Source organism: Eleginops maclovinus, chromosome 4 (assembly GCF_036324505.1).
Source record: "Eleginops maclovinus isolate JMC-PN-2008 ecotype Puerto Natales chromosome 4, JC_Emac_rtc_rv5, whole genome shotgun sequence".
In the NCBI taxonomy this organism is placed as follows: Eukaryota; Metazoa; Chordata; class Actinopteri; order Perciformes; family Eleginopidae; genus Eleginops; species Eleginops maclovinus.
Window position 1 is genome coordinate 9400612 of NC_086352.1, and position 234348 is coordinate 9634959.

Genomic DNA, 234348 nt, shown 5'->3' on the forward strand with positions numbered 1-234348 from the left:
CAATATGAGAAAATCCCCTGGTTGCATCTAGAGACATAACAGCAGTTCATTCAGTTATCAAAAGCTTTGTAGCCGGGCCTCTTTGTCGCACAATAAAGAAGAGGAATCCAAAACAAATCTGTGAAAGAGCTTAGGCTGTAGTAAAAAAAAAACCCTTGTCCCACACAGACTCCCTTTTTTTTGTTTGGGAAGCTTAGATTGGGTTCACAGTAGCTGCACTTTAAGCATAGAAAGATCTGATTTATTAGCTTGTCAGGGGAAGCATTGTTCAAGAAAGCAATCAAAAAGCACTTACCTAGCTCCACTAAAATTACTGCTTTTTTCACTGGCTAATTTGTGTAACTCCCATGGAGAGGCTGGCAAAGAGTTTGATGAGGCATATAATGATGATTAATGAATTTATTGCCCTGCTGCTCATCAAACGGTTGTAGTATATACTTCTCTCCCTTTCTTCCAATGTGTTGCGCAGGCTCCAGGGCAACAGAGGGGCAGCGATGAGATAATGTTGCCCTCCTCCCTGATTCCTCCCTCTGGCTGTTAACCTGGATGACCTGATGGGCATGAGAATGTAGAGGAGGGTCTGTTGGCAGAGGGGGAACACAATGGACAGTTTAATAGAAGGTTAAACTGGAAACGCGAGTAAACCTGCTGCAAGGTACGCATGCTCTCAACTTTCAGTCTCTGATCACTTTTTTGTGGGAAAAGCCAGGGGGGTAACCAGATCCACATGGCTTCTTCTGCCCTCCACAACAAACTCTCACAGCCCCCCCCCTGTGCACCAGCCTCAATGAGAGAAGGAGAAAAATAAGCAGCTACAAAGACATTGTAATGAGTCAACAAAAATCAGCAAGTACACAATCTCTGTAGGAGGCGCCATGTTCACCGTGCAGCGTTATTCAGTTCAAACGAGGCCGGCTCTCAACGCAAACGATGATTAATGACTGGTGGGTTTGTGTGTGTGGTTGGTAGTGAGCTTGTAAAGCGGTCACTATGGGGTCAAAAGCACTTCTACATATTTGCTAAATAAGCCCACCCCCTCTTTGGAGCCTGCTCCCATAACTCTGAGGTCACGCATCTCTCCGTTCAACATTGTATGGGATGTTTACACTTGATTACTCCCCATGCCTTCCTATCCCCTGCTCTTTGGCCAACTGCGCTTGATTAAGTCCTTGCTTGTTCACCATTGCTGGCAACTAAAGAACGCATTGTTGCAACTTCCCCCCCCCTCCCAACACCACCACCACCACCACAAACACACATCCCAACCCCCACATCACCCTCTTTGAGATCAGCTCCCAGGATAGGCTGCTTCTGCATTCACTGATTCATTAGGTCGGTCCCTTAAATACATCAAAGAGCTCGTTCTCTCCCACAATAAACCAATAAAAGCAATTATAACCCCATATCTTCGAGGCAGCGTTCATCTCTGGGGTGTTTACGTTAGATAATGAAAGAGCTTGATGACATAAGTTTTCAGAGAAAGCTCACTTTCTGTCTCTTTCTAGTTTTGCACGGATGGTGGTTCTCTCTAAGCGTGCAGTGCAAAATAGCACACGCCACAGTTCCCCCCTCAAATAACATGCATGTAATTTACCCATATATCATAACCCTAGAATTTGGTAAAATTAGAAGCCATATAAAGTCTTTGCAAGCAGAGTGAGAAGCCCAAGCAAAAAAAAAAAAAAAATATTGGTGCTTTGGCTCTCATGCGTTTAACATTAAATGTAACCAGTTAAAGTTCTTTAAATATTCATCGCCCTTCCCCTTGCTCTCTCCCTCCTTCTGTCTGATGGAGAGGCCGATCAGGCTCTGATAACCTCTTCCGCTGGCATGATGGGAGATGAAATGCATTTGTCAAATGGAGAAATTGAGATTCACTCAGAGCCTGCCTGATATTGCTTTCATTCCCTGTCTCTCAAAACAAGAGACGGCAACCCAATCAGGGGAATCGGCATATGCAGATCACAGCGATACATTTTTCATGAGCATGTTTCATCGTAAAGCAGAATAAAAAGGGAGAAGAGGAAAGTGGTTATTAAACAAAAGATGGAATCAACAGAGTGAAAAATGGCGTAGAAAATGAAGTTTCTAAGTGGGTGTTTTGCTTCACAAGTCATTTCCATTCTGTGACAAGTGTGCATATAGTAGGACTTATTGTACTGCATGCAGTATGCCAAATGGGAACAGTTAATACTTCCTGTTATGCAGTTTGCGGGTATTTCCAGAATGCACGTTAAAAAAAAAAGAATGTTCTCCTATTAAAAACACATTGAACGGTCAGCAGGTTCACTTACATATATCACCAATAATCACACTGCCTGTCGCCTGTGGGAATCCTGGAATTTTAATGAATGACGCTTCAGCTTCCATACCCGAGCTTTACTCTCTGGATGTGTGTTGTGCAGGATTTGTTCTAGGAGCATTTGCAAATTCTTTGCATTGGATATTTCAGCCTAAGAGTTGCCTGACTGGTTGCGTTTGCCACAAAGGTTGACTTAAATAACAAAAATGGCACCTGAATGTAACTGGTCCAGAAAATTCTACATATCAAAGAACACAACACATTGATTCCAAGCACAATTGTTTTCAATTTGAGTTGGTGTATTACATAACTAGAATAATTAAAAGTGTGGGTTTTCAGTTAATTAGAAAGGGCTTGTGAACAGAACAGAACAGAACAGAACAGTCAAAAGCCCGTAATGGCTAATAATGAATTATTGGAAAATGTATAAAATGTTTAACTCATTGAAAACAATCAATATGCCTTTGAGCAAGGCGTTAAGCTCCATCTGCTCCATTAGAGCAGTGAAAAAGACCAACCATGTTAAGTCAACATTTCCTGAATTAACACGGTTTAAAAACACACTGTTTGAAATAAACAGAAAATGGTTTCACTGCTACCCAATGTGCTGGCGCTCTAGCAGAGGACGACTGCACCATCCCCTTCAGTCCTTGACCTGTCGACTGACTCACAAATGCACCAACTTCATTAGCAGGTCACCAGTCGCCGCTCGCTCTGTCATTAGTAAATACACGAGTATTGACACACACATATACAGTAAAAACATTTAGCACATTATGTCATCGACAAGAGCCACGTTACCCACAAAGGCCACAGAGTTGATGAGGGGTCAAGCAACCAATTACAACTGTTCCACCTGAACCAGTCAATAGCAAGTAAAACCCTGATTCATTATCAAAGTGCATGGATAAAAATGTAAAAGAGGAAAAAATAAGATATATGGACCGGCATAATATGCCTACAGCAAGACTTCCTAGTTTGTGTGCATAATTGCTTTAATGTGGGCTATTAAGCCTAAGTGGATATGATTTTACTGTCTGCCCTACATTCAGTAAGATCGCTGCCATGATCAATACTTATGATTTGTAAGTCACCAGCCATCGATGGCATAGTGTGATAGCTAAGCGTTTGACCTTGTGAGCAAGACTGTTCACGGACACATGGATTCAGGAGGACAAAGAATAAAGACCACAGGTGCATTCTGCAAAAAACACATGAAAGACACACACTCTTCTTTTATGTGACTTTAACAAACTATGGCTGCCCTTTCATTGATATTTATAGCGTTAGATGTATTACACGATGAGTCACCTGGAACATTAACAGGGCTTTGTATAGCTTGGTATAATATGTCTTGGAACAATTGTTAATAAAATGTAAATCATGCACTCAGGAGAAAGAGCACAACGTTTGTGGAAAAGGGAAAAATGTGAGGCTTTGACTAGGCTTCTGGCCTATACATACTTTCTTACCATGAGGCCTGTTTAGAGTGCTTCACTGTATATGTAAGTGACACAAACACACACACGCTTAAGATTAGACGTTGAGCCTGAGTGACTGAAACAAGAAAAGATAACTCTTCGTATGGTGACAGATGGATAAGCACCACTATCTCCGGCTGTAATCTCGGAATAGTTTGAGAGACACTTTGTGTTTTGGCAACAGTCGAACACGATATGTGATCTCCCCCTGAATGAATGAGCAGTAGTGTTTTAAGGGAGTGGGATCTGTTTTTGATTCTTGTTGTGTCATGTCTTACCGTAGGCGATCAGACACTAACACCTGGCATGATCACCCCAAAAATCCAACAAAAATGTCCCTGTAAGACGGTATTAACACCGGGTAAATATTATTATTTCCGGCCTGTAGGTCACCTTTTTCCCGGCTTCTTATCACAGTTAGATACATGTGGATGTGTGAATACACTAATTACTGATCAGTCATCTCGGGTTCTGAGGGACCTAGAACAATTAAGATGTACTTGCCTTCAATCAATAAAGAAAACATCAGAGGGAAAGAACTCCCAGCCTGATTAGACACCGGTCAATACGTTGTGGATAAAGATCTCCTGTGTGCATGTCTACATCTGTCTGCATTCGACCGGGCATGTGTGTATTTTACAACAATGCACACAAATTAATATGAACACTGGTGCTTATTTATATCCCCAGAGTGTATCAAAAGACTTTAATTATGACTGTTTAAGATGCATCCATCATTTAATACCTCTCTGATCTCCCTTTCCGTCACGCATGTTATCCAACACGGTGTTTTTCTTGTATCAGCTCGTCCGGAGTCTCATGTTTCCGTTAGTATGACCGCAGGCATTTCTTGACCAGCAGCTGGGGCAACGTTTTCCTGAATTTCTGTCTTCACAGTCTGTACGGGTGAATGAGGCTGAGTCTGAAGGAAGCAGGACCAGAGGCACCTCACACAACACAATGATCAAGTGCTGGTAGCATGAGTAGCCACAGTACACAGGGCTATTAGATGTGAGTGATACGGTTGAAGTTACTCCTGTGAACTTTGCCGTGACTAGACTCTTGGTACTGTTTTTTCTTTTTTTTGGGGAGGGGTTCTTGGGGGAAACCACTTGAGTTGGGGGGCCTAACAGTCGATATTTATCCCAGGCAGCCAGACAACTCTCCTCCTTGTGTTCCAGTTGGATTCCACTTATAAGTGCTGCCATTCTTTCCACCGTTGAGCAGAGGCAACACGTGTTTGTGACCACACTCTCCCTCGGTCTTTCAGCCTTTCCACCGAACCCAGTTATTAACACAAACACTGGCTGACACTTGTTTGTGCTTTTAATTGTGTCTGGATGTTATGTCTCTTGTGAACACATACATTAGCATTTCTCTGGCACAGTATAATCACTCCTTTGACCGCAACACCATGCAGACTGAGCACAGGAAATTACCACATGCAATCATGTTTGCTGCACAAGCATATTTGGCTCCTGCATGGTCTGCCACTAACTTTGTGTTGGGTTGCGTTGTAAGTGCTCTTTTGTAGATGCTATTCCCTTTCAGCCCAATGTAGTGGTGGTACATTGAATTATAGGAATGATTCAATGGTGTCAAATGATTACAAGGCTATACATATGTGAAACTACAATGGTAAAATGATGATATATTCTGCTTCTGTGATAATTAGTGTAAAAATGTCAGTATCTATTAACACGAAGCTTGTGTTAAAAATAACAATGTAAGGATGTGCAAACACGATCGCTATTCCTACATGTGTGTGAATATCAAAGACTTCGCAGCAACACAGAATTGATTCCATCTGTCGGAACAAATTTAGATTTTCCTCGTTTTTCTTCCACTGATACAACACGACCCAAAAAGAAAAGCTCCTACTCTTCAGGCCTCTCCGCGTACTGTGAACAAAGCAATGGTGTGCCAAGGATTACGCCGTAAAATATGCATGTCCCAATGAAATATGTATATAGCCGTGTGTCATCAATGACATGGCTTCTACAAAGGCTATACCGAGTACACAGGAACGCATGTTTCTCTGATTCTATTCCCTTGACTTTAATTGGTGTAGACACAAGAAAAGACTCATCTGGGGGAATAATTAGGCCCGACACCAATGTATTTGGTGTGCATCTTAACACTGAACCACTCATTTACTTTATTTGAATAAACTCCTAGAATTGTAATAAAGAAGCATGCAATAAAAAAGGGGCTCAGCGCACCAGCCAGCATTGTTTCTGAATTAAACGCCCCAAATATCTTCAGGAAATAAGATTGTTTTCCTGCGGATGGGGGTCTAATCTACTCAGTCATGGTGGTTTGAAGAGGGAATGTTTTCAAGTTTTAACAGGGTTGGTTCCAGCATTCCCACCACCACAGTGATCCAACTACGAAGAGGGGCTTCTCTTTTTCTCTCCCTGCGCCACCAAAGGGAAAGGAGGTTACATGGATGAGCAGTAAATTACACCCTGGAACAGCCTGAGCAAACCAGCTTGGATGCCAAGGAGCTGCGAAGTGTCACAGCTGATTAAATGATATTCATCAAGATGAGCACTGAATCAAATACAGTATATTTAAGCTGTGTCCTCTGAGCAGAGATTAAGGAAAAGGCTTTTTTGGATTCATTACAAGAAGTAAGCCCACGGCTATAGGGCCACCAGATTATCTCCTCCTGACTCAGACTCCAACAATCGACACAAAAGCATTAGAGCCATAACAGTTTGACAACATTCAAGTACAAGAGGGTGCAACCAGAGGGGAGCGGTGTTAGCTAGTAGCCTCTAGCTGCTTGGCTCCAGGTCTCAGGTGTCTGCTTCTCCACAGGTATGTGTTACCATAATAGAGTAGTTAAGAGAGCCTCTTGTCGAGGGCCCTTCCCTCCTGTCTCGGCACACTGACTCCAGTGTGAACAGGGGTGCCTGGCCGATTTAGCGCAGTCTTGTTAGATTGAGTATTGCACAATGGAAACTGTCATGCGGCTTGTAATGTGCAATTGAACTTGGAGCCATTTTTGCTTGAGAATATTCAGACCCAGCTCGATTGCATTTCACTCAGAAAAGCCGACAGACATCCTGCATACCGCTTGCTCAAAGGGGAACACATTTCAGAGTCGCCTTTCCAGAGTGGCTACATGTCCAGTACAGTGCGCACCCGTCTCTCATGTCCCCAAAACCACAATCAACCCCACGCCCTCCAACCCCATCACTGCTTTCTCACAACCCACCCCACCCTCACTGGGACTGTTTTGTCCTCTGGAACTTTCATTATGTGAAGAGGACAAAAATAACGCACCCTGTGAATTTATGGTTCCTTGTGAGTTGCCATTGAAAATATGAACTTTTCAGACGCTCTGAAACCAGAGTAAGAAAACAGAGCGACCGCAGCGTTTATACAGAGCCACCGCAACAGAGAGGCCTATAGGGACTGCACTCGCACTTGCAGTGCGTTGGTATTAAGGCGCAGACACTTTCGGCTCTACACACACACGCACGCACGCACACCCGTAAGTATACACCCAAAGCATGAGTATACATGCATACAAGCATATAAACATTTAAACATATCCACATGTGTCCATATGAGGAACATACGAATTCAGTCACTGAATAAAAACATGGACCCAAAAAAACAAACACAGCACAGACAGACTGAGTTCCCATAATCCATTCTGTCCTCTTGGAAGTGTTATAAATATTTGTTGGCTATTCCATTTTTAAAGGACAGTCCGTATATCTTATTCCTTCCCAGTGTAAACCTTTCCAACCCATTTCAACCTCAGACACTGATGACACATCCTTTTAAACATCCCTTTCTCTTGCATGGACATATGACTCATGATAATGACAGTATTGAGCGCTTTATAGAGTCATAATTACAATCATCTAAACCTCCATTCTTGGGAGTTTATGTCCATCTCCACCTTTCTTTCTTTCTCGCTCTCCCTTTCTCACTGACAGCTGCTTTTCCTGGGAAAGTGCCTCTTTTCTCAGACGATAATCTATTGCCGTCCCCCCATCGCTTACATGTAGCTACATGGTGAGTCAGTGCTGTAATTCCGTCATTAGCTGGATAATGTGTGTGCTGTCTGTGTGTTAAAACTCTAAGTGCCAGCTTTGGTGTGACCCCGGGGCAGCCTGTGGGTTTGACTGATGCCAGTCTACCCACCAAGCGTCACTTGAACTCTGTAATGGGTTTTGTCCAGCTCACTTTGGCCTAGATCGGCTTAGGGTATCAGGAATTCCACGTGTGTGTGGAGTAAATGTTGCTTCGCCCTCTTCCAGACAAAGTGTCACATTTTTGGATAGAAAATGATAGATACTATAATTAAAGGAGGTGTCTGATTAAAAAGCTAAATGAAACACACTAAAAAGGGGACCCTTGAGTGTTTTTAACAGACACGATACATATTTGGATTCTTACTAAATTGTTTCAGGTTTTATTAAAACTCATAACTGACTGACATGTCTTTGAAACAGGATTCACACCAGTAACACCCAGTAACCTCAGGCCACTTTCTCCACAGCCAGCCGATACAGTGGGAGCATTCACAGCGCTGCCTGCCAGAGACAGAAACCTCTAAATCAAAAGTGGAATTACAGTAAAACAGGGGTTGTATTACGCCAATACTTTAAGATTCATAGAAAGACAAAGCCAAATTGATAAAACATGTCTCAGCTCAGTCCCCACCTGTCTTTTTCCAATAACAAACCTTGCACAATTAAGTTCTAAACTGTCATAAATCTTCCAAGACGCACGTTTAAAGAGTCCCTCCGGGGCAGGGAGACATTTGCTTTTGATTGCAGTGCGAGGAAGAAGAACAAATACGTTTTTGTCTAAGTTTTTATTCAAAATGTCACATGCGTTTAAACGTCTGTGTGTTGACATACTTTTAAAATGCACCGAGAAACTCACACTGACATGCACAAGTGCACAACTCTCTGCATGTCTGTATCACATTCTAACACCGTATTCAATCACAGATGAGCCGCTACCAGCCCATGACAAATCTCCACCTGTGTGTGGGATCAGTGTTGTTGTACATGTGGGAGCTCGCCCTGATCCCAGAGCCTCTGCACTATCACCTACCACCTGAGGCCCCACCTGACTGATGGGAGAATCTCACCTGACAAAAAAAAGCATCGGTGATTGATCACCGAGGCTCACCTGAGCACCCGAGGGGGCCCAGCGTGCCAAAGACCGCGGGCCCCAAGGGGAGTGCAACTTTCCCGGGCCAGTCCACCTGACACCCTGGGGCAGATTCCCTGTATGGTCATCAACACTGCTATGTATATCTAGCCCATCTCACGCTAACAGCCGCATAGAAAACTTATACTGTACACCCGGAGGACAGGAAAATTAATTAGACACTAAATCGTTTACACTTTGAGACAAGTGTCTTTATGCTGATCTTGAAAAGACCCCATTGACGAAGCAGGTCTTGGAAACAACCTCGGGGCTGTTCTCCTGAGTCTGAGAAATAGGATTTCGTTCCATTAAAAATAAATTAGGCCATTTTACTTTGTACCGTAGTGGGCCAAAATGCGCTAAGAAAAAAAGGACAATTAGCGCAAATCAATCCCTCTCTTCCCGTTTCCCTTTTCCTCTTCTTATTTTGTTGTTGCTTTATTTAAACATCATAATGAATGCTAGGAGAGGAACACATAAACCACAAGATTCTTGGAAGACGAAGGCAGACAAACCCCCATCTCGCTCATAGCTATGTCTGGATTGCCTTCTGCGCTGAGATAGGAGTCAACATGTTTAGCGACATCAAAAGAAAACCTGATACCTTAAGTATAAGAAGATTAACACTTGCAGTGATCTTGAGCTTAGGCTTCTCCAGGACTTTCAACAGACTGTGCCAGAAGGGACAATTACCGATGAATTGGCACCAACATCTCGTAGTTATTTAACAAAATCTGGCACAGTGTATAAGCTCCTGTCCTTAAGACTTTCTTTCAAGTCTGGCCCCCGTATCAGAAGGCTAACAGATTGGGGAATGTGACGAGAGCCGACAGCAGGGGAATCTGCAGGAACACTGAAAGACGGAGGTGGGGAAAAAAGGAAAAAAACAAGCAAGCGAGACAGAAAGAAAAACAAAGGAGACAAAGAAGCAAACAAAGAAACAAAATCGTATCACTCAGTAGACGTTTTTATTTCCTGACTTTAGGGCTGTGTCATATCTCAGGGTGGATGTTTGTGGTGTGTCAAGCTCACTGGTATGCCTGTGGGTTTTTGTTACTGTGTACCTCTGTGGACTCAATATGACAACTTTAGGAATGTGACGTTGTGTAAAACAAATACTGACAGTCTGAGCCATAGCGGCATGCAAAAACGTGCACATACACACGCAAACAGACAGACACAAAATAAAAATACATTTTAATCGTATTATAATTTAAAGAGCATATTATTTCATGATTATTGCTATTTAGAGTTATTTGGAAGTGTTCAACACACTCAAATTCAGCTGCAGAACACCTGTAAGAGATGTAACGTTGCCACAAGAGCTCGGCTAATCCTTACCTTGAGCCCTACACACTCACCACAGGACTTCTCAGGGTTTATAAAGTACACTACTCTTTACACATATATCACTCTCTATTAATCCAAAGTACATACTGTATGCTTGTACCTACAACGATTTTGTACAGCGAATGTAATCTGCCTGTCAGAGGGGATGCCAAAAGAGGAAGCCGCATGGGGGAAGTCATCGAAAAAGCATTTCAGACAAAGATGTCTCTTTCCCTGCAGGAAGCGCCTTCGCATTTCACCTCCAGAGTAAGGTGCAACAACTTTGGGGAAGTTTCTTAAATGACTCTTCAACTGTTACTGTTGTGGTTATTGCTCTAAGCTTAATCTTTTTGTCATTAAAGTTCCCCTCCACACACGCTTCCAATCATCTTTGATCGACAATATGATGATTATTATACTTTTCCCATTAAGACATTTGAATTAAAAAAAGGAGCTAGGAGGATTAGGAGTGATGTCTTTGTATATGAACATCTAAATACTCTCAAAAATGTCACTATGCTCATCCAAACTCTATACTGGCTAGTCTCCTCTACACTGGAGCTTTTGAGTAACTTTATCAGCAATAAGTGATTGGATTTTAAATGTATAACTTACCTGATCTAGCTTGCCCAGGGAATGTTTGAATCTCAGGTCGTGGTGAGTTGCAAAGTCATCTACAGGGAAGGAGTGGAATTGAGGGAAAAATAAACACATTTTTTAATAAGAGAGGATGATTAAAATTGAACGCAATGATACTCTGATGGTGTAAAATCACGGAAAATTCTCTTCAACTCTATTGAGCTGTTTGCCTTTCGAAGTTCACTGCTTTGGTTTCATAATTAAATATCCATTTAGTGTATGATTACGATTTTTGAAAGTGCACTACCCACCAGACACTTAGTGGTAAACAAAGAGTTAGAAACAAACTGAAGCAAAATACACAAACATCGTGCCAGGAGATGTGGAAATAAACACGATATTTACATTATCCTTTCCATTTTCCTGCGCTTCATGATATTACCACTACTTTCCACATTGGCACTGAATGCTAAATATAAATCGCATTGCATATTGAACTGTGTTGCTAATGGGAATGTGTGTCATCTGTCATCCCTGCCACGTAGTTGGTCTACATTGACGCTGTTAACTTGACACACAATCAAAACCATCAACTTGACTGTAAACCCAGACAGCCTGATTTTAGAAAGAGTTATTCCTGTTTTACTCTTTGCCAGACATTATGGGTCATCAGCTTTAATAGACCCGAATGGATGGCACGGCACGTACCACGTTGTTAAACTCCCACCCAGTGTTTTTTTAAAGAAAGCTGTGAGTGATCCGACGCAGAACTCCGGGACACGGTAAAGATAACAGGTGACAAGACAAGCGGCGCCAGTTCGCTGTTGGATCTGGAGGCTGCCTTGGGATACTGTGACAGACGTTGGATTCTGACATCTCCATGGTGGATGGGGAGGAGCAGGGAAAGTGAGTGATTTGGCATTGTTTTGGAGAAATTCCCTCCAGTCATAGTGCTCTCTCATTCCCTAACCCTCTGTGGAGGGGCTCTGACAGATAGACGGAGGAGACGTGACCTGAAACAAGCGGCTGTTTGATCATCTCCATACCGCTTTCATTCTGTCACAAAGATCTACGCAAGATCACATGATATTAAAAAAGATTTCTGTATTATTAAAGTGGCAATAAGCTCAATGGTGCCAATGCATTATACATCAATAACTCTGACACATTCTATTTTATAAGTAAACTGATGAGCCACGGGAAGAAAGAGAAATCCTGAAGAGTCTCAAGAAGGGTATAATGTAGGCCATAGTGAGACTTGACGTGTGTGTGTGTGTGTGTGTGTGTGTGTGTGTGTGTGTGTGTACTTATAAAGACTTTTCAGATTTGTATACAGACAGTGTGTAAACACTATACAGTATACAATATTTGTGTAGGGAAGCATATTCAATAAAAAAAAATCTTCTATAGGTATCCTCTAACATATCCATCCATCTACAGAAAAACACACACACACACACGCACGCACACGCACACGCACACATGATGCTGTCCCAACACCTCATAAAGTCAGAGACCGCCCACGCCCAAACAAATTTAAAACAATCACGAGGGTTTGGCAGCAGGAGACTGCTCCAGTCATTACTCTGCTCACAAAGACAGCTCGCCCTGCTCACCTCATCTGTCTGCCCTCTATAAAGAGCACCTTATGGGCAGGCTCAGGACCCCTCCCCCCCTACACTGGCCCTAAGACCTTCTTCTGACAATTCAGGCCTGGTGTGGATACTTTTTTCCCCCCAATCACTGCTGCAAAGGACTGACTTTCACAACACTTGGAAAAGTAATTTGTAAACTTTGTGCGTAAAAGGATGTGTCAAATACACAGGTCCCAAAGATCTGCTCTTCAAACATATACATCTCTAACTTGACATAATCATATTGTAAACATTATATATTAAGATGCATTATATGTCAAGTTAAAATAGTTTATAAATTATTTACTTAATACTTTTTTTAAATTATCTATAATAAATTCAGCAGCAGAAAGTATTAAATACTCAAAACTAAAAATCCCAAAATAGGACAGGGCTAAATCATATTTCTGTTTCCCCAGGATAATTATATAATAGCAATAATACCCAACCTATCCACCCTATAATATATATTCCCCACTGTGACCTTCCAGTAAAGATGATTGTTTTACAGCTTTGATGATTCATGGCATAGTATACGGTGAAGAGTGACAGGACAACCAGGGCAGAAAAAAGTCTGCCAAGTCATCAAAATGTCATAAACCCCCAACCATTTCCCAATTGTTCTGTAAGGCAATGCAACTAATCCCCTAAAACTCATTGACACACACTTTTAATTCCTCTATTTCATACAATCACATGTGGAAACACTCATAAATCGTTATCTCTCCGCCTAACGCACACATGCAGGGACAAATAACTGAACACACCCCAACGTAATCCTCTCTCCTCTGCTGCTGTTCCCCTCTGCAGCTGACTTATACAGGATTTACGCAGCCCAGTCACAGCGTCTCCATTAATTGCTGAAAGTGACACCATGCACGGTTATTACACGATTACGACATGACAGCTCTCGTTTTTCACCATTAAGAAGCAGACGGGCCTCTGCTCAGCTGCGGCAGGGTGTCAGCACATTGGAGTGAGTCGGCAGGAAGACAGGTTATACTGCGAGGGCCGCGGCCGCAGCATGGGGTGCTTAGCTTGCTTATGTGTTGGCACGACACTCCGGTAACACGGACAAACCGTCTCGACAAGACCGCTCGCACAGGTCTGAAACTTTGCTCAACGATAACAGATACTTGACCAGTCGAGAGCACTTGCATAGAAGTGACAAAAACAAATAGGAACGTTATAGCTGCACAATCATGAGAAATGGTGAGTCCAAGTCAAGCATTCAGTAGTAGTTTTGGGTTTACAGCTACCATCGCCTTGATATCTAATATGTCTTAACCAGTAAAAAATGATGTCAAAGGGCACTGTGATCCCTGAGGTCAGAGTAGGAGGGCTTGGGGGGGGGGCTGACAGGACTGTGAACGCTTCAACACACACTCACACACTGCATGTCATCCATCTCTATCAGGTATATATAAATACACTTGTTCTTAGTTTTAGCCACACTACGAATACAACCCTCTAGAGGTCGACTCAGCACAATCACCAATTACGTGCACTCATGATCATTGTGTCCTTGCCAAAAAAAATTAACACCGTCATTCGTTATATCATCATTTTATGCTCACTTTTAACTACAATTATGAGAGAAAATAGATCTGGCTTGCGGTTCTATTAATTGCCCACTTGAAGCAAAGACGTCAGCGCCTGTATGGATTTTCTGCCAGGGAAGTCTTGTGTTGCTGTCCTTCTCCTGATGCGAGACGATGGAGGGGAGGGGGGGGTGGTGCAAGAGAGGATGTGAATAATGCATTACAAGGTATGAGGCTGGTAAGGAGCCGGGGCTGTGGGAATTTAAAAGGCATTTGTGTTTGTCACACAAATCAGGAAGTCTCGCTGCACTCCGAGGCAAATCTGAACTGACGGCTGAGAGCGGAGGATGACACCAACCTTTTTCCACACAACTCGGAGCCTGAGAAGGAAGCCGTGAAAGTGAGGGAGGAAGTTTGTGTGTGCTTGATGAGAAACAGGATGGGAGAGTAAGAGAGATAGGGAGAGTGAAAGGGAGCAATGTCAGCCTTTTTGAGAGAGGTCAAACACAATTGAAAGGTTGGCCCAGTAAATGGTTCAATCATGGCCGAGGAGATGAGATATAATATATATATACCAATCATCACTTCTCATTGTGTCAATAGTTTTTTCCTGGATTTAGAAATACTATAAAACATAACTAGGAATATTATCGTATTTTTTTTACTGAGTCTGAGGCTGTTATCCTGACTGCCTTACAGTACAGTGAGACATCAAGAAGGGCTTTAGAGTCACACTCAACACTTCCACATGTGCATGAGGTTGGTAATTGACCTTTGGCTTTAAGGGATCAAACTTACCAATTATATGAGGTACATGCTGATCTTTTTAATCTCAACACACCCTCCTTCCTACTATGTTACAGATGCTATCTGCTCCACTGATTTCCGCCGTTAGAAATAGATACTCATGATTCAACATTTACTAGCAGCTTCTCTTAGTCCTTCAGATGAATGAGACCCTCACTGAGGTCAGACATACTAAAGATAAAAGCCATTGACCTCTGATCAGGGAGAGATTCTCTTCCTGTATCGCATGCCGCGCTGCTCTGTGGCTCGTCTGTCAGTGGGGCAGTGTGCACACGGGTCTATATAAGAGAATGTGTGCGTCACTGTGTCTGTGGAGAACAGGGGTCAATTTGAGCTCCTCGTATAAGCCTGTAAGGCGTGTCTGAGGCCTTCTGAAGATGGAGGTTGGTCTTAAGAGATTTTCACCTTGCCTGGTTTAGAAAGTGGGGGGAATGGCAGAGCTATGGGAAGGACGACTGCGTGCGTGTGAGGTTGGGCTGCCACTGATGAAGAGAGTGCTGAGGTGCAGACAGACGGGAAGCAGATCACACTCTGAGAGGTCGAGACAGTCTCAGCCCTTTTTGACCCTAGAGCACTGAGTTACTTTTAAGTGAATTTATTGAACATGTTTAGTATAAATAATAAAGTTCATGTCCAAAAGGGGCAAGAAGAAGCATAACAACGTTTCTAGTCCTACCCCCTCTAGCAAACATTGCTAGTCGAAAGTCACACACAGTTCCTTTCATGCTCGTCAGCGGTCGTGATATTTGCCTAGTTTAAAAAAAGAAAAAAATCCTCTCTTTGTTCAAATAAAAAAAAGAAAATAATAACAAACACGATGACCCTGTTTTGTAATTCTAGTATGTATTCAAATCTTTTAAGATGTATTCTTGACATGAGTACATTTAGCTTTTATTCAAAGCAAGATATAAAAAGTGCAAATAAACCATCAAGATACAAACTCAAAATCCCTACAAATCCAAACTATGTCCGGTGCTACCTCATTGGAATAAAATAATTCAAACTTTCTAAATACTACATACAGAAGTCATATTTTTTTGTTTTGTTTTGATTTTTATTGGCCAAGGCGAAACAAGTGTTTCTTCTTCTGCATTTTTTGAATTTTTGCTGTATGTATAGCAATGGGAAGATTGTATATGCAGCCTTTTCTTAGTTGTGTTATCAGCATGCACTAGAAGAAGAAAAAATAATAATCAGGAAACAGCAGTGAGGTTAGGATAATTTTGCTGAATGGTATATTCCCTCTTATCCTTTGAATATTTTGTTGCTGATGTAACTTGCCAGAAAAGTACAGACAAAGGCTAGAAAGAGGATATGGGCTATCTAAAGCCAGGCCATCAAATCATGATGATGCATTCGTAGTGGCAGGAATGACTTTTTACACAGAAATGTGGAAAAGGTCCAACTCCTCTTCTCAAGAGTAGTAGTTTAAAGTAGATTTCTGCCTCTCTGCTGACAGGAGATTGCATGTTACTTAGGGTAATGGCACGAAGTCTCGGCTGCCAAGCGGAGGCTGGCAGACACATACCAGACCTTCACTTAAAAAGCCGTGTCAGGGGTTAAGTGGTCATGGAAAAGGAGGCAGGGAGCCGCCGCTGAAGTTATTAGGCAGCATAGTTTCTCTCGTCAGCAGGTGGGAGGTGAGATCTGGTGTGACGAGCAGGTGCCGCTCAGGGCCAGAGATCACAGCTGAACCGTAGGCTGCGATAAGCCCAATGCCACTTAAGTTACACCCCCAACACCGCTGTGACCCGGTGTGGTTTGTATATATGCGAGGGAGAGAGAAAGTGAGAGAGTTGAGTATAAGTGTGAGAAACAAAAGCTGAGACATGTGGATGTATGTAAGTGCGTGTGAGAGTGAACGGGTTCTCCTTTTCCGTTAATGGTGGAGGTTATACGAGTACCTACTGTATTAAAGAGAAACCCTGACAGTTAAATAAAGTCCAGTGAGGAATGACAGCGAAGGGCATGTTTGTCGGTTTAAAGTCCCACTCATTCTTGAAATTCTCTTCACACTTCAAAACATCCAGCCAAGTGTTGATTTGCCTTCACGACTCTCAGGCTGTGGGGGTGGACAAAAACTGCTGAGGAAGATGGAAGACGGAGGCCTACGTGGTTTTTGTCAAACGCTGATTCACAAACCGCAGATTTCAAACTCGGTTTTGTCTGAAGCCGGTGTCGACACATGTTAGCGACATTTGGAACGAGAAACAGTGGGAGGAAAAGGCGAGGTTAGGGATGAAAGTGGCAGGGTGACAAGGCGAGGTGAAAGAGAAGGAAGGATGTATTTTTATTTGATGATTTTCTGTTAGTTACAACCCTAGAGACCCCAGCACCAGAATCACTTCCAGCAAATCCAAAAGCATAAACAAACAAAAAAATTGTAGAAGAGACATGGGATGAAAGTGGAAACAGGGGGGGGGGGGGGGCTTTGAGGATGAGGCGAGGTGAAGTATCGATCATCCATTGACAAACACAATAGAAATTTTAGATGTGATGTGAGAGGCCCCCCCATCAATAATTTATCAGAGGGCCAAATGTGAGTGACGTTGGGTGTGGACAGGGGAGGGGGGGAACACTGCGTATTGATTAGTGTGTGTGTGTGTGTGTGTGTGTGTGTGTGTGTGTGTGTGGGGGGGGGGGGGGGGCAGTGCACAGCGCAAGGGGGGGTTCCAAAGACAAGAGGCAGGGAAGGTGGAGGGGATGCAAGAGAGAGATGAGTGGGGAAGGGGGGGTGGGGGATGTATATGGAGCACAGGAAAGCCATTAAGGATGGCAGTGTTACCAGACCCTGGCAGCGACTGAGAGCGCAAAGGGAGAGAAGCGCGAAGATTGGAGGAGAAAGAACTAGAGAGAGGTCAAGACAACCACACATCCCCATTCCCATCCCACTCCCCCCCCACCAACCCCAATCAATATGACCATGTCAAAACATAAAATGCATGCTTTTGCTCTTAAGTAAAAGGTGTCTCAGATTTTTAAAAGCATTGATTCGGGGACCGGTCGATGGAAATCAAGGCAGATTTTGCCGTGCAAAGAGGGGTAATAACACTCAGCTGATAATAGCACAACAGAGGGGACTCGGATGGGTCTCCACTACGCCAGGACCGATCCCAAGAAAATGGGGGCAGGTCAAGGATTTGAGTGACTACACAAACCGGCGCTGTGATTTGTCTACAGGGAGAACACAAGAGGCTAAAAGAGTTGGAGCTGGACTTTTACTGGGAGCATCTGCCAAAAACATTTTACACATTAAAGTGAGGAGTAGCTAGACAAGACGTTCTCACAGGCTCTGTCCCGGGGGAATACGCACCATCAAACGCAGCCAGACGGAGCAGATAATTCCTCTTTTGCAATGTTAACCACACAGAGACAAACACATTTAATGAGAATTCTTCCGAGTGATGTATTGTTCGGGAATGTCAATCATTCTACCTTGAGGTGATATTTCTCTGCTATTCTTACGGATTAATTTTGAGCTCACCCCCTGCAATTATTAGTTGGCTGCAACTTTTCTGTGCGGTCAGAATAAAAGTCAAGTCAGAGAGGGGAAAACGAGCCTGAGGCAGGAAGGTTCTGGGTGGGTTCAGCGGTTGGGAGAAGTTTTTCCCTAATGTGGGCACCAGTGAGGCAGGGACAACCTCCATGCAGGCACTGGGGACACAGCACCGCCCATGGAGAGCCAAACCCAGGCCGTTAAAACAGACCAGGCACACAGAGAGACAGCAAGAAAAACACAAGATGAGAGGAGGAAAAAACAAAATTATGTTCCATAATCAGAAACAAAACTAGAGCCCACCACATGAAGGGCCCTGCCAGCATGCATCCATGTGTCCCTTGTTGCTGCACCACTTAGCACGGCAGCCACAAAATGGGGTTTTAAAGACAATGGCACTACAGCGGCAATTAGCCCTATCCCTGGGTGTGGCTACGCTCTGAAGACACTCATCTGTCCCCGACCACAGAGGCGTGTAATGAATGACAAGGCATTGCTGTGACACAATAAAACAAACAACATCTGGCTGAACTTAGACAACTCCTTTCGGCTGCGTTGACCCTTTGACCTTTCATCAAATACAGAATGGGCTTTATACAAAAGCAATCAAGGCTTAGATTTGCAAAATATTTGTATTAAAATATCATAATGTTGTATCATCTGGCTAGTCAACTATAAATGTATTTATAGCATAGTTTATGTTGAACCAAACACTAGATTAGGCAGATTTCTTCTGTCGTCAAAAGATCCTCCCTCAGATGCACAAGAATTTGAGGTTAAATTGAACTTAAAGTGAAATGTGAGTTTTTTGAGTCAGAATCCGAAAAAAACAAGGCCTTGAAGTCTGGAGGGTATAAGTAATTTATTTCCAACTGGGCACAATTGACAGCTATTGACTGTAATCGTACATTTATTAATAATATATACACAATAAGAAGAAGTCTCATAATAATCCACATTTGATCATATGATATTCAAGTATTTTGTACACACTTTAAATGTTAAACTTACGTTTCCTTGGATGTTTTTGGAAAGTGAAACATTTTTTTTTTCTATATCTTGGTTCACTTGGATACTCACAAAAAACTATGGATATAACAATCCATGTTGTTATAACAAGAGGAAATATGTATATTGATTTTCTATACAAGTCCCATTGTGCGGTCAATCAAGGGCTTTTTCCCAAAGCTCTTCACAGAACACATTGAGAGTCTTTGTCATAAGTACAATTCTCAGTGATCTGCAACCATTTCTATTACTCAAATGACAATTGTAGAGCAAAAGATAGACAGGTTAAGCCAGAAAATGTTGCTTTGTACCTGACAACTCTGAGGGTCCCTGCAGGCAGCGTGCCATGCATTGGTAACTGCAATTGGACAGGATGGTCACAGTGGTCGCTGCAGCCTGAGATTGAACCTGTGTTCTTCTAGATACCCAACAATCTCTCTAACCACCGGGCCACGCCAACACCCCAAACAACATGGTTTCCAGCTCAGAGAGGTGTACCCTTGACAAGAAGCATTACTCACTTTGGAACTTCGCCCATCAAACTCTAAACCTAATGCCGAGACCTTTGAGTCAACACGGTCTGACCCGAGCATTTCTCTGACACATGTCTCAGAAGTCACAGACTGGTTGCTCATTCTCTTGGTATCCTCCGATTGTGAGTGATCTGTTTTCAGTGTTGCACATGAGAATGTGGGAAATGGAAGCCGGCGGAGAGATAATCTGGTCACCTGATCCAGGCCGGGTGGAGGCGATGACAGCCGTGCTGTGCCACCGTGTGTCATACGATGAGGGGGCCAAAAGGCAGGTGACTGACTCACCCCGTCTTAATGGACAGATGACCAAGCCAACAGGAAGACCTGCGAGAAGGAAAGCCGGGGTACAAGGAAGGGAGGGAGGGAGGGAGAGAGAAGAGAAGGGGAAGATAGAGCGGCGGCTTTCATTTGATACCCTATTCTTTGTGATTCTTGATAAAATGGGTCTGATGTAAGGTGGTGAGGGGGGGAATGAGGAGGGAGGAACAGAAGGAAGAGGTACTCCGTTTCTGCAGTGGGCTCTCTGCTGGTACTCCAGCGACACAGTGTGAAGCCAGCAGGTATGGAAACACTGTGTAACACATCCATGTGTTGAGGATGTACATGAGCACGGTGTGAGTGTGCGAGTCTGACGTCTGTTTGTGTATTTAACAGCTTAATCAATTATCTAACCACTTGCCAAAGAGAAAACAGGATTTGCTCAACATGTCTCCCACCTTTCAGAAGAGCAGTCTACACAAATAGCTTCTGCACACAGCTCAAACAAAGAACAAAGCATCCTCCCCTCCTTTTGTTTAAAGGAGACTTCTGGTACGTTTTATCAATAGCCAGAGTTCTCTGTGGAAACAAAGCCAGACGACAGTCATCAGTGCAGGGGAGAGGGGGCAGCCACACACACACATGTCTATATTAATATCTTGTATTACTACAGTCACACAAGATAATTGCCCAAAATAGATAAAGGGCCAGGAAGCAGGCTAACACCCTCATAAATGCAGATGTTATGCGGATGATTTAATCATGGGTCTAACAGATGTTTTTAGGCTGCCCTCTTTCATTAAAAGCCTCCCGCAGCACATACAGGAATCAAAGATTATTCTAGGAATTAGGATATGAAAAGCACGTTAGCTCAATTAAGAAAATTAAATTGTGTACATTAGACAGAGCTTGTTCAACCAGCAGAGAGCATTTTGCCGGGGCATAATAAAATCAAAGAATCACGGCTTAATTGAAATGCACTTAAAAGGGATCATGCTGACAAATGCGATTGTATTGAGGCGCTAATGTGCCCACCGCCTCCCAGTCCTCCTTAAATCCAATGAAATTGAAATACCGTGGGCTGCTGACCGCTTCCTGATACGATCAGCCGGTCGGCAGCCCAGCACATGCAAAGAGGAAGAACAAGATGATGAAAAAATAGGAAGCAACTAATCGATTTAGAACAAACACATCAGGAAGGCACCTCCCTCACTGCCACACACACACACACACACACACACACACACACACACACACACACACACACACACACACACACACACACACACACACACACACACACACACACACACACACACACACACACACACACACACACACACACACACACACACACACACACACACACACACACACACACACACACACACACACACACACACACACACACACACACACACACACACACACACACACACACACACACACACCACTTAAAGATCAAAACAAATGAAAGGTGAGGCAGAGATAACCAGTCATCACAGCCTTATCAGTAATATCCTGCCGAGGGAGGCTGTGCACTGCAGGGGTCGTGTGCTGGAGAAGATGCACTGCTTTGTGTTTAGCCAAAGGCTCAATTAATGTGTACACACCCGTAGAACCACCTTCAAACTCACATCTGTGTATGTAAACACACACCGACACACATCTAACCTCCTGTATGTATCCATATACCTCATCTAGATTATATTACATCAGAGGCAAGGATTTCTTATAGGCTCAATGGGAGCTACACTCACCAGATCGTTCTGGTCTGTGTGGAAATCCATTGTGTTGTGAACAACAGCACTGGGAAGCGTGCATTAAGATTGCACTAGCAAAACTTGCTTTAAGAGTGTGTTATGTGGCTTTGCATCCAAGAAAATCCCAATAATACTGCGTGATTAACTGAGTTAAAATACACAGTGAAAGATGATATCGTAGTTTAAAAAGAAAGAGCAGGTCATGTTATTATTTACTGATCTCTAAGGCTCTACCCTGAAGACTAACTCTCTCAGTACAAAACAGGAAATATCAGGCTGAATCATAGTGGGTGAGAAGGAAAGAATTACCATATTGCAAGTTGAACATCATGTGAAAATAAACAACTTGTCTCCCTTAACACATTTATTTTATTTAGTAGTGGTTGATGAGAACATTGTACTTGAATTGCCAACACTAAATACCTACACACTTGTTTGTAAGTTTACACTGTTTCACAAACAAGCCTTTCCCCTCTACATATATATGTAAGCAAACAAAAATAGAAGGTACACAGTTGGACTGCTGATATAGGAACAAAAAGTAATGTGTTTGCTATTTTTCGTGCCATTAACTTGCTGCTGAGCAGAGCAGTATCCTCTAAGGTAATTCTCTGGAGGAGCCACTAGGGGAGCTTCCAACCCCCTTTTCAGCAAACTTGAGCACACAGTGTTATGCAAACACAGAAATACATGGCGCACACACACAGACGCAGGGATGGAGACAAAAAAAGAAAACAAAGACAGAAGTATAACAAATGGTATTAGGGGGAGGATATCACTAGCCATGTGAAATGCACTTCTAACAATAAAGGGAATGGACATACATGGTAATTCACCTAACCTGTGTCGTTGCCGTGGATATGCTTTCATTTTCCAGCCATCCAAAAGCACTTCTCACTGTTGACACTGCTGTGTGATACAGTGAACAAACCGGTACGCTATTGTAGTACATCCTAGTAAAGCGATGGGAACACTGCGCCCCAATGTACAGAATATACCTCCATTATGTATTACACATTTAAGATATTTAAGCTCTTTGTAAGAGTTAAGTCTTGGAGCCGTGCCGTGTCATTCTGTAGGGGATGATAGGGAGCTTTAGTCATGTCTGTATTAGTGGGATGACTTCCAAAGCCTCTGGGATGGCGTGTTACAACCACTAGCTCCAGTCAGTCCTTACGTTGATACCCAACTCTGCCTGGCCCTAAGCACCAGATCAGAACACCAAATAGGCCTTGCATTAAAGGGGATAAGCCCTACCACAGGGACCGACTATTCACCAAACAAGATCAGAAGTATCGCTGTAGGTTTATTGTGAGTGGAAATAAACAGTAAGGCAGTTGGTTCAACAGTCCAGCGTGGGGATGGAGCCAAGGAGCAAAGCTCTGATTTATGCTTTGTGCACACGGGAAGAAAAAAGGCTGTGTAAGTATTATTGTGCTTTACAAAAAGTCTGAGAGAGGAGAAGTGAGACTGGAGACCTGTGAACATCCACTGACATGAATTCCAGGACACGTGTCGTCTTCAGAAGTGGGAAAGGCAGTGTTTTCCCTTCTTGGAGCAGGAGAACATGGCTCTTATTCTAAGATAAATACCGCCCATCTGTCTGGTACTGTATGGTGGCGGGTGTGTGTGCCAACATTGGAGCCCTTCAAGAGACACTTAGGTCTGTGTGTATATTTTCACAGTCTGATTGAAGTAAAACACAGCCTTTAATGTGTCATTTCAAGTGAACACCGTGCCCAAATGAAAACACACACACCTACAAGCCCCACTTAATTGAAGGCTACAGGTTTTCACATAGCAGACAGTTTTTTCTTGTCTTTTTTTTTCCAAGGGGGAGAAGAGAGAGCACTTTTTTTGAAATCAATATTCTCAACTTGTTTTCCTGCAAATTAAAGCTGCCATTCTCAGGCTGCTGTCACCGGGGAACGGCACAGAGAGACACAAGAGGGATAAGAACTGCTGCAAGAAAGTTTTGTATTTCAGGAAAAAAAGAAAAATTGAAACGTAATCCTGCATTATCTCAAAATGACAAAGACAGAGCGGGAGAGAGACGGTAAAACATATACACCAAAAGCGAGCCCAGATGCTATTTCTGTTTTCTGATAGAATAGGGGATAAATACTCAAAATCATGACATGATCATAATTTCAAATATCCCTCAGATTTCTCTTTGAGATATAACATGATACAGAGTCTGTTACAATACCGTGGTGTTGACATACTTTCCATCCGTGGGAGAAGAATTTCATTGGTACAAGTTTCTGCCTCATCTTCCATCTCAATAACATGCAATTGCCTGCAGTTAGTCTACATAGCATGCAATTTACACACAAGACTGCACTCTCCTCGCCGTCTGGACTGTACTTTGCCATAAAAACACATACACTCTTCAGGAAGCTTTGTAGTGCCTAAAAACCTCAATTAGGTGCATCAATATTTGATGGAATGGCTCTGATAAGGTCTGCACCCCCCCCCCCCCTCCCCCTCCTCTGGTGCCCCTGTGCTGGCGTGATGTGTTTAATTGTTGGCCCAAAGCGCTGGAGACAGACACGGCTTTGTTTCCCCAGTAATGGATGGCTCTGTCCCTAACATAATATTGAGACTGGCTGTTGTGCAGGCATGGCTGCCGCACTCCTGACCCGCAGCGTGAGTGGAAGAGGGGTGTTGACTGTAGTGGAGGGAAAATGGAGGGCCATGTTTGTGATGATCAGTGGAGCAACATCCCCCAACATGATGTGCATACTGGCACTCCACTCCCCCCCTGACAGCAGCATCCATCGTTTCTCTCCCACATCCAACTCTTACAACAAAGAACTTCCTCATCAACAGGAAGCATCTACGTCAGCCTGAACTCTTCAAAACCATCTTTTTTTTTTATTAGTTTTATTCCACTCATGGCAATTATTATAAAACAAAACATGAAAGGAGTTTTTGTAGTTCATGATGGAAAGGTAATTCACTTTTTATCTGCTCCTTGCTCAAAAATCCATGGTCTTTCAACATGAAACCAAAAGTCAACTCAACAATCTACCATCAGCGAAACAGATTAACTGACATCTTCATACTGTGTAGTTATTCTTAAACCTGTTCATACAGCCTTTGAAATAATTTGGTAAATCAACATCTCGCACATACGGCAGTGCTGTCGAGATATGACACAAAACCGCTCCTCACCCTCCCTGCCTCCCCCATCTCCTCCTCATCCCTCTGCTGTGTGTGTTACTTTCACCTTGGCATGCGGCGGCATCCTCCTTCCCCTCGCCTGTGCTCCTCTTCCAGGACCCCTGAGCTGTCCTGGGAGGTGCCTTTACTAAGGGATTTCTCTTCATTGACTTCCTGGGTAAATTGATTTTAATAGCCAACACTTGGGGCCTTTTCTCACGGTCTCGTCTTTCAGCAGCGGCAGGCTCCGTCACGCCCTGCCATATTTCTCCACTCAGGACGTCTGGGCTATTTTCCAGGGCTATTGGAATCAGAACTGACGAATCCCTTTCAAGGTCCCAAGGAGATAATCTCCTGTCATTTCTGATTTGCATAACATTATTTAAAATTTAATGTAATGGCATTAAGCAATAGAAGACCCTCCCTTTTCTGTGAGCCCACATCTGTTTGTGGTGTGTGCACAAATTTGTTCATTGGTGTATGTGTATATGCAGAGACACTGCGGGGGCTCAGCTCTGATGGGGTAACAGGAAGTCCCCTTCCTCCCCTCTGCTCTTCCCTCTTTTCTTCCCATCTTCCCAGAGCGACCCCCACCTTCCAATCCGTCCCAAGTTAACTGAGAATACCACGACACTGTGCTGAGATAATCAACAGATAGCTCAAAGCACATGAAAGAGGTATCAGATCTATCCACACAGACACAGACACACACACAGAGCTGCTAACAAAGCAGTGTGTTCCAGGGTACGGGGCCAAGGCATAGCCCAGAGGACTGAGGGCCGGATACCATTCCATTTGTCGGAGCCGTACGTGTCCTACTTAGAAGGCTGCAATGGGACTCAATTAGGCTGGAACCAAGACGAGCTGATAAATTAATTTATTAATGAATACAATGGGATGGAGAATGGAGGGATGAGCTTGCTCATTTGTTCAGGGCTGGCTAGGCCAAACAGCTTCACTACAATAACGGGCTTTCATTGGGACAGAGATGGGACAAACAGGGATTACGCAATGGACACTTGTGTGGAGGGTTTGTGAAAAGAACTATTAAAACAGTTGTTGTTTCATAACGTGATTAAGATCGAGCAAAGAAAAAGGCATTCAGTGCTAAGCTAAGGTCACTAATCCTGCTTTTGGTTAGTGTATTCCTAAAAAAACAGTTGCACACAAACCCAGAGACAACACCACACACACTTGCATCCAGACTTGAACTTAGGTAAACGTGTACACAATGTGCAATTGCATTACTGATACATGATGCACATACACACACGGAAAAAAGGCCAACACACACAGAAACATGCTATTACACTGCAGACAGACAAGTGCACAAACACACACAAACGCAGGCACACCATCTCTATTCTCTGAGGTAGATGACATTAAAAATAAATTCATTCAGAGTCAATTTGGAGAATGTTTGGCGATGCAGGGCAGGAATACCATCTGAGCTCTGGGAATTGTAGATTGCTCCCCCTCTCCCTAAGGCATTTTCTTTGTCTATCTATTTGGTGTGATTAAAAATACAATGATGAATGCATATTTCTTCCAGATGAATAACTTGAAGGGGTTGGCAGCAGATGAATCGGAGAGCAGTGTGTTGGTAGAGCAACTAGCCAGGTCAGACCGAGTCACAGACAGATCCTCTGCAGGCTGGACTTAAAAAGGAAAGAGGAGGTTCATCTGGACAACAGTCTACCACATGGGGCTGGAGCTGGTTAAATTCACAATAAAGCTGCAGGCAAGACTTTTATGTAAAAATAAAACATCTAATCATCCTGAAAATGAAGCAGCACTGGAACTAAATTCCCATTAAGCTATTTGAGATACCACAATTCATCTCTATTGTCAGGATGGCTCATCAATAACATATTGTTCACACATAAAAGTGATAAATTGAGCATCTGGACTGAAAGACAAAACCATGTTCTGATTATGAGTTCATAGGAACAGATCCGGGGAAAGTAGGCTGCGACCAACACTATATCTACAACAGGGAAACATTCTTTAGACTTTGTCAATGCATCATATTGACAACCATCCATTTATGTACGTCAATTTAAAGAATATTCTGGGATACGACTGTTTGAAGACCATTGTATTTAGGTCAGAAATGTTAAATGCTGGAAACAATTGCAGTTTGTTCCGCCACTCAAAGCACAGCCCGACTGTTCTTTGTGCTAATGTAAACACACAAACACATAAATGTATTCATGCTCCATACATCCACACACACAGTCAGCTACATGTGAGAAACGTGAGTCTCCCCAGTGCCTTGGGAGGGTCCGGGCTTGAAGGGGAGCGTTTGAGGCTCATATCCCCAGTAGAGATCTCTGCTGGCAGGGCTACTGAGTACCCCCCCCCCTCCTATTGCCCCCTACAAACCAGTGAAAGAGGAAGGCCCTCCTCTCCTTACATGTCAACTTCAGAGAGCATGCCTCTTGCTGCCTCAAAGCTTTGATACCAAAATAGTCCAGGAAGCCTCTGTCTTAAAAATGCCCCAGCAGACCCTGATTCTGGGGATAGAGGGAGGGATAAGAAAGAAAGAGGCTGGAAGGAGAGAAAACACAGGAGAACTACGATATTACTGGAAAGTAAAGAAAGATGGAAAGGCTTTGAATGAACTCGTAGCAAAATTACTCAAACAACAAGATTCAATCTTGACCAACAAATAAGTCTTCCCTCGGACAGGATGAAGAAAGGTGTGAAGGGCCCTTATGGGAGAACATCCCGTACGAAATATACAGCCCCGGAAAAAAATTAAGACACCACTTCAGCATTATCAGTTTCTCTTGTTTTATTTGTTATAGGTACAGCTTTTATTGTATTCTATAAACTACTGGCAATTTCTCTCTGTTTTGGAATTCAACAAACACTGGAATGGCTGCCATACATGTAGAGATAAAGGTTTAAGAAAGAATTGGAGTGGTCTCTTTTTTCCACGGCTGTATGTATATAAATAAGACATAAGCAATGTTATTCATAGATGTGAAATAGAAGGATTTAATAATAAAATTGGCGGTGAGTTTAGAGAGCAGAAGAAATATTGTATATTGGAAAGAGGTCTGTTTTTAATGATCTGCAGCTGAAGTGAAAGAGGAGGAGAGAAGACAGAGAGATAGATGGACGGGAAGACGGAGGGAATTTATTTCTTTTTTTTAAGTAATTGTATCAGCATTGAATCAAGCAATTATCTGAGGGACGATGAAAGAAACATTGAAGTATGACACTGCAGAACACATTTACTTTTCGATTCACCAATTTTAGTTGATAACTATATTTTTATTTCAACAATGAGGCAATGGCTCTCATGTAACTCAGTGCTGAGATGTGAAATACAGTATGATTATGATTACAATACAACCTTAAATACTGCCAATTGAATATGGGATAGGAGAGAAAAGAATGCATCACCCACATGAACAAGTTAGCCGATAATATCCCGTTTACAAGACTGTCATATGAGGGGTAAGGCGGGTTTTATGTCTGAAGGTTTCGGGTAAAGTAAGAAGCTTCTCCCTTATCTTGTCATAGGAGGGAAAGTGAATTGTTTACAGGGCAGATGTGAAAGTACTCGAAGAATAGAGGTGAGCTGGTTTCTGCTGAAGTTGCAACAGCCGATGTAAATCCAACATATTATTCAAGCTTTGCAAAAAAACGTTGTAAAAAATATTACAAGACTACGTTAGAACAATCTTTATATTTTTTTAACGTACCTTTGTCAGACGAATGGAACGCACCCTAATACAACTCTATTGACCCTCCATTCACCGGCTGCTAAAAGCTTAACGATGATGTTAACTTGCTTTCCTACTGTATGACTGGCTTCAAAACGTTTGTTTTTGGCAGCAAATATAGATTTCTTCCTCTGGACACATAGATAGTGAGTTCCCACAGCATAAGTACACAGCACAGTTCTTATCATCCCTAAAAATACAGACGCTGTGAGTCTCACGCTACTGCACACAAGAGCCACGTTATCCCAATTTTGGCATCGATTTGTTGCTGAAGCATCGGTTCTCGTGACCTTGGGAGTAAGAGTGGAGTACAGCATTTACTAGAAGTGCAGATGCTACAGCAGATCTCCACATTATGCCTGCACCTGGACTACAGACATGTGGGTTCACCAGTCTGGCAGAGAGGGAGAGGAGGACCAGCACTTACTGGACTCCCCTCTCTGCTGTTAGGCTGGAGATGCTACATCGAAGGCCTGTTTGACTGACTTGATGACCTTCTTACGGGCCAGCTCACTTTCCCAGTTAACCAGAAGGCCCCTATGTTAGCACAGAGGCTCATTCTGCAGGGAGACCTATTGGTCTATTCAGCTCCAAGCTCCCCTACTTACTCAACATATAGGTCTGGGTTACCTTGCTCATTCAGCAATGCCTAGCACTAGTCAGATGAAAGCACTTGCACCTGTCAAACAAACTGTCGGAACTATGATAAATTAATGATCAAATGGCAGACTGAGAAGAACAGTGGCATTACAGAGTCCTGTAAGAATCAAAGCAAAGCAAAGCAAAGCAAAGCAAAGCAAGAAAGCAAGAAAACAACCGAATGGTAAAGAAACAGAGGGACATTAGAATTGGAATTATGAAGAAAGGGATGGACCAATAGAAAGAGAAACGCACATCAAAACCGAACATATTCAATGGTGTGTGTGTGTGTGTGTGTGTGTGTGTGTGTGTGTGTGTGTGTGTGTGTGTGTGTGTGTGTGTTTTCACATGCCTTCAAAGTAAGAGGAGATTTGGGAGCATGCTTCTGAGTCGGGGTTGCTACAGTGCCCTCTAGTTTGTGCAACACACAACGCAGTGGCCATATTAATATTACTTCTATTATTATCAGTAATTTATACTATATTTATTCCAATTCAAACAGTTTTAAGCAAACATCTTGCATTTAAAAGCTGCCTACTAAACTAAAATGATGATCTAGTTTGTGACAGTGTTCCTACATTGCAGTAAACATATACACTTTGATAGAAGAGATGTACGAGAGAATAATATCAAATCAAAAGACTTCATCCAAACAGTCAAAATTCATTATTCATCTGCAGTACTTTTTGCGGGGGCTTAACACAGGCACACACTCCTTCTGTGTGTGTGATTGAATATACTTTGGGGGGCGAGAGATTGCTTATGGCTTTTGAGGAAAAGAGGGAGAAGATGTCAGAAAAGGGTTTGTGTAAACAACGGATGATTGTGGGTTTCTGTTGGTTGAAAGAGGAAGTGGCTGTGAGTGACTGGAGACTCTCGGCACATTTCCATCCCTGTTATGTCGTCCAGGCATTGTGATGGGAGCGCGGCAGCTCATCTCATATGCAGTTATCCAGCTAACTACCAGCCTTCCCCCTGCTGCTCCACCGGCCTTTGATAAGAACAGAGGGAAATTAAAATCACGAACCTGAATTATGAATCCAATGAGAAGATAGCCTCCAAAGGCTCTTTCTCCGCACCGTCTCTCTTGGCTTTTTCTCCTCCACTCTCTCTCACTTTCACTCTTGTTCTTTACTTCCCTTTCATTCCCAGAGTTGTTCTCTTTCGCTTCAACACCGCACCCCCCCTTCTCTTTTGGTTACTGAGGATTCAACTGCTAGCATATTCCATAAGAGAGAGGGTAAAGAGGAAAAAAGTTTCAAACGACGATAACACACAGTTTGATAAAACTGACGAGGGACTCAATTAAGGCTTCGCTGTCAAAGCAAGAGTGATATTTTATTAAGTGGCAGTGTGCCATTCGATGGGTACATCAAGCGACACATCTGTAGACGAGAGGACTGCAGCAGCCGGGTAAGAGGGACACGTGTTGCCACTTTCAGGAAACATCAGTCGAAACTCACTTCATCACGTCTGCTGAAAAATTAAGAAGCCGCAACATTAGGATGCTCATTTACTTTTTCATGCACCACCAGGAAGATGTTGCTGTCCTCCTTTTTTCCATTTATTTCGAACACATCCAAGCACAAAGACTCCTGGTATTAGCTTTTGTTACATTACCACCAGAACAACAGCGCCCAGGATTCTGCCACATCAAACAGGGAAACGACCAAAGGCCCGCATCGCCGCTGTCGCACACGGCCGCCGCTTTTAAGAAACAGATTTATAGGGCAGCGCATACGCTTACTTTGCAACTGTGTGTTATGTTTCAGTTGTAATTCTGTTTCCATGATTCTTGATTCAGTATATTAAAACAGGTGAACTAAATATGGCAGAAACATTGCAGTTATCTTGTGAACACGGACAGATATCAGTGTTTAAACAATGATATTTGACAACATTTTAGACAGAATAAGTTCAGCGGAATTAATGAGTATTCAAAAATAACAATTGTGTGTGTTTTTACCGTCAAAATGAGCCTGAACTGGTCTGTCTGTCACACGTATACTGTCAGCATTCCCTTAGACTACAATGACAGGACTAACATCATTTAATGCTATATTATATATGACATGTGTTCTACTTTCCTGTGAAGAAAAAATACATTTTTCTCTGTGATTTTTACTTTGTTGTCTCACAGATCTGATGACGGGGTGCTGTGGCTCTGACCCAAACAGACTTTACTATTGTTTGCATATATAAATTAAAACTCAGTCTACCGTTAGAATTCATTTGAAGTCGCTCTGGTTGAGAAACTCAGACAAAAGAAAGATACATTCCTTTTTTACATTTGGGGTAGACAGAGGATTTGAGTATCAATGTTATATACAAGCCAGGTTGTTTGTGTGGACAACCACGTACATATTCAGCACCCTACTTTAAATTTCTTTTTAAATAAAAGTAAAGTTAATCCTTCGAGTGAGCGAACATGGTGGTGAAGTTAAAAAGAAAACAGCGGTGCTCTGATGTTCCTGGAAGGGGCCATGGTGTTACAGCGAGATGAAACTTTAATTCTGAAGTCTCTCTTGTAATTGAGATTCTCTTGTAGGATGTCGTAGTACAGCGAAAAAGAAAAAAACCTCTCCGCCAACACACACCAATACGTGTGTGCATTGGTTTACATGTTGTTGTACAAAAGTATGGGTCTGCATGCCAACATGTCTACACTGGGTGTGTGTGGAGCTGACACTTGGTTGTACAGGAGCTCAGCGCTGACCATACATAGTCTGTTTCATCTAGAACAAAAGCTCAGTTGGAGGACACAAAAGGCCAGGTTCAAAAGCATCGCAGGCATCAGGAGCCCAGGCCTAGATACATGAAACAATCAGTGTAAACTTGTCCACGGCTAAGAGGGCGGCGTTGCACATACAGCAATGCTCAACAGGCACGGCTCTGTCCACATAAGACGAGATTAAAGCGTGGGATGAGATCAAACACACCGCTGATGATGGTGACTGTTGTTGTGTTTTTATCATTGATTAATATGTTGCTCCCAAGACGAGGGATCATTTATGCATAATGTGTGAGACTGAAAGCTCCGTTCTGCTGTGGAGTTGGCATGGATGTGTGGCGGGTAGAGAAGGGGACATATGTGCATAGGAGGTTTGCTTACATGTACTGTACATGTTTGTTTACAGCTGAATATTATACGATATTATGATGAGCGACTGGCTGTGTAACTTAAGGCCACATTTTAATGACAGCTACCGGAGATACTGACAGATTCCGACGCTGACATTCAGAGTCGAGGTTAATGCCAGGTACGTTTACACAGGCAAGGAATTTGCTTTAGTGTATGGTGGTGCAAACATAAACAATGTGAGTAAATGAGTTGTAAGAGGACAAAAATGTAACGATTACAAACCGAAAATTATTCGAATAATACTATGTAATATTTTAAAAAAAGGTATTTTTACCAAATTGTAATATACAAAAGAAAACAACAACAATATATGACAAACTGCAGTGTATTATATTATGTATAAACTACCTAAGTGCTCCTGAACAAGTGGCAGTTATTGTATAATAAAGAAAAGATACTTACACAGCCCTATAAATGTCTTTAGGTCCCACCCCCTCCTTCCTGTTTTTCCACTAATTTCTCTTCCTCTCTTCCATCACTCTCTCCAGGATATTTATGAGTGATAGATCTGTCAGCACTCGCGCTAAACAAATGAAAGTTGCAGCTTGTGCCATCGAGGCGTTGCTTTCATCAGCACTCGGCTTTGTTTGAAGTGAGGCCCCGCCTCTCTCGTGTACTGCCGCTGAACTTGATGAGTTAGTAGTAGGGAATGTGACATTTACATTCAGCTACCACATGTAGCATAACCGTGTTTATTTTTCAGCTTTCAGAAAGCGTAGGTGGTATCATTGGTCTGTCATATGATTGTATATCATTTATTAAGAGGAACATTTGAGTACTTTTACTCTAAGGAAGTGAAAAACCGTAACAGTGTTCAGTGGTATTATCACTGGATAACAGAACAACTGTAGTCACACTTATTAAGGAGATGTTTAACATGTCAGTACTGTGGTTTTTAATTTAATATCATCTGAATTGGCTGAGTCAGTATACTGTTTATACAGTAAGTACTGATTTACCAATAAAAACTTCAGTTTTACTTAATTTTATAAAGTTTATAGTTAAAGATATATTACTTTGGAGCAGACTTTTGCAAACCACCACATTTAAGGCCATTAATGCAGGAAGCAAGTTATTTGCGCTCTTATTTTAACCCTAACCCTTTTTTCTCCCTTATATCCTACATGCAGCTCCTTCTGCCTGGAATAATGTACAGAAGGAGCTGAAAACTGTCAGATTTGATCATTATAGGGCGAGTTCAAGTCCATTTCAAAAGGATATAGAATAAAATACTCGATGCGATTGCTCTTAAATCCCTAATTGAAGTAGTTTTAAAATTGTGCTTCATAACTTTTTATTTTGCATATTGGCTGGATAATGTGCCATTTCATTGGTGTTATACGACAGCTGTATTTGCTTGTATTGTTTGTATTGTAACATCGTTCATGCTGCCATCTTGGCCTGGTCGATCAATGAGACTTTGTACCTGTTTAAACAAAGGATATCAATTAGGAACTAGACTAAGCCTTTAAGCTTTGAATGTTGTGATGACAAATTAAGACGACACTCTCACAATTTGCATTTTCATTTGTTAGGCTTCAAAATGTGTGTGTGTGTGTGTGTGTGTGAGAGTGATGGTTTAGCTTGTGTTTTGTTCCCTGCAGGCTGTTCTGCTTTTACCAGATCCAGGTGTGTTGTCAGCCCAGGGGCATTGTGTCTAGTTTGGCCTGGCATTGGTCGCCTCACTTTGGTACTGTTTCTCAAAAAGAAATCCACTCTCTATTAATGTAGCCATGGCTGTTTTGCACGATTTGCAACAAGTCTGACTAATGTCTATTACTGTTGACTCAAAAGCAGTCAGGTTCGTCTCACAGCTTTTACTGCAGGTTTTGGAAGAGAGAATTGCTTAGTAATTAACCCTCGATAATTGTGGGTCATGGATTGACAAATTGACAAATACATGGGCCAACAGGTAAACGGTGAGGTGGACAGAAGTATTTCTCCGTCTCTGTGGTGTGTGTGTGTACCATGCAGATGGTGTCAGCCCTGTGTCTCTAGCTTCTGTTCCCCCCAGAGTGACTGCATTGAAACAGACAAATAATACACATAACAGAGGGTGTGAGTCAGGAGAGCATCAATCATACAAAGTGTTGAGGCCTAAAGCACCAAACTCCAGCACAGCAACTCCTAAGACACACACACACACACACACACACACACACACACACACACACACACACACACACACACACACACACACACACACACACACACACACACACACACACACACACACACACACACACACACACACACACACACACACACACACACACACACACACACACACACACACACCCTGCAGGGAGACAGAGGAGCACACTCACTCAAACAAGTGCTGAAGAAGTTGCTTTGTTAAGTTGCAGTAGTTAAAGTACACTACAATCTGTCCTTGCTGTCAACAGACAACTAGGGTGAGTGTTTGGGAAAGAATGGGCTTCAAAACATGTTTTTTGGGCAATTTTGGGCAGTAAAGTTTGGCAAATCCAGGAAAGTGTGTATAGCTGAGATAAATGATGACCCACCAAGGACAATGATTGTATAAAAAAGCCAAGAAATAAATTTTGATGTCAAACATTGTATTTAGAGGCAACACTATTGGTCTTTCATAAAGCTGAAAAGCCAACAATCCTACAATTAAACCAAAGCCCGTCTCAAATATTAAAGCTTGTTGAGAAAAACGTAATCACGAGGGCAAATGGTCTCATAAAATGTCATATGACCGTGGCAAAATGTGTATGTAACTTACTAAGGAGGGTTTGAGTGAGTGTGTGTGTGTGTGTGTGTGTGTGTGTGTGTGTAGGGCAAGATTCTGTATCGTAGAATATTGCAGCCTCCAGGGTGAATATAATTTGGCTGATATAATAAATATAAAAGATCAACCTGTTGCAGACAGAATAAAAACTCCAATTTGTTGCAAAATGAAATATTGGCGTTCTTGCTCAATGTCCTGTATATGTCTGGGATGGTTTTATAATAACCAAAAGGGAAAATGAGTCGAACAAAACTGTTAGTTAGTAAGCTCCAACTCTGCCTTTTTGTTTTGTTCAAATCACTTGTGGCCTGGCGCAGTCTCATCCAGATATGCAAGTGTGTATCAAAAAGTGTGAGGTAAACAAGTGTAATCATCCTGTTCCACGTCGGTTCCACTGACAGTTTACGTTAGCATACTGGGAAGAGATGAGAAAGGTGGAGCAGCTACCCTAACTGAGGCTAATAATAGAAAGCACCGCAAAGAAGTCGGACATTTTAAAAACAAATATAAATATTAAGGTGGTGATGTCACAGCGCTAATTGGATACACGTATGTATTTGTGGAGGAGAACTTAACAGGCCCTTAAATTATGCATTTATCAAACAAGGCTTAATACGAACGAACAAGGAGCTTGGCAATCTGGCAGCCATCTGGAAGACAGGCCTGTCAGTCACAGAGAGGTGAGAAAGAGGGACGGCTGAACTCTGGGTTCCCCCCGGAGAGAGGGAGAATGACGGGGCGAGAGAAAGAGAGCAAGAGAAGAAAACAATGTGAAGTTGAAGTTGAGAAACACAGTGAGAGAAGTTGGGTGTAAAGGTTACATTGACAGATATGAAGACGACAGAAGTTGATTTGGACATTGATAAAGATGGGGGGGGTCAAATATCACTGACGCCAAAACAAGGTCAGAGAGAGAGAGGCGTGTTTGTGACAGCTCGGATGAAATGCATGGTCAGGGTCATCATATTTCAGTTAAACAAATAGTCATATGTATGCACACACATGCACACATGCACACATGCACACACGCACACACGCACACACACACACACACACACACACACACACACACACACACACACACACACACACACACACACACACACACACACACACACACACACACAATACCGAGCTACACTCCTTCTTTCTGGCTCACACAAAGTACAGTCTACATTCCACAAGCATCTGACACACACTTACTTGACTTGGTACTAAACTTGCGGTGTATCTGACTGCAGCCTGCCCCTCATGAACCCTGTTGACATGCTGCGCTGTTGTTGTTAATATCGGCTTCAGTCGTGTGCTACAAATATGCTGCGGGTGCTGAGCAAAAGCATACAATAAGTAAGCTCTCCAAATGGCACATAGTTACACAACCGGGCTGATCGGTTGCCATTGGCAGCGTCTTTATCCCACAGATGGGGACACAGTAACGAGGCGAACAAGAAGAAAACTGACAAGACTGTGATACAAGCAAGGAACGATACTTCTTCCAGCTCACTCTGCACTTTGATTCGCTCCCTCCAGTGGTTAGAGCGATTTAGATTTTAACCGCCTTTCGTGTGCTTTCGACTCTTTTTTTCTCCTTTAAAACCCAAGTCTGATTTTACATTGTTCTGCACCTAAGTTATGTATGACAAACGCCTGGGGCCAAATCACCATCAAAGCCGCACATCGCAGGAACACGGCGCTTCCCAGATTCCTAGTGATGACAGATGTCACTTTTGAAGTGAGCGCAGGGATGAAAGTGGCGGGATGTGACGGGCGGCATGAGGACAGCCTCTCCGCCGCGACCTGCCATCATCAGTGCTGCTGAGGTGTAATGGGGAGAGACTGGAGGGGCCTGGGAGCTCCAGCGGCCGTCTGGGGTTGTCTGTCTCGGTGCCCAGTGGGGGCCGAGTCTAAAATGTCGTAAGCAGATAACCTGAAACAGCCAGCACCCGACCTGGCAGCCCCTCAGCCAGCCTCTGCCACCCGATTGGGATGGAAGTGTCTCCCTCCGTTACACTGGCTGCTCTGCCAGTGGATTCGTCAGGGTATAGAGAGAATAACTAATCTGAGGGAACCAGCGGCCCGGAATCAAAGAGCCACTGGCTTCTCTCTTCCTTGTGTGTAGCAGCGCTCACCTGGGTAATATCCCCGGTGTGACAGAGCGAGCAGCAAGAGGACTTGGTAAACAAGGCAGAGCGATGCAACTTTCACAGAGAGAGGCAGCGAGTGCAGGGAAACCAAAACAAACTCTTAACTCGGGAAATTCACACAACGTTTTCCCCCTGCCTTCCCCACTGTTCCCTGTGTCTTTATTGTGGCTTGATATGTCACCACTGTCTTTATCTCCTTACTTACTCAGGACTTCAAGTGGCTGTCTCTATTTGGCTGGGCCATAAATTATTCAGTGCCATGTGTCTTCTTAGTATTTGCGCTTTCCATCGGGATGCTATCGTATCCCCTGTTCTGCGAGAAGGGCTGCTGCTTTGAGACAGAGTTTGCAAAAGGTAACACAGGAACTTCAGCACCGACAACCGCTTTCTTAGTAGGAGCTCTTGTCAAGTACATATTTGTTCCGGCACAGAGAAATATGAAAAAGAAAAACAAGGGGGGAAAAAAGTTGTATCTGAATACAACATGGAAACCAACAAGCTCCACTGCTGCTACTACAACAACTTGGACTAGTATCTGAGCTTAAAATAATGACAGTATTCCACATAGGGGAGTGTGTTTTGTTTCCCACCAGCGCATGCATGCATGTGTGCGTGTATGTGTGTGTGTAGCCCACTGTATGTAAATAGCCATATGAAACTGCATAGCATTACTGTCCAGACATTGAAGAGGTGACCTGATCCCAATTAATCACACAGTCCCAGGGAGAACTGTCACATCCCATCTCCATCAGCAGAAGCATCCTGTTCTGTCTCCTTCTCTTGTCATCTTCTGTTCCTCCATCTCCATTCCTCTCCCGCTCACACACAGAGGCAACAGACGCCGCATGCATTCACTAGCAAGCCCATCATCCTCTCACCAATCTTCCCCCTCCCTTGCTTTATTTAAAAAGAAACAGAGGGTCTAACGTTGACAGGTCAGCTGGCATGGGCCAGTCGGTCCCCACCTGTCCCCTAGCTTCTTCCCCCAGAAGGCAAAGTGCCAGAAGAGCAGAGAAGAGGCACTTCTATCTTTACAGCTGCCAAAACAGGATGCAGCCCAAGGCTTTCTATCCCCAGAAGAGACTGACTGTCTGCTCTGCGCTGGTATCGGTGAAGGAGTTTCAATCTTATCACAGGAGTGCATAGGGGTGAAGATGGTGACAAAAAGATTCGACATATATGGGGCTGTTTTATTAAAACGTGACACGATACGGCATGTTTGCAATGCCAGTGTGTTATAAACATCAAAAGGCAGATTGAACCTTCTTTAAAATGCAAGTTTTTCTTTACTGACTGACATGACTGTGGATGTAGGTCCTTTGAAGCTCATAGGGATGACTGTGTTGGGGTGTCACATGAATCCACACACACGAGCCTGAGCTATAGCTTTGCAAAGAGAAATCATTAATAAAGTGTAACAAGGAATACAATGTTCTACGTATGTGTCATTTTATATTTGTGCTGTCACTTGATATTCTTTCTGGGGAGGAACTTCATGAGTTGACCTACAACATGACAAAGTATGTATGAAAAACATACCAAGGGAAAAAAAAAGGAGATCGCCAAAAAAAGAACATCTACCTGACGTATCTCGACTCCTTGGTGACCTGCAACTGAAAGACTTGGTCTAATGAGGGTTGTCTGTTGAATCTATCAGCAACACCCAAATGAAACAACTCCCTTTTTTCTCATCTTTTTCTTTTAGACACGGATACAAGTGGAGATCAAAACACTGGGTATGTCTATAAAGTGGCACACTGGATACAGGAGTCATGTCTCACCTTTGTCTTGATTCATCCTGATATAACCATTTGGAGTATTCCCTTTGAAAAATGGAGAACTGGCATCTTGTGAAATCACAGAGGAAGTCAGGAGACTATGTATCACATGTGGTTAAAGTTCTATTGTTTCACCCATCTGTTCGCACACTTCCTCGTGTCAGCGTGTTCAAGATGTTCCCTTTTGTGCTGTTACAGCTACAGGACTGTGACATGAAATCATCTGCAAAACGACAGGGTAAAAAGCAGGGATTTTTGTCCTCATTCAAACAATTTATGACAGAAAGACGGTTTTTAAAAAGTTGTGTGGGGAAATAACTTTTCTTGGCAGCAAAGTTTGAAATCAAATGAAATGTGTTATAAAACTGCATGGGGAAATATGCTTGCCTATGATTCAAAGAGGGTTTATGAATATCTTAGGTTCTCTCTTTCTCACACTATTCCTCTCCGTCTGTACAGCCAGGCTCCATAGTTTCTCATTAGTGGTTGAGTCTGTGCATGATGATTGTAATTGCATTTGCTGTAAAAAAAACTTTTTTAAAAAACTGAGTGTGAGCCCAGGGAGAAGGAGCTGGGGAGTACTGGGCCAAGGGGGCATTGTTGGGGCCCACAGAGGAACATGTTTAGAGGAGAATACCATATCTTGGGAATCATCCTTAGAGGAGACAGGAGGAGAAGGGTGGGTCTTCATTCCCAAAACACCACAAACTCCCCCTCCTCTTGTGCATTTTGGGAACTCTCTTTTTCAGCATGGCATAGAAAACGGGGGGGAAAAAATGGAAAGTATTTACGTTGGTAATGAGGCCCCTTGCGGCTTTCTCCATCTTAAATCTTGTTAATCATCAGGTGAGTGAGGGCTGTTTTACTGGGAATCCACAAAGGATGGCAGCGAGGGAAGGAGTGTGCAACAATCACAGATCTCTAACAGCACGATCAACAGCAGCAACAGCTACAGAGACATGTGCCTCTTTCAGGGAGAGAACAATCTTCACCACCCCTCAGAAATCAAATAGGTTTAATCTTTTCACCACCAAGAAGTACCTAGCTTAAATACTCTACTAATGTTGTATGTGTTTGTATTGTTGTTAAGATACACTATATAGACAAAAATAATGGGACACTGGTATATGGGGGTGGTTTTTGTTGGGTTGGCCTAGGCCCCTCAGTTCCAGTGAAGAGGATTCTCAATGCTTCATCTTACCAAGTCATTCTGGACTATTCTATGCTTCCAACTTTGTGGAAACAGTTTGGGAAAAGGCCCTTTCCTCTTCCAAGTGCACAAAGCAAGGTCCAAAAAGGAATGGTTGGATGAGTTTGGTGTGGAAGAACTGACCTCAACCCCAAGCAACACCTTTGGGATGAACTAGAACAGAGATTGCGAGCCAGGCCCTCTCATCCAACACCAGTGTCTGACCTCACACATGCTCTTCTGGATGAATGGGCAAAAATTCCCACAGACACACTCCAACATCTTGTAGAGAGCCTTCCCAGAAGAGTGGAAGCAGTTACAGCTGCAAACGGGGTCCAACTGCATATTAATGCATAAGAAGTTGGCATTTGGGTGTAATGTGTAGGTGTCCCACTACTTTGGTCTATATAGTGGACTTTTGAATGGACTGGACTTATGTTATATCATTAACAACATAGTGTCAAAAGCTTAAGGTACTGGAGGTAGAGAAAAGAAGAGAGAAGGAAAACCAAAAGAGAGAGAGGAAGACCAATTAAAAACTATATACAGTGGGGCAAAAAAGAGTCAGCCACCAATTGTGCAAGTTCTCCCATTTAAAAAGATGAGAGAGGCCTGTTGTTATCATAGGTATACCTCAACTATGAGAGACAGAATGAAAAAAAAAATCCAGAAAATCACATTGTAGGATTTTGAAAGAATTTATTTTCAAATTCTTGTGGAAAATAAGTATTTGCTCAATAACAAAAGTTCATCTCAATACTTTGTTATATACCCTTTGTTGGCAATGACAGAGGTCAAACGTTTTCTGTAAGTCTTCACAAGGTTTTCACACACTGTTGCTGGTATTTTGGCCCATTCCTCCATGCAGATCTCCTCTAAAGCAGTGATGTTTTGGGGCTGTTGCTGGGCAACACGGACTTTCAACTCCCTCCAAAGATTTTCTATGGGGTTGAGATCTGGAGACTGGCTTGGCCACTCCAGGACCTTGAAATGCTTCTTACGAAGCCACTCCTTCGTTGCCCTGGCGGTGTGTTTGGGATCATTGTCATGCTGAAAGACCCAGCCACGCTTCATCTTCAGTGCCCTTGCAGATGGAAGGAGGTTTTCACTCAAAATCTCACGATACATGGCCCCATTCATTCTTTCCTTTACACGGATCAGTCGTCCTGGTCCCTTTGCAGAAAAACAGCCCCAAAGCATGATGTTTCCACCCCCATGCTTCACAGTAGGTATGGTGCTCTTTGGATGCAACTCTGCATTCTTTCTCCTCCAAACACGACGAGTTGAGTTTTTACCAAAAAGTTCTATTTTGGTTCATCTGACCATATGACATTCTCCCAATCCTCTTCTGGATCATCCAAATGCCCTCTAGCAAACTTCAGACGACCCTGGACATGTACTGGCTTAAGCAGGGGGACACGTCTGGAACTGCAGGATTTAAGTCCCTGGCGGCGTAGTGTGTTACTGATGGTAGCCTCTGTTACTTTGGTCCCAGCTCTCTGCAGGTCATTCACTAGGTCCCCCCGTGTGGTTCTGGGATTTTTGCTCACCGTTCTTGTGATCATTTTGACCCCACGGGGTGAGATCTTGCGTGGAGCCCCAGATCGAGGGAGATTAGCAGTGGTCTTGTATGTCTTCCATTTTCTAAGAATTGCTCCCACAGTTGATTTCTTCACACCAAGCTGCTTACCTATTGCAGATTCAGTTTTCCCAGCCTGGTGCAGGTCTACAATTTTGTCTCTGGTCTCCTTTGACAGCTCTTTGGTCTTGGCCATAGTGGAGTTTGGAGTATGACTGTTTGAGGTTGTGGACAGGTGTCTTTTATACTGATAACGAGTTCAAAAAGGTGCCATTAAATACAGGTAACGAGTGGAGGACAGAGGAGCCTCTTAAAGAAGAAGTTACAGGTCTGTGAGAGCCAGAAATCTTGCTTGTTTGTAGGTGACCAAATACTTATTTTACCGAGGAATTTACCAATTAATTCATTAAAAATCCTACAATGTGATTTCCTGGATTGTTTCCCCCATTCTGTCTCTCATAGTTGAGGTATACCTATGATAAAAATTACAGGCATCTCTCATCTTTTTAAATGGGAGAACTTGCACAATTGATGGCTGACTAAATACTTTTTTGCCCCACTGTATAAAACATATTGGAACCCAGGTAAGATATCTCAACAACTACAAAAGCACAAAGACAGCCATCATGAAGATAGCTGAGTGTGATTCATGGTCATGAATGGATATGATGTAGTCTGGACTTTGTTCTTTAAAAAGGAGGTTCCCAGAGCTTAAGTTTCTTCTACTGATCAGTTTCTACCGTTCTGGCCTCCAGGTCCTTCTATATTGTGTGAAAACCTGCATGGTCCAGCTGCCTTGACATATACTGTAGACCCCGGCTGGGTAATTATGAGCTACAAAGCTCACTGACCTTGTCAAGATCTCTCCACCCTCTCCAAGCAATCCCAGTGTATGGGAAGAGGAGGAGGGGGGGGTACATTCTGTGGCTGTCTGGTTACCCCCAACACACACACAAACACACACACACACACCTGGACCATGGCTGTTTACCTGCCAGGTTAAAAGGCTGAAGTCAGTGACAGAAGGAGATTTAACAAGGAAGCAAGAGAGGTGGAATGGATGAATATGCAGGAAGAGAAGAATGTGTGGGAGAGCGGCAGAGAGGAAGGAGGGAGGAGAAGAGAATGACAGTACAAAGCAGAGGGAGGGGGTGAACGGGGGTCACAGAGTGATGAGGGGGTTAAATGCCACAAATGCCATGTCTCAAGGCCTCATAAAGACAAGCTCTGCATTGCACCCAAGGTCAGGGCAGGCACACATGCACCTGTGCGATGGTAGTGGAGGTTGTGTGGATGGGTGGGCCGGGGGAGCAATTGAGCTACACAGTCTAGCCTGTTAGCGCTTAGTGTGTGGGACAAATGGCCTTGCAAAAATAAATTGTGCACCACTGTTAAAGGGGATTAGAGAGAAATGGATGCTTTTAGCCTTGTCTGCAGCAGATGACAATATAAAGAGGGCTTGTTGTGAGGGCTAGCAGTGTGAAAAGAGGAGGGGAGGAACTGTCTGGCATTGTTTGCCCTTATTGAAATAGGGTTGACTGCTGGGAGGGATTTGAGATATATATATATATACCATATTTTCATATGGTTACGAATATGTATTGTCTGGTATGCAGTGTGTTTCCTGTTTTATCATGGGAAAATATAATTAAATGTACTTTTCTTTTAAAGAAAAATGATAACGCATGAACAATGCCAACACAGAAGGCGTTCTGGGTTTGAATGAAAAAAAAAAAGCACAGGCTGTTTGGGATTTCTAAGTCCGTCAATAATTCCTCCCTGGAGTAACTGCAAAAATACTTCCAAAACATGCAAAAGGATGATATGAGAGCAAGAAAATATATATATGAAAACAGACCACTGAGGTATGGATGACTTTGTTCTTTTCTTTGACCAAGAAAAAGTCCTTTAGCAATGTCCAACTTGTTTAATATCTGGTTGGAAATGTGGGTTATTGCATAGTTGTTCTGTGTGTTGTCCACACATATGTTTCATAGGTTGTGGTAAGAAATATGAAACAGTGTTGGAATCCTTCTGCTGGATGATGATAATGGAGAAGCCAAGCAGCAGGTTGAGGATGCCAGAGGCCAGCCAGCATGCTCCAAAGTCCCTTTAGCCGGCCAGCTAGAACCCAGATGGCTGGCCAAACTGTGGTCAATGGAGTCTGCAGGGGGTGGCATTACAGCCATCCATGGTTATCAAAGCCACTAGATCACTATGGTAACAGAGATCTGGAGTCATCTATTGAGCCAAGTCTTCAATTAGGGGAGGTGGGAGGCAAGAGGACAATATGTGCCATCTTCAGTCCAGACAGGACAGCAGTAAATCAGACAGTGGACACAAGCTCTTTCAAAATATGCTTACATTTACACAGGCATGCCATGTAAAAATCTAAATACACACGCACAAACACACACACACGCACACACACATATGTACGCACCCTCATCTTCCTAGACCCAAAACAGCACCAAAACCAGACAATGAATGTGAGGTGGTTAGGAGTCTGATCCTTTGATCACTTCCAATATCCAGTAACTTTGCCACCTAAACCATTATTGTCCCATGAACTCAACAGGAAGAGGCAGCCTTCAGCCAATTACAGGAAGGCATTAGTGTTAGGCGGGAGTGTGTGTTATATGAGACAACCAATTAAAATCACTTATGGGTAGGGTAATATCCAGTGATTTAGGCCTGAACAAAACGGCTTTGGGAGGATTATCCCTAGCGTAACCTGATCTCATTCTCTTCCACTCAAACACACACACACACACACACACACACACACTAACGTCCAGGAGCTGAATCGACCAGCTTTACTAACCTTGTACACACACACACACACACACACACACACACACACACACACACACACACTAGACAGATGACAAAGACAACCGGGTCTTTGGCTGCATTCATGTACATGCCTTTGTCATTCCCAGACAGACAATGATGAGGTACATTCAGATCTACAGGCTATAGGCACACACACACACACACACACACACACACACACACACACACACACACACACACACACACACACACACACACACACACACACACACACACACACACACACACACACACACACACACACACACACACACACACACACACACACACACACACACACACACACACACACACACACACACACACACACACACTTTCTTAGCTCTGCCTCAACTTGGCTTGCTACTGACCTTGTAGCCTCACTTTGATCACACTGCATTCTCTAAAATGGTACTTTTTTTTTTCTTTTTAAATTGAGCTTTTAAACCGAACGGTCCGATGAAACGTGTGATTTTGCTACAAGAAGGATTCAATTATTAGTGGTGGAGACACACTGAACAGACGAGCCTTGGGCAAGTTAATATCAGACTGAACTGGAACTTTTAGGTATACTTTCTTTCACTAAAATAAACTTTTTTTTTTAACGAGTCTGCCGTTCTCACAGAACACTGTCAGAGCTTTTGATAATACTTAGATTGAATTTACTCCACATTTTCACTAATTATAGGCGACTTACATTGTTCAACTCATTTAGAATTGAACAGCCGACATTCTGTTATCAAAATAAACCATAAGAAAATATAACACCGGCTTAAAGAGTGTACCTTTCAGAACAATATTTAAATACTCAGTAAAAAGTAACAAAAAGAAACAATATGCAAATCATCTTCTCAGTCATTGGCTCAAGTACAGCTAAGCTAAAAAGACACCACCTGTCAAATAGACAACGATCAATGTGAGTTGTGTCTACAATGATCCAGAAAGTCCGCAATACAATATGGCTGATGCCAGTCAATCCTCAGGGATTTACTATTTATGCTGAGGCCTTCAATCTAATCCTTTACTGGTTTGGTTTACATGCCTTGTGTCTGAGCTTTAAAATGTTTCTACACCCTGGGTCAAGAGAACAAATGCCAATTCTGAGTAAATGGAAGGTTAAGTATTGATAATCTTATTGAGATCACTGTTGTCTTAAAAAAAACTATTTATAATTGCTATATTTTTATGTTAGAACGCATATGTCCAAACATTTGGACAGGACATCAAACAGACTTTACCCTGCCAGCTCTTCAGTACTGAGTCTGTGTGATTTCCGGATGAGCCCATGCAGAAAATGCTGTTTATAGTCCCAGGCATTAACGGCCAGCGAGTTGGCATGTTGAAGATGATCCAGAGGTGGATGAAAAGGGTAATATGCACTAAGACGCTATGAGAGATGACGACATTCGGGAACTTCTGTCCTGTATAAATGGGCCAAAGCTGAATACTGATTATATGATATTAACTCGTCAAGAGACTTTATTATTTATAACCACGTTGCCAACAAGCGATGTGAAATCAATGTTATCCCAATCGTGTCGTGGATCTCCATTGTTTTACCAGTGTCCCAGTATTTCTCATTCACACAGCAAATAACCCTCATCTCCTCACACTTTCTGAACACTAGTCAAACCCATCATTTAGTCTGCTGTGGAGGTCGAGTCAGCAAATGAACTAATGGTTTGTACTCTAAGGTCTTTTTTCTGACAACCCGCAAGCTCTGTTTGCATTTCACCTACTTGTGGCTCTGCTGTGCAGCCAGAGCTCCCACTAATACACCCTATGGGCGTTCATCAAGGCCTCCACAGAAAACCATGGAAACGCAACCTAAAATCTCAGATGGGCAGGTCAGCGTGGGTTTAAACTGGCACAATGGAGTCTCCTTTCCTGCACCTCCGGACCGCTGAGGCTGACCTCGAGGATCAATAACAATGAGGAAATGAAGCACTGTCAGGTTGTTGTGGTGGGCTGTGTGACGAGACTGGTCCTCACTTTTTCCTCACTTCTTGCGACCACAACTGCACCTTTCCAGGGGTGAAGACAGGGAAAAGAGAAATAAATAAATGCTTTTCAAAGACTCGGAAAAAAACCCTAACCTGGGAACAAATTGTTGACTTAAAATAAGGCTTGGATGAAGAAATGTTGGATTATGTAGATAGATAAATAGATAAAGAAAACAGAACAGAGTTTGCTGACAAACGAAGAGATCAGTCATCCAACATAAAATGGGGTAAAAATAAAAACAGCTGAACAGCAATAAGCCTTTTAATCTTTCTGGTTTGGAAATAAATAGCATTTCTGGCAGTGGTTTAAATTCATCAGACTAAAACAAAATCATACAGTCTGCCAAAATGTATGACACAGACACTCAGCATGAGAACATTAATCCAGCCATTTGAAACCTTGCACTCACAAATCACCGTACAAAAGCACAACAGCGAACAAAGCAAAACTGACCTTTCAAATGATTAAGCTGAAACATTATCATCATGTTCCCGAATTTTCCCTATTCTAGATCACAACAACTGGTTTGCCAGGTCAGAGCTGGCAGGCCCAAAGCCCATCTATGATTTCTGTTCAGAGCTGCTGGGCTGAAGGGCCAAGCTGGCCAGTGCCCATCTGGAGTGGGCCAAGTGTCTGCTCCACTCAGGCTCAATGCACAGTGGTGATTACTGCGATGGTGTGGCGGCGGTCATGGTGGTGTGGTTATAAATATAAGCCCTGGACTGATCCCTCTTGTTCATAAACAGAGGTTTGGAGCTGCTGTGGGAACTGAGCACAAAGGCCTGTGGGCCTCTGAGGGCCACTGAGCTCCGCAGCCACTGCACTACCTCAGGTCTGTCTGGCCAGCTGCTGGTGTCTCACCAGATGAGGACAGTTGGACAACCAATAAGGGGACTGAACCACAGAACAGAGGGATGAAGCAACGGCTGGCACCGAGAGACATGGTGGCAGAGATACGATGGTTGGAGCACGGGATCGGAGAGAGGCCACAGGGCACGGCTTCAAATTGACCGGGAAATGCTGCTACACACAAGAAATCAGGTTTGAGGATTAGTTTGCACAGATTCAGTTGAAAAAGTAGAAGAAAAAATAAAAGGCAACATCAGTGGATAGATATTACATGACAAAAAGTCCAAGCAACCCAACAGAGCAGACAGCGATAACAGCCTTGAATCCCAGACACATGACATTTTTTAGACTTGATCTAATTAGCGCAGTGGGAGCTGTACCCGAGTGGTGGCATTCTCCAGTGGAATAACTCTGCCATGTTTCCCACTAATCCATGCACGGATCAGCTCACCACCGGCAACCCCTCGCCCCTCTTAACTCCTGCCCGCCAGTGGTCATATGGCTCATGATGTCTGCTCCAAGCCCAATCCTATATTAGCATTAGCATCAAGGGTTAAGCCGCTAATGCTGCCAGCTGTGCACGGCTGCCCTCCTCCACACCAATCCCTTCGGAACAATGAAAACGGCATGTGGGCAGGACAGTTGGGACGGGGTGGAGGTGGCATCCCCGGGGGGTATGCGTGGTTTTAGTGCCCTCTTGTGCCAAGTGCTTTAACTTGTTATTCCAGAGAGTGGCATTAGGGAATAAATATAACGCAAGAAAAAAAGGAAACCAAGATAAATTATTCAATTGGGCGTGTTAAACGTAAAAACCTAATAAACAACGGACAAGTTCAAAGCACTTGATCTGCTTTCAAACTAACAATATATTTTCACCCTAAATTATCTATTTGTTGGTATGCCAAGCGTTTTATGTAAAGTTGTCAATTGAAATGTGCTGCCCTTTGCAAAATGTTTCAACCTGTAAGTAAGCCTAACTAAGATTAGTATTCTGCATGGTTTTTAATATGGACGCCCAGCGGTAAGCAAAACCCTTAATTCTGCCGGTGCTGGTGCATTGCTTTACTAAAGCATGTCAAGACAGTACCCTGGTGTAGAGCACAGAAGAGAAGGGCATGGCTGAGCTGGCGACACTGCGTTCTCAGTTAAGCTGATAATTGCCCTTATTGATGTATAAAAGATATCCCACAGAGCCTTGTGAAACACCATTAGCAGGCAGAAGCTGAATTGTTCATGAGCTGCCTCCAAATGAGGAAGAAGGGCAAAAAAAAAAAAAAAAACTCTGAAGATTAATAAGACTTCCCCTGGAGTGTGATAATAGCATGATGTATGTGTGTGGGTGTGGGCCTGTGTGTGTGAATGTGTATTTTCTGAAGGGTTTCCATTACTAACAGACATTATTTGGGTGAACTACTCTATTTTAGATCTGAAATTGAGGGGAAAAGATGTAATGTCATTTAGGATACAGGGGAAGGGTGATGGTCATTATAATAAGGACCCTCCTCGTTTTGACTGAGGGTGCTGGAGCCTAAATGATGACACTTAAAAGAGCTCCACGAACAAGACACTCACAGCAAATGCACAGTAGTGAGGCAGTGTGTGAGGCTCTAGGCAAACGCGTCTATGGTGAACCAAATGAAAGTGGTCAAAATAATGCGGACATTTGTCTTTGGAGGCTTTTGACACCCATTAGAGGTTTAGACTTATCTAAGGAAGAGTGTGACCACAAAGGAAAAACAATGACCAACTTATTTCTCAGTGAAACTAGGAATTATGGATTAAATCTTAACCGTGAACTGGAATATGAGCATTAAAATAAATTGTTGACACTCATTTACGTAACTTCACAGCAACATAGGCTCAATTATTAACTCGCATGTCAGGAAGACTTGTACCAGTTGCACCATACTGTACATTACTTCATGGATATACTTAAACTTGCTCTACTTCACATGTTTTTGAGCAAGAACTTGAAAAAGGGAGTTGAAAGAACCCATTACAAATATTCATGGGCTTGACTGAAGGGGGAAATTTGTGAAATATTAAACAGAGCACTGCACACAGTATCTAACGGTTCCTGAAGTCTCTGTATTCAAATCCAAAAGCCTCCTAATTATTCAGAAAGGGAAGCCACAGAAATTCTGACAGGGCTTATCAATGAGGAATGACATCTTGTTAAGTTAAGAATTCTCTTTGTGTTAGCAAGGTTTCTCTAGTTTAATCTGGCACCTTTCTTGATCCGCACCGAGGTAATTGGAATGTACAGTGAAAACGCCTGCCGGATCGAGCCAGCAGAGAACAATGAGAAATGGATATCACAACAGGCGTTAGCGTCCTAATCAATTCTCCTACTTACTGCTCCAAAGTAGGTTTGAGCTTTTTTTTAATGAGGACGCGGGGGTCTGAATCTTTCTGGCTTCACTCACGTTGCAGATTACAGCTCCAATTAAGTAAACTTTCATGTATACATCAAGTATTTATCTCTGTGGTGGAAACCTTGTTTGCACTTTCCACACAAAACAAATGTCGACTAGATCACCTATATTCATAAAGATCACATCTTAAAGTTTGTGATTGCTCGGGGTAATGTGGTTTCTTTGTGTGTGTGCTGCTTGTTTATCTAACTGAGTTCATGTGTGTTATCCAGTCATCACACCCCCAGTGCCCTGGCATTAAGCAGAAGGAGGGGTGAGAGGTCAGGTCAGGGGCAGCCGTGACCTTTCCGTCTCCGTGGCACGGTGTCATCCTTTGGGCGAGGCAAACAAACAGGCCTGGCCCCCCGGGCATGGTGGGCTCAGCAGGGTGGCATTGCCAGGTCAGGCTCTCGCCTGGGACAGGACAGGACGGGATGGCAGGCCCCTGATAGATGCTGCTCATTATTTTCAACTGGGACAATTGCAAACAGGGAGACGGCATGGCAACTGGGGTATGGGGTCAGGGGCAGAGGGCTTTTCATCTGAGCTAACCCAGCCACATTTGTCAACTCAGCCACACAACAGCACAAACACACACATAAATCTTCAAGTAGAGACGCAGTTTCAAGCATTTGATTGTTTAGACGTAGTAAGTTACATAGTCGATGTTCAGGCTCTTTAAACATGTACTAGTTTGACTCTGACACAAGAAAGCATTATAATAATATAGATCTTTAAAAATGAAATTTGTTGTTGGGCATTGCAAGGTCTTACTTCACCAACAGAAGAATGTCAGAATAACAGGAACATTAAACAAATACTTTGACCTCTGAGGACATTCAAAAAATATTAACATTTTTAAGCAAAACATTAAGACGTAATGAGGTCCCAATCATTTGATTTATTTTAATTATGTGCAGAGAAAAACTAATGCGCTCACAACTGCTTAAGTGAACTGATTTTGACCTTCTCACAAAACCTTATTACCATCATAAACTGCAACCCCCCCCTCAAAATCCCAAATGTAACCAAGTCAAGGAACTGAAAAATCCCAATTCCTTTCTTGGTGATTTTTTTGTCCTTTTATTTATACGACCCGCATATTTTCCCAGGTTGTTTTGTATAATTTAAAGAGACTGTAAGGGAACGAGGGGTGTGTGTCATGATGTCTCTCTGAACTACCTATATTTACTACTGAAAGTGAATTCTTTATGAGAGCACAGATATCAAAGACAGCAGGATCAAAGAGGATTTAATAAGCTTCCCACTGTTTCGCGAAACCTGAACTTTCATGTCGTGCAGTTTTCCTTCGTTTCTTCATTTCGGGCTTTGGGCCAAGAATCTGACACTAAAGGCAAGCATGTGTAGTCACATAGTCGTTCTCTATTCCTTTAATTTGTTAGTCTGTAAACCTTGTAGTGAAGAACATCCCAGTGGCTGGCAGGTGCATATTTTTCAAACCATGTCAGTTTTGTACACCACATCTGCTTCTTTCAGAACATTCTTTATTACCGGTTTTCTTCGCTTTTAGCCAAGGGTATTAATAGTGTATTCATGTTTTTAATCTGGAGCCCTTTCAGGCAGGTTCTTCTACTTACTGAAAAGTAAATATATAGTAGCAACTGGTGTTGGAAAAGTAATTATTTGGCATAACGCAAACCGCAGATAAAGGAATAGAAAATGTCTGCCTAACCACAAAAGTTAAGCAGCAAACCTGGGACCCACATGCTGCACGGGTTGCTATGTTGCACGGGTAAATTAAGGCAAACGGCAATTGAATGTAGCTACCTAAAATATGTTCCTAAAAAGATTTCGAGATTGCTCACGGTTTAAAGGTTTCTCAGTTTGGTATCTGACTATACCTATCCAAAGCTCAATGTTCAGTATAGATCTTTCTGAATGGTCCAACGCACATATGATTGACACATGAAGACACACAGCAAAATGGATATTAGCTGTTCCAAAGCAGGGATGTGAAGAGAGACTGAGTAAACCTGAACCACAGATAGGTAGTTAAAAGTCATGACAGTTTGTACAATGGTTTCTGGGAATACGGTTTAAAACCAGACAATGTGTTGAAAGGCACTTTTTACAAACAAATACCAATTGGAGTTGAGTCTACATGACATTGTTATAGAACAAGGGTTTGTAATTAAGCTACAAGATGACCATGAGTAAGGACCACAGAACTTAACTTGCAACAACATACCAATTATCATTTGTTTTAACTGGTTTAGTTACGGTAATTTAAGTGAGTTTAAAAGCTGTCAGCAGTTAGAAAACAGTGCCTGTCTTTAAGCGTACAATAACAAATGCAGACCGTGCTTTTGTCAACACATTATCACTGAATTATGATCGAGACCACAGCAGTTAAAACACTGCTGCAAGTTCTACAGCTACATTGATCTATTGTTAAATAATGTGCAGCAAAAAAAGATTCAACTAATAAACAAATATATTATATTTACCAGAAAACTTATTGTAATAGTAAATAAAATACAGAAAATACAGTTCTACCCTAGCTTATACTCCACAACTCTGTCTTGTGGGTCCCAGGAGGTGATGGTCTCCAGTAGAGGAACCTCACAAGACCCTCTGATGTCACTTACTACAAGGTCTGTGGTGTTATGTATTCAGTGCCCTCTTCCCGAGAGGATTACAGTAGCTCCCTGTACTGGAGTGTATGTCAACTCATGTCTTAGGTTATTTGATACATACCTTCTGCACTGCAGTGCATGGTGCATACTGTAACCATCAATACTCGGGAATATATTGCACAGGGAAAGCCTCATGCAATGCGGCAGTTCAATGCCATGGAGGGAATCCACAGAGGTGAGTTGTATACAGTATGTTGTGAATTTAGCATACAAAAGTGTAGCTGAAGTTGTGCTCAGAAGCATGGCCCGCTGCGAATACACAAGCTGCTTCCACAACCCAAAATGCAAATGCTTTCAACAAAGGGACACACAAAAATGTAACTCCATGCACTCGGTATGCTTTCCTTCTTCTAAACACCCTCCTGTATCTACCTGATTTGAAATGTATTAGCCAATTACATGGTAGCTGTCCAATATATGCAGAATGCATTGGAATACAATACTGCAGAGAGCCTCGACAGCGAACTGGCTGGTTGCATGGGTGATTAACATTTAATGTTAATGGTAGGCTTATGTTCAGGGCAACTGCACTGGGGTTAAGTAATGATAATAGCAGACTTGGCCACACCACATCTGTAATAATGTTGTCTGCAAAGCGTGATGTGATGATTGTGAAATTGCTACTCTCCGCACAGTTTACGGAACAGTCAAACAAGCAGTTTCACTGTCAAGTACCCCGGTCAAAAAGGCATACACAATGACACATCAGCTAGACAAAGACACACACATCGCTCACAGACACACAGTCAAAAGGAAATGAGATACAATGTTCCTCAGTATGACAGAATGAGAAATTATGTTACAACAAAACACCGTACAAAAGGGGGGATTCAACATTCCTAGAAATGTACATGATCCCTTTATAGTTTTAGGACAATGCTGGATTCAGTTTGAATCATTGAAGTGGTGTTTCCATTCAAGGCTGATCAGACATGGTCTTCATTTATTAAGCTGTGTTTACTGAGACGATGAAACAACATCATCAATCATTCTTAAAGACTAGTGCTCCGATGGGGAGAATTAGAATGCATTACAGATGTCACGCATCATCAAGCTAAACATCTCATTTCCACCTCGCTGTGTGCTCTGTCTGCTCTGTGTCTGGGACTTGGATCTTGCTTTGTCGAGCATGTGTGTGTGTGTGTGTGTTTGTGTGTGTGTGTGATTGTTTACGCTTAAGTGCTCTTGTGGCCATTCTCCCTGGGGCAAGGTATCCATCACCGTCCAAGCAGTTTTGTGACTGGGCACAGCTTAGGCCCTGGAGCCTGCTCTGGTCCTGTGAATATCTCCCTGGGGTCCCTCTATGTCAAGGGATACCACCTGCACCAAAGCACACACACACATGCACACACACCCTAATACAAATCGCTGTGACCCTAACACTCCTCTAATGCCCTCATTAGGTGATTAGTCCCAAAGGCAGGACTAAACTAACATTGCCCACTTCCAAATACCCAGCTTTTGCCCCTGGGGGTAATGGAGGAGTCAGGTGGGGGTGCAATACATACATGGAGACAGACAAAAGGGGGACATTTGGATATTTTGTTTGCCCTGTCAATGTAGTTTGCAATCACATCAACAATAATATTTATAGTAACGATTGTTGGGAAAAATGTACCTTTTACTACATTATAGTTTCATTTGACGACATAATTTGCTGCCATTTCCTTAGTGTTGCAAAGAAACAAAAGCAAGGTATTCTAGCTTTTAATTTATTTATTTTTTAGTATTTCTTTCAATGTTCAAATATCTAAAGACTTTTGTTATTGTTTTTATTTTTGCTTAACTAATTTCTTTGTAAAATTTGTGTTTACTCCCCCAGGAAGTTGGGTGCTAAACACATAGATCCTTTTAGGTAAACTACAATGTCCGGCTGGCAGAGAAATCTCAGCTCCATAGCTTCTCTTTGTTTACTGGACTTCTCACTGTACATTTTACATTTATATTTACATTCAATGTTTTCCTCTCTAATGCTGGTTTGTTCCTATTTTGAGATGTTTAAATATTGTTATAATTGTTTATTTCTCCTCTTTTAATTTCTAATTATGTGCATTGCCTTGTTTTGTTTTGTTTAGTTTAACGCAAATATTTCCCAGTTAGGGATTTAAAAAGTACCTCTTATCTTATCTTAACTAGATCAAACTCAAAATTAATAACACAAATCCAAATCTGTCAAGCTAAATGAAGTCATAATATAAGTGACATTTTACCCAGGAAGTTAAAAACTAATTTCCTTTAAAGTGTGTGTGTGTAGGACTGTGTGTGCTGTCTTGCATGCATATGTATGGCTGGGCAGACTCTCCATATCTTTCTATATTTATGAATTCATCCGACATTCCTCCAGCCCTGTGAGTCACTAACAACAATGAGCAGCAGAGACCCGCCACAAGCGCCTCTCCAGGAATATTAAAGTCAGTGGCTTTGGTCCCGTAATTAACTATCAAATATTGATGCCTATAAGTTCTTCTGTGGTCCCTGTGAGCGAGCCTTTAAGATACACCGGGTATGGAGGAAACTGTGTGTGTCTGCGAGCCTGCGAACCTGAGTCACCGATGAATAATTGACAGGAACATAATTAGCTTGCTGCTCTATTGTGTTAGCACGTATCCCACACATCCTCCAAGCATGTTCTGCTATGAAGAAAAATGTCAAACACACCGGCACAGAGAGAGCTCTGAAGATGTATAATTGAAATGTATTAGAAAAATGCTTCTTTGACCGTGTGTGGCATGTTCCGTTAACAAATACTACGATTAAATAATTATGATAAAATGTAAGTGAGGTTGTTCCTTTTATCCAAATCCTTAAGCACAGCAGGAAGAGCCATGTGTTTAAGAGAGTGAACCTGATGTTTCCAGCTTGTTCATCTGCCGTATGTAACCTTCAGATTGTGCTGCGTGTGACTCACGCTAACCATTAAAACACACGTCATCCCATATGCAAGTATAATAAGATGAAATAAATATGATTTCCAAGTATGTGTAGGCCTTCATAAAGCAAATCACTCATATAGCATCCTTGCATTTTATAAACTACAACCCGACACGACACGGCTCAACTAGTTCGCTATTCTGTAACCAGGAGAGGGATGGGTGGAATCAGACACTAGGTATACTACAGTACATAGCATTTATAGATATGAAGGCTTAAGTCATTGCAAATTAGGAATTATAGTAAGGAAGAAAGGGGATATCATGTGACACAATAAGGTTTCAACACACATACAACCACGCACACACACATCTGTCTAAGTGCTGTTGTGTTTCCTCACGGGTCTAAAGAAAATATGTTAGTTCCTAAAGGTTTGCAATGTTTCAAAAATGACCAACTGCATTTGGAAACATATTCACGCTAACATATTCCCAACAACTCTTGACTAGGGTTACTTTTTTGTTTGTAATTAAAGGGGATACTTGACCAAGAGTGTACAGACATTTGTTTCATTTAATTGCAATTTCCAGATTTAGCAGCCTCATTATGTTTATTGTTTTATTGTACACATTATGTAACCATTTATACGTCTGCACCTTAGCTACATCCATTGCTTTGGTTGCATCCAATGGCGTTGACCAGATAAACCATCAGAACTTACTTTGATATTTAATGTTGAAGATGACTGCAGCTCTTCCTGACGCAGCGTCACCTGAAGGAGAACCTGGCTAATACTGACTGCTACGACTGCCTTCTACTCTGGAACAGGCACATTTATGAAAAATAACAAGTGAATCACTGAAAGCTGACAAATCCAAAGCTAACTGAGGGCTGTCTGCTCAATACCATCCCCATGCCATGGAATCAAATAATCCCTCTCATCTGCTCGGACTTGTTAACAAAGCTGTCAGCTTGCTTTTTACAACCAAACAGACCTCAGTCAGACCCTCTGTCTGACAGTGGAGAAGGAGCAGCAACACAGCCCCCCAATACTAACACATGCATACACACAAACACACCCTCCCCTCTTTCCCTCTTGTGTCGACTAAATGTCAACTCTGACATACAGCCTTGTTTGCAGCCAATGATTACCTCATAGCTAATTAATCCTGATTCAATCAATGTAAACTATTCAGATATTGTGTGTCTCTGTGTGTGTGTGTGTGTGTGTGTGTGTGTGTGTGTGTGTGTGTCTCTGTGTGTGTGTGTGTGTGTGTGTGTGTGTGTGTGTGTGTGTGTGTGTGTGTGTGTGTGTGTGTGTGTGTGTGTGTGTGTGTGTGTGTGGGACAGAGTAATCAGAAGGGAGGAGCGGTAGGTTAGATGATGATGGATGGCACTCACTGAGAGACCTGTTCTAATCAGCAGGACCTTTTCCCTGCGGTGGAAGAGGTGGCAGCAGAGAGGATGGGAAGGCTGATTGACGGCGGGTGTATGTGTGCGGGGGTGTGTGTGTGTGTGTGTGTGGATATGAGAGGAACTTCGAATTTCTGAGAGTCTATAAAGCAAGTGGACCAAAACAATAAGTGGAGAAAGAGAGGGAAACAATAAAACATCACAACTAGGCCGATAGTATGACATGAGAGGGATAATTGACATGTCAAAGAGGCTAAATCTGACAAACGACGAGAAGAAGTTCTGACAACAATGAGTCAAAAAGAGATTAATCACCTTCAATTAACACATGTAAATACACAGGGACACAAGGAAAACATACACTGATGTTATCCTTTAACCGTCATTCACAACCTGACAGCCGTGGAAGAAGTACCGTACTCAGATATTTCCCAAAAATATTCCTGAATTCAAAGTCTCACTCTGGTAAAAGTACAAATGTATTGACATCAAAATATACTTAAAGTACAAAGTACTTCTCATGCATTATGGCTGATTTCAGACTCAAATATATTAAATTACTGGATTATGAGTATAGATTTATTTAAAAAGGGCAGGGTTTTGTCTTAACCGGGTAACAGGGGCGCTGCGCCCTCGTACCGTCAGAGTGCGCCCTCAGACCAAAATGCAGATTTTCCACGTAAAATGTTAAAGTGATGCCAGAAAAACACATTTCTGTTTGTTAAAAACAGTATAATGACTGAAAAAATATGAAAATCGTGTCAAAAAGAGCGTCAGATGGCAGCTTTGTTTTTACGGGGGATAGATGTCCGGTGGGTCTGCTGGTGGACGAGTGGCAGGCTTAAACTGAAACTGAGATTTCTGAATTACATCCTTTCTTTTACTCCTTTTTCTGGAGGTAGTAAAGAAACCGTAACTCTGGATTTATTTGTTGTTTGAGGTGCAATACATGACTCAGCAGCTTTAAGACATGAAGACACTATTATTTTCAGCTTCGCTCTAAATGCAGGATTTTGGCCGGAAAAATGGGCGGGGCCGTAATTTTGGCTGGAAGTGAGGTTAGTGTCCTCATACTATATTTTTTCTAGAAAAAACCTCTGAAGTGTGTTCATCACAGCTGGTAAGGGTGGAGCTCATTTGGATAACTTTGAATACTGCCCCTGGATATTTTTACCTATGTCAATGTTTTTTTTCTGCTTTTTGTTTTTTTATAATTGATGCTTATTTTGTATTAGCTCATAATCTGTTTGATAAAAGTAACCGAGTAAGAAGTGCAATATTGGCTTCCCAAATAAAGTGGAGTAAGTAGCATAAATACTCAGGTAAAGTACAAGTAGGTAAGGTACAACAAGCTCTACTCATTTCGTTGTACCTGTATACTGACAATAAAAGGACTCTATCCAAGTTCCTTAAAGTTGCATTTATGCATAGTACTTGAGTTAATGTACTTGGCCAAAGACGATAATGGCACAACAATGTTTTTAGCTTTTAGATCTCCAAAAAATGTGGTAAGGCTTCTCCCTATGTCCCCATTTGTGCTAAGAGCGTCACAGACTTTCTTTAGCATGCATACTAAAAAAAGCCCTGTCTAATAGCTGCTCTTTTTATAGTCTCCCCTCTGCACTGCGCCAAACCACAAGAGGTCTTGGCATACATCTTGTATCAAACGGCTAATGCCAGGAGACTTAAAGAAGAAAACATGTTTGTTGTCTCCCTTCCTCTGTTCATTAGCAGCACTCGAGGAATCGTCCCCAGGTAGCCCTCTTTCTAGCTGTTTTCTGGAGTGACTTTAGAGAACTTCTACCAGTGCCATGTTTAAAAGATCATTTGTAGATATTCAACACAAACAAACCAGCCTCATTTAAAATGTTACGGCATAGTTCATTTGTGGGGCTTGTTTGCATTTGAGTAAACATGGTGGCGTAAACATGTTATAAATATATGAGTATTCTTATTAATCTGGGATTTTCTAAGATAATTAAAAGTAATTAGTTAACAAGCATTAATAAGTGAGGAAAAAATCTGTCGCCTTGCCACTATTCAGACGACAGTGACGCGGGAGGGAGGGGTAACCGGCTGACCCAGATATATTTTAATAACGTATTTAAAAAGAGAAACTAACTCGTCAAACATAACAGAGATGCTGGCATTTCTCCTAAGGTTGAAATATATACTGTCATATCAGTCATCATAGTGGCCACAAAAATAACATCGCAAGGAATGATTTCATGCAAAATATAGTTTAAATTTAAGTATCTTTTTGGGTTAAATTCATCATTTTCATCCAATATTATACAAAATGTTAGTTTCACGATCAAACGTACAGATTGTGAACTGCAGTGTGATTGTGTTGACTGTGTTTGATCACCTTTTAACCGTACCTTAAAAATGTAGACCCTACTCAACTTAGAAGTTGTGGAAAGAGAAACTCAAATGACTCATTAAGAAAAGCTATATGATCCTATTCCTCTTATATGACGTACTTATGAGATTTTTGTGTCTCAAAGCTTCAAAATGTTCAACACCAGTCCCAAGCAAGTTTTTTTTTTACAGTAGGTTAATGTAATATTGGATATGAACACTTCAGTTCACTATAATAAGCTTCTCGTTAGTATATTATAAAAATTCAATAGCTACATAAGACATCATTTAATCAACAACACTTTTAAGCATGAACGTACCTTTATGCAGATGAGATTTTACTTATAGTCATATTTTAAACTCTGAAGACTTTCCTCAGACTTGCACAAGTGAGCTTTACTGACACGTTCATATTTAATCTTCGTGCACATTGAATGCTTTGTCCCTTACCAATCGACACCCGCTGAGGTCACCTGTTTGATGCATGATGACACCCAAGGCAACAGCAAGGAGTTGCAGGGACTCCAAAAAAACCTTTTGAAATTGTCTCTGTTAAGGCGTCACAAACTGTGTGTTTGCTGAACTTGTGTGTGGTATTACTGGGATCAAAGGCAGCGTCACACACACTGACAATGAGCATCAGACTGCTGCAATTACTGGAGTCATTAGGTTGGGTAAAAGAAGGAGAACGTTGGTGTTTCAACGCCCATTCTGCTCCCTCTGGAGCACGAGCTGGAGGTGGCTGATTGCACGCACACACTCATAATTACACGTGCAGGCAGGCACTCGTGCAAACACACGTAAAGATCTACACCCACATGCAGCTTTTCACACATATGCGAGCGAACTTAAACATCCACAGGCGCACTCAGAGCTGCACAGGTGGTGCCTCATATGAGGTCTGCACTCCACATCAAAAGGACACCTCTGACATCCCCGATTGCTCACAAATGATGATGCACAGAGATCTTTTGCCACTACAAAGGCAGAACAAAAGAACTGACATGAAAGAGAAGTCAATAAACATAAGGCGTTTAATAAAACATTTTTTTTTCTGCTGAATTCACTACAAAAGGTTTTCCTCTCACTCGACAACAAAAAGAAGAAGCGAGAACTGTTGAGTCACATGATTGACTGAGAAGAGCGGTAACAATCCAGTCATTTTCTGTCAGGGACGGGTTTGCCCTGGTTGGATTCAAGACATGAACTGAAGCCAACATTGCAGCGCACATGGAGGAGCTTTGTGGGTGACACATCACACACATGATAAAGTGAAATCCCTCTCTTGAAGTTGACACACTAGTTTGCTAATTTGTTTCCTCTCAAAAATCACGCGGGACATAAAAAGTCCTTATTGCATTGACATTCTGTTCGGACGCCGACACAGCGCCTCAGAGCTCGCACCACATATGACCAGCATCAAAGTGTGCGGCACACAGCCTCACAAGCTGTGCCACACACACACACACACACACACACACACACACACACACACACACACACACACACACACACACACACACACACACACACACACACACACACACACACACACACACACACACACACACACACACACACACACACACACACACACACACACACACACACACACGAGAGAGAGGCGGCTGAGTAGGAGCGGTGGCTTACAGATGTTCGGTGTCCCACAGCAGTTGTTGGAGCTGCAGTGAAGTGTCAGCCCAGAAGGACGGAGAGCCGAGGCACAGCAGCGCAGAAACAGAATGGAACATGAGGCCACACTCAAAGCACACGGCCCACAGCACCTCACCCTGCCAACAGCCTTCGAGCAAACTTTGAATCAACACAAGTCAGGATGGGGGGGCTATCTGATGATGACTAATCTGAATTTCATCATTTTCAGGGTACTGGGCTGTTTCTGCATTGGTGCTGTACTCTGTACTACAATATGGCAGGACCACAGGGTCAAAGGGGAAGGCGGTTCAAATATGGAACGTCATGAATGCTACTCAGTAAAACCAAGCTGATGTATCATAAAGGCAAAATCAGTTTTTAATCAGATGGTTTGTTGCCAGCAACACGCAGGGTATTTAAAAGCTGAGTCAACGACTAAACAGCTGTTTTCAATTGTTTTTTGGAATGAAAAAAACACAATTTGAAATAACCAACCCTTTTGAATAAACTCAAACACTAATGTTCTGTACGGTAGGTGCAGTTCAGCACCAAAGAAATTCAAGTTTTTTTGTACTGTTATTTTTTTTTAATGAAAAAAGGATGGACTTGAATTGAAATATTGCAAGTCACTGTAATTCTGTACAAACACTGGGGTTGAGTGACAGCAGAATTGCTCTTGAGTTAATGGGCGGGTGGAAGCTGCTTAAATGGTGGTTAGCATTAACTCATTGCTTTTCCAGGTGGTCTGTGCCGAGGTGTAAATGGCTCCGGTCAAAGGTCAATCTAGTCTTGACTTGGCCTCTCTGATGTGGCACTTTAAAAAGGCCTCTTGGCGTTCAGATACTTCTCAAAGCCCTTCCTGTTGGAAAGAGCCCTTGCGTTGGTGTGTCAAAGTTTTCCCAGGCTAGCTTTGGCCTCAGACGCCCAACTCGCAACGTAACCTGCAGACAAACCCAGATAACACTAACCGCAGATTTCCTCCGTGTTTCAACACACTGTGTACGATTTCAGAAAACTGACGCAATTTAATTCAAAAGTTCACTTGGAGTTATTTCTGATGTTTAAAATGACTAAGCCTGTTCCTTTTTTCCCCTCATCTCAAACATTCATCGGTGGTGCTCGGGCTTTTTCATGTTTTCGCAAATGTATCAGTGGCTGTGTTTGTCTGTGTGTTCATGTCGGTGTGTGCATAAGCCGACTGAAGGATCACACGCACACGGTATTGTAACATGAATATTCTGCTTTGCGTCTGGCTGCTGTGGTCTCCCTCGGTGTGGGGAGCCATGTACTTGGAGGTGGTGGTGGTGGTGGTCGGGAGGGGGTGCTCACTCTAATGGGCTACCCAGGGACCTGACGCCACTCTCCAGAGACACATGGGCTCCATACATCCCAGCCTGCAGCCTTTGTCAAAATGCACACTTCCTCAGATATTCCTTTTCAAATCTATTAACTCCAAACTCAAATCCACACCCAATTAGGCTAAGCAGGCCAACTGCATACATACACATGGCATGAGAAAGTGTGTATGGGCGAGTGTATGTTTCCTTAAAAAAAAATGTGTGTAACAGTGAGATACAATTAGAGTTGGCGTCTCAGACAAACTATGTCCCTACATCTGATTCACGTAATAGGATAATACACTTAGGATTAGAGAAAAATAATTAGCAAATGAAGAGATCCGCGTCTGTCTTGTTTGAATAGAACTCAATATATTTGGTAAATTCTTACATAATATTGGATAACAAGTGTGAAGGATACAAAATCCAATGTGCCATAAATGTCCTCCATTATACATGTGTGCATTCAGACTTTTTTTCCCACACATTTCAGTGATTGTGCATCTTTTTATCTATATACCAGCATGTGTGCGTGTGTGAATCCGTGTGTGCTTCACCTGTCTCCATGACCACCATGGGAAGCAGTGTGCCTCCTGCCCCCTTTAATCAGAGTCACACAATGGTGAGGCTAAAGCCGCCTTATCTCGACACAATCAGATTAGAGGGGATTGCTGCTCTGCTAAGCACCACAAAGTAAAGCGCCCGCCCTCCCGGATCAAGATGATTTGATTAATGATTTGTGATCATATTATCCTTTAAGAAGCATAAATTGTTTTATTTTTATTTATTTATTTTTGATTTGTTTCTGGGGTTTGTTTTTTTTCCCTCACAGTTCCTAAGGCTAGACAGAGATTGAAAGATTATCTTCCCCACCTGAGCAAACGCTCTCTCCTCCTCCCAATTTCTCCCCCTCTGCTTACTGAAGCCGCTTTATCAATCCCGCCAGTGACCAGATGGGGGTGCCATGACTGCTGCACACAGTGGGGGCCTCCTCCACACCTAATCTCATCAAAATAAACATGCCAGCAGTTGTCAGCTTCTCCGGCAGCGAGAGGCAGGGAGGGAGGGTGCTATAGAAACAGGTCAGGCTAATCATGCATATAATTGCATTTTGACATTTTGGGCTGCTGGGACCAGACCTTTGGATATCAGGTTATCCGCGCAGCACTTAAGTGATTAACAAATGAAAATGCAGCTCTGAAACTTAATTAGATATTATGTCTCGCCCATGCCTACGGGGTGGGGTTTTAAGGTAGTTGTCAGTGAGTGGATGGGAGGGGAGGGGGGGCATTGTACTGTATACATTACATACTGTGCAAATGATTTGTTTTCAAAGTGCAGCATTTTTGATCAAAATGTGTCAATATGAATTCCCCTTGGTGATTAAAGTGTCTGATTTATTGTCTCTAAACTGTATGAAGGACCCAGGTCGCAATCATTATTTAATGGCAAGGATTTAAGCGCTTCATCATTAGCTTGCTTGTTTGCTCTTAGATATAATTACAATTCCCTTGCGTTACAGTTAAGAAAATTAACATTTATCCTCAATTTTCATCAAAACGCTTGGTGTTGGCAGTGATTCTCTGCATCTTCATCCCTTTCCCAGGAGTTGTTTATGTATGGGAGGTGTAAATAGAAGCGATTAACCACTATCACATCATACTTCCAGATTTTAATGTCATTTTGCTTGCTTTGTTTGATTTTTTAAGTAGTGTGCACAGCAAGATTCCAAATGGTATGCTTTCAAAAATAGAAATATTATGACCCCAACCACCTCTTACTTGGAGATACCTTTCATTTTGAAAGCAAGAATCCTAAACAGGAGGGTTCAGGTCAACACCTTCACAAATAAGAGTCTCAGATCCATTCTTTTAACCTGCAAAAAACACCCATTATTCTACCTAAAAAGAAGTCTATTGTCCCAAAACCTGCAGACAACAATGGTAAGAACCTCGTGTCGGTACACAAACAGTGTGTTCCCTACAGTATGACCTGAGTGGAGATCTCCCTGGCCCCTACCTGATTCTCTGCTCACCACTCATCTTGCCCCCATGTTGGAACCAGCTCTTGAACACGATTAGCTACTTTTCCACTTTACTAATTCATGGGCCCAACTTAAGGCTCTGAACACTAAGGGCACAATCTCCTTATCCTTTATCATGCCTTAGTGTCTCTGCACTGCTTTTGTCCCAGTGAAGTACAGATCCACTCCATCTGATTGTCCAGATTCCTTGTCCTGCTTCTACTCCAGCAGACTTGGTAACCTCTCACAACCTAACCAAGTTCACTCTTCCATGCATAACAATGACTCCCACTGCAGTGCTGTACCTGGAGACCATCTAACCTACTTTTATAGCTCTGATACGGTTTCCATTTCTTTTTAAGGGAGTCAAATTTTAAAGACTTTTTTCAAACATGACAGTTCGTATCATTCTATCAAGACTTTAAAAAATATTATTTCAGGCATTTTTTTTTTACATTGTCAGCCCTGTCCTTTATCAAGGGATCCTTCCATCAAACATATCCAACATTTTATTTAATATACAGCTACACGCACTCTCTTGTGCGCCTAAGGCCAATTACTGCATCAAGGAAGCCTATAGAAGCTTTTCCATTGAGAAGACTACAGGGACCGAGGACGAGATACAAGTGACAAGTAGACATGACTGGTGATGCCCTAAAAGAAAATTATTAAATGAATTAATCAATCAATCGGGTGCCGTATAAGACAAGAGTAACAGTAACACGGTTAAACAGCATGATATCAAGTGGGAATGACTTGGAGATCATTGCGACATCATAGTATGAGAGATGTGGGAGTGACTTCATTATGCACTTCTCAGTGGCCACCTGTTTATCATGGATAAAGATCACATTTTGGTTTACAATTCACCTTTCTTATATAAACACTACAACACAATTGGGCTTTTAATCACTTTTTCACAAGCGGATCCGATCAATGACTGGGTGGGATTGAAGGATTTTTCATTGCACACAGACCAGCTAGAAAAGGGGTGTGAGAACAGTTGAAAACAAAGTGCAGTATGTGTCACTAGCTGAACCTTGAGCTAAATAACATGTTGACTATATCTCTTGGTTATGATGTAAGATTAATTTAACATATTCAATGTTTTCACACTGGAAAAAGACATTGAATTCTGCTCATGATGTCTTGCAAATTAAAATAAAGGCTTCATTACAGTAGAAAAATCTGGTCGAAGTGAAGTAAATATTTAAATTAGAGTCAGGGTCACGTATTTTTAAGTATTTCAACCTAGTAGCGTGTGATGTACTGAAGGCTGTGAGTGAGCTCCACCCAATCCCGTCATCATCACAAAGCCAGTGATGAAGACACGGCTCTCGACAGACGTCCTGGACCATGTCTGTGTTTGTGCCTCTGCTTCACGGGACAACACCAGCCGCCAGTCAGAGAAGATAGGCAGGGAGAAGGAGGGGAGGGACGCTGGGGGGATGAGGATGTGGGACTGGGCCTCAGCTGTCAGCTCTGTGCACTCACATATGGTTCAGTGTCCTAGTGGCACTATGTTAAATGACAAAGAGCCCTCCCTCTACATCACCACAGGTAGACACACCTTAACCGACACCTCCATCTGTCTGCAGATCTGCACCCATTTTCAGATGTGCCCAATACAACCGCATATATACACAAGTATGCACGCAGAGAAACATGCACAAAGCACATTCGCAGGCAGGCATACTCATCTACTGCATTTTGCATAGGTGACACTTTTCATTATTCAAAGCTTCTTTCTGGGGATGTGGTGTGCACAGCGAGAGGCGACATGCACTCTCTCCAAACAAGGTACACCTTAATTATGCATGCTCAGACTACAGGAATTGCATCTTCGTGTGCATGTGTGTGTATGTACTACTGTACTGCCTAATTGTGATACTTTATACAGTATGCAGTACATATGCATGTGTCCTGTGTGTAAGCATCTTTAGTATACCTCTGTGTGCATATGTCTGTTAAAAATAGCTGGTACATCTCTATAGACCTGCACATATGTTCATGTTGTAAGAGGTCCACAGGTGCCGCCTGTATCAACACCTGCATGGAAATCTTATTTTATCTGCAAAAAAAGCAACAATAACTTCCAAGCAGTCGAGTCAATAGTGCTTCAGTGTGTTGTGAGAGCAGGAGAGCTTGAGAACGCCAGCCTACATTAGCTAATCCAACTCAGCGTGCACAGATGAGATGCAGTGTGTCATAAAGGGCTCCCACCTGACCCGCCCCTCATCAGAGCCATCTTCCGCCCTCGACAAAACATATTTGTATTGTTGTTGTGTGCTTAGTCTCTTTATCCGCCTGACAGGGTTTCAAACTGGCACGTCTCTCCCTGAAGAGACAGCGGAGACGAAAACAATTCGGAAGATGCCGCCTCCCGTCAGCTCACGGTGAAACACACAAGTAGCCTCTCATTTAGGCGATTACACCAGATTAAAATATCCACTAATGTTGGGGAGTGCGCGTTCCTTCAGAAGAGGCCTCCACTGAGTGTCGACACGACGACGCATTAGAACAGTGAGCATCACATTACCCAGCAGCCCTGGCAGCTCAGAGGTGCAGCAAGACAGGGATTTTCAGCTTGATTGGGTTTTCATCTTGGAGTAAAGGGATGAATTATTTATTTTTCAACTTGATGTGTGTTTGTGTGTGTGTGTGTTTGTGATGGATGAAAAAGCCAGGCCGAGGTAAATACTTTAAAACATTCTACCTTTCTCTTGATGCAGAAAAACAACAAGCTTCAGGGTCAGAGTGCAACGTTCCCAAAAGTGAAATTCCAGCAATTATTCACGGGAGATCCTCGGCGGGTGCTCAGGGCAACATGTCCGCACCCTTGAGTGGGCAGAGGAGACTGACAGCCCCATTATAAAGCGGCCCGCGTGACAGATAAATATTTCAGACACAAATAAATAAAGGATGCCCGGCGTTTTCCCTCTGAATGACTTTTCACAGCTGAATGCCCACGGCCGCTTGCCCCGGGATCTCCTGACGGCACCCTTCACCCCTCCCTCGCTATCACCCCTCCACCTATTCCACCTCAGGCTCTGTACAACACCCCAAAAACAGGCCATCGACCCTTGATGTTGCACCCCCCTCCACACTTTCCTGCGCAAGACCACGTTCCTCCTCCATCCCTGCACGTTTCCCCAGGGCTGCAGGTAAAGGCGCTGCTCCTCCATTTCTGGGTACAAAGAAGCAATTAATCTACGAGTCCGAGGCCGGGCCTCTAGAAGGCCTTCCCTTTGTGTTTGTGGATCTCCCCCTGTCAAACAAACTCAGGGAGTCACGGTTCATTGTTGCCCAGTAATTACTGTAATGTGTAGCATACATGTTGAATTGTAATGGCTTTGTTCTTCATTGTTTTTTTATTCTGGCCAACGGTTACCTATGAGGTGATTGCAGATGGGTTGTGTAGGAAGTTCTCATGGGATGACAAATATTAGATTTCATTTAACAGTAGATTATGTGTGTTAAATGTCTGTGGCTGTAATAAGCATGGCTAAGCATCTCCTCTCTTTCTTATGGATTACCTCGCTCCATTTTTACTAGGGACGGAGAGCCGTCCCAAAGGAAAACAGCGGGATAATTCAATTAAGTACAAATTATGAGATGTTCCTGAGGTTACAATCTGAGAGAGGCCAGATGGGAATCTACACCCTCCCTAGCCTTCGAGGAAAGAGATGGAATAAGAGTAAAGAGAAAGTTACAGTAGGTTCCCGGTAGTATCAGTTCTTCCCTCAGAGGCATACACTTGAAAAGGCTAGGAGAAATGCACTGGATCAGAGTGGGTGATGGGAAATCTCAGATCAGCTACCTTGATATATAGAACAGTACCTTTTGCTGAGGCTGGTTTTGTAGAAAACTTTATGATAGTCGAAATCCATGCCATTAAGGGTGCACAGAAAGACGCTTTCAACAGTGGAAGCCACATTCTGTATAAATAAAACGTAAATATATCGCAGTTACAGTATCGGAAAGGGCTGTATTTGGCTAGAAAGCAATCACACTGACAGCTTCTCCTGCGTTGGACTCCTCCGAATGTTTCTAGTGTGTGTACAATAGTTTGGATACCAGGTTCTTTCTTTGATGTCTTGCTGGGAAGCAACTCTGCTACCAATGGGACTATTAAAGCAGACAAGCAGAAATCCTGAGAACACAAGGTCTTTTCTGACTGTCTTTTTGCCTGTTTCTCCTTCTTCCACTTTCCCCCCTCTTCCTTCTTTCCCAATATTTCTCTTTCCCCGTCTCCCTAACAGAAAGCGTGTTGAGTGGTGTTAGCATTGAGATAAAAAGAACGCTTAAATATTAATGGAGGTGTGCTTTGTTCTGGCGAGCACAGAGACGTAGATCTTCTGACTGGTAGAAAAACCAGGTCTGATTCATTAGCTGGGGTGTCTGTGTGAGGAAGTCCACAGAGGGCTGCCACATCCACTGAGAATGCTGGGTAGGCCAGCCCCCTCCCCTTCGAACCAGCATACCTCTTTCCAATCAAGCCCTCCCATACACTCTCAGTCTTTCTCCTCCTCTCTCTATCATTATCCCCCACCTCTACATTCTCTCTGCAATTCTTTAACCTCAAATTCTCTCACTTGTGAATTCTTCTCATATTATCCTCTGTTCCTCCTCCTGTGCTTCTATAGCCATAAGAATCCATTAACCTCCCCCCATCACAACCCCCTTTCATGCATGTTGTCTGTTCTTTCTAATGTCTCTCCAGATGTGCTCGTGAAAGTAAACCAAGCTAAAAAAGTAGCTCTAGATCTCGGGACAACAAGAAGGGACCTAGAAGTTAGGATCTGGTGCTACACTTTACCCTCAGTGACTGCCTTTGAGAGGTAAAACACTACGCAGTCACACACACATTTGAATTATGCCAGGCAGCGCCGGGGAAGGCTGTACCATAGGGAGAGTCCAGCTCCTTCTATCATCTCTTATGTTTTACTCTACCTCACTTCCCCCATTCCCTGGGAGAGAAAAATGATCAAACCATACTGAGTGGACACAGTCCCTCCACGAACTACAAGGGGGGGAAACCAAGAGAGAGTAACAGAGAGAGATGGAAATTATAGACTCCTCCAAAACCCCTTTCTTCCACAATCCCTTAAAAAGATGAGCTGCTTCCCAGATGAGTAAGGGAACAGCTCATTGGGATCATCTAAGAAAAAGATTGAGGGTTTCTGGGATATGTTTTATGCTCTCATTGAAAAAAGAAATCAATAGAGCAACACGAGGAGAAAAAAAAAAGGGGGAAAGATAACAATGAGGCTAGATAAAGTTTCACATGTCTTGGTACTTGTTAAGAAAAGTACTACACTTGTGACTTTGTTTCAGGATGAAAACTTAACTTGGGTTTCTGTGTAAGAAAACACTGAATTGAGTGCATGACTACTGCTCCATTAATAGGTTGGAATTCATAACGGCTGAACACGAGCTGTAATGTCTGTTGTGGTTTATGCGCATCTACTGTGGTTTGTTGGAACGCAGCTCTATTCGTGTTCAAATGGCTTGGAGTAGTCCAGTGGGAAGTTGGGGAAATATGGGGACACGTGTACTTGTTGTTCCTTGTGTAAACAAGACATGACAACCTCACCTGACGCAAGACAGGAATAACTCACTGTTTAACAGAAACCCAACAACGGAGAGGCTTTATCGCCTCAAATAAATAGTTATGAGCAGACGAGTGTAAATCGTGTTCAACATCGTCCTCACAGCCTCGGTTAGGTTTGGTTTATGTTACATTTTATTGCTGATATTATGTGTATTATACATCACGTTTAATACTATGTAACGTACACACAGTTGGTTGTAAATGCACAATGTCAAACAGACTTGCATGCAAACACAAAACACGGTTCACACACTCAATGCACTCCGACATACACACAAGCACCCCAGCAAGCAAACAAGCACACAGATGAGCCGCGACAAGCTCAAAATCCCTTTATTACCTCTTGTTGTGAAGAGGACGCAGAAGTGGCCCGCCAAGTGCTGCCCTCTCTGTATATAAACCCCTTAAAGCTTAGTCCCACAACCAATGAAAGACCAGTGCAATCTGTAAGCAGCCCTGTTCCCATATGGGCCAGCCTGCCATGGGCCTCGTTTGCCTTTGTCCTGTGGCTCTCTGAGGGCCAGGCCCCGCACGCCCCAGCCTAGCTCCAGGCATTTATTAAATATGCACCTTCCAGTTGCTGTGAAGAAAGATCCCAACCAGCTAATCTCATCACAGGCTGGGGACCCTCCACATATGTAAATCTACATCTGTTCCCCTTCAAAGAGAGAGATTCTCCAGGATTATCCCGCACACAGACGCATACACATGGACATGCACACACACAGAAGTACTCTCCCACATGGCCACTGCCAATCAAGAAGTCCCCCCTCTGCCGCATGTTCTTGTCTGCCGTCCCCAGACTCCCAACATACCCTCCTTTCTCAATTAGCTTGATGACAAGCAATGGCCAAGAAATTGCTCTTTTTGTCATTGCTTTGAATTTGCATTGGTGGGAAGTGACAAGGCGAGAGGCCTTACAAACGCTGAACCCCTCGCCTAAAGGCCATGGCTGGCATAAGGGTGCTGGTGCTGGGCCAGGGACCGTAAAGAGCAACGCCAGAGGCCTAGGAAGCTGGCACCATACAGAGAGAAACATCCTATAGCGCCCAGGGATATCATTATACATCCCTGCAACACAGGATTAGCCTGCTCCCTGGCTGGGAGTTGCCATAAGTGTCAATGCGAGAGACAGCTTCATCAAACATCAATAACTGACTGGCAGATGACAGGATGAACAGCTAGATTTATCGCTTTAATATAAGCATCAACCCAACAAGCTGTATGTTTATTCAAATTATACAATTCAACCAATGATGTAGCAGAGAATGGTAATTACATTATGATTTCTAGTTGATAAAGTTAGGGCTAACGCAGTTTGAATTTGTATGTACCGGTATACACCGTACACATAGCTACATAAAAAAAACAAATACTTTTAATACGAGGTAGCAATCATACATTAAGTGTAAGTAAATGTAAGTTTACCGATAAATACACTGCCCGGACAAAAAAAAGGTCGCAAGCCTGTGGGGGGTCTGCTCTAGGTTGAGCAACATTATGTGCCCAAAGAATGAGGTCAGGTAGTCAACCTGAATAAACTGAAGGACCAGGTTATTCCATCAATGGATTTCTTCTTCCCTGATGGCACAGTCATGTTCCAAGATGACAATGCTAGGATCCATCGGGCTCAAATTGTAAAAGAGTGGTTCAGGGAGCACGAGACATCATTTTCACACATGGACTGGCCACCACAGAGTCCAGACCAGAACCCCGATTGAGAATCTTTGGGATGTGCTGGAGAAGACTTTGCGCAGTGGTCCAAATCTCTCGTCATCGATACAAGATCTTGGTGAAAAATGAATGCAAGACGGAAATAAATGTTTTGACATCAAAGCTAAAGGCGTTCCAACGAATATTAGAGTGTGTGACCTTTTTCTTGTTCAGGCAGTGTATAACATAATATAGCCTATTCCCTCAAATAAAATGAACACGAAATTGCTTTATTTTCCTGTTATAATCATCAACCACTGAGTTCCTATATTTAAACTATCAAACAAATATGAGATTGTCTGAGTGCTTAGGTGGCCTGTTTCATTTTGCTCATTTACTTGTTGGTCTACCTCCAAACAGCAAGTGAGATGTAATGCTCATGCGTGCCATATACTTCTGTCGGGATATATCAGCAATCGCTTACTCTTGGGCACACGGTGGCCAGTCGAAACATTGCACAACCCCAAAAAGCAGTGCGGTGCAATGAGTAAAGAGGCCTGACACAAGGGTCTTAAAACATTGTGTTTTTAGTGTAAGCACAGACTGACTGCTGATACATTATAATTTAACACAAAACATTGGTACAGCAACACATTGCATGTGTGGAGCTATGGTTTGCCTTGGGGTTGTAGACAAAGGGTGCTGGAAATTGTCCCCCAAGTCATCATTACTTGCAGTGCAACCGTATCAGAAGTCAAAAACCATCAATCCATTTTGAGTGTTTTCTTAACGCTGGAGGTATTACTTCTCATCATACCTGCATTGCAGCCATTACACACGCTTGAGGTGACAGTAAAACTGACATAAGGTGCTTATACAGGAATATTACTGGTGACGGATGAATACGTTAGCTCTTTTTTTTTACTATTTTGGTACTGTTGGTTATGGATATATTTCAGTTTGTTGGGATGTTAAGGCATAAAGTAGGACTTACAAGGTTGTGCATCATTCCTGGCTGTCTAAATACAGTGCGGTCTGGATCCCAAAACAAGGTATTATCACGTAGGAGACAAACAGCTTTTGATCATACTATGCATTATACAACCACACCTGAGCTGCGAACAACGGTGGAATTTCATGTTGTATAAGAAGTAAAATGATTGTTATTGATGAAATGAAAAGGCACACGTCTAAATCAAACACTACTGTACACAAACTGTTTCACAAAGATCAATCAGGTATGTGTTCAGTTAAATTCACCTTGAGCTGAACAGCATGTTCACAAGAGCTGGTATTGTATAATGAGATTTATAAAAAATAAAAAAAGGCTCAAACACAAAGAAAGACCATCTGACACGACAGAACAGCTACACAGAGAGCGGTTGTTCAGACGTGTTCGATAGAACCGATTTGCATGTTTAATTAAGCTATCAGCTCAGTACAACAGAGACCCAAAACCTAAAGCCGCAGAGTCAACAGCCCCTGTAATAACACCTCCCTCCGGTCAGAAGGGCTGAGGAGAAGTGGAGGGAGGAGAAGGAGGAGGAGGAAGAGGAGGCCGGCAAAGAGGAGGTGGGGTGGGGGGGTTGCAGTCAGTCACTAATACAGTGAAAGGGAAAGCGCAAAGCTTTTCATTAACACCCTGTGAAAGGCACATTCACACTCCAGCCCACTAATTAAGTCAGGGCTCACTCACTGGGGAGCGGGAGTAAAGGGAGGGAGAGAGGAGAAGAGTTGGAAGAGAGTAAAAAAAATGAGGAGACTTGAAGAGAAAACCGCAAGGAGGAAAGAAGTAGTGTCGAGATGGAAGAGAGACAGGCAGAGTGAGAGTGAAGGAGCAGAAAGAGGAGGGAGGTGCACATATAATATCTGGGCCCCTAATCAGGTTGATTTTAAAGTCACTCGTTGCCAGTCCACTGCAGGCCTCATTAACTCGCCTCTGGCTGGCATCATTGTTCAGGCAGCGTTTGAAATCCACCAAAGGAATGTAGATTTGCTTTAATCCGGGCCCATCAAAGGTAACACTGATGCTGCAGTGATGCTGTGCCTCTGGATTAGGCCAAGCTCGAGGGGGAGAGAAAGAAGAGAGCAGCTGGAAGGAGAGAGAGGAAGAGAGAGACACCCATCCTCAAAATTTAACCATTTCGAATTCAGTAGGTGACAGGTCTCAAGAGCTTCACCGGCACTGAAGATGACACTTTCAGGCGGCATTTGAATAATCTGGATGGTCTAGGTTACATAATTATGCCATGACAATTTGGGCACATATGTCAGAGTACAGTCTGGCAGCCAGCGTGTCAGTGTGGGGAGGCTTACAGGCGGAGGGATAAGCGCCATACTGTCCCTGCATTTACTCTCCTCCGCTGTGTTCTGCTAGGTGCTGATTTGGGAAAATTTGCAATTCAAAACAACTTTTTTGAAAAGAATAATTTTTCGTCTCATGAATACGGAATTTTGGGGAGGCACGGTTAAAATTGCACATAGCAACAACGGGGAGACCATTTTGTGGTTAACCTAGCCCTGGCTGTGTCAAAAGAGGAGAACTAAAGACCAGCAGCATACCTGGGAAGTAACAATATCATGGTGCTGTGCTTCTCCTCATGTTCACCAGGAAGCCCAGATCGAGCCAACAGGAAGTTCGTCTCAAAAAGGATGCTCCTTCCGGATTACTAGAAACTGAGTTGATAAGGTTGTGAGAGAAAAGAACACCGGTGCTAAAAGGGTAAAACAAGACGGATGTGCTTTAGCTGATGATCCTTGACAGTTGTGATAAAAGGCTGAAATACACACTTTTATCACCTTCTAACTGTATCTTTAAAACATGTTTTCTGAAAGAGTAGTGTCCACTTGCAAAGAGAGCACTCTCCAGTGTAGAGACCTCGACATCTCATCTTTATTCATGAGCAAATCCATTACAGAGGATATGAGAATACCCAAGAAAAGAGCATCTATCCTGAGAGGCTGAATTCTTTCATTTCTACATTTGAAGTGCTAAAACGACAAGTCCATACAATCCACCTGTCCATTCCCAGAATGCCGGTACCTCACACATTGTTTAGACAGAGCATGTGTGTCATGCTGATGTTTCATGGTGATTCCTGGCAAGCTTATGACATGTTAAACATGACTTGCAGGTGTCACCAACCATGCCCCAGCATGCTTTGCCACTGTCAAACCCCGGTGTTGCTGGGGATTCTCAGGGGACTCGAGGGCGAGCTGGAGAGCGGGGGATAAGTAGGAATGGCAAAGAGGCGAGAGATTGTGGGCATGAAGGTCCTGGGCTCACAGGGGGAGCCAGGTTAAGCCAGTTAAGGGCATTAGACCTCCAGGCTGATGAAAAGGGGCCCTCCCAGATCAAATTGAAGTAAATCTAGCCTAAATCCACCCTACAAAGGGAGTTTAGACTTCGCCATTGTGCGGGCCAGAGTAAACAGGGGGTCCTTGGGTAAGCCTCCCTTCACAGGGAACAAAGGCAGAGAGTTGAGGAACTGATTTTACCCCAGTAGGCCAATGTTAGCACACAGATCACAGGGTTAGACACACTCAAACCTATCAGCTGCTACACAGGCCTCTACGGTCACAACACTCTCCTAAGCCTTAAACAAGCTAGAAGTTCTCCTCACGGCTCTGACACTCAAGCATGCCTCCCGTGACTGCTCACATTTTCTGCCCTGAAGACAGGAGGGGAGATAACTTTGTGCTCAGTGGCTGGCTCTTAGACAGACATCTGAAGGGCAGTTTCCTCACCCTTCTGGCTGTTTCACACATCTTGGCATTTTTCTCTTCCATAGACTAAGAGGATTGTTATTGCATTGTGTTTCCACGACAACTGACGAATCAAGCCTCCATCAGCCTTTTCGTCAAAGCATGAGGCGATTTTCCCAGATGGCCGCCGGGCACTTGTGCTTTGAAAGCGGGATCACAGTGGCAGGAAAAAAAAACCAGACTCATTGACTTAAAAAAAACTTTCCAGAAAGGCAGGCACAATCATCCTGTTAATGGTTCTAATTGAGGCATCATCATACCCGTCACACTCCAGCTGAACCAAGCACAATAAATATGTGTTCAATTAGGATCCATCAAACGCTCGCAGCCACCGCTCCTGGAAAAACAAAGAAGGGCCCACAGCCCATGGGCCTCGTTCAATTCACTTGGCAATCATATTATGATGCTCTCATTTTTGACCTGCTTCAAATTATCTCCGGGAAAAACAAAGCCCTTCTTCTATCCATTTGTGCCAAGACGATTGTTCTCCCGCTCCCGAGTCAGAAACTTTGGCAGATTATAGCCTCTTTGTGCTTAAAAAAGGTACTCAAGCACGCGTCAGGTACAATTACAGTCAAGGTCTACACAAACATGCGCTCACACACACAGGAAGAGGTTACAGGCCCGGCAGGCGTTTGTGCGAACCTGCAGAAGAAAGCCCACATTGCTTCAGTAATTATCAGCCGAGGAAACCATAACAGTGTTCACACAACAGAAGAATGCAAAAACAAAAGAGCCATTCAGCAGCAGTAACACCCAAGGTGTTTTCATAGTGACGGCCATCTCGTCAGCTGACAAACTGCTGAATGAAATGAAAGATAACCACCGCAGGCGACCAGGTGCTTCTTCTGCTCTATTCCCAGCACATTGAGCACTGCTGTTTGAGCACAAATGTGCGTGAGAAAGGATTGGTTCATTTCAAGAAAAGACACATGAACAAGGTGATGTCTTGATTGGAGCGCTACTGTTCATCAGATAGTAAGAACAGTGAGAAGTGCATGAGGGTTTGTTTTCGTAAACACTAATGTATTTATGTGCGAGTATACATGAGTAGGATTTTAAAGCTGTTATATGTAGGGTCACTGCGGCAGTCAGTGTGTAAGAGTTTCAAAAAATAAACAATTCGATACATTTTCAACCTGCAGATATCCGCCTGATTAAAACAATATTGTGTATTGATGCAACAGTGGGCTTGCATTTAAAAAAGGAAGGACTAACAGTGTAAGTGGTTGTCTAACATGAGCGCATTTTAGATTGAACATCCCAGCTGGAAAAGTGTTGCTAAAGTAAAGGTTACATGCACACTGGTTTATACAGTCACGTGCAGTATGTGAAGTAAAGTTTATTTGAATGTAATCCCTGGCTGTATCACATGTTTCTTTCTCTTTATTGGTATCAAATACAGAGTGAAAATATTTATAACTTAAACTACATTTTTCACAAAATGTTCGTATCAGATAAGAAGCCAAACAGTTCATGTTTTTAGGTGGCTATATTGGGAGTTTTACCACATGGCTGTGTGTCAGTGCACGGGCCTCTGCATGTGTGCAGGCTCCAAATGAGCAGGAGGCGGCAAGAGCGCTCCTCACAAGCCTGGCTATAGGAGATGATAAACAATACAGCTGAAGTCAGCCATAAGGAGAGTCTGCCTGTCAGTCCTCTTAGCCTGGAACAGCCCGGGGTTATCATGACGTGCCAGCACATTTGGTGTGAGCGTTTGACTGCTTCACCTCCTAATCGTGCCTCCTCCGGGCAGCGCTCTCATGGGAGACCTCCCATCCTCTACTCTTCCTGCCCCCCCTTCCAGCAGACTCTGCTCTGTTATACTGAATAGGCACATGACTGTGGATAGAGGAAGCTTGTAAAATGTGAGGTTTGTTTCAGCAGCGGATGTGTCCATTCTGCCCTGCAGTTTCCTTGTGTATTTACTGTAGGTTATATGCATATTTTTGTGGGTACTTAGTTTTTTGTCTCTTTAAAAATGTTGTGAGTGTTTTATTTAGCTGATGGTTCTCCCCCACATGTACAGTCAGAGCTAAGCAAGCAAATATTGTACATAATGACATTGCACAGTAAAATCCAAATGTTCCTGCCTACATATTTTTTCAGTGATTGGATGGCCCAACACTGGTTGCTAATTGTAGCTGTGTAACCAGTGTTGGCCTAGTCACCAATTTTGTGGTATCAAGCACTTTATCTGCTATTTTTCCAGGAAATCACATAAGGAGATGATATGTTCCTAAATCCAGTAGCTGTTCTAATACTTCTACAAAAAAAGGATTAGGAGCAATATAAATAGATAAATATGGAAATTTCCAGTTTAATGTGACAAAGAAAATGTGAGAAACTTAATATCCCTTTAATATATTAACTTTTCTAAGGTTATTACCTCCTCCAAGGAGGTTATTTTAATATTGTCTTCATCTGCATATTTCAGTCTAAAAAGTATACAGAACTAGAAGGACACTCTAAGAGCGTAGAACTCCTGCAAGCATTTCACAATGTTAACTAAAGTGCAAAATAATAAGTTATTCCCTTGATTTGAAACCATTCAAATGTAATGCTTACTTCCTTGCCCCGCGCTCCACCCATCACCCAAGTTTCATAAAAAATGGGCCAAAAGTTATTTTTTTATAATCCTGCTGAAAAACAGTCCCACGAACAAGCAAACCAAACCAAAACATGAGCCCCTAGGCAGAGGAAAATATATGCATGGCAAAATGACAATTCCATCCACAGTATTGGACTAAGAAAAGGTGCAGAAAAAGGTCATTTATTTTTGCACTAGAGCACTTCCAGTAAATTTGTCCCGTATGTCATTGCTGGTCATTTTTAACTCATGATTACTTAAAGTAAGGGCATTATTTATAAAGATAAATGATGCAATTGAACTTTTCCACATACAAGACTCCAGAAAAAGCCACAGTCCTTTCAACTTCAGGCAGGTTTGTGTGAGAGGATTCAACCACTCTTAGCAACATTTCCCGCTCCAATTATTGTCACAGTGTCACAACTATTTTCTTTCCCCATGTAAGCATCTATTTCCGTGGCAGAGGCATGCTGTTTGTATGTGGTCTGTGCAGGCCACATCTTCCTCTGTGGCTTGTTGTTCCGCGCATTTCTGAACCCACCCATTTATTTTGGTTTGTCATAAACTATATTTATCTTTTTCTTTCTGACAAGTGGGACTTGAAAAAGAACACAACGTTAAGAGCAAAGCCCAAAGAGCTCTCCTTTCTGGTACGTTCAGAGTTGAAAGAATTACAGTAAGGCTGCAGTATATCCACTGCTGCCATTCTGTGGGCCAACTTCCTGATTATTCATGCAATGATTTAACAGGCATGTAATTGTAACTCTTAAATGCTAGCTGGTCATCTTGTTGACAAGGAAATGCATTAAAAACAATGTCTGAATTTGAAAAAAGCACACATGGTCAAGCAACAAAACACGTAGGAGACGAAGATGATAATAAGTACAAGACAGAACACACTGATCCTCAAAACGCTCTGTAATAAATAATGTGAAGCTTCACCTTCCATGTCTACACGTAACCGAAACCATCAAGGTTTTTGATCTGGACACCACATGCAACACTGCGAGCAGCCAGGTAAAACTGGTTTCCATTATCTTACAAAGCATTTCACTTTGTTCTCACATTTTGTTCCAAGTATTTCCGAACAATACATCAGTCAAAGGTTGAGCAACTCTGCAACAGAGCTCAGGCGGTATCGGTTTCTTAGACTGGCACTGATCACTGATAAAGAAATCTGTGTGCCAAGGTCGTGTATGCAGTGGGGCAAAAAAGTATTTATTCAGCCACCAATTGTGCAAGTTCTCCCATTTAAAAAGATGCGAGAGGCCTGTAATTGTTCATAGGTATACCTCAACTATGAGAGACAAAATGAGAAAAAGAAATCCAGAAAATCACATTGTCTGATTTTGAAAGAATTTATTTTCAAATGATTGTGGAAAATAAGTATTTGGTCAATAACAAAAGTTCATCTCAATACTTTGTTATATACCCTTTGTTGGCAATGACAGAGGTCAAACGTTTTCTGTAAGTCTTCACAAGGTTTTCCACACACTGTTGCTGGTATTTTGGCCCATTCCTCCATGCAGATCTCCTCTAAAGCAGTGATGTTTTGGGGCTGTCGCTGGGCAACACGGACTTTCAACTCCCTCCAAAGATTTTCTATGGGGTTGAGATCTGGAGACTGGCTAGGCCACTCCAGGACCTTGAAATGCTTCTTACGAAGCCACTCCTTCGTTGCCCTGGCGGTGTGTTTGGGATCATTGTCATGCTGAAAGACCCAGCCACGCTTCATCTTCAGTGCCCTTGCTGATGGAAGGAGGTTTTCACTCAAAATCACACGATACATGGCCCCATTCATTCTTTCCTTTACACGGATCAGTCGTCCTGGTCCCTTTGCAGAAACACAGCCCCAAAGCATGATGTCTCCACCCCCATGCTTCACAGTAGGTATGGTGTTCTTTGGATGCAACTCTGCATTCTTTCTCCTCCAAACACGACGAGTTGAGTTTTTACGAAAAACTTCTATTTTGGTTCATCTGACCATATGACATTCTCCCAATCCTCTTCTGGATCATCCAAATGCCCTCTAGCAAACTTCAGACGGGCCTGGACATGTACTGGCTTAAGCAGGGGGACACGTCTGGAACTGCAGGATTTAAGTCCCTGGCGGCGTAGTGTGTTACTGATGGTAGCCTCTGTTACTTTGGTCCCAGCTCTCTGCAGGTCATTCACTAGGTCCCCCCGTGTGGTTCTGGGATTTTTGCTCACCGTTCTTGTGATCATTTTTGACCCCACGGGGTGAGATCTTGCGTGGAGCCCCAGATCGAGGGAGATTAGCAGTGGTCTTGTATGTCTTCCATTTTCTAATAATTGCTCCCATGGTTGATTTCTTCACACCAAGCTGCTTACCTATTGCAGATTCAGTTTTCCCAGCCTGGTGCAGGTCTACAATTTTGTCTCTGGTCTCCTTTGACAGCTCTTTGGTCTTGGCCATAGTGGAGTTTGGAGTGTGACTGTTTGAGGTTGTGGACAGGTGTCTTTTATACTGATAACGAGATCAAAAAGGTGCCATTAATACAGGTAACGAGTGGAGGACAGAGGAGCCTCTTAAAGAAGAAGTTACAGGTCTGTGAGAGCCAGAAATCTTGCTTGTTTGTAGGTGACCAAATACTTATTTTACCGAGGAATTTACCAATTAATTCATTAAAAATCCTACAATGTGATTTCCTGGAATGTTTCCCCCATTCTGTCTCTCATAGTTGAGTGTACCAAACAAAGGGTATATAACAAATTACAGGCCTCTCTCATCTTTTTAAATGGGAGAACTTGCACAATTGGTGGCTGACTAAATACTTTTTTGCCCCACTGTATCTCACAAACATATATATGTTTAAATAAACTACACCGCATCCATGTGTTAATAAGCCCAATGTTTAAATAAACTCTGTCAATTAAAGTTGACAACATTTTGAAATAAATCTTAATTGATATAAAAAGCCCAATAACTTATTTGCATAACAAGATTGACACAGACCCTTCATATTTTCCCTTATTATAAGTGACTTTTTGTAACAAAATACATGAAACACTATGGAGAGCTGTGATGTACGCTGTTTCTTTTCTTAAAGCATATTCAAGTATTAAGCATAATTTACCTACATTTGATTGATTTTAATAACTTATAAGGTAGAATATCTCACCTCAAGTGAGTGGCCCAGCCCTTCGTTTCTTTTTCTGAATGTGGCCCTACCCCTAAGACTACCCTGGCCTAGAACTATGATGAACGTACAAGTTACACAGAGCTTACTCTTTTAAAGAAAAATCTGATTTGATTCTGAAAGGTTGTTGCAATTTTAATAAAGTTATGGAAAGGCGTGCTTTGAGTTGACACATTGGGTTTTTTTCTTACATGAAAAGATAAATCCCAAGTTGGTCACAGGGGCTTTAATGCGAGTGCAGGCCATTAAGAAACTCCATCAGATTCAGAGGGGGATACGTGTCAGTGCCACCCTGCTTCTTCAGAGTCATTGTCTTGGAAAGTAGAACTGGATTTGATCCGACTCTTGTTGCTCTTTAAATAAGCATGTTGACTAAAAGAAAACAGACTATCCCGTCTACCCACAAAAACTTTCCTCTTACGCTAAAACAACTGACAGCTCTACTCGAAGAGCGTTGCACAGACTGAGCGAAAAAGCCACATCTAAAACTTGGAGGCTTAAATGATGCAAGAGGGTGGGCAGCTACTCAGGAGGATGAATCAGAATTTCTCAGTGCATGGGTATACACTCTAAATATGAATTATTAAGAGGCTATCATACCCCCATAGTATGAAAATAAATCCAGGGTTGGATGGAATGAGAAGGGGCTGAGGTAGTGGACCTGAATACTGATGTGGAAAGCGATCCCAGTGGAGGCACAGGTACTAAAAGGCCGCCAGGAAGCTCGCTTGGATCTCCCGCTTCAAGTGCCTGATTGTGCCTTTTAACCTCTGACATGAAGGATTACAACACAGACTGTGACGGCCGGTGCGCAGACATCTAACTGGACACAGCGTTTCCCCATATGATCTGTTGGAGTACATTGATGGGAGAAGGCATAATACTTTTTTCCAAATAACTACAGCACAACCAAATTCAGTTGAAATGGGGTAACTATAACACACTCCTCATTCACAATGGAGCTATTTTGCTAAAGCTTCGCCCAGGTGAGACCAAAAATCTTTTTCCTCCTTGACCACATGAATGTACCCAGCACATTTAACAGCATTTATGGATATGAAATGAAGTGGTATCCTGCTTGCAAAGTCAAAATGTTGGTCTGAGGATGGCTGTGGTATAAAGCTCATGGAGCCACAAATAGGGAATAGAAATACCTACAAGTTGGACCATAAATGTGTTCAATAAGCTTCATGTCAATCAGATATTAGAGGTTTATACTTCTCAAGTCCAAGTTAAAAAGTTGAGTTGATTGGGACAGTAAACAAACAGCCAGGAAATAAATGATGAAAGGATTCATCCTCTGTCAAATTTTAACGCATTTTATCCATAACTCCCTTTCACCAAGCGTAAGAAATATTAAGGTGACCCCATACAATAAGTTGAGAGTAAACAAGTATAAAAATAAATTATCCTGCCATATGTTTGGTTTCTGGCAGCAGTTTAACTAGTAATACTACTTAAGGGAAACAAAGTTGGTGGCTCAACCAGTTTTTCTCAACATTGGTACATTTACAATGAACAAAGAAAATACAGAACAACTGAAGCAACTTGCAGGTTCAGTTGGTGATAAATGGGAGGTTTGATAGTGTGGAGTTAAATGTTATTGAGCATTTCACCACAAGATGGGGTCTGTCTGAGAGGTCTTAATCCTCTCTGCTCTCTGGGGCACAGAGCCCGGGGACTGTCACCAGCCAGAATTACATTGCAACATAATGTGTTCACATCCAAATCATTAAATAAACCCACAACCACACAGAGGTAAACTGGTGCACATCCAGCACATTTTGGGACAACGGTTGTGAACTTACAACTGTTAAAAACTAAAATAGATAAGTCAATGTTATTAGTCTCTGTGAATATCATTTGATGTGTTACAAAAGGAAGCTGGGCCAATATAAAAATGGTTGATTTTATGAGCACTGGATTTTGAGCTGTGGCAGGAAGGACTTGGCCATCACATCTTGCCAAGCATTGCTACAAAGACCAATAGCAATGGGAAAACATCTGGAAAACTGTAACCTAACAAAGGACTGTTCAAATGATCTGAGGTTTAAGAGCCTGCAGTACATTTTATATACATCAGACTGTTTGTTATGGTAGAGAGATGAAAAGCTTTGAGGCAGAAAATATATTTTTATGGTCTTGAGTCACACCAGATCTAAGCTGTAACATCTTAACACATCACACCTGATCAGATGGCTTTAAGGCCTTAAACTCTGCATGGTATCAGACCACGCCTTTCTCATGGAGGGAGGAAAACTAAACCATGTGTGTAGCAGCATCTAGCCAGGCAGTGCAGAGTTCAGTCCAGCATATGGTTTCAGCTAATGCAGAAAAATACTTAATACTCAAAATTGCAAAAACTGCAACAAACTACAAGTACTGCAAGTACTGTAGGGGTCAAAGGTACCTCAGCCAATAAATATCCCTGTAGAACTACACAAGATGATATTAGATATGCTCTAAAAGATCAATAGGAAAATCGACATTTACTCACACCTGTGGCTTTCCGGTGAGGAACATGTTTTACCTTGTACACATATTATCCCAGGTTAAAGTAGGTTTCTAATCCAGGCTTGATATGAAGACACCACTCTTACTGTACATAAGAAAAGGAATATTATCAGCAATATAAGGGCCATAACGCAGTAGCATTGAGTAACGTCTGCTTCACTTTGTAGTGCAGAAGCAACAACAACTTGTTGATTTAACCCATTTACTCCTAAAACGCCGGAAAAAACGTCTCTAAAACCCTAAGTATAGTAGATATAAATGTCCTTATCTCCTGAGGGTTTTCTGAAAAAATACTAAGAATTGGCAACGTCAATGAAAACCTTAATATCTAAGCCTCTGTAGCACATAGAAACATGAAATAAATTGCACTTAAAAGGTAAGACTCACATGCTCCCTTAGCAATAACATACCAACACATTTTTATAAAAAATGTAAAAAGGGGTGGGGAAAGTCCTCTACCAAAGGATCATCAGGTACAAAAACTTCTACTTCCACCTCCCTCTCAAACTCCTCAGTCTCTCCCAATTCCAAATCGCTGCCGTCACTGTCAAAGTATTCGTCGATCGTAGCCATTTTTGCCTTTAAAATAGATTTTAAAAAACGCACGTGAATGTCTGATTGATTGACGTGATTTTCGGCCAACCACACGACATTTGGGTGGTCACGTGGTTTAAAAAACCCAACAAGACCCACCTCATGTGTATTTGAACCAATGACAGTGCATTATATGCTGCATGCCTCATGAAAATGACGACAAATCAACAATGTTGCGCTACGCTGCAGCCGGCAGGAGCTTCAAAGCTGCGCTACGCAGCAGCCGGCGGTAGATGGAATATTGCGCTGCGCAGCATCCGGTACAAATGGGTTAAGTCAGCTGGTTAATGCGGCTGTAGCAATAATCATGGCTCATAAAAAGAACATTAAGGACTAGAAACAGAGCCAGAAGAAAGGGAAAATTGGAGATGGAAAGATCTCTTATGACCTTGCAATTCCTAAAAACCAAAAGATCAATTTAAATCCGAAAAATAAAACTCAAAGCATTATGACATTTAGATAAGCATAATCTAAAAGATATTTCAGTGGAACATCATTTATAGGAATGGAAAATAATGACAGATACTCTGGATAAAGAAAGACAAAGACAGCAGCTGTTTGTCTGACCGTTCATTGGCTCTATAATTCACTCTTTACATTGTAATGTCCTTAAAATGGGATTTTACAGTCACTGCTTTTTATTCCCACATAAAACAGACTCTGGTATAAGCCTATTAAGATGGTATCCAACAGTTTCTTACAAGCTTAGTCCCAAAGTGCCCAAAACTACAACAAAGCATAAAGGCTGTACTTGGGCCACAGTCTGTTTTCACTATAACAGCCGTATGTTTGTTTCTCTCTACATCTCTGTTCTTCCTCAACTATTCCACACTAAGCACAAGGAGAATAAAGCATGTGCAGTCCGAGAGGTTTTCTAGAATCCACCTTTTTATCTCACTTATAGCATGTGGCAAGCAGAGTGTAGTAGTGGAAGGGAAAAGGTGGTAGAGAAAATTAGAGACGAGAGCTGAGGGAGAGATACAGAGAAAGATGGGGAGCAGAGAAGAAAACGAGAGGGGTCATATTTCTTTTCTTCAGCATATATTTCATGTTCTCTGATCTGAGGAGGAAATGTTAAAAAAAAGTTATTCCAGGGAGATACAGAGAGCATGGATACAGCTTTAAATTTCTACTTTTCTGACTTCAAACTTCAAAAGTACAGCCAACCGTCTGATCTATCCACCAATACAGTCTTTGTAAAGTCAGAGTTCACTGCTTTCTTGGTACTTTAATTCACACATAATCAAATTTGTAAGATCATTCAACTGTATCCTAAAAGTCAACTTGTTTTGCATAGCAAGCTAAAGTCTCCTAAATTAGGTTCTTGTAAGTGCTCACCAGACAACCCAAATTATTCTATAGCCGTTTCCAAGCAAAAAATGCAAACGTACATCCCTTTTGTCTCTGCACTATAGTAGCCCTTACACTAATTCAATAGGCCGCATGCTTCTGAAGGTGAGTAAAGTATGGTATGTTTGCAGTGAAATGTTTTTAGGTTTGTTTGAATGCAAGCTACATTCATCCTGCTGGCAAACCACAGCTGCTGGACTACAGGAAGACCTGGTGAGGCACAATAACAAACCGCTCAGGAGAGGCCTGCAATAACACCACAATGAGTGATCATACACTTTAGAGGGGAAGAGTTTTGAAGGCTGTCGATGTGTGTGCTGCTGGCTGGACTGCTGAGTGCTATAAGAAGACGCTGACTCCCTGCTGCTCGTACATCACTTGACAGGTGAAGACAGGGGGGAGGGGGAGGGGGAGGCAGTGAACGTGGTTTTGGTCTCTCCAATAGAGCATCACTAACCAATGAGAGGTGATGGGGACTTATTGACTTGTCTGGCTTGATGGGCACTCAGTGGCTGACACCACCGCATGCAACATCCTTCAACACTAAACCCAATGGCCAGGCGTGATCCAATCCTCTGCCCGCTAACCTCCTTACACCGAAATACTCCTGAGATTACCGTCCAACCTGCCATCCCCATTCACTTGCCTCTGGCAACGGGGAGCAATGCATTATGGAGATTGATGCAATACACGCCATTTTCATCTCTCCTTGAAAGAGGAGGTATTTCAAAAACAGTAATTCAACGCCTGTCTCTCTGTCCTGGCACTACCTTGAGAAGGAAACCACTGTATATGTGTGCATGTGAGCAAAAGTGTAGGCTTCTGTTCATCGTTGTTATAGAAGTGTTTTTGACTATAACCTTTTCAAGAACTAAACTTTAAGCATGGCAGCAATTTTAAGTAAACATGTTCAAGGTTTCCACCAGAAAACCTGTTAGGCCGTGTGCCCCTGTTGGCCTCGGGAACAAAATTGGATAGAAGGCTAAAGCTGGTCCACCTGAAGAGTTCAGACCCACTGAACACACACATGGCTTTCCCACTACCGTCGGGTGATCGGAGATGATTCACGAGTGATGGTAGCAGTAAAATAGCTAATACAATCATAATTACTTATTCGCAATCACACCCAGGCTCTCTCTGTCACAACCACTCATTCAGTTAAAAACAACCTTTGAATAGGGCTTGATTGTTTAAATAAAACACAGTTTTCAAAGTATATTTATAAAACCTGCATAGGTAGGCAGCAAGTTAAACTGGGCATGACAGGTTTGCAATAGAATGGCGGAAACCACAGTTTTCTTCACAGACAAAATACCGTATCAGTTGTGTTTTGCATAATAAACATTTTAAGTCCTCTTCCATTTCCCTCCAAACTGATGTTGGCAATTAGAAAACCATGCTCAGCCGACAGAATCAAACCGCTCCTGAGGTTAGCCTGATTAAATATAATTCAGTAAACATTTCCCAGGACAGTCTCATGATCACTTTCATATCTTTTTATGCACAGACTTTGCTTTGTGAACTGTTCCAGACATATCCATTAGAAAAGGGCAGTATAAAAGTTGGTACGGCTTTTTTTTTCTTATTACAGGTTTTGTGTGCTCCAAGGTAAAGCAATCTTGTAGAGGACAGAGCAATAGTAAAGCTCCTCTCTTCAAATGGACAGTAAATTGAGATGAACCGACTTGAGATGAACTCCTAATCAGCCGCCACACAGAGACAATCCCTGTGATGACTGGTGAAGGGTATTCATTGGAGAGGAGTTTAACATCATTGCGTCTGATTGACTGGGCTCTCAACCACCGTTGGTTAAGGGGGCTCCTGGGGTTAGCATGGTCAGACAGAACAAGCGAGCGCAAGAGAGGTAGTGGAAGAGAGAAAGAGGGCCCCTTCAGTAAATGGGCAGTCCGCAGGGAGTTGTACAGCAGTCTAATGGAGCCTCATCACGGCCAGTCTGTCAGTCAGTCAGGTGAAACAAGGTCTAACGGGGTCCTAATGAAGACAGCTTTTGTCTCGGAACTAGCTAAAAAGAAGACACTTATTATCTATCTTCCATACTGTGGAATATTACCCGCTCAAAGTCAACAAGAGCAAAGCAACAATCCAACTTTGAGACCAGGGCAGGAGACCGCAGATTGTTTGGAAACACAGCTAATACACAGATTAATACACATGGACCATGTCCCAGTCTTGCTATATTGGACATCCTGATAAGACTACTCGAGGCCAATCAAAATTACAAGGCTGGAATCCTCCGTCATATAAACCCTTTATTGCAGCCTGGGATAATTATTTGCTTCCTTTGTAATTGTTTTTATATGTTTGGTATTGTTGGCTGCACAAACCCACAAGGAGACGTTAAATACATAAAGTACTGCAGCTTGCAAATGTTTCCCCGATCTTATTAATAATACACAACAATGACATTGCTTAACTGAGTCATTAAATATGCATAAGCACATTGGGATACAGACTTCACAGGTTCATAAAACATTTCCCACTAAATGCTTCTAGAAAGAAGTATCGCTGCTGTCGGCTGAGTCTAATTTTCTTTTATCTTCGTCCAGTTCCTTCTTTCAAATGATCTGCCAAATTCCCTAACCTTTTGCATTCAAAAACTATACATCATACGCTTCTCAGTCCAGCTATAATAAAACCTCTTTTCAGACAACGTTTATTGCCCATGTGGGACATTTTGGACGAGTATACGAGTTGCATGCTCTCCTTCTACTGAACTACTATCAATATTTCCAGAAGACAATGCACAGAAAACACCAACAGGTCAGGGATTTGTGGCATGAAGATGAAGGAAATGGTCCAGAAAATGTCCCCTGATGCTGTCTGAAGCCCTACAGGCATCACAGAAAAATTAAAAATGCTTTAAGATTGGTATGAGAAAGGTAGATAAACTAGCGCGCCAATCACCCCCACTGTCCATCCCAGCCCGGCAGCGTTGCCTCAGGACACAGCCTCTGGGTGGGCCCCCAACCAGGCCGGGGCCCATCGTCTCTACGGTAAGTGCTCGGTCACAAGGCTGCCAGGGGCTGCAGCATATGCCACCAACTCCCTGGCGTTTCCCCCTCGGTAAACAGAGACCCTGCTAATGGAGGCATGATTCTCTGCATGGATGTGCTCCTGACTGACCTTCAGCTGGCCGTCTCTTCCTCTTCACCGCCAAATGACTTCACGGCTGGATGACGCTGTACTGCCTCACTCGCTACATGTGGGACAGAAAAAGGGAAAAGGATGAGAGTGAGGAAGACACAGACAGACCTTTTCGGTCTGTCCTTGACCTCTGGGAAGAAAGAGTGCTCTGCGAGTCCAGAGAAGAAGAAAAAAAAACAGCAAGCTTGAGCCATTCGTCGGATGTGCACTCAAATAATATTATGGTACTCATGAGAGGCAGGACAACAGATACCTGCACTCAAAACATTCACACCGACACAGTACTCTTGGACCTACATCAATACCAAAACAAGTACTCCAGGAGTGTTGCCAGTTATAATCATTTATATGATAATTGGCAATGGAACAAAGCTGTTGTAGAACGTGTGTTTACCTCACTGAGAAAAGGTTCGAGAGCAAGGACACTACATGGACAGTTGGATTTTTTTTTTAAGAAGTATAGTAAACTCTACCCTTATTGTTATGATCATGGGCTATAATTAAAGCTGATGTATTTTGATTTTTCAACATAAAACTCAAGCTTTACACATAATGACAGGCTTCTAAGTCATCCACCTATGTGTAAACAGTCTGCAAAGACTGAGTGGAAACTGAGGATCTGACCTATGAGCTTTGGCATATAAACCTCTCCATGTATTTATTTGTGTTGACTTTGTTTGTACTGCATGCATGCCTGCTGCCAGTAAAGCATACCGTTGCCCTATGTGCCGAAACACAATCATAGAGGAAAATAGTTTTAATAGACCTTTGGTACTTCTTTCCCTCACAATGGCCATTGCCCCAGAGTGTCTGCCATTCTGTGGGCATCTAACATAATTACAGGGCTTTGTAGGTTTGTAAAGGAGTATTGGAGCTAGATAAAGCCATCATTACAGTACACATACACTGTCGAGACACAACCCCAGCACTGGGACAAAGCAATCACTACAACTGTATTATCTTTCCTGTACAAGTCTATAATTAGTTTTCCCCCTTGTTACAAAGTAGGCATATGTTTCATGGAAGAATGAAAAGAAACAGATTACTTCAAACCTTAACGCCGTCCTATTTCTCTGAGATAGTTTTATAGCAGGCGAAGATAAGAGGAGAGCTACAGGGAGAGACTCTATAATGTGTCTCGGTATCAGGGAGCATGAGGGGAGTTCAGAAGCAGAGTGGAATGAGGAGCCCGAGGCTTATGTCTTCAAATCACAGCTTTCCCAAGCACCGTCTCGACTTTATAACTGTTAAGATGTTACAGGAAGGGAATTAGTTTTGACAGTGTACATTCATAAACTCCTATAGTACATGTGTGTATCATTACTCACACAATAATAACATCAATATCGCAAATATTATATTATATAATATCTAGTGCCCGTCGACCAATATGGAGCAATTAGTTTACAATACACTTCCTGTCCGACATCTAGAAGATGTTTAGGAGTAAGGGAGTTTATGCTGGCATCTATTAAACATAAAGGGGTCGCATTTAATTGCAAGGGAGGGGAAAAGATGAGACATGACTAATTATCTTTATAGCCTTACAGCAATATTTATTTGACTTCCGCATTTGCTCCTATGCTATGTTGAACAGTGGGCAGTAGAAGATTTACTCCATGCAGGTGTTTATTCCCCATCAACTGCCAAAATGAAAACTGTAATATACTGAGGTGATGTATTGATTTTTCATTCCATATACTCCCAAGCCAAATACCAAAGGTAACTGTTCTACTATAATTCCATAAACACACATTTCTGTTTGGAGGCAGCGAAACAAGTGTCCTGATTCATGGCTAATGCAGCTCTAGCACTAAGAAAGAATACTGAGAGCCTGAGACAAGAACGCAGTCAGGGGGAATACAAGGTTGTAAGAGACAGAAGATAGAAGGGGAGAAGAAAAAAAGAACAGAAAAATAAATTGAAACACCCTAGAACTGAGAAGAGGGGGGGGGAGAGTGGTGTCATGGGAGCTGAAAGAGGCTAGTGCCCTGCTATTGAGCGCCTGGAAGAGCACGGTCTGATTTCTTCCCTTTCTGCTTTTTTTTTTTTTCTTTCAAAGAGCACTTGAAAGCTCTTCTGAGGTATCGAGCAGGTGGGAGTGTACGGTGAGGCGGACTGGGGCAGAGAATGGGCAGGATTGAATATAGCAGCTCCCTCTTTTTCTATCCAAAGCACAGAAGTGGAGGACTCGGAGGTCCAAAGGCCCAGTGGCCCAGAGCTCCAGCCAAGCGTCTCTGAGGAGCCTTCAGCCGGGCAGAGGTGGAAATTGGAGGTGCGAGGCCGGGCACCGAGGATGAGGGCTAACCATAAAAGCTGGGGAAAAGTATAAACACTGGGAAACCCTTATTTAATTTAGATGTTTTTGTACCAAAACTTACAAAAATGTCACACTATCAATCCTAACAGCAACAACACTGAAATAAACCTATTGTTTCCATTTAATAATAAGTATACTGTTATCATACCCAAGTCTGAAACACCTCAAATCTAGCAATGGCTTGAAACAAGACAATACATAAATAAAATACCAGGGCCAAAAAATATCAACTACAATATAACAGTAATACTTTTACATGATAAGATATGTAGCATAACATTAACCCCTGCTATGTGAATCAACGCCCTTAATTTGTGTGATTATGACACTGAGAACTGCCTTAAAACAGCTGAAGGAAAGTAGGCAGAAGGCGGTATTGACTCAATCCAGATTGTTTAAAGTTTGCACTTTAATATAATTGATCAAAACAGCAGCCACCCTTTGAATGCTCAGCCTTCTGGGACTCACTTCAAACAGTATCAATTATAGAAATCGGCTCGGAGGACTGGAGTCGATTCCCTATCAATAAAGTATTCAGCTGCAATCGCCAGGAGATTAGGGGAGAGATGAGCTAAGACCAAACCAACAGGACTGCCTAAATCTACTGCATGGTGGATGCTCCGGTAAACTAAGTAGCTCCAGATGATCAAACAGGGGCTATTCAAATCAAACACTGCGTAGAGCTACAGTAGCAGAAGCTGGTAATACAGTGTGGACCTCTGGAGAACTGCATTGCAGCACTGACTGAACATTTTAACTGAGAAGTTGCGCAATAGTTTTACCATCACTCTGTTCAAACTGTATAATTATTGTTATGCTACAACTTACCAAATGATCCGCACAACCTGGAGAAATGGGATAATCACACTGATTGAGACATACAACATAAATGCTAAGGAGTTCATCCTGGTTCAAGCTAAGTTAGTAATTATCATTGAAGGAGAGATAGAGGTAGTACGACTACAATTAAAAACATCTATATGAGGATTAACCGTTAACAGGTTAGGAACTACAATTCTTTCTTTGGTTTTCTTTTTCCTAACACTTGTAAGGAGAAGTGCACTGAAAGCAAACATGATATTCTAAGTATTCAGACCAAAATGATTGCAACACCTTCAAGACAAGGTCCTAACACATCTATCTCTCCAAGTCACATAATGTAAGGGGCCCAACCATTAAACCTCAGAAAATGTTTCTTAACCTTTTTCTACTTCAAGAAACATATTTTGCATGATTGCAGAGAAAGCAGTGTAAAAATTAATTACCAGTAACCTTAAGGTATCCAAATACACTTTTGTTCTAAAGCGTGTATTGAGTGGCAACCCCAGTCCACACCAAGCATTGACGGGCGTCATTAACATCGAAAATTAACAATAATACCAATATTAACCAACTTATTTGCTAATAATCTATTAACCACATATATATTATCCGTCAAAAATTGTACTTGTTGTTACTTGTACGTTTCCTATTCACGCTCCTCCTGAAATTGCTTATTTTTGCTGCTGACACCCAGAGAAATATTCTTCAGCTCAGCCTTGTTAAACAATTAAGGGTGGCTGTTATCAGATCGCCTACGGTTGATTCTTACATTACAACAAAATACAAAAAAACAAAAACACATGCCAGTACATGCACACATTCACTCATATGCATCCCTATGTACCCCCACTCGTCCACAGTATCAGCACTGCATAGATCTATTGACAGGGCCATGCCGTATCAATGACACCTTCAATCATTACAGGCCCTTCTCCCCGAAAGCCTCTGTAGCGACACAATCATTACAAATTGATTGCAAAATAGCTAACAATCATGATTAAATCATTAAATTCTTGTCTACGCTTCAGAGAATGGGGAGAAAATTAACTTCCCACCAACCTCATTTTTTCCCGAACACGAAATAATGATTTTCTGCCAGTCTAATTACAAAGCCAACATCTGATCAAGCCCGCATCCAGAGGGGATTATCACATGCGCCAGTATTAGACCTCATTACCAGCCTGAGTGCAGAATTATTACATCTTGTAATTGGATGGTGAGATTTATATACAGATCAGGCCGGTTTCTGTAAGATTGTAATTACAGGCTTCGTTGGTTAGCTACTTATCACTCAGCAGTGGAGTGCAGGAAGTCGGCGCGTGGAAGAGCATTTCATTAATCCCTCACCCTGTCGGCGGGGGGGAAACGCTGTACCTTCCATGTCTGTTTTAGGGACAACATCGTCATTCGCACATCAAACAATTTATCACCCCCTCCTTTGCCCCAAACGCGGTCAAAGAAGCCCTCTGTTTCCTGAGCTGTTCAATGAACAATTATGGGAAATTTGTCTGAATGAACTCTCCGTTTTTATTGTTGACTGAGCCCCATTTTCTAATTACCAAAGATAAGTATTATGCCCTCAGCAGAGGCATGTTGGTGCACCTTGCTTGAGAGTTAGCTAGCTAGGGTTAACAGGCAAAAGGCTCATTACACTGCAGCTTTGGGGGAGTGTGTATCTCTTGTGTGCATATGGGCGTTTGTGAATCCATCTATTTGGCTTCACCCATTTATACAGTCCAGAGACCACAGCCTTTTTTTCTCCTCTCTGTGGGCAAAGCTGTTCTAGGTGCCTTTAGCTTGTGTAAATTATTTAACACACTTCCTTCTCTTTTTATCCTAAAGAGGCGCTTAATTAATGGCCTGGGACACTTGTTAAACACCTCACTTTCCATGGCACAAATCTGCCAAGTGTGATTAGACAGGACTAGCGTGCTCCAGTTCAACAGCGGAGCAAAAAAAACTGAGATAGAGAGGCTTCTGCTGCCATCATCGTCACTCCTCATCACAACTCCAGCAATTGCTGCTCTACTTACAAACAGGCCACTCGCGATAAAAGGAAATCTGCTCTGACAATGTCAACTTCTGACAACTTTTACACATGGTAATAAATTGAAAGCAGGACCGAGGCAAATCTCGAGGCAAATGAAATGAAAAATGACAGACGGAGCGAAAACGAGGAATGTGTGTTGTAACGTAAAGCTGATGGAACACAACTCATTTGCTGTCCGCCGTCCTGCGACTCAGCAAGAAACGCCTCGATCCACGTGTCAGGGTGACACTGTGGGGGAAGAAAAGAAAGCATCAGCACCTCTTCACAGTTAACACCCGTACAACTTACTTTCTCTCTGCATATCACCGAGCCCTCCCTGTAACAATCAATACAGGCCTACATTTTATGAGACAAGGAGTTAACTTGTTCAATTATGCCACAGACAGCTCTATTCTTTTGTAACAAGTAATCTGGGTAGTGAAATCAATACTGACAGGCTCACGGCACGCTAGCTAATTTCATATTACCTCCAGCCAATGGCGGAGCAGCTCGTAATGGAGCTGTAGTTCCACTTCATTATAAGGAAGGAGGGGGGGATCAATACTAGCACAGACGCCCACGTTAACACACACACATTTACACACACAAGCAAAAAGGTCTGATTTTCCACACATGGACTAACACAAACACATACGGGCAAAGAGGGCAACTCTGCTACTTCAGAGCCCTCGAGGGGCTACACAGAGCTGTCTGATGCAGGGCAGATGGAGTGGGGGGGTGGATGGGGGTCCAGGGTCAAAACCCCCCTAAAATAAATTACACTTCCAATCGCCAAACAAGCGCACACACCGACAACCGCTCACAACTGCACACCTTTCCTTTTCAAACTGTCGAGCAATCATCAGGGAAATATCCCCGTTTTTATTCACTGATCTTCTTTAAGCACACACACAAACAAACACACACACACGAATACAATTAACACTTGACTTCGTCACAACAAGGTCATAATCTGATTCAAAGGTTGAATCCTGAGAGGCAAAAGGGAAATGAAGAAGAGAGGGGAGAGAAATAAGGGAGGATAACCTTCAGATGGTGAATCGAGTCTTTGACCTCTGCAGCTAATTACAAATTAAACTCCATATCTTCTTTTGTAAAAAATAAATATATATCTCCTTTCTTTTTTCTCATTATTGTTATCACTCTGTAGGATTAGCTGGGGACTAAGGGGATGATGTTGTCTAAGCCGATGTCAACTGTACAATTACTCGACTCATCCATCCCTTTCCAAGAAAAATAAGACACTGTAGATTAAGATAAGCTTTCTTGAGAAAAGAATGGGGATGTAAAGCCTTTGACAATTACCAAGTACACATGGCACAGGGTGACAATTGCTCTTGGTAAACAAACTAAATACTCATTAGGCCTAACTCTGACATTCCCTTTTTTCATAACTTCCTATTATGCAATTTGGATTTATTGCACTCATTAATAATCTTTACTAGGTTAGACTACACACTATGACAGGGGCATTATTTAGCTTAAGTAAAGCGCTCGCAGAACGAAGAACAACCTGAGAAGACATCTCAAATGCGTTAAGATAGGAACCCAATTAAATGCATTTTAATCTAAATATCCCTCAATATGCTTTATTGTTCTCCTTTCATTTCCCTTTACTATTCCATATGGAGCTGCAGTTATCAGGCAGACAGGCTTTATGAGGCTGACAGAGTTGTGCAACACTGAGTCCCATCAGTCCTCAGCCATTACCAGGCTGGCAATGTCTCAGCAGCAGGGGGCACAGAACTGTAACAAACGCCGGCCTGTGGTGGGAACGTTTAGGACGAAGATATTCACTCGAGATATCCAACATTTATTAACAATTAGGTGTGCACAGCATCCATTACATGCCGAAATGAGTTCAGCTGTAAAAAGTTTTAATTTGAGGATCATTATGATCATTGTTTTCCTTATTAAGACCAAAGGGGAATCTGTTGCCTTGCACTATACCACTGTGGATTATAGATGTTCATGTCACACACACACACACACACACACACACACACACACCACCACCCCCCCCCCTCCCCCCTGTTCTGTGGCAATATTCCCTCTCTGGTATCCGTGTATGTTCAAATTCTTTTGATCACTTCTAAGGTTAAGGGTAAGACGCAGACGGAAGACAGAATTAATCAATTCATTCAAGACTATGTGCAAGAGAGTGATACAAAAAGAATGGAGACAGGCAGAGGAGGAGTTGAGAGATGGAGGGTTCAGACTCACTCTCGCCCATTTCCACCTCCCATTATCTGATTAGCCTCCCATTTCTTCCCCATCAGTGCGGTGACCTGGATTTCGGCAGGATGGCGATGGTCAGCCAGGGCGGGGTCTGGTGAGAGGGGCCAAACCATTTGGGGGTGGCGGAACCATAAATCAGCGGCAGGAGAGAAGATAGAGGGGGATTTATAAAGATGTTGTGCTCGGCCAGCCCACTTGTGGACAATGTGATGAATTCACAAGCACATTGCCAAGGCAAACTACTTCATTATACCATGGCCCAGTGGTCATTAATCTCCCTGGGAGGCCAGCATCCTGGGGGATCGCCAGACCAGAGAATTTATTCAGGCCTGGAGGTACCCATTTCATTAGCCATTCAATCTGTTCAGCCCCCCCCCCCCTCTCTCTCTCTCTTTCTATCCCTCTCTCTGTCTCTACTTGCCATCACCATAGTTTATATTATCTAATAAATAGTAGCTCAATTTCTCCTTGTGTTGTAACAAATGACTTACTCCCACAACGTTCCCTGAATTGTTGAGTGCATTCGAATAATGCCTTTTTTTCCCCCACATGCGTTTAGACACCGGTGAGCTCTTTGGGTTATGCAACTAAACATTAATGAATCATATCTGAGGATTGTAATTTGTTTTTCTGTGTATCTCTGATGGGTATTATTGCGTAAAGGAAAACATTAGTGTACTGATGGTCCAACACTACAATCTCCCAGCCTATATGACCAGGAGTTGAGCCACAGTGTAGACAGAGAAGAGATTCCCAGAGGTAAACCCCTCAACTGGCTACTTCGGCCCTGTAATGGTGTCATTACTGGGGGCAAGTGCTGCTGGTCCAACATGTTATGGGAGGGCCAACATCCAGTGATTACTTATTAATGCCGGGGCTCCTTATTCAACACACACAGAGAAAACAAATATGCCATCCCTTCTGTCTATTACTGTGATCAAACAGATGCACCTGGACACAGTTACACACACACACACACACACACACACACACACACACACACACACACACACACACACACACACACACACACACACACACACAGTGCTTCAAGGAGAATCAGGGTTGCCAGTGACATTGTGATGCTAGAAGATATTTATCCTCAGCCAACGCTTGCTAAACAACTCAGGTTAGTTGTAGTGGCATTATGTGAAGCTGCCAATTGGTAACACTTTGTCAGACACAACAGCAAACACCTATGCATATTATTTTTGTCTGACACCATTTCTAACACAGCTCAGGAAACATTTCCATTATCACAGTGACTTCCTCCCATGTTATGAGGTATGTAAAACCCGTGTCGGCCAAGCACCGTTCGTCTGTTATCATGTGATCAGGCCCTGCGTCTGGAAATGTAGGTAAGCTTCATCTTTCTATGTTCTCTTGCTCCTCTCCCTAAAGGAGTTAACCATATATATATATATATATATATATAGTGTGGAATAATTTCATCAACCAAGCTGTGTCCCCGTGGACTCCTTCCACTTTAAACACTTAACGGGTTAAATAAATAATGATGGCTTCCACACTGTGTGTGTGTGTGTTAACGTTAACGGCACCAGCCACTAGCCCCAGGTCCCACAGCAGCAGGAGTCCTTAAAGCGAATAATTTGCTTCCGTTCAGGCCTGCACACTGTAGCCATTCGCCAAGCAGATTATGGGCCTTTAAGTAGCAGCCAGGCCTGAAATGTGACTCTAGGGCTCATGGGCTGTCAGGAAGGAGGCAAGACTCTTTAGAGAGAAACAGTGGGACAGGAACAGAGAGGGATGGGGACTGATGAGAAAGCTTAATCTTAGATATACGAACGAGTTGTGTGAAAGAGATGATGGGGGTGTTTAACAGTAGTAAACACAGAAACATAAAGCAAGCTCCATATTAAAAGGGGTCAATGAAAGACGATGAGGAAGCTGATAAAACATCTAAATCATAAACTCACAATGTAAATAACTCACACAAAACTTCAAGAAACAAATTAAGAAGGCGTTCTGTTGCAGTGGCAAGGCAAAGACAGGCTCTGTCACCTGTTGCTAGGTAAATTACAAAAAATGTAATACATATATATATATATAATATATATATAACAACTGACAGGTTAAACATCTGTCATGCATCGCTTCCATGTGTCGAGCAGCTATCAAATTACTATACAGTTGTGATGAGCTGGCAGTGCATACCACCAGCAATCATGATAAAAAAATATGATTGAGGCCTAGCATGATTGACAGGAGTGCCACAGTAAAATATGTTGCTTACCTGGATGACATGTTGCAGATTCTAGTTCACCCAAACTGCAATAAGCCCATGTCGCTCTTCAACTGCTCACTGTGGCTCCTTCTTCTACTGCCATTTAATCCTAAACAAGGCAAAACAAACACAAATTTAACTAATTAAATATAATGTATTCACAGGGAAAACATGGTCTACATGTAGGGGTGTTATCTATAAAAAGAAAAACTAAATTGAGAAATAAATATGACTTAATATCATGCTTTCTCATGTTACTCCACATTTCTATACAATGCATGTTTATGTATAACCCTCCATGACCCCAACACCTTCATATGCACTGTGGTTCACCAATTCTCCAAGGGCTACTACTGTACTACTAAACTGCATTCAAATATACTGTACTTCATCAATCCCATCACTTTACAGAAATTGAATAGTGTATAAAAGATATTTACAATACTTAAACAAAATAAAACCATAACAGTTCTATTTGCTAGTCGGAGCAGAAACGGTGCATTGAAACACAACATTGTCTATGGACAACTGAATGGATAAAATGCCTGTGTGTGTGTTCAGAGCGGGTTAGGAGCTTACGATGATAACCCTATTAAGATATCCGGCTTTAATTCAAACAGCTTTCCTGATAAAAAACAATCAATGGCATCTTTTCCTAAATCTTTTCCTCTTGTTTTTCCTTTGTAAGCTCCACACGTTCTAACTCAACATCTGAGATTTCACTCTAAACAACGCCAGGCTCCAGTAAAACCCAGGAGAAAGCAAGCAGACACCATCAGTTGATCTATCGTGCCATCTCCTCACTGAAGAGGGGACAGAAACATCAAATCCCCCTGAAATGACATCTGAACATCAATACATGGTCCCCGCCCCTCCAATGTGACAGTAAAAGCCATATTGATTTCCACCCAGATTGAGGATACCACTGGGAGCAATTTAAACACACAAGCTGAAGTGTCCCGGCCCTATCCTGAGTGATGTCTTCAAACGTGTATAATCACGTGGACACAGTGCATTTTGGAGGAGCAGGAGTGTGGATCAAGGAAATTTAGGGCATTGAAAAGACCTCAGATATACATACAGGGATAGACGGACGGACGGACGGATGGCCAGACAGACAGACAGACAATTTGTTAAGACATACAGATGTATTCAAGTTAAATACGTCGACTTAGATAGTCACATTAATTAAATGTATGATGTTGGTTGTCGACATTCAAAAAAGTTAGCATAGGTGTACTGATGCGCGGGCTAGCTTGCTAAACTAAACCTAGCAAACATGGCTAAAAACAATAGCATTAGTGTACTGAAATGCAGACTAGCTTGCTAAGCTTAACCAAGCAAGTCCGGCTAAAAACAATCATTTTGTACTATTAGTGTGTGGCAATGAGGGTAGTGCAGGCTTGCTTGGTAAATTAAATATATCAAGCAAGGCAAAAAATACCCGTGCACCATTAGTGTATGGAAATGAAGGCTAGCTTGCTAAATTAGACCTAGACCAAGTCATTTCGGAAATTAAATGTAGTTAGCTATGTTTGTGGGGTAGTTAGCTAGCTGAGTTAGTAATGTCACCCCTGAAAATACCCACTCAAAAGTTCATATGGCAAAAAATGACATCTTACTTGTAGTTTGTACACAGAAGTGTCGCGCCGTTTTGCTCTTGCGTTGACATTTTTTAACTTTGCGCATGCGTTCATCAAGATACTGACGTCAGACAATCTCTGTTTTACAGCGCGTGAGATCCGCTCCTCCAATGGCAGGTGGAGCATTAGTCACATGGGCAAAATGCACCAGTCGATAGCGTCTCAAGTATAGATGAAACAATGTTGTGGTAATATTACTTACATTTTCCTTTATATATAAAGGAGTAGAAAACAAAACACTGCTGTTAAAAACAATTTACAAACATTATTACACATACTTATTATGTGTAATAATGTTTGTAAATGATCTGTAATGTTTTGACACTTGTTTGAAAAAAGTGTTGATCATTTATTATACTTCATAATAGTATTTTTCTTATTGCAATATGGTGTATAAATATAATATGTGCATGATAAACTAAAACACTTTTTTAAATGATTCCTAAAAAACATATGTTGCATTATAGCCTGTATCAGCGCAAACTGCTCACATATTCTACTCTACAAGCAAAGCATGTCTCTCCTTCTGCCTTTGAGTTTATTGCTAGCTACATTTGAAACATCATTCATGACCCTAAAATACACACTACCAACACAGATGCACCTAGGAAACTACAGATGTGCAAGCCAACGCATGCACACATACACATCCATTCAGTCCATCCAGACCTTCTTTCCCCCAGCTGTGCTGCAGCGCTGAGGCCATGTATCCTGATGGCACTGATGATGCTTCATGCAGCTCTCTGGCCTCTGAAGGTTAACTCCCTGACCTCTGTGCTCTCCTGGCTGAGAGCTGCACTGATAAATAGGATAGGCCTGCTCACAGAGAGGAGCGTGCTACATGTATGATCCAGCTTCTGTTTTGCATTTCATAATGGATGGGGCTCAAAATGTATGCAATAATACACACAGCACTTCCTTAGCTGTTTTAGCAGCATGCTGGTCATCAATGTTTTAGTGGTCTCTTAAGATGTTTCCGCTTAAAGCTTGTCACACTTGCGCTATAATCCAAAGTCATATGTTCATTAGCTACTTTTATTTTGTATGGCAGACACATTTCTGATTTACTGTACGGCACATTCAATATGTGTCATTTTCTTTACTATATTTACAATAATAAGTAACATAAAATGTGTTTTACTAGCCCCATGATTATACTGCATCTGGATTTTATTACCTAACAGACATTAAAATGTATGAGTTAAATGTAAGTATAACTTGTATCGTGTCCTTTTGTGTTGTGTTTGCATTGCTCTCGATCAAAAGTGTTTCTTTCTGGTGAGGGCTCATTCCCTGTACACACTGCCTGCTAGGCATCTTAACACAACAACCCACCTGGGGAAACCAACTAGGTGAATCCGTAGAACTGGTGGGGAGGGGTGGCAGAGAATAAACAGCAAGCAATAAGAAAGAGGGCACAAAGCTAGAGAGAGAAATCATACATGATGCAGGGTTAAGAGACACATGAAAGACTGTGACAAAAACTTCACAGAACAATCAAAGCCTATAGGTGAGACCTGAACATCTGGCACTTGAACTTGGCTAAATGTTACTTTTGAACATGTGGAATTTGCTGCGAAAAACAAGCCATTAGAGCCGGTTCAGGTAAACAAAATAGGACTCCAGCAAGAAGAAGCAACATTGAAGTGTTGGGGGGGTGGGGGGGGGGTCTTTGATGTGGCTCGGAGTATTCCCCTGGCACCTCTGAGATATTTATTTGAATAATGTGCAGATTCACACCCGAGTGAGCAGAGATCTGTACGGTGGGTGGGAAGATGACAGGGTTTAATTTCCAACTCTACTGAGAGGGGTAGTGAGAGAGGGAGGGAGGGAGAGAGGGGAAAGAGAGAGACAAGGGAATTAAAGAGAGAGAGAGAGCTATGAGATGAGGAAGGACGATAGAGGTATATCGGATTCCCTAAAAACATTTTGACATTTTAAACCTAAGGCAGTTTGTAGGCAGTAAATAAAGGGAAGGGAATCAATAGCAGTCAGTGATAAGGGGATAAAGCAGCTAAATATGAAATACAGCCTAACAAAATGGTATGGATTTCCAATGGGGCCACGTGACACCTGCTTTGAAATGCAAATAGCAACTTATGCACATTGTCCTTCTCGGGCCTTGCCACCTATTGATCGGCTAAAACAAATTATATTGATCATTGAATATTTAATGGGGATAATTAAATCTCTCATGGAGGTACTTACACCCCATTTCCAGTTTTCATCGTCTTTCTCAGGAGACCTGCCTTTGACTCACTGGAGCTGCAGGACTGCTGTGGAAAAAAAGCACACAGCTAATTGCAGTAAGACTAGATATTGAGTTAACTTTGAGAATATTGAGCAGGCTGAACCCGCTTGTTCCTAGAGAAATAGAAATATGAAGTAAAAAGTCAACTTGTATAATTTTAAGTGAGACAGCCAATTATTAGCAAATGTTGTAAAATGTTACTGCCTTACTGTACATGAGATTTCAGAGAATTAATGTACTGGAAATGATGCGATTTGGATCCAAATGATGTGTTGCTGCAGTTCCTTGGAAGATGGGTGAAAAGGGGATAACGCACATGTGAGGAACACATTAAGTGACTAAGGAGGTGGAAAGCAGTGCTTAGACTTACACATAATATAATTCAGTTTCAGAATTAGATCAGAGCTGTTCCTTTTTGAATTTATGTAAAAGCTTTTTTTTTTTGCTGTGTTCATCAACGCTGTTCTGTATTCTACATATTTGTGCTTCCAATTAATGCATTTAAAGTGACCAAAATATAACAGTGCATAATGTCCGTGGCACAATATTGAACTTTAATGTAAAGCAGCGGTGTCCAAACTTTTTTCAGTGAGGGCAACATTCAGAAAAATATACGAAGGGCTCGGCCACTCACTAGATGTGAGGTATGTTCTTTAAGCCAAAACAACATCAGCGACTGGTTTCCTGAAGGCCCATTTCCATGTTACAGCACATCTGAATCACATATCAATGTTCTTTTGTACAAAAATGCTCCAGTATTTTCCAGTCTAAAGGGTAGCAAAATATCTTGATATGAAAGGTTCTTGTCCTGTCTGTGTGAAGGTAATATAAGAAAGCCTGATGATTCAAAATCCACCCTTTAAATAGAGATGTTCAAATTTTGCAATTATAGGATGCAAAGTAATAGGACATGGAAGACCCTGCATCGAGGCAGTGACAGAACATGATAGGGGGAGGTTTGGAAAATATAGTTAACCTGACGTGGAAAAACACTGACCTATCATCAATTTCTAATAAATGTGTTTTTGTTTGATAATGGCCGGGATCAAATGATTACCTCACTGACATTCACTGTTGATCTGCTTCAATTGGACAATACAAATTCAATGGAAGCATCATCACTCTCACATTGATAGTATTTGTGCAAAGTTAAGCACTCATTGAGAAGAAAAAAAAAACAGTCACATTTGTCTGATAAATGTTTGTATTCATTTCACAGAATCTCATACAATACACATCACAAATGTGCAGTATTTAGGGATGAGATGCATTGAGAATTATTGTGCATTGAAATCCTTTACAAGTGAATTGTAATCAAACCAAATTGTGATGAATAATATATGTGTCTACTGGGTACATACAAATAAAGTTCATATCAATCTTTTCATTTGACATTGGGTTTGACAGCAAACAAGCCTAATAATACCCAAGATGCCGAGTTGTTGCTCTCTGCTCTCTCTTCAGTAGCCATGGTCTAAAAATGTCCTTACACTGATGGGGCAAAAAAACGTGAGAGGAGAAATATCTCCTTAATCGACTGACATAATTTATGACATTAAGAGACTGGCAAACAGGAAAAGGTTGCTGTCAGGATAGTATTAGAGGGCAGCTCTCACTGCATGGACCAGTGTTAAACAAAGTGCCAATCAATAGCCCTTTTATTAGTGACCGCAATCAATGTACCGGTGACTGAGTGAGCCAATTAACGCTATCGACCACCTCGGCAGAAGAAAGAGAAGAAGAGAAGGGGACGGGGGCGTAGGAGAGAGAAAGCAAAGTAAAATATGGGAGAGGATGAGCAGCAGTGTCTTACTCAGGTCTTGTTTTCCTTCTCATCTGCAGGGAGGGGGGCACATGTGGAGTGAGAAGACCAGATTCCCACCAAGCGAGAGGCCCCAGGGGTCTGCGTCTGAGGACACCCTGACAGAAAGCAGAGGCTGCATATCTCCCAGGAGGAAGTGAGTTTGTGTGTGTGTGTGTGTGTGTGTGTGTGTGTGTGTGTGTGTGTGTGTGTGTGTGTGTGTGTGTGTGTGTGTGTGTGTGTGTGTGTGTGTGTGTGTGTGTGTGTGTGTGTGTGTGTACATGTGTAGAGATGGTGGAGGTGGTGGTGGCGGGGGTGGGAGTTCAGGGGAAGCTGCTGCCCACCCCACAACACCCCCAGTCATGCATATCATCCACAAGTGCAGGGGCTGAGCTGTACTGGGAACGCAGAAACACCCGTCTTCTCACCGCTGCTTCTGAATAATAATGAGGTCACACGGCTGTAAAGTCTCTGTGCACGCTCAACCCAACCTTTTTTCCACAAGAGGCTGACCAGGGTGTGTGTGTGTGTGTGGGGGGGGTGTGTGTGTGTGTGTGTGTGTGTGTGTGTGTGTGTGAGAGAGAGAGAGAGAATGAGATTACCTAGACTTAGGGACATTACATAACTTCCTAGTCTGTGAAAAATACTCAAACTGACATTAAACATCATGGCTGCTTGGTTTTGTAAGAGTTTTCTCCACACATTCTTTTCAGGAGCTAAAATAAACTGTTCTTTTATAAGTTTTGGAACAATTCTGTCCATTGGGGTTTAAAAAAAAATGTTTTAGCTTATGGGAAGTGAGACAACTTTCTCAAGAAAAAACTTATATTTATGCAGAAAGTTTGGGTACAGATGGAATTCAGTGTCTACATGTATATACTTTGAAGTAATGTTTTTCCGTTATATTCCCCGATAGAAAGTCTTAATTTTATTTGTATTTGTCCTTCTATTTTTTATTTTAATATATTATTTATGTTGTCAAAATTGCGTATTTGTCGATAAAAAATCATACATTTGAAACAAAAGCTGGAAAAGAGTCAGAATTAGTATTACATCATTTGGTGTACCTTGCTGGATTCTAAAATTGTATCCTGAAATAAAACAGAATGTCAACTTTTAGTTAGTTAACATAAATAATGTATAAAATAGTGTACAAAGAAAAAGAGATAAAGCAAAGGCAATAGAGTACACACTCGGCAGTAAATATTCTCACATGCTAATTTATTGCAATCCACTTTTTTACATTGCTGACATCTCCTTAACATTTTCTTTAAAATAAAAAACGTTAACATGTATTTCTCTTTGACTTGAGGTCTCCAATAGGTTGAATAATATCTATAAAATGATTGCAGAACCACACAAAGTCAAAATGTTATTATAACAGTTTCTGCATCTCGTAAAGTCTGGAGCATCCCGCCACACCTTCAGTAACGAAGGGGCTATGCTGAAATTCAAGTCCCCAGTATTTGTGTTTGGGTGTCCTGTTCCCAAAGAAAGGGTTCAGGAGGAGCTCTGCTTCATGTCAGCTGGCAGTGTAGCACTTGGCTCGGGGTTATCAGGCTCTCTGTATCAGCCTGTGGTCAGAACATGGACCTCTCCTTCCTTGAGGAAACCCTAGGAACCAGTGTGCCGACAGCTGGAGGAGTTGCTGCTGCGGAGAGAGAGGAAAGGAAGGAAGAGGACGGAGAGAGGGAAGAGACTTTAGGAAATGACAATGTGTGTGAAGCGATAAGCCTCCTGGCGAAGCCCCTCACACCCTGGGGGAGGACTGGGGGCTACAAGACTTCAGGCTTAGTGCTCAGTCCGAACACTGTCCCCCATGACCCTGCCCAGCCAGGTCTTTGCCAAGAGAGAAAAACAACACTTACAGTATCTGACCAATTTATACTGTATAAAGATTATATTATCTTAGATTAGATATACTTTATTGATCACACATTGGGATTAAGGCCTTTTCCGCTGACATTTTACATACAACTTGACAAGAAGAAGTGCAATCCCTGATCTGAAATCACACTGTTAAAGGAAAGAAATGACACCATAAATATATATCTGGTACAATACTAAAGAGAATTCAAGGCACTGCCAATAAACAGAATTAGACATTTCATATTTTTTTGGACTGTATTATTTGTTTGAATACAGTATTTGCACAGTGTGTAATTTAATATGACAATGTATAAAGTGTTCACAGGTGCATGTATTATTGATTTTGTATTTACAGGATGTGGGTTATTGGAGGAACATCTCTTGCAAATTGTTAAAAACAGATATATAATTCAGTCTAATCAAATCTAATTAAATGAGCAATGGAATGACTTTCTTAAAAAAACAAAATGTATACATATTCTTTATTGTGTTATAAAATGAGTGATTATTACCTCTGATATGTAATAATGTAGTTGGCTGGGAGGAGATTTTCACAAAGGAATGTAATGCTGCTGTTATGAGAAGGAAATGTTAGGATGAAATGTGTCCCCTTCTTCACCTCTACACTTCTGAAAACCATCATACCCCAGCAAATCAGTATCCGACTTTTATGTAAGATTGTCCCTTTACCTTTTCTTTTATTATCCTATGATCAATTTATGTAATAATGAAATGTACACATCCTGTGTATATATTGATATCATCAAATACTAATAAATAATATCATTCAATCTTGATTTAATGAAAAATGATCAACTTAGTAAAAAAAATTACAAAGTTATGATCAGAATAATTACAGGTATATCAAGTTGCGGTCAACGAAAAATACAGCAAACCTCTCTTCCACACACACACACACACACACACACACACACACACACACACACACACACACACACACACACACACACACACACACACACACACACACACACACACACACACACACACACACACACACACACACACACACACACACACACCCACAACCAACCCACCCTTTGATTGTCCAGAGATCTACTCCATCTGAATTATAAAAGTGCTGAAGAGGCAAATATAGAAGGCATGGCGAACACGTACAGAGAAAGACAATAAAGTTAAAGTCTCCTGTATAGGAGTCTGTAAAGGTGCCCATCTCAGGATATCCACTTCACCTGCACAGCTGTAATGCTTCTACAGATTGTAAGTACACAAAGGTCAAGCACAGAGAGCTGAGGGAGAGAGGAAACGAGAGAGGGGGATGTAAACCGAGTCAGGCTATCACACATATGCACTTCATATAGTGTACAATAGAGGGATACTGCAGGTCTAACCTAATCAAACTAACACAACATAGGTCAAGTGAAGCTGAGGGACAAAAGAGCACGATACGAAGGGTGAAAGAAAGTAGGAATCTGAAATGGAGGCACAGATGCAGAGACAGAGTGTGTGTGAACACAGATCCATTCTGCAAGAATACTGCCAGCAGTTTTTGATGAGGGAGCTTCAGATGAAGCGGAGCGAAGTGAGCCCCAAAGCCGAGGCTAAGTGAGCAGATTAGAGGACCGCACAATGGTATCACTCTCCTGCTGCATTTGCTCTCACACTGACAAAGGTCAAGCCCGTACTACATCCACACAGACTGCAGTTTGTACACACATATATACAGTCTTATAAAACATAGACACAGATAATGAAGGTAACAGCAGCATCAATTTGAGCCTGATGAAAAAGCTCAGGGTTTGATCTGATGGAACATGAGGTGACATGTAGACACCTTTCCTGCTCTCTGCCATTGCAGGTACAGCTTATATATAAGGAGTGCAATTCCTTTGTGTGTGTGCTCATCGTTTTCTTATTTTTTGCAGGAATCTTGCCGGGTACTATAATTCAACCTGGTTCAGGGACGGAGAGGGCTTCTGATCCCTTCACTACCATATTCCCAAGTCCTATAATGTATCAGTGCTATTAGCAGGTTTCTCTCTCTTTTTTTTAAGTTAACAAGAAGTCGAAGCATGTATTTGTTGTATTAGCCAAACTACGGAATAAAACTGTTGGCTGCTTTCAGGTAATGAATCCCAAGACATAGAGGGAGTGAAATGCCACTATGTATGACCAATATCTAGAGTAAACATTTTGTGTTTTTGTTGTTCACAAACAACAAGGTAGTGACAAATCTATCGGTCAATAAAGTAACTTCCATTATCTGTCTGTGCATATCATTTTTCAGCCCCGTAAATTAGCAGGATAACAGCCAAATACTGACCGGCCGCTACAAAGCAGACAGCAAACCTCACTCAAAACACTTTAGATCATGTTATATTTTAATCATCTTAATCGTGAGAATCTTCAATCTGTGAAATACTGAAAGCCCAAGGTGGAGAGAATACATTTCAAGAATATCTGATAACTTCTGCCATGACATTACTGATTATTGTTACCCTAAAATGGAGCAGTTATCCCCCAGAAAAGTACTAATTGGCCTATTTGATTGCCCTCTTAGACGTTAAAACCTTGTTTTAGTGTTGTTTATAAAAGATACCTGAGAGGAAGAACAATTGACAACATTGAACATTGAAATAAATATGCAAATGGTACATCATTCCAATATCAAATCTATACTACAAACGTTTACGCATGCATTAATACATATGTACAGTATGGCATAACATATTATGAAAGTTGGACCTTTTAGGATATTTATTACTCTCTGCTGAGGTGCAGTTACACTGAAGTGCAACGGTTTTCTTTCGTTACGTATGCAATGTGCATTTATATTTCATTAAAAGCAATAAAACAGATTGAAAATAAGTGTTTGTATTTGTTCTCACTTTTTCTGCTCCTAGGCAAAACACTCACTCACACTTTGTCACTGACGCGCACTTCAGTCTCTGTGTTTTTTTCCCCTATTTAGCCTAAAGGTAACACCATATATTTACTCTCAACACCTTGGGGTGACACCGCTGTGTTTGCAGCTTGGAATTTAAGCCGTGCTAAAGAGCTGTTTTACAGCCCCCTCAGACGTCGCCTGTGTCAATTTGTTTTTCCAAATGCAATGTAAACACAACACTTGTTGAAGGGCCCTCATTCACCATATATTTAAAGGAATGCTGTCACCCCTCCTCACTCCACCCATGCCCCACTTCTCTGTCCACATTTTACCCCTTATCCTTCTCAGAATAAATATCCTTGAGATAAATGGAAAACATCTTGTACTGAGCAGGGAAAGATGATCCTGAAAGGAGCCAAGTTACATTTCAAGGATGCTGCCCCCTTATTTAGAGGCATCCATGTTTCAGCGGAGCATGGGGCCGGGTGGAGATTTGATCCAGTCCTCTTGCTTTCTCCAAAGTAAGCTTGACAATCTGCAAATCAGAAATTAGCCCTAACAAGGCATAGTTGAAACAAAAGTGTGTGTTATTTTCTGTAATCTGATGATGTATTGGCCATGGGGCCGAGGTCAGGGATCACTCAGCAACCATGTTCTAAGCTCGTTTACAATAGCCAGTGAAAAGGCTAATCAAAGGTATATGATTTCACCCTCTGTACAGTTAACAGGACCTTTTGATGTTGGCAACCATGGAACATCTGCTTTTAAGTTGGATGGATTGAGGGAGCCCCATTTTTTCTTTTTCTTTTTTTCCTTAAGGTTAAAAAAAATCTGAAAAAAAGTTTCTCAGGCCTGCTCAAAGAGCTGGAAACGCTGGGAAAAGGAAAATCAAAGGGAAATAAAATAACCGAGTCCAAGTGGAAATCAAATTGATGAAGCATTATAGGGAGCAAAAAGTATAATATTATATTGATTGACAATGGTTTTTATAAGTGCTTTCTGCTCAGAATAAACAGAGCTTTCTTTTCTTTTTTACTCCTTAAGAATTAAACATGCAGGTAAGGTTTTTTTCAGATGCAATAAAAGTCAAATGAAAGAATATTACTGGAAAAACATGATCAGTGACTGTGTTTCCTAGCCACTGTTTAGATAACAGTCTTGGGATAAGGGAAGTAGGTCGAGTCATATCGTATCACTTAAGTTGCTGAGCTTGTCAAACTTCTGTGTGTGTAGAGACTGAACCCATCAATGGTTCAGGATGGAGCAGAAGTGTCAGGATTCTTTCCGTGGACAAGGAAATATACCATCATTAGCTCTGCAGCCTGACACAATCTGGCTGCAGAGGATCTGAAGACAAAGACAAATGTTGCAGCAGAAATATTTTTAGCTGCATCTGGATCGAGTTGGGTCGACCATGGAGGGACCTCCACTGGCTGAGCAGCAAATGAGGAACAGAGGGGCCGAACGATTGAACTGTCATTGGTAGAATTGCGATTTCCATCCTATCGGGGGCTCTGGTTGAGACTCGGGGGGCCTGGGTATCCATAAAGCTTACAAAAAAAATCTGTCTTGTGCTGAGCTGGCACACTAACCTGGACATGAAATCCATCAGGTCAATTTTCTTGTACCCGCCGCAAACCCAGAGCTAAGTGATGATGACGACCAATTGGTTCCTTTTTACCAGGATGTACAATCAAAACAAAAGAATGTGCCTGCTTTAATAGAAGATAGACTTTCATTTTAAGTGTAATACAAGCCTAATTCACTTCACTACATAACTTTCTTTCTCCCTCCAGCCTTGACCTATGGGAGAAAAATCAAAGTGGATACGCGAGGGCTTTAGGAAGAGAATGTTTCTCTACATCGCATCGGGCCTCCGAACTTTCAACTGAACTTTAAGCATGTGTTAACGCCACATTGATGTGATCGAAATTGACACTGCTATGTTACGAGAGAAAAGTGAGCTGCTCAGCATTCTCTATACACCCACGCTCAATGCACACACATGCACAACCCACTGAAAAGGTTCACAGTCCAAGCTCACTGCCAGGAAACCATGAAGAAAAAAATCCAAAACAATCTTTCTCTTAAGGAAGAGCAAATCTAACTGTCAGCTCAGCGAGGATTATTCCTCCACGGTTGGCTCCCCAACTTCCCCATCGTAATCCACCCAAAAAAACTCTTGGTGAACCCTTTCAAAACAATTTATGCAAACAAACATCAAGCACAGCTATTTGTATTGGCTTCGCTTTCGCAGTAAACCAGACTGAACCAGGACCAGATGGGGCCGGGCCTTTTCTGTCGCCGCGTGGTGCAACACTCCAGGCAGCTCAACAGACACGCTTAACGCAGAGCACCGTCTTCTGTAATGGAGAGTGTTTCAATATTTAGACCACTTCTCATCACATTCCCCACAGCCGGGTGTATGTGTGTATCTGTGTGGTGACTGGCACACACAACCACAAAACCGTATTACAACAATTTCTGTATAGTGTTGTCATTTTATTCACAAATCTGTATTAGTTTCCAGTGTATATTCTTGTGACATGTATCAGAATACATTGTTAGTTTGTACATCTGTTTATCGTCCTCATATCCACATACTTATATAGAATATTACACGGAGCTCTGGGAAAAATTAAGAGACAACTCCAAATTTTTCCTTAATCTTATCTCTAAATGTGTGGCAGCCATTCCAGTGTCTGTTGCATTTCAACATGGAGAACGTGTGTCAGTAGTTCATAGAATACAATAAAAACAGCTAAAAAAAACATTAGACATATAAATATAAATAATAAAACAAGAGAAAATGATAATGCTGAAGTGGTCTCTTCATTTTTTCCACGGTTGTACATACAGTACACAGTGCAGTTTATCCTCTAAAGTATTTCATTTTATATTTTGTTTCATCTTAGTTTATTTTATATGTACATATTTATCCTTATTCCTGGAACAGATGAACTGTTTTATTGCACTGTTTTATGTCTTTTACTTTTGTGTTAAATATGACGCATTGTTGGATGAGCCTTAGACTGAAGATTTCATTGCCAAAACGACGCTGTAGCTATGAACTCTTTTGGAAAAGCAGACTATTATCCATCCACACTCTGTTGCTGGTGTCCCTAACATCTCATAGTTGGGGATCACTTCCTACTCCACTCAACTCTTGACCTCGCATAATGGCTGAATTACAAGACTAGATATTGAATGTTGATAACCAGCTGCTTATAGCTCAAAGCTGCCCTGCATAAAATACAAGTTCCCCTGCCCAGAAAATATGGCTAAAGATGAGAGAAAAGATGCCGATACATACCATGACCCGCGTGGTGTTGACAGCGGTGGCTGTGCTGCGGCCGGTAATTGGGATGACAGTAATAGGAACTGTCTTTCTGCCTCGGCGGGCCCTAGAGATGGGCCACAATGCTGCCGTGGATTTAGCAGCTGCAGTCAGATGGAAACCATGAAACTGCAATTTTCCTCGTCTTTTCTTTTTTCTTCCTGCTTTTGAACGCTGACATGATCATTTATGAGTTGAGTGAATTTCATGACCCTAGGGCCCTTGAAACCTGGTCAACCGCCAACATGCGATTTCAGAAATACATGGTTGTCAATGAGAAAATGAGCCCTCCATTCGTCATTCCAGAGGAACTTGTTTTTTTGCAGATGCATGTATTTACCCGACAGCGGCGTTTTGCTGCTCCTGGCCCTCCGCCTTGAGGAAAAGTTTGGTTTAAAGTCAGCATCCATCTTGGCGAAGACCACACATACACAAACATAGTAGCAATGAAGTAGCCTACACAGACTTCCTTATTGCCGGCTCACTGAAAATACACTTTCTTTTATCATATTCGGATCCAAATTCGGACGTTAATTCACAAGCAGATCAACGCAACGTCACCGCAGGAGCTTTGACACACCCAGGAAAGACATGTACACATACCACTTGCCAACAAGAACACACATAGACACAAGAGCCTAAGGCCCCCGGGATGAAAGACGTCGCATGGATCCCCACATCTTATGATCGACCCACAACCCACCTGTCCACGCACACACATCTCCAGACACCCCGGGGAAAAAACAGACACACACATTCATCGCACTCGTTCACTGTCTCTCTATCTGTCTTACACACACCTACAGTGAGCCAGGCTCTCGCTCCATAAGCAGTTATTTCCCAGAGTCACTGCCAGCACTCTCTCCCTCGCTCAGTGACAAGCTACAAATCCCTGACACCACCACTGATGATAGCTTTACAGTAGAGCCTCAAGGGGACTGCCAGCCAGCACACACAAACAACACACACTTGCCTATTTCTCCGTCTGTCTGTCTGTCTCTCTCTCTTTCCCAGGAGCCCCAGGGGCCTCTGGGATACACGGCTCCCAACACAAAATGCCTAGGGTTTGTTTGAGTTAAACATCTAACGATCAAAGGGTGCAGAGGAAACACCGACGATGCACGTCCGTTACTGTGCAGATCGTGGATTTAATTGTGGGAAACAGAACCAGACAAATGTAAGTGTAAGTATGACCTGTCATGATACACAATGTTTTAAAGAAAAGCGAGATACCAATCAAAACCCAGTGACTACTTAAACAGCAGTCAAATTTGTTCTGCCATCAGTTATTGTAATGTTTTTCTCCACATGAGATTGATTTATTAAGACAAGTCAGGATGTCATACCCTCCCCATCCCTTATTTCTCTGTTAGATGAAGATTTAATTTGTCCCTCTGTGTGCTGTAATTATTCGGCAGCCCTGTGGATGTTTGCTCTGGTGTCAACCGGCCACTACTGTGACCATATCCGCTATTATTTCTCATTACAATATTCATTACTTTTTGGGATAATTTTATTGTACTAATAATGCTCTTCATGAGGGGAAGTTTGTGTGTATGCAATGTGTGTGTGTGTGTGTGTGTGTGTGTGTGTGTGTGTGTGTGTGTGTGTGTGTGTGTGTGTGTGTGTGTGTGTGTGTGTGTGTGTGTAATAATTCCAGTGCCTTGGTTTTATTGGCATATACCAATTTGGCTTTAATGAGATCACACACCTCCAGGTAGGTGCAGCTTCATCCCCAGCCACGGCTCGGGCTTCTGCCTCCGTCTCTCCGTCTGCATGCCCTTATTACCATTTCATGCACCCCACCCCCTCCACTTCCACTGCTACCCCCCATCTGATGAAAAACCAGAAAGGCTTTGTGTGGTTCATTAAGTCAGCATAGGAAATGTATTAAGTAGAAGAAGGCTGGGAGCTATTGAGTGTTGACTTAACCTTTCCAGCTTTTCCCCCCTTCTTGTTCCACCCAGTGATGCTTCTAATAGAGGATGCGTGCATTACTCAGTCTCATTAGTAACCGCACGGACCCGTTAGAACAAGATATAATGGAAGTTTGGACTTGCTTATTCTTGAATAACGTGAATGGATGTACTGTAAGGGTGAATGCCTTTGTCTGCTAGTCGTTAGATGTTCTGTTACATGACCAGTCTTGAGTCAAATGGTACGTCTACAAACTTTGTTGCAGCTTTTTTCAAGTAGAGGTACGGACACTTTTTTGAGTGCAGGACTCAAAACTATTTCCTGGAGATTTTTTGAATTTTTGGTGCTCCTTCTGTGACTTTCCTGTATTAATTTTATTACTCCAAAGAAGGTTATATGAAAAAAGTTTACCTTTAATGCTTTACTAAATGCTGGGCCGGTCCTATATTAAACCAGCAGTTGGGTTATTGTTGGGCTGTTTTCAACCCTATGTTTTTTAGAGAGTAGAGTTAGTCTTAGTTTCAGAGATGCATTTGATTAAAAATAGCAAAAGCTGTTAAATAAATGAAGTGGAGTTCAACTAAAGTTTCCCCTGTAGTGTAATGTAGTGGAGTAGAAGTATGAAGTAGCGTGAAAGGGAAATACTAAAGTAAAGTACCTAAAATTGTACTTAAGTACACAACTTGAGTAAAGGTACTTAGTTACTTCCCACCTCTGCTGATAACTTGAGGCTGGCTGCTACTGTACACATAAAAGAAGCAGCCATCTTTTTAAGGACCGGGCTCCTATAACAGCACAGTTAGGAGAATAGCTCTTTACAGTACAGTACAGGACTTCGCCAAAAAAATAATAATGAAAAACTGAGAGAGAGGAATCCCTAATTGGCTTTGTCAGCAAGTTTGTTGCTAAAAAACAGAAACCTTGTAACAATGTGAGTACTAACTAATCCAGACAAAACGCTGTAAATGAAATGTCTCATTGTGGGGTTGTCACATTTTAAAAGGAAGGGCACTGTGGTCAGTCTGCCATTACAATTAGTGTTCATTTTGGCCTGATTCAGTGAGATCTACGCTGACTGCTGGTCATGCATTATGCATGAGTCTGTCCATATGCACTTGGGCCATCATGCATGCCCTTGTAGAAAAGCATCGACCACCGGCATGCAATTACATTTAGCTTGTTTCAACCTTCCCTCTACGCACATTATCCTATAGAATAACACTTCAGGCGTGAACGTGTGCATTCTCCTTAGATAATAAGTCCTGATATCCATCATTAATGGTAAATGGAAAGTTAAGAACGCTTATTGTTGCAAATGTGTTTTGCTGATTTGAACTCTTGGCACTGTACATGTTAAACCATGTCTCCAATAATTGTGTGATTCTGATTTTTTAGATAACCTGAAGGATTAGACGCAGGGGCTGAAAAAATATCCTACTTCATAAGCTTGACATTTTTTTAAAAACCACACTGGATTATCTAAAAATTGCATTGTCAAAAAGTTAATTGTTTTGCTAGTTTAGATATTTGATCCTGAATTGTATAAAGCCAAAAGACAGTGCCTTTCTGTGTTTTGTTACCAGAATGCGTTCCTTTATGACACAAGAATATACTTTAAAATTGTCAGGTTTTAACCAAGTTGGCTTTCCTTTTTCATGTGTTGATATATTTGTTTTAAATTATTTTAACTGTGCCTATATTTGAGTTGATTTTCAAAAATGGAAATGTTTTATTGCAGTTTTTTTTTTTTTCTAAGATGACATATTGGTAATTGAGATGGCTGGAATTGAACAATGAAATAATCAACAAGTTGAAAAAAATAAATAATGAAGACCTATTTTTTTCATTAAAAATAAATTCCCCCACATAGGTTTGAAACAGTTTGGTAACATGGGGAATAATTGTTAGTTTTGGGCACCAACAAGTTCCCTGCTGTAACTTAGTTGCCTGTTAGAATAAGCACTCTGCCATAAACAGAGCTGTATGTGTGTGAGAGTTGCTGTTGAATAAGTGTGTATTGCCTGGGCACTTGACAGAGCCTGGACTTTGACTACTGTGTCCACTTTATCTCTGAGTAAAATCTCTTGACGGGAGATCTCCATCTCATTCACGCGGCTCTTTAGCGCCCCTCTGAGAGGAAGCCCATAATAGCAGAAGTGTCTCCGAGGGAGGAAACGCCATACATCAGGTCGGCAGGGCACCGGGAAAATGTGGCACAGGGTATCAGTCGTGACAACAGGAACCTTACACAGCCTTAGATAATCAGAAACAGGCAGATCATATGAGAGAGGAGGACTGATCATGACTGTCATTGTCAATACAAATATAGTGTGTATAGGGGGAAATACTAGCCCCCCCCTCCTTCCCTGTCCTAGCTCAACATCACACGAGGTGGGGGCACAGCTTGTTTATGTTTATGGAAGAGAGGGAGAGGACTGGTGATGGTTGAGCTGCTGATTTAATAAGGCTTAAAATTATTTCTCGTTTCATTCACTGTGAGGCAGCATCATTCCTTACCCATCTTTCAAGTGAGCATCATTCAATTAAAATGCAATTCTCGTCGCCCTCTTCAACGGATATTTAATTAGACGGGAGAGCAGGGCTTCCACTGTCTTTTTTTCCCCAGCATAGCTCTTCGGATTTCACCTCTAAGGCATATTTTCACTTTGTTACTCGTTGGTTAAACAAGGGCATGTATCCATTTGTTAATTGATACAATTACGCATTACGCGTAATGGTCACGTAGGTCTCCAGGCGCGCATCAATCACTGGTCTATTGACCTGCCAAAACCCCTCTAACTGTTCTTGCTGGGACTGCCCCTCTCTCTAATAGAGAAAGATAGAAACATCATCGTCATTAACTCCGGGATGGACCTCTGGCCAGCGAGTCAGAGGCGAACAGAGGTCGAGATAACAAAAATGTAAAAAGTAAAAAGTCTTAAATGTGCTTCTTAAACCAGTTTTATTTGTGGGTGGATTGAAAATAAATATAATAAAAACATGTTTGAAATCACAATATGTTTTTGTTTAAATGCGTAATTGATTCCTGTTTGCATGGGTAACATATTTCTTGTGCTGAACACAATTGTTAGTAATATCTCACAAGAATTCCCAAAAAAGAAAATATTCAGAGTCTCTTTTTCTATATCATTTTCTTTACAGGGGGTTTCCTTGTGTTTCCCAGCTAAAATTCAATAATGTTTTACAATATTGCAACTTTCCGGGATGTTATCTCAGCAAATCGGTGAACAATTCCATTACAAAAAGCGGGACAAGGCTGTGTGCAGTGCACCTTAAGAAAACCCTCCGTTGGACGTGATTGGCAAAGACATTATTCTATCCTTGGTACCCTGCCGTTCCGGGATTACAGTGACGTCACGCTGATACCCTTGCATGGATGAATGCTAAAGAACTATAGAGCCACAAATAATAGCACAAGCAGAGTCCATATCTTGCAAGTCTTACGTTATCCTTTAAGCCTCCTTCAGCTAACACAACAACATTTTTTTTTTTTACACTTAATGACGCCTAATTTCATTTCTTATCGGGTCCTTTGGGGGGATTATTCATTCATATAAAACAATCTGCAGCTGGTGCCATCCTAAAGTCTCCCTCCTATGAGTGAAGTCATCTATTATTGAGCGATAGGCCGTGCGTGGAAATGTGTGTAAGACGGTGGATTTGAAGTAGGAATTGGTTGCAATCGATCAAGGGTGAAGATTATTGCTGATGGTAACAAAAGAAGCAGCTATGTCTTTCTCGCAATTTGGATATCCTTACAATGCAACTTCACAGGTAAGCCTCTTTGCTTTTTATTTTTCCTATGTGCTGTATGTGTACACACACTCAATTGGCTTTTTTCTGTGCATATTTTCTTGTATTTTACTATAGTCAGAGCACCTTTTCGTCTATAGGAAACATTAATGACTGAGAATGAGTGACTGCTTTGACAGATATTTTCGTGTGGTGCTTTTGTTGTGGAACCAAATATCGATAGACACGCACCCGTGTCCAATTACACTGAATTATGAATGAACTCACGTGTTTTTCTGATGACAATAGAGATGAAAGTCACTTATTGCTCACTACGAGGCGTAATTGGGCTGCACACATTCGCAAACTTTCTATTTATAAAGGGACGCGTGGGATGTTTCACACCGTGCATTATCTGGAGAGCTTTTAAAACTCAATTAGAGTGATTCATTTTGATTTTAAGACACTATGAGTGCGCGTAATGACAAGTTGGAAGAAGTTCAACACGATCAGGGGACACAAGTTACTCTCACCCACAAAGTTGTCTCCAAACTTTTCTCTAGATATTATTTTTAATTTCAAGTACAATGTGTTTATATATGCATATTAAAAAAATGTAAAAACACAAATGTTTTACTTTACGACTTGCAGAGGGTTATCAGTTCAGATTGTTATCTTATTTTGATTCAATGATAAACCACAGCATTTTCATTTTTACGCACGGATTGCGCACAGCTTTTAAAATCTTAAAATCCACTTTTTATTTGGACATGAAACATAACAATTAGATGATCTCAGTTATTTCACGTGCTCAGCTACTTTCTCTTATCACATGTATTCTCTAAAATGTAACTTACCTTTAATTAAGGCAGGTCAAAAGTAACGATAAGGACACCTGATTCAGGATCATTTAAATAAAAGCATTTTAACTCGTTTTTTTATTCATATGATCAACTCTAGACTAACCGAGCTACTTAAATATAGATAAACAGATATCGTTATGCAGTGCATCACCCAGTCACTTCAGAGTTGTCACAGGCATCCAGATACGAGCAGAAACAGCCAATGACCATGTCTATCCACGATTCTCTTCATGCAGTTTTTCGTGTCGGCAAACCCCAGTACGACTTGCTGCGATTCGATTTCCAGGTCGGTCTCTGACGGGACAGCCGGCTCCCAGACTGCCGCTGCTGCCGCCGCCTCCTTCTGCTGCCCGTCCTACGAGAACCGGATCCTGGCGAGCAGCCGGACGGAGCTGAACGCAGCGCTGGGGATGTACAGCTCACCATACGCCGCAGCGGCTGCAGCCAGCCAGAACTACGCCAACTACTTCCCTTACAGCACCGACCCATCCGCTATCTACTCCACTCTGGTGGGCTCACTTCTGATGCGTAAAGGGGGAGGGTGGCTCAGGCTGATCGATCAATCGGGTTTTGTTAATCAATGTTCTTTCACAAACGTATCCGTCTTGACATGCCATTTAATCCGGTGGTATTATCTTCTTCCTCTTAAAAGTGAGTTAAAAATCCTGTCACTCAGGAGAAGGGAGGAAGTGTAGAAGCAAGGAGTAAAGTTGTGTCACTGGAATCAAATGTGCTTTTGTAAATTGAAAGAAATTGTCCTAATTTGTTTACGTTTGCAAACATTGGCTCAGGTGGTTTTGGTAAAACAGTCTTAAAAAATTAATTTGAGAAAGTAGGATTTTAAATATGATTGTGTCTTGTTAATTGATATTCTCTTCTTTACTCATTTATTCTCTTATTTTAACACCTGGAGTCAGCTAGAAATGTGCTGGCCATTCAAATGTTCAAAATTGTACCTGAAAGAAGTGGGGGAAAAAAACTAAATTAAAAAATGTTATATAAATATAAATTCAAAGATCATGTATAGCAGATTCTACTTTAAATGTACTTTAAAAACACACATTGATGTCATGGGAATTACTTTCTCTCTTCGATAGCCTCATATTTGTTTCAATAGCATACAAATAGCAAATGTCTCTATTATTTAATGCTGAGAAAGAATGAGTGCTAAAACAACCTTTTTGTCTTTTACAGAATCCACAGTATGACATCAAGGACAGCACAGGCACTTTACACTCTGGCATCTCTCAAACTGCTGCTTACTATCCTTACGACCACTCGCTGGGACAGTATCAGTACGACAGGTAAATTCTATGTTCATGTGTGTCCACTATATGAAATATGAGTGTAGCCGACCTGCCAAAAAGTATTCTAGCTCTGATCATCACAATCAGCCTTTCACAGGGGATATACGGTGCATTCAGATCAAAGGTCAGAGTGTAACTCCACACTGTTACCTGCATGGAGCGAGCAGTATATATTTCAAACAGCAGGGAGACGGGATATAGGATGTCTGAGTGAATAACCTTCACTTACTCCACTAATGGTCACTTTCTGTGTGTTTTGTTATTCAAGATATGGGGCTGTGGACTTTAATGGCACAGCCAGAAGAAAGAACGCAACTCGTGAAACCACCAGCACCCTCAAAACATGGTTGTACGAGCACCGCAAGAACCCTTACCCCACTAAAGGAGAGAAGATCATGCTGGCCATCATCACAAAAATGACCCTCACACAAGTGTCCACCTGGTTCGCCAACGCCAGGAGGAGGCTAAAGAAGGAGAACAAGATGACCTGGTCACCAAAGAATAAGGCCAACGATGACAGGAAGGATGACTTTAACAAGAGCGACCAAGACTGTGTCACCAAAGGTCATTTTGGATGTTTTTTTGATGGCATAAATTCAGTTTTGACTTAATTCTTGGTAAACTATGTAAAGTGAAATACAGCTGCGAAATACGGACAGAAAACGTAACAAAAGTAGGTTCCAGGAATAAAAAGGTTTATTGAAAGGTTTTATGAACAAACTAAGTCTTTAAGAGTTTAGCCAAACTTTTCAAACAGTGTTTCTAAACATCTCCTTTCCTCCATGCAGACTCTAGTGATTGCAAGGACGAGAAGGATCTGCGTCTGAGCGACCTGGAGGACATGGACGATGATGACTGTGAAAAGCTGGACAGCGACTGTGAAAAGGCGGCTGCAGACGAACAGGACCTCCAGAGGGTCATGGCGCTATCCGGACCCCCTCAAAAGAGAGACTGCAGCTCCGAGCTCCACCTGAGTTTAACCAACAGCTTCCACGCGTTCCCCTGCGCCATCAAAGGTGTCACCGCCCTCCCCCCTCTTCCGTCTGACTTCCTGGATCCTGTTGTGTCCAAGGCACCTTCCTCAACTGGGGGTACGGTTTCCCTGTCTCACTTCGAAGCGTCGGATAAGCCTCGGATTTGGTCTCTGGCTCGTACGGCGGCTTCGGGGGTCATTCTGAGCCCCCAGCAGCACGGCTCGGAGCTGAGGACAGGCAACACAACCGGGGACTGCCAGCTCCAGAGCCCCAGGCTTACCAGGACTCTAACTGGACAGTGTGGGGGAATGAGAGGCCTCCATGAACCTGGCAGTGTCACTACTACTGAGAGCCCCTTCGCTGAGGGCTTATCCTTGCACTCTAAAGTCTATGGCACCGGCAGCTACAGTCATAAGGACCTCCAACTGCACTGTTCATCCTATTCTGCACTCCCAGACACATGCCAGTACTCCACTATTGAAGGTATGTTATCTAAAATCTACAATAACACATTAGAAGGGAGTAAGTTGTCTGAAGTGGATGTTTTCTGTAAAGTATGCAGCAATTCTTTGGGATCTTACGAGCATGTCCAAATGTGTGTTGCTGGATGAAAGCACAATAAAGGTTAGGAAGTGAGGGGACAGATTCTGTCAACTTGCACCTAAGGCGAGTTTCTTACATGTAGATATGCTTTTATTTGGGTGTGTAGGGTTCTCTGGTGGCAAAGCAGAGACACAGTCGTCTGACCTCAGCGAAGCCTGCGGGACCGTGCAGGATGACAAGATCACTGCGTTCAGACCAGTGATGAAGAGGTGAAGCAGGTGAGAGTCTGCACTGAACTGGAAGAAACACACAAACATGGGGCACAGCACAACTGCATTACTCACTGGTAAACAAGGACACAGATACTCACTTTTCTTGCTAAATTGTAATTGAATTCTATCAAAATATAAGGATTGCAAAGTGTGTTTCCTCATATGCATGATGTCAAAAATAAATACAATATATATAATGCTTTCTTCTACAATCAACTTGAATGTAATACCTTATAATAAAGCCTATATATTTATTTTTGGAGATCATTTTCTAATTCCTGCTGTATTTTATTTGATTTTTTTCTAGATTCCTGGATACTGTACCACAATAATAATGGGACATTAATGAATATGCACTAAAGGAGACACTGGCCGAGTGGCGGCCTCAATACGACACATGGGAGCTACCTGGGCTGCTGCAGTGAGAAGCAGTCAAACTGTGGACGTGGCTATCATTTTGCACAACTTTGTTTTTATCGTGTCAAAGACTTTATGCAAAAAAATCTAGATGCAAAGGTATGGGAATGGCCGAATACAAAAAGAAACGGCCGGAATTTGTGTATGGCAATCGTGTAGTGTAGCAAACTATTTATTTATCTGTGTATTTATTATTTTGTAATGTTGTCTGTTTGTTATATGACGTGTTTATCGGTTGGATTTGTCCCTCTTTGAGTGTTTCGTTACATGTTGCGTTTTACTGTGGCTTCGTGTCATTTTGCCTGTTGTAAAAGAGACGGATTTAGAGAGATGACCATATAAGGACCGGATCCCCTGTGTTGCGCGTGGACCTGGAGGATTTTTGTCATTGTGTTAAAAAATGTGAGCTTCTTCTGTGTTTGCCTGATCATGGCATTTTTTTTCTAAGAATACATTTTTTTCCAAGAGCTTTCGTTGTCTGTGTCACGGTTATTTAGAGAGCCAATTAAAAGAGTTGCGGATGTGCATTTGATCAAAGTTTAGCATCTTGACTCGCGCTCAGAGCCGAAGTGCAGATGGAAGGTCATAATTCAGAGGAGGACGTGAGTGAAATCCACAAGTTGCGGAAGAAAGGGGGATATCATCCCTCCATTGTCAGCATCTAATCACTAGTGGCATCGAACACTTTGTTACTGTTCAGGCCGGGCAACGAGGCAGGAACATAGGATGAATGCTGCTTTGTCCCCTGTGTAGCGAGCCGCTGCACTAACTTAACATTGTGTTAATTAAAAGGTCATTTGTAGGATCAAACCCGGCAGAGAAATTCACATGGTCCATCAAAGTCCCTTTGATTTGACTGTTTTGCTTATAGTCCTTCTCGTTATGGTGTATAACTTTGTGTTAATCTACAGGCAGCTGTAATTAGATGATCCCTGTCTATGATAGGCGAAGAAACACTTTTATGTTCATATGTCAAACTTTAAAAATCAAACAGTTTCGTAGCACACGACAAAAGAGTGCTGTGTTCACTAACTGCGGTGAGGATATTGATTTCGACGCATTATATTGCGCAAAAACTGCCACAGAAATCAAGTTTGACAAGCCTTGACATGTAGCGTATAGCTACTTAAAAAGCAAATTCTGTAAAACACCGAGGAGTTTTGAACAACTTCTGAGCAAAGCAGCAAGGTGTTCGTGACATATTAAAATATATATATATAATATTTTTGAATCAATAATTTCCTTAAACTATTCAGTTTTCCTTTCTTTTATTCCTCTAACTAGAGCGTCATTATGACATCAGCTGGCAAAGATGTATTTGTTGTCGACTAAATGTGATTCCAGACTATCCCAGAAACAATACCTGTAAAGAGTCCACAGCTTCGCAGGAAAATAAGTCATTTGGGGTCGTACTTGTGGGATTGTGCTTGTAATAAAAGTACTTTCGGTATGAGGGCAATTCAGGCTCGATTCAGAGGCGCTGTCAGCCTATGTGTCCTTGGGTTAGCTTTGTAAATCCAGGCAAATCTACATGATGAGAATGAGGGAGGTCAGGAATAATAACTGAGGCTTATTTAGATTTTTTTCCAGTTTAATCTTTTCCTTCTGATAATCTGAAACCTAATAAATGTGTGAGAGGGCTAAACAAATACATATATAGTTTAGGCCTATATTCTAACTGCTGAATCTCACTGACTCACTATTTCCTGTCATGAGCAATAAAGAGGACACATGGAAACATTGGTATCCTTTAGAGCTGATAACATTATTAAATAAATGACTGAAAAATATATAGATGGGAACTACATTCTGAGGAAAATATGTAAAGGAAACCCAGTTCAGTCCACCTGATGTGAGGCAGAATGACAGCTCTTCTTGAGTCAGGCAGTACTGTAACAGTCCATCTGTTAATGACAAGCTGCTAACAGGGGGCCTCTCTCCTCCTCCTCCTCCTCCTCCTCCTCCTCAACAGTAATCAGTCATGACGCCTGATGCGATGCTCTTTACGTTAAAATGTAGGCTAGGTGTGTATCAAATATTTACAACCAAATTTAATTACATCGTGGGCTGTAAAGAAAAGCTGCCTTTTGCTATTGGAGGTAATGATGCATGCGCAATGGGATTACCACCATGGCAAAGTACCTGGGGGAAAGCATAGATAATGGCCGTGATGGGCTCATATAGCAGCGTATGCCTGACGCAGCTAACAGGTCAATTAGTCGGTCCTATACAGTGTTTTACATGTGGCTAAAGCAGCTGCGCAGAGCAGAGACAGGCAAGAGACGGGCAGCTGTGAGTGGATGCAATGGATCAGAAATCACGTCCATCAAATAGTGAGAAAAACAACATGAATGATATAAAATGACCTCAAGTGACCTAAAATAAATATACCCTAAAGAGAAAGTAAGGATAAGTTAATTGTGGCATTTGTGGTGGAGAGAGGAAAAGAGGGAGGAGGAAAAACACAAAACATCCTTAATCTGACATCTTTAATCTGAGGCGAGACTTCAAATCTGTGGCAAACTACAATGATAAAGGATAATAATTTCCTTAGGTAGCCTATATATGCACAACTGAACCTCCCTAATACACGCTCTCCTCCTGGTAAATTACATTTTTCATCAGAGAGGGAGGGGGGAGATGCCGGGGGAGAGCATGTTCACATAATCCAAAACAGATTTTAGATAATCTGTGAATGAGGTGCAAATAGGCAACACAAAAAAAGAAAAACAAGCCATGGTAAACATGAAGACTTGAATGGGTTTAATAATCTGTAACCATTCTTTATGAGTCTCTAAATTATTCATATGGCAGTTATTACAAAACACTTCCAAAAGTGTAAACCCCCCGACTCCCACTCCTCTACTGTCCCCGGGGCATTGATCTTTTTTTTGGGCCAACGTGCTGTGCTCTTTTCAAGTCAGAAGGCACGCTGACAGACATAACAGGTGTTCCTTTAAAGTCAATCTCCAACAATTTAATAGCTTGATAGCTGTTTTGCTACTTTACTGTCTATAATGTCCACCCTAAAAAATGACAATTTTGTTGAGTACAGTAAATATTAAAGTACAACACAGACGTGGGAATTATATTAAACACTATTTTTTTCTCCATCACATTTTCTCTCACAAAAACCTAAAATCAGTGATCAGAAACATGGCATTTAGTATGTAAAAGTATAGTTAATATAAACTTTTAGGAGTTAAAGTGTATGATCCATGCTTCTTTAGAATATCAGATGAAACTGATCACTGTATATTAAAGTTTCTGTAGCTCAATTTCTTTGTAATGCAGAAAACTGTGTGAGAATTTGAGCAATGTGGAGTTCAGGGGCAACTGTCAAATGATATACCTCAATCAAACTTTTACATTTGGTAGCAAAACATCATTGATCACAATTATTTAGAGATCTACTGACATCTTGTTTTCTAATTATTCTGCTACTTCTGTTGCCTATACATGTATATCTCAAAATGTCAAATATAGGCCTAAATAAATCCGATCCTTATGATTCAGAGATAAGCTTGTACGGCTTAAGATTCATGGATGTATAGAAGCATCATACGTCTTTATTGTATGCATTTATTAATTGTTCCTGCTATGCCTCTAATCAGGCTCCAAAGGGGCTGAGCGTATAGTCCAACAATGACTGCTACTGTGGTATGTTGTGCGATATAATACTGTAGGTCAATGAGGGGTTAACTTCTGACAAAGCACTGTCAGGAACATCCATCACATGTGCGCTTTACATTCAGGCCCCCACTTAATGAGCAACGACGTAAATGGATATGAATTATTCTGATAGCAATGGCCTCGAATGCGTATGAATGGGAGCCAAAACAACAACAACCACAACATCTCAAACAATAATTTGCCCTCTAGTCTGACAAAACAGGCAGCAAGGAGGTGCTATTTGATGTGTCCCACGCTGGGCCGCTAAGGCTCATAAAACAAAGTCTTTGTACCAGCAGCTCAGAGTTCAGATGAGGGGGACAATATACACACTTCATTACATTTTGTCAAAAGGCGCAATGAAATGTGTGTGGGACATTGTTCCTGTGCATGTCTCCCTCCATGGAATTTCTGATTGCCGATGTTGCTACAAGGTCTGTGCTAATGAGTTTTGTCAAAGACAATTATGATCTTGGTGGAATGGCCGGAGAGGGGATGAAGTGTCCCTACCCGGACCCCAATGAACTAGGATGGAGCATGGCACACAGTGATGTAAGTGCATTTCCCAAGGCCTTGTTTATTATGTATATCCTATTCCTTACTTCCTATCACTTTACATCTATGGCATGTTAAGTGTAGGGGTAAAGACTTGTAACCAAAGTGGATTTTTGTCTACCAACTCAGTTCACTCTCAGTCTGTCACTGCCTAATTTGAAATAGGGTGGCTAGCTCCTAGCTCAAATGATACTACAGTATGAAGGTAAGCCTGCCCTAGGTACAGCACGTTAAATCTAGCTTTTTATGGCTTCTGCTGCTTGCCAAACGACTCTCCTCTTGTGTCAATTCCACCAGTAAACCAAAGTGCAAGGTCACTGTTCATCCAACAACTGGAAGGTATGCAAATGGTACTCAGGGGATTATATAAACAAAGATTACCATGTTTACGTTACGCTGAAATAAGCAGGTCAATAAACCACCATCACACACTCGAAAGCTAACCCGAAATGAGACATGAAGGAATACATTCTTCCTGCATGCCGGCACGAGAAGAACTTCCATAGGGCCTGAATCCCTACATTGTACCCATGGATTGCTAAACTGTGGACGCTCCGGTTTGTTCTTCTATGTTTGTCTGCTGGACTTTTCTGTTGCTGACCTTAGGTTGGCGTCCCCACCATAGAATAATCTCCTGTGTCATTTTAATGCCCTTTAATAATCCCCTGCATCTCATTTTTAATCTCGCTCGCTCCTTCTGTTTTTCTTCCCCTTCATGTAGGGCATCTGTTGGCCTTTAATGTCTGCTGTTGAGTCTCCATTTGACTTTTAAACAGGGTGTATCGTGTCAAAGCCTGACCACAAAACAGGAAAAGATCTCACATTTTAAAGTCTCTACAAGCCAAGTCACATAGGCTGAAGTCAAAACACATTTTCAGTTATGAAAAATAATTCACCTCATATGCAATACTATGAATCACATGACAGGGAGGTCAGGCTGGTAATGACAGAGGCAGTGTTTTGACACTAAAATAATAAATATAGTGAGAGTGTTTTGGCTAAAGTGGTGCATGTTAACATACCTAAAATACAGTAGATTATAGAGGAGTCTCAGCTACTCAAATCAACGTATCTATTCTCATGAGTCCCCTGTTCATGACCGGAGGAAAAACACAAGTTAGTGACTTACTGGTGAACACTTTTTATTGCATAATGGAGACCAAAACAGAGCTACAAGCCAAGAGAATATTGATAATAACATAGGAACCAATAGTTATAGCTAATGCTGCTTAATGTTAGCCAGACGTGGAAAGTCTAAGGGGTGGACTTTTGTTTTTGTCAGCTTGTCATAATCCAAATATTGATCAGACAGCTTTGAACGATAATATTTGTAACGTAAAGTTTTAAACCTAGAGAATTACGCTGGTTTTCATAACATTTTTTTTCATTTGGTCGTCCTTAACGGCGATGTTTCCCCTTTAACATGTTTATTAACATTGTATTTAGTTGAAGCTACATTTCAATGAAACACATTTTAGATTCTAGTCTTTTCTAACTATATCTCTTAACTGGATGAAGAATTGAGTCATCCTTATCTTTAGGTGCCAGCTAAAGAAGTTCATTTTTATATGAAACTGCCTTATTTAGTGTTTTCTTTAACCATGCGTTTATAACAGTAACCCTTTTACCTTGATTTAAACTGAGAGTCCCCTTGTGGCAGAAAAAAAGGACACACTGTACTTTTAAGCTACCTGTAAGCAAACAGTTTTAGATGCTTAACCCGATCACTGACTTTTATCTTACTGTAACCTTGACTTGCGTGAGCTGTTGCCTAATAGTATACACACACATATTACAAATATCCTTTCTTGTTAAATATCATGTTAAACTGGTATTAAACTATACTTGGTACACGTAATAAAGCTAACGATGCAGGATGGGTTTTTAGGGGTACACAGAAACAGTCAGAAATACAGGAGATAATTGGAGCACAGTTCCCCGGTTTGCAAAACTCTCATTACTCGGTATCTTTATGGTCTTGGCTTTTTAAAGAAGAAACAAGAATATTTTAATTGTGCAGTAAGAACGACAATGTTGTAATTGTGCAGCCGTTGTAAAGCTGTAAAATGCTGTTTTATGATGTTTGTTTGCAGTTTTTAGGTTAGGAAAAAAGTCCCATACATACTCAGGCGGGCCACAGACATAAATTTAGTAACATCACATTACATGGACACAAATCACATTTGAGGTCGAGCTCTTGGTTAGGGCTGATTTAGGATGAGAAGAACGGTGTCACAATATGTGTATTTTTGAGAGGCTGTATAGGTGGAACACTTCATTTGGACTGCAGACAGCAGCAATGTTCAGCAACAGTATTCAGCGAAGCAGCTCTATCAATTCTCTTCAATTTATGTCTCCAATATCCTCACCTCTATTTTCCTGTGCCAACACCGCTGCACATTTGACAGATGAAGTCCAGCATCTAAAGTCAGCAGCTTGTCTCTCTTGGAGACTCTACACCTGACTGTTTTTTTCCCCTCTTCCTCATAGAAGTGCAGCACAATGAGTCGCTGTAGCAGTAGCAGTAGCACTTATAATGAACAGCCTCCTCCGCCTCGGTATTTCCACAACATTAGTTTCATTGGCATCATGCGGGCAGGAGGAAAACTCTCAGCAGGGCTATGTAACAGTATGGTGTCGACAGCACTCGTCTCCACTGGGCTCTGCTTGGGGCCCTGCCTCTCTGTGTGAAGCTCCTGTGTAGGATTAGACACTGGTGTGCAAGTCAAATGGTTGCTAGCTGTAATGGAGTCTCCACACCTGCCTGATGTCTACATCAGCCCTGCTTACTGTTACTCACGGCCCTCGTATATCAAGCAGACACACCAAAGAATGCAGAGGCCTCTCCAAGAAAAGTATCTTCATGATTACAGAACTTATCATTACTGTGACAATGCTGACCTCAAAAACATACGCACGCAGAGCGACTCAAAATTACAGAAGACCACTTTGAAGGAATTATGTCAAACGGCTCTTGATCAAAAACAAAAGTGATTTAAGACACTGGGGGAGAACCTCATGGCGCCGTAAATCAAATCACATCCTTTAAATACATTGTGTGGAGGCAATGAAATGTGAAACATGGGTTTGTTGATCACAAACAAAAGTGAATAGGCTCAATGTATGCGGCCCACAACAAGGCTGTGTTGTTGTGGTTGCATGCCAGTCGTGACCTGGCTTTGATACGGCGTAGTAATAGGAGGCATCAAAGAGGGGCAGTCGAAACACGCTCCGCATTCTACAAGGTAAACAGCTGAGGGAGAGGAGGGAGGAAGACTAGGGAGGAGGGAGCTGCAGAGGGAGATGACACACAGACCACACATTTTCAAAGTTCACTCTTAAACACAGTACGCTCATAAAAGTACAGGTCCCATTATTCACGGGTGGGATTTCTCTCAATCTCTTGTAGCATGCAGGCAAACAGCCCAAAGCCCCGAGCTATGTCAAATGATGGAGCATCATAATTACGCCCTTTTTATTGGCCATCTTATTCCAGCTATGACTGATGCTGCTCCCAACCCTAAGTGTTTCCATTTGCACTTTCATGTGGCAAACGAGCAGAGAAGCCATGGCTCGCCTGCCTTTCAAAAGGTGGGCTGACAAATATTTATGGCCTGACGTGGAGTCACTTTTAATCAGGGCGGGTGACCTGTTCCCGAGGAATCTGGCCGCTGGAACACGCTTATCTCCTCCGTAATAAACGAGCCTTCAAAAGGGCCCACTGTGCGTGCATTATGCGGTTGTCTAAAAATAATAACTGACACATTTCTTTAGAATCACTCATAATCAAGAACCCAGAGGAGGCACATGCAGATTCCTGGCAGAAATAAATCAATGACCTCCCTCTACTGGTCAGAGGCCAAACTACAGTGGAGTGAGTTAAAAGACTCTGAGCTCTCATAACACGGGGAGAAATATAGGAAAGTTAGCCAGAGTTTGCTGAGGGAATATTATTTTGCCATAAAATATGCTTCCTTATTTTTCTGTTTTTGGTTAACTAAATTACAGTTGTTTTATGTGCCATTTAAAAAGGCATGAAAAATAGCCAGCACACACTGAAAGAACAACGGATATATTACATTTAGTGGACAAATTATGCACATCCTGTGAACGCAAATCCCTTTAAACTCACGGATAAGTTGAATTACCTAGCACCAGTCAAAAGCAAAGACATGTCTTATCCATTTTAAAAGTGTGTTGTAAATCCTTTATGTTACTGTGGGGGCAGCTGTGGTGGATGGCGAAGGAAGCCAAGAACAGATATGTTGATGAAGCACTATTAACAGAAATTCCCTCAAACTTCATATCCAGTCAAGATGTTCTTTAATCCGTTGCTTTTGGTTTAACTTCTCCACTGTTGTCCCCGTCTGTACTCCTGCACTATGTTTCTAGCTGTCTAGTTTGAAATCTAGATTTATGACACCAATATGTTCTTTTCCATGCTTTAACAGCCTATAAGGCATTATGGGAGGGCTCCCTTAGTGAAAACAGATATTTTCCTCCATATTGCAAGTTATGACGAGAGTGATCCTTAAAAATGAAAGCCATAAATCATTTCCCTTCATGATCATGCCATTAACAGGAGCATGGTTTTGTCGTTTAGGTCATGCTAATAGTTTGGTGCTTGAGGTTGTGGCCGTGGGGGTAGGATCACGGGGCGACGCTTGTTCCCCTTTGCCAGAAAAAGGAAAGAGTTTGTCTTGGTGGTCCTGCGTTAGTGCTGGAGCTTTCTTAGCCTGATCACTGTAGACGTTATCCGCATCTGCTCTGGATTTAACCTCTTTTTCTCCCCCCGTCTCCCAATTGGAGTTTCTATATTGGGCCTGGTTGTGGTCTTCCAGAAAGACCCCACGACAAACTATCGGAGCGGTTTGCACTCTACAAAAGGCACCGGATGCCAGCAGAGTACATATTAAATTTGTTACTAATTTTAAACTTGGCATGGCGGACCACGTAGCTGCCACTAGCTCACTGGAAGCAGGCGGGCTCAGCCCCACTGCGACCACAACCACAATACAAACAAAGCATATGGAACAGCAGCTCGCAGTGTACTACTGACAGTAAATGTTTAGAAAAGAAACTTTTAAAAATAACCCAGCATAATAGAATTAGCGGGAGAGAGGCGCCTGGCAGCATGTTTTCCCATTTTTGCGCCTCCTGTGACAGATTAAAATAATAGTTTGAGAGACATAACAAAAAGTAAAGAAAGGAAGAGGCTGCTTTGTGTTTTTAAAGATCATTCAAGCAAGCTGCCTGTGGCTGGGAGGCATCTTTCACTCATGTGTTATATGCCTAACCATCTGAAAAGAGCACTTCATAATCTGGAAATCTAAATTGAATAACTGGTTGAGCAAAGTAAATAATGTCATCTAAAAAGCTGTTGAGTAAAATATCTGAACAATTACTTTTATTTAAGTTAAAGTAGCAAGTCAACGGTAGAAATACTCTGCTACAGCTGATTAAAATCTATTTAATGTCTTTATTATTTTTGCATTCTTGTATCAATTCAATAAGGTGGGGCTAAATGTATCGACTTTATAGAGCTCCTTTATATTTAATAATATATTTTAAAAGTATTTGTTGATGATATATTGTATTAATAACATCTTGTTTTAATATACATAAGACCGCATAACACCTCGTAATTTTAGCTTTGTTTTAAAGTAGAAACTGCAATATCTGCTTCTCACTTGTAGTGGGCAGGACGTATATGAAGGAGCAGAAAATGCAAGCACTCAGTACTTAGTTACTTTCCACCGCTAGTGAAAGAACCACAGAGGCTTGAAGACTTGGATGCATTTCACTTCCTGCCTCTTCAAGCAGCAGACATGTGATCTGCAGCCATGGAGCGCTCGGTTGTCGGTGTGAAATCACTGCTATTAGCACCCAACAAAGCTTCATGCGGATTTGGATCTGCAGCTTCTGGTGAGAAGGTTACAAGGTTTGTTTAAAAAGGTGCATGTGTGTCCGTGTCTGGCTATGTGACGGTGTGAAACTCTCTGTGATATTCTCTCAGCTCTTCCCTCCTGCTCATGTGTATTGTCTATTAAGTGGCTGTGCTAAACAGGATGTTGTTGCTGGCCCCTGCTGCATCTGTCACCCATGGAACTGCAGTGACCTCTAGAGACAGCTCTCCCCACATACAGTGTGTAGAGGCAACCTGAGGTGTTCTGACACAAACCAGGTGAGTGTGTGTGTGAGAGTGATGATCTCAGACAAGTCGAGACTGCGGACGGCCCCGGGGCCAAGCCTGGATGCATCGTTAAAAAGCACACACTGACACAAACTTAATCGCAGACACATGAAAACCACACACACTCGTCATTAAAAGTGCATACCGGCGCTCACACACAGTTAAACAAACACAAACAGACGAGACCCCGGGCCACCCTGCAGATCACCCCGATCAGTGTGGGAGCCGTGTCTTCTCTGATCTAATATGTTTAGCAAACATTCATTTATTCTCCCCCAATCAATAACACAGAGCAGCGTGTGTTTATGCCTCTGCCTCCACTCACTCAGTTCAACTGCAGTTCATCCAGGCCCAAACACAGATTTACCCTCCAGCCTGTCTCTTTTTCCCTTGCAGTCAACGACTATGTCTCTCACTCTCTCTTTGAATCACTTATTTTCCCCCTCACACACACACCTTTAATTTCTAGCATTGTTTTGAACTTGCTGTGTAACATTAAAACTAATACTAAGATGCCTGGATGAAGGGAAAGTTGAGATTTGATGTCATATTTCAGAACAAATGTGTGTCTAGAGCTGCGAGTGTAAGTCTTTGACACGCCACTGCAGTAAGAGGGAGGCCAAATAGTATTTCATGGTTCCTCTTGGCTAATAGGAAATGTTTTGATAAGGAAACAGATTGAAATATCCACATTTCCAGCTCATTTTGATGTGCAAAACCACCACAGAGGGAGAGGGAGTTTTACCTTTAGTTGCACTATGAAAGTAGACGGACAATTATACGGCATCTTGAAACATGCTGAATGATTCGCTATGGAGCCTTTACACCCCGAAATTCCCAAGGTAGAAAATTATCCTGAATAAACCGTTCCAAAAATGTAGCCGTGAATCAATATCAGATGCAGGCTGAGTTTCATTTGGAGGGAAACTGGTGCTTAGTGAGTGTCTGGAGGAAGTATAGAGCTCGTTCATACACCCAAGTGCAGTAAAAGGTACTTTTTATGGGTGGTTATTGTTATCATAATTATCATTCTGTGTGTACTATAAAATTGGATGATGGAGGATATATGGATGACTGAGGCTGTAAATAAAGGTTGCGGTGGAGGGCTGTAAAGCTGTCCTCTCTTTTCTGTGGCAGGATAAATAACATGTGTGCACACGCTCAGTGCACATCTCATCGGAAATCTGCTTTGTTTAGTGAGGTCAGTATATACTGGGACAGGAAGTTACATTTTTATAAGATTTCAATACTTTAATATGTTATTTATGTCAGTTACCCTGACCCTAGGTTACTCTGTAGTCAAACTTTTTTCTAGAATTCACCACCTGAATACATAATGTACGGACAATAATTATCTCAACTGTCTGTACTGGGTGCATTTACAGTGCAATATGTGCCTTCCATTAGCCATGTACAGTACAGGGGCCGATGCACAGATGCCCTGAGTGGTGCCATACGGCCGATGGCTCATTAGAGCTCAGATGGAAGACATGAATCAAAGGAGGAGAGGAGAGGAAACAATCAATCTGCCTAATGGGAATCCCCAGTGAGGAGCGTGGGCCAGCCGTCCCGCTGCAGCTGTAGCTTTTTTAATACGTGACCTCCCAGTTTAAAACGAGCCTCCAAAAATGTCCCAACTGCTGCCGGAGCCACCGGAGAGCACACACCAAAGTCTCCCAACAAGCTATTAGCGCGGGGGCCTCCCACAGAGTGTGTGGGTGCCTCGTGGTGATGATGTGGTTTCTAAAGCGGAGACCGGGAGACTTGGCGTTCCCAATCGTCTCCACGAGCACATGTGTCGTCCATATCCTTCATACCAGGGAATGACACCCGGCTTAATGTGGGAGGGTATCAAAGAGTGGATTTATAGCGCGGAGGGCGCCTGTGTGCTAGGAGGCATGCAGAAATGTTTACCATCAATGTGTGGCCAAGGTTAAGATATCACTGTTGTGGTGTAGGGTACATAGCACTTTGAGGTCAAGGTTAGGGCTCTTCCCGTAGTTTACCTGAACTTTCTCCACTCCCACTTTGGTCTTCAGACGGCTTTCACGAGCTTTGATCTGGTACACTCTGCCTGCTGAAGACTACTTATATATTCAGCGCGGGGTTTGCTAGCAGTGCTTAAAGAATCGAGTTATGCTAAACAGAGGTTGATTTAAACCAGAGGTTGACCTCTGACCTGGGCTTAGAGGATAATGTCCCAGGCAAGGAGAGCAAAGTCCTGTAACCGTCCATGAATCAGGCCCCCACCGACATTATTTCAAAATTGCTTAGTTGCATGGAACTCCCTTTAGTGCTGAACGGACTTTCATAAAATTGATTTTCTGAGTACACCCTTTTAGCAGCTATAAGCTTGAAATATGAACCCTTCATTGCTGAAAGCATTTCATTTTTTTGCCCCTGTGACTAATGATCCAGGGAAGAAGTGTGTTTGAAATTCTCCTCGGCAGCCATTTCCATAATTAAACATTGCTAATTATAGAGCTTTGGCTGACTTTAAACAAACAGGCACAGTTGCCGAGCATGCTTTCACGCCTTCCACTTGGAAATGTATGCAAATCGTAGCCGTATCGTGTGTTTTTTTCCTGGATGAAACTGGCAACATTAGGACACATTGATCATGCTCACGAAGATCAGAAAATAAAGCCGAGGAGAAACCGACAAGCCATTGGTGGTTTGGTGGAAATGCCCTTAACAGGTATTTCTGTACAATGAAGATCAAAGCTCTGCACAAGTATCAGATGATTGAATGTGTTCATGTGTGTTTGTGCATACATGAATATGCATTCATTCATTACGATGAGTGCCCTCTGGTAGAAAAAAAAGCCCCTGTCTTGGCCAACAAACATTTCTGCATTGTTGATTCTAGTGCTATGATACTGCTTGTCAATTTATCAGCCCTTGACAGCAAGCCACTAGAAGCCATTATATCAGACAAATGAAAATTATATATGAAGATTAACATCAAGTCATTTGTTAGGGGGGAAATAATACTGATAGGAAATAAACAGGGCACAGCAATGAGAGCTATGCTGCCAGTAATTCACATATCAACAGCATTTAAATTATTAAAAAGATTGGAAATCATAATTGGCCGTATATTTTCCCCATTCTTCTCCACACAAATGGCTCGCCTGGGGTACTTGACATTCACCAGTGGTTTGTAATGTAAATGACAGAAGCTATTTTCTCCATATCTTAACAGCGGATGGAGTGATTGACTACTGAATAAAAGCAAGCTACAGGTGGGGGTCAATTATCATTTGAATAATCGAGCATCAGTGGCTGCCTGGCTTGGCTGTGAAGTGTGACACATTTTTATCTCTATGCATTTCAATGAAGTCAGACTGGTACATAAAAGGTTATCACCTAGGAAACATATTTGCCTAGGCGCAAGTTAAACAGGCAAGTGAGATCAGCATAGATATTCAATTTAACCAGTCAACCCTGACCTATAAATATTTCAACAAAACCCAATGAGGACCCCTCCCTCAACCCCAACCCCCTTTTCTTTCCTTCTTTGATCCAATTCCATTTCAGCAGCGGGAGATATGAGGGAAGAGAGGGAGGAAGGACGTGAGGGGGGAAAGAGCGGGGAGGGTATGAGAAAAAGAAAGTCAAGCACAATGTAGCTTATCTATTAAGTGAATTGTTTAATGCATCTGCCATCCTCTCACCCGAGGGACCGGTGGCGAGTGCGAGGGGAGAGAGGGGGACAGTTTCACACTACAGGCCGCTGGTGGCTCCAAACTTGAGGAGGAGACGGAGACTAATCTATAGTTGTGAGCTGACAAATCTGGCCTGACACGGTGCTCTGTAGCGGGTAGACTCGGGAGATGGGCATTAATCACAGCGTGTGCTCTGCTGAGAGCTCAGGCACACTGGGGACACCTCAAAGTGAGCTGGAGGTTATACAGGCGAGGGGATTAATCAATACAGCCCCATAATAACAGCCGACCGCCAGCACTTAAAGCCCCACCGGTACCAAGGCACAACACACTCACGGCGACCAAGTCACAGAGATACAAGGAGGCGGGAGTACACACACACACACACACACACACACACACACACACACACACACACACACACACACACTACCTGTATGTCTCCAATTCACGGCCGTGTGAAAGAAGTGAAGCACATCATCACACCTCAGGCAAAGAGGATTTACAAACTCGATACAAATACTTTAATTTCAGAACTTTTGTCAGGAAAAGAGTGGAACATGTTGGGAGATCAAAAGTGAAACTGACTGGTGATTATTAATAAGTTTTGCCATCTCTCTATGGTAGCAATACCTGGGAGGGAACGATGTTTAGATAATAAAAATAATTGTTTGACTCAGCAAGGCACGCCTTTCTTTAGGGTGGGGCTTTTTCAAGTGAGGACATGAAGACTGAGTATATTTTTGTTTATAAATCATCATTTATTTCAAGCCATCTTCATAAGACAGATACTGCACATAGCTTATAGCTAAATCAGGCATGAATCATCCTTTCTCTTCTTGAATATATTGTTTTTTAATTCAATTTCCTTGTTAAATACTAAGTTTGCAATGAATCCTAGTCTTCCCACATATGGATGCATGCCACCAAGAAGGATGGAACCAATTCAGTAACTCATTTTATAGCCTTTCTCATTTAGCATTGTTTACAGATGCATAACTGTAAAATAAAATAGATTGTTCCATAGTGGTGCCCTTTCACATACAAACACCTCCGTCTCATGACCACACCTCTCACACCTGAGCATCGGCTCTATGATGCCAAGCTGTGCTGTGAATGCACCGCGGTCTTGCCAACACCAAAACTGACAAGCCCTCTCAGCTGGGAGTATACAGGGACGAGGTGTGTGTGTGTGTGTGTGTGTGTGTGTGTGTGTGTGTGTGTGTGTGTGTGTGTGTGTGTGTGTGTGTGTGTGTGTGTGTGTGTGTGTGTGTGTGTGTGTGTGTGGGTGGAAGTTGCAGGGGGCCAGGGTGCGAGATAGCTGTTGTGTGCAAGGAGCCCAAAAAAAACTGGCTCAAGTGTTCTGTCAATGGCCAGCGCCGCCACGCCTCTCCCTCTGTAGGAGTCTGCCACCCACAGAGACCCCGATCAGCAGCCCCCCCTCCCCTGGCCTGACAGCAGATCTGTCAGCCCCCCCCACCCCTCCCACGCTTCATACAGTCAGCGAGGGCTGGTTTAGCAGGAAGCAGACAGTGTAGCAGGAGGTGAAAACTCCAGCTATTTGTCAACGTGGCGCCCGTGTCAAAATGTCAGACCCGGGGACATTCCCCGTGCAGCTGGGCTGTTAGCTAAGGAGACAGGCCGTATGGTCGGAGCAGGAGCATGCTGTCAGCGACCAGTCAAACTGCCTGAGACCGGCAATCAGGAAGCGCTCACTCTCACTCTTTATCTATCTATCACAACTCTCCTCCGTGCTCTCACTGAGCCTTATCTATCTGCAGCCCTTTCTCCCTGACGCTCTCAATCTCTCCCGCTCTGTCATCATCTCTTTCTCCATTTTTTATCTGAATCTTCCTGCTCATTTCCCCTTGTGCTCATAATTCATCAATCCATCCTACTCCTTCGACCAAAATGGAAATAGGAATTGTTTTTTTAAATATGAAATCAAAATAGTATCTCTGTTTTTATTTTTTCCCTCCCAATTTGAAAATACAACAGGACATCTAAATTATAGGATGAGCAAAACAAGTGCAGATTTTGGATAAGCTAGAAGCACGCATTACTCTTCAGCCAATCACTGTGCGGGTGTTATTTCAAAAATATTTTCCTTACGTTGTGAATTAAATTGCTCATGGGGGATTGACAAGTTTGTCAAAAACAACCATGAGGGTTAAAACCTCATGGAGCATAACACTAAACATCTTCATGTTGGGTTGAAGTGCCAGGTCTGCTGGTAATTTCATAGTCAACCCGGCTAAAATAACACTCACCCTGGAGAGCTCCAATCCCAGAAGATTAAGAAACTGAAATAACAATAACAGAAAATCAAATAAGGTAACATATGAGACGTGAAAAAAAAACAACTAACTGTATTCATGAGCGACAAATGTATTGCTCTATCTTTTCTTAAGCTTAAGCTCTTTGACTTGGCGTTTACTGGGAGAGGGCGGAGGATTTACTGCTGCAGAATGCAAACAGGGTATTTATGGGTCAAACACAGCCTAGCTGGCTTTATGGCAGATTATGCCCTTCTTCTCCAGAAGAGAACACAAATTCAGCTTGATAGTGGATTGATAACATTTCAAAGCATTTCATTTGGATTCTTAATAGGTCATATAGTCAGGATTGGTGTAAGGAGGAGGGGGTTGGGCTGGTCTTTCATGACAATTATGACAATGTTGTAATTGTTTGTGTGTGTTGTTTTGTCTCTTCTTCTGGCCATTTTGTTTTTCCTATCTTAACACCCCTCCCTGAGTCCATCTGGTACCTTTGCTCCCCCTCAGAACGCAGGCCGGTGGAATTCCCTGGCCTAATTAATGAGCAGACACTCACAGACGGCCGAAGGCTCACATGTCTGTTTCTGTGCACCGCGCTGCCTCAGGAGGCCCTTTATTGAAAAGGGAAATAAATTAGATCAACTGGACAGAATGTAGCTGCTAACAGCATGACATGTCACACACAGTTTCTGACCAATATGAGCCTTTGAAAGATGCTTTTGGACTGAAGTTACTGGTGTTTTGTTATGGTAGTAAAAACCTGTGCTTACATTTTGGTTTCAGAAGAGTTCTGTTTTTACTCCAGCATAATTTAATAATATTACTCATAGTGCAATATACTCATGCATCATGGTGGAATAGGAAAGTCTTACTGAGTGAAGTTGCATGCACTCAATTGGCTTTGGCTTCTTCCAAGTTCTTGTTTCCCTCTATGTGCCAAAGACAAATCTACATTTGTGTAAGTCTGACTGTGTTTATCTGTGTTTTAGCTTGGACTTTGCCAAGGTCATTTCTTGCCTCTTCTTTTCTGCATGCTTAAATACAGCTAGAAAAGATGGACAGGTATCTAAAGAAATGCTCATTTATATTGGATGATTATACAACTTAAAAGAAAGTCTCTGAAAGTGACAGAATGGCAGCATGAGGCTACAGAAGCTGCCAGAACACCCATCGAGCCACAGCGGGATCCAAAGATCTAATCAATGATTTCATCCCTTCTTCCCAACGCCAAACAAGTCCTGGAGAGCTAACAATACAACAGTGGCATGAGTTTCAAATGACAGGAAGACAGGAAGAAAGCTCTCGCAGTATTTTGTTGGCAGAGTAAAAATGAACAAGAAATGAAAAATATTTGCCTTTTTCTTTTCTGCTTTGGAGTTGTGACATTATTAGTCATGTGGGACATCAGGCATGCAGTGAGTTAATGACACATCCAGCCCATGAATCTTTCAGCTTCGTTCCCCAACCTCGACAAGCCATGCTGGGGCTGTTCCTGCTCAGCAGCTGCTGGAGCGAGGCTGTGCCGGAGTCCGGGCGGATTTGCCAGCACCGGCACTTTGATCTCAGCTTGTGGAACAGATAGCTGTGAGGCCCGGCCTGGATCTGGCTAGGACAGGCACACACATATCAGACCCATTCCCACAGGCCTTCCCCTCCACTTCCTCCCACCTTGGACTCCTGTTTAATGGCCAAAAACTGACCAAGAATCAGTTTGGCAATATTTCCTGCAGTATGTGCTGCAATAACCCTTAGCAATTTGTACATGTTGTACTACTTACTTTAATTAAATTTAAAAAACTGAAACTGTTTTCTTTTTTTTGTATTAGGTTGGTCAAGTATAGTGTCTTCTTATTTATTCTGTATATTTCATGTTTTAATTCCATAGATACTTCCATCTTGTTAGTGTTGATAATATTTACTTAGTGAATAAATACATGTTTATGTGCAATGCCTTATTATTTTGATGCTGTGAACAAAATACATTTCCCAATTTAGGATCAATAAAGGATATTTAATCTGATTTTATTTCATTCAGGATTTTTGTTTTCAGAAAGCTTAAACTTAAAATGCTCTGCTTCAGCATATTAAAATTATAAGTTTGACACAACCTGATTTTTTGACAATTGATGCTACAGATATGGCATCAGGCTAAAATAATTCAGGATCAGCAGCAGTCAGTACTTCCATGTTTTTGTAATTACCTCCAGCCCTGCGTCCTATCTTTGGTTCCTGAGGAGCCAGATTTCAGGAACAGCCCGCTCTATTCACACTCCCCGGGCAGCTCCACTGACATACTTTCCCTGCTAATGGGGCCACCTGCAGGTCTGCGCAGGGCCCCGTCCGGACCGTGTCAGAGGGGACTGCAGACGGAGCAGGCGCTGACGTGGGCAGGTGGCGGTGCTGGGCATCTGTGACTGGCACAAGCATAAGAGCTCTTTCATTTCCCCCTGTTCTGCAGAGTGCCACGGGCACACATACAGAGCCGGGCACGGGTACAGGCCAGGGCACCGACACATGTCAGGAAACACTTTCTCTGTGATCTGAGCGAGTTAGTGCTCCCCCGACATTTGGACTGCAGTGTGAAAGCTGCACAAAATGCCAAAGAGAAGAGAGACATTCTAGAGAGAGGCCACTTTTTTATACTCATCGACATTTTGAAAACTCTGGAAATGAGATAAAATGTAAGAAGGAAAATGGTACTGAAAGCCTTTGATGGAACTTGCACGTTTTAACTGTATCTACATTTCCTTGTGATAAATTGTGGCCCATGTTTAAACTGTGTTTATATTGCATAAAGCACAACATGCTACAATACAACATGTAATATTATGATACAGCAGGAAACAGCATGATACCATAGAACATGATACAGTGTGACACAATATGAAACCATGATATACTTAATGCAACACTATACAAAACAGCCTGATAAAACATGATAAGATACAACAAATGACAAGATGTTTTACTTCTAACACCCTCTAGAGCCACATATCTTTCCATTCTGACGCCCCCGCCTAGGAGGACAGTGCTCTTTAACTTCAAAGACTTTTTTGGGCACGTGCTGATGAAACTGATGCTGTCATTGTTCTTGGTAGACTAGGTTCATTTTGTTCCCCTGCAACTATACCCCCCAAATAAACGACATTAACATTAGAGTTATAAGATAAAGGTTGAGGACTGAGAGAAAAAGTCGCAATTACAAATCCATTTTCTACTTCAGCACCACGGACAGCGTGGTGCATTCATCAATACACAGCACCGTCGGGCTACTGATGTTATGGGGGCCATTGATTGTATAACTAGCACTAAGCTCAGGCGGATAAAAGATCAATGAGTCCGACTAGACGAGCACACTGGACTGGGCAACTCCTCTGCTATGAAGAGGATAAAGGGGGGAGGGAGGGGGTTGCATCCCTCCATAAAACATCCCACTGAATGTAGCTACAAAGCAACATGATGTGACATGTTATGATGCAATAAAATAAGATAAAGCATGATGAAATGCACTTTAATATATCAGAATGCAGTAACTACCCATCAAATCAAACAAAAGTCAGTCAATAAAACAAAAAACAACAACCAATCATACAAGATTACTCCTTTAAACATCCCTTCATTCCTATGATTCACACTTTAATAATAGATCATTAAAAGCTCACAATTTGTAACAAAGAAATATTGCACCACATCTGAGTCATTTAGGTGTCAAAGATATGATTGAGCACGTCCAAAACTAAAGAACCCTGCGTGTTCTTCCTGAGGGTAAAAGCTGAGAATAGGAATGGGGTCGGACACACACTTCGTTCAGCCCTTTTTGATTACACCTCATTCAATAATTGTGTTTTAATTTTTGTATTCAAAGCAGTAATTATGAACACACAGCTCACAGCAGGAACCCGTCGGACTACAGCGAAGAAAAGGGCATTCAATTAGCAAAGCCTGGGAGTGCCTGCTACCTGGGCTGTAATTTCCTTAAACACCATCCTCTGCAGTTAAAGAGGGGTGTTAAAGAGAAAACACCTCACACACTGGGCCCTGCCTTGAGGCAGTCGAGCAAATTTATGGGTGTGCTTTGCTCATTACACCGGGGAATAATCAGCCTCTTAAAACAAACCTATAATTTCCTGGGTCTGTGAAGTCCACATGTCTATTCGGATCATTCTGCTGCTCACAGTGCTGTGAATTTTGAGCACGAGTATCTCTCCGTAGGTGTGTGCAACAAGCTGTTTCTCAGTTATTGCAACTATTTGTATCTGTGGTTGCTCCTCTATAATATTTACTTTACAAGGTTTCAAACACTAGCATGCAAAACTAAAGCAAATATTTATTGACAGGGTACTCCCAAATACAGACGTCATGTTGAAATTTGAAGATCATTTTCATTCATACCGTATTAAACTGAGGTTTGCAAAACTTTACACTGCAGTATAGGCATTTTTGAAGATTACATACTCCAAAATAGGAAGTATTTCTTGATTGAAAATGCTAAATTAAGTTTTGTTGCACTTGTTTCCCATTGGGATGCTTATACTATGAGATTAGCAGTGACCTTATACAAGTGACTCATCTTTTCTTTTAACACTGCTTCTGTTTTCCCATCCCTCAGAAAAACCTGCAAACCTAATAAGGCACTTGAATAATACGAGTCTTGTGATATTATTACAGTAATAACTCGCTTTAAATCATCTCAACATGAGCCATAATTCTTATCTACAGGCTGCTCACAAGCTGTACACAGTTCAGCAAACACTCCATCACTGGGAGCGGAAACCCGAGCCTCCATTCAGAACAAAGTGGAAAAATGCAGGCTGAGTTAGAGGGAATCAAAAGGAGAACGATTTAGAAAATTCAAGGGGATCAAATGGTAGCTTTATTAGGAGCTGAAGCCACAGAGCTGGGGGGGAATGAAAGCCTGGTCTGTGCTGGGCCTTGCTGGCCAGGTCAGGCGAGACACGCAGTGAGAGAGAGCACTCAGGCCTGGAGGAGCCTTCACACCGTCAACCAAACCCTCGGGGGTCATCCCACCCTTCTGCCTCGGCATACCGCGGCACAAATGTCTTTCTCAACAGGTACAGTGAGCAGGGGGGCAGCAGGTAACCCAACGCTGATGGGATCACTCAGCCTCTCTACAGGCAGGGCGGTCATTTTTTGTGATCACCGTGTTAGCACGCTCGCTTATGAGACGGCAAGCTTTTAAGCAAATACGCTAAATGAATGAAAAAGCATCGCTCCGAGCAGCGAATGCAGGTGACGACAATGCAGGTCGAAGATTATCTCGCATCTTCCAGGGGTGTGTGGAACAAATCCAATTTTTGCAGCAGGGACAGAAAGTAAAGCAGGCCAAAGAGGATATCATTCATAATTACAAGGCTTAGCCAAAGCAAATGCTCCCCCACAGAGACCTGCAACAATGGCCTTAATTACATTTTTATCCTCCAACCCCACCTCAAAGTAAAAACACTGATGACAAATTTGGCATTGGGATTCCTGCTCATGGCTACTCTCTGTGCCAATTTCACTTATTTGCTTGTTGCCAAGACAAATCATATTAACATGTTACTAAAGAAGACTAAAACCTTCTGGCTACATATCAGGCTACCGGTGCCAGTAAACTTCATTAAAGCAAAAAATGCTTTTAGGAAACCTTTCCTCAGTTGCAATTATAAATAAGTTCCTTCATGGAGCTCCCCGTCATGGGTGGGCTAGCAGCCCAGGGGCCACTGGCGTGCAGACAACTGATCACTAGCCTGAATGGAAAGCAAGCCCAGGGAGCCAGCTCAAGTAACTGCTTTGTTACCGAATAAATGTCGCCAGCAACAAAGTTTACAAAGGACCATTTGTCAACATGTTTATGCAATAAAGGTCTATAACTATGGTGACGACAGACAGAGAAAAAAAAAAGTGTCTGAACCCATCAGGGAGAGGAAAACTAGCCTGACATAACACCAAATAGCCTTGGTGGGGACTGGCTAATAGCGCTTGAATTGAAGAGCACAAAAGACTCAGTGGTGGATCCAGTGTGAACGTGTAAGGTGAGAGGACTAGTGCTTCTGAGTGCTACAATACAGGAGACTCTTACATATTCCCGCCAAAGGCCTCTGTCTGCCGTCACTATGGATAAAAAACTAACCCTCTGACTCGCTCTGCCTAATTAAACCCAACTAAAACACACTTAATATGCATTGTGTTTCCCAAATCTGGCAACGCTCACAGTTTTTCAGCCTCCTTAAAGACCCCAGAGGTATAGGCAGGCACATAATCACATATTAATTTAGTCTTAAATTGCATTATTTATTACTTCATTTATTTGCCTAGAAAAGCACTCCTAAAACTAGGAAACCTGCATGTTCTACCTTCTCTCTGCAAATGAGCTATCTACTGAGACTGACAGAAAAAAAACAAGCATGCAAACATATACGGAACAGATTAAAACTTCTAATTTAAGTAAAATAAAAACCAGAAAAATTAAATATTTAAATTTTAATCCTGTTATTGCGCAATCTTCAACACAGCTTTTTGTGCCATGAGCCCGAATAAGACCTGAATGGATATTAGGAAAAATACTTCCTTTAGTTGGCCTTGATCTGCCCAAACATGGTTTAAGACACAACAAATTAGGGATAATTATTAAACATATGCAGTCAATCACTGGATAAAAGAATACAAGCCTGTACTGAACATTTTAAAGCGCTGTCATGTCTTATGTGTCAACGTGTTAGCAGCAGAACGAGAACTTTGTTTCTATTCAAACTCCTCTTTTCACGTCCTCATTAGATAAGGAGCTGAGTGTTGAGGTCCACTGACAACCTATTAGGACCTTTTCATCTGCAGCCCGCCTCCTGGGACTTGCTAGAGACAGCGCCATGAATGAGGGAGCTGTTTCCAAGAGGCCAACGAAAAGGCAGTGCGCTGTCTCCTCGCCACTCCATCACTCAGTGACCCCTCCACAGGACACGCCACACCAATGAGCAGACAGGCCTTTAAAAAAAAAAACCTCACCATACCTGTCCCAGGCGTTCCCCGGTCAGTCAGCGGACCCGTCCCTTGATAGGCAGGGCTGGGGTAACTGGAGGAAGGCGTTCACTTCAGAGAGGCCATTAATCTTTCTTCCCTTCTCTTTCTGACACTCGAACCACACTCACCCAGCAGCCAGCGGCTTCCCGAAAGCCTCCTCTCTGGATCTGATCAGAGCCACGCGGCAGGCCGCATGCAGAGAACCAGCTACTACCTCCAAACACATGTATGAACACACAGGCCTACCATGTAAAAAAAAAAGAAGATAAACATACACTTTTTCTCAGCTCGCTAACAGGAAACTATCTGAGACTGACACTGACGGGAAGCTGATCCCTTCCCCTCATCTCTCCCCCGCTCACACTCCCACATAAACTCATCTTTACCTGACAATTTCTCATTGTAGTCAGACACCAAACAGGAGGCAGTTGAGGGGTTTAAGCGATGACTTCTGACACTCCGCTGCAAACGAGGAGCCTTAAAGATGCTCTTGAGGACGGGGGTTTGCCTAAATGCACGTTTGTCTGAAAACACACACAGGTGCACTCACACCCAGATGTTATTCCTGTGTTACTGACACCAAAATGATGTTTCTCACTAAAAACCCCTGATACTGGCACTTCCTCGTGAACTGGGAGGATGATGCGTTGACAGTAAGTTCAGAGGATGCAGATGATGCGCAGTGATACGACAGCTTACAGCTGTGATACCTGTTTAGACAAACCCTCTGACAACAAGATGTGTCACTAAGCAAGGCTTTAGCACCAACGATTCCCTCATAACAAGATGCGGATTTGCTTGCCTTAGAAGTACGGAGACTAGTCTCGAAGACTGTCTTATGACGGTTAGCAGTAAGCCACAATGTTTACACAGCCCCTCGGGGCTATTTCACTTTCCGGCACCGAAATAGCAGTCATCTCCCAAATCTTCTTGTGAGGAGAGAAAGTCTCACTGATGAGGATAAGAAAAGAAAGGGACAAGACAAGCTTGGGGATTAGAGGCCCTAAACTCCTGCACAGCACACGCTGTCGTCTGGTACTGTGCATTGAGCCGCCTTGACAGGAGGGGGCCGTATGGCATTTGAGAGGGGTTAGCCGGGGTCATGGAGCGTTGCTCAGCGGGGATTAGGAGGCGTGTGGCCCCCTTCGCTTTTAATCAAACCCCTCCAATCAGGTCAGATTACAATGGGATAAGCAGCCTCCGCAGATTGTGTGGTTAATTCTCCTTTCTTGACGAGTCTTCCCTCTCCCTCCGACAGAAAGCGGGCTGCATTGTGTGAAGATAATGCAAATTATTTTCAATATTGCTTTTTATAAAGTAGGTTAGCCAAACGTGATGAAGCAATATCTAGCAATATCGTTACAGGGACTTCTCTATGATTTCTGCACAGCCTTTTTTTTTCTACTCCAGTCTCCTTACACATTTGCTCTTTTTTTGTTCTAGTGAGCCTCAGGGCAGATGCTCTGTCTTTTAATGCTGCCCTTGTGTTGCTCATTTGACGACACGTGAAGTAACCTTACATCAGGCTTGTTAGTTCAAAACTAATTCTAATTTGCTGTTGATATAAAATAAAGATCTGGCTGTCAGGTAGAGAAAAGACAATCAGTTAATGCCTTAGATGAGACTCTGCCGGTTTGATCCGCCAGCACTTCTTTAGATCGGCGTATCACAGAGGGGTTTTGTCACAACTGACTGTTTTACTAGTTGTTTCAACTCGGCAGAGCTTTTCAGAAGAGTTAGGTAAACAGTGTTAACAAGGTAGAGGGCCTCATGGTCTGACTGAACAAAAGCCGGAGCCGAGGCCTGTGCCTGCGCTTCCTCACTGCACCACCACTATCCTTAATCTGGGAGTCAGGCTGCATACCTTTTGATTTCTCTGTTAGAACATGGAGAGAGGAGCGTACCGTGCAACTTCAAAGGGGCAGGGAGACGCACATGGCTGCTAATTTTTCAGACTGGGCATATGTGGCGGAGAGCTTGGATTTGAGGCTCTCCTCTCACTTCAAAGCCAGGCGCCTTAAAAGGTCTGGCTGTGTTTTGACGTGAATCTGCAGAGGTGAATGAGAATCAAGCACCCGCTGCAGACCCTTCAGAAGTCGGGCTCACTCTGTTTAACCCCCCCCCCCTCCTCGACTCTCCCTCTGCACACACTCTCTCCTCCCTGCCTTGACAAAGAGAAGAAGAAAAACAAGAAAATTCAATAATGCCTTTGAGAGGCAGGATTACCTGAGGAGACGCCTGCGCTGCTACGCCGCGAGTGAAATCTCATGTGCCCTCCTCTCCGTCTGCTCTCACCACATCCCTCCCCCTTTTCACTCCTCTCTCTCCCTACTACTCCCCAACTTGGCTAAAGACAGCCCTCAAAAAGCACATCAAAACTCTCCTTTGATGCCATGGCAGGCAATTAACCCCTCGAGTCCAGAATTACAGATTGCTGGGGATGTGACACATTTTGGATGGGATGGGTGGCAAGTGTGCATGTGCCTGCTTGGGGAGGGTGTTGAGCTGGGGTGGAGTGGGTGCATTGTTTGTTTGTTTGTTTTAAAGCAGGCTACTTCTTTAATGAAGTGATGCCGTGGCAGATTTGAGACAACCCATTTCTGTCAGTTTGAAAAGTAAAGTAGGGTAAACCTCTAGAGGAAGGGCTAGCTTCACCGGAGGAAGTGTTTGCACTCGATTATTTGTACTCCTGCTCACTTCTGATGAACAATGCCGCAATATGAAGGGGAACAAAGGAGCCAGGCTCCTTGCGAATTTTAATTAAGTCGTAGGCGCCGCCAAACAATGATGAGGTCTATCCCAATTTCAATGGTGTTTTCGTGTCACTCGCTCCTCTTGTTGCTTTGCATAAAAAATAATTAGGCCGGGTTGAAGCAACAGTTTGTGGACGGAGATGGGAGATAGAGAAGTTCACTATACGTCACTGTGTATTAACACAGATTAACCGTTTGCCGTTTTGGCATTGGAAATCATTTACTAAATGACTCTATTTTGGCGACTGGTCTATCTAAGGGCAGGTGTGTAACAAGCTTTGCCAAGTACTGCAATGACACTGCAGCGGAGGTGTGACAGGCGCTACACGATGTGACAGGAATGGCCAAGTGTGTGCTCACTCCTCCTGCGGCTGCTGACCCTCGTCTGTCTGATGAAGCGCTGTTCCTGACGCTGACATTAAACACATCAAAACACCTGAGACCTTCAGTGTGAGGCGTTGGGCCCCAGCTGCGTGTGCATGACAGATAAAACACAGCAAGGGCCAAATAACACGGCATAAGCTTTAAAAAAAAAAAGACTGATGAAGTTCACACACACACACACACACACACACACACACACACACACACACACACACACACACACACACACACACACACACACACACACACACACACACACACACACACACACACACACACACACACACACACACACACACACACTCTTATTATTCATGCAAAGTAGGGAACTACCACTGCTTTCCCTCATGGTGAGTCCCATTTGTGGCTTGCACCCATGGGTCTTTCACCTGCTAGCTTGAGAGTTACTCCGGCTGTCAGTCATGGCAGTGGGCGTCCTCACACCTCCATTTCACATACAAGGTTTCAGAGTGTGTGTTTGTGCACAGCCAGACGCTCGCACGCACAATTACCTGAGTTCAAGCAAACATGCAGCACTCTGATCTCGACAATTAGCACACATCACAGCAGTCGGGTACACAAATCTGCAGTTTTTCCTCTGCTGACGACCAATGAGTCATTTTTTCCTCCCTCGCTGCAGACTCCCTGCCTCTTTATCCTGCCAGATACAGGCGAAGGCTTCTGATCTCCTCAAAACATTGTTTTACGGGGGGCTTTCGCGCCGCCCTCCCCTGGCAGACAGTGAGATTACACAGTGATTATAAGCAACTCAATATTGTATGACAGCCTCTTCCACGTGAGGGACTTACAATCATGTTTCATTAATTCAGCTTGAATGAAGCCCCATTTCAAGCATAGAGGAGCTTAAGATTTATGTGAAATTAATAACATAACAGATGTCTTCAGAATATCTTATCTCTGGTATAAATAAGGAACATCAGTCTTTTTTTTTTTCCAAAATGCAGAAAGAAATATATAAACTTATGCAAACAACAAGAGTTACCGCAGAGTTCAAGAGCTTTTCACTTATACCGTGCGTTGTAAGGTACCAGAGGGGGTGTCAAGTGACAAATTTGTATCAAATGGCCTTATTTAACACTGCCTTTCGGCTTTAATACCAGCAAGCCATAGCAAGCACCGTGTTGGATATTTCAATAGGATGTAATCACCCGGGGAGCTTGCTGAAACATGGTACGCATCAGAGCGTTCCTGTTTTTAATTTTCATGAGTTGCCATTACCTCTCATCTATTCTTTTCGTCTGTAACAAAATGCATCTGTGTTTCGCAAATGTCTCACGCACTTTGTTCAAGCTCAGAGAGCCCAACACAAGATAACCTCGGGCCAAATCCGCTGTACTCCCTTTCCCTTTTGTATGCACTGTCTCTCTGCATAGACTAAATATGGGGACAAGAGCTTCACAGCCTCCTGTCTTGCATGGTGCTGCCCTCCCCAGGTACTCCACAAGCTCAAACACGGGCAGTGGGGAGAGAGCGTGTCTCTGCTTCAAAGAGGGGGAAAAGATAAATCATTCAGGTTGGGCTTTTGTTCCAATATGCCATGGAGCTGCGATCACAATCCCTTTTTCCACTCTCTTTGTTTTTCGAAACTAAAGCGTCTGGATGTGACAGGGAATCTGACTTCCTCTGCAGGTTGTTTATGCAGCTCAATCACTATAATTCCTCAAATTTGAAATGACACCATTGACGCTTTGAAAAAAGTGGAGCCGTGAGATCATCTTGTGCAAAGATTGGCCACTTGTCATTTGGGAAATAAGTATATACACACATATCAAACACTTAAATATATCGATATAAACTGTCTATGAACTATTTGATGTTTCAAACTGTACAGTCAGGGCAATAGAGTGATGAAAAGTGATTAAAATGTGATTTAACAGACAATGATCAACGTTATTTTGAAGCTATTTGACGTTAAACACATATTGAAAGGCTCTGTTATTAATTTAATCACATTAATTTAGCTGCACCAAGTCAGATGAAGCATGAATTCAACTTTTTGTCCTCCTTTCTGAAGAGGGCCTGTATTTGTTCATGCTCCCAGTCATTGATGTGAGCCCTGTGTACGTCTTTGTCAGGCGAAGCTGCAGAAAAAAGCTGCCTTCCTGCCTGCTTGAGTCGTTTAAAGAAATACAATGCAAACAGAAAAAACAATAAAGGAAAATCTGAGTTATTAAATTGGATATTGCCGTAATGCATAATCTAACTTCATCTCAATGGATCGACGGAAATTCTTTGTTTAGCCAGAGAGAGCTGAGGCACTCTAATAATTGAAAAACCAATTCAAATTTATATGAGAGACGGGTCTATGCAAAAGTGGGCGGATGGAAGAATGAGGTGTTGGGGTGCATTAATCTTTATAACACTATTATTTTTTCTTCATTTCTAGAATAACAATTGTCTGCTGTATAATAGGATCAGAGTGAGTTTGCTAATAATGTGTGAAGAAAAAGAAGGGGCTTACAGTATGTCAGTCAAACACTTTCTAATGGTGTGTAATTCAGGCTGAACTCGGCAACCCTTTGCTTCTCTTTACACATCAATGGGCATAGTGGCCCTCCAGCTCCTGCCGAGAACACGGTGGTGCAGAATAAAACACAGCATTGTGCTAAACTGCCTGTAATCTATTCACTGTAAGGGCTCGGCTAATGTTCAGTGTCTCCGTTTTATAATTACATTCCAGACAACAACTAGAACAACTCTTAACATTCAGAGTACATTCGTTCTACATCGCCCCAGCACACCCCATGGAGGAAGTGGAGAGAGGTCGCTTACAGGAAGTGTTATGAAGTATATTCTCAAGTACTGTAGTAAAGCTAGATGTACTTAAACTGAGTCTCTAATGTCATTCTACTTTATACTCTACCTGGAAGCAAATATTGTACTTTTTACTACTTTGAGTTGACAGCTTTAGTTCCATTACAGATTATTAGCTAATACAAAATATAAATCATCTAATAAATAAACATATTGACATATAATTGTAGTTTAAGACCTCCAGCATTAGTGTACACAGTAACAGAAATAAGCTTTCACCAGATCTCATGGACACATTATGCTGCAATAATCATCCAGTGTTTGATATATAATATAATAATGTAACATATATTCTGAAATGCGCCATCACGTGCAAAGACTACTTTAAATGTTGGTAGTTTAAGTATATTTTGAGGCTAATACTTTTGTACTTTTACTTAAATAAGACTTTAAATGCAGGACTTTTACTTAGTAACTTACAACATTTATTATTGCCACTTTATAGACAAACCTTTTTACATTTCTGCACAAATTCTTATTTTTCTTTGATTGACATCCTCACACTTGAGGTCATGGAGGTGAGTTTGGAGATTTGGAGCAGGTGGTGATGGTGGGGGGGTTGAATTGGTATCAGTGAGACATGTTGTTAATTTACTAATAAATACAGAAGGAAAGGATGACAGGGGGGGGGGTGGGGTCCAGAAGAGGGAAAGTGCTCCTGTTTGTGGCCCCTGGGGTGATGTGTGGGCAGACAGAAGCTCTGGCCACTTGCCAGCGCTAACTGTACCTCTCCCGCTCCTCCCTGCTGAGAGAACATCCATCTCCCTCCCCAGCCTGACACTCCGTTTATTCCCACATTCATTTGTCATGTCCCCAATCAGCTGGATGAATAGAAATACTGTGACCATGATGAATGGTGATTCTAATTAACACTCCCCCCACACACACACACACACACACACACACACACACACACATCTCTAAGAAAATCTATGCTTAACTTGAAATTCTATTTTCCTTTTTCCCACTCTTTCTGTTCATCTGATAAGAGCGTAACCCCCATCCTGCTGGTGGCGAGTAACGGCGTTCACAGTCACTGTCAGTCAGCTGTAGGTCATCTGACAGCAAAGAGAGAGAGATACAGAGAAGGGGGGGGGGCAGCTGCAGTAACTCTGGACCCAGGACGCTTTTGTTTGTTTGTTTGCTGTGTTTAAAACAAAGAGCGCATGGCATTGAGAATTCCATCTGAAGGAACTCCCCTCAGAGATTAGTTATTCAAAGGCATGCAAATGACATCGCCATGTGCTGGTTTACAAGGGGGTTGTGTTCATTTTGGATCTGCTTAATTGCTTCATTTCTAAAATAACTTCTCTGTTGTTTACCAGCACAACACAGATAAAGGCTGTGTGCAGCAGAGCTGGAGTGCATTTGGTGCGTCCTTTTATTTATTTATTTGCATTGTGTGCATTATTTCACTGCTTGGTCTACAATGTGTTGATCAGAAATTCAAAGGCTGCTTTTTAAAATATGGTATGATGTGGATGAGATTCTTTTGACGGCAATATTGCAAGCGTAAAAAATGGAAACACTTGAAAGAAATGAGCCGAGAAACAGATCTCGAACTCACCCCAGTATTATCTCTTCTGCCCTACGGAGAGAAGGGCCCTAATTCTTTCATTTTTTGCCATTAAAAAGGATCATAATTTTATCTCCAAATCAATGCCATAGAAACTACATTATAAAAAGACACTTAGAACAATAAAATCAGTGCGTAAATCCGTCACCAGCTACCTATTACTTATTATTCTGTTGCTGTTCAGTAACTATAAAGCCTCTGAAACTTTAGCTTGGTTTTAGATAAGACATGACTATATTGAGCTTTATTTTCATAGCAGAGACAATCAAAATGCATTTAGCATCTAATCAGATGTGCAAATGAGGCAATATAGTGCAGTGTAAAGTATGTGTAGAATGTAACCATTTAAAAAGGACAAATGCAAACTTAAACTGCTTTTAATCTGTAAATGAATGGCGTGTTTTAAATAGATTAAGTGTGTTGATGGAATTATGTTTTTATGAATGAATATTATTATTATTATTATTATTATTATTATTAGTAGTAGTAGTAGTAGTAGTAGTAGTAGTAGTAGTAGTAGTAGTAGTAGTAGTAGTAGTAGTAGTAGTAGTAGTAGTAGTAGTAGTAGTAGTAGTAGTAGTAGTAGTAGTAGTAGTAGTAGTAGTAGTAGTAGTAGTAGTAGCAGTAGTAGTAGTAGTAGTAGTAGTAGTAGTAGTAGTAGTAGTAATAAATATAATAAGCTAAGCTAGTTTTGTTGCTAATTTTAAAAGCCTTTATGTAATAAATTAAGCAAAATATATTCTTCTTATAAATTGAACATGCTAAAAGGTCTAATACAGGTCTTAATACAATTCAACCAGATACTAGGTTACTGCGTTTTGACTTTGTACCACCAATTTGTTGTAAGTTAGAGGGGGAAAAAAACATAAACCAATAACATCCGCTTTTCCAAGTCCAAATCAGATAAAGAATGAGGGTATGTGGATGTGTCATTATGCATACGATTACATGTGGAAATTGATAGTGAATGGGCATAATCCAGAGGAGGAAGTCCAACAGCAATTGTGTGGCAGGGAGTTAATCACCTTGGTTAGGTGCAGAAAGGCCGGATTGAATTACAGGAAAGCAGCATATCTGCGGAAGTAAGCCATGCGTGACATGCCTGCACTCCTTTTAAACATGCAATGCCAGCAGGGACCTCTGCATTTTAAAATCATTGAAAAGAATCAATTACAGGAAATGCAACGGGGGCAGTCAAGCATGTAACGCGCGACATATCTACGCATTGCAGTTTGGGTAGCCTAAAGCCGCATTTAAACTATCTATTGTGAGACTCTGTAGGGTAGCCAAAATTATTCTAAAGTAATACCCATAATACATGGCACATACATCCCCCAGACGATGCTGGATACATTTACTAATGCTACGTTTTGTGAACTACCAATATAAGACCACAAAGAGTGTCAGATTTGATACAGCAGATACAAAATAACACAGAGCATCGTGGTAATGAATTACATTAAAGGAACGTTTTCTTCCAATTTAATGAGAAAACAGATACATATCTTACCAAGAGCCTACCTTTCATTGAAGGCAGTGTTGTTTTTATACTAGTTGATGGCACAAGCACCCAGTGAAACAGTGTGAAAGCAGTGGTTTTTGGATCGCAGTCCTCAACTAAGCCTCTCAAAATAACCCCAATATTGCCCAAATATTCTTATTATGCACACGACATAACCTGCTTTACTTCCAATCAGCCCAGAAGCCTTACACCAGCTTTATATCAGCAGTAACATGCCTAATCCCATGTTAAAGGGAATAACACATAATAAAAGGGAAAAAATAAACATCATCCACGGTCAAGCCCTAAATCCCTTTTCCATGTCCGACCTGAGTGGACAAGCAATGTTATTCAGTGTGAAACAAGGCGGGGACAAGGATCAGAGCTCCTCTTTGGGCACCATCTGAGGACGGAACCACTGTTTTCACATCAGATCCCAGTGTATACACGCTGTAAACCTGCACTGGTGTGGCCTTGGCCCTTTGTTAACACTTGTATATTAGCCATCCTCTTCATCATACATACTGGTAAATATTGATCGCTACAAATTCTTAACATTAACCCCCGTTGCCCAAACAGCAACCGTGAAAAAGAGGATTGCCGCCTTTCTACTGCAGCCCTGTCTGTGTTGTGGAATGACACCCTCCCCACACACACACACACCTTTACTCATGTATGCTTATGCTGGCTGTTCTTGTTTGAGGGGCATTGCTTGATCATTCATTATTAGCTCACATCTGTCAAACCAAACAATGAATAGACTGCTCAAAATTGATGACTTTATAGAAGTGCATATGAGCAAAAAAGCTTTCATTTAGTGCCCTGCTCTCCATGTAGGAGGTGACAGCCATGATGGATATGACACTATACACCAGATTTATCTTGGAAATGGAATAATTATGCACTTAATGCATGACTGGTGGTCTGCATTTATACTGATAGCTAACAGGGTAGGCAGCAGGATAAGCAGAGGGGGTTGGACAGTAAAATCCCTGAGGCTTTATAGCCTTGGGCCCCATTGGAAATCTTTAACTACTGGAAAACACATTTTCTTTGGTCAAGGTTAAGATACAAGTCTACATATGCCAAGTGACACTCTGACAGTGTCACCTCCACAGGGACGGTCGGCTCATTGCAAGGTGACCTTAGAACAGCTAATGGTGACTAATTCGCCTGTAGAGGGAAGCTAAGGGTCATAACACGCCACACCACTTACAGGAGAACGATACAGAGACACTGGCGAGCACCGATCAATATGCTGCATTACAAATTCCTCCATCTTTCTTTGTTCCTCTCTACAAGATCCGACACGGAGACACATAATGTAGAAATAATGTAGATTTCCTTCCAATCTCTGGTGAAGGCGGAACACAAACACCTGGCATGTAAATGCTCACTGTTTCAAGAGAACGACTTTCCATTACAAGTTCTCAGTTTGGCTGTTGCTCAGGGAACTGAACAAACAGCTTTTACATGCAGCGCTGCCTTTATAATTGAATGTGCATTTCCCAGACATCAAAATGATCTGAATGTTGCAGCCGAGGCCTCTCTCTTCATTTTACCTCAGCCAAAACTTCAGACTGGGTTTTCATCTTATACCATTGGGGGGGAGGGTGGAATCCCTCAGTAGTGTCGCTGAGTGTTTTGTGTAACACTAGACAAATAATCCTCCCTTCTCAGAGGCGCGAATGTATTTTACAGGTATCCGTCATCCAAGTGTCAATCCAGCCGGCAGATTTCACACGCCACTGGCACCAGTGCACCTCTGGCTGCTCGCTCCCTGATTGCATAAATACTCCCAGTGACACAGTGGACTGCATCCAATTCCACAACCCGCTCAGACATCTCCGGCAAGTACATGCACAAGTCATGAGGGAGATCGAAAGAAAATATTAACTAATAAATACAGAGCCCGCGTTACGGACAGTGTGAGGCTTTTATCTGCAAGACTGGCTTCTCAACTCCTGAACTCGAGAGGCTCTTTATTAAAAACACACTCACGTGATGCTGTACATCATCACCATAAATATGAGCAAAGCTGAGAAATGTGTCATTTGGGAAAAGGGTCATCATAGTGCCTAATAGCTCATATTAGCTAAATACTCTGTGTCTCCGCACCTCAAAGACAGATACTCTATGATTAAAGTAATTGTGGTCATTAGCCTTGCATTTTTTTAAATAATAAATTCCCAGAGGCTTAGTATGATTACACTGTTGTGCTGAGGCCCTTTGAAAAGCCACAAATCCAACCTTGGCGCTAAGCTATGTACGACAAATGTTACAATGCCAAATTCCAGGTACAGGATGATGAACAGCAGCTGAATTGGAAAAAGGTTCCAATCCATCTGGCAGGTTTCTATTCATTTCTGTTCCTGTGGTTTTAAAAGTGAGCCTTTGATCAGCTGATGGAGACAATGCCGCTCTCCTCAACCCGGTGGCACGGGGGGTTTACCTGCTGCTAAGTCAGGTATCACAGCCAGGGACCGAGCACCTTAAAGAGGCTTTAACCCTCCTCTGGATCAGGCTGACATGATTCATGTGGGCTGGGTGTGGATTTGAGTCCCTGCTGTGGCACAGCGTCTTTCATGTCAGGCTGTTTATGAGAATATGGAGATGGGTTTTGCGTGCTCGCGGGTGTTCCTTAAAGCAGCGATACGACCTCAGGCTGGGCTTGATCCCTGACGAGTCAGAATCTACCTCTCGATGAATCTCTTGTAGGACACTTAATACCCATAAGAACATGGTGCACAAGGCCCCCTCATCTTGGTAACAGAAAGGAATTTGAGAGCAGATTAATATTATGAACAGTAATATTCCCCCGGCGGCATCTGCATGCGCCAGGGATTACAGGGCTCTGGGGTGATTACCGGCAGGGGAAGAGGGGTTACAAGTCCAAAAAACTTTTCATCTTCACCCAGTGCAGCACGAGGGCACACACATTGAAACACAAATGAACACATAATAACAATGCATGTATACGTGGGTGCATGTCTGCCTAAATCTGTGCCTTGTTATGTTCATTATAGCAATACCTCTTTTTAGAAAGGTATGTCATGATTCAAGTATCATATTTTGTTCCATAGAAACTCAGCCTTTCAACAATATCTTTTACTCTCTTGTATTCATCATTTCAAAGTCAAAGCAAAAGCTAAAATTCTGCGTCCCTGCAAGTAGACACAAATATGAATAAAGATCTTTTGGACTGCATTACATTAAGCCTATGCTAAATGTCATCACCAGCCCTGAACTTTCTTTGCAGATACATTACCCCTCTACATCTAATTTTAACAGAAGCCACATTCTGTGATTATTAAACAAAAATGAAAAAATATATCCTTGATGTGTGAGTACAATATTAGTTTAGTGAATTAAGAAAGGAAGCATACAAGGCAAAGGGTAGCAAAGCTAATCTCCCAGAGGACGGCATCGGAGATCCCTCAGGGCTCCATGTCCGGCCCAGTGTAGGTATCAGTTTTCTGTGAGGCATGAGGACCTGCCCACTCTAAGCCCTGCTCACTCTAAGCTTTATTATACCCCTTGCCACCGGGCTGACGCCAGGCCACGCGTGCAAAGCAAGTCGAGGAAATCGCCTTCAAGACTTGTCTTATGACAGGAGACTCAGCAATTTCCTAAGCACCTTTCGTGTGAGGATAACACACAGTCCACTTCGGCCATGTGCAACCAATAAGTTCGCCTAATGAAGGCCAGGCCGCATGGGCAAAGGGGGGCTATAGAGGGCTGAAACGGGCCTCTCATGTCTGAAATTATCCAGAGGAAAGTGGTCTGACACGCTGTTCTGCTGCTAGGTGGTGGCGTGAAAGAAAAGAAACAACACTGTTTCCATTTAGAGTTAAGTCGGAATCACAGCGCGCCAAAGATTGCCCACATTTGTGAGGGGAAAACAGCAGGATATTTCCCTTCTTCAGACTTGAATGTTGACTTTGTAGATTCCACAAGGTCTCAGGGATTGAAAAGAGGAAGGAAGGCAAGGGGCACTGCAGTACGCCGCCATGCAGAGTCTGAGTTTGTCAGCAGCTCATAAGCCTGAAGTTCAAAGAGCAATCTGAGAGATAAGCTGTCTTGGCAGTGGTTTCCTCCCGTGTGTTTGCCAGCAGACTGCTTCCGTCGGACAGCACCCAGTAGTCATCAATTAGAAAACTGAAGGGTGCCATCTACACACAAGCAAAGGCACTATATTGGTGTGCGAGGAACAGACAGTATTGCTGAAAAGGCCTACAATCACTCGAGACCAATAAACAGAAAAGTTACATGCTAGTCTGCAACATTCTTTTCTGTTATGGTTTGAATGAACATTACAAGTAAAATATGTTCAATCTGCAGCAAATTAAATCAAGGGTAGTTCTGATAACATGCACAAAGAGAACACAACTAATCATCCCATATTATTTTAAAGTCCTTTTAATTGAGGCAATGTATCAATGGGGTAATACCTGTGTACAAATGTTTTAAACAGATAACTCAAACCAAATGTAATGAAAACATTTGGAAAAATTGATAAATGTTTGCTCCACTTGTTACTTATGACTCAATGTTAAAGTATTGTGGGTTTTACAACCCTTGATTGGCTTCTTCTGTGACAGTCTAAATGTGTCGAAGGAAGGATATAAAATAGTAATTGGTAAAAGCCAAAAAACTTAAAAACCTAGGGTAAAATACTTGCCTGTAGTAACATATTAAAAATGATTCTTACTTTGGCTAAAAAAAAATCCTAAATATTCATAGGGTCACCCTGTACAGTAACTGGTTGATGGGAAATAAAAAAATAAGCAACTGTTCGATAACAAATTTGCCAAATGAAACTTAAAAGTAGGTAATAATATGTCAGCGTGTTCACAGTTTGAATCTGCTGCCCCCAAGTGGCCATACACAATAGTTGTTGAAGGTTAACGTAGTCCGGCATTGAAATTCGATGAATGACATTTAAACAAACTAAAGATAAAAAAAATAATTTAAAAAATGTAAAAGAAAAGGAATAGTACAACCGTTTTATTTGTGCATATTATTTTAGACAAAGGCCCTTCAAGGCCCCTTTCTGTGTCACAAATTGCTTTTGGAGATTAAACAGAATCTCAGTTCTGCAACAGCAGCATGCGAGGAATTCAACACGAGGCTAATGATCCTTAGACCTTTTACCTAAATATCATTTAAAGTCTTGTGTGAGGAAACATCCCAATTCATAATGCTTGAAATTTATCATTATTGGGATAATGCGATGGATGAATTACTTTGCAAGAGCCGGGCGCCTAGAGGGTGACCTGTGACAATTCCATACAACACCTCTTTAGAGCTGAGGGAATTCATTTTCATCTCCCACTGGCTGTCTTAATCACCATGTTTCATTGTGACAGAGAGTTCACTGTGGCTGCTCACATTTCAAGAATGGGACCTGAAATGGGTTTCACCGCTGTCCAATCACATTCTCCACGAGTAGTTACACAGATTTTAACCAAATTCAGACAGACTTCTTGATCAAAACAGCATCAATTACGGTTCACTCTCTATAATGTCAGTTTTTTTCTTGAAAAAAGGGACAGCCTATTGGTTGTGAGGACAGGGTTTTTAGATAGTAGAGAGTTGACATGGCACAGAATATAACGTTTACAGTATGTCCGAAATTATTAATCAGCTGGCTATGTTAAAGGCTGACAGGATTAGCATTTAGGGCACATCATAGCAAACCATCTGTTTCAGCTCTGTATCCTTTTTAATCCCCTGATCTTCAATTGAGAACTTCCATATCCACAATGAGATACAGATTTAACTACTGGATTTTGCAAATACATTGCATAGTATAGACATTCACAGTGGTCTGTACTTACAAATCATCATACAAGACATGTTCACTTGTGGTTATGCTTATCATTATGCAAAACTATAATTTAACCAAGACAAAACAAGCATAGTTCTTCAGGTTGTTTGGATGACAAAAGTTCCAGGGTTAGACGTATGGATGGAAACTGTGGCTACCAATAAAAGGAGCACTTTAAGTGCAAGAGCGGGGATGCTGTAAAAATCAATACCCCATTGCATTTGCATTGCTTTGATCACGTACAGCAGGACCGGGATATTAAGTAATACAGATTCTGCCTGACAAGCCGATCATTAACACTAGTTTGCAATCTGTCTGTGCATCCACTCGTCCTGTCCAACGCCTTGAGAAACACAAGTGTTCTACATAAGTGAATTTAGGAGGGCACATGTAAGACATTGGCTGTAACAGGCCGAACAGCGTGCTAGGTGAGTGTTGTCTCTGTAAATCATCGTCTGACTTCAATCACACCTAACCCAGAGCCACTTACGTAAAAGAAAAAGAGGTGTAGGAGAGATCAAATGCTGCAATTTCCTGGAAAAATAATCATCAGATCTTTGTAGCTGAGGATAGGTGGAATTTGGGTCAACAGTGACCATGTCGGAGGGCAACCTTTGCCCTTTGTCTCTACTCCCAGTTCACCCTCCTCCCTCTAATCCAGTCAAGGGTCATTCTGCTTAAATGATTTAGCACACATGATCCAAGCACGCAGAGTATCATTTCATATGTCAGTAATATTCACAATGCAATACTTTCCTGACACGGTCTACCTTTTCGCTTAACACACCCACACATTCACAAACAAAATAAATCAGGTCTCAATGGTGGAAATCACTGTCCCTGATACATTTAAAAGATCTCAAATATAATGTGATGGATTATGCTTTGATATCAGCTCTTACTGTGTGTTATGAAAAAAAACACCTGCCCTCTATCCCAATAGGATCAACAGATTAATCTTGGTAAGACGTAACACACACAGATGGTCAGACAGGAAAAAATTAGAAAAAATATGCAATATGAATGCATTTGTCTTGCATAATATCAAATATGATTCATCTATCACGAAGATAATGGCTTGATGCATTGGTGTACTTAGCAAAGAGACAAAGTTAATTTCTTTATAGGCCAAATATTCCTACCAAGATCCCCCATAATAAAAATGATTCTGCAGGGAATATTATATAAATTAAATGTAAGCCATCTATCTGGTTTGCATAGTAATAGCAACAGCGCTACCTTGTGCATTGATTCATTTCAGGTCACATTTCAATGCTGCAAACACAATGCACTCAGGAAGATATGTTACCGCCTGGCATGTGTTATATATTATTTTACACAGCAATAAATACATCCTGATAGAAGAGACTAAGAGAATGATCATGTCTGCTTCCTTTTTAAGGAATAGTTAAGCAAAAGAGTCTCATGTTGCATGAGTGTCACCCATCAGACATCTGACTGTGTTGTTTATTAGGATGAATAGAGAAAGGTGCTATGGTAATTTGGAGCAGCGCGACCACTGCTCCCCAATGCTCAGTGGGCCTCAGCTTCCTGAGAAAGGTCTTTTTCAATATCCTGCAAACATGGATGGAGGCGACGTGCATGCCATCCGGTACTTAAAACACAGGGGGGCCTATGGGCTGCAGACACGACCCGACAACACTCAGATCACAGGTAGCAGCAACAGGAGGAGGCATGGCTTCCATGGCAAGAACACTGGCTCATACATTGCCACACCTTTGCTGCTATCACACAAAAAAAGCTGTTTCCGTGCAGCATAGTCTAGACACATGTGTGCAAAATCAGTACCCATGCAAATATGGGATGGCTTTTGTGGAAGAAAAAGGTTTTTTCTCTTTAAGTTTACTAACATGGATCTTTCAACAGTGGAAGCTACATACTGTTTGAGCAGTGTTAGCAGAGGTTTATACAAGATAGCCTGTTGTGTTTCTAGGAAGCCTGTAGGGCACTTGCTGGGGTAAAAACAAAACTGTAATTCAAGTCTTTCTTACTAACAAGGTGACTAGGGGTCAAAGAGAAAAAAGGGAAAACTTTATTGAATCATGCTCCCTCACCTCTGGAGGTGACATCGAGCTTGTTATTGACAGAGAATAGGAAATTCACTTTTGTCTGGAATATGTGACGGTGGGCCCTAACCATAATAATGAATGGCCTATTGAGCTTTAAAAAGGTATTACTCTTATCTTCCAGGAAGCAGGATCGGTAAGGTGACTGTGGGGATTTGTTTGAGACACTTCCGATGTGACTGATGTTTAAAAATTAGTGGGGAAAGGGGAGCAAAAGAACGAAATTAAGTCCAGGTGTTGAAATGTGGTGTTTTACGTTGTGCAGTCAAAAATGCATCAGTTCATGTCAAATCTGTTTAGCCTGTTTTCGTGCTTAAAGCACATACAAGCTGCTTACCTGGGTTTATTGAGGCTCATTCCGCTTTTCCGCGTTGCGCGTCTACAGACCGGATGTGCTGAAGGTCCAATAATTCCACGCATGCGCACTTACCGAGTTACCAGGACTGCGACGCTATAAAAGTGTCTGCGAACTACTTTAAAGACAAATTATGTTCAGTTTCGTAACATCTTTAAGGGCGAATCTACTCAAACATCCGCTGTTCCAAACAACAATTCAGTTTGTCAACTTTTTCTCTGCAAACATAACAGGTGCGTACCAGCGACGAAGTATCAAAGGCCAGTTTAAGACTGTGTGCGGTTTGTGAGGGTCGGACGCAATTTACGTCAAGGACGTCATTCACTTTTCTCTCGCCGAACCGCGCGGACTTCTACCTTAAAGAACGTGTACACTGTTTCGTTCCACACCGTCCCATCATTACGTTATAATATGATTTATTTAACTACAGAAAAAGTCATTCAAATAAACCCCACCTTTACCAAGTGCAAAATTGAAGTGATGAACACATAGATGCAAACATATACAAGGATTTAAAATATATCGTGCTTAAAACGGACCATTTTGCATAAGAAGTGCTTTTAGTTTTGGTACTTAAAGTATGTTTTAACGCCTATACTTTTATTTATACTAGGTACAATTTTCAATGCAGTATTTGTACTTATATTTGAGTATTTTTTTGCTGTAGTATTGCTCTTTTCACTTGAGATTTTTGTACTTCTTCCACCTCTGCTCGAGACCTCACCTGACAGCATATTCCCAAAGCTGATATAGGCCTGTTTTTTAAATGATTTAAAGACCTGGGTTTGAAACCTTTCTTGCTGGCAAGTGAGGAAATGCATGGCGATGAAATTACTGTATGTCAAAAGGAAGCCGTTTTAAAGCTGAAGAGACAGGAAAGAGTTGCCAAGCCTGATCATCTTCCTCTCTTAATAAGTGAAAGGAAATGATAGTGAATCTGATTTCCCGAAGGGTCTCTGTTGTTTTGGAAGCACTATTCTCATTCTCTTTTAATAGACGATTACTTATCTACTGATTGTTTTCTCATTCCTAATTACACTCTGTGGAAGAAAAATCACTATTAGCATAAAAGAACTGGTGTTAATGGATGAACTCCGGCTGAGGTGGGACCCTCAGATTAGAAAGCAAACTCTTTCCAGATAAATTGTCTCAGCGAAGGAAGAACAGACCTAATAATCATTGTAGGGTTTACTAATGTATATGCTAAAAGCCACTAATGGACAGACAGAAGGTTCCAACAACATGTGCAAACAACATAATAGCTCATCAGCGACACAGCTCTCTGAACTGACAAGAGCAGCAGACACAAGGAAGCATTTCAACACTGCTTTCCCTCACTTGCATCATGCAGTATTTCATTTCCATCCAACAATCCAGGTAGCAATGTTCCTGATTTATCAAGGCTATCCGTTTACTGTGACGGCCAAATCATATCACTGCTGAAAAATTCATCCCCAAGTGTCAGTCTGTGCACAACAAGCAAGAGCCACGGCACTCCAAAGTTACCACTGTGAATATTTCAGAATTACTAAAAGCAATCCAAGGTAGACATTCATATTTCATCTGCATGTCCTCGTACATCAAGATATCTTTGAGAGTAATTTGTTTTTGATGCGAGAAAGGCATCAATATTTCAATTCCTTAAAAGTTCACACTAACTGGCCAATGATGTCTCCATCAGGAAACATAGCATTAACAAACAAGCTGTTTAGTTTTCCCAAGTTGTGGTTACTAAAAGTCAGAGCACACATTAAACCTCGAGAATCTTAGGAGTTTTTTAATGAAGCTGCCACATTTGAATGGTGAAGGATCTATGATAATGTTACAGACACCTTCTTAGAGAGCTAACTCCTTCAGATGGTTAAATGTAAGTGGACTTGTCGACATACAAGAAACAAGGCAGTTAATTAAGGCCCGAAAACAGAATTGAAATAGACAAAAACAGAGACAGACTGTGAAAAAGAAACAAACACTCTGCTGAAAGCTAGTACAAACTGTGAAATGCTGAAGCGGGGTCAACCCTCCCCTCACTTGCTTATTTCCATCTGCCGTTGCCAGCGTCTGCCACAGAGTGGTGCCGACACCGCTGTCTTGGAGTGAGGCAGGGCCAGCCCCGTGTCCTATAAACACACACAAATCATTTACATGCTGTACTCATCAAAGGCAACTCTTCCTCATCTCCGCCGAGATTTGCTGCTGATCTGAGCTTCCAATATTGCATCTCAGAGCGCCGCGGCTAACCTTTGCAACTGCCAAGAATGTGATTAATTTTTTAAATACAGCTGTTGACCTATTATTGAGATGGAGAGGAGCCACGAGAGACACTCATCTCCTCTCCTCTGTATAATGGAATGCATTATTGCATCAGTGTTTACAAGGCGTGCTAAAAGAGAAACAGAATGTGGGAGAAAGCATTAAATAAAGCAATTCGGCTAATGTCGCTTTGGGCCTTGTGCACACACAAGATGTCAATCAAAACTTGCGATCTTTGATTCATTGCAGTTTGCTCTGGCTGTTGCATCTGAGAGTAGAGTGGTGACACAATGTGGAACAATAATTACCCTGCAGTGTTAAAGTCCTCCAGTGTCTTGGTGCATTCATAAATAAAATATGTTCAAGATAATGGATTTATGTTCAATAATTCATCATCAGAATGTTTCAAACCGAGTGATATAATACGTGTCACAGTATTCTGTAACACAGTGCTTAGCCAAATTAAGTTATCTTGAAACAGATTTATTGACAGTGCTGTTGCTGCATTCATTTACTCAGCAACCATTGCTTAATTACTCCTGCAAAGCACATAAAACAAACAATGCCAATACACTGATTCTAAACCACTCAGTGTCAGTATTAACTACACAGCAGGCTAACTATGTATTCAAGGCAGGACCAAACAGCAGTGAACATTACACACTCTCAAGCACTCTGAGTGGGATTGAGGAGAGGAGCAGCAGTGGGACTGTTGTATTTGTCATTCATGACCTTGGTGCTAGCCAACCATACAGGCAGTTTGGTTTGATGACCCATCAGAGAATCTGTCTGGGCCCTTGCAGAAGCCAGTGGACCAGGCTGAGGGAAGAGAGTGACATCCAGGGCTGCGGTCTGTTCAGCTGGACCGGGGTCAATCAGTGGGCCTGAAGATCCAGAGCCAGCTGGAGAGCCATGATACGCCTGGCCTTCATGTCCAGAATGTCCCATTCCCAGTCGTAGGAGCAGGCCATGCTGGCATGCTGGAGAAAGCCACTCATCCTCATAATTAATGACACGAGTTTGTATGGTGTATGACCAGAGCAAGCAAATTGAGCATTGCATCGAGTTGCATGTGTAAAAACCCTGAAAAGTAGTTCAAGCTTAAAATAAATAGTCCTTAATGAAGGTGACATGTGTTATTATGTTGCAATGTAAACGTCGAAGCACAAATCACCTCCACTAGTGTAAAGCAGTGCATACAATGATTATGTTCGAATCCGCCGTCTCGGCAACAAACAAATAGAAATGGAAGAGATGCACTGGCAATCAACAGCAACAAGATGCACATTTTTAGAAAAGCCAACAGAATTTCATCAAAAAACACACACACACACACACACACACACACACACACACATTGTGCGCTGCTTCAATCTAGAAGAAGCTTAAGCATTCAACGGGGGCAGAAAAAAAGAAAACAATTTACATGCAAATCAAACCTTATCATCTAAATCTCTTTATGCCACTTTCGCCTGCAAAATTGCATTCATATGCACAAAGGCATTCAATTACTGTAGCTGTGGCTCAACTTCTCACATCTCAGCGTTTTCTATTTGGAGAGGCAGGCCCATGTACATTTAATAGGTAGCCATCCTGCTCCGAGGCTCTGCCAGAGATCACTGCGAGTGTGTCAGTTAGGGGAGATGGCAGCATGTATCAGTGCATGAAATAAAGCTCCTGCTCCAAAGTGACAGGCCCTGGATATTGTTGGAAAATGGATGTTAAATTCACTCTGCAACCACCAACAGCAGCCCCGGCTATGAAAAATTAACTGTACTCTGGCTAAAGGGAAAGGAAATTGCTTTGCTAGATATACCACCAAATCCTGTTTGTGAGCTATCCATCTGTCAGATCTCTTTGCAAAAAAGAAGTCCTTCAGCTTTCTCCATTAGAGAGTCTCCTCTCATATGCTGTTCTGAGTAATCCAGTATGAAAGTGGAAACAAAGAGATGTCAAAGAGAGTTAAAGTAAATCCTAATCTATACTGTAAACTAAAGTCAGCAAAGAGGAATGGCTCCAAGGGCCTCATAACAGGCAGATATGCTAAGTGTATGTCAGCCACCGGAGGGCAGTGATACTGACGGCTCTGTGCTGCAACCTCAAACAACCCACTCTTTACTATTTCTGTTTGAGTCACTACATTGTGATCTGAATATCTGGAAATCATTAGGAACTTATTTCATATTCAGTCTGTGATGATTCAGTGGTCTGCAGCATGGTTTTTATAATGACATCCCTGGAGTAAGGTAAGGTACAGTGAAAAAAAGCAATAAAAAAGATGGAATTTAACTAATTAAAAAGTGTGGTTATAACAGTATTTGCATTTACTTCTCATGATAGGATCTTCACACTATAATCGCATCATTGCAAACTTAATAAATATAAATAACAATTATATGTTAAAAAATATGTAGGGGAAATCATGAGCAAAGATGCTCCACCTTCCAGTGCACTGCAATTATTTCCATTAAATTGGTTAAAAAACTGCAAATAGTTATGAAAACACAATCTTTCTACAGTTTGGCCTTTCACTTTCCATCTTATATTCAGAGGTGAAGTGATTCAATTCTAATTTATCAGATAAAATAGAGAAAAATAATCAATTAGTACAACCAGGTTTGTGGTGTTAAATGATTTACTGGGGCCTTTTCAACCTGAGGGGAGTTTCCTCCTCCCGCCACTAGATGTCAGTGTAACCCTTTAAATAATGTTGGCCTGTCTGAAGCTGGGTGTCTGAGTGAGAGAAGTAACTTCATTTGTGATGTCTGAGTTGCATCAAGAGAAAACTACTAAGAAACAACCATCATTAGAATTATTAACATAATGCAATCCTAGTAAAAGGGCAAAGAACAATTTCCCCCACATATTTGTAACCAGTATGACGAGGATGGACTGACGGTTAATTTGACTGTCAATCAGTGCATCATGAATGCAATCACTAAAACACTTCAAATATTAGTTTAGTTCAAATCAAGCGTAAGTTAATAATAATAATAATAATATTAATAATAATAATAATAATGCGTGTGGTTTATAGTTGAATGATCAGCATGGTGGATTTTAACTCTTTAACATTTCTGCATTTGGAGTAAATATGAAGTGCCTTATAAAAGGGGCGGAATATGGTCATAAGTAGGCTAACAATTGTTATAATTTAACTGTCAGCAATGAGTTTTCATTGCATATACTTTTTAATTCCGACATATAATCTTAGTCTTGTTTTTTCAAAAGGCTGAGTGAGAAGTCACCCAAATGAGTAATGGGGAAATCATTCCTGTTTTGATTGCTCCTATTTCCCAACCTGGAGTTTGCGCAGAAAGCTCTCGGCAGAAAAGTGCATGTGCAAGCAGAACTGAGAAAGTTCATAGAGCCGAGGTGCAGGATGTCCCGTTAAGCAGAAAAAAACCCTGCAGAGAAGCAGAAGCAACACAAGCTGACGGGGTGAAAGGAGTGCAACACAAAGCGAACGGCATTTACCAAAGCGCAGATTTTTGCAAAATGGGCTCTCCAGTGGTATTCAGTTGTCGTCGGATTGTTCTCAAAGTGTTTTTGTTTCAGTTCATCGCTTTTCAATCAGCATATGCTGCCCCTTCGCCTATTATCAGGTTTCCAGGGGACGATACTCCCAGAACAGACAAAGAAGTTGCTCTGGTGAGTTTATTGCTTTTTTTTTTTTTTTCTAAACTAGAAAAGTTGAGTGGGTCAGTGAACTGTAAAGTGATGGGTAATAGTTTGCATGGTTATTTAAGTATTGCAATCATTTTATATGAATACTTTACCTTATTCGGAAAAGTTTAACCATTTGTATGTCTATTTATTTCTCCTTAAGCACTACCTGAATAAGTTTTATGGATGCCCACAAGACAGATGTAACCTCATGGTGCTCAAGGACACCCTGAAGAAAATGCAAAAGTTCTTCGCCCTGCAAGAAACTGGAGAGATTGATGCCAAAACTGTGGATATCATGAAAAAGCCCCGCTGTGGCGTCCCAGATGTGGCCAATTACCAATTCTTCCACAGGAAACCCATGTGGCAGAAGAAAGACATTACTTACAGGTCAGGGAATTAACTTTACCTACACATTTACTGAACTAGCATTTGATTATCCTGCAATGTAAGCGTTAAACTGCATCCTGCAAGGCGGGGGTGTGGGTCCCAATTAATTCTGACTTCTAACTTTGAATACTCAACAAATGACATCATGGAAGTTTTAAGCGGAATGGGCCATATTAAAGGTAATCAGATAACACCTTAGCCGAGGTTATGTTGTATGCATTGCATGTAAAACAATATCAGGACATTAGATACTGTATAGTGTTTTCCAACAAGGAAAGTTAAAAGGAGTTCACCCCACCCAACTACTGCCCCTAAATCCAACCGAAAGTATTGAGAAACTACCTGAAATATGTCTGAGTCACTCAATATCCCAACGTAATTCCTAAAGCTGCTTTTGATGAGAGCACAAAAGAATAAAAACAACGCCAGAGTCTGTTTGTTTTGAGAGATGGACCACAGCTTGGCCCCGCCTGACCCCCCCCCCCCCCATCCTCCACTCCACCCCACCCCCATCCACACAGTCATTGCGCCCCTTGTATCTTGTGTCTTGCTTACAGCAGCATTCCTACACAGTATGTGTCAGGTCTTTTGTTTTCGTTCTGTTTGAGGTTTACAACAATGTGGAAGGGGTTTATTTATATCAGCGGTTTTTCTCTGTCTCTGTTCATTCCAGCCCATCTGCTTGTGTGTTTGTAAGAAGGACTTGGAGCCAAAGTCAACAGCAACTTAGAGATCTTAGATTTTTGTTTTTCATACTGTACAACAGGGTTTGTGGTTGAAAACTGTTTCAGAAACCTTTTCCACTAGCTGTTTTTAGCAGTGTTTCAGTTCTTTTCCACGATCAGAATCTGGCATAAAAGATCTAAAGATAATTCTATATGCTTTTCTAAACATGACACCCTTCACTATCCTGATTACAGACATTTACTGGTATATTTTGTCTTGCTTTTCAATGAATCTGACTCTGACTCTGTGAACTTTGTAGAATCCTCGGATACAGTCCCGACCTGGACGAGGAAGTCATTAATGATGCTTTCTTCAGAGCCTTCAAAGTGTGGAGCGACGTCACCCCACTCACATTCGAACGCTTAATGGACGGAGATGCTGACATCATGATCAATTTTGGCCGCAATGGTATGCCACGTATTAAAAAAAAGAACCTTAAGATAGATTTTCTGTTAAAAACTCTACCTATCATCAGCGAGTGGATTGCTATTGTGTGTCTGCAATTCGAATTCCTTAAAAAAATGGGTTTATTTTCAAGTAAAATACCGCCATCTTAGTAACTGCTTTGATCACTTGTGTTGGGACATGGGAAACATGAGTCCACGCCTACATACTTAGTTGTCTTTATGTGGCACGGTATTGCAGGTTCAAACTACCAAAATAAAGTTTTGTTACATGAAGTTGAACCGAAGTCCCCTGACAGATGGTGAAGGAGCAATAACATACATGTTATTACAGTGACTCTGCACACCTCCAACCTATATTTTAGAAACACCTCTTCAAAGGTCATTTCAGTTGTTCCAACCAAAACAACCATTTCATATTTACACAGTGTCATAATGTCAATCTGTCAGCCATAGGGGACACTGCCAAGTTATAGTGAAACACTTATAAGGAATGGCCGCTTCAGGAGATGTGAAAGTGATGTTTTGGTAAGGAAAGTAATAAGGAATATTTAGTTGATTCAATGCACACACAAATGTCACATAGTGTAAGGAACATTTTCTTCTTCAAGCTACAGTATTTTCTCCTGCTAATAGCTGCAAAGCGGTTCCATCTGTGCACATTTCAGAAGAAGAAAAATAACATCTGATATTTGTCCTGACGTGTTAATATGGAATAATGCAATCCACAGAGCATGGAGATGGTTACCCCTTCGACGGCAAAGATGGCCTCTTGGCTCATGCCTTTGCTCCGGGACCAGGAATTGGCGGAGACTCTCACTTTGATGATGATGAGCAGTGGACGCTGGGAGATGGCCAAGGTAATGGGGAAACACTATATTGACAAAAAACAAAAGCTTATTGTGAAACCTCCTATAATTTGAATCGATTCCTGTAAATATTGCCAAATAGATGGCTTTAGAAAATGTTCTTTTTTTGACACAATGTATAGGTTAAATGTTGATGAGATTACCGGGCATATCTACGCAAAATATGACATTGATAACACATTTGACTTTCAGATACTTTTGTTTGGCTTTTCTTAACTTTGTCTGGACTTTCTGGCACTAGATATGACAAACCTCAGCCATCTGGAAGCTGGATAGAAAATCCCTTTGCAGGCATTTGTATTTGCACATATTGACCCAGATAGTTTCATGCAATTCCCATTATTCAGAATCCTATTGTCTGAATTAATCATGTCTGCAGAAGTAATCTATGAACCTCATTTGCATTCTCATGGCGCAGAAAAATCTCACAATTAAATGAAGTGTTTTCTTATTTTATCAGTGCTTTTGCATCCGCTTTACTACAATAAATGTACGCCATAACATTCATTTTTTATAATGTGTCAATACTTTGGAGTAAGGTGAAGTGTTTATTTCAATATACAATATGATCCTTGATTTTTTCAACAGTGGTGAAGGTCAAATTCGGCAATGCTGATGGGGAGTTCTGTAAATTCCCCTTCATGTTCATGGGCACTGAGTACAACAGCTGCACAGCTCAGGGTCGAGACGACGGCTTCCTGTGGTGCTCGACCACTTACAACTTCGAAGAAGACGGCAAATATGGCTTCTGCCCTCATGAATGTAAGATTATCCTGTGGTTGTCTTGTTGTTTAATTCTAAAAAATGTGCTGACTTTATAGATTTTCTTTGTGGCCCCATTTGACCTCAGTAGTTTCATCCCCTACTTGCATCCAATTGAAGTCAAAGTTATACTTCAAAACAGATTTTTGTTTTATTCAAAGCTTTTCTGCTGATTTTGGACAGAGAGAAAGTAGGTTGAACAGCATGCCAGGAAAGAGTTGTTTTTCGCTTGGAATGGATTATGGAATATTCCTTTTCCAAGTCGCTGCCCCACTTTACAACACTGGGCTTTGTTAAACATTTTGTTTATCTGTGTTGTATTGCTGTCCATGGTACTAACATGATTACATGCCCATTACAACGCCAAAGTACACATGTACCGAGTTGAGAACATGAGTGAGGCCTGTTTGTACTGGAGCCCTCTTTTGTTTCGCTTTTTTTTTAATGTACAAAAGTCCCATTCCACCTTTTTTATATAAATGTCCCCTTTTCTATGGACACATTGTCTTGCTTCATCACTCAGAGGTTAAATGGATCATGTGGGAATTGGAGCAAATGCTTTGTAAGCGTTGAACACATTTAATGCATTTTCAATTATTTTCTATCAAATCTTTTCTCTTTATTTGTTTTACAGTACTATTCACCATTGCTGGAAACGCAGAGGGCGCTCCATGTAAATTCCCCTTCACCTTTCAGGGAGAAAAGTATGAATCTTGCACAACTGAGGGCAGGAGTGATGGTTACCGCTGGTGTGCCACCACCGACAACTATGATGCGGACACATCCTTCGGGTTCTGCCCTGAAACTGGTAAGTGGTGTCTTCTACTGCCTGGAACTATAGTCCCTGTCTGATTTACGGTGAACCTTTAAAAGCGTGTTTACTTTTGTGTGGCATGCACTGTCATTTTCCTTTTTTCTGAAAGCCGTCCCAGGGAAGTTAAGCAGAGGAATTTAACACAATTTCAATATAAAAATGTTACCTTTTAAAATCAAACTAAGCCTATTTGGGGAAAACAGGCCTACATGAAAAAGGCAACACTTGTCACATGTTAACAACTTCTGCTAGGGATTTACTAGCTAACCGTTACCATGCAGCTATGTTATTGTGCAGCTTGATTGAGCATGTTGATTGAGGGGTTTTAGGGAATCTATTTTTATTCAAACATTTATTTATAAATGATTTGTTGTCCACTTTAAACCACAAGTCTGCAAAAAAGCCCACACTGTCGTCTGTTATCTTGTCACCTTTCCCTAACTTGCCAGCTAGCTGGTACGTTTCACATTGCAGCCTATATGTATTTTACAAATGATTGTTTTTTGGGCTAGTGAATGGATTATGGATGCTTAATCATATGGATAAAGGTTTGTTTTTCTCTACAAATGATATGGTAAAAACAACCTAAACCTCTTTTTTTCCATTTTATATTTGCATATTCCCTTGGGCAGTTTCCACTTTGAATATTCCCGGAATTTCACAACATAAATCCAGTTTAAGGGTTATGTGCTCGCTGTTTTACTGGCTTTGTTGTGTAGAATATGGTGCCCTGCCGTGTGTTGGTTTACAGGAATGCTCAAGCTGGGGTTTTCGGTCTTGCTCGCGGTCTGCTGAGTAGCTGTGAAAGTATTTTAATGTGCAGTGGCAGGGCTTATTTTCCATTCTGTCAGAGGGACGGGCTTTAGTTTTTAGGTAGTGTAGTAGGATGGGGGGATAGACTGAGAGACATACGACCACTGGAGCTTTCATCTGGTACTAATTGGTTAGGAAAGTAGCTTTGTTGTAAAGCTGCGTGCGCTACCTCGTGCTGAATAACACATTATTATATAAAAAAAACAAATGCGCTCAACTAGTCTTGCCAGATTGAAAACGATCTCTCTTTGAAAGAAAATCAATTTGGGTGGGGGCTTGTTGGTTTTGGGTCATGTTTGTGGTGCCAGTGCTTTCATGATGTTGTGTTCAATACCATCTGTGCTCTTTTCACAATACAAACTGTTTTGATGAAATATTTTGGCATATAAATGAACTTAGTTCACTTCACATTCTGCTTCCTAGTTAACTTTTGTTTCTCCCCTTAGCCATGACGACAGTGGGAGGAAATGCAGAGGGAAGCCCCTGCGTCTTCCCCTTCACTTTCTTGGGTGACACCTATGAGGCCTGTACCTCCTCTGGACGCACTGATGGCAAGATGTGGTGCGCTTCCACCAAGAGCTACGATGATGACCGCAAATGGGGTTTCTGTCCTGACCAAGGTAGGAAAAGTCATTGAGCACAGTTCGTAGGGGTCAGTCTGAATTGTCCCTAAACTCAAGTCCTTTCCCAAGAAACCCATGTACCCTAACATCATGCCCTGGTATAATGTATCTATACACAAAAAGACCTTTTCATATGATCTAATTAACAACACATACTGTTCAGTATCATTGTTTTGTGAACAGGTATAGACAGTCAACATTGTGTCTTTGTGCTGCTTGTTACCAGGTTACAGTTTGTTCTTGGTGGCCGCCCATGAGTTTGGTCATGCCCTTGGCTTGGAGCACTCTCAGGACCCCGGAGCGCTGATGGCCCCCGTTTACACTTACACTAAAGACTTCAGACTTTCTAATGATGACATCAGTGGCATCCAGGAGCTTTATGGTGAGATGAAATGTCATGTGTTGCTAGTTTCCTGCACAGAGATCAAGCCCTAAACAAAATAATGAAAGTACGTTTTCTTTCTTGATTGTGTAATCACTCCTTGATTAAAGATGAAATGCTGTAATTTGGTAACTCTCTTGTAACAGGTGCATCGACAGGCAATCCTGTGTCTCCAACCAAGGGTCCAGTCACTCCAATGGATATCTGCAAAGAGCCAGTTGTCTTTGATGCTGTAGCACAAATCAGAGGAGAGACCTTCTTCTTTAAGGACAGGTAATCAAATCAAACTAAAAGTCACAGTATTGATTGCCCTAAATGAGAATTCAACAACTGTACATATGCTACATTTAGACCAAATGCAGTAGAGCAAAATCAAAGTTCTTGCCCATGTTGTTTGATTATGCTGCCTGCATTTCCTTTATTGCTCTCTGAGTCATAAATGCATGATGAACTCCCTTTTTTACCCTCTCGAATCTTGCAAGCACTGCCAAAGTCTGGTTAAATTTCCTGTCCTTGATCCATTGGAAGATAGAGAAACAAAACCCAACAGCCTGCATCTGGTTTTATGATTTTGCAAGTGAAATAAGGCAGCCTCCACAAGTCACATTTTATCAACATTCGCCCACAAACAAGGAGCAGTAGTATAGGAGGTTTCTTGTTAATTATAGTTTCTCTTATTGCACCTGTGTGCCACCCAAAGATTGGGAATTAGATGCTTGTTTCATGATGTGACAATTAGTAGGAAGGACAAACAAACTACTCCTCTATGGCAGTTCCAACCAAAATAGTCATTATTCATAAACACCGTGTAGAGGCAGTCCTTCCTCGATGGCGCCACTGAATATAAAGCATGTAGACTTACTGTGTGTACTTGCTGACCCTGCATAGAAGGGAAGTGCAATGATTTCGTAAACAGTCTTTGTGAGATTGTAGATGTTCCCGTAGTAAAGCAAACATTTTCATCCCAGCAGCTTAATTGTGGTACTTCTAAATTCTCCTCAAAGTTACCTAAAACAAAACCAACAAAGTGGTAGAAAAGGAACTGATAGAAAACACAAACAGCGACCTTGTCAGTTATGATGTGTTAATACTTCTAGCTGTGCTACAACATGGACTCCTTGGCTCATGATTAACATGAGCTGTATACCTGTCATGGCCATAAAAGTGTCCAAAGCAAACAGGCCGGCATACCTCCGTACCAAAGAGTGTAGTCATTCAGTTAGCTGGGTTTCCCTCTCCGAGAACTTTGGGGTAGAAAACTGGGAGCAACAAGCCACAATCCTGCTCACAAACCCTGCTTCAATACAGACTGACAGTTGTTGCACCTACTGTTGCTCACTTACACACAAAGTAGCGGTGCTCCAGAGGATGCACAGACCAACGTTGGCATGGCAGTTCATGGTCATTAGATAGAATCGGAGGATGAAACCCTCTTTATTAGTCACATACATGCACACAGCAGAGCACACAGAGTGAAATTAGTCCTCTGCATTTAACCCATCCTAGTACTAGGAGCAGTGGGCAGCTATCGTGCAGCGCCTGGGGGAACACATTAATTGTAACACATGGATGCCAAAATGCATCAGGTGCTTGTAGAGTTTTGCAGCATGTCATGTACATTATGTGGGATTTGTCAGTAATTACTCAATTGTTTACAGTTGTTTTAAATGGACCCTAAGACAGGACTCATTATTGTCATTTTCAGGTTTCATATTTGTTGTTTTTTGCCTCCACTGTGACATGTTTACATGGTTTAATGTTCAAAAGGCTCTTGATTTTTCTCATACTGCCTGTGCTGCAGTACCTCTTTTCACCCTCTGTCCGAAACCAGAGCCCAGTCTGCTCTGATTAGTTAGCTGGCTGGCTCTGTTGTGATTGGTGAATGGCTTAGAGATGTCCCGCCCCTTAATATTTAAGATAAGTGTTGGAGCACTAGGCAATAGAAGTGTGAAATGTCACAAAGTGTGTATGAGAAGGACCCTGAAAATCTTCTTTACCCCAAAATGTTTGTCCAACTTTGGCCAAAATCAGCAACTGACTGTTACTCCCTTATTTAACCATCCAAGGCTGTGTGTGATATGTTCAAGCAATTCTTGAGATGATAGTTGTGTTTCAGGGGATATGCAGGAGGATATATCAGGTTTTTGAGCTGTACAGTTCAAATACTAGTCACATTTTATAGCTGTAGAGAAAATACGTTTCCCTCAGCACCCCAGGGCTAATGCTCACTTGACTCTCCAAAAATGAAGTTTAGATCCCATGCCATTTTTCTTCTGGATCAGCATGTTTATAATGTACAGTAGGATCTTGACATGACTGAATGTTAATATTTAAGGCACTCCCTGAGCTCAGCATAAAACTGTGCCTGCCTGTCTGGAGGCTTAAGGAGAAGGCAATTACAAAGAATCGGAGGATGAAACCCTCTTTATTTGTCACATACATGCACACAGCAGAGCACACACAGTGAAATTAGTCCTCTGCATTTAACCCATCCTATTACTAGGAGCAGTGGGCAGCTATCGTGCAGCGCCCTAAACAGAAACAGTGTGGCCAGCCTACTGACTAGGTCTTATGTGCTTATAAACTAGCGTGTAGCCAACCAAAGCAGTTTATCGTTTGTCCTATATTTCCTTTTAGCCGTAACGCTTAAGATTTCAGTCCTGGTTCATTCGGTGACACCGCTATGATCAAGCAAAAATAATAAGAATCAGATTTTACATTGCGAGTGGTTTTCCACACAGCAGCAGGGCACAGTACTGTAAAGCTGGTTTACATGCTGAGGAGTGAGCAGGGTGTAGCCTGCAGCTGTTCATGTAGCAGCTCACTGTGGCGGCTTCTTCTTTTCTCCATTACTCCCTTTCAAAAATGTATCATCATCCCCCCACTGCAAAGTGCAGAAAAAGGACATCACATTTTAAACAATGATTTAAGATCATGGTCAGCAATACCCATTGTGAGAAACACAATGTTTTGTCAGTTGAACACATTGAATGTAAAGCAGTAGCAGTAGGAAACACTCTGTTTGCATTAGCAGTAACTAATACAGCTCTGACGGTGTGAAAACGGAGGCTGTTATCAATAAGATAGTGATTCAATTACACAAATGATCTATAAATCCCTCATGCGTGGTTTGCAATATGAATCCAGCTTGGGAATAGATGCCACTACAAATAATATCAATGTACCAGATGATAGTGAATGTAGACGTTACATGGCTATTGGAGAAGAAATGCCAGCATAAACAGTATTAAAAATGGTTTGATTTCAGGAAATCTTTTTTACTTTAAAGCTAGTTCATGGAGTACTCAGAACAATCCTCAAACTGCCAATTGGCTTTCCCACTGAATCTGTAGCCCACCCAGATTTCCAATGAACAGCAGCTATCACATTTTTGACCAGTTATGGGAAATCACATTACCTAAACTTTCCAGAAGTCAAGCTTGTGTGGGATAAAAAAAAACCTGGTAAAGTCGTGGCTCCTGACATTCTTGTAAGAGTAACGATATGGTTAAATCGTAAAGCCAGTAATCAACTTTCACTGCAATTATGACACGGCTTTGATTACAACAAATGCTTAAAATGGATGACCTACTTGAATTTTGAAGTCTCAGCAATGGTTTGGGGAACTGATGTGCGGTACATTAACTTCAACTTGGCTATAGCCTGTAAGTGTATCCTTTGAACCATCCATCAGGCCGGATGTTTGTTTATTTTTTTAATTTAAAATATAATAAAGAAAGGAAGACAAGACAGAAAAAGCCCTCTGGATATTGTTGGTACACCGATCTTCAAGAACACTGCTAAAGTAATGCAATTTAAAGATGGTTTGTTCAGATTGAAATATGTTTCCTTTTTCCAGTTTACAGAACGTTGTGTCTCTGTTTGTACATTTTATTTATTTCTCGTCTCCAATTCTGACCCTACTCCTAACACATTTTTGGGAATTGGCTGATCTTTTTCCTTACAAAATAGGTCAGTGGAAAAAGGTTTGGGGATCTGCCGTTGTTGTGCAGCTGTGTATTGGAAATCCAGGCAAGATAGGTCTTGTTCCGCTGGCGTCTGCAGCCTCAGTCCTAACGAGAACCAGATGCTCATGAATCAGGCCATTGTGGCTGCACTTGCACTAAAAACTCCTCACATACACACATGCACACACTTCCCCCACCTCCTCCTAGTCATCCCCCTCTACCATTCTTTCACTCTCACTCGTGCAACTGCTCACCCTCTCATTCTCTTTCTGCCAGGTTCCTGTTCAGGTCAGTAAACTTCAGAAGCAAGCCCACCGGCCCTATGCTCGTGGCCACCTACTGGCCAGACCTGCCTCCCATAATAGACGCTGCGTATGAAAACCCATTGGAGGAAAAAACTGTGTTCTTCTCAGGTACGTCAGAGAAATCCAGAAACTGTGGATAGTCAGCCGACTTTGACCTTTCTTAATACGCTTCATATCCTCCACGTACAAGATATAAAGAGATTTTTACCATTTGGATTTGCTTAACGTTGGTGATCCTGAAAACTGAAACTTAAGGAGAAGCAGGAATGTTGGCTGAGCGCTCTTCAGTGCGGTGTGCACTCATGGAACAGATATTTTACCATAGTTATTAGTGGTTTATGAATTATTCCTTGCATTTTACTAATATGACAACCTTCCTGCATACCGATGAATGTGACAATTGATATACATCATCTTTGAAGACATTAACAGCAGGGCTGGCTTGTCTGTAGAAGATACCTAATACCCTGAATTGTTAAATGATGAGCTCATGCTAAGATATAATACATTTGGTTAATATAATTGCAGCATTATGGGATACTACTTTGATCCCACAGTTCTGTTTTAACTTACTTACCTTGCATTAATAAAACACATGTCTTCAGTGTTGTTTGATCCCTGGTTCTACTTTTCACTAACTCTTTCCTCACAGGTAATCAGGTGTGGGTCTACAAAGCAGACGCGCTGCAGTCAGGCTATCCCAAGAGGCTCTCCAGCCTCGAACTTCCCACTGACCTGCAGAAAATTGACTCTGCCTTCAACTTTAGGAAGAACGGGAAGACGTACCTGTTTGCTGGGGACAAATTCTGGAGGTAAGGAAAGGGAAAAAGATTATATATATTAAACATGTGTTTGCCTAAAACCGTTGTCTGACACACCCTAGCTTGTGCTGTTGTGGTTATAATCTCTTGTTGCAAAACTAGGTTACGTCTGGATGTCGTTAGCGTTTTGTGTGACCTCAGCTGCTCTGTTAAAGCTCTGTTAGCCCGTGCACCGCATGGGAATTCACTGTGTGGATGACTCAATATTTTATGGACCACTGTGTGTGGTGTGTTTGTGTGATTGTATGTGTGTAATTTGCACTAATTTGAAGGTTTATTCTGTGTAAACTCACTTTAACTTTGGGTACAGATACAATGAAGCTACAAAGACAATGGATCCCGGCTTCCCAAAACTTATCGCTGATTCTTGGAATGGTCTCCCAGATGACATCGACTCCTCCTTCAGTCTTAATGGCATTGGTAAACAAATATTTACTATCCCAACATTTGTGAATTTACAGGCAGGGTATGAATTAATGAAGGGGACATTTGACTAAAAGATAGCAGCGTGTGTTATAAATCTATGACCAAAACAGTAACTGAGGTTTTGAGCAGGGTTGTTTACATACTTAATATAACTGGAAACCATTTTCCTATGTTCATATACATTCTAACATGCTGATTCCTAGCAGGTATAAGTTAACCATTCTCCAGATTTGATCTAAGCATGTTAGCATTGCCCAACTGGGACTAAACAAAAAGACACCAGATGATGGGAATTAGTTTTACAAGTACAAACCAAAGTGGAGGACAGTAAGGAAATACTAAAGTAATTGTATTTAATTCTTTAAGAGGACATTTATGTCTACTAAATTAAAAAAGCAATCCATCCAATAGTGGTTGAAACATTTCACTTTAAACCACACATGCCAATGTTGTGGTTGCACAAGATGATAATTCAGATGATGATTGAAGTCATTTATCCTCTGGGCATGAACATCGTTGCCAAATGTCATGGCAACTCTAGTCGCTTCAAACAAAAACAGCACTGGAGGAAATATTCATGAATGATCAGATTCACAACATGTAATCATCTTAAAGCCAGGAATCTTTTTGTATACAATACTTTTCAGTCCGGACCAAATTATGGAATGACCAAGACCAATGGCGCGAGCATGGCTAAAAATTAACCATATTGTGAAACACCACAAAAGCATGCTCATCTTTTATACATTCAATATTTTTTAAGTAGCACACATCCTTCTCAGAAAGACTGAGTCATAAGGTACCAAAAGGAATCCTCAGGCTTAAACTTTGTTCGACTTTTGAGGAAGACCGAGTAGGACAAATAATTTGCGGTGCTTTGATTAGAGCTGTTGCTCTGTGTGATAACCGACAGCATTCAGACTAGCATTCCTTGTGGTTGGTTTGCATGGAAGTCCACTCAGCTCTATCAACATTCTGGCAATGTGCCTCTGCCAATACAGACTCTGTATATACCACAACTCATCAAAAGGTCATGTTATCTAGCCAAAAAAGAACAGTTTCGGGAAACTGACAAAGTGAAAAAGGACAAAAGGGAGTTGTTCTGAAGTTAGGGAGTCATCTTGGGCTTGATGTTGATAGAAAACAGTCAGGGGGAGAGCAGTTGTTTATGTCTTTCATGCATCCTCGAGGTTAGAGGTGGCATGCTGATTTTTAAGTATGGTAGAAAAACCAAGGATTTTTCCACAACTGCTCTCCAAACGTACACACATTGCTGTAAGCCCGTTCCCCAAATAGTGTACAAACATATTTCTATAAAGCAAGTCTGTGTCGCTCTACATAGGGGCCTCTGTATGCCTCCACATTAGCATGATTCAGAGAGAGAGGCGTAACTTGTCACTTTAATTACATCTAAGTAGACTGTTGGTTTATATGGTTATGCTAATGCTTGCTTATTTTGCTTTTACTACACAGTTAGTTTTACCTTGTTTTAAAAGGCTTCATACCTTCTTATGTTAACAAACGTTGTGCTTGTTTTTAACAGATTACAGCTACTTCTTCAAAGACAACCACTATTTCAAATTGGAAGACAGCAGCTTGAAGATCGTCAAGTTGGGTGAAATCACAAAGGACTGGCTCGGCTGTTGAGCATTTCCAAAGAGTCTCGCAACTAGCTAAATCATGTAATGACATCTGGCCTCATAAGGAAATTGCCATAACAACGCACACAACTTGAGGTGGCCACAGTGCACACTGTTGTAAGTTGTTTTTCTGGCGACTCTGCACGCTTCTGGGGGAGACATGCCCCTTCCAGCCTGTATAACCAGCCTCCAGCTTTGTAGACAGGCACCTCGGGACCTTCTGCAAACATATGCAACTGGATATATTACTGTGTGATGTTGACATTTTGTTTTATATGCTGATGCAGATTTATTACAATGTGTACTCCCCGTTTGATTGTTTTATAGCTTTTTTATTTGTTTTTTAAAAACTCCGACATCAGGTATGTCAACACTGCATTGAACGCAGTGCTATACTGTGCTGTGAGATATTGCCGTTGTTATGCAAATTTAATTCTGCAACGCTGTTTTACCCCTTATGAGGAATTCATGTTGGCTTGGAATCACTTCTACTATGTCCAGTTTTACTAAGTGCAGTTTTATAAATGTATGACTTTTATTTGATGTTCTCATTGTTGTTTAATACATTTGACAAAATGAATTTGCACAATGTGTTTGACCGAAGATGGTGCTTTAGAGATTGCTTTTTGCCTATAGTCCTAAATATATACATTTTATATTCTCTGTACTTATGTCTGACTACTTCTCTGGATGTCAGAAAGTTGTATTCGCAGGCACACATTATTCTCCATTTGGTTAGCACTTTGCATAGGATTGTATAAGGGACTGCTCAACTGCATTGCATTTCCCTACACTAATGGTACAGGGAGATTAAAGGCACAGGTTGCCTATAGAGGCTGTATTAGTTCGCTGCATGATGGAATCATGACGAGTACCGCAGTAGTATTGTTTAATAATCTCTTTTTTTATATCCTCTGTTTTTTTCTCTTGGGTTTTAACAATACAGTTGTGTTTTATGTTGTTTTAAATGCTTGTGCACTTTGTTACTGTCATCAATAAAGATGGTCAATATACTGAGGATCGGTGATAAACAGAGCTTAATATACCTGCATAAAGTGGGTTATTAAGGCCATTATGAACCTACAAGTTTAAGCATGGAATTTCAGCCACCAAATACCTGTGGTGTAAGAGGTATCCAGGTAATTTCATTGAGACCAAGCAGCAACACCACACTGTAATATAAGTAGAAGTCCTGTATTCAAAACGTAGGCCCAACATCGTAATCATCACAAAGTAATTCATCAAAAGCATAAGAAACAATATATGTGTCTCTATATGAATAAACTTAACTATTTATTGCTACAAAATTAGCATCTTATTGTATGGGCTTATCCAGATTTCATCAACATGTGAAAATTAAAAGCGGAGTAAAAAGTAGAATATTACAGAGTAGTATTAGGTAATATTAACTGGAGTAAGAGAAGTAAGAGATGGCCTAACTTACTTGGGTAAAAAGGCAACTTTTCATTTCTGTTAGGAAATATCTCAGGAAAGAAGACACTCTTGTTTTGGAAGAACTAAAACACATTCGTTTGTGAAACTGCGCCATCATGTGGACGTTTATAAGATCTTGTAAACAAAAATATTTACGTCACATTTTCCCTTTAAAATCAGTGCCGATTCACTAATGCAATATTTCTAATTTCGTTGGATATGTTATGCATATATTGCTAAAAAATATATCTGATACCCAATTGGTTGCACAAAGCACATGCATGCTGACTGACATGTCAGCACACCATTTTGTCTTTACGCTGCATCGGAATTGGGATACCGATTATAAATACGTCGAATGCATTAACAGTATCCTGCACACACCATAATAAGGTTTGAAAAACTGCATAAATCGAAGCAAATCCGCTTGCAGGATTTAAAAACACACACACACACACGGTGGGACTTGGACCCCGCTGCGACCACGTTGGAGGTGGAGCCTGAGACCGCTCGTCTGGTTCCGCTGCTCTGCGGTCGCGTTTCGCCCGTGAGAACGTCTGATGTGAGAAGAAATGAGAAAGCAAACACCCCGATGAGGAAGTGGAATGATAACATAACGGCGCCTAGACCAAAGCCTTTGCCTGTTTCTTCGCTCTCTGGACTGCAATGCCGCCGCAGCGAGTCTTCACCCTGCCGAGGCAACAATCCCTGCTGCTGCCTGCGGTTATCAACCCGTTCGTGCAAGACACCAAACTCTCCAAAGCAGCTATAATCAAAGTGAGTATGTGGTTTCAAATCAATGGTCATGTTAAAGTAAAATGTGGTACGATATAGTCATCGCTTCATGACTCACACTGGTGTGTGAGATTACACACACACAAGCTGCTGTGCAACCGGGGCCTGTAATCTTCTCCAATGAGGCTTTGACAATCGGCTTGTAAAGCACAAACAATGAGAGCCGTTGTGTGTTTTCTAGAAATCCGTGCAGTGATGTGGATTGCCAGACTCGTGCATAGGTCTGCTGGGAAAAATGTAAACAGTCATAGGGTGGTAAACCACCCTGGCAGCAGTCTTCTGTGATCATGGTATAGGCCTGTGATTTATTATGTGTGTTTGCATGTCTGTGTGCCCCTCTCCATGCAGTGTGTCCTCCTGGGGATCTTCCTGGTCCCTATTCGCGCTGTCCTTATATCCCTGGTTCTTATGGTGACATGGCCAGTGGCAGTCATAATAACCTTCAACCATCCTGTGAAAGGAGCCGAACCAATGACAGGGTGGAGACGGTAAATAGGACACAAACCGCATCACACTATAACACAGCTTTCCACAGAGCTACACACACCTCACAGACACCTTCAACCTCAGCAGACTGGCATGATGATATACGGCCTGTGCATATCGGACTCACTCAATCATCTTAAAATGTATGAATTACATCACAGTACAGCTGCCGTTGTGAAATCAGTTTTTTTTACGTATTGTGTCTTTTACAGTTACCTGTGTTAGAGTGCCAGAACACCACCTGGTTTTACTTAGTTGTATCAGTGCAGTATCATGCAAACAAGTTGTGTTTGCAAAGCAAATACATAGTTAAACCTTGCAGCCATTATTTTGTCCCCATAAATTACACTCCCCCGCTGATACCGCTTTCCAACCTAACCAATTCCAGAGCCAGTTCTGAGCTAGTACCTGAACCAGTTTTTCCTGTTTCCACTGCAGCAGGGATGGTACTTGGCCCAGAAAAACTGGTTCTTATTTGTCACGAAAAATGTTGTCAAGAACCAAGAAGCAAATACTGCAGGCCTACGTTACGCCAGAGGGCCACCATGTTCACTGCATTTCACTAAAGCAAGAGGTGGCAGAAGCATTGTGTTTGCCAGGTTCATAAACTGGACAGGAAACACAGCGCTGCAGCATATTCTCAAAATAATAGTTCCTCATGTGACTTGAAGAATGTGCAGCAGCTTGCATTACTGCCGAATCATGTTTGTGTAGATCATATCATATCATATCATAATATGTTCTACAGTACTTAGCATGCCATAGTTCTGTATTGATGAATACATTTGTAAAATATGGGATAGGGTTCTTTGTAAGACTGTAGACTTTTACCTCTGAGTACTGAACAGGGTGGGAGATTTTAAACTGTTCACTTGTGCAGATAACAGTGGTTGTATACACAGTGGGCGGTTCTACCAGGGACATTCTTATGGCCTTAGACCAACACTTTTTCATGCGATTATGACCAAACATGGTGTTGGTGGCGGAAACAACAGGGAAGCTTATCTACTTAATGCTTAACTGTTAACATATTCCTCGAGGGGTCGGAAGGTAAAGCACTGAAGCTTATGTTTTACTCTGAAAGGAAACAATAAATAAATTCAACAATATGAATCAGCATTTGCTCACTGAAAATGATAACTTAAAAAGTTCAAATAAATTGTGTTTTAATGGTTTGTTCGATGAATCGTATAAGAGCCTGCACTGCGGCTTGTTGCTCCAAGCTTTCTGCACATATAAGTAGCTTTATCAGCTGATAGTACATCAAGGTGCTCTTAACGGGAAGCTTTCTACTCTCAAATCTGCATTGTGTTGAGCTTCCTTCACCAATAAGCAGCTTCGCCGTTTGTGTGCTCCCGGCAAAAGTTTTAAAAGTTCCCATTCCCCATTTGTGATTTTGTCTTATGATGTCCATTTATCCTATGACTTCCTACCCTTTCTCTAGATAATGAGGAAGGAACTGATAGATGCTAAGACTCTCAGCAAGAAAAGTACAGAGTGGTGCAACTCTTCCTGTTACTAAAACTCTTGTGCTCATTCTACTTGTTAACAAAGAAACTGACATGTTACACCCTGTGAGACAATAACCATGGAGGTGATAATGACTAACACAGTTAAAATGTAACCTGGCTGAACCTAGTGTGCAAAGTCTTCCCTTTTGAGCTACACATTTATCATTCCTTAAATTCAGTAATCAAAAATGTTCTGTTCATCTCCAGGGTCATGTGTCGGCGAGTGATGGCCGCCCTGGGGAGGACGTACTACTTCTGCATGGGCTTCAGAGTGGTGATCAAGGGCAGGCAGGTGGACAGCAGTGAGGCCCCCATCCTGGCTGTGGCCCCCCACTCCACCTTTTTCGATGGGATTGTGTGCATCGTTGCAGGCCTGCCCTCCACCGTCTCACGTGTGGAGAACCTGGCTACACCCATCTTTGGCAGTAATATGCTTATCATGTGCTTAGCTGTTTTGGAACCGGAAATGCTATGTGTGAACTTGTGAAAATACGTGACGAAAACCAAAGTGTGAAATATGTCTTTTCTGTTTATAGACAACTGACTGCAGAATGCTCTTTTTGACAGGGTCTTTGTTACATATTTGCAAAGTTCTTATATTATAATGCCTTTCAGTTTAAAAATCCCATTCGATGATTCCCATCAGATATCACATTTTATTATTTACTTATGTCTTTTGTAAGGTGAGAATATACTTCAAACTTGTTAAATATTATTTATTACATCAATGTTTTTGAGAGCAGTGACACCTCTGAGTTTGATTAAATGAAATAACTGTCACATGATAGTGAAAGCATCAGGAATGTACCATTTAATGCCTCTTATAGGCCAATCAAGCAATGCAATTAACCAAGTACTGGACATATAACAATGAGAGAAGAATATTACAAAAAACTATTATTATTTTCCTCCTTTTTAAATGTGTTACTGTAGTGTGTTTTGCTCTCTCTGCAGGGTTTGTGCGCTGTCTTCAGCCAGTGCTGGTGTCCAGGAAGGACCCGGACTCCAGGAAGAATACAATCCAGGAGATCGACAGCAGAGCCAAGTCATTAGGACACTGGCCACAGGTCTGTACCCACATAAAAAAGCATTTCACATCAAAAATTCCTCTAATATCAACTTGGTATAATCATTTATTATAGCTAAAGAGAAAACTGTAAGCTTGAGAACCACAGGATAACTATGTTTTTCTTTAAACTGTACACGAGAAATAGACAGAGTAGATGCGATACTCAAATGAGAATACTGTCGTATCAAAAGCATCCTTTGAAAACTGCAGCAGCGTTACATTGCATACTTGATACAACTTTAAGATTTTAACATTAACTTGTGCTTTCTTCCTCAGGTTCTGATATTTCCAGAAGGAACATGTACAAATCGCTCGTGTCTCATCACTTTCAAACAAGGTAAGATATAAACGTAAATGTTTATTTTGCATCCACACACGTTGCCAGAAAAGTTGTCACACAGTAAACCTAGCTGACCTTACCTAATGTGCAAATACAATATAAAGCAAACCAGATCCTTTTGTAGCTTATAGCACATGTGGCATTTTAGCTAGAATTCCATTACACTGAGCTGATAGACAAACAACAGAATTGACACTTGATGCTACACAGCTCCATTCATCCGTTATATGATGTGGTTTGTGTATTGAGTGATACACACATAATTGTGTTCATGAGCACAATATAGCTTTCAGTTATTCCTGATGATTCTCCATGATTTCATTCACAATCTGTGTGTTTCCCACCTTCAGGTGCCTTTATCCCTGGGGTCCCTGTGCAGCCTGTGGTTATGAGATATCCCAACCAACTGGTGAGTGATCGTGATTGTAAAACAGTGATTATAAATTAGATAGAATAGAATAGATAGATAGAATCGGAGGATGAAACCCTCTTTATTTGTCACATACATGCACACAGCAGAGCACACACAGTGAAATTGGTCCTCTGCATTTAACCCATCCTAGCACTAGGAGCAGTGGGCAGCTATCGTGCAGCGCCCGGGGAGCAATGGGGAGGGGGGATTGGAGGTGTCCGGTGCCTTGCTCAAGGGCACCACAGCAGGGCCTAGGAGGTGAACTGGGACCTCTCCAAGTAGCAGTCCACTTTCCATATTTCAAGTCTGTTCGGGGACTTGAACCAGGTGACCCTACGATTCCCAGTCCAAGCCCCTACTTACTGAGCCACTGCTGGACAAATTCAACCTCAGATTAGCCGAGCCAAATGAATGGCAAGATTGTAATAATTTGCAAAGACGATAGTACAAACATAGTATCTTTGGCTCTAGCCTATGTAAAGGCAGAGCCAAAGAGAAAACGCTTCCTGTTGGGGTACAATTCACACACTTGCAGTATTAATAGTCAGTTTATATCCATCCAAGAAATTGTGAATTGTAAGCAGTCAGCTGATTTCCACATATTTTGGTAACATTGTTGACATGCTCTCATAATGTTTGGCTACACTATAAGCTCAGCTGTATAACACGTCATCATGTACAGTATGCATTTTATTTCAGTCTAAATGTTTAATGAAGCTTCATGCACCCCCCCTCCCTGTACGTTTCCCGGCAGGACACAGTGTCTTGGACTTGGCAGGGTTTCAGCTCGTGAGTATGCTTTCTGCAGTTTCTCATGTTTTACCTATAATATGCATGTTTCCTGTAAGTGGTGCATGTCAGTACTCTAGACCCAATTCTAACACAGTAACACACACTATATTGCTTTGTATTGTAACCAACTGTCCTGCTTGTGTCCTGCAGGAGGACGCTGCTGCTGCTAACTCTGAGCCAGCTGTACACTACAGTAGAGATAGAGGTAACAAGCATTCCTCAAATGTGCATCCTAATACACATCTCATTTCTGTATTGGTAAAATAGCACGCTCTTTTGGGACCTTAGATATTGTACAAAATAAAAAATGATCTGTAAATGAAAAAGCATTTTTAGATTTTGATGTCCACAATGCTAACAATTGTACTTACAGAGTGGTTAACCTTAATCTGCATGCTGTGCGCTTATGTGTTTTGGATTTGGCTTTCATTCAAAGGTTTAGGAGTTGATTTTCTGCTTGACCTTCCCTGTGACCTTTTTTTTCAGTTCCTGCCGACACATATCCCCACAGAAGAGGAAAAGAAATGCCCTCCTCTGTTTGCTAGCAGAGTGCGAGACAAAATGGCCCAGTAAGTGTTATTCTGTCTGAAATGCAAATTCCACCGTGTGTTGCTCAAGCACACAATATAAAGACTGTATGACTCTACAAACTTTTCCCCTTGCCTACATATACAACCAGGAAATTGAACATCGTATAAACAACGCAAACTTAAATGTATTAGCTTTAGTTTGGGTTTAATCTTCTTCTTAAAAGAGCTCAGGGCTGTGGTTGTTAATCAAATATATGAAAGCATGAATGCAGTACATGGTTGGGGACTAGTTATTCTGCTATAAAATGCATTAAATGTATGCTATTATTATCCTCTTATACTACTGTATGTCTGTTTTTATTATAGGTACCAATTTTAAACTAATACTTGGTGACTGATGACTAAGGTATTTAGTCACTATTAGGTGTTTTGGAGCTTGTTAATGTGTTTGTATAACACATAATTACTCTGATTCTAGATGCGTTAGTAAGAGATATAGTAAATACTCAGTTTAGTGTCTGGGCTTCAGATAGCTTCATTGGAGTCTCTCATTTTCATACATGTCTTTTGATTGTACTTGTTTCTAAATACAGGAATTGAATACATGAATAACAAAGTGCAAGAGACACACAAACTAATATCTGTTTATAAAGCAATACATAACATATGCGGTGTATATGTTGATGACAAAATCTAAAAAGTGGTGGAGTTTTAATATCATGGCGGCTGTTTGAATTCTACCAATAGTTCTGAATGCACACAGTGTACACAGAGTTGTTGCATTCCTCTAGTTTGTATTAGCTTTGCATATCGCTCTGTTCTGCAGCACGCCACTCTTTACAAGCATCAAGCTGACATCTGTGTGCTTTCAGGGCTCTGGGAGTTCCTGTGACAGACCACACGTATGAAGACTGCCGCCTGATGATCTCAGCTGGTGAGCTAACGCTGCCCATGGAGGCCGGCCTGGTTGAGTTCACCAAAATTAGCCGTAAACTCAAGTAAGAATATCTCACTTAAGTGCACTGTAGGCATCGACAGACGGGGACAAAAACAATTTGTTTTGAGCATGTGATTGACCCATGTTACTGGAGAGCAATTATGTAAAAGGCAAACTATGACCTACATAACCACCTCCTCTCTGTGCCCTGCTCCCTCAGCCTGAAGTGGGATAATGTGAAGAAGGAGCTGGAGGGCTTTGCATCCATGGCCAGCTCTTGTAAAGGAGGACGGATCAACATTAATGAGTTTGCCTCTTTCCTGAAGCTACCTGTCAGCCCAGCCCTGGAAGAGCTGTTCACACTGTTTGACAGGGTGAGAGACATGTCACATGTTTGGCCACCCTAAATAGCACCCTAAAGACTGACACAATTCTGACTTTCCTTTTGTTGGAAGCCAGGATGTTGGAAGAAGTATTGCTACAGACAAATGACACACCCTGCAGGGAACACACAATAAATATAACTGTTGACAGCATAATCTTAATATTTAATTTACTGAATAAAATGCATTACGTCATGTGTGCAGATGAGGGTAAAATTGTAAAGTGTGGGTTCAGGAGTTATACAACCTGACAGAGGAAACTATGATTAAAGTAGTTTGGCCTCCCTCACTGGAATGACTACCAGAGGTTTCAGTAAGAAGCATTAAAACACACTCTAACCCCTAGTTTGATGATCCCCTCCCCCCAGACAATCTATGCCTCACCACTTTCCAGTAACACAGTATTGCAAATTACACATTACATTTCAGATACTCTCTTAACCCCCCCCTTGCCCTTTCAATAGTCCCTTAAACCCTTTCTTCTAAACTGTCCATGCTTGACAAAAGTTTATTTTTATGGCTAGACAATTAAAAGGTAACGCAACATCCATCATAGTAGTCACTGCTGTAACCGCCTCAAGTATTTTTATGGCTGTCTTTTTGACCCTATCTAGAACGGAGATGGCACCATAGACTTCAGAGAGTACGTCATCGGCGTCACCATCCTGTGTCGACCAGCTAACACCGAAGATGTACTTCACATGGCTTTTAAGGTACGGAAGATATGTTGTGACATTGCAGAGCTCCCACGAGGGCCCGAAGAAAATAGCAGTCCTGTATTGTAAACATCCCAGAATACAAACACACTGTAAATCAGGTCACACGAGCCAGTCCTCCTTAGTCCTCCTCCGCTTTTCTGTGTGAAAACAGCCTGAATTCTTCAAGGCATGTTATCAATAATGATCCAAAATGCTTCACTTTGATCAAGCGGATTAAACTGCGCCATCAATTTCTGGTGATATTTTTTTGACTGTATTTTATGACTCTGTCTTTGGAAAAGTTATAACGCCATGTAATAGGACATTCCTGAGTTGCTGTGACTAAAATCTGTTACAAAAATGTCTACAGTATAAAGGATTCATAATGTTTATATTACATTAAATATTACAAAGACAATAATATAAGCTGGAATCTAAATTTCCCTGACTTTATTTGACATTAGAGCACAGCAGCCAGACAGTATTGTAGGAAGAACAGAGGCAGCATTCAGAGAGGCTTGGATAATGTCATGTTAACAATGTGTGTCTGTTGTGGAGAGCAGGGAGTCATTCGGCTGACCGTAACGTCAACTGTGGTTTGAACCAACTGTTGTTTATGTGGGGTGAAATGAAAAAGTATGCGTCCAACTCATTTAGCAAAAATAGATTTCTAAGCTGTTGGTTTTTTCAAACTTAACCCACACTTTAATCCAAAACCATAAATTCAGAACCGCAGGAATCCTGCTCGTACATTAGCTTCAAATAGGCCACACTATTTGAAGTGCTTCATCATGAAATCCATGTAGCGCATCACCTAATTTAACACCTTACATAACCATAATCTCTTCTGATCATACAAAAATGTGAGAGTTAAATGCTTTTATTTCTTGTCTGTGGCTGTCCTCTATCATGCAGCTGTTCGATACGGACGAGGATGAGAAAATCACCCGGGAGGAGTTCACTGCTCTGCTGCGCTCGGCTCTGGGTGTGTCCAACATAAACATGGCCAAACTCTTCAAGGAGATTGATGCTGACGGCTCTGGTTTCATCACCTTCAGTGAGTAGACTCTGCTTTGGTCTTTTATCCTCCTTATGTTTTTAATTTACTTCCCATTTGGCCTACTTGTTAGCTACATCCTTATGCCTTTCTCTGTGTCTGTGATTCCTAAGATGAATTTCAAAGCTTTGCCATGAGCCACCCGGAGTACGCCAAGCTCTTCACCACCTACCTGGAGCTTCAGAGATATCAAGCCATCCAGGAGGCGAATCCAGGAGATCTGGAGTTGACCGGTCAGATTTCAGATAAACAGGAAGAGAGCGTCTCTGACAAAAAAGATGACTGAGTCTGAGAATGACCTTGAACTCCCCTTGACTGCACTGAGAGACAAACCACTGTATCCACTGCACTGAGAAAAAAAAAACCACAAGCAAAATCTGCCCTCTGACTTTTAGCACACTCATGTCATTCGCCACTGCAGAGCCATATTATGTAATAGGTCATGTGCTTGCCTTTTTATAGATGGTTTTTAGAGTGCTTCTATTTTCAATTTTAGTGCCTTATAGAGATTTCAAAGAATCACTTCCCCAAGTCACTGCACAAAACTGTGGTATTGCAGACTTATCATCCTTAAAGTGTGTGTGTGTGTGTGTGTGTGTGTGTGTGTGTGTGTGTGTGTGTGTGTGTGTGTGTGTGTGTGTGTGTGTGTGTGTGTGTGTGTGTGTGTGTGTGTGTGTGTGTGTGTGTGTGTGTGTGTGTGTGTGTGTGTGTGTGTGTGTGTGTGTGTTTATCTGTATATCAGGAAAAAAAACGAATGAAAATCTAGTTTAAAAAAAGTCCATGTGGGCACGCATCAGTGTTTGAACTTTTTAAACCCTGCAATCTTCTAATGTTATTGAAAGTGTTTTATGATATATTTAACCGTCTCACCATGTTTTTGACTTGGATACACCGTTCTTTGTAGCCTGGACTTACCGTTGCTTGGACATAGATGAGTATAGCTCTGTGTACCTTTTCCTTTGTCTTTGTGATCCTCTGTAAATGAGTAAAAAATATTGCCAAACCAACACCTTTTTAAATATAAGCAAAGAGTCTTTGTTCCTCTGTGTTGCAGTATAATTAATGTACAGTAAGCTTTATTAAGATCTTAGCAATCTGGCAGCCCGCAGATGTTCCGTATTAAAACTATGTCTAGGAAGAGCATACATGCTGTGCATTACACTTTTTTCCAGTGCTCAGGGACACAGACCTTGTAAGACGGCTGTATAATTAGCCAGAGGTTTGCTTTGCATGTGTATCTATTTGCATTTCTACTGAAGACTTTTGTTGCTGAGACAGCAGCGCAAGTCTACGCAGCTTTAAGTGTACTAAAGCAAATCAACCACTGAAAATAGGGCAATTTGTGAGCAAAAAGGAAACAGTGCTTCTCCACAACAGCATATCCCAGCGGGGAGTGCTTTCAGATTAACTAGCTGCTCTGTTATTTATTTAGCAAGGTGCGTTGCAATTATGTGATTTATTTTTTGTTAACACTGCAAAGTTTGCTTTTTAAATAAAACAAGAATGCGATTTTAATTTTGCTTGTGTTTCTATGTTAACAACAGAGGGAACTTGTAATGACTTCTGAAGACTTTGATTATAATGAGGCTGTTTACAATTAAGGGCCAACATCTGTACCTTCAGTTCCCTAACCCACCACCAGGTGCCAGTAGAGACCTGCAACAACGAGAATGACGTAGTTCTGCTTGTGAGCGCCTCTTTGAGTCTTAACCCTTTGTCCTTTTGGCCTCTTCTTTAAATTAATGGTAGGGCTCAAATACAAAGGAAGTTCGAATAAGATGTACAGTATAATGCACCATTTACTGGTAAGGGTTCAAGATTGTGTGCGTGGAAATGTTACATTTAATCATGAAAAACATCACCTGTATTATTTCTGGGAAAAAAAATCATCTTGAACGTTGAATTTCAAGAAATATGTTTAAAATAAAGGGTTTACTTCATAAACACCTCAGCAATATCTTTAATAAATACATATACCAGGACTTTTGTGCTATAAATGCTATTTTCTTTTCATTATAGGTTAGGAAATCATGAAAAGGTGAAGTATGTGTGTGCTAATGTAACATTTTATCTTTAAAGAAATACCATCAAATGGCTATAATGAGTGATATTTGAAAAACAATGTACATTACTGTGATGTGTTGGTTAAGATTATGCAAGTTTAACTCTGTGTCATGTACTAAAAGTCATGTCATCACAAATCACTATTGTAAATCACATGTAAATAAGTGTACAAAGAATAAACATTTTCATCTGATGGCCACCTCTTTTTGAAACAAATGAGAAAACCATTTGCACGTTGGTCAAACATTACTTTTTCATCTCTTCTTTATGCATATTCAAGCCCAACTGCTGCTAGGAGAGTCTGTAAGGAGGCCACGATGCTAATATGTGCTGTTCTAAATACAAGTAACGGGAATGTGCGCTCACACAAACCAAGAAGCTATGCACAGCCTCTTCCATATGCACAGAGGAGGCTGAAATGAATGATGGAGAGTGGGTCGCTTCATTAAAAGCCCGCTGTTAGACAAACTGTGATTACCAGCTGTGATTTCCACCTTCAATTTGTTTTAACCTTTTCAAACGTACAGAGGCTCATTTCGTTTTAATCAAAATTGATGAGATGGCATGGAATCAATTAATTGACATTGTTGCCGAGCTTACAACAGTGTGACTCCTTCCCTACTCACCCGCTCTCCCCGCACCCCTCCGACCTCCCTCTTTCCTCTGCATGGCTGTTGTATATTGCTGTATCCATTTCAGCCCAGCCCGGGGGGTGATCCTGTCGCTGTAGATTGTGGGAGATATGTGTTGATAATGCGATTTGGTCTCCTCAGGACCTGAGTGAGTGAGCAGCCTCTGTTTGTGGTCGAAGGCTGGTCACAGGCCTCATACAGATGGGGGACTCACTGTGCCAGGCTGGAAGGAAAGGTCAGCACCGACCGGCCTCGCTGTTTAATAGATTTGACATTACTGTGTGTCTCAATTGAGGCAGGTAGAACAGCTTTCTCAGGGCAATGGATGAGTCCTTGTTACCCATGCCGACCCAATGAGGCATTTTGTATTGACTACTTGTAAAGGAAGACTTTTATATGTATAACGTATTTAAAAAGGCTTATTTTCAGGATTTGATTTGCATTTTGGGCATCTATTGTGTCATGTTTACATGCCTTAGTGCCACATTTTAAAACAAGAACCCAGTCTGCTCTGATTGGTTAGCATGCCACTTCTGTTATGTCCATTCAACCGCTTACAGATGTCCCGCCCCTTTGTCTATCAGGTTCAATGTGTTGGAGCGCTAACCAATAGAAGCGTGAGTGCGCCATAGTGATGTCACTATGTTAAACAAAGGAGTCCAATGGAGGCTTTCCAGCAGGGGGAAACTTCTTCTGGAGGGAATTTTTGCTTATGCAGACCATTTACATGCACAAAGACCTAAAAAATACTTCAGGAAAGGGAAACCCCCCAAAAGCATAAAAGGGCCTCTTTAAGTTCCAACTAAAAGAAACGAGCAGATTAACCAAGAGTATGAATGAGTGATTTATATCGCCACAATCATGCAGACGTCACCCATGTGACTTTTACTTTATATGTGTTGTTAACATTTAGGCCCCCATCCATCAAGAGTGTGAATTCTCTTTTTATATTTCTACATAAAATCTTTAAGGCATACTTCCAAATACAAGTTTGACCTGTATTGCTAAAACAAAACCGACAATGCCAATAGCTCAAGAGACCAAAAAAAAGTGGAATGCAATTGGGTTTGTTCAAGCAAGGATATTTTGTTAGGACATTATGGAAGAGGAAGAAATTATTTTGGCTTTATGTTCCTATAAGAATAGTTCTTCCTGCCTATAACAACAGGATACCTGGGTCTGTACGCTCTTGCGAGCCTTCCTTTTTCCTGCGTGACGAACATGGATGTATAGATCCAAACATTTAAATTACACTGCAGGTTAGAGGTTAGTTTCTGAAAAGCCGTTAACGCTAAATAGAGCCAGGACATTTCGAGTCAAGTTAGATTCTGTTATTTCTCACAAATGGAAACAAGGACTTTGATAGGAAATCAACAAGTGTATGCTTACATTGAGTACAATATTCAAACGTCTTCTTCTTATTGGATGTATCAATCATCCAGTGGACATATTGTAGATGTTTTTACATATTTGTACACACATATCTATTTAACTTAGCAGGTCATACTGGTACTAAGTGGCCAAAGTCTCAACCTATGTGATGTCCAGTATACCTTACAATTTGAACAATGCTTGGCAGCACAATATACCTTTTTAAAAATGGACCCACTGATATTTGGCTCCTGTCCATCGACTCAGTTCAAAGGGTTCGTTGAACTCCGATGGATGTTAGCTTAGAGACACATGCTGTTGAAATCTCCACACTGCGCACCACCCTGGACCCCTGCAGAACTGAGCCTGGCAAGCTGTCTCCTTCAGCCCATCGGGGAGTTCCTCCAAACCTCATTGTTACGTTTCCTTATCAAACCAGATGACACCTTGTTGATATTCTCTCCCTTATTATTCTCTCAGGAAAGTGATTGTTCCCCGTTTCCTGTGTGATGGTTTTAGAGGAACAGTCAAGGTCCCAGGGAGGGCAAGGTTTGGGGAACCGTGTAAAGCTTCAGCGGCCTAACGTCGGTATCTGCAGGCCAGGTTTGTTTCCGTGCTCAATGTTTTGTTTCACATCTCTGCGTTTGATTCTCTTCCAGATGTTTTTGGGGAGACTGGCAAAAAACTTTTCCTGTGTAATATTCGAGGATGGGTCAGCACAAGGTTGCATAAAAGTCATGCCAAATACAGTGTTGAAGTGCTTATCTGTTCCAGACAAACTTAAACTCAAAAGTAAGTCAAGGGAAAAACATTTTCAATCACTCGTTCTTACAGTATATTTCTCCTTTTTATTCCTACGAACCGAGCGACACAGAGGATGATGTGTTACAAGGTTTGAGCAAGCAACTACCATTGCAACACAGCGATTGCGCAACAATATGTCTTATGCAACAATTACACAAAAGAACATAAGAAATGAAAGTATGGACATTTAAACATGTCTCTCTTATGGGAGTTGTAAGTACTCGGACTGGGAGTCTTGTCAATCAATCACAGCTTTTTTTCCTCACAATTTAAACACATGATGCCAATCCTCCTGCTGACAAGAACTCCCTCTTTGTGCCCCCTAATTACAACCCACCATTCAAACTCGACTTGTGTATGCCCCCCATTGTGTTCTTCATTCACCAATTGCCTGGAGATTGAAGGGGTGTGCACTACTGAAAGATAAAACTCTTTGATATATAGATGAAGGAGACCGCCAGGAAAGTGATTATTATTTTAAGCGTTTTGAGGACAATAGCAGCACATTCTTACCGATTCTTTTTCCCCTTTTGAGTGTAGGTGTTGGCTGAAGCACAGGATAAGATGCTGCTAATGAACTCACTTCTATGGCCTGCACCTTTTGTGGGTAAATGTAAACCACATTTCCCAGATGTGCTGTGTTTCTGCTTGAAATGTTCCCCCCTGTGACTGGACATCTGACTCACATTGCTTTTATTTTCACTGAATGTATACAGCATGTAGGGTATAAGACTTAACATTGCTGGGGTGCTTGAGTTGTTGAAGATACTAGTAAAGCCTAGAAATTACTGACATCCTTCTGTGAGAAACCATTAAGTTTAACAGGCTGCAGGACCAAATGAACCCCATTCAATGCGATTACCATGACCTGATTAGCATGCGGTAATAACCTGTTGCTCTAAGTCCATGGAATGACGGCACATGTTTCCAAACTGTGCAGATATGTTGATGATATATATTTTCTGTCTCTTGGTTTTTTTTTCATGAACAAAACAAATCTACACAAGAAACCAAATCTACCTACTTGTTTTATCTCACTTTACCTGTTCGCTATCTTTGCCTCCTTTGTAGACAGTTTTTTTCTGCCGGTAGAGTTTCCACAGTAGACTTTATCGCTGGTCGTTCCATTATATACATAGGGATAGTACTTTTTAGTTGAGTGGTTAGCTATTTTGTTAAATCTCCTGTTAGGAAAATGCTCTCTGTTAATGTACTGTATATATTGTGCTTTTATTTTAAAAGGGACACTGCGACCAAGAGCCATTTCAAAAAAGCATTGACGATAGATGCTTTTTTGGAAACCAATTAAGCCAATTTAGTCATTATTACACAGTCAACATGAACATTTATATCGTATTGATAACTTTAATCAAAAGTGCTGTCTGTTGCCACTTTAAGTATTAACAAGCACTTTTCAAATTTCACTGTGAGTCCTGACTCACAAAGAACATACTGTACATGCCTTTTTTTTAACGAAGACCATTATGACCTGTCATAGGAGAAAAGCACAGGGGGTTAAAATGGAAATCAAAGCAGCTATCTGGAGTTCAGCCATAATTTCATTGTTTAGTCCTGTGCTTTTCATATTATGACAGGTTAAAATGTTTTCCATGAAAAAGGCCTATGTGGAGTTGAGTTGTTTAAAACATCTGATAAATGGTTATTATGAGTCATTCTCATTTGAACTACGGTGTAAGAGCACGTTTTACGAGAAAGGGTTGATGCAAATGGCCGAGTGGGATGGCACTATACTGCAGCCTATATACTCATGTAGAGAAAGGGGGCGAAAGGTTGCGTGTGTGTATGTGTGTGTGTGTGTGTGTGTGTGTGTGTGTGTGTGTGTGTGTGTGTGTGTGTGTGTGTGTGTGTGTGTGTGTGTGTATGAGTGAGTAGTTAATAAGTTATTGTAAAGAAGTGGCAGTGCTTGTTTGCACAAGTTACCGCAGTTGCAAGGAACAAAAGGGAACAACAGAGATCTTTTCAGTGACCCTAACCAAATGCAGAGGTTAAATCCAGAGGGTCATACTGTGACTGCTAAGAGGCTGCGTCTTGTTTCATTAATATCTCATCCTCAGGTCAAGATGAACGAGCCCAGACCTTAGGAAGGGGGAAGCAGGTCTCAAGAATCGTAGCTGAAATCCAGGATGATGGAGGTAGCAGGTGAAGGATGGTATAATTTTGTCTTCAGCAGTCCTGCACGTATTTAGAGCATGATTATTGATACTTTTTGTTGTCTATTCTCAATCTGCTATACATTTGTGAGTTACTTCTTAGGGAACAAAGTCTATCAAACTATGCTACTGCACATTAAAATGAAACAAAACCCGGCTGCTGAATGTACAACATCACACATGTTTAGAAAGACACCGCCCATCCAACACTATCCTGATGTTAACAAGAAAATTGTGGTGATTCTTGACAGATACCTGGCAATACAAAACAAAGTGCAAAAGAATATAACTGATTCAGGAGAGGACAACAGTAATAACAAATTATCCTTCCTTGTTACCTGGTTCTTTGCTTTACCATCACTGCAGTTATTCAATCTTCACAAACAAAACGCCCAAAACCAGCCCTGTTAGGGTTTTATAAAACAAGCACTGGAGAGCAAAGAGGACATTCATTGACTTTAATGGGATGAACTGATCAACAATATCTAATAGAAATCATTGCCCCTGGCTAAAGCTGCTGTAGAATTGAATTACACATGGAACACAATGCTTTTGTGGCTTCTTAGAAAACCGTAATTCAATATGTTTAGTACAGAGAAGAAACAGATAAAGTCAAAATTAAAACATTACAAAAAGTTTTGTTGGACCTGAAATGCAACCACTAATATGTAGCTGACGGAAAGGTGCTCATGACTCTTGGAAAATGCTATATCCACGTGCCAATCTGAAAAGCAAAGACAGGATATGTCTCTTTATTCTGCTCTTGACATGGAAAACTATTCTTAAAATAGACGCATACTCCCTTAAATTAGGGTGGAGTTTTTTAGCCAATTTATTAAATATCATATTGTGTGACACTTCACGTGAATCTATCGTAATACCACTATTGCCCCAGATGATTGTTACCCTGGCAGGTCTGAAGTGGATGCAGAAGTTGATGGGTACTTGAGCTCTGATAAAAAACGATCCTAGCAGATCCGCATGAAACGGGAGAGAAAGTGTTCAATTATAAAATATCACGTGGAAGAGAGAGAGGAAACCGATTTAAAAGCCCGCTTTTTTATGTCGTCCTTGCTGGAGAAGGCGAGTCTTATAGTTCCTTCAGAATGGGCAGTCTTCCTTCAGATGCATCTGGACAACAGCAGCATCGGGTCATGGAGAAGTGTCCCTAGATTTACCAAGTAGGGAGGACAGCCTTTCAACTGCAGACCTTTCAAAATGCTTTAGCAACGGTGACATATTCAAATAACCATTTGTGTTTCTCATTATGATGCTTATTTTTAGGTTGTTATTTGATTGACTGTTTAGCGCGCGATATACTGAGCGCGCACGGAGAGGCAACAGCTCTGAAGTGACTTTCACCTGCTATAGCTGTGCATCAGATCACAGAAACAATGTTATATCTTAATTCTGTAAATGCATTCATACCAGAGTCTTACATTTTGAGGAATAACGTAACCTAACCCCTTGCAGTTCCCACCTGTATTCTGTCTGTACTCAAACTTTACGCACACACACCAAACCTCTGCAAACTCTTTTTCTCTTCCCTCTTCTCCAGCCAATGTATGCGGAGGTGTCATCTCAAGTTTGGGTGGCGAATTTTCGCTTATCCGGGTCCTGTCTGCGGGATTTCCGACCTTAAGCGCACCGACTCAGACCCTGAGCTCCGCAAGAACGCGCAGGGTGCCGTGAGAGCACCCGGGAGAAGATGAATATCCAGGTTGTGCCAGAACACAAGCTTTCATCGGTGGCCCCGCTGAAACAGTGCAATGTGGAGAAAAAGGAGGTAGAACTGATACTGGTGAAGGACCAGAATGGCGTCCAGTACACCAGTTCCTCCATCATCCCCTCCCCTGGCCACCTCACAGGTCCTCCCGGATCCACCGAGGACGAGCGAGAAACTTGGGGCAAGAAAATAGACTTTCTCCTGTCGGTTATTGGCTTCGCGGTGGACCTGGCCAATGTTTGGAGATTTCCGTACTTGTGCTACAAGAATGGAGGAGGTGAGTAAACCATGTGTTTGTTATCGGTTAGGACAGAGAGTGCTGGGATGCTGAAACATTTTGAAGGTCACAAAACTTTCATTCATGTAACAAGTCCTTGAAGTAACACAAGTTATATTCCAGTGAAATGATAGTTGTTATATTTAGGGGTCAGGTGGCAAAGCATCTCTAGTATTTACTTTGAAATGTTTCAGAAATGTAAATGTGTTGACATTGCAATTACTTGTTATTTATGTTAGATTTATATTTAGAGTCAAGCTATTTTAATCTGTTGTTGTTCCAACTCTAGTGCCTTTAACCTCCTTTAATTAACTTTCTAATAGTCCCCAGTGTATTGATGTGGAAGTTAATTTACTGTAGCTTACATGAAGAAGGAAATTCCTCATTTCATCAAGGCATGCACATAGAAAAGGATACTGTGAGTCATGTGAGACAGTCAGAGAGTTGGAAGTGATGATGTCTTGCCCGATTCACTATTGCTATTTTATCACAGCTCCGAGTGTACCCAAATCCACACATGTAAATAATATAGCTTACAATAAGTGGTTCTTGGTTGAGAAATAAGCACCCTGGTGCACAGGAGTGAGGTGGGAAAAGGTTGTTTTAAAGTGTTTCTGTTTCCGTGTTTCTTTCAAGTGCTGAACAAGATTACCCAAACTATCATGATAAACTGGCTAAGTTGTTATTTTGACATTGCAACTTGTAAATTGGGATCGGCCCCAGCCCCCATGGCACTGTAAACAAGCAGTTGAATGGATGGATGCATTTCAAAGTTGTGCCACTTTCAGATCTTGAAAATCATTATTAATGAGACAGTGTTTTATATTACAAGATAAAGAAAATATCCCCTTTCACAAAATCATGTATTTTGTAGTGCTGGGCGATACGTTCAAAATAATCTATCATGATATTGATAATTCACATCCGAAACGATATAACAGATAACATGTTTTCTAGATATTCGATAAACAAATAGACCTTATAAAGGAACTAAACAGTAAAGCCATGTGAATAAAAGACAGTTTTAACGTGAGTATTTCTAATGTATCTCTACGACATTTTGCGATAGAAATTATATAGACAAATATACAATACACGTTATTAAATTGTGTTGATGATACATGGTACATCGTCAGATCGTCTATCTCTTGTGTAGATATAATGCACTCTAGCTCGTTTGTATTGTGTCATATTGTCAGATGATTCATAACATGTTTTACCATCTACTTTTGGCATCATGTTTTAATCTGAAACAGTTTAAAATACACTGTAAGGGGTTTTTTCCTGGTCTAACGGACAATTCAAAAACGTTTGTGAGGAGGATTGCCAACTTTCACTGTTTTCTAAATGATTAAACACTGAAGCTGCACCACAGTGAGAGGGAAATAGTAGAGTACAGAGTGTGTTGTTGAATCAATAAAGGATTGTCTTGTATTGTTTTACCATCACACCTATCAACAGAGGCCTCATATGTGTCCACTCCCTTGGCCAAAATCAACATGTTGTGCCCACAGGGTTAGCTCAACCCCTGGCCTGTCAATCAAAATGTATTCATTAGTGCAGATAATGTGTCATGTGTGATGGACGGTGTCTACAATAATTAAATTATAGGAGGTAATTTCCTCGTTGGTGGACGGTCAACCGAGGCACAGCATGAAAATAGCCATGAGCCTTCCTGCTCACATGTAACGTTGTTTTTTCCAACAATGTCAAGTTGCCAAACCACCACTTTATGGTTTTACTATCGCATTTATATCCACATTATGCTCCTATCCTATAGCAGTGATTGACTGTAACCTAAAAAAAGACATACAAACGGTGAACTAAAACATATATGCAAAATGTAATCATTTCTCTTTCCAGGTGCCTTTTTGATCCCGTATATTCTTTTCCTGGTCATTGCGGGGATGCCATTGTTCTACATGGAGCTTGCCTTGGGCCAGTATAACAGGGAAGGGGCAGCTACAGTTTGGAAAATTTGCCCTGCCTTTAAAGGTGAGCTGTAACACACATGTGAACCTGCCTGTCTAAGTACTCCAGCCTTTCCCTAACCTCTTAAACGGTGATGCATAAAGCTCCCTTTCTTTGCTTCTTTTCAGTGTCTTGCCCTTTAATTTCATCCCTTTGTTCTTGTCCTTTAACCCTCAAAGGTTCATGAGTGTCACTTGTGACGAATCTCTCTCTAACTTCACCTCTTTCTCTGTTTCACCTCTCTGTATTTTCATGATCCCTTTCAACCTTATACCCCCGTCTATTGTTTGAAATGTCGACTTGAGAAATGAGTAAAGCAAACCTTAGAACATCTAGTAACATGCAACTGTTTTTCACGGCTGCACACCAGCCTGACTTTTGATGTTTTAAACAACCGATTATTAATATTAGTTTAAGCGTCACGTTGAAAAGACTGTCAGATAAGTACTTTTGAATCACCAGTCACTGATTTTATTGGCTTCAGCACTGAGGAGGGTTTAGTTCTTTCCTGCGGAGAATGAGTGGATGATAGATTAACAGCTTTTCTGTCTTCACATGAGAATATCACATTCCAGTGGAGACAAAAAACAACTTGTCTCATAATTTACTGAACCAAAAGTGCCAAATGATGAGCACCATAGCTTTCAGTGAATATGTGTGAACAGTAAGTTAGAACAATTACAATGTGAACGTTCCCTTCACTGCTCTGCGGAGGGAAATATATGTGTCGCTACCTCATGGTGATTTTGATGGAAATGGGACTGAAAACATTACATGAAATGTTATTTAGCCGGCGATTTTATCCAAAGAGACTTACATACACTTTGATTTGGGGTTAAGTATCTTGCCCTGTTGACTGCAGGGGCTGGGGATTGAACCGCTGACCCTCTGATCCGTAGAAATCCTTTTCTCCAGTAGCATGTTGTGAGGAGCACAGAGCGTCAGATTTCAGGCAAAAATGGCAACAATATACCAACAAAATATAACTGTAGGCCACTTTTTATTCTATACAACAGCTTAAAAAAAGCCAGGATTCTAAAGGCACTCCAGAACTCAAAAATTGTCTCGAATAACATTTAACAATAAACTCTGATTTAATCTAAAATGTGCACCTGTGATCCTCATCCTCTTCATTTCATCTTCATTGAGAGAACTTGCATTGTGTGATTGTACTCTCTTTCCTCCTCACTAATACCTCTGTGTTCCTCAGGTGTGGGCTACACTGTGATCGTCATAGCCCTGTATGTTGGCTTCTACTACAATGTCATCATTGCCTGGTCCCTCTACTACCTGTACTCCTCCATGACCAGGGATCTGCCATGGCTCGAATGTGGCAACGTTTGGAACAGTCTGAACTGCACCGACCCCAAAGCCGTCAACGGGTCCGTCCTTGGCAATGGGACGACTTACGCCAAGTACAAGATGACCCCGGCAGCAGAGTACTATGAGTGAGTGATTTCAGAGCAATTCATTTTTCTGTACGGCCCATTGCATGCTTAACATTTCATACAACCGTAGACATAAAAAACATAGAATTACTTTATGGAAACCGGACTTTGTGACGAGTCAACAGTACAAAATATGCTGTTCATATCACCCGTTAAAGCGGCATACCAAATGAAATTCACTCACAACAAATCAATAGAAATAAAACACTGCTGTGTAATCGCTCTTCCAACTCTGTCAATCAACGCTGTAAAACCTAGTCTATTTTAAGATCATTTGAACAAGTTAAGCTATTTGCTAAAATATCAAAAGGCTGCGATCTTAATCACTGTTACATGGATAGATGCTGCTCCTAATTATTTGTTTAAGGAAGATTTACGATTGCAAAAAGATAACATCTGCATGTAAATACAGCTACTGTATCCAAAAAGCCATCTATGTTTGCCTGTGTAGTTCATTTGTTGACTTTTCTTTCATCGTGACACTTATATCTGATACAGTTTTGCAGAGTCAGTGCATTGAATACAGTCCAGCCAGACAACAAACAGCGGCACGCTAAATCTCATGATATCTCCATGCAACAAATGCAGTATCCACACAAAGAGGGCGAGCAATCACTGAATGCAGCCATGAATGTTTTCACTATAAATGTGTTTACATCAAATGCACTCTTTGAAGTGCATGAAAAAGCTCCATCTGTTTATACTTCAAAGCCAGTCAGCTCTTCCCTTAGCTTCTGTGAAAATCGACTGTGCAGCCCAGAGGAAGACACATGCTAAGCGTGACGTACAGAATACATCGAGCACGCTTCCCCAGCAAATCATTGAGATTGTGAAAGTTCCACTATCATAGATGTACAGTGTTTATTTAACTATCATCACTATAACTGGGTGTATTTAAAACCTCTAAGAACGTGCAAATAAAGTAAACACTTTACACAAGGAGGAGTATTTGCTTGAAAGCTCCAGCCTTGTAAATTTCTGCGTACTTTCCAAGAAAACGATTCACTATTTCTGAAGTAAAATCAGAAGTTTAAACAGCATGCTCCAGCTGGATGCTTACACCTAACTCAAAGGAAAAGTTCAGTAGATCTGCAGAGACAGACTGACAACAATAGGGTTCTTCAAGACAGATCTTGCATGGGGTTAGACTCTGCAGGGGACAATAAATCCTCCTTTTTATGGCTAGATATGAGCAAAGGAGCAATGCCAAGACACAGCGTGAGAGAGTGAGGCCAACTGAGTCAACAGCCTCCTGCTTCACCTCCTAAACTCTTCGATGTTCCTGAGCCTACTGTTGTCAGCTACCATGAGCGTAGTTTTCCAGAACAAAATTAAAAGCTATATAAATAAACTTTACAGACTCTACACCACTAGCTGCTCAAACTGAATAGAGTATTACAATCACACTTATAAAATTAATTGTCACACAACCAGAGTGATAATGAAGTCTCATCTAGTTTAGTTTTTCATTAAACCTTTGTAAGTGGATCTTTTCTATAGCATAACACTGACACCAAGACACTTTTAACATACATTTAGTCATCGGATCCTTTGTTAAAATAGTCAAATTGATTAGAGCGGCCTTCATGTTTATTTTTGGAAATTACGACTCTAACCATGCATAAGCATCATAGCTAAAAAAAGACCTCCTTACAAGGTTGCTTGCTTCTTTTCCTTTGTATCTTTAGAATATATACATCCCTGATTTAAGAATTGATCATTCAAACTAAAAGGCCTTACCACCTCAGCCCCAAGCCCCATATAATCACTGCACTCACTCAGTATTCAAAAAGAAACTCATTGACCACCAAATATCATAACAGGAGCAGCCATCCCTACATATTCTTTACATTTACCTTATACAAGTTCAGGTTTACACTATGCTGCAGTACAGTCAAAGCTATTGAAGCTGATAGGAACAGATGGTATTACATCATGAGACAGATCTTGTTTGGAAGATGTGGATTGAAAGGGTCCATGTGAAGCCAGCCAAGAAAACATGGCTTATGCCAAAAACCTGACCTGGAAACGAGAGTTCTGGCCATTTCTCTGTGATTAATTTAATAATGTGTGCCGTCTCAAGAGATCAAAGCAACATCCAAAAAGTTAATCCCCGTCCAAAGCAACAGTTCTATGAGCTACAGATGCAGGAACAATGCTTCTTTTTCGCTGAAAAGTAATACTATTATGAAGCTGCTGGGATGGGCTTCGAGTTGTTAGGCTGCCAGTATGCCTTATCAGAAGTGCTAATAATGCTGAGATTGCTTTTAAAACAACCTTCCCACAATTGTTGTTCCGCAAGCAGAGATTGGCAGGGTGAGGAAATTGTTAAAAGATTGAAAGTTCTCTTAGAAGCTCTCTTTTCTAACACTTGATGTGTGTACCACCAAGAGCCTCATAATGATTGACTCCCAGTAGAGTTGTTTGTCATCCCATGTTTAAAATGATGATAACCTCTTGCCATCTATGACAGTCATCTTCCAACCCGCCCTTCAAATGTGCCAAGTGGCTGTACTTTGTGTGTCATGATGGCAACATGTGATGCTAGTGACACCTGCTGTAGTGGGTACTTCAACTACACACACTTTACCCGGTGTTATGTCTGTGTGGCTGTGGATGGATTTTGTCACTGCGATAGCTCCAAAACCTTGCAAGATACAAAACATTACGGGTGTTTAGTTGAGATCATAGTGAAAGACAATATCAAAAATGGGTTTGGTCTGATCAATTGGTCTCTAGTTCCATTGAATCATAACCTAGTCTCTATGGTTGGTCGCAACAATCTGAACCAAAGGCTTACGTATCTCTTACTCTAAGTTGACATTCATTATTCTCTCTAATCTGCTTGGGGTTCATGGATGATTTTGCTCACAATGCAAAGTAGAGTTTCCCACAAACAGTGTGTGAGTCTCCCTGCTGGCAGGTGTAACCACTCGAAGCCATAATGTTTGTCAGTTTCAGTATCAAAATCTTAACCTTTCAGTTAAAAAATAGAAATATATTTTTCAAAATACCAGGAACTACATGACCAGCTCATTTTAACAGTAGCTACCCATATCATTTCTCTCTGAATCAGCCCTGAAGCAACCACATCTGATTTCATTTCAGGGATAACTATACTTGATAAATTGCCCTCATTTAAACACAAAGATCTAATTACACGGACACTTAAGGAACAATCTTCTTCACTTAAATCTCACATGAAATTGAACCTATTTGTTGGAAGAATTACATTCAAAGTAGCAAGTATAGGACTTTTGTAATTAACCACTTAAATCGAGCTGAATTTAGACATACACCCTCTGCTGTGTTTTCATCATCATGTCTATAGTTCTTTTTATTTATGTACTTTTTATATGCGCTATTTCTCATTCTGTAACCCACATTAAGACCAGGCTTCACGCCAGCCTGAAGTATACAGAGACCGACATTGAGTGTTAGGATAGCAGCATAACCAGCTCGCTGAGTGACGATAAGAGTAAATGTGTTTAGAGTAACTGGGCCAAAGGGACCTGGATTGATGTTACAGTGAGCATTTACTGGCAGTGCACTATCAATACTATCAGACGTACAAGGGGGCCTTCAGGCATTACAACACAACACCAACACGAAGCCTCCAGGACAGAGCAATGTCTCTAAATTCCTCTCTCCAAATAAACTGAAGTCTTCACGCCACTATCTATATCCCCAAAGACCTTAAAGCTTTGGATTTAGTTTCAGCCAAAGATAAGAACATGCAGAAGAGGAGTTTCACAGATCTTCATTCCCTTCAGTCCAGACTTCGGTTTGCGTGTTCCTAATCGCGTGTTTTGTCTCAAGCTGTTTCGTAAGCAAGATCCAAATCCAGTTCCGCTGTTTATCAACCCATACCATCACATGCCAACCTAATTGAATCTCTTTTGAAGAAAGTTTCAGGACAAATGTGAAAGGAACAAAGGTGCTTTTATATGTTTTCCAGCAGGATTTTGATATCCACATAAAGTACAAGTCCTTCCTAGTTTGTAAGGAACACTGAGTTCATGCTGGTGTCCGGCAGCTAGATTTCCCCGTCCTGTGTCAGTAGACGCAGGTGAATAACAATAAAGAAGAAACCACAGTCTTTGCCCCTCAGACAGTCATTGCTCTTTGTTGTCGGTCACTTGATTGCCCATAACGAGTCTTATCTGCACCGACAGATGTTTCTGTCTGCTGAGGCCTTGTGAATACACTGTTTTACAGAGCAATTTCCCGAAGAATTTTAATGCATTTCAACAGCCTTACCCAGAATTTGTGAAAAACAACGCTTTGTGATACCAATTTGAAATGGAATCCAAAAGTTGCTGAAAACAACAAATAATGACCAATTATTTGGTACCAAACCTTACAGCATCACGTTGACGATAAGACTGCCCAAACTACTTTGTAAGGCATGTTATCTGACCGTTCTTGAAAGTAAAGTTTGTTGCTCAGTTAATCCACACATGAAGGCACTATCTCAGCTGGCTTAGTACATTTATTTTCTTGTACTTAGTTGTGCACATGCAAATTAGTAGAAATGATTGTGTAATTCTTGTACACCAATTGTCTCATCTTAAGGTCTGTGTGGTGGGTGTGAATGTTAGATGTTAGATTGATGGAAGTTACACAAACTGTCAGAGGCAGACAACCCAATTAAGGTCTTGACGTGTGGGTGTTGAGAGAGACGATGTTTGTCAGCTTTTGTCTTTCACTTTTGACACAGTAAGGCTAGCCACCTACTTGTTTTTTACATTTTTTTACTCATCATGTCTCCAGATACTTAATGTATGCACAAACAACAGATTGACACTAATTATATCTTGCTTTCTAAATAAAAACAAATAAGCATAGTTCACAACTTTAGATTTTAAACATATGCTTGTGCAGTATGTCTTTTTACTGTCAGGATATCAAACTGAAAGCAACTTCAGACCAAGTGGCCTCAACAATAACTTTGATACATCACATGGATTTGGCCCCTACTGCCCTATAATAAGCTGAAGTTGTACACTTCCTCAAAACTACTCTGAGAAGACACTCAAAGACTGAGCTCGCTGCTGGAAACAATTTGAAGACATTTATGACATTTATTTATCTTTCTTTAGTTAGGGATCAACAACCCATTTAAATCTTGATCTGACAGAAAGTGTTTCGCCCAAAGACAATGGCTAATAAAAGCCAAACAATGCCAAAGCCTTCAAAAGTATTAAATGGCAGGTTTAGAAAGAGTTAAAGAGACACATAGTTAATTCATCAAAAGCCAGTAAACAGATACCCTTACTGTACGTAAAAGATATTTAATCTCCTTTGGCGTTGACAATTGTTTGGCCAATGGTGGACTTTGGTGATGTGGCAGGCACAGATAGGATATACTCCATCTTCAAAGTTAGACCCCTACAGCGTGGGCTGTAATTGGGTGGGCCTGTTTGACAAAAACATTTCAAAAAACTGTTAGATTCAGCCAATAAAAATGACATACCCTACAACAGTAAACATTGCTGTCAAAGGCGTTGTTGCTAAACGTCTTTCCCACTGAGAGCACACAACTGATCATTATGTCATCAAGGAGAAGCCGTCACCTACTCACAGACAAGCCTTTGAGCTTTGAACAATGGATTGTAATATGAACAGGAATTGATTGATGCTTTAATCTAACAAGACCTTAAACCTCACAGCATGATCTGCTAATAAAACGTCCTTAATAGCACCTGATCACACAACCACTTGGATATATACACTCATCTTTCATCATTGGACAACAGTAAACCATTATCTTGAACATTAACTCGGATTCATTACAAGCTAAACCTATAGGCTACACAACCGATAGACTTTCTTCTTATGGTCTCAGTGAAGCCATTAACCATGCTTTTCAAAGTTATGACCCCTTGTTGAGATTATGGCCGATCCTTTGGGTCTTTCTTCTCTCATGCTGCTCCTTTATTAGGACTGTATCACTTTATTTCGACAGGTAATTCAAGGGTTAGGGTTAACAGCATTGCAGTGCAAATCTCATTAAGTGATCATTACTGTCCTGCATTTTAGCAATATCCTTTTGGCAAAAAGGATATTGCAGTTCATATTTCATATCCCAGTTTATATTTAAAATAGGCTGGTGTTTGAGGAATTGTCCAAGGAAACTTGCTGATAAATCCCTGCCTTACTGGTCCACACGGCTCTGTGCTTGCAGGGTAAAGTGCATCATCCTGAGTCCTGTTCAGTGTGCTAGAATGGATGGCCTGAAACAGATGGGTTTGTTTCCCACTTTGAGGCAAACCTCTGTGATAAATGGATGATATTAAAGGCTAAAGTTGAATACGTTTATCATGAAATGACTCTTGCCATCCTAACAAAGTTCATTGCAATGGAGCTTCTTTTGCAAACTTCCATAAACCTACTCTGCGCTCCCCATTTCTCAGCAATAGCCTGAGTGGTGCTCTTGACCTGGTAACAATCGTCTCAGTATGCAGATCGGACCTGAATGGTTTCACAGGAGGCTGACTGATTGTTGGATTTCTACATCTTTTGCCTGCAGCAACTTTGACACTGCATTGACACTTTCCAGTACTTTTGTTTGGAGAACCACTAGAAAAACAAAATGGAGTGTTTCCACCTGCTTGTTCATGGTTGTAGCTTTATCCTGTGTTTTTCTCTCACTCTGTGTGCTGATGAGGGCTCCGTTAGTAAAAGCACTGCAGCACAGTGTACATATTTGGCAAGCTTTCAATTTCCACGATCCAGGCCTATACACCTGAATAGACTCCACTCTTGTTAGCTCCGGTTTCCCCTCTCGTACCCCTGCCCCAGACACTTTCTCAAATCAATTTTGGAATGTTTCTGCAGCTCCACTGTTTCCTCGAAAACCAAGAAAGCCTTGCCGTGCTGTACATGTATATCTTTGCCGATATTGCTCAATGTCAATGAAATGCTTCAGGTCCTCACTTCAATAATAAGCCTTACTTCTCTTTCCATGTTTGCATTGATTTTTCTCATTTCACTGGTCTTATATGAAGCACAATCCTGTATGTACCCGGGTTCGCACATTCCTGATGTTTTCTTTGACCCATGCATTATTGCCAAAAAGCCATAATTGCCCATTTCTGCATGAAGGGGTTGTATGGTGTATGAGCTTTTGTAAGTATCAGGGCCTTAATGTCGTTGCACCAGATACAACATCAATACCATACCATAGAATAATGACTTCACATCATATCCCCCCAGTTGACGACAGTGTATAGGAATTCAAATATCTCCCCTGGATTTAATGATACAGGATATATTTTTAAGTTTTGTGTGTGTGTGTCTTTCTTCAGGCGGGGTGTGCTGCATCTCCATGAGAGTAGGGGTATCCAGGACCTTGGCCTGCCCCGCTGGGAGCTGACCTTGTGTCTGGTGGTGGTGGTCTTCATCCTTTACTTCAGCCTGTGGAAAGGTGTCAAGTCGTCAGGGAAGGTAAAGCACTGGACCACCAAATGAGGATTTCTCCTTTTTTTGTTTTTTTTTGTAGCTGCGATTGCGTAACCCAGATATTTCACAGATGTCTTGTAAAGCTGCTTTCTGTAAACGGTGGTTACCGAGTCAAAAAGTCAAGAGGGAGGGATAAACACTGAGAGGACTGGAGACTATCCTCCCAATTACATTTAATGCTTTATGTATACTGCAGGTACTTTCAGCCATGCCATAAACGGTTGCAAACATAGTATGAGTTATCGTGCCAATTGCATACAGTTGTGCTCTATATATCATATGTCGAGTTTTTCTGTGCTGTGTCAACTCACAGCTCATATAACCAGACAGTTGGAGAGGGGAGAGGGAAGAGGGATTTTGAAGTCATTTTTGTGTCTGTATATTGACAGAAAAAGGGGGCTGTGATGTATTTTTCCCCATGTTTCTGTTTGTGTGTGTATTCAGGTGGTGTACATCACAGCTACCATGCCCTACATTGTCCTTTTTGTCTTGCTGATCCGAGGAATAACTCTACCTGGAGCCAAGGATGGCATCAAGGCCTACCTCAGCATAGACTTGAAGCGCCTCAACAATCTGGAGGTTAGAGACGTCTCGTTGGTCACATCACATTCATGTTTTTTGGAGAGACTTTTGAATGGGTCTTCATGGTGAAAATGATTATTGTTTTTTCGGTCTGGTATTCCAATGTTGAACAGACCATCAGTTTTGTATTATTTTTATTGAATAGCACAGCACGTGAGTCCTTCACTCAGATCTTCAGATTTATGTTCTTCTCTGGGTGTAACACTTACGTCAGAGTCAGTGTGGATGTATTATTCTGTTACCGTAAGTCGTTATTTGGATTATCTCTCGAGGTGAAAGGCTAGATTCCTTATTCTGCCTCGTGTTAGAGTTGAGAAAAAAAGTCATTTGTTTTCCCTAAAAAAAAGCCACGTAGCTTGGTCAAAGGAAATCAGTATTACCAATAAATTCAGTTTTCTCAGGAGTTTAAATGATTTGTTCTTTGTTCTCTTTACCATAGGTGTGGATTGATGCTGCCACCCAGATATTCTACTCACTGGGAGCAGGCTTTGGGGTGCTCATTGCTTTTGCCAGTTATAACAAATTTGACAACAACTGCTACAGGTAAGAGCCTGTGTTTGTTATTTGTGATTTCTGATAGTCCAAAACAAGCCCTCAGCAACATAGCATCCTGCTCGCTTCAAGCAGTTTTCCTGCATGTAACTGGATCATAGAGCTGCAGATGAAGTTAATCTGTACATCTGACCTGAATGGCCAGGTGTTAACAGGACAGATAAAGTGCAGGCCAGGAAAGGTTTCTTGATAATAGCCAAAGGCTGAATGTTGACTGGGTTTGTCATACTGCTGCTCTTCTTGAGAAAAAGCAGGCACGAGATTGTAAGCTTATCTTTTTTCACATTAATGGGTTGCAGTGGGGCGGTTGAAGGCAGACGCTGTTGGAAAAACAGAAGTTTAACCTTGAATGGTTGTAAGCATACCTCACCGGCAGACAAAAAATATCTCAGAGCAGCGTCATGTAAATCAGTGCTTACATGAACCTGCCGCTTAATTACACTTATCTTAAAGTAAAACGGTTCTTATCAATTCAGTTTCAATATTTTCCAACAGGTGAAATGTAAATCACAGGGGCTCCTAAGCTAAACAACCGCTGTACTGTAAGTGATAAGCATTATGGACCCCTTCCTCTTCTGTCCCCTCTCATTTCCTGCACCTTCTTCTTCCAATGGGGCCTTCTGCCTTCCTCCCCTTTCATGTCCTATTTCGAGAGTGGACTGCTGGCAGGTGGGATTTGCATTATGCATCAAATCTGAACTAGGTGAACTGCAGAAGTCCGGAAGAGCCGTTGCCGTTAGAAAAACTTCCGCTAAACACAGACTTTTGTTTGAATGCCCAAACAGATGGAGGGAAATCTGATTAGGTACTCATAGTGCAGTGAGTGTAGCACGTTCTATAACAAACACCTGCTTGAGAAACAAAACCCCAGGGATTCAAGGAAAACTCAAAAGCAATCAGAAAAGTATACGCGTCTGCTGCCTAATCTTTGTGGGGTTTTTTTTACATGAAATGGTCCATTTCAAATGATCCCTTGACCAGTTCAAATGCCTCGTCTGGTTTATCTCCATGATGTGTTCCGAATTCAGTTAATAATAGATTTTCTAATAAGTAATGATGAATTAGTCAGGAAAGATGGTAAAAGTCCAACTTTTTTCAAGGTTCTTGAAATCTAAATCTTGTAAAAGTATGTTAAGCTAATTATAATATGTTTATTCAAATTACAGTGACTAATGGATGATAGAATTTGAACTGGAAACCTTTCAGATGTAAAAAAAAAACACATATTCCTTTCTCTTTTAGTAATTTGCCTCATCACTTATTTGTCTCATCAAGGTTGGGTACATATTTTACGTCGGTAATCATGTACTGGTGTCACATGCATGCTTTGAAGTGAGGCACAGTGATGTGAGGCTGCACCTGAGTGGAATATAAATGAATACACATTTAAATGGTTCCATCACAGCCTGCACAGGAGGAAAAGGGAAGGCAGTTTTTGGATTGAAAATCATCAGGGAGAATAAGCTTCATTGAAAGATTTCTGCTTTCTCAGCTTAGGAGATAGCCGTGGTCAAGTTGACCGTGTTCAGTTGGTCTGATAAGCTCAGGTTAGTAAACACAGAGCAGCAGAGAACAAAAGCTTTTCATTAACCTGAGAATAACCCCTGAGACGTAGTGTTTGGCAGATGATCAAGCCATGTGAAACTTGAAAGATATCAAGTGACAAATGGCCCCGTTTAAACTTTACATGGGTGAGTCAGGGGAAATAAAACTGGCTTTATGTCTTTTTTAAATAACGATACTTAGTCCTTGTTTAAAAAGAAAGAAAGTTGGCCAAAGTTACAACACGGCATTTAAAATAGAAGTGTGATAACGTGGATGATCTAGGTGGGACAGTTTCAGAGTTCAGGAAAGGAAACTGAACGCTTTTCTGTTCTTGTTTTGCTTACTTTCTCCAGGGACGCTCTCCTGACCAGCACTGTGAACTGCGTCACCAGTTTCTTCTCAGGGTTCGCCATCTTCTCTGTTCTCGGATACATGGCTTATAAACATGGAGTGAATATAGAAGATGTGGCAACAGAGGGTAAGGGCTGGTGTCCAAGGATCTGCTCAGATATGGCAATAACATTTAACTCAGCTTTAAGCACGTCAGTTAGTATCTGGCATTTGAATGCGTCTTCACATGCCTCTTGAGTGGCCACAGGTGACCACTTCAACAATCTATATATCTATCAAATCACAACGTTGTGTGTGCATGTTTCTCTGTGTGTGTGTACAGGGGCAGGATTGGTGTTCATCATCTACCCCGAGGCGATCTCTACACTGCCTGGCTCCACGTTTTGGGCTATTGTGTTCTTCATCATGCTGCTGACTCTGGGCATTGACAGCTCGGTGAGTCCACACTACTACCTTTACGCCTTTACAGGGCTCAATCAAATTCTTAGAGCCAGAAGTAGAAATGCTTAAGCAGGTTCAAAACTTAGGAGGTAGGGCAAGTCTAAAAGAATAGGGACACAAATTTTTAAGATAACAAAGTAAACATATGATGTGGTTGTAAAATGCTGTTTATATAAACTGCATATGTGTCAGTTTTAATGAGATGTCAGAAAGCTTACACGCTGCTCTTGCACCTCGCTGAAATCACATTTAACTTCTAATTGCCTCTTGCTGCGGTTCTTCTTAGACGTTTCAAAAGCCAGAAGTAATTTAACAAAACATCTGTCCTATGACTCTCTCAGGCGCTCAATTCACAAGGGAGACTTTAATCTCCTGTTATCTGTTAGTGAATGTCTCTAAGCAATTAACTTATCGTCTCAATCATTTATCAAGTAGATCAGATGAAGACCAGGTCAATATTACAGACTGAAATGACTATGGATGTGTATTTCATTTGAACAGTTCTATGTTTTTCCCTTGATACGATATTGTATATGCTAAATTGGCCTATTAAATGTAAGTTTGTTTGGATATTGCCACATAACACTGTCAAGAATAAACATTTCCCATGGCTATATGATTAACGGCATACTAAAAGTCTACTAAAGCAGTTCTTCCTAATGATCAGTCATGTTTTTGTTAAGATCAAGACAGGACAAATGACTGAAATCCTCAATTCAAAGTCAAGGAAAGGTGTCCGTTACGAAACACTTTTCAATGCTGATTGTTTTTTTATTCTCTTTTTGATGTCCCTCTCTTTTTGTGTCTTCCAGATGGGCGGCATGGAGGCGGTGATCACAGGCCTTTCAGACGACTTCAAGTTCCTCAAGAGGAACAGAAAGGTCTTCACCTTCGCCACGGCATTTGGAACTTTCCTGGTTGCTCTCCTCTGCATTACTAATGTCAGTATCAGATTTCAAAGAGGCATATACACTCAATGCTTAACGGAAGTACTAGTCATAACCCCGCATTAAACCGAATCCCTGCTGCTTACTTTTTCTTTTAAATCCTGGCTTGGCTATCCTTAGAGCCAGATTCAAATACTTCTTTAGGTTTAATATCTTTAAGATGATACATTATCAAGACTTACACTCAAGACCAAACACAGCAGAACAAAAACAGATGACCAAAATCAAAATCTTTGTCTGTGTTTGGTGGTAAAAGGTGCTATATAAATAAAGTTAATTATCATAAATAATTGAGAGCTTTAAACTTCTGATTTGATGTCGTCACAGGAAAGATTCGGCAAAATATCACAGCACTTTCAAAGGCAAGATCCTAAATGCTATTGCATGAGACATGATGATTAATTACAGCTCAATTTAAGCTGTATCCTGGAGGACATTTTATTTTCCTCGTCCTTATTCATTCACATGACATCAGCTCGAAGACTAAACGCTCATCAATACCAGAAACACAGACATGGGAGACAGAAAGCTTTTATGCTAGTGATTAACATGGTTTCTTATCTTTACAAATCTACGAAATGAGTTTGTAGTGAATGATACCTTTCCCATGCTGGGTCCACGGCACAAGATATCCATTGTTCCACCCTGGACACAAATCAAGGATTTACTGCACCTAAGCTCTGGTGCACATGAAATCCCATCTCCCTCAACGTGAGGCTTGTCTTCGCTCACATGTCAACTCTTCAAATTGCACTTTAAGTCACCTCAAACCGAAATGTTTAAGTCTGAGAGGTCATTGATTACTGAGTGCACACAAGGGTGTACTTCTCTTCAAAGAGGAAGATTTATATACCACACACCCTCACACCTACACACACATACACACACACACACACACACACACACACACACACACACACACACACACACACACACACACACACACACACACACACACACACACACACACAGTCCCAAACTTAACTTTCTCTTCCTCTTTCCTCCTCTGTAGGGTGGGATCTACGTGCTGACCCTGTTAGATAAGTATGCAGCAGGGACCTCTATACTGTTTGCTGTGCTGATCGAGGCCATTGGAGTGTCATGGTTTTACGGTATGAAACTCAATTTAAATGACAGATTTTTATTCCATTACACAATTACATTAGCAGCAAAACTCACTCTCTAATGACATTACAAAACAACAATGGAATTAACAAGATAAGTTCTCAGTGTTTGTCATAATCTCATAGATAAAATTAAGCCTGTAAGAGGACAGGAAAATATACTTGGATAACAAGATTTTACCTGAAAAAATTAGGTAACCGGTCAAGTTAGTAGATATCTGTTTTTAGGTTCAGCAAAGCAACAATTATGAACCCCAAAAGAGCAGAAATGTTATCAGAAAATGATGTCTCAGAGTTTTAAATGAAATGGTTTACTTAGTTTCCTTTTCCAGAAAATGTAATAAATTCAGTCCTCAATCAATCTTGGAGAACGGCGACTTTATAATTGCATTTTTGCAATACATGTATAACTAATAACTGTAAGATAAACCTGATGGCAGTAAAGCAAAGTCATGTATCCGTAGAGACACACATTAGCAGTATCTAACCTATCAGGCGTAGTCCATCTCACAGCCATCTGTAGACACTAAGATATAGCAAGGTGAAATACTCAAAGAAAATATGGAAAGATAATGTCAAATTGTGAAACCAGAGCAGAAAAACTAAAACAGAAACGATAGTCAAACAAGGATAGCAGTAGTGTAGGCCATTGTGTGTTGTGTTCTGTCCAGTGAGATTGCATACTTGGCACTAAGAGCCTGCTGCTCCTACATTGATTGAATGTTTTTACTTTACTCACCACATTAACCTTTGCTCTGAAACCTTTCATGTTCACTCCAGGTGTGGACCGCTTCAGTGAAGATATTGAGCGGATGATGGGCTTCAAGCCAGGTCTCTACTGGAGGCTGTGCTGGAAGTTTGTCAGCCCAGCTTTTCTGCTGGTGAGAGAATAAAAACATTAGAGTTTTTACATTTGGCTGTTATATCCTGAACATATTGTCTGATCTGAGACCAAAGACAAATTTGGATGATTAGAGGACTACAAATGTTTCAGATGTGGGAATTAAACTAGTTTATTAGTGGATGTCTTTCAGAAACAGTCATAATTCACTCTAGCATCCAATACATATGGTAGTGTATGATGTCCTAATTCACCAAAGGAATCAAAATTGTAATCCTTATAAGAATCAATAGCTAAAGGGATTAATAGGTTGGTAAAAACGCAGGAAAAAAACACTACCACGGGAAGCAGCAAGGGGGCTTCTGGCTTGTACCAAAAGGCACAGTGGGGTCAGTTTGAACCTCATGGCGAGTCCTTCACTTGCAGGTGAAATATATTCCACGTGCATTAGAGGAAGCACATGTCTGTGTCTACTGCTGTCCAGGGGAGGGGGGCAGGGTGGACAGTCATGCACTTCCTTCAATACAAATGGCTGTCTACACCCGCCTCTGCACAGCTGTGGAAGTGTGTAGTAACAAAGGAGAGTTGGTCATTCCTCATTGTGAGAAAAAAAGGGACAAAAAAATAACATAATTTACAGAGATTTTTTTAGTACTGCCCCATTGAACATGCTTTTGTAGTCTAAATGAGAGCATATTCTTTCAAAATGGCCAAATTAATGGTGTGCGACAATTACATGTATCATTGTTACCATACACCATTGTGCTTATAACGTAAGAGATGAGCAATGTGATTGAATTGTAGATGATGATTCAACCCCACACACCACAAAGGATGTTCTACCTCATCTAACCCTTTGTTCTAACATCTGTGGATGTGCTGCAATCATATTAAAGGGATAGTTTGGATTGCTTAAAGAGGGGTTGTATGACGTAATACCAGTCCATAAAAAACCTCAAAGAAGGGTGTACGAAAAACAATCGATATCAGTTTAAGTGTACACTGTATTTCCACTGTATTTAAAGTATTTTTTACCACTATACCTTGCTGTAAGACTACCTATGTTCTCACTAAAGTCACCAGACTACATTGACAAAAATGGGGACACAGAAGTTGCTGGTCCACCACTGCCTTGATTGGTTAGTCTGTTTGTGCTATAATAAGATTGTTGGTGAGTCCAATTCAACCAAATTGTCACAATAACACAAACAGACTGACTGATAGAGGCAGGGATAAACCAGCACAGTTTTTTGCAAGGTCAAGTTTGTGTTTTTGGCATAGGAGTACGGTGGCTTTGAAGCATATACAGATAACAACTTCAGTTTCCAAGCTAAAAGGGTTTTCTCATGGAGAATTAAGGCATTTAAAAAGTTTAAATATAGCATGTACTTAAATTAGTATTGCTATTTTTGTTAAGGCGTGCTTTTCTTTTAGGTGGGCTAATATACTGTATGTTATGCTTATGCCCCTATCTATACTCGCCGTGAGTACATAAAAATGGGTCTGTCACCTCAATCTGCTTAAGGCAATACACTGACAATGATTTGTACCTCAAACCAAGCCAATTCAAACAATAAAAGCTATCCTTTTTATGAAGAGACATTGCACATTAGGATAATTATAGAAGATTAGATGTAACCTTCTCCTATGTATCTGTTCCTTTCCCCTCCTTCTCCCTCTCTCTCTTCACAGTTTGTCGTAATAGCCAGTACAGTGACCGCGTCAGGCCTGAAGTATGACGACTACGTCTTCCCGTACTGGTCAAACGTAGTTGGCTGGGGTGTGGCGATGTCCTCCATGATGTTTGTCCCCTGTTATGCCATATATAAATTCCTCAGCGTACCAGGGACATTCAAACAGGTGAGTGTCAAAGCATGTTCATCACACAGGGTGATAAAACTGCCAGGATGATCAGTGGAGGGACAAACTGACCCTTATCGGAACATTTTGTACGGTATAAAGGAAGTAGAATCAAACACAGTGTACTGGCACTCGAAAGGCTTGGACATACAGTATGTTCTCCTGTCCAATAAAACCTGGAAAAAACCTTCTGATTAAGGAGTGAACTTTCCTCTCTGGGCTGGATGACACCATGAGAACAGTTTCAGATGAAGTGATCGCTTCAAAGCAATGAGAGATTATGATTGCAATCATCAAAGCACCAGTGTCTGCTTCACTCTACTGTTACAATTCTCACATCCCTTTGGCATTTCCCGTTGGTGCTCAGGATTTAAGATTCAGGATACACATTCTTGCCGAAAACTCCTGTCAACACCAATCAAGTGGTGTCTGTCTCCTTCCATATTAACCAGAATAAACATCTTTGAAGTTCTTAATATGGATCACATAACTCCTCACAGGTTTCAAAATGCAATTTAGAGATAAAGCCCATAATGACTGTTACTACAGCCAGATGTTACATTCAATTGGATGTCCTCTTGTATCTCATCTAGTACGTGTCTCTTCTAACAACACGCCCAAGTCATTTAAGAAAGCACGATTTAAAGATCAAATATGAAATGAAAACAAGATACAAGGATGTATAATAAATGATGAATGTGTTGTGTGTATGTTTGTATCAAAATGTTGGAAATAATGTGCTGTATTTGCTTTTTGTTGTTGCAGAGAATAGCTTACTGCATCACTCCAGAGCATGAGCACCATTTGGTGGCTGAGGGAAATATACGGCAGTTCACAGTAAGGGCAAATGTTTGTGCTTTTCATTAAGTGTGTTAATTTGAACTGGCTAAATGGCTGCGATTAATCTGGATTTGGACACATTGAAATGTTTGTGTAGTGCCTTACGTCTTGACTTAGAATGCATCACAATAACAGAGATGACACTTAGTGTTTAGGCCTTTTAAAAAGTGCCTTAGATAAAAACTAATGGGGATATATCTTATAGTTATTGACATTATAAGTAACCGCATCTGACCCAAAACTGTCTTCTGTTTTCCAAGCTCAAGCATTGGTTGGCCATCTGATGACAGACACCCAGAACTCCCTCATCCATCCTCACATTTGGTGTTTTGGAGTTCCTGTGTGCCACCAGTAGTCGGACAGACGAGAAAAGCACCAGGCTCCATCCTCTCTCAGCAGCCTGCCTCCACTCCCTGCACCACCCAAGGAATTTGTTGTAAACAGTAGCTTCACGCACTTTGGTTTCAGAGTTAGGTTTTTTAGAATTCAACAGCTTGAGATGATAAGGGAAGGGCACCCCAGGGGGACAGGGTACTGTTACACTACATGCCCATCGTTTTAATACTCTTTTAATGAATCATAACTCTAGATATGTGATGTATATTATCTCCTGGAAGGGACAGAAAGTAAAATTAAAGCCCTTACAATATCCTGGGTAAAACTACACAGGTAACCCATTTTTAAAATGATTTATTAATACATTTTTGTTGGAAGAGAGTCTCTGCTCTTGCCGTTCTCCGGTGTGTGGCTTATTTGTGTCAGTGCCTTATCAAGCGAGACACTCCATGTTTCTTGCAGTCCATACAGCAAGAAATGACAGAAACTGTGTTGACTCAGGAACAAATCAAGCCACAAGTTAAGTCTTTGAATGGCTCTATTGATTTGACTAAGTCCTTTGATATTCACTGAAGATCCGGAGTGAACAGTGCATGACGTTGAAGCTCCTTTTTTTTAATGTCAGTCAGGAATGATTTTGAGTCACATTCTGTTACAGAAAAGGGAATAACGCATACATCGCTCCTTAGCTTTAAAAGACAGTGAGGCAGGCTTAACACACCTCTTATGCTTTGAAAGGCTAAACACACATAACCAGGCCTTAATCTCAAAGAAGTTACAAAGGCTGAACCGGGAAGCCTGGCTGCTAACTGAGGGGGAAGAAAATCAGCAAAACAAATGGCGTAACTGTTACAAATGGTTTGTTTTTTATTGTTGTGTGACTTTTACTTTTTTAAATGTTTCAAATGTTCAGCGCCTCTGAAGAGCATTTGTGGCTTTTGCTCCGAAGAAACACTGCGAGAAAGATAGTGTGTGTGTGTGTGTGTGTGTGTGTGTGTGTGTGTGTGTGTTTGTTGGGATTTTGTTGCCAATCATACAGTATGCTTTAGGTGTACTGTATCTGTGTGACATTGGTCAAATTCCTCTTCTAATGCACTGTATATTAGATAAAGTGTATGAGAACATCTCTTATATTTTCATTTGAAACATATTTTGTGATGTTACACTTTTTTCACCACCAAAAAAAGTGCCATTGTGTTCCTTTCAGAACGTTTTTTGATTATCTTATTCAATTGTTTTAATTTATTGGAATGAAGTTGAATTTGAGCCATGAATCATAAGAGACCCTTACTGAAAGGAATAAAGCCACAAAGAAAAAAAAATCAAACATATGTGGAATATATAAGAAGATATAAAAAATATATATAAATATATTCTTTTGTTATGTATAATCTTGTATTTATCAAATTGTTTATAACAAAACGTGAATGTAAAGTATTTTAAGCGTATCTGTCCACAGTCATAACATGGTGTTTGATGTATAGCTAAAGATGAACTATTTAGAAGAAATATTCTTCAGTGTAACCCCGGGCTACTTTGTCACTGAATGTGGTTAAATACACCCTGGCTTTCCTGGACTATGTTTACAGAAATACTGTGTACAATACCAATGTCCTGTTGAACGTGAGTGACAACTATCTATAAAGAAGTCTGAAGTATTCACACTATGATAATAAAGAATTCCTTGTACACACACTTAAAGACCATGTGTTCCCTCTTGTGTAACTCTGTTTAGTTTGAGTTTTGCTGCTGACTAAGAGCTTTCCACTCCCTCTTCCTCCGTTATCCTGCACTGGCACACAGACCGGCAATGTCCATTCTTTGTTCCTTTGTTGGCTAAGCTGCTATTGGTGATGATCCTCTGCTGCAGGGATGCTGGGTTGCCACCTCATCAGATACTAATGAAGAAAGAATATCCCAACAGAACCATTCTGTGTCTGTAAAAATAACCTGAAACACACGTCTGTTTTGACATCATGCTGTGTTTTAAACAATGGTTCTGGGTAGGCCTTTTTAATTATCCCTTGTAGTATATTGAAAGTAAAAACTATTTCAGATTTCAGCTGGGACCTAAATGTAAACTATACATCAACAAAACATTACAATAGAATGTCAAATCATACAGCTACTTCTTATTTTGGCAGTTTTCACTTTAAGATCAGAATGAAATCTGGAATTTCGGAAAATGTGCCTTTTTTAATACTTACAATTGGACCTATGAAGAAAAACTACTTTCCATCAAAAGTAAGAGCACATAAGAGACGCAAAACATTTTTGACATGCTGTCTGAAGTCAATGCATGTATGCAATTTGCAACATGGGTGTACACACATACTTTACTCAGAGATGAAAATACTTTCATTGGGAACCACAACAATCTGATAAAAACCCTTTTGGGAGGGTTACTGTGAGGTCCACATTTAAAAATAGCCACAGAGTTTCTTTACAAATTCTCCTGTTGAAAGTCCAGTCTGCACACCCAGATAGTTAGCAATAGTGCATGCATTGTTTTTCAATGTCAGCAACACTGTATTTAATGATATTTCCATTGTATCAAGTTGATTTTGCAATTTAGAATACGTCTTTCTAAACCTCCACAGTGAAGACCCACTGAGTCAGAAAAATCACTAAGTATCTAAAGTAAAGTAAAGGCGAACTTCTTGAATTTTGTGTTAAATACGTAAGTTTAGTAATTATTAGTGGACCCGAATTGGCTTCAGCCTCTGTGTAAACTTTAGGCACGAAGGGGAGCAAAAACAGCCTGGATCCTACCAGACCCACAAGGCCAGGAAAAACCCAAACTATGTTAAGCCAGTGGAATTCTTTTGTACATGCTACTCTTGCAATTTCACCACACAACAAGCACTACATCTTTTGTACAAAAGGCAGGGCGGAGAAGTCTAAGACCCCTTCTCAGACATTCAAGTTTAATCCAATGAGGGTCTGGTGGGTAGCTGGCAAGGAGGTAAGCTTGGTATTGTGCGGATTGTTGTTTTGGGATGTTATTTCATATCCCATCTGCCCTGGGAACATTTGCCACAACTTTACACAAGAATGGAGGAAAATAGTACCTATATCATAGATATATTCAATGTGAATCCGGTCAAGAAATGCATTTCAGTCAGACAACTCACGTTTGAAATGTTTATTTATGACCGCATATCGTTTGTTGTTTAGACTCTGGCCTCACCAGTCCCCCGATATATTTTGTATATGATGTATTGAGGTTTGATGGTTAAATAACTTTCCCCCAGAGCCTACAGGTGGCTGCTGGGGTGGTTGTGGCGCACAGAAGCAGAAGTGGGACAGCAGCAGCATTAGCAAGACAAAGGGAGAGATAGTAAATCCTGCAGTTTAAATGGCGCGCCAGACTACGGAGAATGATGATTTGGTTTGTTGTATGCTGGGGTAAGGTACGTCATGTGTATGAGTGATTATGGCCCAAGTTGACTGTCGGAACTAGCTAGCAGGCTTGCGCCACAAATAACAAGAAACAATGAAAACCCTTTAAAATAAATGCCAACTATAAAATTGGTGATCTGGAACTGTTGTTCTTACAGTTGGAATATATTAAAGGTGTTTGTGGTGGGTCACACTTTACATAACTATGCAGCTATTCTATTGAGTCGTGGGAAACCTTTTATTTGTTAAAGCTGCTTGTCATATCTTGTTAGTAGCCTATAGGATACAGAAAAGACAGAAAAACACAGATCCATTTCACTTACAGAACTGACCTGAGTTACAGCAGATGGATCGTTAGTGAGATACTGTAACAAAAATACTGAATGTGAATTAGGCCAACAGCTGGAGCTGGTTACATGATTGTTTTTGTCAGTTTTATTATCTATCTATGCAAGCAAATAGCAACGTCCATGAGTCCAAGGATTGGCATTTACTACTTGTGGAGCACGTGTACACCAGTGTGTTTGGTTTATATAGGCAGGTTGTTATAGTGGACTCTCCGAAACAATTATCACATCGTCTCTACTGTCACATTTTTAGCAAGGCATGCAACACAAATATTAGACCAGGGTTGCCAACTCTCAAAACTATTCTCACAACAAAAACAAGATGAACCGGCGATTGTTTTTGATTGGTTATTTACAGTGTTGAGTTGACAGTCGCTCAAGCTGTCGATCCATCCCGCCCCCACCACTCTTAACAACGATAACAGACAGCAGACCAGTGGGAGCCGGTTGGTCAAGCCCCGACCCGTCTTAACGTCAGGCTTGTCGTCAGTCCACGGCGAACTCTACTGAAGGAGAGGTTGGTTTGAACAGTGCAAAGTGATATCGGGGAATATGTTTGAAAGCATGCTTAGAGTACGATTACCTATTCTATAAAAGCCACATATGCTAAGGTCCCGCTACGGACAGGATAGCAGTCATTTAGTGCGCATATGTGTAATTAAACCCATGATATCAAAATCTCACTCCAGCCAAAGTTGGCAACCCTGTATTAGACGCTGCGACTGTGTATTTGAATACGCACATGAGTAATAAACCGTGCCTCTCATCTTGGGCAGTCTAAGATCACTGGCTAACTGCATTAGCTTGGTGTCGGGCTGATGAGCTAACTGCGCTAGCTAAGTGTCAGACAACGAGCTAACGGCTAGGAGTCAGGCGGAATATCTGGAGTGTAGTTTAATGTGCGTTATGAAAACATGGCTGCACTAGGATATATCCGATTCAGCGTAAGGTAGCAGGACAGGGTTGATAAAATGTAAAATGCAAAAAGCACAACAGTACTTTTCTCCAGGAATCGTCACATCACTGTTCAAACTGTAGAACATCTGATGCGATAGACCCAGTTTATTGAGAGAAGAAAGTACCAAACTGGAAATATAACTACCTTGTTACAATGTTGTTTTCCCACCTAATTTGATAATGAGGACCTCCTTGGATGATAATCAGCTGTTTTGAAGTTGTCTGCCTTTTACATCTCATTTCATCGCAGCCCTGCTTCTCAATGCCTCCAGTTGTGCCTTAATGCTGCAGAAAGGTCAAAACCACAAACTTTCATTGAATTTGTTTAGCCAATACAAGTCAAACTGGACTACCAGCAACTGGTTCTTAATTGGCAGCTCTGTGCAACGCTAATGCGATTAAGGCAAAGGAGAGCCATTTTTTAATGCGCCTCTTTAGACTGAGGAGTTGTTCTTTACTTATAATCCAATTGAGAATAATCCATGTGATTGAGGAGTAAAATCCCTCTGTGGTTGGCATGGAGAGAATCCTGAAACAAGGGGATGAGGTAGGGTGATGTAATATGAAAGTAAGGTATTATATCATCTGTGGAATGTGTTAGAGAGGAGTATATTCTGAGTTTTGCTGAGTGCGAAAACTTGAGTTACCTTGTGCTATCAAAGTTCTTAAGAAACACAGTTGTTATGTATGCCACAGTGTGTCAGATTTCAGAGTTGTTCCGGTCTTCTATCTGATATTCCCATGAGATTTGTCTACATACAGAACTGTAATGTGAGCAGTCTTCATTGTTTGCACATCTGGGATGATTAGTTCTTGAAATAACATATCAATGATTTACTGACTGAAAGGGTTTGAAGGTTACTCTGGGTGTTAAATCCAAAGGAGACTGGATTTAACATGTCAGACATCAGTGCCTCTCTTTGGTACGGGCTATTACATGGTTCTCAAAAGTAAAAAGTAAGTAAGCAATGTATTTTCCGGTGTGATGTCCAACTGTGACAACTACAATCTTAAACATGGATGATTCAGATGCGGTTTTGTTCCTTTATATATTTTCCACCGATTTCAATAGGTAACATTCAACTCTTTTTATAAACATTGAGTCCCAGAAGTCTTTCCTGTGTGTTACCACATGGCTAACTTGGACAGTTACCACAAGGCATTTCTTACAGCCAGGAAAATCCTCTCTTCCCATGGGCACACTCTTATTGTATTTCCTGTTTATATTTTGGGCCACCCCTTTAACTGTGAATACCACAAAGAGCACACAAAGTCCGAATAATCTTGACAAGAATCAAAAAACTGTAAAGACTTTGTGATCCTTTCCTCTCCATTTGTTTTTTCATTCTTTCCTTATTAGTCCATAGTAGCAAAGGTTTCCTATTAACAAAATAGTGCCTGTTTCCTGTCTCCCAAGCAAAAACAGACATGAATCTAATAAACGTCAAATTTGGATTCCCCCATAAGATATGTTTACACAACCACAGCTTCTCAGAACTCCTGGTAAGCATTTCTGACCTCAGGTCATGAAGTTATCCTGCCCTACCTCGAAGGAGTTATTTTCCCGGAAACAAAAAGGTTATCTATCTACTCAGGACCATATTATTGTATAGTGGTTTAGGATTTGTTTTATACAAGAAGTCCTCTCAGCCAAACTGTAGGTTCATATTAAAGGCTGAGTAAGTTAAAATCTGCCAAATACTTGTATGAAGGGCCCATAATAAAAACGGCTTTAAGAACACACATTCAACATGGGTGTGTACATATGCATGTACAGGAACATAGGCGCACTCACATGTAAATACTTCCATTGCAAACCACACAAATCTGATACAGTCCTTTTGGGAGGGTTACTGGGAGGTCCAAGTCTAGAAAAAAAGACTGTTGCTATAAATGTTCTCCACTAAAAGTACATGTTGCCAGTTTACACACACGAACACACACACAAACACAGCAATTATGTTAACAATGGTTTTTATTTCACTGTATATTGCGACATTTCTTTTTGTATCAAGTTGATTTGGCAACTTACAGTACAGTATGTGTCTGTCAATCCTCACAGTGAAGATAAGAGGTTTTATTTGCTCTCTGCACTTATAAGCATAATGGATTTCTCAGTCTTAACAAAATCTTTGTTATTGAAATCAAAGAGAATTGTGTTTATTCAATCATTAAAAAGCAGAATAACGAAATTGAGTTATGCTAACTTTACGTATTTCTTCCATGTTTATCTCTGAAACATCCGTATGGACAGGAAGACTTCTGCAGTTCTGCGGCCTTGACATAGAAATAAGCATAAATCAAATCAGGAAGCGTTCCAATGGGACTCGTAAATCAAAAGTGCCGGGAGGAAGCATATGTGGGTTAACTACACCAAGAATGTACACGTGCATATACATTTAAGCAGTGCGTATGTGCAAACAATATGTCCCTCTTTATCTAGAGTTAGTTAAGTAGGGTTAACATTTGGTTGGTTTTGTTAAAGGCTTTTACACCAGGAATAATCACTGGCAGTTCTGGTCCATTTAACACATGTGAAACTGTGCCCAGTTAAATGAACCTAGGAAACTAGTTGATGATGTTCATTATGGCAGAGGTTTAGGATTACACAAAAAGTAAGGAAGCTGAGTGAGGTGTTTGAGATCTTCTTATAGTAAGTGACATAGGCCTACATCATGCAACGGTTTACATAGGTTTGCATGTAACTCACACATGAATAACTGGAGGACTGAAGCGACTGCTCTTTTACTCAACATGCAGGTTTCACTTGGGTAGCCTGAAGCAATATAACAAGCAGCACATTTCAACTGACATTTAAACTCAATCATGGCAGGAAGTTTCCCCATGTATTAAGCCTTGAGCATCTACAGTAATAATGAAAGAAACCAGATCTGTGGGACTAAGGGTCAGGAAGATAAACAAAGGGCTTTTTACTAACTTTTCACTGAAGTTGCTGATTGTCATAAACATAATCCAATAAGTAATATAAAGATCTAACGTGGAGTTTTCCCAATGCAGTGTAATTTCTACGACCAAGCCATAGTTTATCATCTATTTCACTCTGAATGGGACTTAAAACCAGCGATTGAGACCTTAAATTCATTAGGAAAATGCTTACTGAGAAGGCCGGTACATTTGTCATTGACTTGTTTTTATCTGTTACGACCGGCACGCAGGCCGCACCAAACGTGGGAGACGCCGAAAACATTAAGCGAAGACAACCTCACATTTATTAACAAAAAGTAACAAATTCAGGCTGGGCAAAGGGTCGGGATCCAGGGGAGAGTCAGCGGGCGCCTGTTACTCCGGGCAGCTGAGCTTATATAGGTCCTGGGGCACTGGCCAGGTGTCCCCAGTTAGGCTGATTGGCCTCCTCAGCTGCACCCCGCTCTATAAACCTGCAACGTAAACACAGGCAACACACAACAGGCTCTGGGGATGTCACAGAAATCAATGAAGTTGCCCCCTTTTTCCATCGGAAAGAATGCAGGTTATGGGATTATTTTACGATTGAATTATTGCCCTAAAACAGTTCAATGCATCTCTATGGAACACAAATTTGGGCTGATCTTTTATTATGGTGAGTAAGGCTAGAGTGGGGAACTGTTACACATCAGTGTTGTATTTTATGAACCAGAACAAAGCATTACCTTTTTATCCTTTATTGAAAAATGGGCAGAGACGGACAGACCGGGAAGAGAATGACAGAGATAAGAAGATGATTTATTTAACTGCTGTACAAGGTCAAAGTCACTTTATGCTTGGGGCTAACATTTGTATTGCACTTATCCATCCTCATGGGATAATGTCACACTAGTACACTTATATTGTTAATAAAAAACACAATACAGACTGATGTTTGTATTAAAAGTTTGCAAAAATAAGAAATTACCAGAAAATAATCGTATTTACGCAAGGTTTTTGCAGCATTATTTTTAGTTAACTGTACAGCTTATCATTTGTTCTGAATATGGTTATGTATTGAATATATCAAATATCTTTCAATTTGTCACCGGGTCTTTATTGACCTAGTGGCCAATAGTGGACTTCTCCAACACTTTTCAATAAATCCAGGCAGCTAATCAACATCATCAACTCGACGTCAGGTCAGGGCTGGTTAGCTGCTGTAAAAGATTAAACAAATACCCACTACTGGAGAAGCTGTATTTGTTTTATGTTTACAGCCAAGTAGTGTTGCCAAGGTTTTTGTTTACCATTACACAATAGAACGGTTAGATGACAAGCAAAGGCTATCTGCAAAGATGAAGCAGAGCAAAAAAACACAAACATGTTGTGATTGAATGTTTGTTTCCAACTAATGCTGAATTAATGTCTGTACCTCTTCTGATGCTCCATGGTTTCCTCTTAGGGTTCTTTATCTCTCCTCCACACTTTTATTCCCTCTGTTCTTCTCTCCTCTTTCTGTCTATACTTTTACCCTCTCATGTGTAATCCAGTTTGAGCGGGCTCTAGTCTGCAATCTGTCACAGATAGAGTACGGTGCTGTTGTTATCGTGTCCATCGGCAGTCGATTTCCTGTGAGGATGGCGTGTGTTTGTGTGTGTGTGTGTGTGTGTGTGTGTATTATTTCTTATTTGTTGACTTGTGTGATGCACAAATAAGAAATATTGTTGTTTTAAGTTGTACACTGAATTCCACTACCTTAATAAAGTATGTAATTCATCATGTAAACGCTGTAGATATAGCGGAATGAAATTGCGAGTAATAAACTCCCTTTTAGACCGAAAAAAAAACAAAAACCCACGATGTGATAAGCGTACTTTTTATTTGGCTTAACTTTGAGAGCACAGTTTAGTTGATAAAATGCTGTGTATTCAACATGACAGTAAGTCATCCTGCCTTACCACCATATCTCTGTGATAACACACACTGTGTGCTCAAGTGTGCGAGAAGAGACATGGGGCTAAGTTATCTGAGCAATTTCTTGTTATTATGACAGCAATGTGAACTCATGGGAGGATAGTTGTTGATACCAGGCTGATAACAGTGACCTACATGGTAACAGAAACACTGAGGAGCTCGTTGTGCATATGGAGTAAGAACCACATAAGATACTGGGTTACGTAATTTTTGAGACTCAGCACCCGTACAATGGTATCGTCACTTGAATATTTACAGTATATGTTGAGGAAGTGAAAGAGTATTATGAATGATGTCTTTGTCGTAGTGAAGATCCTAAACTTTGATTATTAAGTGCTGTTGTGGTCAGTTTTGCCAGGTTGAATGAGCCTTACAATCCCAGGAAAACATTAGATTTTAAGCCCAGCCTAAATTGATTATTCAACCTTCAAATCTGACCTCAGGTCCCCAGTCCTCAGATTCATGTGAAGTGGTTTTAGCAGCCTTCCTTTTTTCTATTTCCATCATTAGACATTATGTGTTTGGTTGCAATCTCAGTATCTCCGCAAGGAACAAGTGTGGAGGAGATCATGTGTTTTCTCATCATGTTATTAGAAGTAAAAGCTGACTGTGTTTTCCATCATTGACTGCTGACTCTCTGAACCCTCAAGTGGTTTCAACTAGTGACAAAACAGTTTCAGTTCGGGTTTGTAGTATTACTCAACCATTTTTCCATGAACGCTGTTCCATATGATTGTGTCCCAATGTGTGCATCAATGTTTAAAGCTCCAGCAGGACCTGTCCATGGTGCTGAGGCGCTGTGTTGTTGGTTGACACGAAGCCCAAAACACATTCTCCAGGCAAAGACGACTTACTGAGGTTCGGCTAATGCGGCTAATATAACCCCACCAACAAGGTCTTTTTTTAAAGCAAAGTTTAGTTTAGTTTCAAGGTGTAAAAGTAGGCGAGGCACAGGTGTTAGCAATCATATCAGATCTAAAAACTAAGAAACTGTATTTATTTGAGTTAAGTTCTTTGAATGTGTCACTCAGTAAAAATAAACACTCATGTTAAAGTCTTAGAAAAATCCATGAATTCACTTCATCGTTCAGCTTTGTTGGTGATTGTATCTTCTATGAAACCTTACTGGGGACAATAATTGAATAGGTATACATCTTGAACCTAACCCTGGAATCTGCCGAAGCAGCCACACTTAGTTGTAGGAAACACGCATCTCTTATCTTAAGGTAAACATGTACATCAACTTCTGTGGCAGGAACAAGACGCAGACCCTCTAAAACTGAAACCACCTTTGCTCTCAGATATAGACTGATAAAGCTGCTTGGGAGGCAACATAATACCATGGCCAACCTTTCAGTCACCATTGATGCCAGGCTGCATGGCATTCATTGTCTGCAGATGCAGATCTTCAGTGCTAGAGAAAAAGTAGAAGGTCCCCCGGGGCCATGTCAAGCTAATGATGGCAGCCAAAGGAAATTGGACCGACTTACGTCCCTTCAGGCACAGTTTTAGAAAATCCTAATCAATATAGAAAGACAAGGAGTGCTAAGCTTTCCCAACCAATTAGAGTTAGCCATGCAGCTAATTACCATTCATTGAAAACAAATAGAAATCCCCTCTTTCAGACAACAGTCTTTAAAGTCGTTCTTTATCTCAAGAAATGTCAGGAACTGGACAGGGTGATGGTGGGAAAAGATGGGTGTAATAATATCAGGTAAACACAGAGAAAGGGGATTAATTCTACATCAGAGTTTTACACAATCTTTGACAAAGACATAACTAATTACCTTATTGGATTAAAGAGGGTGTATCAACTTACTTAGAAAATGAGTTACAAGAATATTCTTGTATTTCGAAAAGGAAAAAAAATCCCCATGTATTTCAGCAGTCCGAGTCCCATGTGTAGATAGATAGTAAAAAGATAACACCAGAAAAATCATGATACAGAATTAATACTTTGATATTGATTTACTCCCTTCTACTAATTTACTCATTTTTCATCTTGAAGCCCAAGTTAATGAGGCAACTTAAACGTAAATGTATATTTGCATTTCTATATTTTCAGTTTTCATCTGTTTGTTTTTTTATCCTGAAATTCATATGGTGCCTCCATAAGCGTTTATCTGTTTGCATCTGCATTCTCTTGCATTATTTTATTTCCATTCTGTTATTTCTTTCATTATTTTTTATCGTTTTTTGTTTGTTTATGTCCTATATATTATATACTATTGTTGGAGGAGCCTGAGACTTAAGTTTTTCATTACCATATCTACACTGCTGTGCATATGACAACAAAGCCTTTTACTCGGTTAGATTTTGGAGGTTATATTTGAGCTATATCTTTTGCTATATTCACAAAATGTTGAAAGTCTGACACCTAGAGGATATGTGTATCTAGAGGCTGGAAACCTTCGATGCAGTTGCAGAATGTCTGAGATACAGTAAGGTCGCCATCTAGTGGAATACATTCATAATCGCAAATCAGAGAAGTACGTATTGCAAATGGTAGCACCAAGTGAACACACAATCTTACTGTAAGTCGTTCTGGTTGAGGAATCATTTTGTGATCAAAAGTGAGTCTTTGACACAATACAATAACCTGCATGGGGCCAGCAGAAGCCAGAAGTGTATTGTGTCATTTCTACAGTCTTTTTTAGGGGGTTGTGAAAGGCATTGCCTGACCTCAAATGACCTTTGAGCACAGCAGATAAGCTCGATGCAGGAGCAGCCTAGGAAACTTGCAAGCAGCTCCCATAGTTGTACTTTCTCATCTCGGTACCTTCAGCAGATCCATGAATTTCTATCTTTGCTGTCAACAAGCTGACCCTGGTGGGCCTCATGTTTCCTGGGACCTGCCCCTCCTGCCTGCTTTCCACAAGACTGAGTAATCGTGGTGGAAGAAAAGCATGCGTCAGGTCCTGCCTGCCTGCTGCTCACTGACCCTCACTTGTACACAGCACTGCATGAGTCAGTCAATCTGGGGAATAACCTTATATGGCGGATGGCATGTCATCTGTTTTACTTTGCCAAGACAGCAAGGAATAGGAAT

General features: G+C 41.5%; 4 protein-coding genes and 2 long non-coding RNA genes across 10 annotated transcripts; 4 read left to right on the plus strand and 2 right to left on the minus strand.

The window, feature by feature from the left end:
- Positions 1-46361: 46361 nt before the first annotated feature.
- On the minus strand, positions 46362-100226 carry LOC134863868 (uncharacterized). The gene is made up of 4 exons (XR_010165725.1): positions 100164-100226; positions 98551-98650; positions 88846-88918; positions 46362-46902 (listed from the first exon to the last, which is right to left on the minus strand). It is a non-coding gene; the product is annotated as an uncharacterized LOC134863868 (long non-coding RNA).
- A 17439-nt stretch (positions 100227-117665) lies between these two features.
- Positions 117666-122818, plus strand: irx6a (iroquois homeobox 6a). 4 transcript variants are annotated; one of them, XR_010165612.1, is made up of 7 exons: positions 117666-118023; positions 119081-119353; positions 120039-120148; positions 120420-120715; positions 120940-121608; positions 121835-122014; positions 122248-122818. XR_010165612.1 is itself a non-coding variant. In XM_063881397.1 (7 exons), the coding sequence occupies exons 1-6, from the start codon at positions 117958-117960 to the stop codon at positions 121939-121941; spliced, it is 1521 nt and encodes a 506-aa protein (XP_063737467.1). In that variant the 5' UTR covers positions 117666-117957; the 3' UTR covers positions 121942-121946; positions 122248-122818. The 4 variants fall into 4 exon arrangements, 3 of the variants coding, with proteins under 3 accessions (XP_063737467.1, XP_063737466.1, XP_063737468.1); XM_063881397.1 differs by having other exon boundaries at positions 121835-121946; XM_063881396.1 differs by lacking the exon at positions 122248-122818 and having other exon boundaries at positions 120940-122008.
- LOC134863117 (uncharacterized) lies at positions 120830-163302 on the minus strand. Its single transcript, XR_010165614.1, has 2 exons — positions 163042-163302; positions 120830-121964 (listed from the first exon to the last, which is right to left on the minus strand). It is a non-coding gene; the product is annotated as an uncharacterized LOC134863117 (long non-coding RNA).
- A 5371-nt stretch (positions 163303-168673) lies between these two features.
- On the plus strand, positions 168674-182939 carry mmp2 (matrix metallopeptidase 2). Its single transcript, XM_063881395.1, has 13 exons — positions 168674-168963; positions 169142-169368; positions 170354-170502; positions 171230-171358; positions 171956-172129; positions 172764-172937; positions 174203-174376; positions 174606-174761; positions 174908-175034; positions 179006-179142; positions 179687-179846; positions 180166-180275; positions 181825-182939. Exons 1-13 carry the CDS (start codon positions 168811-168813, stop codon positions 181926-181928), a joined length of 1974 nt encoding a protein of 657 aa, XP_063737465.1. The 5' UTR covers positions 168674-168810; the 3' UTR covers positions 181929-182939.
- Positions 182940-183833: 894 nt separating this feature from the next.
- lpcat2 (lysophosphatidylcholine acyltransferase 2) lies at positions 183834-194622 on the plus strand. Its single transcript, XM_063881883.1, has 14 exons — positions 183834-184132; positions 184499-184638; positions 186355-186572; positions 187102-187214; positions 187493-187553; positions 187907-187965; positions 188723-188757; positions 188911-188965; positions 189247-189329; positions 190163-190288; positions 190448-190601; positions 191225-191323; positions 192224-192365; positions 192479-194622. Exons 1-14 carry the CDS (start codon positions 184022-184024, stop codon positions 192649-192651), a joined length of 1569 nt encoding a protein of 522 aa, XP_063737953.1. The 5' UTR covers positions 183834-184021; the 3' UTR covers positions 192652-194622.
- A 5867-nt stretch (positions 194623-200489) lies between these two features.
- On the plus strand, positions 200490-223407 carry slc6a2 (solute carrier family 6 member 2). 2 transcript variants are annotated; one of them, XM_063882033.1, is made up of 15 exons: positions 200490-200588; positions 200966-201410; positions 203274-203405; positions 204592-204829; positions 212140-212278; positions 212738-212872; positions 213315-213418; positions 215326-215450; positions 215646-215758; positions 216577-216705; positions 217724-217823; positions 218616-218716; positions 220369-220536; positions 221302-221373; positions 221637-223407. In XM_063882033.1, exons 2-15 carry the CDS (start codon positions 201116-201118, stop codon positions 221658-221660), a joined length of 1875 nt encoding a protein of 624 aa, XP_063738103.1. In that variant the 5' UTR covers positions 200490-200588; positions 200966-201115; the 3' UTR covers positions 221661-223407. The 2 variants fall into 2 exon arrangements, with proteins under 2 accessions (XP_063738103.1, XP_063738104.1); XM_063882034.1 differs by having other exon boundaries at positions 200497-200639.
- The last annotated feature ends 10941 nt before the right edge of the window (positions 223408-234348 follow it).

Bases quoted from the DNA above. Each gene is read 5' to 3' on its own strand.
- irx6a (XM_063881396.1), top strand. From the start codon at position 117,958: ATGGTAACAAAAGAAGCAGCTATGTCTTTCTCGCAATTTGGATATCCT. The intron at 120,149-120,419 runs GTAAATTCTATG...TTGTTATTCAAG, and splicing joins GGACAGTATCAGTACGACAG to ATATGGGGCTGTGGACTTTA. The intron at 120,716-120,939 runs GTCATTTTGGAT...TCCTCCATGCAG, and splicing joins CCAAGACTGTGTCACCAAAG to ACTCTAGTGATTGCAAGGAC.
- mmp2 (XM_063881395.1), top strand. From the start codon at position 168,811: ATGGGCTCTCCAGTGGTATTCAGTTGTCGTCGGATTGTTCTCAAAGTG. The intron at 169,369-170,353 runs GTCAGGGAATTA...TGAACTTTGTAG, and splicing joins AAGAAAGACATTACTTACAG to AATCCTCGGATACAGTCCCG. The intron at 180,276-181,824 runs GTAAACAAATAT...TGTTTTTAACAG, and splicing joins CTTCAGTCTTAATGGCATTG to ATTACAGCTACTTCTTCAAA.
- slc6a2 (XM_063882033.1), top strand. From the start codon at position 201,116: ATGAATATCCAGGTTGTGCCAGAACACAAGCTTTCATCGGTGGCCCCG. The intron at 201,411-203,273 runs GTGAGTAAACCA...TTCTCTTTCCAG, and splicing joins GTGCTACAAGAATGGAGGAG to GTGCCTTTTTGATCCCGTAT. The intron at 217,824-218,615 runs GTATGAAACTCA...TGTTCACTCCAG, and splicing joins TGGAGTGTCATGGTTTTACG to GTGTGGACCGCTTCAGTGAA.
- lpcat2 (XM_063881883.1), top strand. From the start codon at position 184,022: ATGCCGCCGCAGCGAGTCTTCACCCTGCCGAGGCAACAATCCCTGCTG. The intron at 189,330-190,162 runs GTAAGTGTTATT...GTGTGCTTTCAG, and splicing joins GTGCGAGACAAAATGGCCCA to GGCTCTGGGAGTTCCTGTGA. The intron at 192,366-192,478 runs GTGAGTAGACTC...GTGATTCCTAAG, and splicing joins CTCTGGTTTCATCACCTTCA to ATGAATTTCAAAGCTTTGCC.